General features: G+C 39.3%; 4 protein-coding genes across 14 annotated transcripts in view; all 4 read right to left on the reverse strand.

Moving 5' to 3' along the window:
- The window catches only part of LOC131195627 (copine-5), a 173,915-nt gene extending 141,495 nt beyond the window's left edge, over window positions 1-32,420 (reverse strand). The window contains exon 1 of one of the 3 annotated variants that reach the window (XR_009154499.1): window positions 31,609-32,416. Coding sequence is in view for 2 of the 3 variants with exons in the window: in XM_058177701.1 (XP_058033684.1) it covers window positions 31,609-31,718 (110 nt within the window). In the remaining variant the exon portion in view is untranslated. Of the gene's footprint in view, window positions 1-31,608 lie in introns of all 3 variants that reach the window. The other 2 variants (XM_058177701.1, XM_058177704.1) reach the window with 2 other exon arrangements.
- A 28,249-nt stretch (window positions 32,421-60,669) lies between these two features.
- Window positions 60,670-65,696, reverse strand: PPIL1 (peptidylprolyl isomerase like 1). 5 transcript variants are annotated; one of them, XM_058177513.1, is made up of 4 exons: window positions 65,568-65,696; window positions 64,506-64,660; window positions 64,211-64,279; window positions 60,670-61,553 (listed from the first exon to the last, which is right to left on the reverse strand). In XM_058177513.1, the coding sequence occupies exons 1-4, from the start codon at window positions 65,621-65,623 to the stop codon at window positions 61,333-61,335; spliced, it is 501 nt and encodes a 166-aa protein (XP_058033496.1). In that variant the 5' UTR covers window positions 65,624-65,696; the 3' UTR covers window positions 60,670-61,332. The 5 variants fall into 5 exon arrangements, with proteins under 5 accessions (XP_058033496.1, XP_058033497.1, XP_058033495.1 ...); XM_058177514.1 differs by having other exon boundaries at window positions 65,564-65,667; XM_058177512.1 differs by having other exon boundaries at window positions 64,506-64,681; window positions 65,568-65,654.
- A 3,716-nt stretch (window positions 65,697-69,412) lies between these two features.
- Window positions 69,413-205,002, reverse strand: CELSR2 (cadherin EGF LAG seven-pass G-type receptor 2). 5 transcript variants are annotated; one of them, XM_058176260.1, is made up of 35 exons: window positions 201,057-205,002; window positions 169,173-169,817; window positions 151,736-151,958; window positions 140,714-140,829; window positions 140,380-140,468; window positions 122,469-122,626; window positions 121,252-121,415; window positions 120,863-120,988; window positions 118,454-118,620; window positions 117,465-117,650; window positions 116,905-117,018; window positions 115,464-115,638; window positions 114,352-114,493; window positions 113,227-113,347; window positions 110,949-111,132; window positions 109,884-109,985; window positions 109,212-109,306; window positions 104,756-104,965; window positions 103,765-103,948; window positions 101,396-101,539; window positions 99,850-100,033; window positions 98,935-99,102; window positions 98,677-98,803; window positions 98,158-98,358; window positions 97,629-97,803; window positions 96,841-96,953; window positions 96,098-96,177; window positions 95,567-95,693; window positions 93,552-93,674; window positions 92,605-92,735; window positions 92,072-92,160; window positions 89,443-89,616; window positions 89,212-89,319; window positions 87,395-87,638; window positions 69,413-72,105 (listed from the first exon to the last, which is right to left on the reverse strand). In XM_058176260.1, exons 1-35 carry the CDS (start codon window positions 204,550-204,552, stop codon window positions 71,892-71,894), a joined length of 9,099 nt encoding a protein of 3,032 aa, XP_058032243.1. In that variant the 5' UTR covers window positions 204,553-205,002; the 3' UTR covers window positions 69,413-71,891. The 5 variants fall into 5 exon arrangements, with proteins under 5 accessions (XP_058032243.1, XP_058032241.1, XP_058032242.1 ...); XM_058176258.1 differs by having other exon boundaries at window positions 89,113-89,319; XM_058176259.1 differs by having other exon boundaries at window positions 89,212-89,322.
- Window positions 205,003-226,013: 21,011 nt separating this feature from the next.
- On the reverse strand, window positions 226,014-239,123 carry SARS1 (seryl-tRNA synthetase 1). Its single transcript, XM_058177624.1, has 11 exons — window positions 238,876-239,123; window positions 235,927-235,997; window positions 234,317-234,397; window positions 233,407-233,565; window positions 232,196-232,339; window positions 231,747-231,902; window positions 231,112-231,333; window positions 229,206-229,335; window positions 228,789-228,946; window positions 227,906-228,035; window positions 226,014-226,697 (listed from the first exon to the last, which is right to left on the reverse strand). The coding sequence occupies exons 1-11, from the start codon at window positions 239,009-239,011 to the stop codon at window positions 226,540-226,542; spliced, it is 1,545 nt and encodes a 514-aa protein (XP_058033607.1). The 5' UTR covers window positions 239,012-239,123; the 3' UTR covers window positions 226,014-226,539.
- Between the last annotated feature and the right edge of the window lie 4,309 nt (window positions 239,124-243,432).

Consider the following 243,432-nt stretch of genomic DNA (forward strand, 5'->3'; position numbering starts at 1 on the left):
GTGCAAATAGAAGATAACAGACTAGAAAGGTTAGGTCTGCATGTCTCTATGCGTGTGTGTGTCCGTGTGTGTCCGTGTGTGTGTGTGTGAGAAAAACTATGAAGTGATGTCCCAGAACTTATTGTAGAGAATAGGTCTCATCTTTGAGCTTTCCTGCTTAAGCTACATATTTGATCTCACAGAAACCTGCAAGCAAAGAACTTAGACAGTATAAAGAAGAAGCATGATTTCTAAGTAATGCCCCAGATACCCTTTTCCACATGACCCCTGGCTTTCTCTGGAGTGATTGAAGATAGGGGACTCTGTGGGTCAGATACTTAAAACAGCTCTGCTTTCACCCCCGGAGAATCCCAGGACTTTCAATTATAATTCACTTTCTTTGAACAGGATGCTCTATCCCATACTGACAAGCTGCACTCACTGCTTGGCTATTGTGTATAGAAACAGAAGAATGAATGTAGGCGGCTGCTATGTATTACTCGAATGACCCATAAATCAAGAGAAAGGCACAAATCAAGAGGAAAAAAATATATAAGCCATGCTGCTTCCCTTTTGCATTAAGAATATGACTACTTTACAAACAGATTTTTAAATACCAGAAAGTGTGGGACAAAGAAAAGCACTGGAAAAATAAATCCCAACAAATAGAAAGGATGGAAAATTAGACATATAACAATTTCAGTATTTGGGGATCCATTTGTTCTACGGTGACTAAAGTTCGCTTAATAATCTCAGCACTGCCAGCCCTACTATTGAACAGAATGACTTGTCAGACTTAATACTCGGCAGGACCCTTTCTAGACCCTTAGCTCTTAATTCAGTTCTTGGCTAGACTTGACAGAAGCCTCCAAGACACAGCACAACTAGCTTAGAATTTTTACCACAGACAAAAAAAAAAGAAGAAGAAGAAGAAGAAGAACAAGCCTTAACACAGGGCTAAACTTCCAGCCCATGTATCATGCACTGGCCATGCCCATGCTTGGTTTAGCAAATGGGGGGGAAATCCCGATACGTCACGTGATGCCACTGTGACAATGTGAGTTTGACACCCCTGCCTTAACACAAGAGTTGATTGCTTATAGTACATCAAGAATCCAGAGCCTTTATAAACTTATGCTAGCACATTTAAAATTTCTTCTTTCTTGCTTTCCAAGATAACAGACAGTTGGCAGGTCCCTGAATGGACTTTGGCACTTGATTTGAGGGTCATAAACATAATAGAAAACAGTCATGTAATGTTTTATGCTATCAAGGAAGAGATTTTCTGCTGAGCTTACGAAGTTATCTGACAGGCCTTAAGCACTCTGAGCAATCATTTTCTCCTCTGTCTCTGGCAGTAAAATATTCTAGGCTAGTGCCGCGGTCTAGAGATCTTTTTTATCCTGATGATTCTTGGAAAGTTCAGAATTCTACTATGAAGTTCCCCACCCCATTTCTCAGCAGTTTGGCGACATTATACCAAGATGTGCCTTAAACCAGGCTACCAGATCTGGGCAGTAAAATTTCAGACCACCAGATAGTAGCAAAGAGATATAGAAAGCTTTGTTGACACCTACTGGTTATCCAGACTTTGTAGCCCTGGTCTGTAACCCTATCTAAGTGTTAACCTAAATGGACAACCACTCAGCTTGGTTTTCCAATTCTACCCCCATGAATATTCATAGATTTTAAAAACATGCTACTGCTCCCTAGTCGTTTTTATTATTTAGAAGAATGTTTGGTGTATTCCTTTCAACTTTACCATTTTTTACAAAAAAGGTGACAATCTGATGAAGTTAAAATCTTGCAAAAAGTTCATTTCACCCCGATGCTATTTCATTTTCTCTTCTTTGCTTCCTCCACTCTCATCCTCCTTAAAGCATCCTGTGTTTTTTAATCCTAATGTCTGTAGTGACCCACATATCTTTGTTTACATACAACCATTGTAAGATCAGGCATATGATCTGAAGACATTATTAATAACATTACAAGCTCTGTATAATGAATCCCACTAGATGGTATTTTAAATTTAAAAACCTGGGAAGAGAAAGAGAGTGATGGGAAACGACATCAAGAAGGGCAGCATTTCAGCAATCATGTAATAAATGCAACCAAGTAACCAACCAACACAGCAAAGAAACTTTTTCTCAAAGCTGGAAAAAAATGAACACAAAATTGGGTAAGTCATTTTGGCTCAGATTTAATTATCTTTAATGTCAACTTTAAAAGCAACTTGAACGAATGTTTAATTTAAAAATGCCCTGATATGTTTATAAAACTGTCTGAGATTTTATAGCTTATGTTTTTCCAAGTAAAATTACACATATGCACCTTTGGACAGGAAGAAACTAGCTGGAAAAATCTATTTCCTATGAACCTCCAGTGCCATCCCTGGTGGAAATTGCTTGGGAATCCTGGGAGTTGTAACCTCAACACTGCAGGTAAGCATCAAGCAAGATATGTAGAAAGGAGCAGGGCTTTAGTTACAGAGTCATGGTTTCCAGTGTCACTTTTTAAAATTCTCCCCTGAAGACATACCTTTGTGGGGAAGGCCACAGCTATACAGGTTTCTTATAGCACTATAATAGGGTTGCATAAATACTCTCCTGAAAAGCAGTGAGCTCTGAATAAATTTTTTATTTATCACACTATTCAAGAACATCACAGCCTGTAATTAGCATCTTAAATTTCTCAGTCTTCTAACTCTGTTTGCAGACCATAACAGTCGGGTACTCTTTTAACCAGAAATACTTGGTTTTCCAATTCTACCCCCATGAATATTCATAGATTTTAAAAACATGCTACTGCTCCCTAGTCGTTTTTATTATTTAGAAGAATGTTTGGTGTATTCCTTTCAACTTTACCATTTTTTACAAAAAAGGTGACAATCTGATGAAGTTAAAATCTTGCAAAAAGTTCATTTCACCCCGATGCTATTTCATTTTCTCTTCCACTCTCATCCTCCTTAAAGCATCCTGTGTTTTTTAATCCTAATGTCTGTAGTGACCCACATATCTTTGTTTACATACAACCATTGTAAGATCAGGCATATGATCTGAAGACATTATTAATAACATTACAAGCTCTGTATAATGAATCCCACTAGATGGTATTTTAAATTTAAAAACCTGGGAAGAGAAAGAGAGTGATGGGAAACGACATCAAGAAGGGCAGCATTTCAGCAATCATGTAATAAATGCAACCAAGTAACCAACCAACACAGCAAAGAAACTTTTTCTCAAAGCTGGAAAAAAATGAACACAAAATTGGGTAAGTCATTTTGGCTCAGATTTAATTATCTTTAATGTCAACTTTAAAAGCAACTTGAACGAATGTTTAATTTAAAAATGCCCTGATATGTTTATAAAACTGTCTGAGATTTTATAGCTTATGTTTTTCCAAGTAAAATTACACATATGCACCTTTGGACAGGAAGAAACTAGCTGGAAAAATCTATTTCCTATGAACCTCCAGTGCCATCCCTGGTGGAAATTGCTTGGGAATCCTGGGAGTTGTAACCTCAACACTGCAGGTAAGCATCAAGCAAGATATGTAGAAAGGAGCAGGGCTTTAGTTACAGAGTCATGGTTTCCAGTGTCGCTTTTTAAAATTCTCCCCTGAAGACATACCTTTGTGGGGAAGGCCACAGCTATACAGGTTTCTTATAGCACTATAATAGGGTTGCATAAATACTCTCCTGAAAAGCAGTGAGCTCTGAATAAATTTTGTATTTATCACACTATTCAAGAACATCACAGCCTGTAATTAGCATCTTAAATTTCTCAGTCTTCTAACTCTGTTTGCAGACCATAACAGTCGGGTACTCTTTTAACCAGAAATACTTGGTTTCCAACTCAGTTTCACATCTCTTGTTTTCTGCTTAACTTTGCATTCTGAGAAAGTGGAGGCCGGTGCTCTGATAAAATCATCTTCCCAAGATAATCAGTTTTTGCTCTGCATGCAATATTGCTTAAATCTCAGTATAATTGCCTATTTCTCATTGGTTAACTCAGGGCCCTTCAACCCATCAAATACCTTCTGTTTTGTTATAAACAAAATATCTCATCCAGCTTTTCAATTTTCTGACACCAAGTGCAGGAGAAAGAGTTGTTTTATTCTCTCCCATTGCTTTGCACATTTCTAAGGGGAGTCAGTGTTGCTTTGCTAATTGCTTTATTATTCATTCTGGCTGTTTACTCCTTGTCATTTTTAAAACTCATGCTTCTATGTGCATGTTAATGAATAAGAAAAGACAGAACTGGTAGGATATGCTTCCTTCAATAGAAAGAAGGCTCTAGAATAGTTGTTTCTCAACATAACAAGACCTCCAATTGGGCAATGTGATTACGTTCCTTTTCCAACATGGTGCAAACTCAGGACTGGGTTGGGGAGGGTCGGCTTTGAGCTGACCTAGCAAGCCTTCCCTTTTGTTCTTAAATTTATTCAAATAATATTAAAAATGGCAAACAATAATCACATTGTACATGAGAAAAACAATTCAAAATCCACAAAAGCGGTACATTTATTATTTCTAAATCACGGCAGCCCTTTGACTGTCAGGAATTTTTTATCTAGTCAAATAGTTGGTGGAAGGGAGGAATGTGTCCGATCAATAAAGCACATTACATTAGTCAAGGGAGACACTGAGAAGGAGAGCTGTGTTGGATTATGGTAGCAATAAATAAATAAATCAGAAGGAGTCTGATTATTCAGTGGTATATGATGAATACTCTCCAACCATGCAACTTAATTTTATCAGTCAGAGACAAGTGCTAGGTTCCATTAGCAGTTTTCTTAAAGCTTGCTGTGAAGAAGAAGAAGAAGAAGAAGAAGAAGAAGAAGAAGAAGAAGAAGAAGAAGAAGAAGAAGAAGAAGAAGAAGAAGAAGAAGAAGAAGAAGAAGAAGAAGAAGAAGAAGAAGAAGAAGAAGAAAAAAGGAAGTGTTTGTAAGCTTTCCATTTTTGGAAATAGAAAATGTAGCTGTTAAAATCAGAATTACAGGACCATCTTCTCCCAGTATCCTAATAATAGTGGTTTGCCTCAGATAAAGGAGACTCCACCAGTAGGAAACTCAGAAATCTTCCTTTTCAAATGTGGTTCTGCTCCTCTGGAATAATTGCTTCCAGACATCAGAATAGTCCCTTCCTGGCAGGCTTTTGAAAAATCTGTAAAATTGTGACTGTTTCATCAAGCCATAGAAACTGAATGCTACTGCTCCTTACTCTGGTGAAGAGTGGGGTTTTCATTTTTTGGTCCATTCCCATTCTTTTCCTTTCTTCTTTTCCTTTTCCTATTGATGTGTTCTATCAATATTATTTATATGTTTAACTGTTTGTTTTTAATCTGAATATGGAAATTGCATGACATTCCAAGTTGGCTTTAAGTCTGTAAACAAATAAAATTGGTTCTGTTAGCTTTGAAACTTGACCCAGAAAATCTGATTCTGCCGATTTTTAAAAAAAATTACACTAGCTAACTAGTTTTGAGGCATATCATGAATACTGAGTTAGCATTGGTGTCACACAGATATTATCATTCCAAAAGTAGATTTCACAAAATGTACATATATCATAAAAATCAACACTAAAAATTCCATGCAAATTTTTGTGACATTTCTACAAGTAAAAAAAAAGAACTTAGTAAGACTGTACAGTTCTTTCCTCCTTGTCATAAATATTATTGTTTACTTCACTTATTACATGTAATTGCTATTATATGCAATTGTGGCTTCATACAATGAGTAACTATAATTACATAATAACTTTATCCCTGCACATAATTTTATCCCTGATTTGTTTCCAACCTTTTCCTATTGATGTGTTCTATCAATATTATTTATATGTTTAACTGTTTGTTTTTAATCTGAATATGGAAATTGCATGACATTCCAAGTTGGCTTTAAGTCTGTAAACAAATAAAATTGGTTCTGTTAGCTTTGAAACTTGACCCAGAAAATCTGATTCTGCCGATTTTTAAAAAAAATTACACTAGCTAACTAGTTTTGAGGCATATCATGAATACTGAGTTAGCATTGGTGTCACACAGATATTATCATTCCAAAAGTAGATTTGCCAACAAAAAAGAGAACATATGTAAAGACAAATAGAGCTGAGCGACTGAGCAGACAAGCCATTCAGGCAAGACTTAACCATTTGTCTTTTTGTTTGTAGCCAATATTAACTAAAAACATGATTATTCCCCCCCCCCACAAAATGTTCATATATCATAAAAATCAACACTAAAAATTCCATGCAAATTTTTGTGACATTTCTACAAGTAAAAAAAAAGAACTTAGTAAGACTGTACAGTTCTTTCCTCCTTGTCATAAATATTATTGTTTACTTCACTTATTACATGTAATTGCTATTATATGCAATTGTGGCTTCATACAATGAGTAACTATAATTACATAATAACTTTATCCCTGCACATAATTTTATCCCTGCACATAATTTATCCCTGCACTTTATCCCTGCACATAATTTTATCCCTGATTTGTTTCCAACCTTTTCCTATCTCTAAACCAACAGAAGATCAAAATGGGGAAATTAAAAAAGAGGAAAAACTGAAATTTGGCTAGAAAGAAAAAAAAACATGCAATTTTTTCCCTATATGATTGACTTTGGCTTAGTTTTGGCTTAGTCAACAAAACATGCTAAATTAGGTTAGGCCTATGGTGATATATGAATGAGTGCCACTTCACACATTACAAAATTCAGATATGATAGTGAATTTTATGTTGAAATGTTCAACAAATGTACATATTTTATAAATATAAAATATAAAGCTTACCTGCCCTGAAACTCTATAATCATAATCCACTCATACTTTTTTTAATACAATCATTTGTTAGTCTCTCTATATCTAATTCCTTCACATAAAACAGTTCCTGATCCTCATTCATCAATCTGCAATTGGATTTTATAATTTAATCCAATGGGAAATTTAAAAAAAACAGTTCAGCAGGTGGCCATTTTAAGCAGGAGCACTCAAGTTTTTCCTGCAATGTTGTCTCTCTTTTAAGAGGAAAATTGGAAGCTAAAAGCTTCAACAGACCCTTTCCTTGCTATATAAGATGAAGCTGCTAAAACCTCTCTCTGTAAATTGCCAAAAGTTCCACAGAAACATTACATTTAATTGCAGACAAATCACAGCGCAGAAGTCCTGATTTGCAGCTTTAGCATCCGTGTTCAGTCAATGGCATCTCCACTTAGATTTGAAAGGACTGACCACTCTGAAACCTTGAATAAGTCACTGTAAATAATACTCTAATGGAACTATTCAACTAATACCATCAAGGCAGCCGCTCTGTAATTGACTAAAGGTAAGTCAAAAACAGCCTTAGCCTGCTCAGAGAACATACTAGATTAAAATTAATTTGAATTTCATCTAACACCCAGCTAGGAAGCAGACCTAGATAATGTTAGCTAAGCAGAATTGGATCTTTTTGGTGCTTGGATGAGAGACCCCAGAAAATCCTAGCGATGTAAGCAAGACTCTTACGTGGGGAAATGGGGAAAATGTTCTAGAAGAAAGAACTGAATACTCTTTCTGTCCTACTTTCACAAAAACTGCCTTGATCGGTGTCAGGAGTTGGGCTTGACTCAAATGACACAACAATTTTATTAAAGGCTCTATCTATCCACCCATCTACCCATCCATCTTTGGAAAAGAAATGAAGAACAATATTTGATTCAGGAGGAATGATCACGAGAATAATAAAGTACAAGCTAGGGATATTCTTCAGTCACAGGATTTATTTTCACTTTGACAAACTGAGAATGATGACTGAGTCCAGGAAAGTTTCCATTTCATCTCATCCTGTAAAAGCCACAGAAGAAAAATGTAACATTAATTCACCTCCAACTTTCTATGAGAAAGAGACCACCAGCCATGAATTCTGAAGGACACACCAGAGAAACAATATTATGGGATTGTTATGGGGAATGAGGCTATTTTTAATGAAGGAAGAGAATAAATAGGAGCAGAAAAGGCCATTATGATGCAACTGTGATGTGGCTGAACATCTAAATAAAGAAAAGCATTGGTTTTGTCATGCCATATCTACCTAATTGCCCCTCTGTCCCTGAAAAATTGAGCTGTTACTTGCTGCAATCTAAATCTTGGAAAGATATGAAATAATAAAAAAATAACATTCAGTAAACAAAGGTTTAGCTCAGGCTGATAAAGCCTGTTATTAAGAACACAGAGACTGCAATTACTGCAGGTTCAAGCCCGGCCCAAGGTTGACTCAGCCTTCCACCCTTTATAAGGTAGGTAAAATGAGGACCCAGATTGTTGGGGGGGCAATAAGTTGACTTTGTAAAAATATACAAATAGAATGAGACTATTGCCTTATACACTGTAAGCCGCCCTGAGTCTTCGGAGAAGGGCGGGGTATAAATGTAAACAAAACAAAAAAAAAGATATAAAGTTGTTGTTTTCAGAACAAACAAACAAAAATGACATTTGCTCTTAGAACTGGAATCTATGGTCATCCAGAAGCTCTGGACTAGTGTTCCCAGTAGCCATAAGCAGCAGGGCCAGTAAGGAAACATGCTGGAAATTATAGTCCATCTAGAAGACCACAGATTCGTCAAGCCTATTTAATTACATCAACTTGTCCTTCCTTCAAGAAATCCATAAGGCTCTGTACATGAAGATGGCTATAGAAGCCATAATTTAATTTAATTAATTTAGGTATTGCCTAACTCCAGAATTGCCTCTGTGGCTCACAACGTAATAAAGAAAATAAAATATAATGTAATTGAATCAAATAGAATAAAGTTGAGAGAAAGCAATTGCTTTCACTGCTGTCTTCTAGACCAGTTGAAACCTCCAATTGAACTTCAAGGGTAGTCCCATATACAGCACTATGTAGTAGTTGACCCTTGAGGTGATTAGGGCATGAAACACGATCTGAAGGGCTTCCCGATCCAAGAAAGGCTGCAACTAATCCACTGATGGAGCTAGGCAAAGGCCTTCTTGGAGATAGCACAAGCAAGAGCTCAAGCTAGAACAGTGAATCGAAGAAGACCCCCAGATTGTGCACCACCCTTGAATAAAGAAGTGCAACCCCACTCAAGGTTAAATTTGGAACTTCCACAGAACTAGGTGACATTAATATCTACAGCTACCCAGTAAGACTTAGATGATTCCTCCCCATTCAGGTTTGTATGCATTGGGACAGGTCTTTGACAGCTGCAATTAGCTGGTTTGGGGTCAAAAGATATAACTGATTATCATCATCATGATACTGAACCAACAGGTAATCTCACCCAGTGTTTCATGTAGATGTTGAAGAGGAATAGACAGAACATTAAGCCCTGTGGAATACTACAAAAGAGGGACCTGGAAAGGGACCTCTCCATCCTCTACAATCACTGATTCAAACTGAACCTGAAGAAACGTTGTAAGATGTTGCCCTCAATTTCCAGCTGCCCAAAAGCCTAGAAGGTTTCTGTGGTTGACGATACTGAAAACAGCTGAAAAATCAAGAAGCACATGGATAGATACATCACCTCCATACCAGCAAAGGTCATCAACAAGCAAAACCAAGATTGTCTCTGTCCTAAATCAAGTCCTGAAATTTGACTGAAACCAGTTGAGATAATTTGCTTCCTCCAGGGTCCTAAACATGGCAATCCAACCAACTTCTCAACAAGGAGAAGGGACATTATTCAAGACCACTGGTTCTAAGGGACAATGTTAGAAACGTATTGGATATTTTGAAGTATTTAAAACAACATAATAAAAAGTAAGCAGCACAGATTTTTTCTGATGTAGAAAAGGCCTTTGACAATTTGAACTGGACTTTTTTGTTTAAAACTTTGGAAGATGCAGGCTTTGGTGAGAATTTTATCAAATGGGTAAAATGGATTTTACACTGCACAAAAGGCAGATAGTTGCGAATGGGGAATTAACAAAACCCTGGAGATACAGAAAGGAACTAGGCAAGGATGGATGCCCTTCATTACCATTTATTTTAGCTGTGGAAGTATTGACCATAGATATAAAGTAAGATGAGACTATTGCTGGAGTGAAGATTAAAAAAGAAACTTACACTTTAAAGGTTTTTGCTAACGACCTTGTGATTATTTTGGAAGATCCTCTGGAAGGAATAGAAATATTAATGGAAAAAATTATGGACATGTGGGTATTAGCTGGCTTTAATATTAATAACTAAAAGACAAAGGTATTAGTAAGGAATATGAATATCAAAAAATAAATGGAATTGATGGAAAAATGGTTTTAAGATTGAGAAAAGGTTAAATACTTCGGTATTACTATGACTAACATGAATTATATGTTATACCAGAATAATTATGTTAAAACATGGAATGAAATCAAGAAGAACGTATTAAGATAGGAGAAATTACAATTGTCATTGTTCTGTGATAAAAATGGATGTTTTGCTAAGAAAGAGTTTTTATTTCAAAATAATGACAACCTATAATGACAACTGATGTACATTTAAACAATAGCAGAAAGATATATATAATTTTTAATGTCAAGGGAAAAAAACCCCAAGAGTTAAATATAAAATACTTCAATATGCAAAAGAAAAAAGAAGACTGGAAGAGCACAATCTGAGGTTCAGAGGTTATATAGTTATATAATAAAGTTAAGGTTAATGTAGATTTTAAGATTCATAATATTAGAAGTACTACTATATTAAGACTATGGAACAGATAGAAGTCCAGACTGTGCTTGAAAATACTTTTATAGGTTTCAGTATTTTACAAGAAAGAAACAACAGGTAAAGAAAAATGTTTATCCTCTCGAGAGTTGCTAGAACAAATAAATAGAAAATAAAAGATGAAAAAAGAAAAAAATGAACTTATGATTTATGGTCTTGAATATTAGAAAAGATAACTCGTGGAAAGAAGGAAACTTTGATGTAACCTTAGAGAGAGAGATGGTAAAATTTAAATGCATTTATATCTGCGGTCAAAAAGATCAGTTGCTTCTTTATTTCTTTTCTATTTCTTTTCCTATTTTCTTTCTTATTCAAATTCTTTATTTTTTGTTTTCCAATATTTGTATTGTTTTTAACCTTGTTGAAAATTTCTTCAGTAAAAATTATATTTGAAAAAGACTACTTGGTCCAAGGTTGGCCTCTTGAGAAAGGGATGTACCATTGCCACTTTCAAGGCTAAAGGCATTACTCCTCCCTCAAAGAGGCTGACACCACCACAGCATGGACTCACCTGCAGGTCATCTTCCTGGTTCCTTTCATGATTCAGTAGAGACCTCTATCCAACAAACAGGCAGCCAAGCTTACAGCACAGAGAATTCGGTCCCATGTTCAAACTCCTCCCAGATCAGACCATAAGACTGTATCTCAGGCACCTCACCTGGATCTGCCCAGTCTGAATCTAGCTTGCAGCAGACCAGAGTGATGTTAAACCATTAAATATCCAAAATAATCTTCACAACACCCCTGCAGATGATTCTAGGCCTAGTCACTGTCTAGTAGGGATGGGATCATCCTAAATAAGGTCATTGTACTGCTATTAGTGAACCACAGTTAAGGGGAGAGAAATACTGATTTTCTAAAGATTTGTTTAAATCCCACCTTTATTACTTTTATAAATACCTAAAGGCAGTGAACATACCTAATACTCTTCCATCCTCCTATTTTTTCCAAAACAACTCTGTAAAATGGCTTGGGCTGAGAGAAAGTGTTTGATCAAAAGTTACCCATCTAGATTTCATACCTAAAGCAGGACTAGAACTGAGTTTCCTGGTTTCTAGCCTGGTGCCTTAACCACTAAATCAAACTGGTTTTGCTGCCCTTATTGCAATGAGGCAATTTCTAATATCATATATAATGATACATAACATGTTTCATGACATCTCTTGCCCTCACCACCCTTCCACAGCCATTCATGGCTACACGGTATCATCTTCCGTACTATCTTTACAAAGTCCACAAGATGGATTCAGTGGAAAGAGATTGTCTTTGACCAACCAAGATTTCATGACAAAGCAAGACTACCAAAATTGAAGTCTCCCAAATGTGACACTTACATTCTACTTGATTTCCTGTTTATTCAGAATGCTTTTCAAGAAGCTTAAGCCCAAGAAAGCCAGAATCTGTGATTAATCAGGATCACCAAATATATTCAGAAAATTAAAAATATTCTGGGATGCAATTTCTTCTACGCAGCAAGTTATTCTTATTTCTGCATTTATTAATGCTAAGCAACAAGAACCTTTCCCCTCCTCCTGGTTTTACAACTGAAATATTCTTCATGCTGGAATAGTAGCTACACTAATAAAAACCAAGAAAGCACATTTCAAGTTATATGTTTTGCCTTGACAGCACATGCAGTCCTAGGCAATGGATGGAAGGGATTGGTATCTCTTGAAGAATGCAGAGGGAAACCTGAGTATCCTTGGGGAATTCTGTTTAAAGGCTTCTAATGCCAAAAACTGACACAGAAATTAGCCCTTTCCTTCTAATATTTCTTTGTATTAGAAAAAGAATAAATCAGACTTCTGGTGTCTGCTTTTCGATTGTAAAGCAGATTGTAAATTCCAAAGGCAGAGCCCTCATAACATGCTTGGCATTCTCAATTGCCCCAGGAAAACACAATCTGTGACATCCTCATAGGATAAATCACCCTGCTTTCATCGAGATTCCCCTGTACTAAAGAGAAAGAAACTTAGGCTGGGTAATTTGTCAGGCATCCCATAGGCATGCTAGGATCTCAATCTTTTGCTTCTATTCAGAAACCAAACAACTTGAAAGAGGACCGAAGCTGTGCTTATTACTCCCTCAAGGACTTCTCATTAATGAGACTCTCCCTTTAAGCAAGCACTTTCTCCTGTAACGGTGCTTTCAGCCTATCTGCATCTGTGCCATGCAGCCCAGTATATGCTATGGCCTGCCTTAATGTATCACATGGAAATGAAGACTGGAAGTCTTGGGAACAAAGGAAAACTCAATAAAAAAAGTAAAACAGCAGCAGAAAAGCATTGCAGGGGACTTTCAGAATAGGGTAAGGTTATAGAGCCTTCCATCCTATATCAGCCTTCCATCCTTTAAAAGGTAGGTAAAATGAGGACCCAGATTGTTGGGGGCAATTAAGTTGACTTTGTATATAATATACAAATGGATGAAGACTATTGCTTAACACATTGTAAGCCGCCCTGAGTCTTCAGAGAAGGGCGGGATATAAATTCAAATTTAAAAAAATAGAAAAACTGGACACTCTTTTAACTTTCCAGGATAACCCCCATCTAGTCCTCCATCAGTCTTGTCAATGATCTGTAGAGAAGCAGGAAAACACAATAAGCTGAAGCTCAAGACATATGTTGTATGAGCGATTTATGTATCAAGTACCCCCACTACTTGTCCTTAAGCAAGATAAAGTTCAGGAGATCCTTCCTTCATTATCAATCATATTTAATCCAAGTCTGACCCATGAAGATTACAAATACAAGAAATATCAAGTTCCAAGGGAAGTATATACTTCAGTGGTTCCCAACCAGTGTGCCGCGGCACTAAGGGGTGCCGTGAGATCTTTTGAGGGTGCCGGGAACTTTTGAGCTACGGAGATTTTAAATATCTATTTCCTTATAAGGGTGCCGGGAACTTTTGAAAGGCTTTCCAAGGGTGCCTCAAACAAGAAAAGGTTGTGCCTCAAACAAGAAAAGGTTGGGAACCACTGATATACTTGCTTGTTTCACAGAAATACTACTGCACTGATTTCTATGGTTCTCTTTGAAATGTCCAAAAATGAAACTCAGGTAACTTCTCTAAATAGTGTCAGCCCTAAAGTAGACCAGGTCAGGAAACTGACTTCACAAGAAATACTGAAACTTTCTGTTATTGATATAGGTTATAATAACAGATGTAGTTTTTTTTTCTTCCTGTCTCTTATACCAAGGAAAATTAAGGTGGAGACAGCTTACAGGGTTGCTGCAAAGATTAGAACTAGACAATGCATCTGAAGTGCTTTGAAATAAATATATCAGAGGACTTATGAATGTTAAACATCAAAATACCCCGATACCTCCCTTGAGGAAAAGAAAAGGAAATCAGAAAAATTGAATCATGCAAACTTTATGGATCGTCAACAAAATGTTTTTTTTAAAGGTACTCTTCCAATTTAAAAATGTACCATAAAAGATCTATATGGCCATTAATACATCTTATTATAACAAATCTGTATGAACTGTGAAACATCTCATCTCCTTCCATAGTCTATAATATTTAATTTGTTCTTTCAAATTGTGGAATGTATTATTTTTGGAACTATGATTTGATTTTTAGAAAGGGGATTCAGAAAGATTTGATGTGCCCCATTATTTATATTTAAAAATGCAATTTTGTTTGCCCCTTTCCATACTTTTCCAATTATAACTATTTGTTTTCAGTAAAAATGATCCAAACAAAGGTACAAAACATACTAAATGTACAAAATATTCTAATAGATTCTTTCTATTTGTGCTAGAAAATGGTTCCCAAAACTGTCTGGTACTTACATTCTGACCAATGTGGAGAATCAGAGATACTAAGTACCTCCCATAGGACTAAATATATGTAAGTACATCTCATCCCTGGGATACTTTCAACTACACCCTCAGAAAATCAGTGCCCTGACCCTACGATATGGACCTCCTAAAAGGTAAAAGAGCTGGGAGACCCCATATAATCAATACAAAACTGGAAGCAGCAATATAATCGCAATATAATCAAGTTCTAAGCAGAACACAGAGGGCATGCCAAAACAACTGACTTCTGTTTTTATGTATGTTAAAAGGCCAAGCACTGAGTTTATTTGCCACTACAGGGCTCCTAGACACTCTTCTAACAAAGCTAAACCAACTGACTTGTAAGTGGATCACAAGCTTCCTAGCAAACAGGAAGCAGCAGGTGAAGCTAAGCAGGATCACATCAGATACCTGTACAATTAGCACAGGGGGCCCCCAAGGCTGCGTGCTCTCTCCACTTCTCTTCTCTCTGTATACCAGTGACTACATCTCCAATGATTCATCTGTTAAACTACTGAAGTTTGCAGATGACACAACAATGATTGGTCTCATTCGAGACAATGACGAATCCGCATATAGACGAGAGATCTAGACTAGATCTATACTAGATCTATCTACTATAGACTAGCCTTGTGGTGCGACCGAAACAATCTGGAACTGAACACACTCAAAACCGTAGAAATGGTGGTAGACTTTAGGAGAAACCCTCCCATACTTCCACCTCTCACAATACTAGACAATACAGTATCAGCAGTAGAAACCTTCAAATTTCTAGGTTCTATCAGATCTAAAATGGACAGCTAACATCAAAAACATCCTCAAAAAAGGACAACAAAGAATGTTCTTTCTGCGCCAATTCAGAAAGCTCAAACTGCCCAAGGAGCTGATGATCCAGTTCTACAGAGGAATTATTGAGTCTGCCATTTGCACCTCTATAACTGTCTGGTTTGGTTCTGCAACCCAGCAAGAAAGACACAGACTTCAGAGGATAATTAGCACTGCAGAAAAAATAATTGCTACCAACCTGCCTTCCATTGAGGACCTGTATACTGTACGAATCAAGAAGAGGGCTGTGAAAATATTTACAGATCCCTCACATCCTGGACATAAACTGTTTCAACTTCTACCCTCAACTTCGACCCTATAGAGCACTGCACACCAGAACAACTAGACACAAGAACATTTTTCCCCGAAGGCCATCACTCTGCTAAACAAATAATTCCCTCAACACTGTCAAACTATTTACTAAATCTGCACTACTATTAATCTTCTCATCATTCCCATCACCAATCTCTTTCCACTTATGACTGTATGACTGTAATTTTTGTTGCTTATCATTAAGTGTTAAATTATACCCTATGACCATCATTTGTGTTGTAAATGTTAAATGTTGTACCTTGATGAAGGTATCTTTTCTTTTATGCACACTGAGAGCATATGCACCAAGACAAATTCCTTGTGTGTCCAATCACACTTGGCCAATAAATTCTATTCTATTCTATTCTATTCTATACTAGATCTATACTAGATCTATACTAGATCTATACTAGATCTATACTAGATCTATACTAGATCTATACTAGATCTATACTAGATCTATACTAGATCTATACTAGATCTATACTAGATCTATACTAGATCTATACTAGATCTATACTAGATCTATACTAGATCTATACTAGATCTATACTAGATCTATACTAGATCTATACTAGATCTATACTAGATCTATACTAGATCTATACTAGATCTATACTAGATCTATACTAGATCTATACTAGATCTATACTAGATCTATACTAGATCTATACTAGATCTATACTAGATCTATACTAGATCTATACTAGATCTATACTAGATCTATACTAGATCTATACTAGATCTATACTAGATCTATACTAGATCTATACTAGATCTATACTAGATCTATACTAGATCTATACTAGATCTATACTAGATCTATACTAGATCTATACTAGATCTATACTAGATCTATACTAGATCTATACTAGATCTATACTAGATCTATACTAGATCTATACTAGATCTATACTAGATCTATACTAGATCTATACTAGATCTATACTAGATCTATACTAGATCTATACTAGATCTATACTAGATCTATACTAGATCTATACTAGATCTATACTAGATCTATACTAGATCTATACTAGATCTATACTAGATCTATACTAGATCTATACTAGATCTATACTAGATCTATACTAGATCTATACTAGATCTATACTAGATCTATACTAGATCTATACTAGATCTATACTAGATCTATACTAGATCTATACTAGATCTATACTAGATCTATACTAGATCTATACTAGATCTATACTAGATCTATACTAGATCTATACTAGATCTATACTAGATCTATACTAGATCTATACTAGATCTATACTAGATCTATACTAGATCTATACTAGATCTATACTAGATCTATACTAGATCTATACTAGATCTATACTAGATCTATACTAGATCTATACTAGATCTATACTAGATCTATACTAGATCTATACTAGATCTATACTAGATCTATACTAGATCTATACTAGATCTATACTAGATCTATACTAGATCTATACTAGATCTATACTAGATCTATACTAGATCTATACTAGATCTATACTAGATCTATACTAGATCTATACTAGATCTATACTAGATCTATACTAGATCTATACTAGATCTATACTAGATCTATACTAGATCTATACTAGATCTATACTAGATCTATACTAGATCTATACTAGATCTATACTAGATCTATACTAGATCTATACTAGATCTATACTAGATCTATACTAGATCTATACTAGATCTATACTAGATCTATACTAGATCTATACTAGATCTATACTAGATCTATACTAGATCTATACTAGATCTATACTAGATCTATACTAGATCTATACTAGATCTATACTAGATCTATACTAGATCTATACTAGATCTATACTAGATCTATACTAGATCTATACTAGATCTATACTAGATCTATACTAGATCTATACTAGATCTATACTAGATCTATACTAGATCTATACTAGATCTATACTAGATCTATACTAGATCTATACTAGATCTATACTAGATCTATACTAGATCTATACTAGATCTATACTAGATCTATACTAGATCTATACTAGATCTATACTAGATCTATACTAGATCTATACTAGATCTAGACTAGATCTATACTAGATCTATCTACTATAGACTAGCCTTGTGGTGCGACCGAAACAATCTGGAACTGAACACACTCAAAACCGTAGAAATGGTGGTAGACTTTAGGAGAAACCCTCCCATACTTCCACCTCTCACAATACTAGACAATACAGTATCAGCAGTAGAAACCTTCAAATTTCTAGGTTCTATCAGATCTAAAATGGACAGCTAACATCAAAAACATCCTCAAAAAAGGACAACAAAGAATGTTCTTTCTGCACCAATTCAGAAAGCTCAAACTGCCCAAGGAGCTGATGATACAGTTCTACAGAGGAATTATTGAGTCTGCCATTTGCACCTCTATAACTGTCTGGTTTGGTTCTGCAACCCAGCAAGAAAGACACAGACTTCAGAGGATAATTAGCACTGCAGAAAAAATAATTGCTACCAACCTGCCTTCCATTGAGGACCTGTATACTGTACGAATCAAGAAGAGGGCTGTGAAAATATTTACAGATCCCTCACATCCTGGACATAAACTGTTTCAACTTCTACCCTCAACTTCGACCCTATAGAGCACTGCACACCAGAACAACTAGACACAAGAACATTTTTCCCCGAAGGCCATCACTCTGCTAAACAAATAATTCCCTCAACACTGTCAAACTATTTACTAAATCTACACTACTATTAATCTTCTCATCATTCCCATCACCAATCTCTTTCCACTTATGACTGTATGACTGTAATTTTTGTTGCTTATCATTAAGTGTTAAATTATACCCTATGACCATCATTTGTGTTGTAAATGTTAAATGTTGTACCTTGATGAAGGTATCTTTTCTTTTATGCACACTGAGAGCATATGCACCAAGACAAATTCCTTGTGTGTCCAATCACACTTGGCCAATAAATTCTATTCTATTCTATTCTATTCTATTCTATTCTAAATCAAATGTAATTTATCATTGCCACCTATTATGGCTGTGGATTATACATTATAGACTGGAATTTACATTCATAGCCTCTCTGTGTTGAATTTTGCATTTTTATTATATTATGATGATCTTGAATAGATGAACTGCACATTCTCATCATGGCTCCTCCTGCTACCTGTTCTCCTCTTTTACTCTCACAGACGTAGGACCAACTACAGAATATGTGCTCATAGAATTGTTTAGGCATTTTTAGGAATTTTAGGCATCCTCAGGAATAGGAGAAAAGTCTTCTGGGCCACATAATAGCCAATCACATGCAGCTAGGTAGGACATCCATATTTAATTTCAATGGATGGTAAGCAATTACTTTATAGTAACCAAGACCATGGGTCATTCCATGTCAAGTGTGGTTTGATTTCAGAAAAGTGCACAGCTCAACCATCATAGATTTTGATGAAATTTGGTGTGAACATGCACACACATCCCCAATGAACATTGGTAAAGTGTTATGTTTGCAGATGCAATACTTGCGGAGATATAGTCATTTGTATGACTTCATACCGTAGCTTTCGACAGTATGACTCTGAGGTTTCAGCAACTTTGAGACATAATATTTTCAGCAATATTTTGTTGAGAGGAACAAAACTTGGCCATCTTGTACAACTTATTGTGCTCGATTAAACAAAATAATAAAAACATGCTCATGAGTGATCTCCATCTAGATAATTTGGAGCAAAGTTGGCCAACAATGACTGTGGTGAGAAAAAAAGAGTAAAGTTTGGCTTCTTATATCTCTGGAAGGAAAGATATGAGAAATGTGAAACTTTCTGCATAATAAGTTAGCAACACAGGATTTTTTAATATAAAATTTCATTCTCCTACTGCTTTTCAATAGTTCATAAATTGAGTGTAAAGGTGACTTTTTTGTAAAAATGCCAAAAATAGGGTATTTTCAGCTCGTTTTTACAAAAAAAGACCCTCTGGAAACTCTATTAAATAATTTTCATTAGAAAGAGCATGTTTCAACCCCCCTAAAAAAGTAGGATTGGTGTTTCATCTCTGATGTATAAAGCCCTAAAAATAGGGACAAAGTTGAGGACATTGCTATGGCAGCGTCATTATGCATTCTACTATTGTTTCCTCTTGTTTGTTTTATATAGACATCATTACTACTATTATATTGTATTGGTCCATGGTGACACTGTCACCCCCATCGCCATAGGGGGCACAACTGATAGCCATGCAAAACCAGCCACAGGTGGGTTTCTTGGTTTCACTACAAGCCTGTAGTTTGGTTTCTTCCTCAAGGTTCCAAGCTTTGTTTGGGTATCTGTCTGGTTCCCAAGCTGGCAATTGGGCAGCTTATCCTAGGATCCCAAGCCTAAAGTGGGTAACTTATATGGTTCCCAAGCCAAAGTCCGTACTGTTCGTATGAACTGCCAAATTCCAACAATCAGTTATTTATTATTGAATTTACATGCCATGCTCTTTAGTGTCGTTTCTGGGAATTGATACTGTCGACTTGACGATGTAACTGAAGGCACTGGAAGCACACAAATAAGATGTGGTTCTGGAACCCACCAAACATCTTGTCTTTCAGGCCAATAAAATGAATGAGCAGGGCCAAATTATCTAGCTGGAGATTGCTCATGAGAATGTTTTTATTATTTTGTTTAATAGAGCACAACAAGATGGCCAAGTTTTGTTTCTCTCAACAAAATATTGCCAGAGATATTATGTCTCAAATTTGCTGAAACCTCAGTCATACTGTCGAAGGCTGCGGTATAGGGTCATACAAATGACTATATCTCCGCAAGTACTGCATCGGCAAACATAACATTTTACTAATGTACATTGGGGACATGTGTGCATCTTCACATGAAATTTCATTGAAATCCATGATGGTCAAGCTGGGAGCTCCAGACCACTTGACATGGAATGACCCCCCATGCGTATACTTTTATTTTAGCTAGTAATTTAGCAGTTCATAGCAGAGCTTGGGATTTTTTGAAATATATTGCTACATTTCTTTTGAGATGAATCTCTTGGGGATTTACATGCACAGCATTTATGTCTACAATATTTCATTCTCTGAGGCAAAAAGTGTCTTCCTTTTCTTTTCTTAGAACACAAATCTATTACAGTTAAAAAAAGTAAAAATATATCAAAAGACTACCAAGTTGATTTAGCACTACTAGACAACATTCGAACAATCAAATTACTAATACATTTCTACATCAAGGCTTGTAAAACCTATCTGAACTAGATGCGAGAAAGAAGAATGTGAGTTGTTTAAAGAATGACAATAGCTTTAGCAATAGTTCTTCCTGCTCTACTATTTTCATAACTAGTTCCTGGTATCTATGAAGAGATAAACTGAAAGTTACTTTCTCACTACAACTATTATATATTCTTCTTTCAAGCATACAGTATTTACCCATTTTTATTTTCCTGATAGTTATTTACATAAAATTTTAGTCCGCAATAGCTGAAATCAGAGACTTGTTTAAGGGTATTTCTGTCATTTTGCAGACATCTTTCTTTTTAAGCATCAGACTATTCATTTTGAGGCATTTCCTGAGTTCCACTCAGAATTAAGCTAGGAAATGAAGGCGTTTCATCTTTTCTTCCCCAAAGCCTTTTGTTTCATTGGTCTGTGATCAAACGTTCTTTCTTGGAGACTTTCTAAATTTGATTCACTAATATTCTCATCCAAATCATACATATGGTTTCCTCTTGTTGTAATATTGGGGAGAGGAGGGGGAAAAAAACCACCCTCCACAGTCTCCAAACTGGGCGCCTTCCAGAAAATTTCAACTCTCAGAATGGTCAGTAATAGCCAGATTAGCTGAGGAGTTGTAAGAAATGGAGTCCATAAATCTGGGAATCCGCCCTGACTAGGGAAGAATTTTCTTCCCACGTTTAAAAAAAAAATATTATCAAGATTCTTTTTTCCTTAACTGAAAAGCTCCCAATATTGTAGCCTTCTCTCACGGGAAAACTGCCCTTGCTTCCTAATCACTTTAGTTGTCCTTGCCTGAATCTTTTACAGCTCTGCAATAAGATTGTTGACACTGTACAATGACTAGAACTAAACACAATATTCCAAGTACAACTGTATCATAGATTTATATATGGAATTGTATAACCCTCCTTGACTGTATTGGTGGAGTTGTAGATAAACTAGCGTATTTTGCCATCTTTAATTATAGGACCTAATGAGACAATCATTTTGGCTGAAAGTATTTTTAAAAATTGGAAAAATCATAGGACTGCTACAGGTTTATTGTATATGTTTCCTAAGACATATAAAGGAAATCAATGTAAATACCTGATTCAGCTATTAGCTGCCAGGAATATGGCAGCTAAATATTGAAAACTTAAAATAAATCTTGCACTGAATTGGTGATATTTAAATTATATGAAAGTGTTTTGCCTGTCTTTTCCTAGTGATTAATTTTTAATGTGTCAATAATGTCTATAGATTTATTTTCTGCCATCTCCATTTGCCTCAATTCTTCATAGTCTCCCCTTGAAAAAGGACACTTAGGTATGGATCTGTTTTAAAACAGTGAAGACAAAGAACTGAAGTACATGGAAGAGAAAATTATTTAAAAAGATACCTTTGAGCAAATGCTTTCTTGCAGAATCAGTAGGACCATGGGGGCCACAAAAGTCCATCAGCTACTCACTGATAACAGATAAATAAATGGGAGTTTTAGAATTTGCCTTTAGGACAGGGGTTACTAAGGAGATACTCACTCCAACTTGTTTTGTCTTTCAGGTAATAAAGGGGAATGGGGACAACCACAAATTGCAAAGCAATGGAAGTTTTCAGGATGAAGTGATAAGTTAAACTATAACAAGATATGAGTCTCTGATAGTATTCACCAGGGATTCTGAAACTGTTTGAATATGAAATATGTCAATTGCTCATATCTACTCTGTAATACCACACAGCTTCAATCCTCATATCAAAGAATCAACAAGAATAAAATGCCACATAAATATTTTTAGTAAGGTTCTGGTGCAAATGCTGGGGTAGGGAAGAGACAATCAAAACCAAATAGATGAATGATTAAAAAATAAAGGCATATTATTGGTGAAGCTCACAGTACTGCGTATTGGCAGAGTACATCCATCCAAAATCAGGTATCTGTCCATAATATAAACCCTTGGGGCAGATGTGGGAAAATATCTTCCTATGCCTCTGGGAGCTGTCAGAAGCTAAAGCAATCAATAACGCACTAGATCTCAGCAGTATAACTCAGCACAGAGGTTTTCCATAAGGATAATACAATATAACTGAATTATGGGAAAAGATTATCAGGCTTTCAATATCTGGCCCCTTTTAACAGGGATGAAAACCTTCGGCAGAAAGCTTCTTCATGCATTTAAATGAGCTGGGTGGGGGGGTGCGGACGAAGAATCCAAAGGGTAGTGTGGTGATGCAAAGTGAATGGCCCATGACATGCAATGGATGGAACTGAAACTACCTAAATTTGGGGCCGGAGTGGAGGTTGGAGTATACCTTTTTTTTTTAAAAAAAGAGAAAGAAATCAATGTTAGCCTAGTTTTATTTTTATAGTACTGTTTTCAAGGGCTTCCTGTCTCAAAATGATGGAAATGTTAAATTCGGCAGTGCAGTTGGGAGGATTTTAAAGAATACATAAACACAGAGAGAAAAGAGTTTGGAAATTTTGTGTGGCTGTGAGACCACAAAAGGCTTAATCCTGCTTTAACAGTTGCACAGAAGGAATGCTTATCAGTGCTTTTCCCCAATTCAGATTGAGGCAGGTTTGAATGAAACTCCTTTCCTTCATAACCATGGAAGCTGAGGGATCCTCAGTACTAAAGAATTGACCATCTTTGTACTCCAGCTTTTCATAATTATGAACCTCTGGCTGGCTTTGTGCCTTACACTGAACCACAAACTTGTTAAACCACAGATATGCTATCCAAACTCAAGTTTGTGGTGCACTGTGTCAGCAAACCAGGTGAATTAAGAAAATGTAGGGGAAATGCATGTTGTGTGAATGAGGCAACTGGGTTTCTCTGCTTTAAATGTTTAAATTCAGGGGTGGCCCATAGGCGGGATGCATCATAAGCAGGCCACGCCCACCCCAGCTCCGCGAAGTCAAAAAAACATCACAATACATCACGTGACGACAATATAATTCTGCGAGTTTGACACCTGTGATCTAGTTCATCAACTCTTTTAGGTTATTTCAGCTGGTATATCTATTGCTCCCTATAGCTTTCTAAATCAAGAGCTCTGTTTGGACCATATAAAATAAATTCTCCCAGGCTCCCTTGAAATTGCTATTTACTTTTTTTTAAAGTGCAGGTTAAATACATTCACACAATTAACTGCCACTTCTAATTTCTCTCAGAGACAAGCCCAAAAACCTCAACAGGTGTGGAAGTCCTGCTAAGTTGAAGAGTGAACTTCAAGCGTAATAGGCTTGTCTGTAGCTAACAATATCTGAGCTAGTTCTTAGTTATAGAACAGGTGAGCCATGTCTTCTTGCTTAAAGGTATCATGTTTGGGCTGCATGAATCCAGATGATCACTGTGTAGCAGCGAAGTGTAAGCAATAAAGCAAAGCTGGCTGAGGAATTCTGGGAGTTGAAGTCCACAAGCCTTAAAGTTGCCAAGTTTGGACACCCCTGCAATAAAGACTTAGACATGTTAACCTTATGTTTAGGTGAAAGCATCCTAAAAGAAGAAAAATCTTCTAGACAAAGTTTAGGAATCCTGCTTTAAAGGATATAGCTTGGATTCAGGGCAATTAAAGAATTCTTGAAAATTTGAATTACATCTCAACAGAAAACCCATCTGTTCAAGTTTACAGTGGAAAGAATGTTTCTCTATCTGGGAGTTCGGTACATGCATTTTGCACTTCCAAGGGGTATATTACTCTCCTTAAAACATCTGGGCTGAAGACAGTAACTGAAGTGATACAGTAGCAGAATACAAGACTTCTGCTCAACTTCATTGTCTATGTATGAAATCCTGGACTTAGCCAATTGTTGAAAAGACCCTGGATACTAACAAGATTCTTCACCGAATACTTCATAGCTACACATGAACTGTAGTAGAATATAAATGCCATCAGTTTACCCAAATATGGATGAATTCTCATTACTGTAACCCAGCAGCCCCCAACTTTTTGGGCACCAGGGATTGGTTCTGGGGAGACACGTTTTTCCGTGGATTGCATCCTGCGGATGGGGTTTCACTTGTTTGCATGGCCCAGTTTCTGGCATACAGCAGCCCCGTGCTGGTCCATGGACCAGGGGTGGGGGAACCCTGCTGTAACCTTAATTCAAGCTCTGAAATTGAATGCAAATTCATGAAGAAAAATGGCAGCTTGTATATTTGCAGTTCCACTGTGTGCATAAAGTTAAGTGCTGGAGGATGTTTGTAACAGAATAGCTTCACGCTATGATGCAATTCTTTAGGGAAGGCAATTTGGAAGTTGCCCAACTTGCTCTTACAATAATTTAGAATTTATGGCCGTAGGGCTACAGCTGAGGTCAACATGTAGTTAAGCAACCAAAGGGATTTTACTAGTGACATTAAAGCTACATTGCCTGAGCTGTTCTGTAATATGTGATGATAGTCCAGAGAATTTTAGCTTTAAGCAGCATAGAAAGATTCAGTTTCTGCAAATCACTGTGGGTACAGGAACATAGATGCACATTTGTATGTATCCTACTCTGAAATGTATCAGATATTGATCATTAGTCTTCTGGAGGAAAGGAGAACAATATATTCATTTAGATAGCCATATAACTTGAACAAATGGACAATTGAATATTCTTTATTATTGATACACTGCTGTTCCATTCATAGGCCATTAAATTGACGAAAGGTAAAAATAAAACATGAAAATGTTGTAACCATATTTAAAATCACAACTTAAACTGAAAAAGTTTACCTTAAGAAGAAGTTCCTTTCCTAAAGTAGGAAAAGTAGAGAATGGACCTGGTCCCATTTAAAGTTAGTGGGAAATTGTTTCAGAAATTGCCTTTTAAACCATAGCAAAAACTGTAAGGATCTACTCACGATCACTAAAGTTGCTTTATATGGCTTTTTAAAATATATATTTTGGATACTTTTGATTTGATTGTTAGCTACCCAGAATTATGTGTCAAGGTGGTGGCCATGCAAATTTAATAAATAAAATGACTGTGTTCACACAGCATACTAAATCAAAACAACCCAAACCTAACTAATATGTATGTAAATGTAACGCAAGTATTTGAAAATACGTGCTATGTTTTAAAGTGATAGATGAAGTTGGTCAACTGTGCTGATTCAACAAACTACCAGAAACTATATCTTAATTAGCCCCCAGATAGGCAGTGAAGCATGAGGCACAAACAATCAACTCATGGTTCTAATTGTGTTGAATATTCAGAAGAGTTCTCTCCATTTGAAAGCAGGGCAAGGATGGTTTTAATGAATGTTGGTGACTCAGGATGGAAAGCATTCATTCCATTTTGCTCAAATTGTTAAAAATCATGATTGCATATGATTCAATCCATTGCTTACTTCATAATGACCCTGCTAATTATACCCAATTAGCCAACACCTAGAAAAGCAATACTTCAGACTGAATGTCAGATCTAAGATGTCATACTCTTTAAAGAATTTCAATGCAAGGGGGAAAAGTGTTCTTGGCAAATTAGAACTACTCGTAATACAAGTTCCTACACTATTTGGAATGTTTTCATTAACGAACTAAGAGACCGAGGTCCTGAGTCACAAAAGCATAGCACAAACACTATGCTTGCTTGTGTCAGTGCAAATAGAGGTATTGAAATTGTCAAATGGATTAGGCAGACAATTTCTGATTGTCTAAAGAAATTATTTGGCATGCTGCTTTAAAAATACTCTGAATCCAATCTGTTTGCAGAAGTCTTCTTCCACTTCTGTCTGTGGAAAAAAGAATTATAAAAAACTGCATGTACAGAGTGTATTTGGGTCAAGATAAAAATTGTTGAATATTAGCATTGAAATTGATTTCTTTTTCCAAATTAATTAACTAGCATGGAGTGAAAAAAAGGATGTATCTTCTAAGGTATGCAGATGTAGTTTCACATGGAATATATCACATATTCAAGCTTATATTTGAATGCATGTTACAATGACTTTTCCCATGCAACATGATAGTCTGGTTGTATAAAGCATCCATTTACTCCAGTGGTGAATTCCAATTTTTTTTACTACTGGTTCTGTGTGTGTGGCTTGGTGAGCATGACAGGAGAAAGATACTGCAAAATCCCCATTCCCTCCCCAGTCCTTGGGGAAGGATATTGCAAAATCCCCATTCCCACCCCACTCTGGGGCCAGCCAGAAGTGGTATTTGCCAGTTCTCCAAACTGCTCAAAATTTCTGCTCCCAGTTCTCCAGAACCTGTCAGAACCTGCTGGATTTCACCCCTGATTTACTCCTTCACCTGAAATCCAGCCAAAATGTCATAAAAACAGTATGCAAGCTTTTAGTTTATTTAGGGCTCTTCATCAACTGAGATAACAAAGCAAGCAGGCTGAGTTTCTTCATTGTTTCGTGGCTTTTTTGGTTGTCCAACTGAACAGTGCCAGAGTGAAGACTTTGCTTATGGTTGGTGACAATTTCCTTTCCTTTGTAAATTTCATATTAAGTCAATAGATTTCTACCCATGTTTCTAGGAAGGTGTCCTGTGAAACTCAACAACAGTTAAATGTCTATGGAGATTTTCAGTCATTCAGGTCATGGTTGTTTCAAAGATGCTTTTTCAAGAGGCAACTGGACTTTCTGGTTTTTCTTTGAAGACATTTCACTTCTCATCCAAGAAGCTTCTTCAGCTTTGACTGGATGGTGGGGAATGGAAGGATTTATACTCCTTGCAAACAGCTGTCCATTTGCATTCTTTTAGCAAGTCATTAAGGTCACCTGGAGGTTTAAAATCACCTGCATTTAAAAGACACAGGCCACTCTTTTGAAGACAGCAAAGTCCACATTTTGGACAAAGAGGACCACTGGTTTGAAAGAGGGGTTAAAGAGGCCACCTACATCAAAATTGAACAGCCCTCTCTCAACAGAGGAGGAGGGATACGACATCTTCTCCAATCTACAACACAGTCCTTTCAACAAGAAGGCTCCACACCCATTTGCACCACTCAGATGACCTTGATGACACAGATAAACCTCCAGGTGACCTTAACAACACAGTAAAAGAACACAAATGACCATCTGTCTGCAAGAAGTATAAATCCTTCTATTTCCCCACCATCCAGTCAGAGCTGAAGAAGCTTCTCGGAGGCATGTAACAAACTGACCCTCGCATAACCTTATACAGCACGGCTGTCAAATTCCTGGCCCGTATGTGTTATCTGCTGGCCATGCCCACACCTGGTTTAGTGAAGGTGGGGAAAGTCCCGATATGTCACGTGATGCTACCATGACACCATGAGTTTGACTCCCTGTTCTACAGCATAGGTACTGAGAGGGATGTAAAACCCTGAAAAATTACATTAACCCAGCTCCTTCCTGCCTTAGAGCCAGCAGAAACCACTCTGCCCTAGACTTTGCTGTTTTGATAGCAAGCCCTTATTATATGCAGCCAGAAGATTCTGTGCTGTTCTACACAGCTTGAATGCACAACACTCAAAGGGAGATGCTCGTTGTTCTCTCAGCTGAAGTTCCAGCCCTGTCAAATAATGTGAAAATCCTCCTCTAACTGACATGCACAATCATTACTAACAGACATACACACGTTTTCTTTCCCATTGTAATGCCCACTGGTGTTTTTTTTTAATTTTTCAATATATGAATCAGCTGCTTGCCTATTTATCATATTGACCAATAGATGGCAGCAAGCACTTGAGATTTTATAACTCTTGGCTGCTCTCTAGTGGTTGTCTGGATTTGGACAGTCATTGGATAAGTGCCACTGAATAACTGGAGTTTCAGTGAAGGGGAGGCTCTGGGCATCCATGTAAGTGATGTAAATTACCCAAAGAATATTATGTGAAAAGAAGAAATAAGGGACTGGGGGATCCTGAGGGAACCAGTTATTGGAAAGTACATTCCCAGGCAGGCAAGGATAAGATGAGTTATTTCTGTAAGACTTCCAGTTATATGCATTAAGCCAAGGACATCCTAATCAATTTCAGGGCTTCCTAGTCCATTTCAGCTGGAAAGCTTTGTATTCTCTTGGGTAACCAGACAACCAAGTGGTTTAAAAAGTGGGGGGGGAAGAGGGCAAGTGGCTATGGTAGCCAGGGTTCTGAACTTCTTCAAAGCTGAGGGATCGAAATACAGGTCAGAAACCAGATGGAAGGGACGGTCTTACAGGAATCTAGAAGAATCAATTGCCAACACAGATCATGTCACTTCAGCACATTTTACAATGCCAGCATACAGCTTCTGAAGCGTGAGAACAGAGAGAGAGGGGGAAAAAACACTTCCCAAGAGGAGCACCCAAGACATTCCCAGGTTGCCTCAGCCATGGCTAGAAAATGCTATAGAGGTGATAGCATAAAGAAATTTTTTCTGCAAACAGATAGTAGACTTCTACACCCCAAGGTAAGGTTGCTGTGTGGATTTATCCAAAGCATGGGAATTTGTGACATGGATTCTTTTGGATTTATCACTATGAAATACAATTGTGAGAACCTGTTATCTATCCTATGATGCAATTAATAAGATGATCTTGGATCATATATGCAAAAACATCAATCCTGTTATATTGCAAGCCACATACCATATTCAGCATTTGCATATATGTAACAATCTGGGGTTCTTAATTGCTCCAAAGAGAGATATTTAGGTTGCAAAATATCTTATTGTTTGTATTTTGTTCTCAGACTCTTATCCCAACACTGATGATCTCAAAGGTGTTTTTTCAAGAGGCAACTGGTCTTTCTGGTTTTTCTTTGAAGGTGTTTCGCTTCTCATTCAAGAAGCTTCTTGGATGAGGACCAAAATGAGGACCCAGATTGTTGGGGGGGCAATAAGTTGACTTTGTAAATATACAAATAGAATGAGACTATTGCCTTACACACTGTAAGCCGCCCTGAGTCTTCGGAGAAGGGCGGGATATAAATGTAAATAAATTAAAAAAAACAAAAACCAGAAAGTCCAGCTGCCTCTTGAAAAAGCACCTTTGGGACAACCATGATCTGGATGACTGAGAATCTCCATAGACATTCAGCACTAATGATGTTACCTAATTTGGATAGTGAACTGTCTGCACAAAAACAAGCAAGCTCAGAGACCACCAAGGACCCCTCATTCCAATCCTGAAGTACAAATATTATCCTTTATTCTTATCCCATCTTTCTTATAGTCAATGTTTCTCAATAGCATAAATTTTAAACTGCCTGGACCTCAACTCCCAGAATTCACCAGTTTAGCATTCTGGCAGGAAAATTCTGGGAGTTGATTTCACACATCTTAAAGTTGCTGAGGTTGAGAGCTTCATTCAGAACATTTGAGACCCTTTCATTCATATATTCTTTTAACAGCAGCAGTCCTGTAAGGTAAGTTGAGTCAAAGGTTTAAAGTCACTTGGTGAGCTTCCGTAACTGGACGGAGGGAGGCTAAAACCCAGTTTTTTCCAGTCCTCAGCAACTTCCATCCTCCACCTCAAAGCTCTGTCAAAGAGTTTAGTATTAGCTCTCCATGCAGAAATACTCCATATGTCCTAGATACTCCATAAGCCCTAGATCCATGTCAGTTAGTGAATTTGTAATACTTACTGGAATTTTAAAGTGCTTTAAAGTGAATTTGTATAACAGTAGACTTCCGGTATTACAAAAGCCTCTTTCATTCAGCATACAGTAATAAACAGTGTTTTAGTGCAGGTTTAATAGCCCAGGAGTTTTTATTCTTCCCCAAATACATGCTTATTTCATTATTTGTGAATAGGTAGTCTCTCACAGTTCATTACACAGCACAATCTAGGTAAAATATTCCCTCGAATTAAGTTTGTTGGAGCCACACCAAGCAGGCAATCTTTGTTAACATATGAAACAGTTATAAATTCGTTCATGTAACTTAGAACTCCTTCATCCCACTGGAGGCAACTTTCCAGATCTTTCCTGGCCGAGACACAAGGATTAAAGTAGAGCCTTCTTGAGACCAGGAGAATCCATTTTTAATTGAAGATCCAGGCTTCCTCTTTTTTTCATATGCAGCTGTTCCACCAGAATACATGCAAGGCTGAAAATAATGGGGTACTCAGACAAAGCAGATCTTCAGGATCTAGCTCTTACCTAGCTCCCCCAAAGTTGATTGATAAAGTTGATCCCCCAAAAGTTGATTTGATTGTTCCCTATCCCCCCACTAATCGCATGACTAAGATATGGGAGCCTAGCTTCACTTTTATTTGGAACGGAATACCGTAGTCACTCCAGGAAATCTTTAAACCAGTCACCCCAAGTTGCACATCCGAGGGCGGCGGAGGGCTAATGAAGTCCGTTTCGCACTTCTACAGGTGAGATGTTCCCGAACCCACGGGCCCCGCCCCCTACCTGTCAGTTCCCCGAGACCACGCCCACGGGCTCGCCCTGGAACTTGCGCACGTGCGACCTCCTCGTTCTTATTTGTGAAACGTGCGGGGGGAGGGGGAAGGGAAGGAGGGTCGACCGCCACGAGCCTTCGAGCCTGACCCCTCCGCAAAACTGAGAGCGATATCCGAGCTCGCGGCTAGCTCGAGACAGGCTCCCCCAAACTCGTTTCGTTGTAGTGGTGGTGGTGTTTTTTTCCTTCCTCCCACAAGTTCCCAAGCCGCTTCCCACCCAAGCAGCCGACCGCGCGAGCCCGAGGTTTGCCAGGGCAGAAACTTCGAACCGGCGGCAAAGCAGCCGCCGCCCCCAAACTTGCCACCGTCTTACTTCCAACGGAGACCCCTTCGCCACCTCCCGCCCATCCTCCTCATCCTCGTCACCCGCAAAACCCCACCCATTCCTCGACGACCCCGCCGGCCTCCCTTTTATTTTTTTTACCTGCAGGAGACCGTGATCTCCACTTTGGTGGCCGGGATGCTGCCCGTGAGGGGGTCGAAGTCCTGCACCGACGCCATGTCCTCGAGTTTATCCAGAACGTCCTCCTCCATGGGAAGAGAGCGGGAGAGCACGGGAGAGCGGCGCCTCTCAACAAGTCGCCGAGCGCGCCGGCTAGCCGGAGAGACCAATCCGCCGCTGAACCCTAATCGTAGCCCCGGCCCGGCGGGCGGGCGGGCGTGCAGGCGCGCTCTCTCCCTGGCTCCCTTGGACTGTACGTGTTTCTTAGCTCAAGCGCCGCGGTGACCCACGCACCAGCCGGGCGTGGAGCGCTGGCCGCCGCGACGAGAAGCCGAGCTTGGAGAGCTAAGCTGAGGTGGAGCGCGCGCTCTCACTCGCTCCCTCCCTCTCTCTCTCTCTCTCTCTCTCTCTCTCGCCACGCACGCCGCGATTTGAGAAGGGGGGGAGAAAGGGGGGCTTTCTTTCCCCTTAAGTCCACGGAGGGAGATTTCAGTCAAGCTCCACCTCCTTCAGAATCCAAACGGCCCGCGGGGAGCCTCAGCCCAGCGCTGCTCCTACGGCAAACAGGGGAAACCCAACCCCCCACCTCACCGCCGGCCCGATCTCTCCCCCCCCCGCCGCCACCACCCCGGGGGAACCTGTTTCCCCGCCGCGCACCCTTTCTGCGCCGGTGCCCGCGGGAGCGTCAGCCTCGGAGGGCTAGGAAGGAGCCTTCGCAACCACAGGGCAGCCGCTGAAGCGCGCGAGGATTTGGATCCGCGCTTCTCCAGGGGGCGGAGAGCGAAAGGCTCTTTTGTCTCTGGTGCAGGTGCCTGTGGCGTGGCATCTGGTTTAGGAGTTGCAACCTTCTCCCAACCGCCCCCCCACCACCACCCGAGTCCTATGGTCCGAGGCAGCTGGAGGGCACCGGGTAGGAGGAAGCTGTTTTCCTAGCATCTGAAACTATGCGAACTGGCTAGTAAGTGCCGTAGCTTTGCGGGATGCGATTTGAAGGAAACCTGGAATCGGCCAGGGAAGAAAAGAGGAATGAGTGTGGCAATTGTGAGGAGGAATGCAATTCCATACATGTATGTTCTTGCAACAGTCACACACGCGCATGCACAAGTCACACATGAGCGGGCCTAAGCAGACCTGGGCAACGCACAAAGATTCATATATAGGGCATAATCAGTTTTCTCCTGGGTGAAGGTTTTGGGAAGAGTATGAGGGTGAAATCATAAAACAAAGCCATTGGGAGAAGCTCATGCCCTCCACATGCAGAGCAGGAGGCATTTATGCTAAACTCCACATTAGTCTAGAGTGGTTGTAGTTGATGTGCCTCCAGGGTATGTGGATGTTTTGTTTTCCTTTTTCTTGTTAAACACCTTAAAACAAGTAATTATAGTTTCCAACCGCCTGACTACACAATGCAAGAAAGGTAATAAATGGTCACAGAGCTACCCAGACTAAATGACTGTCAGAAAAGCAAGAAATAAATGGGATATGCAAGAGAAACATCAAAAAAAGTGACTCAAGACACAGACCATACATCACACATTACACATTTTATGATGAATATGCATGTAGAAAATCGTGTAGAAGCATTTGCCCATTTTGGAGATGCTGAAACACACACAGAATGATGCCCAAGGCCAGGGGGTGGAGCCCAGGATCTCAGCCATAAAACCTAGCAGCCTTCAAATCAGTATGTGAAGCTCAATCCCACTTCACTTCTACTGTAGTAGGTAAAGACCCCCTGGTCTTTATGGGACTGAGTTGGTAGATCCTAGCTGTGCCTAGCAAAAGCCACAAGGGGCAGATTTTCCTAACGGGCCAGTGATTACATGTATGCCTGGAATACAGAGGAGCATGAATTCAGGTGTATATATTTCTCCAGTGTGAGCTGGAGAAATTAGGAATGTATATTACAGAGTGACAACATCCCCCAAAGTGTCTAATGTGGGTTTTTTTTTCAATGGATTGAAAAGAGTTGTTTAAAAGTTGTTTTGCTTTCCTTGGTCAGGGGGAATGTTGGTTTTTATTATTATTTTTATGTTCTTATCACTGCTGTGAGCCACTCAGAGTTATGGCCCATAAAATAGACAGCCATATAAGTCCCATAAATAAATAATATTACTCATTTTTGTTGCCCAGGAATAAGATAATAATATAAATGGCAAGGATGCAAGCAGAATTTTACAAGATAGGAAGAGAATGGAGTTTTGTATCACTCTGATTTAGAATGTGGAGAAAAATATTCTATTATCATTCTTGCTCTGCATAAGCAAGTAGCCATATTTGAAAAAAGCAACAGGATAAAGATTTAGCATATTCCAATTCTCTAACTCCGCCTTCTATTTATTATCATAATATTAGGTCATATTTTCATGTTCTGTTCACATTAGCCTAATGTAACCAAACAGCAGCCCTGTGAAAAGAAAAAGTTTGTGAGTGATATAAGCAATATTCATCAGTCCAACCCACAATCACAAAGAAAATGCCTTGAGCATATATTTGACCTATATAGTTGAAAACAATTTCATGCAAGACAGGATTTTTTATAAAGGGCTGTTGAGTAAAGAAGAGTATTTTCAACATTTTGCAGCTAAATTGTCATTTATTATTTTCAAAAGATTATTTGAGAATTTGTTTAGTTTTCCTTCCTTTGCTTTACATACTGCTTAGATTTTAATATTGCAGAAGTCAGAAATGCAGATTTGTAACTTTTTTCTATTAGAAATGATCTACCACATGTTTATATAATTCAATCATATTTTGTTAAATTTCAGTATAAAATAAAACTAACAGTTTTAGCAGACAAACTGGCTATCAAGGATTTTTTTTATTATGCTGGCAACAAAAGTAAAACCCACCATCATGTCATCATGACTGTTATAATACATTTTCAACCTTTTGCCAAAAATTTCAAGTGAGGGGAAAAACTTGCAAGATTTCATCTGTATCAATTTTTTTCAAAAGACAACTGGACTTCCCCTCCCCCCCCAAAGAAACATGTTTCGCTTCTCATGCAAGAAGCTTCTTCAGTTTAACTGAACTGAACTGAAGAAGCTTCTTGGATGAAAAGTGAAATGTCTTCAAGGAAAAACAAAGAAAGCCCAGTTGCCTTCTGAAAAAGCACCTTTGGGATAACAATGACCTGAGTGACTGAAAATCTCCATAGACATTCTCCCATTGCATAACTTGTCCCTTGGGACCAGCTTTCTTTAGCTGAGGCAACTTGTTGTTCAAACATAATCCCAGGGCAAATGAATGAATTCACAAGTTTTGAATACAGCATTTGCTACATTCAGTAGCATATGAATCAATTAGTGTAGTGAGACATTGGGCAGTTATCTTCTGTCCATTTAAGCTATCTTAGTATATACTCATTACATGTTTATGTCTCTTCAACCATTTAACTCTAAGCAGTCTAAGCAAAGCATAATTAAAAAGTTATCAAGATTATAGAATATACAAATAATAGTACCAAACATATGTTCAATATCTTAATAAAATTGCAATAAAAATCCTCACATAATAGTAAGGAACTGGTGTCTTCCTCCAGTTTTAAAACCACACTCTTCTTCCAGTCCAGCTTCCCTCAATATATATTCTACATATAGATTAAATAAATAAGGGGAGAGTATCTTAACTCACTCCTTTGCCAACCTGAAGTCAGTCTGTTTCCTCACGTTCTATCTGTACTGTATTGCTTCTTACTTACTGTGTACAGGCTTTGCATGAGGATAATACGATGCTCCAGGATTTCCATTTTTCCAAGTGCCTTCCACAGCTAGATATGATTGACACAATCACAGACATTTCTATAATCAGTGATGCCCATACTGACTTCTTTTTGGTATTCTTTGATGCTTTCAATTATTCAGCCTCAGCAATAATACCTTGTGTTTTTCATTCTTTTCAAAAGCTACTTTGAGCATCTACAATTTCCCTCTCCATGTAGAGTTCTAATCTGCATTGGATGAATCTCAAGTATTTTGCTTGCATGTTAAATTAAAGATATTGTATAAATAGTCCTTGCTTAGCAATGGTAAGCAATTGGGATCAGAATTTCCATCACTAAATGGTCATAAAAAGTAACATCACATGACTGCATTTCTTAGCAATGGCAACCTCAGCAGTCCCTGTTGCTGTTGTTAAATGAAGATCATAGTCATTAAGCAAGAACTTCTTGGTAACTTCCTGCCAGCTTCCAACAACCAAAATCAATGGGAAGCCAGCAAGAAGTTGCAAGTCCCAGATGGCTCGCAAGCAGGCTAGCAGGCAGGTAAGTAGATGCTACCAGGTGAGGGAGAGGCATAGGTGGCTGCAGCAATATACACAAATGATTTCAGATCTAGGGATGGTTGCTGCACAGATAGCCAGCAAGGCGTGGTTCTAGGATAACAGGGCCAGGGGAGGCTTACTGGAGCAACTTGTGACCTTCCTGTCAGCTTTCCCATTGACATTGCTTGCAGAAATCCAGCAGACAAGATCCCAAATGGCAATCATCTGATTGTGGAACATTGCAATTGTCATAAGTACAAACCAGTTGACAAGTGCCCAGATCATGATCCCATGACTGTAGGGATGGTGAACAGCCAGAACTTTGAGGACTAGCTGTAAGTACTACTTGTTTAGTACTGTTGCAATTACAGTCACTGAATGAGTGGTCGCTTAATGAGGACTACCCATACAATAGTTTGTATCTTCTGTTGTAGGATGTAAACTATTTCAGTCTGTTTACCACTCATTCTCCGAATTTGCTGGCATAGCTTGGTTAGGACTTGATTTTCTTTCTCTTGCTTCTATAACTATTCCATCAATTCCTGTAGCCTTCTGACTTGTTAATGACCAGAGTGCTAATCTAGCTTCATTTTCTAGTACTAGTACTAGGGGTTCTTGTGAGATATACCTTCTTAGTTATCTTGGATTTGACATCTCTACTGTACAGAATTTCAGTATACTCCTCCCATGTTTATTTGATCTTCTTTATTTATTTATTTATTTTATTTATTTATTTAATTTGATTTTTATACCGCCCTTCTCCCAAGGGACTCAGGGCGGTTTACAGCCAGATAAAAACAGCAACAAGATAAATACAAGATAAAATACTATTTAAAAAACTTATTCAATTTGGCTCTAATTAAGATAAATTTAAAACAATAAAACCCATTAAAATTAAAACTATAAAAACTATAAAATCTAAAATCCTATGCCAGTCCTGCACGAATGAACAAATATGTTTTCAGCTCGCAGCGAAAGGTTTGAAGGTCAGGAAATTGATGAAGTCCTGTGGGAAGTTCATTCCAGAGGGTAGGAGCCCCCACAGAGAAGGCCCTTCCCCTGGGGGCCGCCAGCCGACATTGTTTGGCGGACGGCACCCTGAGGAGTCCCTCTCTGTGAGAGTGCACGGGTCGGTGCGAGGCAATCAGTAACAGTAGGCGGTCCCGCAGTTAACCCGGCCCTAAGCCTTTGAATCAGTTATAGTACTAACTGTTAATTGACATCCTTTATTATCACAATTGAAACAATTCAATGCTGAAACTTCTTTCTGAGTTCAGAGATCTTTTGAAAGACTTTCCTTTTTTTCTAAATCTATTTCTATCTTTGATGTCTTACGGATGTTATTGTAATACTGCTTCTTGTGTCTTCTAATAGTTCTCTGAAAATCTTTATTAAACTCTTTCCTGAGATCTTTGTCTTTCTTGGCTTTGGCTTCTTTTCTTGGCAATCTCCACCTTTTTTTTCCGATATCGAGTTTGCTATCTTCTGTTTCTCCATTTTTGGCAGTCTCCTTTCACATTCACAACTTCTTTAAATAAATTGCACGCTTCCTCTGCTTCTCTATCAGTGAGTTTCAGGACTTCAAACAATTTTTGATGTTCCCCTTGAGAATGGTAGGTATATGCTCAAGATCATATTGTGGAAACTGGCTGGCTTCCTTTTTTTCTTCTTTAGCTTGACTTAGAACCTGTATATGAGCATTTTGTGATCTGTTCCTATCAGCCTCCCCCCAAAAAAAGATATGTGGTGAGTCTTCCACACAACTTGCCACAAAAGTGCCAAGTTGAAGCACTCTTCTCTCTGAATCTACCATAAACTCTGATAATTAGCCTGTTATTAACAGCAACTGCTTGCAATTACTGCAGGTTCAAGTCCCACCAGGCCCAAGGTTGACTCAGCCTTCCATCCTTTATAAGGTAGGTAAAATGAGGACCCAGATTGTTGGGGGCAATTAAGTTGACTTTGTATATAATATACAAATGGATGAAGACTATTGCTTAACACATTGTAAGCCGCCCTGAGTCTTCGGAGAAGGGCGGGATATAAATGCGAATAAAAACAAACAAACCATCTTTCTCTCGCAAATATCTGGATTGAGCTGTCTCTCATTCCTCTGAAATGCACCTTTTTCCACCTGGAAATCCAGGCTACTACATTCCATCAAATTTCCACAGTCAAGACTTGGCCGTGTCTTTGATGCTCTAATTGAGCGCCTCCAACTCTTTTTTGCAATAATATAGTTAGATTTCTATTTATTGAAGATGTCTGCATATACAGGCATTATTTTGTTTGAAGACTGTTAGCCATGAAGAATCATTGGGTGGTAGGAATTGATAAATTGTTCTCTTGCTTCATTTCAGTTTCCTAAGTCATATGATAAAAATTACATTTGTCCTCTTAATATTTCCAATTTTGGCATTCTGGTTTCCAAATAATAATCAGCACACCTTCTTTCTGTGTTCTGTTAATTTAAAACTGAACTTGATCATAAAACTCATCAACCTCCTCTTCTCCTATGAATGGAGCATAAACTTGGACAATCATCCTGCTAAATAGTTGTCCACGGAAGCCAATTAATGCTACACATTTATTGACTGCATTGTAGAAGTACAGTTCTTGCTATAAATTCCCTAACTATAAGAGAAATGCCATTCCCTCTTTATTATTCATATCCCAAGTAATAATCAATGTGATCTTCTGACTGAAAGTGTCAATCCCAGTCCATCTCAATCAACTGATGCCTAAATTTCAACGTGTAATTGATTCCGTTCACCTTTCATTGTGTTGGTCTTTCCCTTGATCATGGTTGTTACATTCCCACTGCAATTCTGTCTTTATAGCTTTGAATTTTCTTTTTCTGCATGGCAAATATCAGCAAGGTATACTAAAAGGTTTAAACTAGGCATGTCATAAACACAATTAGTACCATGGAAAACCTTCAGCTCTTTCTCAGAAGCATTTTGAATGCCATCTGATCTGAGGGACCCATCATTTGGCACTATATTGTCAATCATTATATATACATGTGGTTTTCTTAGTAAACTCTAATAATGGTATAGTATACCATACCTTTTCTTGCATGATTCCTTTGGAATGATTCCTTTGGAATCATCCCCTTCCAACATCTTCCTTTATCACTGTTGCCCTGTATATGTATTTGCTTGCTTTAGCCGGGGAGTGGGGTGGCTTTCGCTTGGATTATTCTGAGAGCATGAACTCCTGGCATACACTTCTGGAGTTTTTTGTGCATAGCACTTAGCACTAGCAATAGCACTTAGACTTATATACCGCTTCATAGTGCTTTACAGCCCTCTCTAAGCAGTTTACAGAACTATCATATTTCCCCCAACAATCTGGGTCCTCATTTTACTGACCTCGGAAGGATGGAAGGCTGAGTCAACCTTGAGCCTAGTGGGATTCTGCCAAACTGCTGGCAGCTGGTGATCAGCAGAAGTAGCTTGCAGTACTTCATTCTAGCCACTGCACCACCACGGTTCATCCCTCCCATCAGGGTGAGGCAATGCAGTTTTCTTGGATAAGGGACTAAAGATAAAACTTTTATGAAATTGTCTTTGGAGCGAGCCTACATGTGTTAGAAATAAAAAATAATTTACAGGTAATCCTTGATTAATGACTGTAACTGGAAACGGATTTCCAGTGGTAAATCATTAGGGTCATAAGTTGAGGCACTCACAACCTGATATTTTTTGCTGCAGTCATTAAGTGAATCATGATGGTTAAGTGAATCCAGTTATTAAGCATTCTTCCAAATGGACAGTTTTTGTTGAAAACTGGTAAAAAATACCACATGACTGTGGGACTCTGCAACAGGCCATAAAGACAAGTTAGCAATAGCACTTAGTCTTTCTCTTAAGTGGTTTACAGAGTCAACATATGGCCCCCAACAATCTGGGCCCTCATTTTACTAACCTCGGAAGGATGGAAGGCTGAGCCAACCTTGAGCCAGTCAGGATCGAACTGCTGGCAGTGGGCAGAATTAGTCTGGCTGCCAAGTGCCTCAAATGCAGCCATGTGACCATGTGGGTGGGTGGGTGCATGACATTTTACAAAGGCCAAAAGTGCTTTACTTCTGGCCTTCGTAAAACAAAAGGCTTGTCCTGTGCCGTTTGTAATTTCACTAAGCAGCTGGTTGTAAGTTGAGGACTACTATATAAAAATTATACTTGCAAAGCATTTATAAACTTACTATTAAGGTAACACAAATGCTTCATTTAAAGCTGAGTAATGACATTGTTACTGATTAATTAATTGTAATTGGTAATCTATCTAAAAATGTGGCTGTCCTCCCATGCATTACAGAAATTAGTAAAATAATTAATTAGACATTGGCACTCTACTGAGAATTTTGGAGGATGGATGATATATTTAAAAACTGTATAAAATCTCCCATTACACTCTATAATCATTCCTCTAAGATTATAGTACTGAAAACATCAAGAAAAACATAAGAAAAAGAATACTTTTCCTTTAGTTCTGGCATAAGTCTCCCCTTTTTATTTTACAATAAACATTCAGTATGTTGGTTATGAGTTACATTAGAGAAATAAGTACTCTCAAAGCATAGTTTGTGATCTTCAGGATGCTATTTTAAAAAAGAGAGATTGTCTTCTGAATAGGCTGTCTCCTATCCCTCTTTTCCAAAAATGCTCTATATGGGTTCAGCCTGGTTAGAAATGTTTCACTGCCATATATGCTTAGAATATAGTTAAGGGTTTTGCTTACTTTTCTAATGTATTCCTTCCATGTGGCAAATAGAAAACACTGTTGCAATTCCAATATACATAGCAGCAAACAAAAGTTAATTCATATGCCTCCTATATCCAGACTGATCTCCCATAATCCAGGAAGTAAAAAAAAGAGTACATATTGTATAGTTTTTGCATTATGGTAAAATGGATAAATGATTCTTTTATGTGGGATTTACTCTCATGTTTGTTGCATTATTCCAACATGAAATGAGGATAATGATGACAGCAGTGACACTATGCATAATAAAATGATAAGACTTCTAACCAACCAGTGTTATCTTTTGTTAACATGAATAATTTTCTTATTCACATTACAAACAGCAAATATCAGTAAAATGTAAGCAAGACAACAAAAAGTTCTTTGCTGATTTAAGAACAGGTCTTGACTGAACCTGAAAAGCTTTATCTTGGAAGATTCCAGTAAGTGAAATAAAAAGTTCCTCTTGCAAGCATTTAAGCAGACACAAAACCATACAATGCATGAATTCTGAGGTCATATCAGCATGATTAAGACAGCATTTGTCCACCATACTTAGATTATTCTTTTTGATTAAGTATTTTTGAAGATCAGGTCAAGGGAACTGGGACTGACTAATCATCCTTTATGCATAGAGCAAGATTATGGTTTCTCAAAAGGAAAGGCCACAAACTGTACATTGCAAACAGGATCCTGTTGGCTTGACCAAGAAGAGTGAAGAGTAAATTCAGGATGGGTCCTGAAAGTTTAAATACACCAAGCTGGATCACTGGCAGGACACATGTTTATTCTGTCTAGGCCAGGGGTGTCAAACTCGGGCTGCATCCGGCCCATGGGGCCATCCTGGAAACAGCAAAGTACCAGCCCGTGGTGCCTCTGTCAGCAAAAATTGAGCTTTGAAGGACTGCGCGCAGCCCTCCTGAGCTCCATTTTCACTGGCAGAGGGTTGCAGGAGGCCGACCCAGCTGAAAACAGAGCTCATGAGCCTGTTTTTGCTGGCAGAGCTCTCAGGCACCACAGGCGCCCCCAAAACGAATGATATCAAGCTGGCCACGCCTACCCTGGCCACAGCCACCCCAGCTCCCCCACCCCCGAGGTCAAACACAACCCTGATGAGGCCCTCAACGAAATCAAGTTTGACACCTCTGGTCTAGGCCAACTGGCAGCCAATTTATCCAAGCGAAGTAGATTCTAATGGGTTCCAACTTTGTCTCCTCAAGAGTTAGAGCATGTGAATCTGGCACGGCTGTCAGAACTGCTTCCATTTCTATTAGTGAAACCAACATTGGAGCAAGGCTTGAAAACCTATACACATAAAACTGGATCATAGTCAGAACTTCTGCCTGGATAAGCTGGCAGCAAAGTCAAGATTGTCCTCAGCTCTATTACAAAGACCAAACGTTGATCCCCAAACAAACCACAGAACTAGAAATGAGAGTTATCTCAACAATAAAGTCCAGTTGTTGTTATAGAAATGGCTAGTTTATACTATTATGTAAAAGTAAAAAGTTGAGGTTTGATGTTATTATCTTATTCTGCACCAAAGGGAGTCGGAAGTCAATGCATTTTGTTTCTTTCCCCCCTTTTTCCTATACTTTTCCCTTTGCTATTTTTCCTAAGATTTTCTTTTGTACTTTTGTATGTTATATTATAAAGTAATAAAGAAAATAAATCCCAATTTTCTAGAACTATGGAAAAGTAAGGAACCTCACTTTTAAATGTGTTTTATTGTTCACTTTCAATGAAAAGGCTTTATTTATATAGTTGCAATCTTGTTTATTTGTTGTATAAATAAAAAATTATTACAATAATTATTCTCAGCCAATCATAACTGCAATGAAACCATTAGTTTTATTAGCTACCACACAAATCAATTTATCATTTTAGCACAGCACAATATCACAAAGAATTAGAAGCCCTATTTTAGGGGTATAATATGATGATTTATTTGTAATCCACATCATGTCAACATTTTTAAAATTAATTACGTCAAGTTTTCTAATAAAAGCTATTCTTTTCTATTATAAATTCATCAGTGTATTACTTTCTCTTGGATCTTCATTAAATATGTATACTGATGAATATTTCTTGTTCGTATTTCATAAAAAAGTTTAATTTTGATAAACAAAAAAAGTATCATGCATTATTTATGGGTGTATGTCAGCTTGATTTAGAATTGGTCAGCAGGAAATTCTTTGTTAAATTGACAACTTCAATGTAAGATTAATTCTGGATAATTTGGTTAACCAATATTTTGTAAAGTGCTGAACCATTCAATACAAATTGATAAATTATAGTAACTTTTTGGATTGTTTATGGAGATTCTCAAAAGGGACGTGGTGGCTCAGGGGCTGAGCTTGTCAATCGAACGGTTGGCAATTCAGTGGTTCGAATCCCTAGTGCTGCCATGTAACAGGGTGAGCTCCCGTTACTTGTCCCAGCTTCTGCCAACCTAGCAGTTCAAAAGCACATAAAAAATGCAAGTAGAAAAAATAGGGACCACCTTTGGTGGGAAGATAACAGTGTTCCGTGTGCCTTTGTCGTTGAATCATGCCGGCCACATGACCACCAAGACGTCTTCAGACAGTGCTGGCTCTTTGGCTTTGAAACGGAAATGAACACCACCCCCTAGAGTCAGGAACGACTAGCTCATATGTGCAAGAGGAACCTTTACCTTTACCTATGGAGATTTTCAGTCATCCAGGTCATAGTTGTCCCAAAGGTGCTTTTTCAAAAGGCAACTGAACTTTTCTTTTTTTGTCCATGAAGACGTTTTGCTTCTTACCAAAGAAGCTTCTTCAGTTCAGTTCAGTTAAACTGAAAACGCTTCATGGATGAGAAGCAAAATGTCTTCAAGGAAAAAACCTTTGGGACATTTTTTTGAATTATATTTGATATAGATGAAGATTGTATTGTAGAAAACCTTGTTATTTTCCCCCTATTTACAGCCTGTTTGCTTAGGGATGGTCTTTCCTGAGCCTCTTGCTTTTCCCATTATGCAGCTGTGGGTTATATTCCCTCATATCTGACTGTTCCTTAGGCAGCATCTCTTCACCTGGTCTCCTTAGGCTATTACAGGGTTCCAAGAATCTGGGACAAGTAGACCTTCAGCTTTCATCCAAGCAGTGTGTGATAACATAAAACGACGGGTCATATTTCAACACGAGAAGCCGCTTTTGAACAGACAGCATATATATGCTGATATGAATCTCCTTGAAATACACTGATGCCTTGAGAATGGATGCTGTATCTTATTTCCTATTATTACTGTATCTTGACTTCAAGATTTTACGGTTTGTAAAAACCCATTTTTTAACATCTAACTAAGAAACTGTGATGGAACTGTAGGAATTTAGCACCCACCCCCCTCCTAGAAGAATGAAATATTTTAGAAAATATTTAAAAAGGCAGAATATATTTCCCCGGATGAGAAATGGAGAAACATGTTTTAAAGACAAAGCTGCTTCCTGACTCTCCCCCCCCCACCTTTGTCAATGGGCCATTAAGGCTTGAGCCAGTCCATTGTCTACATGACAAAGATAGGATTAGCCCCTACCCATCTAGCAACAGAATCTTACCACATGGCAAGGCTCAAGCAAGCTTGAGAGACAACCTACAAGGCTAGCTAAGACTCCCACCCCCTGGGAGTCTGACAGCCAATCAGGATACTCTTCCTGTGCCCCAGAAAGTTCAAAGCTTAGAAAAAGCATAAAACCAGGGAGCACACAGGATCTCAGCCCTTTTCTGTTCAGGAACTCAAGCCATGTGATCCTGACCACCATTAAACCATCTTTCCAAGCAGCCTCCATGTTTCCAGTGTCTTTGTCCCCACTTGGAACTGAACCCAGATGGATATTTCTTCCAACAGAACATTGCTTGCAAAGAGAATTACAGATGTTTATCTGTCTAAATTCCTCTTGGATTGCAGGTAGGCCTTCCTTATAATCATTCATTTAGTGACTGAAGTGACTTATGATGGGTTTTCATATTTAACAACAATTGCAGGATCCCCATGGCTGCATGATCAAAATTTGAGCGCTTGGCAACTGGCATGTATTTATGACAGTTTTTGTATTGTATTCTCCCGGGCCATATGACCACTATTTGTAACCTTCCAACAAGCAAAGTCAATGAGAAAAGTCAGACTGGCTTAAAAACCACAGTGATTCACTTAACAATGGGACACAACTCCCTTAACAACTGCCTTGCTTAGCAATGGAAATTTTGGGCTCCATTTTGGGCTCCATTTTAACTTGAGGATTATTTGTATTGCTGCTTTACCCCTGCCGATATAAACAGGAGGCTAATGAAAATGGTAAATCCTGTGTAAAAGATATTTAGGAAATCAGCAGACAAATGGGATTTTGAAATAATCACTTTTTTAAAAAATTGCAAAATACATTTGCATGCTAAGTTTTAAAATGGAAAATATAAAATACAAAATTCTACTGATTAAAAACATTTAAAGAATCAATTTAGTACATATAGACACTTCTCAAAGAAGTGTTTCTTTCAATTTTTTTAACCAACTTTTCTATATTGTGAGGACATGCATTGCATTTCCATTTCACATCACCAGTTCTGGAAACAAATGTATTCACTTTTGTGATTAGGTGTTTTTCCACAAAACCTGTTTAACAAAAGAACAGTAATTAAAATTCTCAGTTCAAATACAGATTATAAAGGTTGTTTTTTTTAAAAAATATCACTTCCTAAAATAGTCTACTGAGTCACATTCAGATGAACTACTCTTTTTTTTCCTTTTCATATTCAGTCAGAATAGATAACTACATGCTCGATGACATTGATGCTTTGGGATTATTACCTCGGAGAGAGTTTTATTATCATATCAAGTACTATGCTAACAAGTCAGGAGGTCCTGCAATAATTTAATATTCATGCCTTCATGGCATGGGAGCAGGCTATTTGAGGGAATTGCCTCTTCCCCATCACATTAGATTAGATCTAATGATTAGCTCTGGCAGAAAAGGCAGACTGTGTATACCATCAGCTGGGATCGATATTTGGTGATTCCCAGAAGAAGTTCTTTCTCTGCTGTGGTGTCCACCTTATGGCATATGCTCCACCCTGAAATTAGATTTTCTCCATCCCTTTTGACATTCCAGAAGTCCCTCCAGACCAGAGGTGGATTTCAGCAGGTTCTGACCAGTTCTGGAGAACCGGTAGCAGAAATTTTGAGTAGGAAGGAAAACCGATAAATACCACCTCTGACTGGCCCCACCCCCATCTATTCTCTGCCTCCCAAGTCCCAGCTAATTGGGAGGAATCGGGGATTTTGCGATAACCTTCCCTGGGAGTGGGGAGGGAATGGGATTTTACAGTATCTTTCCCCTGCCACACCCACCAAGCCATGCCCATCAAGCCATACCATGCCCACCAAGCCATGCCCATAGAATCGGTAGTAAAAAAATTTGAAACCCACCACTGCTCCAGATCATTTAATCAGGCCTGGAGCTCCCAGGGAATCAAAGATGTACTCAGATGGTTCCATCACTGTGGTACACCACAGGTACCAATTTTTTGCCAAGGGTTTGTGTATTTTAAAAAATATTTTAGGTATGTTTTTATAATATTTATTTTTAATCAGAATTTTATATCTTTGTAATATATATATTTATACTTCTGGTTTTCATACAGGTAGTCCTCAACTTACATCAGTTCATTTAGTGCTCATTCAAAGCTACAACGGCACTGAAAAAAATAACTTATGACGTTTTTCACACTTACTTCCATTGTAGCATCACCATGGCCATGTGATCAAAAGTTGGATGCTTGGCAACAGATTCAAATTTGTGATGGTTGCAGTGTCCCGGGGACATGTGAGCTTCTTACAAGCAAAGTCAATGGGGAAGCTGGATTCACTTAACAACCATGTGATTCACTTAACAACTGTGGCAAGAAAGGTTGTGAAAATGGAGCGAAATTCACGTAACAAAGGTTTCACTTAGCAACAGAAATGTTGGGCTCAATTGTGGTTGTAAGTCACAGACTACCTATACTTGTTTTATTGTTGCATGCCATCCAGAATTGCATTCTGTAAGATGAGTAGCTGTAACAATTTGACTAAATGAACAAATAAATAAATAAGCATTTATGTAGTTATTGTGCTACATGTCTTACATGTTATTCTTCCTGTTTGTTCTAACCAGTCACGCTTGTTCCATCACAAAAGAGTCACTGCTCATGGCTCTCTCTGCAGAATAGCATATTGTACTTTTAGTTCAGGAAAAGGTAGGTTGCTAGGACCCTGTTTTAGATGCTAGAATGTATAATTGTCAGAGAATTGCAGTTAAACCAGTCTGGTTAATCTAGGCTACCTACATTGAGTGGAATGTGGGAAGAAGCATCATATTCACATTCTCTGCTGAATGTTAAATATATATGTTGGCCTGCTTATGTACAGTATTGTTAAGCCTAGATTATTAATCAGAATCTGCTAAAGAAGTCATAGGTTGCCTGGTCACAAATAATATTAAAACGTGTACGTTGCATTAAGTAAAAGATGAGAAACCATTATATGGTATATTGATATACCAACCTCGGTATATCCATACCTGGAAGATCTCTGTGGCTGACCTCAAAAAGAATGAATGGCTTTTCAAATGGAAGAAGCCCAGACCAAATCATATATTATGGTGCACATTCTCCTATTCGAGCAAAACCAGTAAGGAAGACCTGTGTGAAATGGATTGGTTCAATAGCACAGCTCTAAGCAATTATAGGTCTCATCCCTTACGGAAGAAACAAATAAGTCCATCTTGGTTGGATCACAAAGGTAAAATTGCACTGGATGTTTCGAGAAAAGAACTGGGAGAAAAAGTTGCCCTGAGCTATTTTGATGGCTTTTGAAAGAGAACAAAAAGAATACAAAGATCTTAGGAATAAAATTGTTGGGGTGGGGAAATCCTTAGAAACCTTTTGAAAACAAAAGATTTAATAACAGGAGCATAATCACCCAGGCCAGGAGTAAACAAGAAAGCAACAACAGTGGAATCATAGCAGCTTTTCATCCTATTTGTTCCTTTACTCAACTGCCTATACAATCTTTCTAGCTGTAGAAACTATAGAAACTGACATGCCTGCACAAGGTTAAGGATTCTGAAAACAATGCAGTTTCAATGAATTGCCTGGAATATCTGGTACACATAAGCTTCTTATACTTCATTAGTTAGAGTGAGGATCCTTTGCACCTATTTTTACTGCAGAGAAATATGAGATTATTATAGAAAACACAGAGTCCATAAGAAGAGTACCATAACATCGGGGCTGCAGCAATCCCAACAACCACAAAATGACATCAAAGGTCTTCTAGTACAACCCCCCAGTTTAAGACAGAAGAACCTATACTACCCTGGACCAGTGGTGGGTTTCAAATTTTTTTACTACCGGTTCTGTAGGTTGGCTCGGTGGGTGTGGCATGGCTCAGTGGGTGTGGCTTGGTGGGCGTGGCAGGGGAAGGATACTGTAAAATCTCCATTCCCACCCTACTCCAGGGGAAGGTTACTGCAAAAATCCCCATTGCCTCCCGATCAGCTGGGACTTGGGAGGCAGAGAATAGATGGGTCGGGGAGTCAGAATTTTTACTACTGGTTCTCCAAACTACTCAAAATTTCCACTACCGGTTCTCCAGAACTGGTCAGAACCTGCTGAAATCCACCTCTGCCCTGGACAAATAGTTGTCCAGTCTATTCTTGAAAATCTCCAGCAATAACAGTACTCAGAAGTCCGGGAAGCAAGATGTTCCCTTGATTGTTCTCACTGTCGGGCAATTTATCCTAAGTTCGAGTTGGATCTTTCTTTGACAAGTTTCTTGTTCCACCCTGAGGTCCTTTGGAGAATAAGTCAATCCCCTCTTCTCTGTGAAAGCCCTTCAAAGACTGGAAAACAGCAATCATATCATCTCTAGTCCTTCTCTTCATTAGGCTTGACATACCTAGCTCCCTCAACTGTTTTGTTTTTGTGCCAAAGAGATGTTTAGTTTTTTTTGGTCTGAAGCTTCCTTATTGTTATGGGTAATTTATTTTTCCTGGTTCTGGGGGTTATAGTGGTACGTGTATTTTGATGATTCTTTTGACTTCTTGCAAAAAAATATTATAATGGTCTTTGGCAGTAAGGCAGCCAGTGAATAGAGTTTGCCAATCAAGAGATGAAAGGTCATCAGTTATGAGATCATAGTTGGCTTTTCTAAAGTTATACTTTGGGATTCAGTCATTATGATTGTCTATGTGAGGATGTAAGTTGAGATAAAAGTCTATCATGCTATAATCACTGCTGGAAAAGGGTTCTTTTATTTGTAGTCCATAAGTTGAATTTAAACTGTTGTAGAAGATGAGATCAAGGCAGTTATTGAGTCTAGTGTTACTAGTTGATCTAGTCCCAGATTAGTTACAGCATTGTACAGGATTGCATGTATGGGTTCAATTGTACATTCGTTTAGGGTCCAATTAATAAGAGGTAGATTTAGGTCACCAAGAACGATAAGAGGGTGTGGGCAGGAGGCTGCCCATGTTAGCAGTGATGTTAGTTTGTTCGCATGTACAAGGTCGTAATCAGGGGCTCTGTAACAGAGTATGAAGCAAATTGTGGTGTTTAGGGAAAGGTCGCATACGATGGTCTAAGTTCTGTGTAACTTGAATATTTTTTAGATTTAGGGATTTTTTATAGAAGATAAAAAACTGTTCATCATATAATCTATATCCCAGGCACCTTATCATCTTTGTTGCTCTTTGCACAACTTCTAGGAATCTCAGCATCTTTGTTGTATTGTGGTGATCAAAACTGGATGTAGTATTTCAAGGGTGACCACACTAGTGCAGTATAAAGTGGTACTAATTTCTGCCATACAGACTTTTCTCTCTGCTGCCACCTAAGCATCAGGGGCATCTCATTCAAACCAGCTAAAGTAATTGGTGCCATTCTTTGCCTTCCCAATAAAAGCATTTTCACAAGTGTCTTATTCTTTTCCTCCTTGAACACTTATTGGCTCATGTTCATGGTGAAGATAATTGAACAGTGGCTTAAATAGCAATAGACTTTTACATTCATTTTAAAATATTGATAAATATTATTTTAGTATAAAAAATTTAATACATTATATAAGGTAGTGATGTATAGCATGATTATTAATTATTATCTCCCAGGACAAAGATACTAAAAAGAGGGTATCTAATTCTGTAGTACCTCTGCACTTTCAAAACTATTTAGTTAGAGGTTTCAGTGGAAAGCTCAAAAAAATCAAGGTCAGAGCAGAAAAATTTCTTCCTGATAATTTCTGTCAAGAATTCAAGAGCAAGTAAAAAGTTTGAAACTCAGATGAATTATTCTAACATAAAACTAAGAATTTCAATGGCTTCTACTTCAAATCTGTCAACACGTCAAGCAATTTCCAATATTTGTAAAGAATCATTGAGGACATTACTCATCATATTTTATTTAGCGAGATGGAGATTCTTTCTACTATAACAAACCGTCTGCTTCTAAACACTTGGCCCAGTGCTCCTATTTTGTGAATGCATATTAATTCATGACTGTCTTTGGCAATGGAGAAATAGGTACCTATTGTGTGCCAGCTGCTGAATGAGAATCATTTGTAATAGAAGGATGACATCCATGTGTCCAAAAATCCTGGCAATTTTCAGCTGGATAAATATTACTAGTGGGTTTACAGCCAGCATTTCTTGTGGGATATGAGATTAACATGCTGCTGCAACAAAGCTCACAAAGCCTGAGCAACATGCAAGGATTGTATCTCAAAGAGTGTGATGCAGAGGGATCAGTGTGTTTGCAAAGCCAGGAAAAGCAAAGGTCAGGTGGTGGTGATGATGATGATGATGATTTCTTGTTTTCCACTGACCTGTGCTGAATTTCAAGCAACTTGAAAATGATTGATGGACATCCAATGCATCTGCAGCTTTTCAAGCCAAAAGACGGGCATTTCCAGCATCTGGAAGGAGACATGGTGGGAATTTTTAAATAATTTCTTTTGTTTTATTGCAAACGATTCTAAGCACTAAACTATATGCCACATTAACTGCACAGATGCAATTAGTGGGCTTTATTTTCACAGTGTAGAAAGTGAGAGCTTGCTTAGCATTCGGAAAGCTAAGAGCTTTTTCTCCTCTCAGGAGACCTGGCATAAATCGCTTTTCCCTCAATTCTGCTCACAGGTTTCCAAGCCAGACCCTTCCATTAACACCAGGGGTCCCCAAAATTGGCAGCTTTAAGACTCGTGGACTTCAGTTCCCAGAATTCTCCAGCCAGCTATGTTGAAGTCCACAAGTCTTGAAGCTGCTAAGTTTGAAGACCTCTGATTAACACCATAAATCCTTGCAAATAGCTTACAAGAGTTATCCTTTGATTAAGGGTTTTTTTTCCTGTCCCTTTCTTTTAGAAGACATTTCCTCTAATCCCACAGCAGTATTCGTCAGTGGTGCATTGCTTTCTTATGGCCATTTCAAAGCTTTCCATGTTCCCTTCATGCAGATGGACCCTTTTTTTCACTTTTTTCTCCCCTGCATCTCTTTTTATCTTCAGTCCACCCGTCTCTGTCTAACCCTTGACTCCTCGCTGTCTTTTAATTGGCTTCATAGTGAGGGTAGGAATGTGTTCCGAGCAAGCCACAGAGGGCTGCTGAGTAACTAAATTTGATTCATTTCTATGCAAGGTGTATCTCCTTGTCACTCTCTCTGCCAATTGTGGTTGACATTTTCTGCCAGAGAAAGAAAATTAAATGCAGAGGAGGCAGGAACCAGCTTTTTCTGCAGTTGCCCCTGTATTTTTGCATGATTGCCAATGCTGGGGCAACAATATTTTAAAATAGAGGGCTAACATTTCAAGATGTTTCTCGTTTATTATATTCCTCCTGCCATCCAGGCCTGTTCACGGCATATACTTTGTAGTAATTCCCTTATCATAGCCAAGCCAAAATACAGACACTCGTTGATAATTCTGGTGATATATTAGTCTTAGTCAAGCCTTGGGCAATTGCAGATTAACTGAGTGACAATTTGACAGGCTTGCCAAATACACACAACATTCTCAAAGAGCCAGAATGCCCTGTGCAGCAGATGGAAAATTGAATAATTCTAGCCTTCTGAAACAGCAAAACCTACAAATTAGGGCATTTCATGTATATTACAGTTGCATTACTTGTCCTACTGACTTGGGTAAAGATAAGAATTAGCTTTTCCTGCTTGAAAGATTGCAGGGTCGAACATCTGTAACCCAAGGTTCAGGGTTCATAAGGAAGCTGTACCTAATCCCAGAGCTCCAATTAGCATAGCAGAACTGAACTGATTTTATTTCTAATTTAACATAATTGCATTTGTATAGGAGCATTTAGGCACAGGGAAATTATAGGGCACATCTGTGTCAGCTGTTTACCTGTGGTGTTGATTTGAAGCACCTGTAAGATGCACCTGTCTTGAAAAAAATCTGTGCCAGCCTTCCAGACTTGCCTGGCCGTGTTATTGTAACACCATACTAAACTAAAGAAAAGGATTTTTTTCTCAATAACTACCTGCCAAGGTGCAATATTTCTGTAAAAATTAACCAATCTGATTATTCTTTTTATTTTCATCCTGTTTGCAACAGGTGATTTTGCCACTCTTTGCTTGTCATGCTGCCATTCTGAGTGGAACTTTGGCAGCATTGACTGTTGTGGTGTACAGAGGGGGGTGAAATCTGTTTTTTAGCTCTTAGATTCATTTTCATTTCAGAATACCGGAGATACCGGAGATTTGCCAAGTTTTAGAAATCCACATCTGAAGCGTCTATATCCGTGTCGCTCTTGATTTTTAAAACTAAATTTACTACCAAATAACATGTGGAAAATTTGGAGGGACACGGAACGCTGCAGATGGGGTTTGTCTCCGACCATAATCATGGCTAACAAGGTAATTGTTCTGTCTCCTTCCTCACTTCGGATCAACGAGCTGGCCTTCAGCCAGTGGATTCACGGCTCTTATCAGTCCTGGCAGAGAAATTGCAGCTGCCTGCCAAAGTTCAAACAAATGATTCACGGAGCAAGACTTTCAGCTCTCTTTGAAATGGTTCAGCTAATTTTTGCTTCCCATGGAATGAGAGCAGTCCCAAAGCTCCTTATATATCCTGTGGGGTGGGGCTCCTGCCCCACCCTTCCCTTTGATGACGCTGCCTCTCTAATCTTCTGAAGTACGGGTCGATCCAAGCTTGATTATTATTATTATCAGCTGGGTCTGAAGGCGTAGCCTGGGGAAGGGAGGAATCAGGGGATGACAGCCTCATTACGTCCTCTGACTGGTCTGGTTCTGGCTCCTGGAGCCGGGCCAAAGGAATCGGTGCTCCTGAGGTAAGCCTTACCGGCCCTTCCCCCTCACTCTCGGAGTCACTTTCGGGCATGGGGCCAGGTTCGGGGGCTGGAGTCACAACAGTAATATCCGCAATATGAGTAAGATCATGTACAAGTTCTTATCCCAGCATTTGACTCTTTGCAATTCTTCAGGGCACAGCTGTAAAAGGCAGGATGCCTGCATTGATTTTAAGACCATTAGCTCTTCTTCATTTCTGTCAGGATCCACTAGCTAAACCAGAGCAAGAAATACACAGGAAGGCTAAAAGTGATATTGGCTGTAAAAACAGAATCTCACAAAACTGGTTATGCTCTGCCTCCTTCTGCTGTTTACAGTTCATTGAATTAGGCAGTTTCTGTCTAAGCCTCTTTCAAATCTTATCCTGCTACTGTATCTTGAAATATGTTTTATCCCCCTCATTGCTCTGAGAAGGGGGCCTATGTGTCTCCATCAAGGTCATCTTCTTAACTCTGTACAATCTCCATCTATAGCAATTTAGGCATGGTGATGTTCTGTTCCCTAATTTGGAAAATCATCTTCTTTTATGCCCTAATTTGTTCAGTTGAACCTTTGGAAAGATTTTTAGATAGGAGGCTGAAAGAAAAAGGAGAAAACGTTCTGCAAAAATGGGACTCCCCCCACCTCCCCGTAGTGCTGGATCCCACTCTTTGCTTCTTGCTGTATGTATCAATTTCCTTCAGTTTTTGATTTTCAATAATAAACAGTCCTAAATTTTATTCCTAATGTGGTTTGCTAATGCATTCCTTTTTCCTTCTTGTCAAAAAAGTCAGCACAGATACATCATTTCCTTTAATTTCATACTCTTTTCTCACTTTTTTTTTATAATCCTCCTTTCAGACTATCTAAACAGCAGCTTAATTTGTTGTCACCATGCATGCTACTTCATTTGCTTTCTCTGGACAAGCTGATACCTGTCAGGAAATATCTTCCAAATGGTGGCACACCTCTTCCTGTTGATGTCGTTCAGTGACAAATCTGGCCATACTTGCTCAACAGCAGAACTCTATTTTTTGTTGTGTGCACCAACTAGCCAGAAATATTTCGGCAAACTGCTGTAAGATAGATAAACTGCACAGTATGATCTATTAACAATCTTGAAAAAAGAATATAAGTACTGCAGTTATTCATTCCCATCAAAAAGTCCCTGTTCTAGATGTGAAAATGCCTTGAAAAACTGGACTAATGATGTTTGCTGGGCTGAAAACTCTGCTTTTCTGTGTGAATTGGCAATTAAGTATTGGCAATGAAACAACTGCATTTCCTGTAAAACATTGTCACTATGAAGCTAACAAGAGGCAATTATAATTATAGGGTAATTTGCACTCAGTTAAAAACCTAGTGGTAAGCCACAGGGCTCTATTATAAAGAAATTGATTATATAATATCAGTGCACAAATAAAATAGATTTCTAAACAGTATAAGTAATCTTTAACTGGGCTTATTCTCAGGTGCATTTAAAATGCATTTTTTAATTTTTTTCAGAAATAAAATACAAATACAAAACTTGTAAGTTTGTAAATTAAAAAAAAGAACAAAACAAAAATTATAGGCAAAACACAAAAAAAGAAAGAAAAAGCAAATATAAAACTAACAATAAACATATTGTTTATTGCCTCCATCCTAGTTGGATGCTGTGTCTCGCACAATCTAATAGGTTTGCTCCTTTGCATCGTGGGTCTACAAATAGTTATACATTTTTCATCTATGCTTACTAAATTACTATTTTACATCACATTTTTTTGACAAATATCTCAAACACACAAATCTATTGTCTACCAATCAAATCGACTCAATATCTGTTCACTGAAAAAAAAAAGGTGTAAATTTTTATTCCCAAAAACATATATTAAAGGTAAATGGATTTTTGATTGCAACTTACCAATGTGATATAGAGCAGGGGTCTCCAACCTTGGTCCCTTTAAGACTTATGGACTTCAACTCCCAGAGTCCCTCAGCCAGCAAAGCTGGCTGAGGAACCTTGGGAGTTGAAGTCCACAAGTCTTAAAGGGACCAAGGTTGGAGACCCCTGATATAGAGTCCACATATCCTGAGATTTCAGCTCATGGATATATTGCATCTCAGCAGGGTTACCTTATATTTGGTATCTGAAGAAACCATGATTGGCTGGATTCTCAAAACAAACCTGCTTTGCAACCTGCAATGACTGGGTTCACATAACATTTAAACTAAGGGGCAGATAAGTCATTTCTGTTCTGAGGGCTGCAATTGACTTTGAAATGGGTGAGGGAACTGCCCTTCAAAAATTTGGCAGGGAGGGAGTAAATATAACATCATTTATATGGAATTAAAAATAAATATACTTACTATGATTGCTTTCCAATCTAATATGTATCTAATACTTGGTAATCATTTGCTCCCTTTAAGCCATAACCATGTACGTGATATCTTTGTGCACTAAGGGAACCAATGACTAAGTTAAAGAAACTTATACTACAGCCCATTACATTGCACCTTAAGCACAGAATCTGAGATGCAAAAACAGTATTTCTTAAAGACGGATTTGAAAGGTGGAACATTAGAATTGGAAAAACAGTACTGGTTGGGGATTTTTAAAAAACACCACCACATTCTTCCAATATCATTATTTGATCCATATTCCTTCCTAGAAATACCTCTTGCTTTGGGAAACAGACTGTACATCAGGAATAAGAAACCTGTGACTATTCAGAGGCCATTGAACTACAGCTCCTTGGTTGGAGATATTGGAAGCTGTACCTTATCAATATATGGAGGATGTAGCTTTCCATTCCTGCTGTAACCATTATACAAATGCTACGTTTGGGAGGAAGGAGCACATTCAAGGATAGAAAATGGTTTTCAGTACAAAAAAATCTGCCATCTCTCAGGTGGCCATTTTTGTAAAAAGTGCCTTGTGAACTGCATGAGTCTAAAGGAGAAAGACAGAAATTGTTGGCCAAAACAGGCAGTTTCAGATGATGCTTTTGCAGGCTTGGGAAAGTTGCTAAGGGATCACTAATCCCAGAAAACAGTTCATTACAGATTTTCCAGTTTCCCTGCCTTAGGGAGGGCTCCTGTGCCTGAATATTTCATATGTCTTAAATATTACAGCCTTTGCTATAATATTTGTATTACAGCAAAGGCTGTAAATTATTACTACCTCTGCACTAATAATTAAAGAAGAAAAACAGACAAATCACTCCCTAAAAAGCCCTTCGGTTTCCCAAATCTCATTTTTTCTGGCTCAGTCCAGTTGAATTCGGCTATTTTCTAAACACTGAATTGTGCCTCTAATCTGGCTATTGTTTTGTTACATATTGTACCATTCTTCGTCTTCCTGATCTCTCTAAATCAAATCAACAGATTAAAGTTCAGGCTGAACTTACTTTCTTAACAGTCCTTAGCTTTGAATTAGTATGATAACCCATTGAATCAAGATTGCCTATTTGGCAGATGGTTTTTTTAATTGTGCATTTTCTTGGTTCATCAGGGATTTCCCAATCCACTTTAAGTGTCAGTTTATGCAAGGATGTACAACATAATTGTAGAACTAAAGTAAGATGAGAATGAAGAAAAATGCAAAGGTGCAATCAAAATAGAAGCGACAGGCAAGGAATGAAAGCAATCTTGAAAATAGTGCAGATGCAGGAATATCAATCTGGAACAATTGACAGAATGTAATAGGACAGGATGATCTGGCTTGCAATAATAGACTCATGTCCTTTTCCAGTAAGTATTGATCTTTCTTCGTTAATGAGAGTTTTCTGTCTGTTGAAGGGCAGCAGGTGGAAAGCTTAAGACAATTCTCCCAGTAGTTTGTTTACAAAAGATCTCCTCAGAATGAATAGCGTCAAATCTGGGTTCCAAGGTAGAGGAATCCTATCTCAGAATTAGATCAGTTACTAGAGGCTCTTCAGTAGTTACTTGAGGTTTCATTTTCCCAATGGATCAGACCCTAGGTGAAGATATAGATGTGTGTTGACAGAAACATCTTTTCATCCTCTTCATATTCCTTACTAGATGCTTTGTGGCAATGATTCTCAACCTTCTCAACAAATGTATAATGTGTGAACCTCAACTCCCAGAATTCCCCAACTAGTATGCCAGAATTCTTGGAGTTGAAATCCACACATCTTAAAGTGCCCTGTGAACTGCATGAGTTCACTCATGCCAAGATTGACAAACTCTACTCTGAACTAAGGACATACCGTATCTACATTTTTTATTCGGTGTGGAAACTTAGTATTTCTCATTGATTAGTTTTGCCTACCTAGGTGGCTTTTTTACTTTTTCTTATTTCTTACTCAGTATTGATTAATACTGTTCCATGGATCTTAACCTGGTACTAATTAAGCTAATCTGGTGGATCACCACCTAAGTCTGAGCCATCAATGTGCTGCAGCTGCCAAAAAAGTCAATGCAGTCCAAGGCTGCATCAACAGTGGAACAGCATGAAGAACATGAAAAGTGATACCTCTTTATACTGCACCAGTGAGGCCACACTTGGAATACTGCATACAGTGCTAGTCACCACGATGCAAAAAAAAAAGCTGAGACCCCACAAAGTGCAAGAGCAACAAAGATGATAAAGTGTCTGGAGGCTAAACCATATCATGAATGGTTGAGAGAACTAGGCACCAGGCTGGAGAGGGAAACTGTTAAGCCTCCTGCTCATAGAGCAATAGTGGGGCTGGCTGAGGAATTCTGGGAGTCGGAAATCCTCAAGTCTTAAAGTTGCCAAGTTTGGAAACCACTTCTCTAGACCATGTTTATTCTGTTTTGGATGTAGACTCCTAAGAGGTGTTTCACAGATGACAGAAGGACAACATCTCAGAATATGGTAGGGAGTATTTTTATTGTTTAAATTGGATTCTGCTCTAAAAAGCTGCTTTTTTTGTGAGGAATACATTGTGGAATGTAATATGTATGAGATACACACATATACAATAACAGTTTCTCTATTAAGAACCATATTTGAATGCATTAATTATATAAGTAAGCAGTAGAAATGAATAACAGCATCAGTGCAGATGTTGGGAGGAGCCAGAGTTTCGAATTTCTTTCTTCTATTAATTGCAGTCTGTGTGATAAAACCAGGACATGGCGATTTTAGGACTAAGATTTATTCATGAAAATAAATACATAATTGCTTCTGAAACATGTTTTCTTCCCCAGGGCAAAGGATGACATCAAACATTTAAGAGCTCACAGATTTAGAAAACAAGGGAGGCATAATTTTAGGGATAATTATTTACAAGCATGTTCCATGCCAATGCAATGGTAAAAAAATAAGTTTTATTTGCAAGAAATGCAATGCAATAATATTTTGTGAAAATATGATTTAGAGTTTAAAACAGAAAAAAAAAACACCCCAGTCCAACAATGTAATGGGCTTGCTCAGCTTCCCAGATTTTCCATTATGCAGTTTGACTCTTTGTTTACATCTCCTGCTTTGCTCTGTTTATAATCTCAACCCTGTAACAATTCGGAAGATTGCAGATCTTGATTGCAGTATATATACATGGTTTCATGTACTTTTCCTTAATCTAAAGCAGGGTCCCTTCTCATCTCTTGCAGGCCGAGATGAGAAATGCATTCTGTCCAGGAGAAACCGGACAGAATGCATTCTCCTGCCAGTTGTATAGCAATGGATTTTAAAAGGGAGTCTCTCTTGTTGTGCTCGAAAACTGTTGGACAAATGATAGCTGACATTGTGGAGAAGCGCTTGTCTAAATGAACTAAAAGTCTGATGCAGTATAAATAGAGGTTCTCTAAGCATTCTTAAATCACATCGCATATTTTATATTAAAAATCGGAGACCAATGCCCTCTCGGTTACTAGGCAGCAGCTTTTTCCATAATCAACCCAAGATGTTTTCAGGTATGCTTGTCTTCCTTTTCACAAACCACTACAGATAAATCATTAGAAGATATTAATGCAGCCGCCTGGAACTTTGTTCTTATTGAAGTTAATGGCTCTCCTGTCTTGCCAATTAATCATAATAAAAAAATGTAACCACCAGAAGAATGCAAGGCTAAGAGAAAAATAAAACACAGATTTTCAAATAAAATAATTCCCAAATTATGCATGTACAAAGCTCATTATGAAAGCCAAGAGTTTTTCCAATTAGATTGCGATGGTGGCAAAATTAGGGCATTATGTTTAATCTAAATATATGTACTATACACCTAAGCCTTTTACATGATTGCTTAAATTGAATGAGAACTGTATTTACTCAGATGCATTTTTGCTAAATCCTACCGGCATTTTATTTTTCATCTTTCAAAAACTGGTTGAAAAACTACTGAATATTATAGAATATTCATTCATAGAAATATTATATGTTTACACAAGTAAGTAATCCAAACAAATACAGAAAACAGCCAGCCAACATTAGGTAAAATCTGTATACTATGAATATATTTGAAAGGCATTTCATTATTTGACACTTTACTTAGCAGGTTTTTTTTTTAAAAAAAGTAGAGTATAATGTAGAAATCTTGCATATGCTTTTAAAAATACCAAGTCTCATTTCACCATTTAACTGTTTCAATCTTGAATAATTCAAGAATGATTCCATTACTTGCAATTTTTTCTTTCAGTGCCATATCTCTGTTAAGGTGGCTCTATCTCCACCTTATGGCCATTAGTAACCTCTTCAATCATTTCACTAGTCATTTTAGAATATTTGTGGAATAGGATTGCCCCCTTTAGTCTAACTAAGATGGTGCAGTATCAAAATCTGTACAATAGAAAGCAGGAAAAGAGCAAAGGGTTTGTTTCCCAGATATGTGTTTACCAGAGGTGGGTTTCAAATTTTTTTACTACCGGTTCTGTGGACGTGGCTTGGTGGGCATAGCTTGGTGGGCATGGCAGGGGAAGGATACTGTAAAATCTCCATTCTCACCCCACTCCAGGGGAAGGTTACTGCAAAATCCCCATTTCCTTCTGATCAGCCAGAACTTGGGAGGCAGAAAATAGATGGGGCCAGTCAGAATTTTTACTACTGGTTCTCCAAACTACTCAAAATTTTTGCTACCCGTTCTTCAGAACTGGTCAGAACCTGCTGAAACCCACGTCTGGTGTTTACCAATCCAAAAATGTTCATTTCATGCAAAAACATCTACTTTTTGAACAATCATCATCAAGGTACATCCTGCATTTTATTTTCCCCTAACTTTACTTACATTTTTTTTAATTCTTCATGACCATTCAATTTAGAATTGAATTTGTATGTGTGTGTCTGCCATTAGCATATTCCATCTATCCAATGAATTCTATGGAGACCACAAAAGTCTTTGCTGTCGTAAATTTAAGTCTATATAAAGATCAAATATTAATGCAAACTGATGCATTATAGGTGACTTGTTAACTTCTGACATCAAAAAGTGCCATTAGAGATTCACTGAATAAACTATACTTAGCTGGACTTTTAAAAAGTAACAACCAAATGTGTGATTTGTTAAGTCAAATAATAAACTGAGTTTTAGGCTGTGTTAAATCAATCTGTCAAAAATATGCACTGTTTTCTCAGCAGTTTTCAGATTCCTACTATTATTTGTTTGTACTGAAGTACAAATCTGTACTGAAATACTATTACATATTTTTTTTAGGTGTTAAAACTATGGAAATCTGAAAGAAATAGAGCTGAATGATATTATGAAGATAAACACAGAATGGATATGTACCAATATGTATTTTATTTGCAGCACTCAGGGCAAAAACAAGAAGGAAATGTATTTGGTAAAACACATTTTATTCAAACAATGTATCATTAGTTTTCATGTCCTTGACTTTGAGGGATATAAAATGAGACCAAGAGTTAAATTACCATCAGTATAAATGATTTGGTCCTAAATTTTATGTTTTATAAATGATATTTTATATCATTACATAATAAACAAATGGTAACAAATCAACTCCCTATTTCTACTTGGAACATTCTAATCTTACTTCTAGAGGCATGTGGACCCTGCACCAGGTTAACAGGTATTTATGTTGACTTGTAAAATACTACATATTTTCTGATTACTTTTGGGCATTTAAAATGTTATGTTTATTTATGCATGTGATTTGCTACATTCCAAATGAAGCATAAATGGAAGACAAAATTATGCTATCAACAACACTTATCACACCTTGATGGCATTTACCCATTACAAATAGCTCAGGAACCTCTTGATTATTTAGCTTTAATAAAAAGGTTAAAGGTGAATCCTGAAGGTAATTTTAGTAGAGATTACTTTGCAAGTAGCTGGCAGGTATGTCTTGGCACACAACAGTTTTGGTGGTGTTTTTTTTGGGGGGGGGAAGAGTCTACATGTAACAATTTTGTGATTTCAGTCTAGCCAGATGGAAAAACTTTCAAAAGCTTTACATCATCCACTGGACGATCTTGCGCATTCGTTTCCACCATACCCACTCTGTTGACTATCCCAATTCCCTGGCAAACGCGACCAAAGATAGTGTGCTTGCCATCAAGCCACTGGGTTGGTGCTAGTGTAATAAAGAACTGGCTTCCGTTTGTATCTGGACCTGCGTTTGCCATAGCAAGGATTCCTGCACCTTAAGGAGGAAAAAATATTACTAGTTTATAATTTATAAGTTACCTATATCGAACATGCAAACAAAACAAATGGAAGCACCCTGCTGGATCTTTATAGCACATCACTCCTTCACTGGTATCAAAATTCATATTCAAATCAATAGAATTTTTGTAATGAGATTATAGGACTGCTCATGCATTCCAGATGGCCTTTACACTTATACCAACCATTAAAATACAGATTTAAGCTCAGGAGATGTTAAGGAGACATTAGTACCTAAATGGATATCTTTCTGTGAGCTACTGTGACCAAGAAAAGGCATAATTTTATTAAGATGCCACTGAAAGGTACAACACATACGTCTATCCTGGATCTGAAGTACATTTCCCACTTCTTACTTAGATACCTGCGCATCTTTATTGACTAATAACTGACATCCAAAAGCTTTTGTAATACTAGATGTCTTTCGCAGAACTTTCTGGAATGTGCTATATGTCATTCTCACCACTTTTAGGGTATCTCTGTAACTAAAAATTTTCTGGCCTCATCCCCTAAACCTAGACTTAAAAGAAGAAAAGATTTTTATCAGTCATCTGATCCATGAAACATTGAGATTAAGTTTTTCACAATACTGAATGATGCTTAAAGGGATGCAATTTCTTCCCTTGCTTGCAATGATGAAGAGGTAGGAGGAGGGCACTGCATATCTACAATGGCAGGGAAAGGCTGAGCTGGTCATTACCCACAGCAAATGACAACTGTTCAACCTTGGTCAGACTTAACAGGACCAAATTAGTATTTAGATGAGTTGGACCTGATTACATTAGCACTTTAATGAAAACTCTTGGCTGTGATCTAGACTGGGAAATTGGGGGGGGGGGACCACCAGAAGACATTCATAAACCATTTTTGTAATTTACAAAAAATATGTCCATACAGTCACTAGTGGTTGAATGCACGTCAAAACAGTTTTTACCTTTTCATCCCTTCCAGGCAGATAATTATTTTGGAGCACTGCATTCCCCTCCCTAGATCAGGCAGCCTTCCAGTTATTCATGCCTTTGTCACTTCATGGCTCAATTACTGCAATGAAGTCTACACGGGATTGTCCTTGAAGACCATTTAGGAACTTCCACTGGTACAGAATGTAGAGGTGCAAATAATGATGGACTGTCTTGACATGCCCATACGACCTCCATCCTATACACACTGAACTAGTGGCCAGGTTGATTCAAAGTGTAGTAAAGCAACATGGCATATGGCTGGGTTATCTGAAGGACCACTTAGCTACAAAAGTTTCTTCCCAGCCTGCATAATCCAACAGATTAAACAGTATCAATGTTCCAGGAAATGTAAGTTCTCATAGTGGTGCCTATCCTTTGGAGTGAGATTTTATCCAGAAAGACATTCTGAAAGGCTTTGAAAACCTGACTATTTTACCAGGCCTTGAGGTAGATTGACTGGATTTGTGCATTATCTGGATTGCCATCTGTAACTATTTTGTAATATTTTAACATTTATTCTTTACTGTATTATTATTTTTTTATTTTGTGAGCTACCCAGAGTTAGTTCAAGTCAAGCAAAATAAAAACATCTTTAAAAAAATAAACAAATAATTTTAAGAGAAATTATAATAAAAATCTATTAATTCGATCTGAGCACAATCACTATAAATTTGGCCACCAGTAACTAATTGGGGGGGATAATAATGTCAGATGTGCCTTTAAAGTACAATCTTACCAAACTGATTTGACTTCAGATACGAAGCATTTATCTAGAGCAGGGGTGTCAAATTGGTGTCACATGACATATCGGGACTTTCTCCCCCTTTGTTAAACTGGGCAGGACGTGGCCAGCACGTGATGCATCTGGCCTGCGGGCCGGGATTTTGACAGCCCTGATCTAGATCATATAAATCAGTGGTGAAAGTAAAAATTTTCCCTACCGGTTTTGTGGGCATGGCTTGGTGGGGGGATATCCTGTGACTGAGTGGGTATGGCCAATGCAACGTCACTCACAGCCACGCTCATTCAGTCACATTGACCCCCCACCACCAAACCATGGCCATAGAACCCAGTAGGTTTTTTTATATATTTCTATTCTGCTTTTTCCCTTGTTGTGAGATGCCTGCAGCTACAGCCTATTTTTTCGGTGCGCCTGCAGGCGCTTCTTGTGTCAAAAGATGCAGTGGCTGCAGGCTTCTTGCAAGCGAAAGTTACCGCAGAGCCGTTCCCCTTCTTTTCCCGACCCGGTCGAGGCGGGAGGCAAGGGGACAGCGAGGGGGCAGCAGCTCCGGGGCCTTGAGGAATGGTGCATCCCTAGGCCCTGGCCCCCGACCCAAGGCAAAAGGCAAGCGGGCAGCATGCATTGCTTATCTTTAGTGAGCTGAGTGGGCGAGGCGACTGGTGAGGCAAATAGCTGGGCATTGTGGCAAAGGGAACTTATATAGGGCGGAGGTGGGTGGGTGAGCCTAGCAGCCAGAAACCCTGAGCAGCCGAAGCCCTGAGCGAGCCGGAAGAGGTGAGCAGCAACTGGGTGACCGGGCGTGCATGGGCAACTAGGGGTGATTGCTGCTGGTTTGGTGAACCGATGCCAATCATCCCTAGCGGTTCACCCGATCCAGTCCAAACCGGTCGGATTTCACCCCGATATAAATCCTTTAAATCAATTATCTACCTGTAAACTTCAGTTCTGGGTGGAGTTCATCTTCAAACTGCTTGCCATAGATAGATGCTCCTCCTCTTCCTATCACAATAATAAGATGAAATTAATTTGGAAAGTCAACATAGAAAATTCTTCCTGAAAATTTGTGTTTCTAGGATACCTAGATTTAATGAGACTGGAGGAATTTAGAGAAAAGTTGAAATGGAAAAACTGTGGCCATCATAATATCACATTTATCTTATACATTAGATTTTATCAGCATTTATGAACACCACATCTAATAATTGTATTTGGAATGTGTTCTTACCAGTTCCTGTTGGATCACCTCCCTGGATCATGAAATCTTTGATTATCCTATGAAACTTGGTGCCATTGTAATAGCCTCGTCTGGAGAGCTCAGCAAAATTTTTGCAAGTTTTGGGTGCATGCTTCCAGTATAGCTCCAAAACCATGAGCCCCATGCTGCGAAATAGAATTCTCATGCTATTTAATAAAATATTAAGATGAAAAAGCACAACATGATGTAATGTGGCACCTTCATATTTCACATTTGAAACAGCAGAATAGAAAAGCTTCTGATGCTTTTGAACTTTGGTATTGGAGAAGAGTCCCGAGAATCCCATGGATAGCCAAGAAAACAAATAAATGCATGACCCAGAGTTCTTACTTAGGCCACTCGTTATCTTATTCAGATATATTATGCAAAGACTTAACTCACTGGTTGTAATAATAGGAAAGAGAGCAAGTAAACAGTAGGATAACCAGCAGTAAGGAGGGTGGACTCAATTACAGTGGTGATGAGTGCACCAGAGGTGGATTTCAGCAGGTTCTGACCAGTTCTGGAGAACCGGTAGCGGAAATTTTGAGTAGTTCAGAGAACCAGTAGTAAAAATTCTGAAAGGCCCCACCCCCATCTAGTCTGCCTCCCAAGTCCCAGCTGATTGGGAGGAAATGGGGATTTTGCAGTAACCTTCCCCTGGAGTGGGGAGGGAATGGGGATTTTATAGTATCCTTTCCCTGCCACGCCCACCAAGCCACACCACGCCCACAGAACCAGTAGTAAAAAAAAATTGAAACCCACCACGAGTGCACCTCTGGAAGCCCATTGGGGACAGATCATCGTGGGCAAAATTTATCTTTTAAGATATGTGGACCTCAATTCCCAGAATTCCTCAGTCAGAAATTCTGAGATATCAGCACCTCTCACCTCTTCCCAAAAACAGCTTTTAGGAAACTTAGACCGGAATCGGTCTATCAGACTGCAATGGTTCCCCGCGGAACTTTTCCACGAGTTTTTCTTTTAGTTCCTGCTAAGACCATACCTGGGGCCTTCCCTCTATCGTGCTACCCAACCCTTTCTCACACCTACGTGGTTTCCATTGAAACGGTCGGCGGCTGCCAAGTGTCCGGAGGCACCGCCGCCATGCTTCCTTCGTCTGCCGCTGGGGGAATCGAATTCCCGCGCCACACTTCCGGTGTCACAGACTAAGTCGTCCCCTCGCAAGAGAAAGCCGAAAAGGGGGCGTTGCGGGCGGGAGTCCCGGGTGCCTCGGGCCAATCGCTATAAAGGAAGGCCGAGCTCTATTGTGACGGAGTCAAAAGGGGGAAATTCGAATTTGCTTTAACCTCTCTCTCTCTCTCTCTCTTTTTTTTTTTTTGGCTGTTTGTAGCAGCGGAGCAGCTTTGCGGTGAGAGCGCGGGGGAGATGGTAACGCCGGAGGCGGGGATGGATTGCATGTTGCATGGAGGGATGGGTAGATTTTTCGCACGAAGGGGGCAAAACGAAGCCGCACTTCGTAGGATTTAGGTGAGGTTAAGAACGAAACGAGAGCGTGCAAAACATTGAATAGAGACTCGATTTGCTTCTGTTTGCAAATTAAACACCCGTCTTCAGCTCCTTTACTCGGGAGCTAAAACTTGCAATACTGAACATATCGGAGAATCGAACCCCCCGCCTTCCCTGAGCAGAGGGAGATTTTTTTCCAAGCAAAGTAAAACTGCGTCCTTCCTGCCTGCCTGCTTTCCTCTCTCCCCGTTAGGGTTGCCCTTGATTTTTGTAAGCTGTTTTGCTTTCTTTTTAACGGGTAAGGCGAAGTATCATTAAGTGTTAAATTTGTACCCTATGACTATCATTAAGTGTTGTACCTTAGAATTCTTAATGAACGTATCTTTTCTTTTTATGTACACTGAGAGCATATGCACCAAGACAAATTCCTTGTGTGCAATCACACTTGGCCAATAAAAAATGCTATTCTATTCTAAAGGAGGTCTTCGTTTCTTCTAAGCAGCATATGCGTATTGTTCAGAATGACGGCAATTTAGTTACTATAGTCAGAGGACGGTCAGACTCAAAGGACTTCACTCCCAATCTTGGGATACACGAAAAAGGGTAAAAAGTCAAGCGGACATGGGTATAGATGGCTTCATTCTTGCCTGAAATAAACTGTGGCCAGGGCTATGCTGTTTGGAAGCTCACTGGTTCTACTGAGTTCAATCTTGATGATACAAAAGCTGCTCCGAGGTGGCATTGTGCTCAACATCATTATTTCAGTGTCCTTATCTGAGTAAAGAACAGATTCTTATCCCTAAATTGAGGAGGAAAAGCGGCATAGTTTTCATTTGGATTGCCTGAGAAGTTGCAACACTGTAAGCAGGGAATTCCAAAGTCTTTTGATTCAAGTTTTTGGGTCCCACTTTCCGCCTGCATTTGTTAGATATTGTTTTAATAATGTAATGAAACTACTTTGCAATTTGTAACAATTTTAAGAGCAGGAAGTTTCTGACAGATTTAATGTAACCACATCCTTCCATAAATACCCATTCAAAACACAGAATAAGAACTAGTAAGCCAAAAAAAAAGGCAAGAGAGAAAGTAAAAGATACTGTTTATATTACTATGAAATTAGTTTATATCAATACCATTTTATTCTCCACACTTTTCTATCCCTGCAAAGTGTTCTTGCCTATGCAGTGCTTTTTGTTCTTAAATTTCTCCCCTCTCTTTTTGAGGATTTCACCTATTCCATCCAACCTCTTGGTCTTCTCTTCCATTTAACCCACTTGCTTTCCCCTTATTGCATATATTTTCTCCGTAGTTCAGTCTTCAGTATATCACAAAATCACTCCAGTATATTTCGTACAATTTATTTAATATTTGCTGAAAATCATTGGCGTTTTCAGTCAATAACACACAGGAGCTACATACAAAAATACACAGCCATTTCTATTCATAATCAATCTGCCTCTAATATTGCCACAAGTATTATTTATACATATATTCAAGTACATTAAATAACCAAAAGGAACATATTCCCTGCTCATTAGGGAACAGTTTGCTAAGCATTCTGTTCATTCTCATGCACATTTTATTTCTACATGTCACTCTTAACATTCAGCAACCATCTTTCAATTCCATTTCCACAAAAAACGATCCACTGTGTCAGGCAATTTGCTTCATTGTGTACTTACACATATTTACAATTCTACAATAAATCTTTCTCACATTCATACATTTCTCTGTGAATTGCTGAAAAGTAAGATCTAATCTGTGCAACCCCTGCAGTGTATAAAGCTGCCCTGCACTTCTCAGATTCTGCATCCTGACATCGTAATTCTATCCTTTCAAGGATAATTCTGGGAATTCCCCAGAATTCTTAAGTATGCCTGGGAAAAAACTTTCCCAGGCATACTTAATAAACTAAACTCCCTGTAGTTATGCATTCACTCTTACTACCTTTCACTTTCATTCTTTCAATGGTAGACACAGATGCAGGTCTTTTGCATACAAATGAACAAATAGCAGTCACTTCATAAGCAAACCACACCCATAGTTTTAACTTTTATATTTTTCCAATGTTCTCATAGTATTTATTTTTGTCTATTTTTTCTGGACTACTAACATTTACAGCATTTATTTTATGTGTCTCTGTCATGCCCATACAGATCTCTAAAATATACCTTTCAGTATTCCTTCAGTTCAGTTTCATCCCAGAGCATATTATACCCAATTCTTTCATTCAAATATTTCTGCATTTGCTAATGTGAACTGGTTCTTGCTCTCTCCGATTACTTTCCTAGTCATTGTGTTTTTTATATACAAATTATTGAATATTTTAATTTTAATTTCTTGAAGCACACTCGTATTTTTTCTCATTCACAGTTTTTTTCATTGTATTTCACTAAACAGCCTTTTTCAATCTGCCATTAGTGAGATTTCTGTAACTTCTGTAGCATTTGTTGAGTAGGCTTTTTCCAAATCCCAACTTTGCAGAATGCAGAATATAATGTTATCAATAACAACTATTGTATAATTAACACACATACATTATTTTATAGATTTCAAATTTTTTAAATAAAAATAATAGATGTCAGGTTTAAAGTTGCTGTTAAATTAGTAAACAAGATGGTTTTGTATGATCAAACCAGGATTAAACTTTCAGATAAAAATTGTTTGCCTGAAAATCTGGAACATCAATGTCAGTAATCTGAAGATAACAGCTTTCTATGTTCCAATCGAGTTGTTATTTTTCTAATATGTAAAATAGCAGAACACATCTCCCTTAACATTCAAGATGTTATCTTGTATTTAACTGTTATCTTCCCACTTCAGTTGTTTAGTAGTATCCTGAAATGATTGCTAGAAAGCATGGAATCATCAAAGGGTAAGTACAGAAAGTCAGTGTCTATGCATTTAAATATATGCATGAAATTGTTCCACACCATATCCAAAGTCATTTGGACTAGAAACATTACAACTTGTTGCAAAAATTTTATAACATCAGTCTTCTTTATAAAAGTCCCCTTTCAGGATGGCATAGAAACTTTTTAACACTGTGTAATACTTGGTGTGAAGCTTTCTGTACGATATTATGAAGAATTATAAGTTTATTCAGGTAGATTTCATTTGGTATAAATATGCCTAACTATTCATAATCACCTAGGTCAGTTTCCCCCATGACATATATAATTTTCAGAACATATTAAAGTTTTTAGTAACAGAATAATGACAGATGACTTTAATTCTCTGTTTTGCCACAAATTTTCCGTGTGATTCGGGGCACAAGAATTAACATCTTTTGTTTCCATGGAGTTTATAAGGGCTTTAAGTAGCTTTTTCTTTTGAATATTCTTCACTACAAAGTGTTCTCTCTCTCTCTCTCCCTCTGTCCCTCCCTCCCTCCCTCTCTTCTTGCTTAGAACTGTTAAGATGCCTAGGTAATATTTGTGGTGATGGTAAAGGTTAAATATCTAGGTTAATACTTCTAATGATTATAATTTATTTTTCAGATATAAAATTTATTACTGATGAGACACTGGATTTTGAACTATTTTCTCCATTGGATAGGTAAGACTGATAAATAATTACTGACAATTCATAGAAGCTATCACATGAGTAAACAGCAAATGTGTGAAGTTGGTAAGCAAATACCTTCACAACCACTAACAGTGGGTTTTGTTTTTTAATTAAATGTGGAATTAGTTACTTTCGGGGTCATGAACTCAGGTCCAGTCCCTCCCTGCTATCTTAACCAGGATCAACTGATAGTCCTTCTAAGGATATTCCAATAATTTTCTTGATCCTGCTCATTCAATTTTTCCATTACCTTTCCATTCTTCTATTTCCATCAATCATGCTACGCACAATAATTTTTTCTAGTTCATCATCCATTTGGATTACATATTCAAAGTTTATCTATGTAATGTATGAGTTTCTACTTGGTGATCAGAATTTTAAAGGAATCTTTACTTTGTCCAGGGCCAACTGACCCTGGACAGTTGTTTTCTTTACAGTAGGTGGCACTGCTCTATCAAATCCTTTCTCTTGATCTATTACAATATCTAACTTCCATATCTGTATGTTATCACTTGGGGAGGGGATTGTCTTAACTCTTTTGTCATAGAAAATATCCTTAATCTTCACATCTTGTCTAAATTTGTCATTGTTTTCATTGCTAGGATTACTGTACTTTCTTTAACTCATGTAAAACACCCTCCATGCCTGTTAGTTCGAGTCCAAGAAGGCAAAATTATCAATCTCTTTCATTTCTTTGATTCTACCCGTGAATTCAGTAATTGTGGCTGATGTTTGACATCTTAATATTTTTCACTTTTTATTTTTTTCATGAGATCTTTTTTTCACTAAATTAAATATACTAAATTTGGTCCTCAATTGTCTTATATTCTTACTGTATACTCTCTAGGTCAAATCAGTGGGTTCTACAAACTGTACCTGAAAATGTGCTGGTGAATTAGAGTATATACATCTCCATTTTCTGTATTTTATTATGAAAGATTTGATTCGATGTTGTCCATTCAGTGATGTCCAGATGTTATCTGCCTTTACATTGCTTGATGCAAATGTTGGCAGTGAAGACAGATGTTTCTTCATAAAACTCTCAACATCTCCTGCATTGTTGCATTTACTTAGTCCAAATCTTCCTGTAATTCAAGTTTTCTCCATTTTTCCAAATCTTGCACTTCAACTATCCTTTTGCAATTTGCCATTGAAATTGTCAATGGCTTCCATCAATGTGTCTATAATTGGTGCCTACCTTTCTTGACATTGATGTTCACTATATGGCCTCCTAATTCTGAAATATATTAGCTTGTCATTTATCATGTTATAGGTAAGCACACTCTTATCTTTTCTAAGTATCAGTGATGCTTCATTCCTTTGTATGGCCTCATGTCCTTCATTTATAATATATTGTAATTAAAGTGACCAATTCTGATTCACTTAGTGTATCTACTAAGTTGAGTTATTCCTAAAACATGCAGTATAGTAAATTTCATTCCTATTTTGAAAATGTCAGATTTCCTTTGGATCATCATGCTTTACATTCCATGTTCCAGCTTAGTCTGTCCTTATAAAATGAGGGTACCACTGTCAGTGATCAGGCTTACTTGTAGCATTGATAAAGCCACGTTATCTACTCCAGACCTATTAATGAAAATTTAGGGTTTTTTTCTCAATTATGAGAGAAATATCTTCTAATCTGATGAGTCTTGTAATCTAGAATCAATTCTAGCTAAATGTTACAGCCATGTCTATGAAGCTTCCGTGGCAACAATGAAGAAGTGGCTTGCCATCTTCTGGCATTCATTTTGGAGTTCCTTCCCTGGATAACAAGCCCCACTTGCCTTCATTCCTACTGAATCATTCTTACTTTATTTCTCATCCTTCTGATCTTATCAGCAAGGAAATCCTCCTGAAGTTCATGATCATGCTGTCAGGATCACTGAAGCTACTCAATTCCCCTGGAGAATAAAAATGAAAAGTCCAGTGCACAAATGAAGATCTTAGCGGATCAAACAAATTACTTGGGAGAAAAGTGACAATATACACAAATGATTCTAATTTGTTCTCCATTCCTTAAGTTAAAAGATTAGTTATCTAATCCCTAATATATTTCCAATGTATTTTTAAATAAAAACAGTTGAAAATGCTAATACTGAGAAGCTTTATTCTGGTTTTGTACAAAAGCCAAATACTTTGAAATCCGGCCAAGTGGGAGCAGTTTTTTTAAGTGACCTTCTTATATTCTTTTTTTTATATACAATATTTACATGGCTCTGATAACAAGTCTACAATAATAAAAATATGAAACTTTATTTTGAGTTACATGGCTGTTTCCTTGAATGTGTAAATGTGTTTCATTTTCTCTCTCTCTCTCTCTCTCAGCACTTATTGCTGCTATAGACAAGGAGAGGGAGAGTCTATAACTTGTCCCCTTGAACTCAGTGACAAGAGTGTGGCACAAGCAGTTGATCTGAACATCTTGTTGGAGGAGAATGATGGACGGGCCAAAGAGCCAATTCCCCAGTGGAGTCCCCTGACTCCAATGAGGCTGGAGGAGGTCATGAAAGAAGCTAACCTGCTGGCTAGGCAGCTTGAGAAATGTCGGCTTCTGGAAAAGAAGAATATCAGTTCTGAAACAAAGCTTGAGACAGTTCTAGAACATCAGCTTTTACCCCCAATCAGGTTCTTGTGTGCAGAGACTGAGAGTCCCCAGAACACCCGGAGAAAGACTTTCAATGTGAAGGACAGTCCTCTGAAAGCTCTGCTCCCAACAGTGGAACCAGTTACCTGCTTGGCTCAAGGTTCCCCCAAAGCTCTGTCTTCCGAAGGTAGAAGTCCTTCTTCCCGCCTTGTAAACTTGCCTAGTCCCAGAAGACTCCAAAATACGCCTTATGTGCGCAGCACTGATGTTCCCCAAGCTAAGCTCTCTGAACCTAAGGCCTTGATGACAATGACATCCGGCAATAAAAAGGTATGGTGGCAGGACAGCAGCTCATCAATAAGGCATGTAGATTGCGAAGATTGTGCTTAGGTTGTGCCATTGGTTTTGATTCTGATTTCTTCTTAAGCTTGTGCTTATTATACTTAGTCAGCCTTTCCCAATAGCCTTTCAACTTTGTTAAGAGTTACAGCTCGCAAAACCTCAGCAATTGACCTCCTAGACTTTTCAGAATTGTAAAGATTGCAGTGTCAGGTTTGCTGAAACTGAAAATGTTTGTAGACATTTCATCCACACATATTGCACACATAACAGCTTCCTTTTTAATCTAATTGCTGGGTAAACCCTCCATCCCCAAATCTCTGGACTGCTAGACCTAAAGAATTTGTTTCTTTTTAATATTTTAAATTGAGATAGTACGGTTGCAGAATTTTTCCATATTGCAGTAGTTACACAAAGATCTTTTAAGTAGCTCTGCATGGTGCTTATTAGCATTATCTTCCTATTACCATATCAAGATGATGCAATAGTTCATTACATGGATTGTGACAATACGTAGCATTTCTTTACCAATTTTTCCAAGTATTTTTTCTGGTAATCTATTCACTAGCCCTGTAAAAGATAATTTAGCTTTAATCATTTTGTGAAATTGAATCTGCAAATTCAGTATTATGAAAGAAAATTCCCATCCTAATACCGTGTTTCCCCAAAAATAAGACCCTGTCTTATATTTTTTTGAGCCCTGAAATAAGTGCTTGGCCTTATTGCCATGCACTCAAAAGCCCAATTGGACCTATTATCAGGGGATGTCTCATTTTGAGGAAAACAGGGTATCTTCTTTCTCTATCCAGCACCCTCTTATTTGAATAACAGAATAACAGAGTTGGAATGGACCTGGGAGGTCTTCTAGTCCACCTGCCTGCTCAAGCAGGACACTCTATACCATTTCAGACAAATGATTGTCCAACTCTTTAAAACCTCAGGTGAGAGAGCATCCACAATTTCTAAAGGCAAGACATTCCACTGATTAATTGTTCTGTCAGGAAATTTCTCCTTATTTTTAAGATACTTCTCTCCTTGACCAGTTTCCGTCCAAGAACATGGATGGAACATCCAGAACAAGCTTCTTGTTTTGCCTTTAGGTGCGTCAGAGAATAGGTTGACCCCTCTTTGAGGCAGCCCCTCACATTTTGAAACACTGCTATCATCTCACCCCTAGTGCTTCTTTTCATTAAACTGGACATACCCAATTCCTATAACCATTCTTCATATGTTTTGCGTCCAGTCCCCTAATCATCTTTGTTGCTCTTCTCTGCACTCTTTCCAAAGTCTCTACGTATTTTAATATTGTGGTGACCAAGTGCAATATTCCAAGTGTGGCCTTACCAAATTATACATTATATTATCTGCTTTGACATTCCCATAGTTGCCTTATGCTTCAGAAATCAAAAGGAAGCCCTACTATTTTAGAAGCATCTTCTGGAGCAGATCAAAATGTATAGAGAGTAGTAGTTAATACTCTTAAGCGAAGAATGTATCTCTGTGTGTAAAATCCAGTATAGTATATACCAGGGGTCTCCAACCGTGTCAACTTTAAGACTTGTGGACTTCAACTCCCAGAATCCCTCAGCCAGCAAAGCTGGCTGAGGAATTCTGGAAGTTGAAGTCCACAAGTCTTAAAGTTGACAAGGTTGGAGACCCCTGATATATACAGTCATGATCATGGATTCTGGAAATGCAGAAGTTTATATTACAGTCAAAGTCCTTTGATTTTTGAGAGAGAATTATATACATTTAAGAAAGATACTTGTTTCACTTTGCACTAAATGTATAGTAAAAGGAGAGAGGGACAGAAATGCCTACTCTACTCTTTCAAAGCCTTAGGCTTTTGCCCAGAATCTATGCCAGTTAACTCTAGATTTGTATGAAAGTTGTTAGGAATTGAAGACTGCTAATGGCAGGAGTAGCTAAATTGCATTCCCCAAGGAGTACATCTTGTGGCTCTTGTAGTCCCTTTTATTTTATCAAACAGCTTGCTAAGATTTTCACCATCTCAAGGCAGAATAAAAACAGAAAGTTCAATGTCCTAAAATAGGTGTACTATGTTAAACAAACAAAGAAAAAAACCAATCTGCCTGCCACCTTGGGACTGGATAGGAATACAAAACCTGGCTCTACTAGTATATGGCCTTGCCTACAGCTTATCATTGCTTCACCCATGTACATCCCATCTTCCATCTTCTAAATGAAAAATACAGCTCTTAGCCATCAAATGTTTCTCAGTCTTTTTATATCCCCTTGTACATTACAACACAGCCGTGGAAGAAAGTTCTGTGTGTAGTCCATTTGGAAAAAAATATGTTCTGATAAACATGTTTAGACAACCACTTAAAACTTTGTTCACCTAAGTTTATGTACTTTACTGTTCTGTAGAATCTACCTATTTGTTTTTAACTTAGTCACGTTTACTGATTTTTTGCCTTTTAAAAACTGCTACTCTGCTTTGAGGACCATACTTCTGCAAATGGGATATATATGTTTTGGATTTTTTTTCCCGTAGAAAATCTGTGTAAAAGGTTTTAGCTAATTTTCTACAGAATAGCAGTTCTGTTCAAAAGCTGCAGCTGTTTTATTTCTGCCTTAAGCTTCAGGCAACCATCAGGAACAAAAGGACAGATAAACTACTTGTCCTTCCAACTACCACAAAAGGCCAGCAGCCATTGCTGCATTTGAAACCTCTCCCTCAAACCAGCATAAGGAAAATGCAGAGGAAGACAGAAGCTTCTGCTAAAAACAGTCCTGATCAAGGCCCACAGGTATTTCCAACAGAAATGCTGCTGGAGGGGTGGGGGAGGAAGGAGGAGAGAAAAATGGGCAGATAGTTAAGAATGTACACCATTGCATAAAAGCTGTAGGCAGGGGTGAAATGCTCCCGGTTCAGACCAGATTGCCCAATCCGGTAGTGATGGCGGCGGGTGGTTTGGAGAACCGGTAGCAAAAAACCCTGCCCCCAACCCCCCTCTCCATGCCCAGCTGAGCCATGTGATCATCAGAGGTTTGTTTTTTTTTACTTTTAAAAGCATTTTTTCTTCGGCCAAAAAAATGCTTTTAAAAGTTAAAAAAAAGCCTCTGATGATTCCACAGCTCATCAGAGGCTTTTAAAAGCATTTGGCCAAAGAGGTTGTAGAAAAAATGCTTTTAAAAGTTAAAAAAAAAAAAAGTTGGCCATGCCCACCCAGTCACATTACCCCCACCACCACCAAGCCACGCCCACAGAACCGGTAGTAACAAATTTTACATTTCACCACTGGCTGTATGTATAGTGACTAACTTTTGCATGTTTCTCCAGGCTGAAAGGGTGCTTAGCCTATCTTTGTTTGTATCAATGCAAGCAAAGGCTATAAACACCTCAAAAAGCATGTGTGTAAGTTGTACAATTAGCCTTCATATATATTCATCCATGGAAGGGTGTGTATGCATGTAGGACTGTATGTTTGTTTTTCATGGACCACAGAGAAGCTTCTGAATCTTATGGAACACCAGCCATCTTTGTGATAGTGTAACACAATCCTATAAAATGTAATTTCCTCTGGAATCTTGCTGTGGATACATTTGCAGGTTTCCTCTATCCAAAGGACAGTGCTTGCTGCACAAGAGAAAGGAAAGCCAAGTTCTCAGATGCGTCTCTGGCGGACCAGCCCTGTGAAAAAAATTCCAGCTGCTCCAGAAAAGATGGCACCTTTTCTGAAGACAAATGCAAGTAAGTTAAAATAAATTACCGGTACTTGTATTTTGCCTTATCCCTTGATCAGGTTTCACAAAAATCTTGGCAAGATATCACAAGTGATTTGCCATTGTCTGCTTCCTAGCATTGAGTGACTGGCCCAAGGACACTCAGCTGGCTTTATGCCTAAAGTGGACTAGAATCCACAATCTGCTATGTGGCAACAAGAGATAAACTAGTTTATAAACAGGTTTTTTTAGCTGTTCGGTCTGAGCCTTCACTAGATTGAAAACTTAAGTGTTATCTACATACCACATATTATTGACCCATCATTAATGCCTGATTCTCTAGCTGCTAAGTGAACTGGTATCAGAGTTAATTCAAATCTTTAGAGCTCACACACTTTCCCCTTTCACTATGAGTTGCCTTTGTTTCTTGCTCCATTTCTTGCTGAATGTATCTTGGCCCCTATAATCCTTTTACATTTAAAGATTTGGGTAGGATCCAGTCACTATCTCTAGAAACATTTTGCTGATTTGCCATTAAATCTTTTTTTTTTCTTTCATCCCAGGTCAGGTGAAAACTATGGGAGGCAATGGCCCCAAAAGACAAACCACCTCCAAGCCTTGTGGTGGTTTTGGTCAAACAAGACATACTGCCACATCTCCACTGGCAAGCCAACTCCCAATGCCAAAACCAACCAATCATACTGCTGCTGTTTCAGGCAGATACACAGTTCCTGGGAAATCCAGCCAGTTTAAACCAGTGAGTTCAGAAACATCTGGTGGGCAGAGAACCATTAAACCAACTGCTGGGGTTGGAAAGAAAGGTGAGTGAATACACAGGGACATTGCTAAAGAGTTTTGAATTCTGTTGAAATGTATTGTTAGAAAAACTATACACAGGGATAGGATTGTCCTCAGTGCCATTTCATCTATTAAAATGGTAGGCATGTATGGCCTCAGATTGCCTTCTTAGGTGAGAAACAAGTTCTTAATCTATACATAATATGAAATAAGCCCACCTGGGTCTTGTTTAGATAGTACAGGTAGTCCTCAATTTAAACCAGGGGTGTCCAAACTTGGTCCCTTTAAGACTTGTGGACTTCAACTCCCAGAGTTCCTCAGCCAGCAAAGCTGGCTGAGGAACTCTGGGAGTGGAAGTCCACAAGTCTTAAAGGGACCAAGTTTGGACACCCCTGATTTAAACCATTCACTTAATGACAGAAGTTACAACGGCACTGAAAACAATGACTTGCGCTTGGTTTTCACACTTACGATCATTACAGCATTCTCATGGTCATGTGATCAAAATTTGGATACTTGACAAACTGGCATGTATTTATTGTAATTACAGTGTCCTGGGATTATGTGATCACCAATCGTAAACCTTCCCAGACAGCTTCCGACAAGCAAAGTCATTGGGGTTCAGTTAGGGTCATCAATTGAGGACTACCTGTAAAACCAAAATACTGCAATAGGAGCAATGAGGTGTAATCATTACATCATTCTTCATTGCCACAATTCTTTATCATCTTGAAATGCCATGAAGTACAATTGTAACCATGCTGTATAATGGACTACATAACCTAGTTTATAGGTTATTCACTTTGTGTTTCCTTTAGCAGCACATACACTAAAATAGGAACAATAGAGAGAAAATTAGCATGATCAATACAAGGAAGATATAGAATTTCTATACTCTGGATGCCGGGAGAGTAGTGTGTTAGACAGATACACCCCAAAAAAGCGTTTGCAATTTCAACCTAGAAGGTCCTTGAATTTGGGAGAAGATAATTCACAGCATGCCGCATACCTGCCCTTGTGGATGAACTGGATTTGATCATAAATCTTGAATGTAACCTGTTCATAAGTAGAGCACTGTCTGTATAAGAGAGGTCCTCTGGTGAAACAGGATGACCCGTTTCTTGCACGCTTTTACAATTACATTTTTGTACTGTATACTGTTTTCTTTCCCTAATCAGCTCCCAGAATTCTCAGCAATGGACACAACTGGTAGCACTCAGGTTGCCCTACTGAATCTAAGTGGGCTGCCAGATGTTTGTTTGTTTTGCTCAATATGTAGAGAGGGGGGTTAAAAGCCTATTTCGAACAATGGATTTCCCATATAAGAATAACACAGGATTAGAGTTCTGGTTGATTTGGTTTTCTCTGCTCAGTTTCCAGTCAAGTATTGTCTGACCTTTTGGGGAAGTTTCCTCTGTGATAGAATTATGACATAAATAATAAATTAAACACATTTACTTCTCTTTTCTCTCTCTCCACCTCCCTTCTACAGCTGCATATCAGAAGCCAATCCCACCGGGCACTTTTCAGAACAGCAGGCTGAGACTGCCAAAGACTTCTAGCAATTCAAAATGAGGGGATGGATCCTGGGTTTTGAAGCCATGTAAGTGTCCTACTTCCATGTAAGAGTCAATGGAAAAACATTGGGTCTCTAAGACAGTCCGTGGGAAGAAAGTGTTGTGGCCCGCCAGTGGACAGTGAGGAGGTTGGGGAGGAACATAGGCCAATCCTGGAGTCTGGGGAAGGCTCTGACAAGGGCTCTGTATCAGAGGCAGAGAGGGGGCCAGGGCCATCTGACAGTTGTCAGCTGCTTTCGGAATCAGACATCAGTCAGGCAGAAGAACAGCTGGATCCTGTTCCCAGTGTACGCATGCACAGAGCTGCCAGGAGAAGGGAACAGCTAAGGAACAAGGGTCGACTCAGGAGTAAAGCACAGGTGGATGGTGAATGGCCCCTCCCATAGGGAATAAAGAGGAACAAAGGGGAGAGAGGAGTTTGCAGGAGACAATTAGTTCATTTGGGTGAAGATCTGTTCCTGCAATCTTGCCTAGTATTGTTGGTTACAGTGTGGTGTCTAAACGATAATCGGCCTGGCTTTGTTGGTAATTGTGAACTATCTTAAAAGATGATGGAAGAGGAAAGACTGCTGGAGAGGAATTCAGTGTAAATTAAATAAAAGGGGTTTATCAGGACAAGGATTTGGCTTCGTGCTGCTGGGGAAGCCTAGGTCAGAACAGGAAGTCAATCCACGTATTAGTGGGAGATTATCTGAAGTGCTCATCTACTGAATGATCTGGATACTGAACACGTATGGATCCGATGATTAGCAGCTGAAAATCTATTCACATTTTTTACAAAAACAAAATCCCAATACTGAGATTTTAAAAAGTGCATTACTGATTGGTCTAAATAATGGAATAGATTTAAGGTGTATGTAAAAAGTACAACACAGATAGTCCTCGACTTACAATTGTTCCTTTAGTGACCATTCAAAGTTACAACAGCACTGAAAAAAGTGAATGATGACCATTTTTCACACTTATGACTGTTGCTGCAGGCCCCCCCACCCCCCTGTGGTCACACGATCAAAATTTAGATGCTTGGCAACTGGCTCATATTTATGATGGTTGCAGTGTCCTTGGGATCATGTGATCCCCTCTTGCGATCTTCTGACAAGCAAACTCAATGGGGAAGCCAGATTCACTTAACAACCATGTCACTAACTTAACAACTTCAGTGATTCACTTAACAACTGTGGCAAGAAAGGTCATAAAATGGGGCAAAATTCACTTAAGAAATGTCTCAGCAAGAGAAATGTTGGACTCAATTGTGATCACAAGTCGAGGATTACCTGTACAAATTAATATTAAGTGCATACTGATTTCAAGCATTTGTAAACCTGTCCTAACTACCTACTCCATCTGACCTTTAAGATAATGTTACCAGCCATTACTATAATCTTGGGAACAAGCCAGAAAAAACTGATAATCTCGGATGGTGCCTTCCTTTTGAAGATAAAGCTGCTTTGGTCTCATAGAAACTCCTGGAATCACTTCTTTCAAGAGAACTTTCAAAGCTTGAACTGTGCATCTCCTCTAATGTTATCACACTCTGGGTTTGTGGTTTGAGGATCCTGGAGTAAGGAAGCAAGGACTACCAGTCCTTGTCCTATCATTACATTCCTTAGATTTACAAATGAAACTTGTGTGGGCTAGAAGTCTGAGTTGCGGCCTATGAAGTTTTGCTGAGCCACTGCTGAAAGGGATGGCTCTGCTCAGCAGCAGAGATGCCCCTGACTTTTTGACGGTTGGTTTAGTTTAAAACTTTACTAGATTAAAAACAGCCTTACTGGAGCCCAGTGTAATATTTAGTCTTTTATAAGATACGTTGACCACTATACAGCATTGAGCTGTAAAGAACCATTATGTAATACTGAATAATGTATGCACCGTTAATCATTTTGATAATACTTTAAAAGTAAACACTAACGTACACTTTCAGTTGTTATATGGGAAGGACTTGTTTCTTTCGGTTAAACTATTCAAAAGTAAAAAAGCTTTTAATTATGTGAAAGACTACACAACTCTCGTGTCAAACCCTTTTATCTTTTCATTCTTATTCCATACCTCCTCTTTATATTAAACTGAGAATGGTCAGCGGTAATGTTGTTAATCCACAGATTTCCTGTGCTATTAATAGTTGCATAAGAAAGAGAAACCTAAACAGAGGTTTAAAAAAATTAACTTACTCTGTTATGGAGTCGATAAAGATTTACCCCGAAACACAAATCACACTCATAAAATAGCATTTTTATACTATTCTTGATAATTCTTAGGGCATTTGTGGCTTAAGATGATGGAAAAGCAGTACACAGTGTTGAAAATACTTGTGCTTATCAGCCAGTTTCATACTGTTTAGATCTATATAAAGACGAAATAATACTTCTAAGCTGGTGCAGTGGAATTCTTAGAATCTCAGTTTTGAACAGATCTACCTGCCTGCCTTCATCATCCATCTACTTAAGCAAATTTGCAGCAATCTAACCCAGAGAAAAATGCCTTGATCAAAAAAATCTCCAGCTCCTTCTTATTCTAAATTAAAAGGTACTTCCCTGTTGTACAATAAAGCTTTAAGTGAAAGGAGTTGAGACTATTTAAACAATCTCTGCAGAAGGGGTGTAATAATGTGTTAAGCACCGCGATACTAATGATTTCAAGACAATATAGCGACAGGACACTATTCAAAGACTGTGGAGTGATTCCTGGATATATATGGAAATTCTTCCTCCAGCAGGTCCTAAGGGATGGAAGATGAATTCTTTGCAGCTTAAGGCGTTGCAACAGTGAAGTTAATCCTTATGTCTTGCACAAGATTGAAGGAACAAATGCTGTGACAAAATGCAGTATTAATTCTGCCATTATATTCATGTATGTTGTTTTGATCGTTTCTAATGTCTGAAAAAATATATGCCTTTCTAATAAAAACACACATCTGTATAATGACTTGTAGCAAAACCAATTCCTCGAGTAATTCTATTATTACCTCTTGGTGATCAGTGCTCATTCAGGGATAAGAGAACCAGTACTGCAATTCCTTTTCAGTAACAGAAGCTTGTCTTTTGTCCCATTTTGATGCTGTTAATGCAATGTATCCAGATAGATAGATAATGCATGTACATTTGTTCAGCACAAGCAGACAAAAACTGAATGAATTACAAAACCTGCAATGAACCATCATGTTTCTGCAAAGACTAAGGGTTTCTCATAATCGATAAATCATTGTCAGAAGAACTGGGGGTCATTTCTCTATATATTTGGAAGAGAAGAAATCTAGATTCTCCTTCACAATGCCTCTGCCCAGTAGCAAGGAAACTTAATAGCTTCAACTCTTTCTATTGAATTCAGGTTCTTGGTCTTCCCTTTCCCTACTCCATTTTCTAGTAAAGATAGACAAAGCACTGAAATGGAGCCACCCACACGGAACTATGGTTTTATTATTTAGGAAAAGGGGTGAACTCTGTTATATTTACATAAAGAACCCTTCCTATACACTTGAGATATCTAAACCAAAGGAAAAGCCTGTAACCCACCAAGTTTTAAGAAAACAGTTTGTTCCTCCCAAAAAATTAAATCATCAGAACTTTTCCCTGTGCTTTCCTCTCTGACCAAACTGGGCTTTTTAAGGAAAAGTAAGGTTTGTTTCCTTGGCACCATTCCACCAACTTCAACAGCTGCTTGTCAAGCAGAAATTCAAAGACTACCATTTCCAATTCAGTAGATGAGGCTGTGACATAAAAGCATTTATTTCTTGAATTTCTGCATGCATCACAGCTACTCAAGACTATGGAAACAACTGTACATGGCTGTAGCTGAGTTCTGCTGGAAATGACTTTACTAGCTAGTTAAGAGAAAAAGAATGGATTGGATCAATGGGAATTCGTACTAGAAGACAAGAACCTTGAACCTACAATGGCATATGTTTAGATCTGGACAATGGCGGTGGCGATTTATTGCCTAGGAAATGAAAGGTGTGCTCAGTTGTAAATATATGCATATACATCTTTAAAAAATAATAAATTAAAAAGCAGACATGTCAAATACATCCTTTCCACAGTTAAAACAGCTAATTAGCTCTTTATAGACAGCAGAGGGACACTAAAAAATTAATTGGCTGCAGTGATGAAGCAGAAGCTGAACTCTTCACATCAAGCTCTCCATACAAGACAGTTTCTCAGTCTTTAATACAGTTAAGGTTTAACACTTCCTTGGTCATGAATGGAGTGGCACACCTTTCCCCTCCAATTCCGTCCAACCTGGCACAGGAACAGGTGGATCAACTCTTTTCCCTGGAAGTCACTGCTGCTGTAGAGAGCTTAGTTTGAATCCTTTACTACCACTGCTTTCAAGTTTGTTTCAATTAATGGATTTGCCATATAAGAAAGATTTTGCATAGGAAGTTATTGTAGGCTAGTTTGTGCATTTGACGTACAGTCTAAAAACTCAGCATTTAGAGGTACTTGGGACTGGGGTGATGGAGCAGGTAACCAGTGCTTTTGTCTGGTAGAAATCTAATACTTTGAATGGTTTCAGAGAAGCCAAAATGTAGGTAAGTGAAGATGTTTCCAATAAGGAAAAATTCCCAAGGCTTCATTTGTTTGATAGCTGCCTTAATGGAGCCCTGACATAAAATATAATGCAACGTTGCTTGGAGAAGAATATAATTGTCATGTTTTTATGAAGGAATGGGGCTTTATGGAAGACACCGTAGAGTAGCCATTGATCTTTCCTTCCAACCTTTGTTCAGCATACCAAAACAAAATAAAGACATTCAGGAATAAACTAGCCTCTACCTTAATAGGTGGCAATTTGAAAGGGAGCCTATTTGGTTTGCCTCTCCTTGTCTAGGAGTAAGACATGTGTAGTCCTCCAAATACAGCTAATAATTCCCAGCTTTTATCATCTGGGTCGGGGATACCTAGAAAGGCCTTCTGTCCTAGTGACTTTTTTGTCTGATCTGCTTACTCTAGTATCTTTGCATTTCAAGTTAGCCTTCCCCAGTCAATGCCTTTCAGATACATTGCGACTACATTCAACAACCCTAATTTGCATGACTAATAGATCATACTGGTTCTGGATAATGGGACTTGTACCGCAGACACATTTGAACAGGAGAGGGCTGAGGAAAGCCATTATAGATACAGGATAGCCAAAAGTGTGTCCCATTGCCTGCATTTGGAAGCATCACTTACCATTTTGCCTTCACCTATGAGTCAAGTCATGAGGGAAAACGCTTCCAGGGCAACATGGGAAGTCCTCTGGGTTTAAATATTCCTTCTTGCTGCAATAACTGCAACAAGCCATATATTAGGAAGCCAAAGTGGTTCCTGCCTAGCTGAATTTTATTTCCATAGGTATCTCCAGTTTGCTTCAGGATGAGCAGCAGGAATTGACCAAAATTGTGTTGAAGGCAACAGCAATACAGGCTCCAGGTGGAGCTTGGGCAAATGGCTCTTCTTTTGTACAGACTTTTTTGGGATTGGGGTGGGGTGGCAGTTGTGTCTCCTTTCACTTAACTATCTAAAGTCAAATGGTTCAGAAGGAACACTCAATGGAAATAACACAGTAGTAGATCATACACTGAAGAGGCTGGTCTTCATCCCCTGTGACCTATTGGAATGGACAACTCACCACAGCCAACTTGCCATGGCCAACTTGCCATGGTCAACTCGTCATGGCCAACTCACTGCAGGACCATTCAACAGTTCAATTTAATTATTTAAAATAATAAAAAAAAATATTTTAAGTTTCGTCATTCACATTTCATTTTGTCCCTCCTTGGGCATCCTTTCTTTAATGATTCTATTCCACCATTTCTTCGATATTAGTGTAACTCTTGTCCCGCAGCGAATTGTCCCTTGGTGAGTTGGCCATGGCAAATTATCCCGTGGCGATTTGGTCATGTCGTAGATCTACTTAGCTCTGTAGATGCCACTGCCATGCCAAGTTGACCTTAAACAGATTTCAGAGAATCACATTCTATGTGTCAAAACATTCCAAGAAAGGTTTTGGAATTGGCAAGCACAGAGGCCACAAAAAGCTAAACAGTAATGGACAATATTACTGGAGGTGTTGAAAAGAAAAGCCTCATTTTCAGAACTCCTTTCTTTGACAAGCCAGGCCATGACAACAGTCAAGTCCCAATTAACCTCATATTGTGCAAACCTTGGCTTGGTCAATAAAGGGCATCAGATTCTGCACCCAGCTAACAAGATATAACATTGCTATAAAGCATGACCCCCAAGGGCTTTTCAATTATTTAAATTAGAACATCCTTCAGCAATGGTCAAATGAAAAACAAAAATCAAAACACGTCAAACTAACAGTGCCTTCACCCTCCCCAAGCTGTCCCCCTCTTCCCGCTCTCCCTTAGCAGAAAAGTCTCTTTCCCGGTGAACGTCGTTATAAAAAAAGTACTTTCCAAAAGGACCAACATGAAAATCCCCATTATGAGCAGGCATCAGGACTTGGCAGAGTGTAGAAAAAAATGAAGGCTTCTGAGGCAGAAAGGCAGCAACCTGTTGGCATGAGAGCCAGGCGCTTTTGGGAGACATCAAGGCAGCATTCCTGCTCCAGCCACAGTAGCAACAGGGAGACACGTGCTGACTGGCTGGGAGGAGCGGGAGGTGGGACTTTTTTCTTTTTGTCATTTTCTACGAAAATAATTGCAGCATGGACTGATGGCTCAGCAGGCCACACCCGTGGTGCTCAACACCTTACGGGCTGCCTCTTGGAGCATTCTGATGGGGCCAAGTTACTGGAATGGTGAGCTGAGCTTGGAGAAGTGGCTGTCAAACAAAGCCGTTTGAAAGTAACTGTGATCCAAGGAGGAACGTTTCCATTGATGCCAGTGGATATGCCGGTCCTGTGTCCCTGATCCCACTGCAATCTGAAGCACCAAGGCTGGAGTAAGCAACTTGCCAGAGAAGAACAAGATCCACAGCTGACGCTAATCTGTACAGTCCATGAATGGAGGCAGCGTGATGGCGATGAACATCCTGGGGAAATGGCTAGTAGGTCTGGAACAAACCTACTATTTTCAACATTTTTTAAAAAAACGTTCTTTAGGCCAGAAAATGCAGGTGGAACTAGTGCTGCCCTGCAGAACAGCAATGTACTTATACAGCATTCTGGAAAAGCTATTTGGATGACGAATTTCTTTCCTATTCTATAATTGCTTAGTATGGCAAAACCAAGATGTCAGATTCCCATTTTCTGTGCGTGCCAGAGAGCCCAGGTTTGAAGTGCACCCTGGATTAAATATGCACCTTGGAAGGTGTGTTTAGATGCACGCTGCTGGATCAGAAGAAAAGCAAGACCATGGCTGGTGGACACACATATATTGCAGAGGGAGGCTCTGGGTTGTGCCCTTCAGATTCAATGCAAAGCCAGCTGTGGTTCTTAAGGAATGTCGAGCACACGTGTCCTCTGCACAGCCAGGTCTACTACACCTCCAGCTTCCATTTAAAAGGTGCTATTTCCCTCCCTCCTAGGAGAAGCCCAGGATGGTGTCCTCCAAAACTGGGCTGATCCTGGTTTGTTACTCAAGTCAAAACGAACAGTTCTTGGTGGCTCCTAGTTGCAGCCATCTTCAAGCACACTGGCCCCTAGCTCCACCCCATCGTCAAATATTCAATGAAAACATCTGCACAGTAATACATGTCCACATGGTGGCTGCTGAGGCTCCCCCAGACCAATTTTGATAAAGAAAAAAATATATATATTCCAGACACGCAGCACTTCCAGACTGGGCAACAAAGCATGAAAATCCCTGAAGACGTGGAGGTGGTTAAGTTTATGTTCTTTCAGTCCATTTTAGAATGATCCAAAGTGCATCTGTTCGACAAGGTCCGCCTCCTGGAACCTGCTGTTCCCCCCGGGGGGTGGGGGGGGGCAGGTCACTTTTCATTTGGCACTACATACAAGTGGGTCCAGCTCCCTGGGCCAGGCCGGGTTGACGGAGACAACATTCCTCGCTGTGGTTTGAGAGCAATCCTGGCTCCCAGACTGGCCAAACGTGTGTGAGAGATAGAGAGAGTCTGGTGCATGCGACATCAGATTGAGGTTTCATCGCTCCTGCTCAGTGATCAAACACAAAGCGAGACAGGACAGGGGGAACACAAACACATGAGTGTGGTCATGAGCAGGTTTGAGCAAAGCACCCCCCCTGGGGCTCGTGTGTTAATGGAGGAAATTAAAAAACAGAAATCTGGGCGATTGAAGCGAGAGGTGAGAGAACAAGAAACAGAGAAGGGAGGAGAGGAGGAGGAGAAGGGGGTTAGTGCAAGAGAGCTCAGGAAGAAGTTAGAACAGGAGAGCATCCCCCAATTCCCCCATCACATTCCTGAAGATGGTAGGTGGGCTGAGTCCCACAGCATCTCACAGGAGCAGCTCAGTATTTCTCAGGGACTTTAATCCTGACATGCTCCTCTGCCCCTTGGGCAAGCTACAGGGTAACCCTGGGCTTAAAAAAAAACCCTTTCCCACCTAAGAAGGAGATGGCTGCATCCTGCCTTTCAAATTCTGAGCTGCATCCAGATGGAGCTAAGGGGTTATAGTCTGGGCCCAAAGTCAGAGGAATATATTCTCCAAGAATGGGAACCGTCCCCCTCAAAGTCAGTGAAATCTTAAAAGGATTTTTATAACACAAACATCAGGAAGAATCTAGGGAATTGTAAGTAGATAGACATTGTTCTTAAAGGCACAGCCTGGGAATAAAGGTGGGGGCAACTATGAAATATAACAAAATATCAGCCCGAAAGATCGGAAGCACCAGATCTGGCGTGTGGACAAGAGGCTTCACAGAGGCAGCAGGTTGTCACACGCAAACCACCAAGGACAGGCGAGCAAGAAGAAGGCTCAGCCATACTCACTCGGAGCCTGAAGAGTCCTCATCCACTGTGCCAGTCTTTATGCTCATGGTGATAGGTGTAAGGCCATTGAGCTGCTCCTGTAGGGTCTGTCGGGGTCGTGGTACCCCACCCCCACGGCTGCCATCGCTCCCCGAAGAACCATGCAATGATACCATCCCTGAGCGGCAGCTGGACAGCTTGTTATGGATGCGCTGGATGCTGCTCTTCTCACTGATGGGTGGCAGGTATTTTTTCTTTAAAATGCCTGAGGGCAGAAGATTCAGAGTCAAAGAAAAAACACACCATTCTTGCTACAGTCAGGAAACCAAGGCTAAAGGATATGACTACTTGTCTTTATGGATAGAGGTGTGGGCTCCATGATTCAGGGGTGTCAAACTCAACTCCATTGAGGGGGTCAGTATGGGTGTGACAGAGTGGGCGTGGCCTACTCAATGTCACTCGTCGGGGGCGCTTGTGGCAACCCAAGTGCTCTGCCAGCGAAAACAGGCTCCCAAGCTCCGATTCCGGCTGTGATTTCCTCCTGAAACCCTCTGCCAGGGAAAACGGAGCTTGGGAGGGCCACACACGGTCCTCCCGAGCTCCATTTTCACTGGCAGAGGGTTGCAGGAGGCCATCGCAGCTGGAAACACAGCTTGGGAGCCTGTTTCTCTGGCAGAGGCATCGTGAGCCAGTCCCCCACTGTTTCCAGGATGGCCCTGCTGGCCAGATCTAAGCACCCCTGTTCTACTTGTAAAAAAACAAAAAGCAGAGCTGTTTCCCATTTTCATCTCCAAACCTTAAAGGCACCAGAATCCAATCCTCTCGGTAAATTAAAATGGTCTTGAAATTAATGACTAAAGGCTATCTGGTTTTATGTATTTTCTTCATCATATTATCGCATACCATGGTTTTATCTGGTAGCAAGATCTTAAAAGAAATCAGATATTTCTTTTTGTCTCATTTCTAAGCTGGTAATTTGGAGAATGTTCATTCCAGTTCAGTCTTTAACTTTACAAGAATTGCCATTGCCAGCTTATCTATATAATGTATATAAACTCTTATAAATTAGTATTGTGGAGCTTTCTCACCAAAGGCTGCAATGACACATTATTTCTGCCTAAAGAGAGCTAGTTTTATTAACAGAAAAAGTTAATCATAACTAATATTGTATCCCTTAATATGTATCAATAGGCACTGCAGTTTACATTCTATGAATGAATTACTGTGATGCTTAAATTTAATATACTGTATTTATTGGTAATTGAGCTCTTTTCTTTCATTATTAACTGCTTATGCTGTCTGTAAAGGATTCCAAAAGGCATTTAAATGATGGAGGAACAATGCTTTCTATAGGCCCAATCTTATTTCTAGTTCATCCAGGATGAATATCAAAGAATGACACACAATTAGATTCGTTGATTAAAAGATTATTAAAAGGCCATGCCCTATAAAGCTACATTCTGCACTCCAGAGAAAATACTTATTTGCAAAACATTTTTACATTTTTTTGGTTTGCTTCCAGTCATACAGAGTGGCAAGAAATTATTTCTATTAATTCCCACAATTCACATACAACTAATCCATATTTATCTGGTCTGAGAGACTTAAGATGCTGAATTCACTCCTGAATAATAAGAGCAATTGCATAATGCAACTTGGTATTTAGTGCAATTCAAGAGGAAATTGCTAGGGTAAAACAGACCAGTCGGTGTTACAGTTCCCAGAATCTAATTTTTTACCTTTCTGGGGCTGAGCAGTGGGATGAGGCAGTGAGCCCAAGATGCCCTCTCCATTCTCTCTGGCCAACTCCTCTGTCAGTCCCAGCCGGTCATTCTTACCCATTGGTTCTACCCGCAGCGACTCTGAGCCAGGGTGGCCATCGCTCTCACTGGCAGTGGTTACAAAGTCACCCGGCCAATAAGGTTTTCCAGGTCCAGAGATGTTATCTACTGAGAAAGGAGAAGATGGTTGTAGATTTCAATGTTTGATAAAGTCTGATCTAGTGTTGGCTCCATCCCTTCCTCCAGTTTTAGTGACATATTCCTGGAGTTGCCCATGTCTAGCATTACCCTTCGGAGTGCTGAGTGCTGGCAGCTTCTCATTGTTAGGACACAGTAAGTTCTCCCAGCAGGGTTCCTTGGGAAATTCTTCGTCCTCTTCACTGTCAGAGGAATGGGTGGAAGCAAAGGAACCACTCTGGTCATCTTCCATGGAAAGGTCACTGTCTGAATCAGTATCACGTTCTGTGCCCAAAAAGTGCAGGGAGAGAGGCAAATAATAATCAGACTGCATTAATAGTGCATCCATTCTTCACTCACCTGTTTTCCGGTCTCAGCTCATACCAGATTCTCATGCCAGGTACTTAATGGTCCAAATCGGTTATTTAAGAACCATCTACACAAATCAGGGGATTATAGCATGCAATTAAATTGTTCTCATCTACATGCATTTTTGTGCAAGCTCAGTCTATAATGTTCCATCTGTGTAGCGGCTACAGTGTCCAATTAGGACTGGGAAAAACCAGGTTCAAATCTAAACCCAGAAAGTCATCAGAATGTGTCAGTTTGGAGTAAACCAGAGTGAAGATAACAAAATGTTCAAGCAGCATCAAATCTAACAATGCTGAGTTTTCTTCTTAGAGTTTTTGTTTCTTTTTCAACTCTTGCAAAACACATTTTAAGATACGAGGTCTGTAGCATTATCATCCAATCTGAGATGGTTTCAAGATGGGACAAAAATGTCTCTTGGCTCACAGTGATGAAATGTATGTTTGAATATAAATGCTACCTAAAGCTTATTCCCATGTTTACTATTAGAACTTCTTCAATTCAATTAAGAATACAATACACACAATCACCATTAAAAACAACAACTGGGTTCTAACTTTTGAGTTGTGGTGGCACAGTGATTAGAATGCAACATTGCAGACTGACTGTGCTCACTGCCAGCAGTTTGATCCTGACCAGCTCAAGTTTAACTCAGACTTCCATCCTTCTGAAATCAATAAAACGAGGACCCAGATTGTTGGGGGCAATATGCTGACTCTGTAAACTGCTTAGTGTGCTGTAAAGCACTATGAAGAATAAAGATTGTATAGTACTGTAAGTCTAAGTGTATTGCTATTGCTACTGCTTTCCCCACTTGTACCTAATAGAATAGAATAGAATAGAATTTTATTACCCAAGTGTGATTGGACACACAAGGAATTTGTCTTGGTGCATATGCTCTCAGAGTACATAAAAGAAAAGATACGTTCATCAAGGTACAACATTTACAACACAATTGATGGTCAATATATCAATATAAATCATAAGGATTGCTTATGTTATTAATCATAACAAATGTATGCCTGGGGAGGAAAAGGTGAAGATTGTCATGTCTACATGATGCTATCCAAATCATGACTGAAACAGACTTAGTTGTACCAGTATAAATGCAGCATTTCAGCAATTCAATTCTGCAGTAGGGAAAATCCCACAGCACATTATCTCTTTCAATTTCCTGTGTTCATGTATCTGCTACAAGAAGATGTTCCTGTATCCCAGCAGTTCACCAGGAATCAAGCTGACTGAAGGTCATTTATTTGTACCCTGCCTTTATTATTTTTTTTACAAATAACTCAAGGTGGCTAGCATATACCTTTCTCTTCTTATTTTCCCCTCAACAGTAACTCTGTGAGGTCAGCTGGGCTAAGAGAGAGTGACTATCCCAAAGTCACCAGCTGGCTTTCATGCATAAGGCAGGTCTAGAACTCACGATCTCTTGCTTTCTAGCCTGGTGCCTTAACCACTAGACCAAACTGGTTATACAAGAGTGATCTTATTGGCTGTGGCAGCTTTTTGTCCTATCAGTTTCTAAAGCCCAGGCTAATTTTTTTAGTCTCTCAACAATTTAACAAATAAATCAGAATTATAGGTATTTGGAATACATCTTCCCACACAATGAATTTGCCTCCTTTCTAACCTGTAGTATCCACCCCAAACCCCTCTTTATATTGTAACTGACTAAGTTCACTGAATGGCAACGGGCCAGCTGCCTGCCTTATCTATTACACAAGATGGCTCTGTAGATAAAATACAGATTCTTTAACTATGAAGGGCTAAAATAGCAATTTCACAAGGAATGGGATAGTGTCTATGAAAAAGGCAAGTATCCGTCTCTAAAAAGTCCCACAGACACATATCATAATGGCCTAGCTTGTCATTTCTGCATGCAAACAAAGACAATGCTCATTTTAATCTGCCTTTCTCTTTTAGAATAAAACAGTTTTAGCACAACAAAGCAAATAAAAAAATTGTTCTGCAATTCCATGAAGATATCATTGAGTTTTATGGGATTTACAAATATAATACATATATAACATGAAATGTACTAAGCTGCAGCTTTATGGATCAACTACATCCTCAGTCCTAGCACATATTTAACTTTGACTGGACTTTGAGAAACATGAGGAGGAAGAATTGTGAATTTGTTTGTTCCCATGTAATCACCATAGGTGTCCAAAATCATAGCGCATTTAAAGAAGGTGATTAGCAAGTAGAGGGGGAAAAAACAAGAAAAGGACTACATGGAAATGAGAAACACTATACTGTAGCTTTAGGAAGCAAATTATAAGGCATACTATCAATTGAAGGCAATTCATAAGCCCAGAGAGGTAGACAATTCTATCCAGAACTTGTCCAATTCTCTTCCTCTCACCATTGTTCTGATCCTTATCTTCCAAGAACAAAGAACTGGGATCTGCAGGCCCAATGTGTACCTGGCTATTGTTCAAGCCAGACTCCTCCCTGTGAACAGAAAATAGAGAATATGGTAGCTGCCAAGGTTCCACTTTAATCGAAAGGTCGGGAGTTCAGAGGTTCGAATCCCTAGTGTCGTGTAACGAGATGAGCTCCCGTTAACTTGTCCCAGCTTCTTCCAACCTAGCAGTTTGAAAGCACGTAAAAAATGCAAGTAGAAAAATAGGGACCACCTTTGGTGGGAAGGTAACAGCATTCTGAGTGCCTTTGGTGTTTACTCATGCCGGCCACATTACCACAGAGACGTCTTTGGACAGTGCTGGCTCTTCGGCTTGGAAACGGCTTGGAGATGAGCACCGCCCCCTAGAGTTGGGAACGACTAGCACATATGTGTGAGGGGAATCTTTACATTTACCTTAAGGTTCCACAACACAGACAAGATCTGTACCATGGGGTAAGGAAAGAGTTATACATTCTTTACATTAGCATTACCTGAGCACAAAAGGGATGTAGCTGTGCTGACTCTTGCCTGAGCGGACAGTGCTATGCAAGGAACCAGTGGAGTCCCCAAATGGCGTATGGTACAATTGCCCATCCACGTAGGTATTGTTGCAAATATAAGCCTGTTGAGATCAGAATAATATGGGAGAGAGAGAATTAATAGCAGCAGAGAGGCAAGGGGTAACTTGATGAGTCCCTTCAATATATATATTTTTTTGGGTGTTCACCAATTAGACTAAAGATCTAAGTGTTTTTTGTTAGCACAGTTCTCCGTTCTGGACTTCATATCTTTCACTGTGCCAACATTGCTCATCTACTTGACCATTCCTCTCTTTTATATTAGGTCTCTTTTCTCAATGCTCAGTGTGTTTCTTTTCATTCGAGGCATTCATTCACTAGTTGTTCCTTGGACTCTGTTGCCAAAACTCATCTTTGCTACAAGAAACCAGACCATCTTTTTTTCCTGTTATAACCTGGATATAAAAGTTCAAAAGATGACCTGGAAGCAGGATGCACGCCATCTGATCTAAGAAACACAACATTCAGAGATGAAGCTCAGTTTTCATGAAATGACTCTGCTTTAAGTGAGACAGTTGATTGTGAAAAGATGTGAGTGCTCAGGCGGTCAAACCTGGAGATTGTATATAATTTGGCTTCAGTGTGCCTTCCATAATACTATTGGAAAGAGAATCAGGCAGGGAATAACGAAAATATATGCACATCTGCTTCATTGCCAGTGGCTTCACTGTCATCTCTTGAGACAGAATATGACTTAAAATTCTGAACTGGAGCAAAATGCCACTTCCAGGTCAAAGTTTTGTTTATTTTGCCTTTTAAGATCAGTGTCAAATCCTACAACAAAATACCCATAGTTTTATACTCAAAGGTATTATTGGCCCTCAGTGAGCCCAGGAAAGAAAGTGCCTTGAAATACTCACTGCTGTCAAGGTAGATTTGGTAGTGAGTGTAGGATCAGTGCTGTGCTTCTTTCCACAAATAGATCTGAGAGCCTTCCTCACTTCTTTAGATAAGATGACACAGAGGAGAAAGATTAAGGGTCCCTATGGAACAATGAGAGAATTTATTTATTTATTTATTTATTTATTTATTTATTTATTTATTTATTTATTTATCACATTTGTATACCGCCCTATCTCCCTAGGGACTCAGGGCGGTTCACAGGCAAGTAAAAAAGTACATATAAATACAGAATAAAATAACAGTTAAAAACTTATTCTACATGGCCGAATTTTTAAAAAACAATATAAATAATAAAACCCATTAAAACCAATATAAATTTAAAATCTAATCCAGTCCTGCGCAGATGAATAGATATGTTTTAAGCTCGCGACGGAAGGTTCGGAGGTCCGGAAGTTGACGAAGTCCTGGGGGGAGTTCGTTCCAGAGGGTGGGAGCCCCCACAGAGAAGGCCCTTCCCCTGGGTGTCGCCAGACGGCACTGCCTAGCTGACGGCACCCTGAGGAGTCCCTCTCTGTGACAGCGCACGGGTCGGTGAGAGGTATTCGGTAGCAGCAGGCGGTCCCGTAAATAGCCCGGCCCTATGCCATGGAGCGCTTTAAAGATCGTTACCAAGACCTTGAAGTGCACCCGGAAGGCCACAGGTAGCCAGTACAGTCTGCGCAGGAGAGGTGTCACATGGGAACCACGAGGGCAATAAGCAATGAATGACAACCTCATGGCTCCCAAGCTTCATAATGCTTATTTGTTTCTTAGACTTATATCTTGCTCTTCCTTCAAGAGCTCAAAGCAGCCAAGATCTCTATGGAGATCTCTTCACTGTATCTTCACAATAGCAATGCTGTGAGACAGGTTGTGCTGAGAGAGAGAATGACTAGTCCAAAGTCATTTCCATGCTAAAGGGGTTCTTAGACCCCCCTAGTACTGGTCCAGCAATTTAATCATTGTATCATGCTGGGTTTCCAAAGTATTATAGTAAGGGAAAGCCAGTAGCCTAATCTGCAGGTTTGTTTTCTATTTTCAAACCTACACAGTCTTTACTATTTTTGTTTCATATATTTCTTCCCACTCATAAGCTGTAATTTTTTTCTTCTTAGAAATTGCAAAAGGTTGTATTAAATTCTTTAAGATTTGACTGGGGTTTACCTATTCCTACACCAAGAATAATTGCTGCTTTTATTAATAAGACTTTCTCTAGTAGATGTTACCTTGGGAAAATAACAGTAGTTGTAAAAAAGAAAAATGTTCTTTTTGCATGTTTTTATTATGACTTAGAGAGCAATAGTTTTGGTCAAAATCCTATTTTAAATCATCATTTCCTAATTATTTAGTGAATCAGATCTCTAACCCAGCAGTAAAGTATGAACCTATTTGAAATCTATACACAGCCAAGTATTTGGAGCAACAAAGGGAAGTTTAAAAAAAACCACCCCTATTTCTATATATATTAAGGGAAATTGAAATCCTGCTTTTCCATAGGACTCAATCATTTTGAGAGCCAAAGAGCTCAAGAATATAAGGACTGATTTATTTCAAAGGTCTAAAACATGTGGTCCAAATATTTGATAAATTGTTTATGTTTCTCATTACAGTTATGTTTCCAGAACTCTTTCATCTTTTAAAAGATCCCAACCCACTGAAAAAACTAGCTCTTCTTCCCTTCCTAATTGGAAAGCGCTTGATGTGCCTCATGATCAATAAAATCTGCATGCCCCCTGCTACAATTGCCAAACAGAGGTCAATCATACTCAAAAAGCCACATGAAATTCTAAAAAAATCAATTTTGGCCTGATTCTTCAATTTCTATTGTATGAAATTGAGATAAATGAGTTCTTGGAAAAAAGGGAAAATAGTGAAAACAAAATTGAATTGGGGGACTTGATAACAGCTCAATATTATTGAACAAATGTTGACTGACCTGGGGAGATTCCCTACCAATGTGTGCTATTGTGCTATGTCCTGATACCAAAATTACCTGGAAGCAATTGAAGCCCACAAAGAGATAGTGGAAGAGGATGGCATCACTGTTGATGGATAGCAGAGCCAGCAGCCAGGTGACACTCATGATCAGCAGAGAGCTGAAGCCCGACCGTAGACCAGAGCTATAGTAGAGAAAGAGCGCAGTCAGTGGGGGCTCTCCCACACAACAACCCCCAAGTCTCATGGGTAGAATATGAATAAGCTCTTGATTCTCTTGGCTGACTCTGGGGCATGGCCTCCATTGACTTTGCCATACAACCTAGTTTTGCACCTATATAGGACTGATCCCACAATTCCAACAAAAGTATTGGAAGTTTTGACTATTTGGACACATCAATGCTAAGTCAGAAAATGGAAATCAAGAGACAACACAACTTACTAGGGAGATAAGATGGAGACAATAACAAGGGTGATAACTCAGAGGACAGGCAAAAAAGTAGAAATCACAATGCAGGGACATGGAAGAATAGTTAAATGCTCATAATCATTGAAAAGAGTAGTTGTACATGAACAATGCCAGACTCACACTGTCCCCTTCTTCTCAAAACCTTGCTGTTGAGCCGCACAAGTGGCCTTGGTGGCCAGGACATAGAGGAAGACACTCATCTATAGAATGAAAGAGGGAAAAGTTTAATACTAATTTCTCTCTGGCTAATAGTGCCTCCTTCCAAACCTGAAATATTTTAAATACTGTATCAGTCCCTCTTCCTTGGCAATCCCCTTTCCTGGTTCTTGCAAAGGTCAGTTCTTTTTTTATAAGAGTCTTATAACTAGCAGTAGCACTGATGATGTTACCTAGTTAGGGTAATGAAACGTGTGCAAGAAAGTAAGAAAGCTCAGAGAGCACCAAGGACCCTTCAGTTTTATAACTATTGTATGACTGATTGGGAAATTCATGTAACCCATCATCTGAGGTTCCTGCTGGAGCAAGGGAAGATCTACAATTCTGGGCAATGCTTTTCAGCCTTCCATCTTCAGTCAGTTGACCAAGAAGATTGTTTTCCAAGTTATTCAGAGTGTTTCAGATGGATAAATAAAATGGCAGAACTAGGCAGTCCTTGACATGCTGGATAAATAAAACTAAACCCTTATGTGAAAATAATAGTTGCCATGTCCATCCTAAAAAAACCCTTTCTTTTTTATCATGCTTGTATAAATTATACTTCAGGTAAACCAGGAGTAGTCATATGGAACCAGAGAGCTCTCCTGATAATGTGAAATGTGGGTCTTTTGCCTTTCCTCCCCATATTCCTTTGCTTCTCTACTCACTGCAACAGCAAAAGCAATGGGACCAGCAAAGCTCCAAATCAGGGTATCATAGATGGAGAGCCAACAAAAGTCTGGGTTCCCATATCCTTCAGGATCCAGGCCCACAGCAAGTCCTAAGGAGAATACCAAACAAAACAATCAATAAAGAGGAAACATAACTCCTTAATTGTTTCATCTATTCTATAGCTAGAAGATTGTCACTTAGACAGCAAGTTGGAATTGAACAAACTATGACAGAACAAATTAAGGTTTTGGTTGTCATCTTTAAAGCCCTGCATGGCATGGGTCCAGACTACTTGAGGAACAGTCTCACCCAGATGGGGCTGGCCCAGCCCACCCACGCCAACAGAGGGCGCATACTCCAGATCCCCTCAGCCAAAGAATTTCGACTGGTGGGATCCAGAAGAGCCTTCCTGCCCTCTGGGACATCCTCCTCCCTGAGGTGAGATTGTCTCCCACCCTCCTGACTTTTTGTAAGAGCCTTAAGACCTGGTCCTGCCAGATGGCTCTCCCAAAGGGAGACCTTCACATTGGAGGTGGTGGACCAATTAAAACCTAATTCTAAACCTCCCCCTCCCCAATGCATCCAGTTCCCTCCTTTGCCATCTTGTGTTCATGGTTTTATCTGCTTTGTTTTTTGCTTTGTTATAATTGATTATTTTAATGTTTTTATGTTGTAAGCCGCCCAGAGTCATTGGGCATGAGAGGGCCAGCAAAGAAATGAATGAATGAATGAATGGCCATGTAATCTGTATGCCAGATTATATGAAGTTTAGCGCAGGCCTCACCTGTGATGAATGCTGGCACACCCCATCCGACCATATAATAGAAGCGCATCGGGCCATAGTTGATGTCTCGCACTTCACTCAACATGCGGTAAATATGCAATGCTTCTAACAATGCCCAGGCAAAGGCACACATGTACAGAAAGTGCAACAGGATGGCAATGACGGTACAGGCAAACTATCATGGAAAGAGACAAAAGAGCAGGATTAGAAACCTGTTCCAAATGTACACAAAACCTGAAATGTAATGAACTATTTCCCTGTATATTCGGAATTCAGATAGGATATTTTCCAGGACCTCCTGCTATTAATTTAAGGAAGTTTTCTTGGCTCTCAAATGCACCCAAACAAAGAAGGATAGATAATAGATAACCCTGTGTGGTTTGTTGAGAAGAAGTGGGGTGTCTGTCTGACTGTACATTAGCAATAGATAGTAATTATTATATTGATACTTAGTAGATGTGACTCATGACTATGAGCTTAATCTTTTTAGCAGAGTTTTTTTTTCTTTCCCACCCATACAGATACTTACTGGCAGATCAGCCTGGTTGATGCCCAGTAGGAAGACGAGTTCAGAAAAAAATAGCGCAATCACTAGGTTCTTGCGGATGCTTTGTTGATTGGATCGCAGAGTTCGCAATCCAGCCAGGAAGAGGAAAGTAAGCAGGAGGCTGCCCAGTGTCACAGCAATGGAGATATATGTGATCGTCTTCAGGGGTAGAATCTCACCATTCTGGGAGGAACAGAGAATTTATTAATGGATACCCATGCATCTTATTGTTTGGTCTGCCTAAAAGCAAGAGCAATTTGACAGTGGAATCAATTATTACCCTTTATTAAATGTGTTCAAACAGAGGCTAGATAACTATTTGTTTTGAGATCCAACAGTGAGTAGGAGGCGTACTTGATCGCCCAAAGAGTGTTCTCAGCCCTATGAGTCTATCATCCCTAAGGAGACAAAACCTAACTTCTGCTACTATGTTATGCTCCCTTCAGAATTCTCCCTTGCCCTGTTCTCCTATCCTCAAAGTAGTGTCCTTATTTTTCTCACCTCTCTGCGGGAAATGTCCATCAGCACAGCAAAACTTGTCATATGATTACACTGGCAGCTGACATGAGTTTCATTCCTGAAGACAACTTCACAGCCTTTAGCTGACCAGCCACCAGTCCCACTGACCCTGAAAAACAGCAAAGTCAAGATTGCACTGTCAGCCTGAGGACTCCTGCCCCACTTCTCCCAATATCTATTGTTCCCTCCCTGTTCGTTATATGGCAGTCCCAGCCATTTTGTATGGGAAATAGATCTCACAGGATGGAGTGGTTCCAGAAGACACAAATAGGCTTGGTCCGCTCCTCAGTTTCCAACATCCGAAATTGCACAGTGATGGGTTTCTCAAGGGCGCGTTGCATCAATGCGTCATTGTCATGGATGCTGATGCTCACCACTGGGGTGTTGATGATAGGACGCTTGGGGACTCTGTGGTGACATCAGTGCATTTATTTAGTCATACATTCATCAATTCAATCATTCAATTTTTATAGCTGCTCAACTTAGCCAAGTGGCTTACAATTCTAAAATTATAAAACAATTAAAAAGCATTAAAACAATAAAAACATCCACAAAGTAAGTACAAACAGCAGCCGTGATGATTAATCAACTTATAGTATAGCCAAATGGCAGGACCCTAAACCTGTAAATCAATAAAATGTATTTACTTAAATCACTATTTCCCCTCTGTAAAGTTGAATTCTGCTTACCATCATATACACCCCTCCCCATTTACTGCTTTTAGACATTTGCTAGGTCTTAAAAAATAAAATAAAATCTCTTTCAAATCAAGCTTGGCTCTTGGACATTTAATGATTACATTGATATCCTTCTTTTTTAAGCAACAGTACAGATGGAGCTTTGCAATTGCTTCAGGGGATATTTTTTCAACTTCCCAGTCTGGGGATTCTCTAGTGGTCCCTCATCCAAGTAAATACTAGCCAGAATATGCCCTGCTTAGCTTCTTAATCGAGACAAAATCAGCCAGGTAAATAAAAACAACCATTTTGTGGATCAGACAGTCATGAAGCTGTTGGGAGTTTCAACAACCCTTTCAATAAACAACATGGAGAACCCCAAAGAAGAATTGGAATAAAAGACAAACATTGAGTATCTTAAAAATTTCTATCCCTCCTACTAATACTTCTGTGCATTGAGGTTCAATGCAGATGTTACCTTAGACTCCTTTTATCTGTGTCATACTGCTCTGGAAGCAGACTTGCCAGGTTGCGGTAGATGATCACACTGGCAATGGCCTGGCCTTCACTTAGATCTGGATGTCTCTTCTGTCTTGTCATAAGGGCATGTTCTTCTTCCTCACTGGTGCCTGGCAAATGCTTGGCACTGGCCACCGAAGATTCTGAAAAGTGAACATGAAACATGGAGCCACATTTTATTTTGCTAGAGCAACAGGATAAACAAGGTTTTCATTAATATTTATTTATTTCCAATATTTGTAGTCTGCTTGTTTGTAGAAACAAAAAAGAAGCTAACGTTTTTCAGGAGATGTGGAGATTTTTCATGAAAAGATTGGACAACAATTTATTCAAGATGGTATAAGGTCTCCTGCCCTGGGGTTGGACTGGAAGATCTCCAAGGTCCCTTCCAGCCCTATGACTCTATGTCTATGTTTATGCCTATGTTTTATGAACTTATTTCAGTAAATAATTAGATCACCATTAAGCCATCATGACATGTTCCCTATTTCTATAAGACCACCATTTTCCCTAACAAGTGATTAGGAGCTTTCTGCATACTAGAGCCATCTCAATTCTCCTGGCTTGCCTGTTACTTGAAACTTCAACTTAATTGTTTTTGTCTTGCCCCTTTCTTGCCTGGCCCAACAAAGACACTATTAAATTACTTCTTACATCATTCTGATCTACAGGGCTAGTCCTACTATTTTTCTTTTTAGACTGATTATTTTGATAACATCCATATTCCTATTTGTCAGGGCCCGAAGTTGTCCTTCATGGCAAAGATATCCTCTTCCCATTCCCTCACACATAGAAAATAAAATTCTTTGGAACTGACATGCTGTATAAGAGGAAATGAAATATTAAAAAGACTTCTTTATTTTGATCTCTGTTTTCCATTTCAGTTGGAAAAAGCTACCGATAGCTTTTTATGAAGATAATAGATAATAGGAATTCCTCTTCATGTGCATTTTACTCTTGATCATGGCATTCAGTACTGATTTGCAGTGATCATCCAATGCATTCCAGAAAACCACAAAGCCTCAAAATAAATCTATGTCTGTTACATAACACAAACAGCTAATTCATCAGAAAACAAGGTGGTAAGGATAGAATGGATGGGTTTCCACGTTGCACTAAGCCATAATGTAATTTATTTTAGTGTATTGCCAGGTCTGCTGTATTCAGTGACATTTGGTAAGTACTCTACAGCTTAGCTTACTGAATAAAACCCAGTCATTTAAGAGTTTAGGAAGTGTCATATAATAAGACTTCAGGAAAAGGCTAATTGGTTAAAGAAAAGATCTAATCAGCTCAACCTTGTGCATTCTGACATAGTCAGGATATTATAAATGATATGTATACGTGATAATGCTTCTTCTACTGCTCATGCCCCAGATGAAAGAGCCTGGACAGTAAAAAAAAAAAAATTGGTTGTATTGCCAAAGAGGGATTGTATCAATCGATTGCTCTTCTTTGTCTCTTTTACAATACCAGGAATTTTCACCCCCATGCCCAAAACTCACGTTTGCCTTCTGGAGCCTTGAATACACTTTCAGGCAGGATGACAGTAGTTTCTATGTCAGCTGGTTTCTCACCACGGAGTGTCTCATAGTGGGGCAGTTTGGCACCAGCAAAGTTCATTTTCTCTAACCTCACCACTGAAATAACTGCCAATGTAAGACACAGATAGATAGAGACCCACATATACACACACAAGCATGAAGCATCAAGCCAACTGAATAGTAGTGTCCAGTGGGATTTTTTACTTATAACTCTTTCATTCAGACTTGGATGTTCTTGAGTGGGCATTTATGTCCCTTTCATTTATCTCCACATACTGTCATAAATCCTAACTATATGTCCAGACCAAAGCAACAGACAAACACATTAACTTTCAAATCATCTCGTAATGGCAAAAAATAAAACATTATTTCCAGAATATGCCCACTTATCATCAATTGGTATAATGAAATATTTTTGCACAAAGCAGGGAAGGACACTCGCAATAACTAATAATTTTGTTGTTGCTGCTGCTGCTTAATTACTATGTTAAATAAATTTGTGGAGGAATCACAAAGTTACTTTATACAATGCCACCACACCAGTATACCCAGTGATATCCCTGGAGGTGCTGTGTTTGACAGTAAGGCTAACATGGACTTACAACCCACTTGTGTTCATTTAGCCATGCTAATATCACTCTGAATGAGGGGAATGAGGGGAATCACTGCCCCATATTCTAGACCAGGGCTGTCAAATGTGGCCCTTGGGCCCAGATCTAAGCACCCAAGGACCAGATGTGGCCCTTGGGTGCTTAGATCTGGCCCACAAGGCCACCCTGGAAACAGCAAAGGACCGGCCCGCAGTGCCTCTGCCAGTGAAAATGGAGCTTGAGAGCCCCTTTTTGCTGGCAGAGTGCTTGGGCCTCCACAGGTGCCCCCGATATGAGTGACACTGAGCTGGCCACGCCCACCCTGGCCACACGCACCCCAGTCCCTCAAGGTCAAACACAACCCTTATGTGGCCCTCAATGAAATCGAGTTTGACACCCCTGTTCTAGACAGTAATTAAACTAAATAAAATTAAGAAACCTCATTTCAGCTCCCTATCGTTAATTTGCAGGTAACATTCTAAGCATGTCTTGGATTTATTGGACATTTATGGGGATATTATAAGAAAAGAGCTATAATGCCTGTTTTAAAATATCATGTTCGATATTTAGCTAAATAATTGATTTAAATCCTTTTGATAAATAAATTTTTATTTCTACCACAATTTCTTAATCAAGGTAACATTTAGAGCAAATTATTGTTGATTATTCAAATATAAGGACTTATAGAAACTGGTAGCAAGCATCATTTTAAGAGAAATAGCCTCTTACTCCCAAATTTGCAAGAGAATATCTTTTCCAAGATGGAGCCTGCCACAAAACACACATAGGTGCTTCAGCTGTATATAACCACAAATACCTCTTTCATTGAATTGATTGAAATCCCATTGCTCAGCTTGGAAAACAGCTGCTCACTTAACATCTTTCCAGTTTAACCCCGAGACTTCCTGGGAGGAATGGTCCAAGGTACCTACCGGTACTTGTGGCTTGACCATTAATGATCCCTCTACCAAAGCACCTGGTTGTGATTCTGAAAGAAATGCCTCTGCCCTGTATTAATGGGAATGGAAAGATTCCCCTTCTTGGGATTGAGGTGCTGATATGCAAAGTGATATGCATATTGTGCAAGATTGTTCACGACATGCATTATTTGGTTTCTTGAAGCAACACCAGGGGAGATTGCCTGGATAGCTAAATTGGACATCCAGTTTTGAGGTCACTGCCATACCCCCAGAGAAGTGTTACTATAATTATGGGACTGTGTATATATGCTTACTTCTCTTCTGTCATGTTTTCATCATACACTAAATAATAATAATCAAGTCTTTCATTTATCATTATGGTTATTCACATGCAGATTAATCTACTGTAAGTACAGTGGTACCTTGATATTCATCCTTAATTGGTCCTTGGAGGAGAGATGAGTACCAAAAACGATGAGTACCAAACAATTTTTTCCATAAGAAATAATGTAATGAGTCACAAGGCAGCCGAGACCAACAAGTTCTAGCTTGTGCATTGAGTACCAAACAAATAATGAGTACTAGAGGAAAAAATTCATGTCAAAATGCATTGAGTATCAAATTTGATGAGTTTCAAAGCAGTTGAGTACCAAGTACCAAGGTACTCAAGTGCTTTGAAACTCATCAAATTTGGTACTCAACACATTTTGACATGAATTTTGCGAACCAATGTACTCAACTGTATAATTATCTAAAATGCATAGAATTGAGCAACTGCTATTTTGCTAATTAGTAGACCTTATTATTATTATTCTCTCACCAATGTTGGGTGTGATGATGGTAAACGGGTTCAAGTATGTCTTGCGCATGTTCTGGGCCAGAATGCTTGCATAGTCCTCAAAATGTCTGAGCAGCTGTGCTGTGCCACCTTCTGTCTGTTGGATCAGTTCCCAATGATGCTTGTTGCTGTTGTCCAGTAAAGCACTGCCTACCTTAAGCAAATTCTGTAGGACACAAAAAAGAATATGAGACAGCTAGGAGTAGCTTCTGATAACAAATCTAAAGTAACAGCTTGCTTCAAGAGGAAAGACTGGTATCCAGGAAGACCAAAAAAGTTACAGGAATCAATGGCAAAAGAATATTCATTGCTGGTATTTCTCGCAGGAAACATTTGTTTACAATACGTGTGTGCCTTTTAACAAACCACATTTATTAAGAAAATAATCTTCGCTGGAGAACTAACTTGGCCTTTGGATTTATATAGATTATGCTGTAGCATTTATTTTTATTGATTTTATTTCTATTTAAAATACCTGTAGATAAAATTTTAATCATTTAGGATGAAGCCTAATTTGCCAGTTGTCATTCCTTCCACAATGCTCAGCTGAGCTAAACAGATCTATTCTTCCCATAAGCTATGAGTGAAACCACCAAATAATTTGTTTCTCTTAAAACGGGTGTCAAACTCATGGCCTGCAGGCCAGATTTCACACGCACTGGCCACGTCCACCCCCAGTTTAGCAAAGAGGAAAAAAGTCATGATACATCCCATGACGATGATGTGACGACACGAGTTTCACACCCCTTTCTTAAGAGATGCAACAGAATATCTGCCACTTCTCTTCCACTAAGCCATGTAGTGCTCTACATATTCCCATGCTGTTAAGAGTGACCAACCTAGTATCATCAGATCAAATCAACGTCTGGTATCATCAAAGAAACTCTGGTTCTCAAACTTGCTTGCCTGCTTAAAAAGGTGTGTGCTGCTCACAAGATTTTTATTTCATATAAACCTAAGCCGATGGGCTTACCTCAGTGAAGTGAACATCCTGGGTAGCAGCCAAGCCAAAGCCTTCTTGGCTGCTTTCATGCTTCAGAAGTTGAGCTAAAAGCTGAAAAGCCACTTTGACATCACTGCCAAAGAAATTCTCAGTGTTTTGTGTAGCGTTGCGAAGCTGGAGAGCGACCCGCTGAGACTGCTCTGTATCCAAAAATGATTCATTCCGCAGCAATTTTTCTGCCTGTTCCACAGGAAAAATTAAGATATTTTGCAAAGGTGCTTCAACAAAACAAGGTAAATTAACCAAACATAGATTCTACTGGACAATTTTTTTCAGAAGTTTTCCTTTCTGAAATTTTTTTGGTGATAATGATAGACCCCTTCAAACGGAACACAAATATAATTTCAGAATGACTGTATCACGTAGGAATCTTGAGAAATATTTTTATGTTCTCTTTTAATTATTATGTCTTTAATTGCATAATGTTTCCAATATGCTGCATGAGTTCAACAGGGCTAAAAAAATTGCTGCTGATTTTCATTAGTAGTCAGTGTCTGATGCAACTTGTGGCAATGTCCAACAGTTGTCAGTCAGCATTGATGGATTCCAGTTGTCCTGATACCATTTTTCCATTGTAGCAATGGCTTGTGAAACCTTTTGCTACATTCATCATTGATAGATTTTCAGGATAGAAGCCTAAGTGTGAAAGCAGAAAATGAATCTTCAGTGACATGTTGCACTTATTTATTTATTTATTTATTTATTTAATCATATTTATATACCGCCCTATCTCCCGAAGGACTCAGGGCGGTTCACAGGCTTCATAATCTTATATGTTGTAAGAAATCTGTCAACCAGCTGAATGTAGTTTGATGCTCTATAGTTGCTAAGAAAATTCTCAACTACATCCTTGAATGCTTTCCAGGTGATTTTCTCTGGCTCTATTAACGGATCCCTGAACTGCTTGTCATTGGTGATGTGTCTGATCTGTAGACCAACAAAAATGCCTTCCTTAAAAGATATTTGAATGAATTTATACATTCGGATCAAAATGGATTTCTGCCTAAAAGACAAATTAGGAATAATATGAGAGTAGTCTTGGATACTTTAGAATATTATGAGGCTCATCCCGAAAACAGATGGCGTTGATCTTTTTAGACGCACAAAAAGCATTTGACAACATTAATTGGCATTTTATCTTCCTACAATTGAAGCAAATGGGCTTTGGTGAAAGATTTATTAAAGCAATAGAAACTATATACTATAAACAATCAGCTAAGATAATGATAAACAGTGAATTGATGGATGCGATTCAAATTGGAAAAGGTTCAAGACAAGGCTGTCCACTGTCACCGCTGCTGTTTGTGTTGACCTTGGAAGTATTGAATAAAAATATTAGAGAGGAAAGGGGAATAAAAGGCGTGAAAATCCAGAAGGAAGAATACAAACTTCAAGCTTTTGCTGATGATTCGGTTTTTATTATTGAGGATCCTTTGGAATCTATAATTTGTTTGCTAGAAAGAATTGATGAATGTGGGAAAGTGGCAGGCTTGAAAATTAATAGAGACAAAATGAAAATTTTGATCAAAATATGTTGATGAAGCAAAAAAAAGAGTTGGTAGAATATTCTGGGATGCAGATTGCAAATAAAGTTAAATATTTGAGGATATATCTTACTCCAAGGTGTAGCACTTTAAAAGAAAATAACTATGGTAAACTCAAACAGCAGATTGTGGCGGATTTGACTAAGTGGGAACATCTACAATTGTCTTTGTTGGGAAGAATATCAACAATTAAGATGAATATATTACCTAGAATTCTGTATTTGTTCCAGACTATACCTATTAAATTGACCAGAGGGTACTTTGAGGAGCTGAATAAAGCAATGCTGTAAGTATATTTGGCAAGGGAAAAAAGCAAGGATAAAAATAAAATTATTACAAGATAAGAGAGTTAGAGGCGGTTTTGGGCTACCCAATTGGGAACTATTATCAAGCAGCGAATATGATGTGGATTAAAGAATGGATAACCCTAAAAATAATAGACTATTAACTCTGGAAGGACATGATTTGTTGTTGGGATGGCACACCTTTTTATGGTATGGACAAGCTAAATCAAAGGGCTATTTTAGAAGACATATAGTCAGAGAAACGTTGTTATTAAATTGGGAAAAGATTAAGAAAAGTCACTTCTTTAAAATTCCAATGCAGATTTCACCCATTGAGGCATTCTCTTACTCAATAACATTTAAAAAGGAACATATTGTTAGATATAATGAATTGTTGAATGAAAAGGGTGAGTTAAAATCCAAATTAGAATTAGAGGCAGAGGGTATAACAATGAATTGGTTTGCATACTTGTAAATACAATCCAGATATGATAATGATGTTAAAACAGAAGGCTTTCATAATAACCTAATGAGTTTTGATGAGATTTAACGGGTCCAGATGACAACCTGATAAAGAAACTGTATGGATACTTACTAGAGGTGAAGTTAGAGGAAGAACAGGTTAAAGAGACAATGATTGCTTGGGGGAGGAATTTTGGTCATAGGATAGATCTAGATGACTGGCAGAAATTGTGGATGTATAATTATAAAATGACGATGTCGACAGCATTTAAAGATAACTTGTATAAGATGTTTTACAGGTGGCATCTACCCCCGACAAGAATTGTTAGAATGTCTAAGAACAAATCTGAAAAATGTTTGAAATGTCATCAGATACCTGGATCGTATTACCACATGTGGTGGACATGCATTGGAGCTAAAAGATATTGGACTAAAATACACACGTGGTTGGAAAAAAAGCATATTGACTTTAAGCCAGAAATCTTTCTGTTGGGAATTATACTGGAGATATATACTAGAGATATAAAATATTTGATTGTGAATATTACTACAGCAGCTAGGATTGTATTTGCAAAAAATTGGAAAAATGGAAAGTTACCCTTGCAAGATGAAATAATTAGAAAAATGTTGGAATGTGCAGAGATGAGTAAATTAACATTTGAAATTAGAGAACAAGAAGATAAACAATATTATAAAATATGGGATTTATTCTATAATTGGTTAAATGGAAAGATATGTTAGGAAAAATGAGTATAAGATAAATGTATGGAAGAGATGATTATTTTGTGAATGCACAGGAAGATTTAGCTAGCAGTGTGCAGCTGCTGCTAAAAAAGCCAACACAGTTCTGGGCTGCATAAACAGAGGGATAGAATCAAGATCACGTGAAGTGTTAGTGCCATTTTATAATGCCTTGGTAAGGCCACACTTGGAATACTGCATTCAGTTTTGGTCGCCACAATGTAAAAAAGATGCTGAGACTCTAGAAAGAATGCAGAGAAGAGCAACAAAGATGATTAGGGGACTGGAGGCTAAAACATATGAAGAATGATTGCAGGAACTGGGTATGTCTAGTTTAATGAAAAGAAGGACTAGGGGAGACATGATAGCAGTGTTCCAATATCTCAGGGGCTGCCACAGAGAAGTGGGAGTTGGGCTGTTCTCCAAAGCACCTGAGGGTAGAACAAGAAGCAATGGGTGGAAACTGATCAAGGAAAGAAGCAACTTAGAACTAAGGAAAAATTTCCTGACAGAACAATTAATAAGTGGAACGACTTGCCTGCAGAAGTTGTGAATGCTCCAACACTGGAAATTTTTAAGAAAATGTTGGATAACCATCTGTCTGAGATGATGTAGGGTTTCCTGCCTGGGCAGGGGGTTGGACTAGAGACCTCCAAGGTCCCTTCCAACTCTGTTGTTATTATTATTATATGTTAACACCCTTATAGCACATTGTAATGGAATTGATTTGATGAGGGTTTTTTTATTTTATGTTTAAAAATAAATAATTTTTTTCCAAAAAAAATGCCTTCCTTAATCTTGGCGTCAGTTATTCTTGAAAACATCTTTTGAAATCATGAAAACTTTCATGCTTATGCTTTGCTGGCTGAGGGACTCTGGGAGTTGAAGTCCACAAGTCTTAAAGGGACCAAGGTTGGAGACCCCTGTTCTTGGTAGAGAGATGAGTGGCATACAAATTCATGAATAAAAAATGGTTAATGCATGAGGCAGTTGATAAACTATGTCTCCTTTTACTTCTTTGTTAAAAGACAATTCATATTGCCATCCCACTTATCAATCCAGACAATAAGAGGAAGTCCTGAGAAAGCTGCTGTCCTTCTATTTTTACAATAATACAGGCCTAGTCTCTACAAGTTCGTTGTGAAATATCTTACAAAGAGAGTCAACATCTCCTCCCTGGCTTATAGTCAAGAGATGGTAATCGGCAGGACTGGGGATTCTATGAATGAAACCAACTTGAGTGAGGACCAGAGCTGTATCGAACAGCCATTGCTTTTGAGAATGTTGGTGAAATAAAAATAAACTATTTGCATTCATTCATACATATAGAAAAGAGTAAATCCATAGATTCCTGACTTTGCTCTGAACCAGGAAAAATGAAAGAAAAATACTTACAAAATCCTTGAGAACAGCAAAAGTCAGTGAGGTACAGTTGAAAAGATTGGGTGCCAGCCAGCCCTTGTGTTCATCACAGTGCCGTACAGCAGTCCCTGTGGAGTAAAAAGAGAAAAGAGGGGATCATTTCTTCTTCTTTCTTTCTTTCTTTCTTTCTTTCTTTCTTTCTTTCTTTCTTTCTTTCTTTCTTTCTTTCTTTCTTTCTTTCCTTCCTTCCTTCCTTCCTTCCTTCCTTCCTTCCTTCCTTCCTTGCTTCCTGATTGAAACATTTGTCTTTTAAACACATCTCACAGAGAGAAGAATGGGATTGTGCTTTTATTTTCCTTTTTATAATGTGGAATATTCTTTTCCAGACACAAATCAGATTGCCATGATGCTAAGAGGAGAGTATGGCTGACACAAAATGTGGTCCAAGCAGAGAGAAAAAAATCTGCAACATACATTATAAAGTTTCTCCATATCAGAGTTTTGTTTTGTTTTTCTTAAATGATGAAGGTTAGAAAACCATGGGATGCCTATTTGAGGAAGACTACTTTCTTTGGCCACCTATAACAAGTCATAAACAAAGTAGGATAACTAAAGAAACCTTTATCTGGAAGCATTCAAAAACTATTTAATAATTCAATTGAGTACTATATGTACATGACTGCATTCTTAAAGATATTTCATTACCTACAGATCCCCGAGGACAAGGTGCAGCTGCAGGTAAACCAAAGCGGGTGCGTGGCCACCAAATATCAGCTTCAATGGCACGTGGGCAACTATCGTAATTCACTGCAAGAAAAAACGTTAAAGAGTCTGTGTGTAGTAATTTGCTCTATGCAAACTCAGTGTGCTCTTTTCAGTAAGCATGTTTAAAAGGGAAGATAATCAAAATTTAATATTTTTACAAATACTTGCTTTGGAAATAAACTGCATACAGAAAACAAAGGGCAAGAATGCACTCTGGACATATAGAAAACAACACTCCACCCCCAAGTAATCCAATGTGTATGAATCACATGAATCAATGCGATAGTTGCATTGTATTATCCCCTTTAACTGCAGGGAGCTGTTTAATTCAAAAAATTGGTGAGCAAAAGTAAAAGGGCACTTTCCTTCTAATCAAGCTTGACTTTGTTTTCTGTTGACTTCATAGACATGTCCATGTAGATCAGAGGTGTGAAACTCGATTTCATTAAGGGCTGCATCAGGGTTGTGTTTGACCTCAGGGGGTCGGGGTGGGTGTGGCCAGAGTGGGTGTGGCCTGCTCGATGTCACTCATGTCGGGGGTGCGTGTGGCAATCCGAGCACTTTGCCAGCAAAAATGGGCTCCTGAGCAGACTCCGCATGCAGCTCTCCCAAGCTCCATTTTCACTGGCAGAGGATTGCAGGACGCCGTCGCAGCCAGAAATGGAGTTTGGGAGCCCATTTTCAGTGGCAGAGGCACCACATGCCAGTTCCTCACTGTTTCCAGGGTAGACCCGCAGACCAGATCTAAGCACACCACGGACCGGATGCAGCCCGCAGGCCTTGTGTTTGACACCCTTGGTGTAGACTTTTTCCAAGATTTCTTTACAACCCCCCCCCCCAATCTTGCCTATTGCTAGGGTTTCCTGGTGGCCTGCCATTCAAATCCCAGTCAACTTTAACCTTACTCCATTCTTTGGGATCAGCTAAGGTTGCAGTCGCAGTAGACAAACTGGACTCAATCCAAAGTGATTCGGCTGGGTTTCCTGCCCATGGAGTATTTCTAACCTTCACAGCCGCTGATGGTAACTTCTGCAAAAGGATTGTCACAGCGGTCACAGCGGCGTCCAATGACACCTGGCTTGCAGGAGCACTGCCCAGTCTCAGCTTCACAGGTGCGAGATAATGAGCCGGTATGGTAGCAATCACAGAGGAAACATGTGGCACTATCTGCTGGACGGTAGTGATTGTCCTGTAGAATAGCAAAGAAACTTCTGTCCATTTTATTTGTCATAAGAATCACACACACACACACACACACACACGTATATGTATGTATATATATTGAGATGTAGGTCTTTGGTTATTTGGGTTTTCTCCCGCGTAAAATTGGAAGTGTCTTGGCGACGTTTCGACGAAGTCTCATTTGTCATCTTCAGGCTTCAGCTTCATGCTTCTGGGAGCAATGATAACAAATATATTGAGATATATATATATGTGCTAGTCGTTCCCGACTCTAGGGGGCGGTGCTCATCTCCGTTTCAAAGCCGAACAGCCAGTGCTGTCCAAAGATGTCTCCATGGTCATGTGGCTGGCATGACTCAATGCCAAAGGCACATGGAACGCTGTTATCTTCCCACCAAAAGTGGTCCCTATTTTTTCTACTTGCATTTTTTACGTGCTTTTGAACTGCTAGGTTGGCAGAAGCTGGGACAAGTAACGGGAGCTCACCCCATTATACGGCAGCACTAGGGATTTGAACCGCTGAACTGCCGACCTTTCGATCGACAAGCTCAGCGACCTAGCCCCTGAACCACCGCGTCCCATTATATATACATACATACATACATACATACATACATACATACAACTCTTGACCAATTTATTTATTTATTGTTCAAATTTTTATACCGCCCTTCTCCGAAGACTCAGGGCGGTGTACAGCATAGATAAAACATATATACAAAAAATCTAAAATACAATATATAACTAAAAATCTAATTCCATGAGCTGAATATTTAAAATACGTAGATAAAATTATAGAATAGAATAACCCCACTAAAAACCCCACTAAAAACCCTCAATTAAAATTTATCATTAGGCCAGCCCTGCTTGATGAAAGAAGAAAGTCTTAAGCTCGCGCTTAAAGGTCCGAAGATCAGGGAATAGGCGTAGCCCCACGGGTAGTTCATTCCACAGGGCAGAGGCTCCCACAGAGAATGCTCTTCCCCTGGGGGCCGCCAGCCGACATTGTTTCGCCGACGGCACCCTAAGGAGGCCCTCCCTGTGAGAGCACACAGGTCGATGGGAGGCTACTGGTGGCAGCAGGTGGTCCCATAAATATCCCGGTCCCATGCCATGGAGTGCTTTAAAGGTGATAACCAAAACCTTGAATCGCACCCAGAAGACCACCGGCAACCAATGCAGCCTGCGCAAGAGAGGTGTTACATGGGAGCTATGAGGTGCTCCCTCTATCCCCCGCGCGGCCGCATTTTGCACCAGTTGGAGCCTCCTGGTGCTCTTCAAGGGGAGCCCCATGTAGAGAGCATTGCATCCAAGACCTTTACCAGATACGTTGCTTCTTATTAAATTTTCAGCAGTTCACTGTTGCACACTCAAAAAAGACAGGACTTCCCAAGATACTATCATGACTTCTATCAAATATGTCAAATCCAATTCCGTATTACTTTGAGTGATCATATGCACATGTCAAAGCAAGTAATGGTTAAGCATGATGCTTATGAGAAGCAACAAGCACCAGCACACTCTCTGCCTTTACCCCCCTCTGCATTACTGGAAGCGAGTCTGAAGTTTTTGATTTCCACTAACAGCATCATCTGGAGGGAAAAATATTATGGTTAATATTATGGCTAGATTCAAATAATATTCAGACTTTTTTTTTAAATATTGTTAAAACAAATTTTAATTAAGGCTGTTGAACCATTATTTATTTAATTTTTACCTCATCAAACTCCTTAATCTGAAGATGATTCACATAAAATCACAAAATGCATAAAAGCAAACAAATAAACTAACCGGCATAATAAAAACCATAATTATTGGTCTGGGAAACAGCAAATTAATAGTTGGAAAAATGCAAAATACTTTGTATACACAAAGATACCCAAATTTTTGTCTGGTGTATCATAACTTTCCTTAGTAGGCAAATTCATTTGTTAAAACCCAGGCAAAATGTTTAATAGCCAAGGTATTTAAACAATGAGTAGCAATAAAATATCAATACAAAAACAGAAACAGTTTGATCAATCATTCAGCATCCATTTCGATGATTCAACTCCAGATTGTAAATTTCTACCTTTAACTAGATAAATAATCCAGAGCTCACCTTGCAGTGGCATTCTCCATTAGTTTTGTTGCAGTCGGGGTCAAATCCTTTATCAACATCACAGTTGCAGGGGCCGCATATAGGATGCCCCCACCATCCCCGCGGACAGGGCTGGGCTAACCTAACAATGAAAACATGAGGCCTGTTGTAAGCATCTTTCAAATACAGTAGAAGAGTATAGTAACTTCTTCATTACAAATTATGGTTTTGCCTTTTCTAAGATCTTCTATTCCTTTCCACATGAAGACTGTCGTAATTTACAAGCTTTCAGTAAAGAAACAATATCTAAAGAGATGTTGGGATGTTTTATTTCGGATTTCCACAAGTTTGCTATATTGATGTGTATGGTAAATCACATTATTTGAAGTAATCTCCTTGGTTGGCATGCACATATGCATCTATCACTGGTGAAATCTGGTGAAATCTGAACTGGTTTACTACTGGTTTGCTGGCTAAATGCAAGGTACGCACCAAATGGAAGGTGCGCGCATGCAGTGCACTTCAAAAGGAGGCATGGGGTAAGGCGAACAGCACGTGCGGGTGGGGGTGTTATCAGCTGTGGCGTGCAATCTTTATTTTTACTTTAAAAAGCATTTTTTTTACAACCTATTCAGCCGTTTGTAAAAAAAAATGCTTTTAAAAGTTAAAAAAAAAGGCTCTGACAAATGCGCGGCTCAGCTGTGATCATCAGAGCCTTTTTTTTAACCTTTTAAAAGCATTTTTTAAAAGAAGGGGCAAGTGGGGAAGCGGGCGACCGGGCATTGGGTGGGCATGGGCGGGGGGGGGGGAGCAGAGATTTTTGCTACCAGTTCTCCAAACCACCCGCCACCATCACTACCGGATCAGTATTTCATCCCTGATGTTAATTATGTACAGCATGCACACTGTATATGCAAGCCAATGTCACTGCATTCATGCCTCTCCCATACATGAACAAATGTTACACATTTTTAGGATGACTTTTTATTTGCACATATATACCCAGATGCAAATGCCTAAGATCGCCATTAATATCTGCAATATGCATCCAGCACTTCCACATTTCAGTTCTACAAATACTGAAAAGTACCAACACACACTTACAGGCACATTACAAGAAATGTAAGTGAACTTTCTCAGACTCACTTGTTCTCGCAGTATGGCCCGAAGTAGCTGTCAGGACACTCACAGGTGTAGCCATGGGATGAGCTGGGTTTGCGGACGCAAATGGCTTGATGCTCACAGGGGTTAAAGGAACAGACATTGGCACAGCTGTCTCCATAGTAACCTGGGCATCACAGGAAGAATTCTGGGTGTAACTCTGGCAATAACCTCCAACCTGAGACTAAATGATAGCCCGACCAAGGCGCCTATCCTGTCTGGTGCAAACGAAGTCCTGCTCTGATATAGAGAACTTTGTGCTTACTCAACCACCTACTTGTATCTTAACTTTTTAATAAAACAATGCAAACCTGAAACAGGCTAATATTAGATATATGTATGTATATGTACATATATGTATGTACATATACGTATACATATATGTATATCTACACAATTCCTAGCAAGAATATTGGCTTCTGGCCCAACCTCAGTCTTAAGTATTAAATAATGAAATAAAAATTGTTTATTTCTTGTAGTTGTTACGTTTTGTATAGTATCCTAATCAGGTGTAATGTCTAAGTATTACTACTGTGAATTACGTAAATATGGTTCATGTTATTTCCATAATTATTCTGTATGTTAGTTATTTAATTAAGGAAACTATCAAAAACAAACTACATAGGATTAAAGCAAACAGCACAGAAAGTCCATATATATTGTACAAATGAAACTACCGTAAGAAAGAACAGTCAAAACACAGTAAATTTATAATGTATATTTCCATCAAATCATGATGAATCAGAATGAATCAGAATAAATTATTGAAGCTTTGTATCAGAGTTTTAATAGTACTATTTCAATAGTATTCTGACTCAGCTATTACACAACTAAAAATAATGCTGAGTACAATGCAAATATTATTTACAACAGCTAAGCCCATTACATATCATACATGGCAAATACTTGGTGCCCTCCAGATACGTTGGACTATTGCCACCTAAACCTTAGACAACTTTAAAACTGTTTTAGAGGATTTTTAAAAATATATGTATACATTGAATTTATATGGCAGCCCATCTTGTGGTATGCAATTCTAGGCCGCCTAAGAACCATAATATGGAGTCTTCTTCATCATTATAATCCCTTCCACTGACCTGGATCACAACTGCATGAATAACTATCCCAATCATCATTGCAGTAGCTATTGAGAGGACAAGGATTGGAGTCACAAGGGTCTGGGATACTGCAGCCATGCTCCACATTCACTTTCTCAGCCTGGTTTACATTCAAGGTGACAGCATTGCCCGATGTCTCTCCCATCCTTACACCCTGGAGGATCCAAGCCCCCAAAAAATATACACAAAAAAACAAGGAAGGAGAAGATCAACTCTTAGATACATGGATTATTCTTCTGCACATTCAATTCTTGCTTCTGGTTCTCAGTGAACCTATGAACTCAGTGAACTATGAACTGAGAACCTTAGTGAACACAATTTACAGCCTATTTATACCAACCGCCTTTTAGGAGTCCAAAAAGCAAAATATAAATATCTTTAAATAAATAAGCCAACTGTGAGATCTGCAGCCCCTAGATGGCGCTGTATTGCTTAAAATAAACACAGTTGATAACTTGACAGAGCTGCACAAATACAGTTTGTTCCAGTATTCATTGAATTTAAGATGCTATATATACTCCGTCGCCATTCATAAAAAGGGAAATACGGAGCCAGCATGACTATTAAGTGAAAAAAAAAATGCTGTTATAGACTTGTGAATTGTATGCTACTGGTAGTCCTTGATTTACAACAGTTCATTTAGTGATCATTCAAAACTGGAGAAGGTGAGTTTTGACCTTCGCATTTACAACCATTGCAGCATCCCTGTGTCGCGAGATCAAAATTCAGACACTTGACAACTGACTCATTTTTATGACAGTTGGGGGTCATGTGATAACCTTTTGTGACCTTCTGACAAGCAATGTCAATGGGAAAACCATATTCACTTACCACCACGTTACTAACTTAACATTTGCAATGATTCACTTAACAACTGTGGCAAGAAAGATCATAAAATGGGGCAAAACTCATTTAACAAATCTCTTTCTCAGCAACAGAAATATTGGGCTCAACTGTGGTCGTAAGTTGAGGACTGCCTGCATGTGTTGTTGCTCCTGTTTAAGATCTGCATAATGTAGACATGACTCAGGACCTAGAAGCATGCCTGCTTCATTCAATTTTCAGCAAAATCAGGCTGGAGGATGAGACTCATCAGTACACAGCTCTGGTTCCTGAAGATTTCCAGACATAGCAGCTTCTAATTTATTTATATGTATAGTTATAGTGACACAGACACATACTCTACAACAGTCTCTCCCAGTTACATAATTTCTTAAGGATGTCAGTTACGTTATTTGCTTAAGAGTGATGTGGTCTAATCAATTGGGCCTACCTTTCCCAAAACAGATGTCTCTATAAAAAGCACTGAAGAAAGAACGGTTGAAAGAATTGGTGGAGGCTGCACCTGATATGGGTCAATCATTGTATGGCCCAATAACATCCAGAAAAGGCCATCAAGGCTTGTTCTTCACCCACTCACCTGCATGCAACCACGGAATCCATACTGCAGGTTTCCCTTCTCCCCCAGTATAGCACCGATACTCAAATTCCGCATTTTTAGTCCACGAAGTTCACTACTAATATTGGCCATCACCTGGAGGATAGACAGGCAAAGCGAACATAATTTTTCCTTAATTTCTTGATGAGACCACAGTACTTATTTCTATAATACAGATCAGGTGTTACAAACCATCAGGAGAATGGTGAAAGCCAAGAAGAGGTGGGCTGGAATAAATTATTAAGATAGCTGTAGGTTGACACTGAAGAATTATATAGAATTAACTAACTATAAATCAACATCTATAGAAAAAGAGCCTAAGCGTAAAGATAGTCAAAGAGATTAGTGATGAACTGTATTAGACTACTAGGAATCAATTTAGATCCATCCCATTTAGATCCATCCCATAGATAGCTTTAGTTCCCCTGGACTAAATTATGCTACAAGTGTTACATTCAAGCTTTAAGAAATATCCATAAATGCCAAATGATTCAGCCATTAGTTGACCATCAATATTAATTGAGTTCTAGTGCTCACTGTACCTGGTGCAAACCATAATCAAAAGCCATTATGGCTAACCACTGGGCTTCTGGATTGTCCCAGCTGCTATGCAGTTCCAATTGTAGGTGATGCCAGTCACCGTCATTCACTTTCACCTGATGTAGCCTCAATGCTGAAATTTGGCTGTTGGCTCGGTACACGGTCATCAGCACTGTACCTTCATTTAACTGAGCAAAGGGATAAGAATACAATGAGTTTAGTTTTGAGCCATGTTTTCACTGCAGAAGGCACTACCCATCTCTGTCCATCAAATCCCCCCACCAGAAAATACACAGTTGCATTCCTGTCCTTAAGAGGTACATGGAGACGATAACTCCCTTTGTGGTTCGCTGCCACCGCTACTGGAATGGGAGGCCTCTGGGACAAAACTAGACCCTTCTCCACATTTTAAAATCCCCCCCAATCCTCTGAAATGGTGCTCCAGAACAGGGGTCTCCAACCTTGGCAACTTTAAGACTTGTGGACTACAACTCCCAGGAACTCTGGAAGTTGAAGTCCACAAGTCTTAAAGTTGCCAAGGTTGAAGACCCCTGCTCCAGAATATACATATTTTACCAAAAAATGTTGGTGGGATATCTTTCAGAATGCTAGGAGGCTGCACCTAGCCCATGGGCTGCAAGGTGCCCTATTGTGGTTTTTTTTGTTGTTGTTTACATTTATACCCCGCCCTTCTCCGAAGACTCAGGGCGGCTTATAGTGTATAAGGCAATAGTCTCATTCTATTTGTATATTTTTTTACAAAGTCAACTTATTGCCCCCCCAACAATCTGGGTCCTCATTTTACCTACCTTATAAAGGATGGAAGGCTGAGTCAACCTTGGGCCGGGCTTGAACCTGCAGTAATTGCAGGCTCGGTGTTCTTAATAACAGGCTTTACCAGCCTGAGCTAAACCGGCTCAGTGTTGCAACCCAAAGTGGTTTTCTCTAGGCCACTAATCTGCGAGAGAATAGTAAAGTGTTGCCCACTCACCCAAAGTGTTATGGTAGAATGCTGCCCCGCTGCAGCACGGAGGAGGACGCCGTTGCTCTGCCTGGTACGAAACATAAGTCCAATGTGCCATGGAAGCGTGATGATCAATGCCAAATTACTCCAAATCACCATACTATTGCCCAGGAAACGCTGTGGACTTGCCATTTCTTCAGAGAGAGAAAAAATGAGTTCAACAAGTGTATAAAATATTCCGTGTGTGTGTGTATGTGTGTGTTGGGTTTTATTTATTTATTTATTTATTTATTCATTCATCATTCATTCATTCTTATATACTTGTAATATTTTTTAAAAAATAGTGTTCCTTCAACATTTTAGGCTTAAAGTGTTCAGCAATTCCACCCAAGTTCTAATCAATGATCTGATGATTTTTTAAAAAATTCCTTAAAAAGTAAGTAGCATATGGAGAAGCAGGAAAAAATTCTGTATTGTAGTCCTGCATTAGATAGGGGAATTTGTGTGGGTCCATTCTTTCTCTCCCTTATCTTGCTGTACAAATGGATATAGGAGGGACGATACCCACCTTTGCATAGGCTGGAGATACAAAATCAGTGTGTTTGAAGTGAACCCATTCCAATAGAAGGGTCTTCTGGTAACTACAAGTTCATGTTGGTATTATAATTTCTGGCAGCTATATAGAATTGGCTTGCCATTGCCTTCTACAATGTTACATATTTATACACATGTCACAAAAGAGAAGGAAAACATTTTTTATATCCTTTTTGTAGTTTTGTTATATAAGATTCCAGAAGAGGTAAGATGGTTTACTCCATTTCTGCTGGATTGCTAGAGTCTACTATATTGGTTTCTTGATTGCTGAAAATGTGAGGACCAATAAACCCACTTTATAATTATCAAAATTTCTAGTCATTAACATGTGGAAGGATGTTGACAAGGAGGTAAGGACCCAATTATCAAAAAATTCCTAGGGGAAATGGATTATACATATCCCTTCTAGTCAGGATTCAGGCTCAGGCATGGAAAGAAATGACACTTCTTCCTTAAAAGATGAGCTATTTTGGAAATCTGGATGGGTGGAGTAAACTCTTCTTGGCTCTATTAAATCCTTCAGGGGCATTCAACAATATAAAACATAGCACTCTTTTGGAAAAGAAGAAGGGGATGATAGAGAACAAGGTGGCTGGATGGAGCCACTGAAGCAGTCGGCGTGAGCTTAAATGGACTCCGGGGGATGGTAGCACTCTTTTGGATTGCTTGCAAGGCCTATAGTTTCACTCCTATCTAAGCAAATGGTTTTAGTGGACTATTATAAAGGCATAGTATTCAAACCTTTGGTTGCTCTAATGTGTGGTACACCTGAGTTTTGTGCTCTCCCTGTATTATTTAACATTTATATGAAAACTTGGCAGAGATCATCCATTGGCTTTGGTGGCGTATCACCCACATGTGTTCAACAATCAGTTATAGGTCACCCTATGTATTCCATGGAAGTCTTGAATCTGGGCTACTAAGCCTTGGATGGAGCAAGACACACTCAGATTAAGCATTAGCTAATCGAGTTGTTTTAACTTAATAACTACCTAGACAGCATAGAAACATTGATTCCAAGGTTTACTTTTAATGGGGTTTTGCTCCCTCCCAAAGAGATGATTTATGATTAGGGAGCATATGGTTAGGGATTATGATTAGTGGTTCCTGTTCAAATAAGAGGCAGAAGCCATGGTCAAAGATTTGAGCTTTGCCTAGCTCTGCCTACTATCCTAGTTATGATCCTACCTGGATCAAGATATCCTTACAATGGAACCACGGCCCCTGAAGTTGCAGAAGATACAGAATGAGGTGGCCAGATTGGTGTCAAGACAACCCCATGCTGCAGAATAATACTGCATTGGCTGTTATTAAGCTTACAGGTCCAATTTACAGGTGTTAATTATCCCCTGTAAATCTCTACATGGTGTAGCATCAAGACACATTAGGCACGGTTCTGCCCATCCGGTTCTGAATCTGGGCAAACATGTTTTTTTCTTTTCTTTTTTTTTCACTCCTTGTTATAATCAACCAGACATATGGGAGCTACCATCCTAAATAAGGGCTTGAACCACTGCTTCTCTACCCCTGCCATTTTTGCTAATTTATATTGGATGATATAACCACTTCAGAAGAAAGAATATTTAAGAGAATCATATTCTGAAACTAAGTAAATAACAGCTGTTTTGTTAACTTAGATCCCCAGGCATTTGCAAGAATGGATCAGCACATCCAGAGAGAGATCCAAGAATTTCTAGCACATTAGCATCCCCACCTTTTCTTCTAATAATTAAAATAGTATATTTTCTGTTTCCTTGGAGCTAGGAAAGGTGTGACTTCCTGATACAGTTCCTGGCAATTAGCACATATGTCATTCCTTCTTTAACAGCTTCCATCTTTTACCTTGTTTGCAGTCCTTGCCTCCAAAACCCAGGGGGCATTCACAGGTGAAAGTATTCCACTGGTTGACACAAGTTCCACCATTATGGCATGTGTTGGTATCACAAAAATTCTTCTTGGCAGAGCAGCCTGTAAGGAGAATGTAACAATGCACTGGGAAGGATAGTAATAGAAGGTTCTCCAGGGATAAGGAAAGCGTTTGCTGAATTTGCTACAGAGTAATGAGGAGCTAAGTCATGAATGAAAGTCATTCCTATGGATGTGTTACACTGCAGACAATGGCTAGGGCCTGTTGAGGAATTCTCAATAAGTGGTTGCCTGTTTGCCAATTTCCACCCACAGAAACCCCACCATTTGCGTAAACTTTCAATTTCCCCCTGAATGCATCATACCAGGCAAAGTTCCATTATTTGCAATGAAGTCAGCCAGGTCTACATCTTGATTATCAATGAGGAAGTCTCTCATGCAACCTATAAAATGCCGGTTCCGTACTGGGAAACTCTCAGGAAGGTCAGGAATGCCACCCAGTAACAAGGGACCTGTCAAATCCAAGGATCTGTAAAGTCAAATTAGAGTTACTCAAGACAAAAACATGATCAAGGAAAAAAAAATCTGCTTGAGAAAGTTGTTCTGACCTAAACAGATATTAAGCTGTCATCAATCACACATTATATTAAAAGAGTAGACATGTGACCTCAAAGTCACTATGAATCAAGATGAAATCCAGCAGCTTCTGACAGGTTCTGGAGAACCGGTAGCGGAAATTTTGAGCTGGCCGCAGAGTGGGGTGGGAATGGAGATTTTGCAATATCCTTCCCCCAGGAGTGGGGAGGGAATAGGGATTTTGCAGTATCATTCCCCTGGAGTGGGGTGGGAATGTAGATTTTGCAGTTTCCTTCCCCTGGCATGCCCACCATGCCACGCCCATCAAGCCACACCCACAGAACCAGTATAAAAAAAATTGGATTTCACCACTGCTATGAATCCAATTTATAGTTAGAAGTTTATAGTAGAAGTTTGAGATTTTAGCAAATCACTATGTATGTAAAAGTGCAGCAGCAGAAGATAGCAGGGAAGACTAAGGAATATATCATCACCATCTCAAACGTCCTGCCCTGAATGTAGTCTTCACTTCTCAGAATTTTCAGCAATAGCCAAATTAACTGGGGTATTTGGGAGCTGAGGTCTGTTCATTCATCCAGAAGGCACTTGGATTAAGGAAGACTAACGTAACAGCCGAATAGTATTTATAAAATAGAAATAATGTATTTTGGAACATACAGTAGTATTAGTTCTCATGATGGTTACAGGCTTATGTACTGTATAGGCATCCATGCAACATGTCAAATTACTAGCTTCCTATCACCATGAATACCAGCACATTAAAGCAGATGACCAATAAAATCTATAGTACTTCACATCCTCATATAGGGTGAAGTTGAGCCAGGGAAATTAATAAAGTTAATTATAGCCCTACGGCTTATCTTTCTTACAGCCATTTCCCCACTGAATAACTCCTGTAAAGTCAATCTGCTTTCACCCATCTCTATTCCATACTTGTGATTACAAGCTCATCAGGTGAACTTAATAGTGCTTGTAAAATTCTCACTTCTTTGTGCCTGATTGTGTCCCTTGAGCTGAACAGGAATAGTTTCCTAGAATAGAGCCAAATTTCAAGGCCACTGAAGTGTCACAGTCATCTACTGTCACCACAGCTACTTTCTCATCTGAAGGCCCCTGTGGAATTCCAGACGTCCCCATGACAGGCTGCGAAAAAAAAAAGCAGAATTCTGTTATAAAACTTCAGGGCAGCCAATTAATGGTTACGACAGAAAATATTGATAGGGAAGCGCAGAATACTGACCATAACCTACTGAACAATGCAAATGCTCTCATACAGCGGCTCCCAAATTAGGAGGAATCTAGTAAAAAGGCCCATTTCTAATTTGCACTTTGCATACTCTCTTTGCACCCCCCCTACAGTTGACTCCAGATGCACCATACCCATGATAAATCGGCTTCTTTCAAGGTTTTTTTTTTTATTCCACACTTGTTTGCCTGAACCTGGAGCAAAGTTAGCCTTTTTCCTGTGAAATGATAGGACCTGTAAACAATTTGGTTTTCTACTGACTTTGCTCTTCTTTAATAACTCCTGTCAGCTCCTGGCCATAATTAAGTATTTCTCAGCATCCATTTCCTTAACTATTCTAAGAAAGGAATTTAAACAACCCTATCAGGCAACTCAATCTTAATCCTTCTGCTCATTTCCTAGTCAATGTCACAATATGGGAAAAAGAAAGCAGCTTTCCTCTGCTTGTATAATTTCTAAAGGAGTTCTTAACACTTGTCGTCAGTTTCACAACCACTGCAAAAAATTTTCTGGCTAGATTTTCTATTTAAATAAACAACATGAATGGAACTGAAGTGAGCCTTTAGTCTCTCTCCCACCAAACACATGAAAACCCACAAACATACCTGTAGAAGTGTAAACCACAAATCACAACTAGGGTTGGCTCTATTATGACAAAATATCAAGTTGCAAAGATGCCACCATGCCACCAGTAGCTATGTGTATAATGAAGAGTCTATTTCCCCAAAATAGCTGGAAGATACTCTCCCACAAAATGCAATTACAGAAATAGGCAAAGCACCACTGAGTGGATTGCACAGATCCATTCAAGAGAGAGAAGAGGGAGAAATGGAAAAATGAAGGAAAAAACACAATGTACTATAACAGACCACTCTGTTTTGTATATAACAACTTTTAGCAGCACATCTAGAAGGAACAGTGTCCTGACAGGAGTCTAATTTCATTCTCTCCAAAGCAGTTAAGTTTATTGCAAATGGTCAAATGAACTTAAAAATGTACCCGGAAAAAGAAAAGTTGGGTGCGAGCACTTTCTTTCCATTTTCTTTTGTGCTGCACAAGGATGAGATTTTTATTCTGCCAAGGGACAAGGTGCTATTTAATCCCAGTTTTCATACTGGAGGCAGAACTGAATGCCTCATGGCGTTCCCTGGCTGTTTTCTGCATTTCAAGGCCAACGGAAGTGCACATGGTTGTGGTTAGCTTCACACTGGATTATCAGAGATTTGGGAGTGGAAACAGATTGAAATTTATACCATGTGAAAGAGTCCTTCGTATACCTCAGAAATACTTGCAGGTTCAGTTAGATGGCACAATTGTGCTTCTCAGGGAAAAAAATATGCAGCATGCCTCTGCTAGGTGTGATGCTAGAAATCATGGGAAAACAGCTATGTTGGCAGCTTAATGTCAATGACCAGACACTTTCAGAACACTTGCCAGAGTTTTGATACTTAAAACTAAACAAAGTGGTAATTGGGTGGATTTTTTCCCCTGTTGCTCCACCACAGGTATTTATTTATGAAGCAGTGAGTGATTCTAATATGCAGTAGCAATGATAAAGGCAGGACCAGGACTAGGAGCTGAAACTTGTTCTGATAAATGAGTTTATAACCCAGGATGAATTTGCATTCTATACGTTTGCCTGGAGAGAATTTAATGATCTAATCTTTAGAAATAGATCCGACTGACTAATATGATGTCTTATCCTTGGCTATTAGCAGGTACTGTTGCACCGAGTTCCATCTATCTATCAGAATCGGTAAGACCCAAGTCTTTACTCTCTCTCTCTCTTCTCTCAAAAATGAAAACAGCCATTTTCATGATGACAAATACTGCCCAACCATCTGGAGATGCAAGGAACTCAAACTTATGACTTATGTAAGTAAAACATCAAGCAGGCATCACAAAAAAGGTGGTTTTTTATTTATAGGGCTATGATGGATTTTTTAAAAACAATATATTTATTTTATTTTATTTATTCGATTTTTATACCGCCCTTCTCCCGAAGGACTCAGGGCGGTGTACAGGCAAGATAAAACAATACAATATACAGATTAAAATACCATTTAAAAAACTTATTTAAATTAGCCTAAAATTAAAAATTTCCATACTAAAAACCCCGTTTAAAAATTGATAAAAGATAAAATTCAATTTAAGACAGCCCCGCGCAAATAAAAAGATGCGTCTTCAGTTCGCGACGGAATGTCCGAAGGTCAGGTATTTGGCGTAAACCCGGGGGAAGTTCGTTCCAGAGTGTGGGATAGCAAGGGACAATATATGTTGGGACAAAACTACCGGTAATTTAGAAAAATACCAAGTTTATTACTAATTATAGTATTAATAATAATCTTTGTATTTTTCTAGATCAGTTTTATTCCAACATATATTGTCCCTTGCTATTCACAAACAGTTTATGACTAATACATGTGTTGTTGTTTTTTTTGTTTACATTTATACCCCGCCCTTCTCCGAAGACTCAGGGCGGCTTACAGTGTATAAGGCAATAGTCTCATTCTATTTGTATATTTTTACAAAGTCAACTTATTGCCCCCCCAACAATCTGGGTCCTCATTTTACCTACCTTATAAAGGATGGAAGGCTGAGTCAACCTTGGGCCGGGCTCGAACCTGCAGTAATTGCAGGCTTTGTGTTCTTAATAACAGGCTTTACCAGCCTGCGCTATTCACCGGCCCTTAATTATGAAATTATGTTGGATAATTGAGAAAGCCAAATACCAAAAATGAAGTTATGCAGGTGGTCCTCACTTAATGACCACTCCATTCAGCAACTATTTAAACTTATGATGATGATGAATTAGAGGTAGCTATACCCAATCCTCAAAGTTCCAGCCATCCAGACATCTCCCTGAGAAACCATGAATGTAATCTAGGCATTCCATGACTACCTTATAGTTATGACATTTCAGTATCCCAGAGTTCATGTGCCACCTTGACTGTCACCATTTGTGACCGCTGAATTGTTGAATTCTGAAAGGAAAGCCAATGGGGATGCTGGCAGGAGGTTGCAAATGGCAACACATCACATCCTGTCTAGCAATAAGTCAGGATTCACTGAACAACATCAACCAAAAGTACCAGAACTGCTGTCGCTAAGCAATTATTTGACATTGTGTTTTATGACTGTATCACTTAATAATGGAAATTCCAGTCCCAACTGTTGTCGTTAACTGAGGACTACCTATATGTGCTCTATTGACTATAGGCCTTTCATTGTGTTAATCACATCAAGCTGTAAAACACGCTTACAAAAATGGGAATTCCAGAATATCTCATTATTTCTTCATGAGAAACCTCTATATAGGCCAGGAAATCACAGTATGGACAGAACAGGGCAGAACACACTGGGTCCAGGTTGTTAAATGAGTATGACAAAACTGTAGACTCTCCTCTATTAATTTAATGTAAGTGTTGAATATATATTAAGGAACGCTGGATTGGAAGAAGATGAGTTTGGTTCTAAAATTGGAGAGAGAAACATCAAAAACCTGCATTGTGCTAATTACTCTACTCTAATGTAGCTACAGTAAAGGAACAAGTCAAGAAATATGCCACAGACTAGCATTTGGTAGAACAGCAGTGGCAATCTTAGAAAACATATTTAGATGCTGCGAGAACTTAATCCAAATGGCTACACTCAGACACATGATGTGAAGATATACGGTAGCTCTCTGAAGTAGGGGTCTCCAACTTTGGTCCCTTTAAGACTTGTGGACTTCAACTCTTTGCTGACTTTGCTGGCTGAGGGACTCTGGGAGTTGAAGTCCACAAGTCTTAAAGGGACCAAGGTTGGAGACCCCTGCTCTGAAGGAAGAATCTAATGCTGGGAAAGTAAAAGGGAAGAGAAGAGGATGTCCAGGAACAAGGTGGTTGGTCTCAGTTACAGCAGCAATGGCTGCATCATTGGACCTGAAAGACCAAGTTAGGGACAGATCATCTTGGAGACAATCTATCTATGTGATCACTAAGAAACAACACCAACTTGATGGCACATAATCAATTCACAAGCAGCATCCTTTGTGAAATTAGATTTTGGTTTTTAGCAGCAGTGGGCAGATGTTGATTTTGTAAAATCGATCCTGTTTGCCGGTAATCAGTAATCAAAGCCATGGATGATAAACGTCTAGGTGCAATGAAATATATTGCTAATGAAGGCCATAGCAGCATGTTATTTACAAATGCAAACCAAATTTCAAAAACTCTCAAAATGGCACAAATACCTGCTTAAAGTCACACTTTTAATAATTACATGTTCCAGAATGAGAAGAATCAGAGTTGAGATGAGTGATTAGCAGCTACTAGCCACAGCAGAATTTATTTATACCTTTCAATTTCATATGCTCTTGTGAAATTATTCTTTATTTCTATTTTTAATTTATTTTAGGTTCTTGTTATGCAATTGTCTTTTTTGTTCATGAAAATTGCAGAAAAGAGAAGAGGGGAATCAGGTAATAACTTCCTTTAAGTAACCTTATCGCCATAGTTTGCATTATTTTTTCCATTTTTTTCTTTACCAAAACCAAAATCAGAAACAAGGAACATATCCAACTGCTGTCTAATGTTAAGGTAGGTTGTGCTAGATTTCACCTTAGAAACATCTCCGGTTACATTAAGAGCCCTCAAAGCAATTCGCGCCATTGTTTTGCAAAATGCCTATTGAACTGTCAGACTATGTAGAACAACTTAAAGGTGTGCATTTTGCCTTATTAAATAAAAATAAAATCTTGTTATCTAGCATTCTCCCCACTTATACTTTTCATTTTATACACTGCTGGAGGGACAGAATATCTCACAAAGAGACTCTTGACAAGGTGCCTGTTTAGGAAAATATGAAAAGATAAGCATCTACAAAATCAGGAAAAGAGTAATCATGACTTAACCAGAGGTATCTGTTTTGGAAAACCAGTGAACAAAATGAACGTGTCAGTTTAAAAATTTATTTGTATTTTTTTTCTTTTTCCTTTCTGGAGAGTTACTAAAGCATATAGAAAAATTCAAATTAACTCCATTTGTGGCCGTCATTTCAAGGGTTGGAGGTCACTCTTTGTTCTTGCTGTGGATTTTTTTTTCTGCTGCTTTTGATTTTTTTTTTCCTTCAGGTATAAAATGTTGATCCTGCTTATGAGGATACCATCTACGTTGCAGATGGTAATTTAATTATATATCTCTTTAAAATATGGTATAAATTCTCAGGTTTCTTTTCAGAAATGCATTAAAAAAAACCAACCCTCCACGAGGCATCCCCGTTTGCCATTTAACTGACACAGTGTGAGCTTTTCTTCTGGACTCTGTCTCTCCCCTTTTGTGTTCATCCATCATGGGGCTGGCCTATCCCCCACATTCCTTGTCCCTTGCAGGGGAAACCCATGGGTCACCAGTGGCAGTGTTGTTGTGTGAAGGCCTTGACTACAGTAGCTGAAGAACGATTCAAAGGCCTGGCTCAGGAAACAGGCCAGTTCCAGACAAAGGGAGTGAAGACAGCTAGGGTGGGGGGGGGGTTATGTGTGCCCATAGCAGCAGGTCACAGCACAGCACCAAGGGACTGGCAGGCAGCCCAAATCTTCTCTCTGCCTTTGAGTCACTCCTTCTCTCCAAACATGCAAAGCAAAATGGGAGAGCGGAGAGGGAGGAACTGAGCTTAAGCTTCAGAGCACAGCCCCCACACTTCAGCCCCAGGCAGATCCAAGCAAACTCCTCAGAGTTGGAGCGAAGTCTAAATTTGCCTCAGTTCAAGTACAATCTATGCATTGGCTTTTGCAAATGGCAGGCACATGCAAAACAGAGACTTCGGTCGGAAAAATCTACAGGAGCAGGATTAGAAGAAGACTGCAGCTGCCTGAACTCCCTTTCGTGCAAGCAATGGAAGCAACAGACGCCCGTGGTTTCAAACTCCAAGTACACATACCTACTTTTGGATACTGACACTCAGAGATAAGTTCCACAATTCAAAAGGCAGCATATGTTTTCCCCCTCTGTTTTGCCCAGAGGCAGTTCTTGTTTGCCACAGGTTATTAAACATGAGGCTTTTGCTTCTCTGGGATAAGATTACAGTATTTTGGAATTACTGTAGCCTGAAAGATTTGTGAGTCTGGTAAACCGAACTTCTCCATCCTGTCATTCAAACATTTTAATTGTATAGTGAGGGGTCTTCAGCTAACCCACTGTGACAAGTGACAAAGGAGCTCTCTCTTTTTTCTACAAGTCATTATTCCCAACCTCCTCTACATCTGGAGGACATCAGACTGGTGAAAGTGCTTGATATCTAACCACAGAGAAAAAGAACTCATGGAAAGTAAAAGCAATCAGAGGATTGCTTTGATTACAGAGGACTCCAGGAAACCCAATTAAAAAAAACCCAAAAAACCAGGAGGTATAAGTATGAATTTCAGTTGCGTACAAACTTTTATTGGGTTGTAGAAATACCTGGTAAACCATGAAAACAAGCAATGGCTGCACCATGGCCTTTTAGAGGGGAGAAACCCCTTATTTGCTCCTATTGTTGAGGAACTAAGAATGCAGTTTAACAAATGATAAATGCAAATGTGGGCATTTTAAAAACATAGTTATTGCCACAAATGACTATCTAAACCAGGGATGGACAACTATAGCATGTTTATGATCTGTGGACTTCCTGATCCAGGAATTCTGGGAGTTGAAGTCTATAGGTTGTAAAGGTGCCATACTGTAGTAGCCTGTAGGTAAAGGAGGAAAAATTTCTCAATATAGGATTCCTGATGGCTCTAGAGGAAGAAAGCTCCCATTATCATCAAAATAAACTTTCCTGTTCATACATATAGCAGCACCAAGACCACACACGCATGAGAGTAATCATCATTAGAATTGTAAGGGGAAATGGCGCATTGGGAGGTTTGTTTTTTGGGGTTTTTTTTATTTTATTTGAATTTATATCCCGCCCTTCTCCAAAGACTCAGGGAGGCTATTGTTAAGCAATAGTCTTCATCCATTTTATATTATATACAAAGTCAACTTTTATTGCCCCCAACAATCTGGGTCCTCATTTTACCTACCTTATAAAGGATGGAAGGCTGAGTCAACCTTGGGCCTGGTGGGACTTGAACTTGCAGTAATTGCAAGCAGCTCTGTTAATAACATACAGACTTAGTCTGCTGAGCCACCAGAGGCCCTTTTTAACCTGCCAAAAAAACAGCCAACTGAAAGAGATGTTTCTTTTTCAGGAGATCTCCAGTCTCTATGAAGCCAAAGTCTTCACATAATATGTCCAAAGTATGATTATTTGAGCCTGGTCATCTGTGCCTTGAGTTAGAATTCTAGGATTTGTTTAATTATTTTGTTTAATCATTATTGTTCATTTCATTATTGTTCATTATTGTATACGTAATTCTACTATTTATACGTATACAAACATCATGGCATTTGAAAATATTTTTTCAAGGCCTTCATGGCTACCCTGTCAAGTGTTAGTCTGCAGCGTATTTCTTGAGTATTGGTTCCTTTACTGTTGATAGCTGAACTCCAAAGGCAGAAACTAACCAATATCTTCATTGTCAGGTTGATTACATAAACCTGCTGTCATGAGTTTGGCCTTCTTTATTTTTAATCTTAGTTCCATTTTTGTCCACCACGCACCTTCACTTCGATTATGAGAGCTTGCTGATTCTTTGCCACTTCACTTAACCAGAGTAGCATCATCAGCAGAACATAGGTCATTAATGTTTCTTCCTCTAATTTTAAAACCCTGCTCATCTTCATCCAATCCACCTACCCACAATATATATTCTTCACATAAACTGAATAAGGGGAGAGGATACAGCCTTGTCTCAGTCCTTTGCTAACTAGAGCCAGTGTGTTTTGCCATTTTCTGTCCATACTGTGGTTTTCTGACTTGTGTATAGATTTAACATGAATGCAACAATGTATTCAAGATTCCAATTTTTCTAAACTTATTCTAGAGATAACTAAAACCAAAACCAAAACCAATACTTGGATAAAGTGTATCTTTCAGTTACAAGCCACAACAAAAACAACAGGGACTGGCATATGGACAGCAATATGTTTTCTGCAGATTTGCAAACGGGAGGGGAGCACTTTAACCAAGCTATAGGGAAGACCCCTTAATCTCCTTTAATTTGTATCCTAGTAGGATCATACTTTACTGTTTTTTATCCTTCCATAATGTAGTCTTAGTATGTCTTATCTATCTGTCAGTTCATGGATATTCTGCATTTTAGGTTTAGAAGGGGGTGATTTTGTTTTCTAGCAAAAGTCCCCGAATCCTTCAGTATTGGCTATAGGAAAACAGGAGTGAATTTTTCTACAGCTCTACTATTTTTTGTTCCCATAAGTGCGTATATATGCACAGAAATACACACAATCTGTCATTAAACTAAGTTAGATGTACAATAAGCCTCAAGGCAATGCCTAGGAGGACAAGTGAGCAAATGTACTGAGAGCTGTTCTTTGGATCCACCTACTGAAGTCAAGGTTAGCCACAGGTACGCAATGAGCTATCACACTCTTTCGTTATAGGAATAGTTGGTGGAAATAGCACATTTTGCCCTAATTTAATTTGATATTTTAGTTTAACTTAGTTTTAATTGAATTTTAAATTGTATTAATTTATTTATAATTTTATAGTTTAGGGTTTTATATCGGTCGTTTGACCGGTTTAGTTTTAAATTGGCCGGTTAAATATTTCATTTTAAATGTATTTTAAATTTATTGTGTTCCTATGTGTTTTAATAAGGCTGTACACGCCCTGAGTCCTTCGGGAGAAGGGCGGTCTAGAAATCAAATAAATAAATAAATAAATAAATAAATAAATAAATAAATAAATAAATAAATAAATAAATAAATAAATAAATAAATAAATAAATAAATAAATTGGAAAGCCTTCTGCTCATTACAAAGAAAGGGGAAAAAGAGCCTCACTTCCTGTGTGTCCTAGCTTCCAAAGCTAGGATAAAGAGACAAGGCACCTTCAACAATTAAGCAAGCTCTCACATGTTTGGACAGAGAATCACAGTGGTTTTTAATAAGCTGTATTTATTGCTCTGAAAGAAACAGCAGGGCTACCTTATTACCACTTGACAGGCATAGCACTGAAACCCAGAGCTTGCTCACTTTATCAAGCACTCCAAATACTGGAAGCTTAGCCACTCTTACAGACACTTAAAAGAGCACTTTTGTCAAACCTCTTCCCAGCTTCACCTCTGCCTGCCACAGTGTGCAGGGAAAAAACCCAAAACAGTAACTATCCAAAGAACCCACAGTAAAAGCTAACACATCTTGGTTTCCAGCCAGGATAAGCTAAGGATAACGTATTTTTAGTTTGTGGGAAGGAGGCCAGTAGAGTATCCTTCTATCTCCCATATTATTTGCATGATTTTTTAAAAAATAAAGTAATATTCTGACAATCCTTAGAGCAGGGGTCTCCAACCTTGGCAACTTTAAGACTTGTGAACTTCAACTCCCAGAATTCCTCAGCCAGCTTTGCTGAGGAATTCTATGAGTTACCTATGAAAGCACCTTTGATTCCAGTTTGATTTTTACATTGTAACTTGTCAGGCACCTATCCTTTTAAAACAAAGGTGAAAATTTGGGATGGTGAGGGGAGAAAGAAACTGCTCTATGGCACTAGCTGGAGGCTCTGGTAACAAGTACCCTCCCACATTGGTTAGCAAGAGCTGTCTGCTGGCGCACAAGCACTGTGCTTGGGTGAAGTACCCACAGGCAATCCAGCTCATTGGTGCTGACACCTGTACAATATTCAGAAATATTCCCAGGAATGGGAGGAACAACACCCATCCCAAATAAAGTGTTCTCAAATTAGAACATGGAGCCAAGCCAGACTCCTCTAAAACTCTAATTCGTCAAAAAATGTACTTCTGTTTTACTGCCACCTTTGACTTCTGCATTTGATGGGGGAATGAAATAAGCTCTGGTCAAACAAGAACAAATGCAGCTCACAACATCAGATGGCTAATTATGCTGTCTAACATGGCATTTATCTAACACGATGTCAATGCTAAATACCGTATATACTCGAGTATAAGCCGACCCGAATATAAGCCGAGGTACCTAATTTTACCACAAAAACTGGGAAAAACTATTGACTCGAGTATAAGCCGAGGGTGGGAAATGAGGCAGCTACTGGTCAATGTAAAAAATAAAGATAGAGCCAAGTAAAATAACATGAATATTTATTTGAACGAAAAACAATAAAAGTGCAAAAGGGGGAAGGAGGATTCCCAGCTTTAGAAAATTTAGAACTACGCCGCCTTTGGTATGACCTGAGCATAGCTCATAAAATTATCTGCTACAATGTACTTCCTATCAATGACTACTTCAGCTTCAACCACAACAATACACGAGAACACAATAGATTCAAACTTAAAAGTGAACCTCTCCAATCTAGATTGCAGAAAATGTGACTTCAGTAACAGAGTTGTTAATGCCTGGAATGTGCTACCTGACTCTGTGGTCTCTTCCCAAAATCCCCAAAGCCTTAACCAAAGACTATCTAGTATTGACCTCACCCCATTCCTAAGAGGTCTGTAAGGGGCGTGCATAAGAGCACCAGCGTGCCTACCGTCCCTGTCCTAATGTTCCCTTTAGTTGTATTCCTTTTATGTATTCAATTCATGCTTATATTTATATAATTATTTAATATGTATTTGACAAAATAAAATGAATAGAATAGAATAGAATAGAATAGAATAGAATAGAATAGAATAGAATAGAATAGAATTTTTATTGGCTAAGTGTGATTGGACACACAAGGATCTACCACTTCTTTGGATGCCCTTCCCAAATTGAACACTGCAAGCATGAAAATGAGTCCTCCTTTAGCTTCCAAGGGACCAGGGTGCCTCTGAAGGTCAGTGCTCTAAGTACTAAGAACCCAGCACAAATCTAAGCCTGTATGCACACCAACAGTGAAAATACCCTGCACAGTGTCTCTTGGAAGAGAAGGTTAATTTTCATAGACGTTGGGGTGGCTCTTTTTTTTTTTTTTTGGCAGGGCAATAAGGGTCTCTAATATCATTAAACCCACTTTAGAAGTCTCTCTGTGTGTGTGTGTGTGTGTGTGAGAGAGAGAGAGAGAGAGAGAGAGGGAGGCTCCGGCTGAGCAAAGCGGCGGCGGGGAGGCCGCGGGGGAAACGCGGGAAGTAGTCGGAGATCTGCTTGATGGGGCGGATGGGACCTGGGCAGACGTCGATGGCCATGTGCTCCTGGATGCTGATGGGCGGCTTGTCGCCTTTGCGGTGGCTCATGCAGGTGGCGCCCGGGGAAGGAGGCGGCTGCGGGGGCTGCTGCGGGAGCCGCTGGTGCTGCTGGTGCTGTTGATGCTGCTGCCGCCGCCGTTGCTGCCGCCAGGAGAGGCCGTCGCCAGCCCGGCCCTGCGCGCCGAGCGCCCGCCACGCTGCTGGCTGCTGGAGGAGGCGGAGGGAGGGACGGAGGCGAGCAGCGGCGGCGGCGGCGGCGGGCGGCGGACGGCGGACGGCAATGGGTGGGCGGTGGAGGTGATGTCACGGCTCTGCCCAGCCCTGCCCAGGCGAGGCCAGCAAAAGGGCCGGGCGAAGGCGACCGAGGCGGGCTCGCAGCCCAGCTGAGCCGCTACGGAGGGAGGAGAGCGGGGCCGGCTAGGCTCCGGGAAGGCAAAACGGGAGGCGTTCGTCCACCGGGATAGACTGCTGGGATCCACCGGGATAGACTGCTGCTGGAGCTGGAGGCTCGAAGGAAGGGGAAGGGGAGGGGTGGCTGAGGACGGGCTCGTTTAAGGCTCTTCCAAAGCAGCCCTGCTGAACCGCTACGGAGGGGAGGGAGAGCGGGGCCGGCTAGGCTCCAGGAAGGCAAAACGGGAGGCGTTCGTCCACCGGGATAGACTGCTGCTGGAGCTGGAGGCTCAAGGAAGGGAAGGAGGGGTGGCTGAGGACGGCTCGTTTAAGGCTCTTCCAGCAGCCCTGCTGAACCGCTACGGAGGGAGGAGGCGGAGGGAGGAGAGCGGGCCGGCTAGGCTCCGGGAAGGCAAAACGGAGGCGTTCGTCCACCGGGATAGACTGCTGCTGGAGCTGGAGGCTCAAGGAAGGGAAGGGAGGGGCGGCTGAGAACGGGCTCGTTAAGGCTCTTCCAAAGCAGCCCTGCTGAACCGCCACGGAGGGAGGAGGCGGAGGGAGGGAGGCGGGGCGGCTAGGCTCCAGGAAGGCAAAACGGGAGGCGTTCGTCACCGGGATAGACTGCTGCTGGAGCTGGAGGCTCAAGGAAGGGAAGGGAGGGGCGGCTGAGGACGGGCTCGCTTAAGGCTCTTCCAAAGCAGCCCTGCTGAACCGCCACGGAGGGAGGGAGAGCGGGCCGGCTAGGCTCCAGGAAGGCAAAACGGGAGGCGTCGTCCACCGGGATAGACTGCTGCTGGAGCTGGAGGCTCAAGGAAGGGAAGGGAGGGTGGCTGAGGACGGGCTCGTTAAGGCTCTTCCAAAGCAGCCCTGCTGAACCGCCACGGAGGGAGGGAGAGCGGGCCGGCTAGGCTCCGGAAGGCAAAACGGGAGGCGTCGTCCACCGGGATAGACTGCTGCTGGAGCTGGAGGCTCAAGGAAGGGAAGGGAGGGCGGCTGAGGACGGGCTCGTTTAAGGCTCTTCCAAAGCAGCCCTGCTGAACCGCCACGGAGGGAGGAGAGCGGGCCGGCTAGGCTCCAGGAAGGCAAAACGGGAGGCGTTCGTCCACCGGGATAGACTGCTGGGATCCACCGGGATAGACTGCTGCTGGGGCTGGAGGCTCGAAGGAAGGGAAGGGAGGTGGCTGAGGACGGGCTCGTTAAGGCTCTTCCAGCAGCCCTGCTGAACCGCTACGGAGGGGAGGGAGAGCGGGGCCGGCTAGGCTCCAGGAAGGCAAAACGGGAGGCGTTCGTCCACCGGGATAGACTGCTGCTGGAGCTGGAGGCTCGAAGGAAGGGGAAGGGGAGGGGTGGCTGAGGACGGGCTCGTTTAAGGCTCTTCCAAAGCAGCCCTGCTGAACCGCTACGGAGGGGAGGGAGAGCGGGGCCGGCTAGGCTCCGGGAAGGCAAAACGGGAGGCGTTCGTCCACCGGGATAGACTGCTGCTGGAGCTGGAGGCTCGAAGGAAGGGGAAGGGGAGGGGCGGCTGAGAACGGGCTCGTTTAAGGCTCTTCCAAAGCAGCCCTGCTGAACCGCTACGGAGGGGAGGGAGAGCGGGGCCGGCTAGGCTCCAGGAAGGCAAAACGGGAGGCGTTCGTCCACCGGGATAGACTGCTGCTGGAGCTGGAGGCTCGAAGGAAGGGGAAGGGGAGGGGCGGCTGAGAACGGGCTCGTTTAAGGCTCTTCCAAAGCAGCCCTGCTGAACCGCTACGGAGGGGAGGGAGAGCGGGGCCGGCTAGGCTCCAGGAAGGCAAAACGGGAGGCGTTCGTCCACGGGATAGACTGCTGCTGGAGCTGGAGGCTCAAGGAAGGGAAGGGAGGGTGGCTGAGGACGGGCTCGTTAAGGCTCTTCCAAAGCAGCCCTGCTGAACCGCCACGGAGGGAGGGAGAGCGGGCCGGCTAGGCTCCGGAAGGCAAAACGGGAGGCGTTCGTCACCGGGATAGACTGCTGCTGGAGCTGGAGGCTCAAGGAAGGGAAGGGTCGGCTGAGAACGGGCTCGTTTAAGGCTCTTCCAAAGCAGCCCTGCTGAACCGCTACGGAGGGGAGGGAGAGCGGGGCCGGCTAGGCTCCAGGAAGGCAAAACGGGAGGCGTTCGTCCACCGGGATAGACTGCTGCTGGAGCTGGAGGCTCGAAGGAAGGGGAAGGGGAGGGGTGGCTGAGGACGGGCTCGTTTAAGGCTCTTCCAAAGCAGCCCTGCTAAACCGCTACGGAAGGGAGGGAGAGCGGGGCCGCAGTAACTGAGAAAAGCCTGACGAGGCGGCTGGGCTACCTTCTGGCCTCATGAGTCGTCCGTCCGTCCGTCCGTCACTTCTCGGCTCGGCAGCCGGTTTTGAAAAAGGTTCCGTCGCTGGGTTTGGGACTTTTGTTTTTTAAAAACACCACCTTCCCTTTTCTCCCTAGTTGGGGCGTTTCCCAGTTCCCTGTTTTTTCCGCCTTGCCTGTTGAGTTTTACCTGACAAGTTTCTTGCGCCTCGACCTCCCTCCTCCCTCCGTCCTTTCCCTTCCCCTCCCTCCCTCCCTGTCTTGTTTGTAGCCCCAGCGTCCCCTTTCGGTTGTATTTAAATCCAGAGCTTGAAACCTCCTCAGTGGGAGGAGAGGAAGCGTCGATTTGGCAGCTGACCGCACTTGCACGGGCTGGGTAAGGAGAGCCCTAGGCGGCCTGCGCGCTGGGAGGGAGAAAAGAAGAAGCAGCCAAGAAAAAGGGGTGGGGTGGGGTGGGGAAATGAATTTAGGAGGCGGCGTGTGTGTGTGTGTGTGTGTGTGTGTGTGTGTGTGTGTGTGTCTGCGCCCGTCCGCCCCGCGAGGAATGCCAGCTATTTCTTTGAAGGGGCGGGTGTGTAGCCAGGCGCCTCCTTCCTTCGCTTGAAACCCGGGAGGGTTTTCACTCTTCGCTCCCTGCGTGTGTATTTGTCAACAATTATAACTCTTCGGTCGGGGTCCCTTGCCTTGCCTCGCCTCTCCCTCGTGCCCTCTCTGTCAACGCTGTCAACAATTATAACTAACGCGCGGGTAATTGTGCGTGAGGGGGTGTGCGCGTGTGTCCACATAGGAATAAGTACGCATGCGCGCGCACTAACGAGAGCTAGCTGCCTGCGGTAGAAAGGACTCGCTGCAAGAGGAAGGGCTGAACGGCTTGGCTCGAGTATAAGCCGAGGGGGCGCTTTTCAGCACAAAAAACGTGCTGAAAAACTCGGCTTATACTCGAGTATATACGGTAAGTGTCAAACAGTTGTAGGGATTGTCTGATCCCTTTTGTGTGTGTGTAGCAGAAGTCCTTGCCTAACAGGTACTGTATTGATGCAATAGCATAACATTAAGCAAGTGAGAGGAAAGCCTGTTAACTAGACTGGATTTTGGCATCAGAATTTTCATTCAAGCTCTGAAAGACTAGAGTCCTGTTATAGCATCATTGTGAAACCATTTAGGAGTCTCAGTTCAACGTAACATGTATAGCTGAATTAGTTTCTCTGTCCAAACACCACAGAAGCATAACTATTAAAGCTGAATGTTTATGAAGTAAGTCAGTGTCATGAAAATCATTCAATAGGATGCTCCGGATCTCTTTTTTCAAGATGCAACTGCTTAACATTATCTTCTCTAAATGGATTTTGCCTGTCTGATGTGATCATCTAGGGCCTCTGGTGGCTCAACAGACTAATGCAGTCTCTGACACAGCTGCTTGCAATTACTGCAAGTTCAAGTCCCACCAGGCCCAAGGTTGACTCAGCCTTCCATCCTTTATAAGGTAGGTAAAATGAGGACCCAGATTGTTGGGGGCAATAAAAGTTGACTTTGTATATAATGTACAAATGGATGAAGACTATTGCTTAACACAATGTAAGCCGCCCTGAGTCTTCAGAGAAGGGCGGGATATAAATTAAAAAAAAAAAAGTGGATGTTTAAAATCCGAATTTCTCAAGAGGGTGCAAGAGATATGGACCTGGAGAACAACCTTCTCTGTTTTTCTCCCAAAGACAATGGAACAACTTTCCCTTAGAGGTATCCCTGACCCCTATCTCAGCTTAGACAAATGAAAGAAAATGAAGACCATTCTTTTAAGGGACTTTTCATTCTGAATTTTAATGATGATATGGGCTGCCAGGTTTAGTACAATCTTATTTTGATTTGGTTTTATTGTGAAAGGTTTGTGGATTTTATGATATTTTATGGAATTGGATACTGCTCAGAATTTTGGGATGTGGGAGTATATAAATAATTGCAACAAGCAAATACACAAGGCTGCTTCAAAGCTTTTCCTGAGGTTCTTTCGGCAGTTGCCAGGATAACCGGTGAGGTGAAATGCCTGCTGCTTCCCTCCACTAGTGAACTCAGGAGAAATGTCTTCTGGACATGTAAATGCATATTTATAATGCTTTGGGAGAGCCTTGAAGCAACCATGCTGAGCCTTTGGGTATCCATGGCTCTTTTGTGGCTTCAATATGTAGTTCTACTTCAAATAATTTGCTCAGGGCTTCTCTAAACTGATCTTTCTGGATGCTTTCTCACATCAAGTGGGCTAGTGTGTGATCAAGGTTTTTGTATCCTTCAACTAATCTTTAGATTCAGCTCATCACATTCAAGCAGAGGATGAAACTGGATCAGCAAGATGACTTTCGGGCAAGTGAATGAAAAATGCACAGAAACAATGGTAATTCCCTAGGTCAACAAGAAGACAGCACACAGGAATCTGGCTCAAAAACAGTAACTGTGAGAGGGACCTTGGAGTCCTAGTGGACGATGACTTAAACATGAGCCAGCAGTGTGTGGCAGCAGCCCAAAAAGCTAATACAATCCTTGGATGTATAAACAGAGGCACAGACTCAAAATCACGTGAAGTATTAGTACCGCTTTATAAATCCTTAATAAGATCACACCTGGAATACTGCATCCAGTTTTGGATACCAGATTAGAAAAAAGGTGCTGAGACTTTTTTGAAAAATGCAAAGAGGAGCAACTAAGATGTTGAAAAGCCTGGAGACAAAAACATATGAAGACCGGTTACAGGATTTGGGTATGGCTAATCTAGAGAAAAGAAAGACAAAGGGTGACATGATAGCAGTATTCCAGTATTTGAGGGGCTGCCACAAAGAAGAGAGGGTCAATTTATTTTCCAAAGCACCAGAAGGCAAGGCAAGAAACAATGGATGGAAACTAATCAAGAAGAGAAGCAACCTGGAATTAAGGAGACAATGAGGACAATTAACTACTGGAACAGCTTGCCTCCAGACGTTGTGGGTGCTTCATCACTGGAGGTTTTAAAGAAAAGCTTGTACAGCCACCTATCTGAAATGGTATAGGGTCTCCTGCATGAGAAGGCGGTTGGACTAGAAGGCCTCCAAGATCCCTTCCAGCTTTATTCTGATTGATTCTGATTGAACTGTAGAGCACAGGAGGACTTCCCTATTGCTGCTTTCCCTCCCCCAGATTAGTATCATTCCCTCCATTCCGCTCCCACCCACCAGCCATCAATGCCATTCCATTCCCCTGGGCAGCCTTTTCAGGCCCGTGCTTATTAACTGAAGCAGGCTGTGACAATTGCACCAGCTGTTCACCTCTTCTTGCCCCCTGTCAGCATCCTCCTATTTAGCGATTGGCTTCTTGGACTCAATCATGCTGGGACCACCACAGTTTTCTCTCCACTCCCCCCTCCCCACCATGCTTCTGTGTTTAGAGCACTATGAATACTAATAGCTGGGGATATCCGGCAGTTTATAGGAGATGAACATTTCAAGGTACAGCCATCCTGACAATGACAAAAGCTTCTTTTAGTTCTTGCATGTATCATGGCCATGGAAAATATCCTCCTCTTCCCCTATAAGCAACATCTCCAACTACAGATAATGACATGGTACTGGGGGTGGGGTGGGGTGGGGAGGTGGGGAGGGATACCAGTGGGAAAACTGGCATAAAATGAGCAGAATACTTCAGAGATCCCAAGACAATTGCTATGCTGCGTACTTCAACACTAGGCCTGTTGCAGTCCAGCACAAAATAATCTTACCTTGTTATAATAGTGCAGGTGGACGGTGTGCCACTGTCCATCACTCACACCTCCTGGGATGAATGGGGCAACCGTGCTTGTGGTTTCTCCTGAAGGAAAGATGAAACACCACTCAGGTTTTAAAAATAAAGTCTGAGGAGAAAAAGAATAATTTCTCCATTGTTTTACAAAGATTCTGAGAAGCGGTGAGGTTCACCAGAGTTATAACATGCTGAGTGAAGGAGTTAAAGAATATTGCTAAAGATTTAGAAAAATAAGGAATAGAAAGTAAAACCTAAGGTGGAAGGTTTGTAAGCTAAAACAAATTGACAGATATACTGGAGAACAATCATACCTGCTGAGAAAGTAAGTTGAACTTGCTCTTGAACAATTTCCAATGCAACAAAATCATGCCGTTCATTGAAACGCCCATTGTAGAGGAGAAGGCCATCCCGTTCCTTAGTGGCAAACCTGCTCCAAAAGAAGAGAAAGTCGAGCCTCATTCCAAGCATCCCAGTGCCCATTGCAAGATGCTCATCAGAACTAAAGTGATTTGTAGGATGTGAATTATTAGAATGTTTGTCTGGTCAGAAATCTTGTAATACCTTCTAATGCCTTATGAAATGAAAAGGTGAAGAAAAGAGTTTAGAAAACCCCCAGAATGGATTCCCACACAAAGCAACATAAATTGTATCCCGAACTGTTATCACTGGAGCCCATATGCTTAAACACAATTTTCCTCTGAAAACATTCGCACAAAGAGAGGGATCATATATACAACATTCACAAACACAGACCGATCGCATGTGGAATTCACAAAAATTATTACGTAGAAATTTTGGAGATATCCTGCCTCAGAGGAACTGTTGGTTGCTAAGTGCCATGGTTTACCTAAGGAAGCATGCTAGATCTAACAAAGGCATTCTTTTGTGATTAGGCATGTAGTTCTTTCATACAAAGGAGTGCCCAAAAGGCTGGCTCAGCTGTGACTCATCCTGGAACTCCCCCCCCCCATTCCTCCCCTCAACCTTCCATTCATTCATATTGGTTGCATTGTAACTGTATATAAATGAGTAAGAGTAAGGAAAAGGACGATAAGCATGAAATAATAATTTCTCCAATGTCATTGGGAAGGTCTTCAAGTTCTGGAAGTGATCAGCAAGAAGCCAAAGTGATCATTTCAAATGGTTAATGATGCGCTAGAATATTTTAAGAACTTGGTTACTACTCCCAAAATCAAGACTGTGGAGTCACATGTTGTTATGTGACATAACATAATGACAAGAAGTATCAAGTCTCAGTCATAGTCCTTAAACGAAATTTTGAGATAGCCCAAGATATATTTATTGTCTTGAAGAAGAGGGAAGAAAGCACAGCATTCAGGTTAAGTTCACAAAATGGGACAAGAAGAGTTAGATTTCTCTTTTTGTGGGGGGGGTGGTATATTTTTTATTTTATTTTTAAATATTCATAAACATCAATACATGAACAGTGTGGCATCTGGGTATCGTTCATTTTGATACAAATAACAATAACATTAATATTTATTACATTAGTCAAACTTTTGTAATCTTAGTGTTAATACACATTTGTATTAAAATATAATCCTTCATTATTCAGTTGTTCAGAGTTTCAATGTGCCATTCTAATGCCAATATTATTTGAGCATACATAGTAGTAATACCATCTTTCAGCCTCTAGTCTTTCCATCTGGTTATTGCTTTTATTCTATTATATAAAAATGTGCATACTAATATTCCCCCTATTTCTTATTTCTACCTCTATTCAAGCTTCTAGTCAGGCCACCATTACTAGTCCTAGTGTTGATACACATTTGTATTGAAATATAGTCCTTCATTGTTTAGTTATTCAATGTTTCAATACGCCATTCTAAGGCCAGTCTCCATATTATTTAAACATACATAATAATAGAATATTTCAATTTCTAATCTTTCCATCTAGCTATTCCTTTTATTCTATTATATAAAAATGTGTATTATTATTTTTACCTCTATTCTAGATTTTAATCATTATATTAAAAGACATTTCCTTTCTATCCATCATCTCTTTCCCGTTTTAATATTTCAATTCTTATTTGTTTTTTGGCTTGCCTCCCATATTCCTCTCTTGGATCTTTGTCTCTATCTACATCTACCTCTTTATGGTTTAGCCTGAATATTTCTCCTGTCTCTATCATCTTATGGTGCCAGGCCTCCATAGTTGCTGCCCAAGCCCCTATCTGCCTTTCGAAAATATCTTCCTGCTTTTCCAATTCCATTTTAAAATCTCCTAAAATACTTTTTCCTTGATTTGTTTCATCAGTCATTATTGTCTTTATTGTCGTCTTCTTCTTCTTGTCTTCTTGCTTTATTTGCTGATTTGTCTGTTCTATCTTTTCCTCCATTTTTTTCTGTTGTCTCCTCCCTCCCTTTCCTTTATTTATTGTCCCTTGTAGAATATTTTCCATTTCTCTATGAATTAGATTCTTTATCTCCCTATAGTTTTTTTGTCACAGTGTCATTGATACTTTGGAACATCAACACCATTTCTTTTAAAATTCCACTCATTTCCCCCTGGTGGAGTATCTCATCTTATTTTAGTAAGTCTCACTCTTATTCAATAGTCCAAAAACCTCGTGTTCAGGTCTAATGTTGCTCCTCAGAGAGTACAATAATCATAGTTCTTTATATCCCCGGATTATTCAATCAGTTCCATTTAGATAGTCCAGGAAACTTTCCAAATACCTCCTTACATCCACTCTATAGGTTTAGTTATATATCTTAACATTCAAAAGTCACTTTACTTAGATATCTTCCTTGTTCTCACAGTTGAACTTCCAATAGTCATAAAGTAGATAAATATAGAACAGTAGATATCACCTCCAGATAATTGTTGTTTATTTCCCTTATCAAAAATTTTCCCAGACTTGTAGGGGTAAGGTAGATTTTCCATTCATCAGTAGGCAGCACCCTCAGCTTATGTTTCAGTGTTGTCTCAGATCTCACAAGTATTTAATCCAATTTCAATTTGATTTATGGAAGTAAAGTCAGTTATTAAGTAAATAGTTCCAGCACTTTAAAATGCCTTTCCCAAAAACAACGCCTATCCAGTCCAATTTTCTGTTTTAAAAGTTTTTTTATTTTTCTCCTCTTAATTCCTTTCTTTTGGGTCTGTTTCTCTCAGTAGTCATTTTCCGCTTTAACAGATAGTTCTGAGAGTCTCTTTTCCTGATTTTTTTTCCTTTTAGGGTTAAGTTCTAGGTAAAAAAGGAAGCATCTCACCCAATTCCAATGACTGTTCATTTACACTGCTCCTGCACTTTCTTTGTTGCCTTGGCTGTCCCAGCTGCACCGCAGCCATGATGGCTGCCTCTTCTCCTTGTCATGGATGAGAGGGAAAAAGAGCCCTGGGTCAAGCGGGAGAGATGCGACTCTCCGCAACCTACAAGATGTCCCTCTTTTCTTTATCATCCTTCCAGGGAGGCTTTAGCTCCTTTTGGAGCTCTCCAACAGGAAGAACCTGGCACAGGAGCACGGAGACCCACTTTTCCCGTCCGATCTCACCACAACATCAGCCAGAAGTCCCAGAAGAGTAAGATTTCAAGCTAGAAACTAGGACAACAGGAATAGGGATTGGTGGGAAAATTGATCCAAACATATCCAGAAAATGATATAGTTGTTTTGAAAGAAAATCACACTTTCACAACTTGGGGGAAAGTGCCAAGTATAAATTAAAAGGTTTTGCTAGCTACTTATTAAAGCTGTGGCCAAACAATCTAGAAACTGGATTCTGCTTCATACATCACAGCTTAACTTGTAGCCTCACATATGGCTAGGAAGAGAAAATGCGCTGATGGGTTACTTTGGGAAATACAGTGGGATGTTCAATTGATTTACAGTACACTACTGCTTCTAGGTGATTTATAGTGAAACTTCCACTTTTTTAATGTAACGGTCAGTTTTTCTGACATCAGCAAACACAAAATTCCAAAATGTACATTTAGATGAAAGATTCAGATACTCATTAACTTCCATGTAATTATGAAATCAACCCCCACGAATCTATTTCAACTTTAAGATTGCTGGCATGCCATTTTTAGGCGCCTTCTTTACTGCGTTACTGGTGTGGAAGATTTTAATTTAAAAAAATTTGCAAAAGATTCTTCCTTCCATATTCATGGTCATGTCCGCTTTAACATAACTGCTGGGTCTCCAGAGCAAATTCAGTTGATCATCAGGCACTCAAAGGTTGCTTACTATGATTTAATCTAAAAAGAAATGGAAATAAATCATCCGAAAACCACTATAATTAGGATGATGTTTTCTTTAATTAACTGTGCACACTGACATATTAATTGTCTATATAGTCAGAGCACTGGGTGTCTTTTTTCTTTGCTTTCTACAATCTTCTGGTAGAACAGAGAATATCCATTTACTAGTTTCAATCCTTATAGTTTCCTGGCACCAGATCAAAAATGAAATCCGGTACAAAAAGGAATTCAAAGATCCCAACAAATAAGCTTAGAGGTGTCAAATTATTCCATCTTTTCTCTTCTGATAAATATAACAAGAATTATGTCACCTTCTTATTTTCTCTTACATTTCAGGGACATCAATATGCCCACCTATCAACTGTAGTTTAACTGAACGAAATCCACAAAAAATGGATAATTTATAAATTTAGTTGATTATTTCAGATAGGCTTTTATCATTTATAACATTATAATATAACAGTAACATTTATTACTGTTACTCATTCCTAAAATGTACCATTTCTAATTGCAAATGGGAAAATAAGACATGAATGCTTCTCGATATAACAACCAGAATTACCTATGTATAAGGTGGGCAGCAATATAAATATGTTTAATAAAAAAAATAAGTAGAAAACTTCTAAAAACAAAAAGTTAACCTGTTATGATGGAAGCTAGTCTTTTCCTGATGTGCTACTATTCTCATCTTCTGTATTTATTGGCAACTGTATGTAGACTGATTTATATATCTATCTATAAAAGACTAAAAGAGCATTCATAGAGGTCAGTTAATATGTTTTGCATTTTAGCTGTCAATGATACAGTTTCACACTGTAGTGTAGAAGTGTAGAAATACATACTATTTCTGAGCATGGAAGCCTTTAAAGTCTCCCAATGATTTTAAAAACATGCTTATTAAGTAATAATGAATGTTTAAAATAAGCACCAGCTCAGAAAAGTCAGAAAGTAGAAACTATACAAATTATATAACTTCATTAATTTCTGCCACCTTTGAATTCTACTGTACCTATTTTATACATTTCATGATGTATAATGTACACTCATACATTGAAAAAAATACACCATGTTCTCTGTATAAAACTACTCATCACAAATTCATTTAAGATATGAGCTCTTTACTACTGGTTCTGAATTTTTCATTTGCCTGCACCAATCAACCTTGTGAAGTAGGAAAAGTGTACCTACTAATGAAATTTAGAACCCCACTCCTAAATTGCCATTCAGAAAGTTGAAGGGAGTCAGTTAATATTTGGACTGGCATAGGGAATCTAGAGCTGCTGCCGGTTACCAAAAGCAACTTTTCATAGTATTTAAAAAAAACATTATAATTTGACGCAGCCAACTGCCAACTACCAAATTCTGCATGGCTGTAAGTTTTTCTTTTATTGTTGCTATTTCAAATACACACTTGTCTATTCTTTAAAAACAACATGCTTCTTTCCCAACATACATGCTTAGAATCAAACGAGTAGAAGCCCATTCTGTTCTTATACCTGCAGATATACTTGGGCTCCTAAGTACCTCAGTGGAATATGTGAAATTAAACCTGTTCAGCACCAGCATTACACCAGCATATTCTATTTTATTAAGGTTGCTAAAAGGTATTTTGTTCTGATCTAACATGTTTTTTTTAATATATATATATATATATATATATTTGTTTTCTGAGGCTTTCGCGGGTGTTTGTATGTAGGTCTTTGGTTATTCGGGTTTTCTCCCACGTAAAATTGGAAGTGTCTTGGCGACGTTTCGACGAAGTCTCATTTGTCATGTTCAGGCTTCAGCTTCGTGCTTCTGGGAGCAATGTGTGATTGCAGCTGTTTCTTCCTTTTTAACTGCTAGTGGGGGTTTGAACTGATTGGGTGGGAGCTTGGCTGTGATCTGATTGGATGGGGGTTTTTTTGTGCTCTGATTGGCTGGGGGTGTGTCCTGTTTGGGTGGGGGCTTGGTTGTGCTCAGATTAGTCTGCGTTGCAGGGGGATTTCAGCTGGTGAGCTGCATTGCTGTTGTTTGGCTTCGTGTTCGTGGTCATGCTACATCTTCATAGTGGGTGTCAGTCTGCTGCATGTATGGATTGGAGGGGTTTGAAATGGCTAATGTTGCAGCTGCAGTCTGGCTTCTGGTCCTTGGTCGTGCTTCATGATCAGTGTGGGTTTGGGTCTGCTTTCTGGGTGGATGTGTGGTGGTGACATATATATATATATATGTTTTCTGAGGTTTTCGCGGGTGTTTGTATGTAGGTCTTTGGTTATTCGGGTTTTCTCCCGCGTAAAATTGGAAGTGTCTTGGCGATGTTTCGACAAAGTCTCATTCGTCATCTTCAGGCTTCAGCTTTGTGCTTCTGGGAGCAATGTACATTGCTCCCAGAAGCACGAAGGTGAAGCCTGAAGATGACGAATGAGACTTTGTCAAACATCGCCAAGACACTTCCAATTCTGTGAGAAAACCCGAATAACTAAAGACCTATATATATATATATATATATATATATATATATTTATATATATATATATATATATATATATATATATATATATATATATATATATATATATATATATGTTTTCTGAGGTTTTCACGGGTGTTTGTATATAGGTCTTTGGTTGTTCGGGTTTTCTCCCGTGTAAAATTGGAAGTGTCTTGGCGACGTTATATTTTCTATACCGCCCTTCTCCCGAAGGACTCAGGGCAGTTTACAGCCATTAAAACAATTTTTACAAACACTAAAATAATTTAAAATAAAATATTTAAATTTAGGCTGACTCCTTAAAACCCATTTAAAATTCCCAATTAAAACTATCAGGCCAGTCCTGCACGATGAAACAGCCATGTTTTCAGCTTGCGTCGGAAAGTCCGGAGATCAGTGAGTTGGCGAATACCTGGTGGTAATTCGTTCCAGAGGATTGGGGCCCCCACAGAGAAGGCCCTCCCCCTGGGGGTCGCCAGCCGACATTGTCTAGCCGACGGCACCCCGAGGAGGCCCACTCTGTGGGAGCGTACTGGTCGCTGGGAGGCCGTCGGTCGCAGTAGGCGGTCCCGTAAATAGCCGGGTCCCATGCCATTAAGCGCTTTAAAGGTGGTAACCAGTTCCTTGAATTGCACCCGGAAGATCACCGGAAGCCAGTGCAGCCTACCAGGAGTGGTGTTATATGGGAGCCTCAATTTGCTACCTCTATCACCCGCGCGGCTGCATTCTGGACCAGCTGAAGCCTCCGGGTGCTCTTTAAGGGGAGCCCCATGTAGAGAGCGTTACAGTAGTCCAGACGGGAGGTGACAAGCGCATGGGTGACCGTGCATAGGGCATCCCGGTCTAAGAAGGGACGCAACTGGCGAATCAGGCAGACCTGATAGAAAGCTCCTCTGGCGACGGCCGTCGTTTGTTCTTCCAACGACAGCCGTTCATCCAGAAGAATTCCCAGATTGCGGACCTTCGCCGTGGGAGCCAATGACTCGCCTCCCACAGTCAGCAATGGAGTCAGCTGATTATACCGGGATGCCGGCATCCACAGCCACTCGGTCTTGGAAGGGTTGAGCCAGAGCCTGTTTCTCCCCATCCAGACCCGCACGGCCTCCAGACACCGGGACATCACTTCGACGGCTTCGTTGGGGTGGTTTGGGATGGAAATGTACAGCTGTGTATCATCAGCATACAGATGACACTACACCCCAAAACCACGGATGATCTCGCCCAGCGGCTTCATATAGATATTGAACAAGAGGGGCGAGAGGACCGACCCCTGTGGCACCCCACATAGGAGGTGCCTAGCAGTCAACCTCTGCCCCCCCGCCAACATTGTCTGCGATCGGCCCGAGAGAAAAGAGGAGAACCACCGAAAAACGGTGCCTCCCACCCCTAACCCCTCTAGCCGCTGCAGCAGGATACCATGGTCGATGGTGTCAAAAGCCGCTGAAAGATCCAATAGGACCAGGGCAGAGGAACAACCCCTGTCCCGGCCCTCCAGAGATCATCCACCAACACGACCAAAGCCATCTCTGTGCTGTACCCAGGTTGGAAACCGGACTGGAACGGGTCCAGATAGACGGTTTCATCCAGGTACAGAGGAAGCTGGTATGTAACCACACTCTCAACAACCTTCACCACAAAGCGAAGGTTGGAGACTGGACGGTAGTTCGCTAAAACAGCCAGGTCCAGGGAAGGCTTCTTGAGGAGGGGTCTCACCACCGCCTCTTTCAAGGCAGTCGGAAAGACACCCTCTCTCAAAGAAGCGTTAATAATTCCCTGAAGCCAGCCTCGTGTAACCCCGTGTGGCCAGTACCAGCCAGGAAGGACACGGGTCCAGTAAACATGTGGTTGCTCTCAACCTCCTCAGTATCCTGTCCATGTCCTCGGGAGCCACAGGATCAAACTCCTCCCAGCTGACAACCTCAAGACCTGCCCCTGTCCACCTGTCTGAATCTACCCAGTCTGTGTCCAGCCCCTCCCAAATCTGAGTGATTTTATCGTGCAGATACTGTCCACAATCCTCAGCACAACCTTGCAAAGGGTCCTCTCTAGCCCCTGAGAGAGAAGGGAACGGGTCATCCTAAACAAGGCGGCTGAGTGATTATCTGCCGATGCGATAAGAGCGGCGAAATATTCCCGTGTCGCCGCCCTTATCGCCACTAGATAGGTCTGAATATGAGACCTTACTACTGTTCAATCCGAGTCGGAACGGCTGGCTCTTCAGTCCCTCTCCAGGCGTCTTTTCCGGCGCTTCATCTCTCTCAGCTCCTCGGAAAACCAAGGAGCCGGTCAAGAACAGCACCGGGTCAGAGGCCGCAAAGGCACGACACGGTCCAAGGCCCCCGCCGCCGCCCTTTCATATGTGAAGAATAGAGAGACATTTGTAACACATATAAGGTTGGTTAAAAAAAGAGAGAGAAAATATGTGCTTCATAACTGATTATCCAATATTAAAACCGTATATGTATATTTATATTTCAGGGGTGGGTTTCAAAACCCATTGCTACCGGTTTGATTGTGGGTGTGGGTGCGCTTGGGTGCATGCGTAAAAGCTTCTGCGCATGCACAGAAGCATCTGGCGGGGTGGGCGGAGCCTCCCACCACTGCCACTACCGGTTTGCCTGATCCAGGGCAGACCGGTAGCAACCCACCACTGGTATATGTATATGTATATGTATATGTATATGTATATGTATATGTATATGTATATGTATATGTATATGTATATGTATATGTATATGTATATGTATATATGTATATGTATATGTATATGTATATCCCTAGATGAATTACTATACAGGTAGTCCTCGACTTATGACCACAATTAATCCCCAACTTTATGTTATTAAGTGAGACATTTGTTAAGCAAGATTTGCCCTATTTATGAATTTTCCTGCCGCAGTTATTCAGTGAATCACTGCAGTTGTTAAGTTAGCAACACGGTTGTTAAGTGAATCTGGCTTCCCCATTGACTTTGCTTGTCAGAATGTCACAAAAGACAGAGCACATGACTCCGGGACCCTGCAACCATCATAAATATGAGTCAGTTGCCAAGCATCTGGATTTTGATCACCTGATCATGGGAATGCTTCAACAGTTGCAAGTGTGCTAAATTGCCATAAATCGCTTTTTTCAGTCAAATAAATGAACTGTTGAAAGTTGAGGATTACCTGTATTCAAGAATAGAATGTTTCTCAAATCAGCCATTTTTGTTTTTGTCTCTTCCCCAAACCAAAGCATGCTCCCAGATTACCAAGGGGCTGAATTATTGGAGCAACCCCTTCTGCAGCCGGTGGGAAATGATAACACCCCACACCCCCATAGAAAGAGTTGAATGGTAAGCCTGTCAGGGCTGAAAAATATGATTCCCATTTGAGCAAAGCAGGTCTTCCTTTCCCTTGTGACACCACACAGAATTGCTCTCCTGGGTAGATTCGTTTTAGACTGTCAGCACTTGGCAGTTTCCTCCCATCCCTCCCCCCCCCACCACCCACACACACATACACAGTCCCAGAGGAAAAAGTGTGTGACAAGTATACAGAGCAGAACTGGAGATCACTGACCCTTCCGTCAGGGACAAAAAGGCTTTGGCTGGCTGGCTTCTTTGTGTTAGGCTAACAAAAAGGATGGAATTGGAATAATTATGGATAGTAAGGCCAGGAAATGGGGAAGGCTCCATAATCTCATCAGAGGAGCTCAAGCAAATAACATCCTTATGACAAATACAGTACTTATACGCCCATTTACACTGAAAGGACAGAATGAGAAGTAAGATACACAAATCCCAAAAATTTTGCTACGCTTGCTTCTAGTAAAAGTTCCTTTCTCGCTTAACAGTATCGCTAAAATAGAAAAAGGAAGACACTTGATTATTCAACAGGTAGCACAATGGGTCTGAAAATTGAAGAAAACAGATCCAAGAAATTAAGCAGTCTATATGGTCCAGATGCCTGTGGTAGCTGTCTGCCTCCATATACATAAACACACACAAATCTAATACAGACAGCAATTGTTGGGAGTGGGGAGATATACAAACACCATCAGTGTTTACCTATACAACTTCCTGCTGTGGGTAAGAGTCTGGATCAAGGTGATTCCCCTGACACATAATGTCCATATTCAAGTCTTTTTAAATTGTCCAAAATAACAGCATGAAAAAAAACACGCTGAAGATCAAGCAGAATTTTGTATTAAAACTTTTTAAGACTACAATTTTAAACACATTTTAAACACAATGCAGCATTTTTTAAACTTATAGAACTTATTTTCAATGAAAGTGAATATATTATCCAAGGAGTTATAGTCTATCTAGTTTGGCTTCAAAAAAAGGGGGGAATTTCCCTCCCAAAACTTTACTATTTGCAAAATTTAATTCTGTAACATTATATTTGGAAAACTGATTAAACGTTCATACTCTTCTAATTATATTTTATATTTAAAATATTTTTTCTCAGGATTTCATATTCTAGCTATTTGCTAAAATATTTGAAAATGAAATAGATTTTTTTAAAACAGGGATAGTTACGAGGGTTACCCTATTAGTACAGAATGTCAGGAAAATTTAAGGAAGGACAAAATAATGTACATATAGGTGCAAAACTATATTGGACTTCTTTTTTCTTCCTAAGCCGAGTACTTACGTGAGAACAATGGTGAAATGGAAGCGTTGGCGCAGCCCCTTAAAAGTAAGGAAGGAGTGGCCTGGGAAACTACGGGTATTCATCTGACAGTACGGCTTCTCATAGTCTCCAGAAAGGCAGTCACACTTGAAACCACCCACCAGCAGGTTGACACAGGTGCCACCATTCTTGCAGATACCAGGGGTACAGCGGCCCAACCGGGAATTCACGTCACAGTTCTCTCCTGTAGCAAAAGCAAAGAGTATCTATCAACAAACATATATATTCTCCATCTACCTTCTCCATAATTTTCAAAATTAGTTAACACTCAAAGCTACTCCAAACCCAATTGAATTTCTTCCCACAAATGCATCTGAAGCAAAGCACTTGGATTCGGTGGTCTAACTATATATACTACTAGTAATACTTATTCCATTTATAGGCTATATAACGCCTGACTATGAATGGATTACAAATTAAAAGTAAAAAAATGAAAAGCACAAAAGGAAATCACAAGAGGCTCTCAAAACAACATACAGTATAACTACACACATATCATCCAGTAGGGGCTCAACCTTCACTCTATCCACATCCTGGAAGAATAGCCCATCTTCCTGACCGTCATCAAAGTGGGAGCCATCTGGATGTCTGAATGAGTATCATTCCAAAAGCCACCCACACTTTCTGATTCCCACATGATGATATTGCTTAATCAGTAGGACATGGAGCAGACCCACTCTCCCTGATCACACTGAGTAGGCAAAAACAACCAAAGATAAGTGGTCCCTCAAAGAAGAAGAAAAGGCTATATGCCATGAATAATTTTATAGATGCTAACCAGTACCTTGAGTTGCTCCTAGAAGCCAACTGGTAACCAGTGCAGCTCAAAGAACAGTGTGATCACGCAAAAATAATAAAGCATGCCCCACACTGTCCAGATTGTTGCATTCTGGACCTCCAAGTGCTCTTCAAGGACAGTCCCAAGTACAGCACATTACAGTAATCTATTTATGAGGCAAGTCGTGTGTGAGTGGCTGCCTGAAAGCCTTCAGGTTCAGGAAAAGTTGTCAGTGGCACCTTGGGTGCAAAGATCCACTTGGCCACAGCTACCACCTGCTCTTTGAACAGAACCTGTCAGTTGCAGTATAACCAAGTTACACACCAGTCTTGAGTGGTGAAATGCAATCCCACCCAAGATCAATAATGGAATAGCCTCAGACCTAGATGATCCAAATATTTGCAGTTACTCAGTCTTGTCAAGATTGAGTTCCTCCTCATCTAGACATGCAGAGGTTCTAGACACCAGTAAGTGACTTCAACAGCATAATTTAGTCAATCTTGGACTGAGATGTATTATTGGATGTTGTCATTGTAATGATAATACGTGACCCAAAGGTCATCCATGCACATGTTAAACAGAAAGGGTAAGAATTTTGATCCTTGTGGTACTACATAAGTAGAAGGCTGTAGGCTTCATCTCTCCTCCATGTTAACATCTGAAACCAGCCACAAAGAAAGAAGAAACACTGCAAAATGGTGCCCCCTCCAAAAAAACAACAACTTGCAGCCAGTGCAAAAGGATATGATGATTTAAATTATTAAAGACATCAAGGAGCACAAAGAAAAATGCAGTATCCTCATCCTGGCTCCACCATAGGTCATCAAAAAGAACATCCAATGTGATCCAGCCTGAAAACCAATTGAAATGGGTTCAGATAATCCATCTTCTAAAGATTATTGCTAAAGCCCAATTGCCTTCTCAACAACCTTTCCTTAAAAGGGATGGTTGGAGGCTGGATGAAATTTTTCTAGAATCTTTGGAATCATAAGTAGCATATTGAGGACACCCCACAGTCTCCTTTAAGGCTGAGGGCACAACTTTCTTCCTCAAAGAGGCAGATGTCACCATATGGACTCAATAACTACCATCTCCCCACTTTTCAAAGCCAAGACTCTTAAAACCTAGTTTTATGCTAGTTCAGCTGTTCTTTTCTATTTCCTGTTTTGATACTGTTACAGGACTGATCTTTCTTATTTGTGAGAAATTAATTTAATACAGAAATTAATTTAAGGTGCCTGATATATGAAATATATGAATATTCAAACACTCCTATGATATTAAGCAATGGCCCTTTTTAAAACGATGTCCAAGTTTATTTATTTATTTATTTATTTATTTATTTAGTCACACAGTATATATAAGCATAAGCATGTAATAACTATACAATATATAAGCATATATATAAGTGTATATATGAGTATGTAATAACTATATTAACTGGATATAACGAAAGGAAACAATAGGACAGGAATGGTAGGCACTCTTGTGCTCTTATGCACACCCCTTACAGACCTCTTAGGAATTTTTTAAAAAGTTCTTAAGATCTATAACATAACCCTGAAAATTAGCAGTGCAGTATCAGTTTCCAATTTGATACCAGTTGTAGGTAAGTAGTGGTTGGGATTTCCCACCAATTAAAGCAGAAAATAAATCAAGATAAATAGTCAAATAATCCAAGTTATTATTTTAGCACTAAAACACAAGAGCAATCTCAGAAAGTCTCTGGTCGCATCGTATAAAGTATTTGCATGTTTGGGCAAGCCGAATTAAAACCTGATTAGAAAACCTAGCCCTAACAAGTCTGATTCTCCAGAGTTTACTCTTCAATTTGCTTTAGTGAAAAATTTGACTAATCAAAAGGTTTAATGTGGCAAATGTCTTTGATATATTCTATCAATATGCATGCAGCTGCTTTTGTTAATAATGGAAACTGCTTAACAATGGGGTGTCTTCAACAAAACGATGTTCACTTGCAAAGCATGTGTTATAAACAAGCAAATCTGTTCCCTGTATTATTAGCAATCTGAAGGAGTGATTTCAGGCAGATTTGTGTGAATATTTTTATTACTTTAACTCTATCCATTGTTCATTTCTCAATTTGCAGAGCAAATGGGTAGCTTTTAAAGTTGAAAAAGCAGAATCTGATAATGTAGAAAAGCTGCCAGGAATAGCCTTTGGTGGATACAAATAAACTAAGCTAATAATTTGATACCACTTTTTCTCAAAAGTTTGTATACTGAATGCTCTTGTATTGGAAACAAAGAAGACCCAAGTTCTGATTTAAAAACTTTTGTATTCATTTGTTGCAAATTTCAAGTAACCACAACCGAGATTCGCCTAAATAGTTGAAACCCAAACATGTTTTTCTCCCCACCAGCTTTTTCTTTTACACCCTTACTTTCAGCCTTGTTTTCAAATTTCCTTGTTTATTTTTCATTACTTTCAAAGACTTCTTCTGAATCCTAAACCAGATTGCCAACATTAGCTTCCCTCTTCTCTCATTTTTGTTTTAATTACTGGGTTCAGACAACAGTTTCATTAAGATAGATTGGAAGCTAACTAGCTTAGCCACATGACCTATTTTACACAAACATCCCTCTATTTGAATGCTCCAGAATCCAGAATTTTAACTATCATTATTCCAAACCAAGGGAGCCTGGCATGTTATGGTCCCTGGAGTTGCAAAGAGTTGGACACAACTTAGCGACTGAACAACAACAACAAGTAATTCCCAACCACTACAGTCAATAGCTGGAGCTATCTCCTGATACATCTTGAACATGTCAAGATCTGTCCCTAGTCTGTTCTTTCATATTTTTTAAATGTAAATAGGTCTATCTATCTTGCAACTGGTCATCTTTTTCTTCTCTTTCCTTTTATCTTCTACCTCGGAGCCTTTTCCTGCAATCTAGATTTTCACATAACATGTCTCAATTTTAGCCTAATCATTTGTGCTTCAGTGCTTCTCTTCAGCAATATAAAATTGGCTATATTTTGATCTCAGGGACATATTTGCATAGAATCCTGCAGAGTTATATACTTTAGATCAGGGGTCTCCAACCTTGGCAACTTTAAGACTTGTGGACTGCAAATCCCCGCAAAGCTGGCTGAGGAACTCTGGGAGTTGAAGTCCACAAGTCTTAAAGTTGCCAAGGTTGGAGACCCCTGCTTTAGATCAGTGTTGGCAAACCTTTTAGACACTGAGTGCTCAGACTGCGTGCGCGTGCATGCCCAAACTGAAAGGTGCACGCGCGCATGTGTGGACATGAGTGCATGAGCAGCAGAGCCTTGAAGACCAGCTGGCCAGTGGGAGGCAGGGCATCCCAACACCGGCAGCGTGACAAGAGGTTAGATCTTTTTCTTTCGTGAGCTTCTGTTTCATCGTTTGCAGGGAAAGAGAAGCTCACAAGAAAAATGCCATGGACAACTGAGCTGGAGCAACGGTGCATGTGCCAGCAGAGGGGGCTCTGGGTGCCCCCTCTGGCACATGTGCCATAGGTTCACCATCATAGCTTTAGATTGAACCTACACATTTATACTTGGCAGTAGTTGTGAGTGCTCTAAATTTGAGACTTTTAAGAAGAGATTGGAAAACCATGTGTTTGAAATGGTATAGAATTCCCTGCTTGAACAGGGTTTGGACTAAAAGACCTTCAAAGTCCCTTGCAACTCTGTTATTCTGTATTTGCATGCAAATATGCAAAGGTTTGAAGTCTTAGTGCTGTTTCAAGAGGGGTTCCCAAAAGAATTGTGTTAATTTGTGATCCAAGAAAGCCTCATAAAGATTTTCAAGATGCTTTGTCCTAAGTAACTGCAAGGCAAACTAAATGCATGTATCCAATTCTTTGCCAATACCTCAAAAACTAAGATTGTAAGTTTTCAACAGTTCAGATTTCAAGAGGAAAAGCAAGTCAATCCAGCCGGAATAATGTATTAGGGGAGACTTGGCCCTAATCATCTGAGCAACATTATGGGTCCCCCCCCTCCCCTCCCTTCACAACCCCCCCCCCCGACTTCCCAGAACGAGCACAAGGTATAGTTAAAAATAAAACAAACATATGCTAAAAAATTTTCATCCCAACTTAATTATACCCCTACAATCATCAATTCCTAACTTCCCCCAAAAACAATCAAAAATAATATATCAAAATCATTCAAAAACAGTCTGATAACTCTTAGTCTGATATCTACTTTGAATATAGTCAATCCATTTTTTCCATTCCTTTAAGTATCTTTCTTGTGTATTGTCTTTCAAAAAGGCTGATATCTTCGCCATCTCAGCCAAATTGGCAACTTTCAATATCCATTCTTCTATTGTAGGTACTTCTTTTTTCTTCCAGTATTGTCCTATTAGTAATCTTGCTGCTGTTATTAGATTTAAAATCAATTTAGTCTCAATTACTGTACAGTCCGTAATAATTCCCAACAAAAAAAATTGTGGCAGGAACTTTATCTTCTTTTTCAAAACGTTTTGTAAAATCCACCAAATTTTTATCCAAAAGGCCTTTATATCCTTACAAGTCCACCTAATATGAAAATATGTAGCGTCATCACAATTACATCTCCAACATTTTGCTTGCATATCTGGATACATACACGATAATTTCTTAGGATCTAAATGCCATCTATAAAACATTTTATAAAAATTTTCCCTCAGATTCTGTGCCTGCGTGAATTTAACATTTCTAACCCAAATTTTTTCCCAAGTTTCCAATAATATTGGCTTCTGAAAATTTTGTGCCCACTTTATCATACAGTCCTTTACCAAGTCCCTTTCAGAATCTATTTCAAGTAACACATTATACAATCTCTTTATATGCTCCTGAGACTGATTTCTAATTTGCTTTACCAAATTTCCCTCGTTCTGCTTTATACCAATTTTCTGATCTTCCTTCCATCTAGCACGTAGTCGCTCATATTGAAACCAAGTATAATTTTTCCCTTCTTCTTTTACTAATGCAGAGATTTTAATTGTAAATTACCTCTTTCAGTATACAAAAGATCTTTATATGTAATCATTTCCTGATTCTGTTCTATATTTATATTCTCTATTGTATGTCTAGGACTTGCCCATATAGGAACCTTATAATTTAGTTTATAAGAGTATTTTTTCCAAACACGCAGAAGAGCAGTTCTTAACACATGATTTTTAAAGGCCTTATCCACTTTTTTGTCATAAATTAAATATGCATGCCATCCATATAGCAAGTCATAACCTTCTATATTCAAAATTCTTTCCTCTGTTAAATTAAACCAATCACTTATTGCAGAGAGAGCAGCTGCTTCATAGTATAATTTAAAATTGGGCATTTTTAAACCTCCCCTTTCCCGAGAATCTTGAATTATTTTCATTTTAACCCTAGCTTTTTTACCTTCCCATATAAATTTGTTAATTCCCTTCTGCCATTCCTCAAGATTCTTATCTTTCTTAATTATTGGTATCATCTGAAAGAGGAATAAGAATCTAGGTAAAACATTCATTTTAATAGCAGCTATTCTCCCCAGCAAAGAAATTGCAATTTTTTCCAAACAATCAACTCCTTCTGAACTTTTTGCCATAAAACCTCATAGTTATTCTTATACAATTTCACATTTGACGATGTAATATAGACCCCTAAGTATTTAACCTTCAAAAAATTTCAAATCCTGTTATTTCCTCTAGTTTTTCTTTCTGTTGTCTGGCCATATTTTTATTATCACTTTTGTCTTTTTCTGATTTACCTTAAACCCTGAAACATTCCCATATTGATCAATTATTTCCAACAAAGATTTACTAGAATTTATAGGGTTTGTTAAAGTAATCACCAAATCATCTGCAAAAGCTCTTAATTTATATTCATATTGTCTAACTCTAATTCCCTCTATCTCCTTTACTTCTCGTATTTTATCCAATAATGGTTCTAGAGTTAAAATAAACAATAATGATGATAAAGGGCATCCCTGTCTTGTTCCTTTCGCAATCTTAAAAGGTTCTGTTAAGCTACCATTGATTATAATCTGTGCTGTTTGCTCTCCATAAATTGCCCTAATTATTCTTAAAAAACCATCTCCAAATTGCATCTTTTCTATTAATTTAAATAAAAAATCCCAATGCAATCGATCAAAAGCTTTCTCTGCATCAAGAAAAATAAATGCTGATGGAATAAAAATTTTCTTTTCTAAATACTCCAGTAAATTAACAATCTGCCTAACATTATTCCTCATATGTCTCCCTTTTATAAATCCAGATTGATCATTATGAATTCTTCGTTGCAAAATCAACATTAATCTATTAGCTATTATTTTAACAAAAATCTTATAATCATTATTTAAAAGTGAAATTGGCCTATAGTTCCCAGGTTTAGAACAATCCTGTTCCTCTTTTGGTATCAATGAAATAAAAGAGGTTCTCCATGAGGGGAATTCTCCTAATTGTATCTGATTAAATAATTCCTTAAGTGGACCTAACATCTCATCCTGTAAATTCCTATAATAACTAACTGTAAGCCCATCCGTACCAGGAGTTTTTCCCATTTTTAATTGTTTAATTACCAAAATAATTTCTTCAGAGTTTATAGGCCGATTCAGTTCATCCGTTTGTTCTAAAGTTAAATTTTTAACCTTATATTCCTTCAAATAATTATCAATATCCCTGTTCAATATATTATCTTTAAGATATAAATTTGTATAATATTCTAAAAAAGCTTTTTTAATTTTATCCTGTTGATATCTCTCTTTACCTTTATATTCTATTTTTTCTATAGTACGTTGTTTTTGTCTTTTCCTTAAGGTGTATGCTAACCACCTACCAGGTCTATTTGCATTACAAAAAGTATTAGCAATTTTTTTTTCATTAGAACAAATTGTAAGTACCGTATATACTCGAATATAAGCCGATCCGAGTATAAGCCGAGGTCCCCAATTTTACCCCAAAAACTGGGGTAAACTGGGGACTCGAGTATAAGCCGAGGGTGGGAAATGAGGCACCTACCGGTTGGGGAAACCCCCCCTCCCTCAGCTGAGAAGGCTGGCGGCCCCCCCGCCCCGCCCTCTCACTGCACCGGCAGGGCTTCCCCGCGCCGTCCGGTAAAATGTGAAAAAAAGAAAAAAAAAAAAACTCGAGTATAAGCCGTATATACTCGAGTATAAGCCGAGGGGCTTAAAAAAAAACAAAAACTCGAGTATAAGCCGTATAGACCCGAGTATAAGCCGAGGGGACGTTTTTCAGCACAAAAAACGTGCTGAAAAACTCGGCTTATACTCGAGTATATACGGTAAATGAGTTTCCTCTTTTGTGACTGATCTTTTTTCTTCTTTCTCTTATTAGAATACAGTTCCATGGTTGTGGCAAAACATGTTAAAAATCTTACAGCAGATACACATGGATTTCCAACTAAGGTTACTTTTTAAAAAATCAACCCGGACAACTAAAATGGTGCGAATGCAGCTAATGATTATGAATAGCACGATTTGGTAGCAGACAGAAAAGGGCCCACCTTTATTACATATCGAAGCTCTGAAAGTTAAGAGACAAAGTCTACTTTTTGAAGAAGCTCTACACTTCAAAGTGGATGAAACAAAAACCAAATGTTTTACTGCATCTGAATGTATAAAAAGATACGTTACGCTTTTAAAAAGTGACTAGTTAGCTCTCATAACATGACTATGGGTGTAGTAAGACCACTAGGGCTATGTAATGCTTCAGATGTGATCTGGAAAAAGTGCTTTGGGGTGTATGAAAGTACTAATGTAGAATAACTGCCGATTTATTAGAGCCATTGGAGGGAGTCTTCTGTAGCAGCCATTTGACCTTAGAGACAGTTGTGGGTGCTTTAATCATTCACAGACAGCTTGTTTACACTCCTGTACATTCTGAAAGGGCTTTCCTGAATCATTTTCAAATAACCGCATACCACTAATAATCAGAGACCCGAAATTTGAATATCTTTTGTTATTGAATTGAATTAAATACTTCATTTGGCCAAGTATCATTAGATACACAAGAAATTTGTCTGTGGTACAGAAGCACTCAGTGTACTTGCAAGGCAACAGAGAAAATAATAATAATAATAATAATAATAATAATAATAATAATAATAATAATAATAATAATAATAATAATAATAATAATAATAAAAAAAAACAAACCATTTGCCTGCAAGCAAGAATTGGTGGGACCATAAAATAGAGAAAGTAATAGAAAATGAAGAATCTAAAATGGTCTGGGACTTTAGAATTCAAACAGAAAGGCATCTGCTACCTAACACACCAGATTTAACAACTTCCAATAAGAAAGACAAACAAAATTCTGGATAATGGATGTGGCAGTACCTGGAGACAGCATAATAGAAGAGAAGGAACTCAAGAAGAAAACAAAATACAAATAGAGGTAGCACAACTTTGGCAAAACAAAGCAAAGGTAGTCCCAATAGTTACAGATCCCTTGGGAGCAATCCCAAAACAACTGGAGCACCACTTGAACACCATCGGCATTGTCAAATTCGCATCAGTCAATTGCAAAAGGCAGCTTTAGTCAGAATAATTTACATCCTGCAACAATACTTCTAACACCATAAAACATCAGCATCTGCCTATCCCAGGTCTCTGGGAAGGACTTGATAGGTGGATAAAAACGCCTAATCCAGACTGAATATCTGGCTGACTAACACGTGCAATGGACCATAATAATAATACCAATAAAAGGAGGAAGTAAAGACGATAATAAAATAAATAAATAAATAATACTAAGACACATTTTATAGATTGATGTACATGCACATTTGGCAGAACTGCAAGAATTGGGTGTTTAGCAGGGTGATGTTATGATATTTACCACCACTTGGCCTGTGAAAATTAGTAGATTCTGATCATATAGAAACATCCTTGGGCCTCCAGACAAAATTATGAAACTTCCTTGAAGTATAATTTGAACTGGAAAGAAGTCTTAAAGGGAGTTTCAAGAAGCTGTTCTAAAGATTTTTGGATATGGGAAGAAATAATTTGATATAATTATAATAATTTGAAATAATTTGACCATTTTGCTGCTGGACTATACACATCCCCATCTGGCTTGTGAGGTAATTTAATAGAAACTTATTTCTATGTTATCCTGAAGTCACTTAGGAAACAGCAGGACAGGTTCAAATTTCTCCCTAGGGAAAACTGGGGCTGCTATAAATATACATAATAACAGGAATTTATGCTGAGGCCATATTACAAAGTGCAATGATTCCTCTGGCCATATTCTGTCTCTGACATATGCAGAAATAGGACAGGAAAGGGAGGAATTGGATAGCTGTTATAAAATGAATTTGTAGCTAAACCTGGCCTACTTTCTTGGCCTTTCTCCTCAATTTAATCTTCACATAAGTCTCTTGACCATAATAAATATGAAAAGTACTTTATCAAAAAATATATAGAATTTTTCCTGCAATGTTGATCCCATTTTACACACCCAGGCTAGAAATGTTAGTAATGCATGGTGAAATGCATCACAAATTAATATTGAAAAGTTCACCTTCAGATATGGCCCAACTTTGATTTAGGATTAGTTTCTGAAGCACAAACTAAAATAAATTGTAAATAAATGTATTACATTTAATAAATGTAATTTACCTATCTCTAAGAAATTTCTGAGCTATTTTCTTAAGTTGCATTCAGCAAACCAAAGCATTTATGAGGCCTTGGACATAGGGTTAAATGATACCTCATTATCCGTACACATGCCATAATTATGCTCTTAAGTGATAAGCAGGTGTTTGCTTTAATAACATAATGTTAGCTAGCAGGCTTATGCCAAAAGCATGCTTGTTACTATGTAATAAGAGCTAAAGTAGATGAGACACATAAAATGCATTTTTACATGTCTCGTATATAATAATGCAAATAATTTGATATATGTGAAAACTGTGTTACAAAACAGAAGATAGAGAAGAAGAAGAAGAAGAAGAAGAAGAAGAAGAAGAAGAAGAAGAAGAAGAAGAAGAAGAAGAAGAAGAAGAAGAAGAAGAAGAAGAAGAAGAAGAAGACAGAGACAAAAGAGGGATCCAGTCTGGAGCAAAATTCCAGTAAGTAATATACAGTAAATATTATAGTAATATAAAGTAAATAAAATAAATAATAAATAAATAAAATAGTAATAAAAAGTAATATATAGTAAAACTACTGTACTAGACTACCGTAAAATCCAGAGAGCCAAATTCAGACACAGCTATGGAAGCTCACTGACTTTGATTATTTGTAAACCCAAATTATATCACAGGATAGTTGTGAAAGGAGAAATGGAGAAGGATTATGTATGCTTCCTCCAGCTCTTGAAGGAAAGGCAAGATCAAAATCTGTCCACTTAAAAAAAAATCCTGCTCCAAGTCAAAGTTGGAACTTTGGTCTAATCCACGTGGAATTCCAAGTTATTACAGAACATACATTCCTAATTTCCTATCCCCTCTTCTCTTTCAGAGTAAGCAACATTATGCAAAACAGAATATAGCAAAGGAGTAAGGAGAGAACTAGTGTGGCACGGGAATTTCAGAGGTTGGGCCATTTTGGTCCACCCTTTATTTATTTATTTATTTATTTATTTATTTATTAAATTTCTATACCGCCCTTCTCCCGAAGGACTCAGGGCGGTGTACAGCCAGAATAAAAACACAGAATATATACAATTAAAAGAATTTAAAATGAACTATTACTATATGGCCGATAATTAAAACAATTAAAAATTTAAAATATTATTAAAACCCCAATTTAAAATCAACTATTTATGCCAGTCCTGCTTGAATGAATAAATATGTTTTAAGCTCACGACGGAAGGTCCGAAGATCAGGCAGTTGACGTAAGCCAGGGGGGAGTTCGTTCCAGAGTGTTGGTGCTCCCACAGAGAAGGCCCTACTCCTGGGGGCCGCCAGCCGACATTGTTTGGCGGACGGCACCCTGAGAAGGCCCTCTCTGTGAGAGCGTACGGGTCGATGGGAGGCATAAGGTAACCCTTAGCCATGGAAACTGAGTGTATGACTTTAGGCCAGTCAGGCCCTCAGCAGAAACTACCTCACAGAGTTGTTATGGTAAAGAGATGATATAAACTCATACCATATTAAAAAAAAGTCCTATACTGAGAAATATAAAGGCATACAAAAAAATTAAATGCATGTTGAGAAAAGGAAATTTTGCTAAAAAAACAAGTTTATACCAACATTACTCACTATTCTTCTTCATGCTTTTCTGCAAACTATTCCTCTTCCCATCATGTTCATTTTCCACATCATATATCACCTTTTATTCTTTAAACCTTTAAACTACTCACCTCTCAAATTTTCAGGATTTCACCTATCTAACTTCATTCTCAGTCATCCCCTTCTTTTCAATCCATTCACTGTGCATTCCTATATTTGTTTTCATATTCAGTTTTCTTTCATTCACTATATACAAGCAAAATACCCCAACGTACTGTTCCTGGCCAGTCATTCTTTTTATATTTGGTCCACAAATCTTGACTCTATCACTTTTTGTTTACCATACACACTTAAGTTCCCCTTCCCTTCAGTTCTAATATAAAAGCACTCTTTCCTGTTTTCCCTGACATACCCAAAACTCATTTACATGTAACAAATTGGGCAAAAGGACCCATTTACAGCCCTTTTCACCCCTTTGACAAACATTCCTTACTCACAAGAAACTACACATGACCTCCGTACTGTTGCAACAGCATTTACCTATATTGAATTTTTTTCCATCCATTTCTTCCATCTTTAGTAAACATAAAACCAAGATTCAATTTGTCTACTTGCTCTAATTTTTATCATTTATGTTTAACACGTACAGTAATTGTTCACTCCTTTTCCTTGCCAAACACAACTGCACTGTTCTTTGATACATTAATTTTCAGTTCTAATATTCACCACAAATCATTCTGGTTCTCAGTCAACAGAAAAGCATTATTTTGATTTAAAAAATACATATGCAGTTCCCAACCAATAATTCACTAATGTAACTATAAACATACATTGAACTTTGCATTTAGATGTATATTAATTCCTTTGCCACATGCATGGATTAAATATATGAATACTTAACAATTATAAATAATTCATTATATTAATGAGTTCCCAACTAAAGAAGGACTCAAGATGGCATACAAAATTAAAAATATTATAAGAACATAAAAGCAAACAGAGTTTTTTTTGGGGGGGGATAAACAAAAAACTTCAACCACCCATCATTAATTATTATCAAAATAGATTTCATTGTACATTTGTTGTGACAAAAATAAATAAATAAAAATAAAATAAATAAATTTCATTCATAATCAAAACTTCACTATCATTAATATTTTCTACAGGTATTAACCAACTCCATTCCATTAAATCAGACAATCTTCATTCGAATCTGTTCTGCTCTTCCTGTTTCCCCGCATTTTAGATACATTTGGACACATATCTATTTTTCTTTCATTTCATTTATAAACATATGCTTTTTATCATTTATGCCCTTTATAATCCAAATCTCAATATTCTACACACTGTAATCACTTCCAGATGGGCCCACAGATGTTGACCTGTGCCACTGATCATCGCTCTGGTCAAGCAACTTTCACATAATGTTTTAGTAAGGTAGAGAAAGGGCAGACTAAGTTATTAGCCCTAACTATACCTACCATATAACACATGCAACATTTCCTGTTAATAGTATGAACAGTCCAGGTCAGGTTTTTTACCTTCTGGCCAATATGCCACATGCAGTTTTACTCCAAATATATTCATGCAATCTAGAGTCTCTAACCTAAATAGTATTTTATAAGCCAACATACTGTTGCCCAAATACAAACCAACTTAGAAGTATATTCAATATATTAACAGACTCAGATGATATGGAAACATCTAAGATGATGAATCACCTAAAAGATGTTTCTTCACACTATGTTTCATGGGAGCCTAGCGTGTTTCATCAAACACAGTTCTATGTCTAAGAGGGTGGGGGGTGGGAATATCATTTGAAGACAGCCAATTTTCCATCATTAGAGTTTGCGTCTTGATCAGGGGCTCCAGGATTTATTTATTTATTTATTTATTTACTCATTGGTTTTACTCTAGATTTTTGTAACCTAGAAATGTTTGACAGCCTCTGATCTAAGGAATACTCCCAAGAAGTTTGTAAGATGGTGCATGGCAGTCATGGCAACGTGACACAATTTTGATTGCTGTACATTCTGGAGACAAATTCTGCAGAACGTGGAGCAAGAAATAAGGCTACAGAAAGGGTGAAGATTTGTAAAGAGTCAATTCCCCATGGCATTTTAATAGCTATATGTCCACTAAACACATGATTAAAAATATGTCTGTGTCTTCTCATTCTTTCTGCTCTTTCCCCTTACTTAATCAAAGGGTTTTCCTTCTCCATCCTCTTCCTCTCTATTACTCCAGTTTATTCCTCATTCCTTTATATGTATCACATACCCCTGCTGTGCATACACATCCATGTGTGTGCGCACACACACATTTTCATCAAGATTTTTTTTTAATAGAAGATTTATTCCCAGCCTCTTTTTGATTCTTTACCCTAGTGACCAGCTTTGGTTGCCAAGGAAACAAATATTCTCCCAGAGTGCCCCTCCCCAATCTTGAGCAGACAAAGCCCCTATTCCACCTCCCCACCATGCTGTCTGCCTCCCCCTTTCTCCTCTACCTGCACAGGGAGAGCCAATATTGCAGTCAAAAAAAGAAAAGAGCAGTAATAGATTTACACAGGGCAACCAACTCTCATTGCTCCTCTTCCCCAGACTCTATCCTCAGCATTCACCATAAGCACTAAACACAGAAATAGCTTTCCTCCTAGGCATTTGGCTACAGCGACCTGCATTTCCTGGAACATACCTCAGCAAGAGTTTCTTTTTCTAGGTAGGGAGTCTGTCTATGAAAAACACACAACCTTCAGGGGATGCTCCTGCTGACACAAGGCTGTGTCACCTATACAGACCGCTACAAAACCAATTCCTCTAAAAAAGAGGAAGATAAAATGTGAACTACAGAAGGTATGGATTGTTTCACCAATGGTCACTCTAAGCAACGTGAATTATCAATCGATCTGCTGTTAACATTAACATTCTTGTAATATAATTTTCAGTATTAAGTATAGTGATGATACCTGAATAGGATTAAAAATTTTGAAGCCCTGTGTGAATTTCGATTAACATTAGCTGTAGTGATATGGATGCAATGGTATCCATTGTAATGGCATTTAGGAAATTGCATTAGTGAAATGAATATTACCTAAAACTCACTAATATCCACTCTGATATCATATATAGTTTCTAGTAGTTCTGGATTTTAGTTCGCTATTATTTAACAAATAGCTATTCATGCTTTCCATAGAAAAAATAATACAATAAAGAAGCATGTTTTATTACTAGTAAAATAATTAAGGGACAGGGAGGAAGGGTTTGAGTAGGAAAATGACCATAGATAAATGAATTAACTAATCCATCAAAATATCTTTGCTGCTGAATTCTGCAATGTCCACAATCTAATTTTAGTTTAGTTTAGTTTTGTTTTTTTTTAACCCAGGGTAAAGCTATACATTACAATTTACAATATCCTAGTTCATGTTTCCAGAGAAACTAACAAAAATTGTGTCAAAGCCATAGTAGTTGATTAAAGGAACAATTGGAAAATTGGCAGCGAAAAACAAAGAATAAAAAGATGTCTTGGGACAGGAGATGCCAGGCATTATCTTTTCCCTAAAAAGAAGAGACCATTACTCTATAACCAGGATTGAAACTGTGAAACATCAGAAGTGATGTTTTTCTTGTAATTCTCCCTGATTCAACTAGAGTCTAGACTAGGGGTCTCCAACCTTGGTCCCTTTAAGACTTGTGGACTTCAACTCCCAGAGTTCCTCAGCCAGCTTTGAGCTTTGCTGGCTGAGAGGCTCTGGGAGTTGAAGTCCACAAGTCTTAAGGGAACCAAGATTGGAGACCCCTGGTCTAGACTGAGCATCTTCTTGGTCTTCCTTTGCCTCACTCATTCAACAATCAATCAAAACAATCAAATGGATTATACACAGAACCTGCTATACTTATCTAATTTGCATTTCTACATTGCCATATATTCTTCAATAAGAATGAACTTATGGAAAGTTTAAAAAGAAATGAAATATCTTGAGGCTGTTAAATAGAAATCAGAATCCAACCTAACTCAGGAAAAACTGCCTGGTGTCCTGCAGTTATCAGAGCAAACAATCCTAGGAAAATTCCACTGGTCATCAGATGGTTTGATGGAGCTTTGGTTAAGAGACCTGAAAAGCACTTGGGGAAGGTCATTACTGAATGAGTGAATCCATGAGGGTGGTGAAGATTGCAATCCAGATGATTAGCATGGAAGAGGGGATTTTTAAAAAACATTCTTGATGGAGGGAATTAACACCAGGGTGAGAAACTGCTATATGTACATGCTGGGGGATGGGTGAGTTAACTCAACAACAGATGCCCTTATATTCCTTCTGGAAAAGATACTTCTGCAATTTTTAAATTACAGACAGTTCTCAACTTACGACTGTAATTGAACCCAAAATGTATGCTGCTAAGTGTATACTTTCTTGTTAAATGAGTTTCATAACTTTTCTTGCCATAGTGGTTAAGTGAATTATTGCAGTTGTTACGTTAGTAACCTGGTTGTTAAGTGAATCTGGCTTCCCCATTGACTTTGCTTGTCAGAAGGTTATAAAAGGGAATCACGTGACACCAGGACACAACAATTGTCATAAATATGGACCAGTTGCCAGTTTCATCACGTGACCATGCAACAGTTGTAAGTGTGAAAAATGGTTATAAGTAATTTTTTTCAGTGCTGTATTTGAATGGTTACTAAATGAAATGTTTGCAAGTCAAGGACTACCTGTATATATTTCCCACTAGACTTGTAAAAAAAGTACTACACATGGAACCTATACCCAAAAAATGCCCTGCAAGAACATTTTTTCATATTTCTCAGATTCTAATATATATTGAATCCTAAAACAAACTTGATTAGCAGCATAGGATAAAAGTCCAAACAAGGCCATCTTTCAGGCTTTTATGGACTACAGCTGACTTCCTATCACAAGATGATTTACTCTTAGCCCCTCAAACCTTCTGCTGTAAGAAATCATGTATAGCAATAACAGCTGATTTTGTGCCTTCTAGAAGTTTTAGGTGACAACTTCTACAAGTCTTTGGCACTAGTCATCCTGCATAAAACTTATGACAGTTAGTCTTACATCTAAACAGCACCCAGCTGCCTTTTCTTAGTGTTGGATACTCTCTAAAGATGAAGGGAATTGTGGTTACCTAGGCCGTGTTGCTGAGAAAGGCTGAGATAGGTTGTTGGGTCAATAGAAATAACTCTTCTATTTTCTCTTTCCAAGTTTGAAACCTCTATCTTTCAGCATTCTAATCCCTTTTATTTAACAAGCATAAATTAATTACAGAAGTCATTTTGAGCAATAGAAACATCCTTGGAGAAAATGATTGCAATGATTCCAGGTAGAATGTTGGAACTGGGATTTATCAAAGAACAAAGATAACATACTTCCAATGATTACTATGCAACTCCCTTTTGAGGTATCCTGCCTTGGCTGATTTCCCCACCCCCCCAAATCAATACTTACCAGTGTAGCCCTCTTGGCACTCACAAGTATATCCTCCTTCCCGGCTTTGGCAATGACCATTATTTCCACATGGATTGGAGTAGCAAAGATCAATCTCAGTTTCACAATAATCACCAGTAAAACCCAGCGGGCAACGGCAACGCAGACCGTTGACAGGGTGGATAGGACGGAAAAGTATAGTGTCGGAGGAAATGAAGGGTGCTGAGCTGTCAAACTTCAACACTGAGACACAGCGCATATAATTCTCACAAGGTTCCCGCAAACAAATGTTATCATCAAAAGGCAAGACCCTCTGCTCCGTAATAGCAGCCAAGAGTGTCCGGTTGAGGTACAATCGTTCCTGGAGGTCTTCTGAAGGAATGTAATGGCTGCCATGGACTCGATCAGGCAATTGTACTGACAGACTAACATTCAGGATTTGGGCAGCCTGAACATCCGTGTCATTCTGGATGTTGAAAAGGACAACATGATCACGGGGAGCGGATAGCACAGTTGCTACTCCTTCAAGAAAGACAGCCAGCAGTGGTGAAAGGAAGCGTTCTTGGGACATGTTCTCCAACCGCAAAGTGATACTGTTGGTCAGCATCTCATCTGTGATAATGGTCACCTGAAGCATGCATTGGGCAGCAACACTGTGGATCCCATCTATAGAAAACAGGAGAGAATAATTAGTTTCAATGTGCACTGAAGGGTAAAGAAGAGAATGTAGAGATCACCTTGTAATATTCATAATATTTTGGGGGGCAACAATGTTTCTCTTTTATACAACAAGCACATGGGTGAATGGGACTGACATCTACTTTAGTTTTAAAAAGGCAGGCTACACAACTGTACAGTATTGTTCAATACAATGAGGCACAATGGAATGGGCACAGTGGAAAGTATTTCACTATTCTGTTTAATGTACAGTATAGCGTTTAAACCAGAGGTAGTCAACTTGGTCCCTACCACCCACTAGTGGGCGTTCTGGCTTTCATGGTGGGCGGTAGGGGTTTTGTCCGATACTGAAGCACTTTCCTTTTTTTTAATTTAATTGACTTTTTAAAAAAATTTCATAGCATTATTAAAAACATTTCCATTGAGTTTTCATAAAATTCCCCATGACAATTTAAATTTCTGAAAATATACTATTTTATCACCCACACATAAGTTTAGTTCACATTACATAAGTGAAACTAAATGGCGCTATAGTGCGACCACAAACAAAAGAGCCTCGTCCCAGAATAGCTCGCACATCTCCCCTCACACCACTCAGCTGTAACAAACAAGCAGAGCTGGTAGCCGGCGCCCCCCCCAACCCAATCCATGATGTGCGAGAGGCATGCGCAGGTGACGATACACGGCACATTACTGTGGAACTGGTGAGCAGTTAGAAAATTTTACTACTAACAGAGATACAAAAGTGAGCGGTAGGTATAAAAAGGTTGACTACCCCTGTTCTAAACTAAGACAGTATAGTTAATATGACACAGGGCAATCTGCATGAAGTCTATCCTCATTGTGGAACTCTGAGCTACTCACACTCTCCCAGTCCAACTCACTTCACAGGGTTGTTGTTGGGATAAGGGAATGCTACCTCTTTGAGCACCAGGATAAAAGGTGGGATATAAATCTAATTAATAAATAATCTGTATTATCTGTATTATAGATATGGTACTATGATATAGATTAAGCTCTCTGAGTTCATCAAATATTTTATTCTACTTCTAATTACATGGATCACAGATTAACAACGTGTCACCCTTTATCACTGACCAGAGTGATTGGCACAGATGGGAGTTCAACAACTTCTGCAAACCCATATGTTGTACATGCTTGATTTAGGTGATCATTTGAAACTAAAACCAACCCAAAGCAATCTTCATCTTTCCCACTATAGATGGGGCATGCCTGACCTCTAGATGATCTATTAATCATTGACTTGGACTGTATCATTCCCATCCTTATCCCCAAGTATTATTGTCTAGCTGTAATGGTACTGATTGCCACTTTCATCCATTTTGGTGAAAGTAGATGAGGTACTATCAAATAGGCTTTGTCACATCCAGTTTGGATTAGTGTAATATACTCTGTGTCAAGCTCTCACACAGCTTAGTAGGCAGAGTCTTCATAATTCCTCCTGTGCTATTTCTTTGTTATGCAGAGATTCAAGGCACGTAGAAACAAATACTAATAAAAAGTTTTATTATTCTCTTTGTGAATGAAAAACTTTAGTTCATTCATATCAGTGTGGGCATACACACTTATGCATACATACCTACCCAACTCAAACTCTAGCTAGTTTAGAGTTCCAGTAGAATCAAGATGGGATACTTATCATGGCAATATTCTATTTATGTGAATGGTCTAATGTTCTACATTTCCCACTTTCTTTTATAATTTTTACAAGGTTTGGCCTGTCTGAGCTTGGAACGCTTACCATGCCTCCTTATCTATGCGGCATTGCCTCATCCAGTTCACTACATGTGGGGAACCATCTTTTATTTCAAAACAATTCCTTCTTAAGTCTTCTTAAACATCTGAACCCTGGCATTTGTCCAATGCAGTAGTTGTTTTTTTTCCAGAACAAATGCTTCGATTCTGCCTCTAAGGCTTGCACTGAGTGGTTCTCTTATACATTCCATCTTTCATATATAAACATTCATAAAGGTAAAGGTAAAGGTTCCCCTCACACAAACATGCTAGTCGTTGCCGACTCTAGGGGGCGGTGCTCATCTCCGTTTCAAAGCTGAAGAGCCAGCGCTGTCCAAAGACGTCTCTGTGGTCATGTGGCCGGCATGACTCAACGCTAAAGGCGCACGGAATGCTGTTACCTTCCCACCAAAGGTGGTCCCTATTTTTTCTACTTGCGTTTTTACGTGCTTTCGAAACTGCTAGGTTGGCAGAAGCTGGGACAAGTAACGGGAGCTCACCCCGTTACACGGCAGCACTAGGGATTCGAACCCCTGAACCTTTCAATCGACAAGCTCAAAGTCCTAGCCCCTGAGTATAAACATTCATACCTTCACATAAATACATGGCATGAAAGATACATCTTTGTGTTGCTGCATATCAATACATGCAGTCACAACACAGTAACATTGGAAAAACTTTTAATTTACAGGATTCTTGTCCTCTACTTGTTATTCAGATCATCATTTTATTGAATTTTAACTATTCAATTTTCAAATTAAACTACTGATTCAGAAACACAAACAAGTTAAACATTTTAAAAATTTTATTAGGTAGGTAATTCATTTTATCAAGTAATGACCAAGTAGCTTTCAATCTTAACACTTAAAGCTGGAGTAGTTGCAAATGAGGATGTCTACTTAGAAATTACAATGGTGAAAATCCATAGTTTCGTGAAAGCAAGAGACAGAAGACAAGCTTATTGATCAAATTGAAATTCCTTCACATTAAAGAAGATTTGAGGCATAATCATTTTTCATTCTTATGGCAGAAGCAGATTTTCTACAAAATATGGAGCTAACACAATTGATATCTCCTCCTGCTGTCTTTCTTGTAACACGTTTAAAACTTGTAATACATTTAAAACAAGAACAAAATCAAGATGGCAGATTCTTAAAGCAAAAAGAACCAATTACATCACTTCACTCTGAGGTGTGGGTTTCTATCTGTACTGTTTCCTTATTTGCATTTGCAAGTTATTGCATTTTTTTAAAAAAAAATCAAGACACCTGCTCCATCCTAACCTGGTCCCTGTCAGGTGTTTATATGACTGCTACAGCCCCAGCTAACGAAGCTGAAAGGATACAGTCCTTTCAAGGACTGTAATTCAATTATTTCCAGTTCAATTATCACCTCATTCTACTGCCTGTATACAGACAAGGCATGGGCATGATGTGCAATGAGATAGCAACACTCTTCATGTTTCTTGATTAGCTGCTAGAAATGAAAGATAAGAAAACAGAGAAAGCAATGGCAGGATGTCACACGTTTTGTTGATTTGATATCAAGATAGAGACTTATATTCCTTGCAGTGTCACTTTATAGGATACAACCTTTGTTTTGTAACTTTTGACTGAACATCTAAAAATCTTTTTTAAAAAGTTCCAAGAAATATTGGCCACTAATGCATCCGAGGACTAAGTTCACCTCATATTTTCATATATTATGTACAAATGATTTCCCCTATACCACAATGAAGAATGGTGGTTAGAATGCAGTACTGCAGGTTACTTCTGCTGATTGCTGGCTGCCAGCAGTTTGACAGTTCGATCCTCACTGGTTCAAGGTTGACTCAGCCTTCCATCCTTCCGAGGTTAGTAAAATAAGGGCCCAGATTGTTGGGGGCAATATGCTGACTCTGTAAACCGCTTAGAGCTGTAAAGTGCTGTGAAGTGGTGTATAAGTCTAATGCTATTGCTATACCCCAAATATCTCAAATTGAAGGTCTGCATAAAGTTCCAAAACCCACCATGTATGTTTGTGCCTTTGAGACATTGTTGACTCCTGGCAATTGCCTAGACAAATCCCTGAAATTTTCTTGGCAAGGTTTCAGAAGTAGCTTGCCACTCTTTCTTTGTAGGACTTAAAGAGAGTGTAATAGTATTATGAGAGTGTACTGTTGCAGTATGTGGAAATAATCTTGGGAGACAGGGAAAAGACTGACAGCCAGGGAAATGGTTGGACAACAGGCAGCTTAGATGCAGAAGGAATGTGGACATAGCAAATGTCACAGGAGGGACCCTCCCTAGTTTCTTGGGCTATAAAGATAATGGAACAGAAAATGATTTCCAGACTTGCAAGATTAAAGTAAACTTACAATAAAATACAGCTAACGCTTCTGGGTATACTTCTTATTTGGACTACTTTATAAGGCTGACCAAGAATGACAGGCCCAAAGTCACCCAGCTGGTTTCAAGTTGGAGGCAGGATTAATAGACTAGATTAATAGGACTAGAATTAATGGTCTCACAGTTACTATTCTGGTACCTTAGCCACTACACAAAACTGGCTCTCAAGACCACTGTATCCATTTCTTTCTTTCTTTTTCTTCTTTTTTTTAAAGAATACTTTGGGCCAGTTTTCACCATCTGCTATCACAATGAAATAGAAGTGACATCTAATGTGCTTTGCTACCGTTTTAGTGTCTTCTAAAGAGATGTTGTTAGGCTGATGTCCCAGTCTCACACCTTTGCATAGTACTACTTGCTATACAGTAAATACTCCCTCTCCTGTTACTTTGGGCTTTAGCGATCCATTCCTATTATTATCCTAGTGCCTTGTCATTAATGGGGCTCCTTTTGCTGAAGGAACTAAAAGAGCCCAATGATCGTGATCAGAATTATTAACATAATACCAGAGAATACACCTTTCTGAGGTTTCAAGATCTAGTTTCCACCTTCATAGCCAAACTTCTCCTAACCTGTTCTGATATTTTAATTTTTACACCAGTCTTGCACTTTGGTTTGAGTGGCTGAGGAATTCTGGGAGTTGAAGTCCACAAGTCTTAAAGTTGTCAAGGTTGGAGACCCCTGCTATACTACAACCTTCTTCAGATTGTTCGTTAGTCCTTATGGTGTCATTTGATAACACTAATTACTCCTCTGAGCGATGGACACTGTTTGAAAATGGTTTCAGTCCTGCCAATGGATGATCTGCCACCAGATAGATAAAAGTCTATTAGAAGTTTTAATTTCATGACTTCTTAATTTATACCTTCTATTTGTTTTAAGATTTTAGGATTAAGCTAATCCAGCAGGATATGAACAAAATACATACATACAAAGGAATGCACTAAGAGCTAAAGAGATAATAAAGGATAATACTACAACCTCTCCCTCCAAAGGATTTTTTTTTTAAATGGTAAAAATTCTCTTATTTTTGCCTATTTTGGACATGATGATATAATACTTTCCGACTATCATTTTGTCCCTCCCTGTTTCAACTGCTGTTAATAATTTACTTATTCTGAATGATATTCAGATTCATCTAGTATGTCCAAACAGAAGTGCAAAAATAAAAAGCGCCAGGGAGGGGGGAGCTTATATGCTTACAAAAGTATCCAGAAATTATAACCGAATCAAATGAAAAGAGAAGCACTGAAAATGATGCTATAGTAAAAATTACAACAGGTTGTTCAGAGCAAACAAAAGCAGGAAGGAAGCTGACCCTGGTTTCTGCCAGTAGTTTGGCTCAAGCAAGGGGAAAGAGGAGAAAGGAAACAAATGAGCTGCATGATCAGGAAGCAGCAGTAGAAACTTATATCATCCTGTTGTTAGTCACAAGGGCAGTTGGGCACCTAGGGAAGATAGACAGGACATCAACAAACATGCGGGAATAATAGTTCCATTGGCACATACACACAGACACACAAGTGTGGAGGGAGAGAGGGAGAGAAAGAGGCCAGGTCCAAAATGCTTCTGCGATATATGTGTGCAGTGCAATTTACACATGATTTATGGCATTCACTTTTAAAATAATAAACATCTACAATTTACAATGTCTACGAAATGTCACCACAATATAAAAAAAATATGTTGAGACTCTAGAAAGAGTGCAGAGAAGAGCAACAAAGATGCTTAGGGGACTGAAGGCCAAAACATATGAAGAACGGGTGCAGGAATTGGGTATGTCTAGTTTAATGAAAAGAAGGACTAGGGGAGACTTGATAGCAGCGTTCCAATATCTCAGGAGCTGCCACAAAGAAGATGGAGTCAACCTTTTCTCCAAAGCACCTGAAGGCAGGATAAGAAGCAATGAACAGAAACTAATCAAGGAGAGAAGCAACCTAGAACTAAGGAGAAATTAATGAGTGGAACAACTTGCCTCCAGAAGTTGTAGGTGCTTCAACAGAAGAGATTGGACTATCATTCCTCTGAAATGGTTTTCTGCTTGAGCAGGGGTTGGACTAGAAGACCTCCAACTTGCAACTCTGTTATTCTGTTATTCCGTCATGCTCTTCCCCACAAATACAGCCTATATAATTTGTAAAGAAAAATAGACTGTGTTCCTGGCAGCCACACGTTATTTTTTTTACTCCCAATTCACATAATCTGTGTCTTTCTCCTTCTTCAGCATCTAGCTTTTTCATGGTTGGGTCTTTTCTATTTGCTTCCATGATCATACTATACCCCACATAATAAAGTCAGTGCAATATAATTAGAATAAGAATAGGTACAAAAATTGAGTCAAAGGTCTGATGGAATCATGTTAATTCGGTCTTCAAGCAAACAACCAAGCTTAGAGAGCACAAGGATTCCACATTTCTAAACCATTCACTACCTGCATTTCTGAGAAATTATTCCCATACCCTATTAAACCATAATGAATGCAATGCAAAGTCATTTGCTTTCCCCTCTCACATGCACAGGCTCTTTCAACTCCAATTCACTGCTGGGTGGGGGATGTTTCCAGTCTGGTTTTGTTTGATTCCTTTTGTTTTCTAGTATATGGAGCCACAAGAACAAAGAGCTGAACCAAGTGCCATCTTCGTACTTACACAAAACAAGGAGAGGAGGCTATCCAAAATAGCTATTGCCTTGTCTTCCCTATGGCTGATTTTAAAAAATTGACATAGTGCCCTAAACCTTACATTTCTTCCACCCACCCCCAGTCATGAAAGAGGCTACAGCTGGTCTGTTCAGTCTTCCAGTTCAGACAAATGCTATCAATAATTAACTTTCTTAATCTGAGCAATGGTAGGAATCTACCGGTTGAGTAGCTCCCAAGAGTCAGGAGTGGTAACACACTCTGGCACCTGCACTTGGAAATTCCCTTAGGAAAGTGACTTAGCCCCTCCTTCGCTTTCAGTCAGAGATACTTAAGGCATATTTCAGATCTAGTGCTTATGTCCTAAGCCCAGCATACAAAGTAGAAGCCCTCAGTGCTGAAATTAGAAGCAGTATGGCACAGGTGGATTGTAATCACAATGCATGAAATGGAAGTTCCTTACATAGACTCCCCAAGTTATCTTTTTATGGGTTTTCAGACCTATATGCAAAATACCCCATAAAATATTTACTGAAGTACCCTTGCATTATAATTCTATACATGTCTAAAGGTAAAGCTTCCCCTCACACATATGTGCTAGTCGTTCCCAGCTCTATGGGGTGGTGCTCATCTCTGTTTCAAAGCCAAAGAGCCAGCGCTGTCCAAAGATGTCTCCGTGGTCATGTGGCTGGCATGACTAAATGCCAAAGGCGCATGGAACGCTGTTTACTTGCTTTCAAATTGCTCAGTTGGCAGAAGCTGGGACAAGTAACGGGAGCTTACCCCGTTACACAGCACTGGGGATTCGAACCGCTGAACTGCCGACCTTTCAATCGGCAAGCTCAGCATCTTAGCCACTGAGCCACTGCATCTACTCAGAAGTAAATGCTGTTAAATTTATAAAAGCCAAGTGAAAGGTATACATGTCTATTTAAAAAACAATCCAAAATCTACACCTCCTAGTGAGTGAATTAACTGTGTTTTCTATTAAATAGAACACAGTCCTTTAATTCAACAACAGGACCTATATGCCAAAGGCTGTCCACTTGCCCAGCCCAATAAGTATCTGAAGAGCAAACAGCCCACTAACTGCAATCTTCCCATTCATGTTAAGATTAATAATATTTATATTTAAATTATAGCTTACTTATAAATCTGTTTACCTCTTTATCATTTTATCTGCACAGCAAATAGACATAGAATTGCAATTGCAGTTCAGGATTAAACAATGATTTAGATTAGCATTTACTAAACATTTCATCCGAACATGAAAGATCACGCTGTATTCATTTCAGTGAGAATAGGAATCCAGAGGCCTTGTAGAACTTCAGGAAAAAAATGGCTACAGCCTCAATTCTACAATTAGGAGTGTGAGAATCCAAAAAAATTAAAGAATCCCACTATACAGTCAAAGAAAGGAATACAAAGGTTTATCTAGGCTCCCACCTGATAATTACATGATGCTGTCCGTGAAATCAATGTTTGGGTTCTGACAAGGAGGTCAAAGCACAGTCCACTACCATGGGAGAAACACCCCAAGCAGAATATGAATGCAGGTAGCTAAAAGCTTACTTAGCTAAAAGCTACTAGCAAAAATTCAAGAAGTAATGAAATACATGACAAAGGCAGATTATTTTGTACAGTACAAACCTGAATTTGCTACAATCATATAGAAAAAATTATATGGAATTATTTTTTATGTTTATTTAAACAATATGGAATGCTGCAAAGCAAAATAATAGCCCCCAGAATTGTCTTCATTTCATAGAATACTTCTGAAATTTACTTGGGCCCTTAGAAAATAAAAATACAATGTAACTGGCAACTCAGTACTTTCTTTGGAATTGTTCCCATCTATATAGAAAGAAGGCAAATAAATGGAATGTGGTAGGAGGTATCCTGAGGCTAAAAGATATGGCAGGGAACATCCTCATTGAGCTGTCTTCTAATAAAACAGAAATTTAAATTTAGCTACATCAACCACCATGCTCAAAAACTGTAAGAATGCCATCCTGACTAAAAAGTTGAGGCACATCCAAATTAAGCAGTCCACCTTAATGTGTTTGTTCATTTTGAAGGTGGCACCATACTTCACATAGTATTTTTAACTTTAATAACAGTATTTTTATTTCTGGATAGTTCAAATCTGATTCAGTTTCCACTTTAATAATTACATTCCAGATGGTTGCTGTATAGATGTTTGTTCCTAACCACTGTTTCCTTTTGTGACATAGATGACTGGAGGTTAAACGGCTCAACTGTAGAACAAATGCAGAAACCTCACAACTTTACTGTACTATATTGCTGCCTTCTCACAATGATCCCAAATGGACATAATATACGCAATAATACATGAGCACATAATAGATACAAACTTAAGGTAAACTGCTCCAAACTCGATTGCAGAAAATACGACTTCAGCAACAGAGTGGTCAATGCCTGGAATGTTCTATCCGACTCTATGGTTACATCCCCAAACCCCCATAACTTTAACCTTAGACTGTCTAGTGTTGACCTCACCCAGGTGTGAAATCCAGCAGGTTCTGGAGAACTGGTAGCGGAAATTTTGAGTAGTTCGGAGAACCAGTAGCGGAAATTTTGACTAGTTCGGAGAACTGGCAAATACCACCGCTGGCTGGCCCAGAGTGGGGTGGGAATGGAGATTTTGCAATATCCTTCCCCCAGGAGTGGGGAGGAACTGGGGATTTTGCACTATCCTACCCCTGCCATGCCCACCAAGCCACACCACCAAGCCACGCCCACAGAACCGGTAATAAAAAAAAGATTTCACCACTAACGTCACCCCATTTCTTAGAGGTCTATAAGGGGCGTGCATAAGCATACCAATGTGCCTACCATCCCTGTCCTACTGTCTCCATTTATTTGTCTCCATTTCCTGTATTCATAAGCATGTTTATACTTATATCTGTTATCTTACACATGTTTGACAAATAAAAAATAAATAAATAAAATAAAAAAATGTCATAAGTTGAAGAACCCTAACACGGGCATTCCTTCGAAACATAGGATAAAGTCTCTAGACCTATGTTTCTCAGCAACTGCAAGATGTTGCGACTTCAACTTTCAGAATTCTAGGATTTGAAGTCCACACAAATTCTCAGATTTGAAATTCATTCATTCATTCATTCATTCATTCATTCATTCATTCATTCATTCACGTGTTAAATTTATTCTTCCACCAATCTTGCCATGGGGCTACTCTGGACAATCTACAACAATAAAATGGGGAAAAATGATTTAAAAATGTAAAAATAACTATAGTAAAGGACTGAAACAATAAAAATAAACAGTGGAAGTGCAATAATACGAAATTAAAAATATGAGCAGAGGGAAAGCAGGAAATGGAGGGGGTTCCCAGCAAGTTAAACTTTCATTTTAATTTTTGAATTTGCTAAGTGTCAGTGTTGATATACAGAACGTAGAAGGTTAAGGCACGGAAAGGAAATACTGGGATTTTGGAAGACTGGGATTAAGCAGCCAAAGAATAAGCAGTGCCTGGAATATAAGAATCTGGTTTAGATTCAGCTGTGTGCTAAAATATACCTGAGAAATGCCTGAGGCTATGCTTTTTAACTTGCAGGGGTGTCAAACTGATGGCCCGTGGGCCGGATGTGTCACACACAGGCCACATCCACCCCAGCTCAGCGAATGGGAAAAACATCATGAAACATCACGTGACAGCAATGTGACACCGCGAGTTTGACACCCGTGCTTTATAGGAACAGCATTCAACTAGTGCTGTTGACTGCTGTCACTCAATTACTAAAAAAATTATTTGGACCACAAAAGTCTGCTTGAAGGTCAGTGAGATATTCCAAGTTAGGGAGCAAAGTCCTTTCATCAGAAAACTACAAACTGGAAGCAGAGAAAATGACAGAAATACAATATGGGACCTTCAACACTCAATAAATGATGAAAGGATGAATTAAATATTTTACCAGGGTACCTCTTTGTAAAGATCACTCTGCGAAAAATCAGAGGAAGTAGTACATGCAGTGGGCAAAAAATGGCATCATTCTTCCAATATATGAATATACTTTACCTCACCAATTTTGGCATATTTTATGGCATATTATAAACACCGTAAGAGAAACAGAATCTACTAGAGACAACTTGTCTTAAACAAAGGGGTTTTTTTTCCCTTTAGCTTTTAATACAGGTAGTCCTTGACTTACAACAGTTCATTTAGTGACCATTCAAAGTTACAAGGGAACTGAAAAAAGTGACTTAAGACTGTTTTTCATACTTACAGGATCCCCATGGTCATGTTATCAAATTTCAGATTCTTGGCAACTGATTCATATTTATGACCGTTGCAATGTCCCAGGGTTATGTGGTCCCCTTTTGCGATCTTCTGACAAGCAAAGTCAATGGGGAAGCCAGATTCACTTAACAACCGTGTTACTAGCTTAACAACTGCAGTGATTCGCTTTACAATTGTGGCAAGGAAGGTCATAAAATGGGGCAAAATTCACTTAGCAAATGTTTCACTTAGCATCAGAAATTTTAGGCTCAATTATGGTCGTAAGTTGAGGACCACCTGTAACTACAGTATTGTAAAAGTCATTTCAAAGATCCATGGTTTCATAAGACACCAAGTGTCTTTGGCCTTCAGGATTCATATTGAAAATTACTGAAACTGAAATCCATCATATTTGGAATAGAAAATCAAACAACACAAGTCTTCGCTATTCCATATGCCAATTCCACTTGCTCTGTATCTAAAGGACTCCTTTGTTTGTGGAAGCACACACCTTGTTTTACAATTGTATACACACATGACCAACACTGCCTTTTAATAAGCAAATGCCACCAGTGAATTCTGTGGTGTGTAAACACTTCAACAATGTAATAACTATTCTGAGCAAAGGAGAATTAATTATAATGATCACACCTCCAACAATTGTAATTAAGCTCTGTTGCTGCCTAAAATTAGTTTTCCTGGATTATTTGATAAATATTTCTGAATAGTTTAATGAACTTTTGTTTTACGAGGTAGAAGAAATTGAAACATCTTTCCCAAGAACCTGGCTTGCTGTTTGCTTTAAAGTTTTCTAGTCTGTCCCGGAAAGTGAACTAACATCCTTTCTTGGCCACACGGGCCACACAAGAGGGGGATGGTCACATGGGAAAAGGAATAATTAATGTTATCGCTGGTGACTGCTAGCTATACACAGAGGTATTACTGCCTAAAGCCTTTGAATAAGGCAATTGTTTTTCACCTTCCTGGCTGACTGTGTGTGTGGGACATCACAGACAGATCCATGATCAGAGTTTTGTAATACGTTTTATAGTAATAACCATTGCCAAATATCAATTTGTGTTTCATATGCATCGGACTTTAAAAGTTGTTGAGAGAAAAAAAAAACCCAACCAGCTAATATAACCCTACCTGATTCTTTGGGTCTGCGTGCTCATTCGGCAGAGACTCCATTCATTGCACTCAAATAACTTCCTCACAGACGCTTTGTCCTATTATGCTCATTCCCGAGACTATAATATCTGGTCTGATACTCAATCCCTGAAATATGTGAACATGGGCTTCTTATCCTGCAACACACCCTAAGCATTTATCTCATCAAAGACCCTCATGGTGCTACAGTTAGTTTGTCTGCAAAAGTTACTCGGTCACCGGCCTATAGGTCCGGTATTCTGCTTAAAAAACCCCCCACAAGATTGCTCTCTGCTGAACTCTCTGCAGATGGAGACCCCGCTGCTGGGGAACAAAGGTGAATTTGAATTCTTCCCCACTACTATGTTACTCCTTCTTTCAGGGAAAGATTGCTGCTTCACTATCGCCTCAGCATCTCCATGGCAACAACTACTAACAAAGCATCTAGCAGAGCTGCACTTTTTCTCAGAGCCACAGAAAGCAAAAAAAAAAAAAAAAAAAGACATCATGGCAATGTTGTATTCCAACACATCCCATGTCCCTGACAAAGAGAAGGCGCTCAGCTCAGAAACAGCAGGAGAACGGGAGGTCATTTGTCAACTGACACGGGAGCTCCATATGGGCCTGCGTGTTTAAGAAAAACATAGCCCTCTCAGAGCTCTCTCGTTCTCAAATTGGAAATCTTTGGAGAACCATGGGGAGACTGGTCAATCACACACTTCATCCCTAGATAGAATAGTGAAGGATTTAGCAGCTATGTCTCATCTGCGCTCTTTGCCCCATAAAAGAAATAATATGAGGATCGCTGAGAGATCCATGGCATATGAAACAGCTCAGGAGATCCATGACCGTGCTTGCTGGAATTAGCAACAGCAATAGCATTTAGACTTATATACTGCTTTGTAGTGCTTTACAGCCCTCTCTAGGCGGTTTACAGAGTCAGCATATGGCCCCCAACAATCTGGGTCCTCATTTACCAACCCTCAGAAGGATGGAAGGTTGAGTCAACCTTGAACCAGTAAGAATCGAACTGTGGCAGTCAGCAGAAGTAGCCTGCAGTACTGCATTCTAACCACTGCGCCACCATGGCTCTTATTAGCCCAACATGCCCCGTCCAAGATTGCGGGAACTTGGTCTGATACAATTTGCCTGAACAAATCCCTCTGCAGATAACAAGCCAGCCTGTCTAGATGAGAAAATGGTGGGATTGCTAGTGCTACCTAGACTGCCAGATCTATTAACAAGGGGTGAAGAGAAGGAAAAAGGGCATAATCTCCTATTTGCTCAGGCCCTCCTGTTGCATAATGGCCATGAATTGCTACACCTCTGCATGAACTATATTGCCTTTGGAAGAACAAGGAAGGAACAAACAAAAAGAAACAACTTTGTGTAGCTAAACCAACTTCTCTTTGTACTGAAAAAAATACAGGTTAATGCAGTTGAATTTTGCTGTCAAGCAGGTTAGATAAACTGCAGGTCCTTAGCTACCTGAAGAATCCAGTACCGTATCTATCTTAAGTAGAAAAATCCCACTCAGAATAAATTCAGAATACAAACATGATGTACTTCAATGCTTTTCCTGATAATATGATTGTCTTTGAGCGCAAAACAAAACCGGTGTGGGTGTAGTGATTAAGGCATCAACCCAGAAACTTCCAGTCCTATCTTGGGCACAAAACCAACTAGGTTTTCTTTCTTTCAGGCTTAGAAAGAGGCAATGGCAAACAGATGAGAAGCAAAATGTCTTCAAGGGAAAAACAGAAAGTTCAGGTGCCTCTTTAAAAAGCACCTTTAGGCTGACATAAATGACATAAAAGTTTGGATTCTCTTTTACTTTGTAGGAAAGACAATGTTGATAGGTGTACTTTCTCCCAATTACCAAATTTTATGTAGTCTAGGATGTTTTGGCAATGGCAAACCAAGCTGCAGAGATTTATCCAGGAAGTCTCCAAGAATCAGACATGATTTAATGGAAGGGGAAAACCCTCAAAATGGGATATCATGGAGATGATCCACACAACTAGTTTGCTCCGCACAAGTATGAGCCATTGAAAAAATTTTCAGGAGTAAGAATGCACAATGCCATCTCTACTTATCTCCTGCCCTCTGTGAAGGCAACTCATCATTTTCCTGCTATGCCTCAAATATAGTTCTTGGCAAGCAGCACTGGTTCAAATGATGCTGTCCAGTTTGTCTCCTGCACCTCAATTCATTGTAGACAGAGAGAACATCAAGCCATCGCTGTGGCTAATGTGAAGGAAGGGGATGAAATCCAGGAACATTTATTTAAGCCACTTTTGTATCTCGACAGTTTTCACACAGGAGCTAGTGGCTACCATGTTGAAGAGCCATTCAAAAGTTAAATGGCTTTCCTGAGTTAAAATGAGTTTGTTTTTTAAAAAAAGCCCAGATGGGATAATTACCAACCAAGGATGCTGCAGAACCAGATTTCCCACATGGATAGATGAATCATCCTTCTGTCTTTTAGACTCTCTTAGCATTAAGACTCAAACGGTAACTATGCACATTTACTTAGATCCCTCCATCTTCACCGGGATTGTTCAAATGATTTCAATCTTATCAGGTCACTGATGTTTCTTACTTCAACTGCACCTATAGAAATGTCACAGAAACTTCCTTATGGCATCCTCTAATTTTATCAGTTGACTGCAAGATTCCCTGACAGCAAGACATCTGCTAATTTTATTCTTTACTGTCTTCTGTTTTTTGCCTTTTGTGATTTGGGCTCAGCACTCAAGTTGCAATGGTTGTGCTCCTTTCTCTATGACAAGCAGCAAAAAGGAAGTGTGAAGGTCACTTATCAAATGTTACTTCTCAGGTACATGTGGGTCAAAGCAACCTAGCCAAATTCTATTCTACATAAGAATGGAAAATGAATGAGAATTATTTTCCATGTCTAAGTATTTCATTTCAAATTACAGGTAGTCCTCAAGTTGTTAAGGGAATCACTACAGTCACTTAATGACTGCAGTCATTAAGTTAGTAGCATGGTTGTTAAGTCAATCTGGCTTCCCCATTGACTTTGCTTGTCAGAAGGTCGCAAAAGGAGATCACGTGATCACCTTAAGGACACTGTGTCCATCATAAATATGAATCAATTGCCAAGTGTCTGAATTTTGATTCTATGACCATGGGGATACTGCAATGGTCATAGGTGTGTGAAAAACGGTCATAAGTCACTATTTTCAGTACCATTTTAACTTTGAACAGTTATTAAATGAACTGTTGTAAGTCAAGGTCTACCTGTACTTTAAAAGCATTGAAGCATGGGCACTGAAACTCTTCAGATAAATATGATACTTTTGAAATGTTTTCCATACTTCCAGACCAGGGGTGTCAAACTGGATTTCTTCAAGGACCAGATCAGCATTGTAGTTCTTCTCCACGGGCCAGCGGGGGAGGTGGGGAGATGGGATAGACGCCTCCAGCAGCACTCTGCCGGCCAAAAACGGGTTGTGCAAGGGCCTTGTTTTTGGCCGGCAGAGTGCTGCTGGAGGCTGAAAAGGCCGAATACGGGTCCCCTGTGGCCCGTTTTGGCCGGCAGAGGCACCACAGGCTGGTCCTTTGATATTTCTAGGCTGGGTCTCTCAGATTTAAGCACCCCACGGACTGGAAACAGCCCACGGGCCTTGAGTTTACACCCCTGTTCTAGACTAACCATTATTTTCAGAGGTGGGTTTCAGCAGGTTCTGACTAGTTCTGGAGAACCGGTGGCAGAAATTTTGAGTAGTTCGGAGAACTGGTAGTAAAAATTCTGACTGGCCCCGCCCTCAAGTATTCTCTGCCTCCCAAGTCCCAGCTGATCAGGAGAAAATGGGGATTTTGCAGTAACTTTCCCCTGGATTGGGGAGGGAATGGAGATTTTACAGTATGTTTCCCCTAGAATGAGGTGGGAATGGAGATTTTACAGTATCAATCCCCTGCCACGCCCACCGAGCCATGCCATGCCACACCCACCAAGCCACACCAGTAGTAAAAAAGAACCAGTAGTAAAAAAAATTGAAACCCACCACTGATTATTTTTCTCTAGCCGTGTACATCAGGAGAATTTGCAGATGTCAGTCAAACTTTTGCACGCGGTAGTTAAATATGCATCTAGAACTGATAACTCCCTTCCTTTAATTAAACCAGGGGCATTAGGTTCTTTTTGTATAGAAAAGCGAACGGAAGTGACACCGGAGACCTCTCTTTAGGCAGTGAAGTATTCTCAGACTCTAGACAAGCTGGTGACTGGTACCTTTTGAACAGAAAGGGCTATGAAAAGCTTTTTATTTGGACTGGGATCCATCCCAAGCGCAAATTTCTTCCGGGCTGCATAGTATTTCTGAGCAACCACACAGCAAACCAACCCGCTCACAGAAACACTCCCCACCTCCCCATAGAGAGACGGCAGCTCCGACCACGCTTTGCTAGCACAAGCACGAAGCCGAAAGCACCAGCCTGAAGATGATGAGTGAGACCTTGTCGAAATGTCACCAAGATACTCTCAACCTTACATGGGAAAAGACCCGAGTATGCCAAGACCTACATACCTATACCCGTGAAAACCTACGAAAACATATATATAAAGAGAGAGAGTGGGGGGGGGAGAGACTCTTTAGGCTTTATGAATCCTTTCCTTGTTCTCCATTAAGATCAGCAAACACTGTCCTCAGGAGTGCTATTGAAACAGCTAAAGGGCTCTCCAATCTGAAGATTTCATGCCTCAAATATTCCAGGTAGGAGGGGCTGATAATCTCTTCTCTCCAGGTGGGCACTTTTATGCACAGTATACTCTTGGCTTATTTGTTTGTGCCAGGTGAATAAATTACTGGAAAAAAATAAGGATTTTGAGTGGCAGGTGATAGATGATTTAACATATGAGACATCTTGCAGAGGTGAGGATACGTGGGAAATTCAAGGCTGAGGAACGGAACAGCTGCAATGTAAATTTGAGTGGCATCAGCACAGAATTATAAACGGACACAATCCTCTCCATGCCTGAAGCCAAACCTCCAACAGAAAAATCTGCATGTGGTTTTCTAACCGTTATTCATTGTTTGGTGAAGGGCAATAGCTGCTATGGCAACGGCTAGAGCCCAGATTCCCTTATCAGGCAGTGAAGGAAAAACGACGTTTTTAGACTGAGATCCAGATTAAAGCTTTGATCTGGAGGGAGATCCAGCTCCCAGTACAACCTATAAATCATCTCACACCTCAAAAAGAACCAAGTTCCTCTTGGTTGCCTCTTTGGGCTTCCAATACTTCTTTTTGCCAGTTGAATTTCCACTGACAACCTACAGAAAACTTTATCTCCTTCAAATTTATGGACAGAGGGATCCTGCAAAATGATCACAATGGGGGACCTGAATAGTGAGTTACCAGCAAAATTAAGACATCCTAACATTTATAAATACCTATTCTCTATTTTCTTCCTAGCATTTTTCCTGCAAGTGCAGTGTTCACTTTTACTTTTTTTTTTATCAACCAAATTTTGATCCATTTGGTTGTGACAAAAATTGACCGGCTAACCTGTCACCCAAGCCTGAATTCATGGCTGAGAGAAAATAACTGGCCCAAAGTCACCCCACTAGCTTTATCAGGACTAGAGTTCACAGTCTGCTGGTGCCTTGACCACTAGAACAAACTGGCTCTCTGCCTGTACTCTACCACTTTGTATGAATATGCTGCCGGCAGTATACATCATCTTTAATCCCAGAGTTTTAGTAACTTCATGGTAAACTTAGATCTTTCAATCAAATTCTGTTTTGCAGTTAGGATCTAATTTCCTAAATTGTAATTGACTTTACTGATGAAATGCATTATATCACCTAAATAATCCCTTTTCCTCCTTAAATTATGAAGGTTGATGTTATTCAGAAATAATAGGTCCATGTAAAGAGTTTGGCAGATTTACTCTACAACTGAGAGTACTAGAAGAGTACTCAAATCTTCTGCTCAAAATAAAATTCCCTATACCACCAGGATTGAAATTTTAGGTCTGGATAGTCTCGAACTACTATCTACATACCGTCTATGTTCCAATCTATGCTTAGTTCAAATGATTATTTACCAAAACGTCCTACCTGTAAATGAGTACTTTAATTTCAACCATAATAACACAAGGGCTATCAATAGACTCAAACTCAATGTAATTTGCTCTAATCTTGATTGTAGGAAACATGACTTCTGCAATAGAGTAGTAAATATCTGGAACACTCTACCTGATCCTGTTGTTAGTCTCGCTAATCTCCATATCTTTTACCTTAAACTGTCTATTGTGGACCTTTCATGTTTCTTAAGAGGTCCCTAAGGGGGCGTGCATAAGCGCACCAGCGTATGCCTACTGTCTCTGTCCTACTGTCCCCATTTATATGTAATCATTCTATGTGTTTATGGCTATGTTTTGCCTATTTATATCCTTTTATTTGTGCAAATTTTTTTCATGTGTCCATGTCCATGTCTATACTGTTACTTGTTTCCTTGTACTTGTTGACAAATAAACAAATTAACTAACTAACTGGGGGATAACTGAATTTTGAAGTCTTCATTTTTTTCCCCATTGTGCACCTTTAGAGTGCTGGTCTTTTACAGTACTAATACTACTAAGAAAATTATATATTATTAACATTGTGCTGATAAATCAAATTGCAGGTACTGTCTTGTAACTGTGTAAAGAAACTACAGTATGGGAAAAGGGGTGACAACCAGTGGTGGGATTCAGCCAGTTCGCACCACTTCGGGAGAACCAGTTGTTAACTTTCTGAGCAGTTTGGCAAACTGGTTGTTGGAAGAAATCATTAGGGCAGAGAACCGGTTGTTAAATTACTTGAATCCCACCACTGGTGACAACCATTTGATAAAAAAACACTAAAAAAGTAAAACATGATATTCAGCAAGAGAGAAGGTTGCAGAATTTTGCCCAGACAAACAGGAATTAGAAATCCAAGTTTAAAAGGAGTCAGCAGAATCAATTAAGGTTGGTCCATAAATGTTTGATTTGGGACTGTGCAAGCGTGAATGGGGACAGCAGCATTCATATGCAAGAAAACAAATTCTCTAAGTTGTCATTCTGAGTACCCTGTTTCCCCCAAATAAGACATTCCCTGATAATAAGCCCAATTGGGCTTTTGAATGCATGGCAATAAGGCCAAATGTTTATTTCAGGGTTCAAAAAATATAAAACAGGATTTTATTTTTGGGGAAACACAGTAAAATAATAGTTATGATACTAAGTCCAGTCAGGTAGGACTGTAAGCCAAACAGGGTAAGTTAAATATTAAATATTGTTGGTTAAATATTGTTGACATAAATCTCTCTGGAGATTCTCAGTCATCCAGGTCATGATTGTCCCAAAGGTGCTTTTTCAAGAGGCAACTGAACTGGTTTCTGGTTTGTCTTTGAAGACATTTTGTTTCTCTCATCCAAACGTCTTCAAAGCAAAACCAGAAAGTTCAGCTGCCTCTTGAAAAAGCACCTTTGGGTTGACATAAATGGCATATAAGAATTTGGATTCTCTTTTATTTTGTAGGAAAGACAATAGAAGACAATAGAAGTGGCAGAAACAGACTGACAAGTGGAATAGGAAGGAATGCTGATAGGTGTACTTTCTCCCAATTACCAAATTTTATGAAGTCTAGGATGTTTTATTTTCTCAACTATACATTTCCAACAGAAGAAACCAAGCCTCAAGTTCTGTTCGGTGGCAATGACCCCCCCAACCAAAACGAGACAGAGGGAAGCCTATTTTTCTGAACTCCATGAAACTTCAGCTGGGATAACCTGTCTGCACATCAGCTATCCCTGTCTCAGACTAAAGCACACTAATTCACTCTGATGCAAAAAGCATAAAGTTGCAGAGTAAAGGAAAAGCAGTTCCTATCTGAAGGACTGAACCTGTGAGGCTACAGACCAATGGAACAGACATCTCCAACTCTCAAGGCAAGGAAAAGAATGGGCAAAATTCTATTTATTCCAAAGGAAGCATAAAATGGGATTGAGTGTAAGAAGACACTTGATCTGAAGCAGGGTCTTTAATCTTTTTTCTTGTGTCATGACATGGGCATAAAATTTAGAAACAAATAAAAACAAATACTTGCTTCTGAGTTTTTACTTGGGATTCGAGTTAATTTCAGCGTTCCAGAAAAACCCCCAACTCCAAGTTAAAACTCTAAAGCAAGCATTTTTCAAAGTTCTATTTACTAGGATAAGTAAACTGGCACATCTGGGAAAACCCAAATCTGAGAGGTCTGGGTTTTCCCTTAGTAAATCAAAACCCCCAAAACCATCCCCTCACTCCTTAGTCGATCACATGCTCCAATCACCATCCGTACCATCTTGAGATAGTACTCCGACCACTCCTTCTTCAGATGCAGGATTGGGCTGACCTTGACCGACAGGAAGAATGCTGTTATGTCTAAAGACAACCCCTCTACTAAATCCCCCCTCCTACTTTGCTACACATGAGAAAGTAGCAGCACGGAAGCTTATTCCGGCTTATTCCAGCCTAATATGGCTTCCAAAGCTGACAATAGCATTAACACATCACAACCATCCCTCAAAGCCCAGCAACAAAAGGTTTTAAGGGAAAAAATGTAATTTGGAGACTGAGGAAATAAAGGGAGCAAGTTGGGAATACTGCTTAACAAAGCCCTTCCAAATATATGCTCTACACATGCTCAAGATAGAGCAAAAGCCATTATATATATATCCTTATTATAATGGAGGCCAATGCCAAAGAAGTAAAGCCAGACCATCTGGGTTAACATAACACTATCCAAAGTCAGAACTGCTTTGCTAAAAATGGAAGTGCTGTTGACATGGTACCAAATCAGCATACCGATTCACAATCTTACCACAATGATCCTGCCACTGTAGAAGTGGCAGAAACAGATTGACAAGTGGAATAGGAAGGAGAGAACTTAATGCAAAAGAACTGCAGGAATGTTCAAACAGATGCTGAACTCAGAATATATGTAATTGATATAACCCCTTCTAAAGATTCAATATTGTTTGTTTGATAAATTGGCCCAAAGCAACGGATTAAATACGTATCTCCATGGGATGAAGGGGACCACTACGCGTATGCTGAAATTATTAGTGCTGTGTTATGTCTATTCCTAAAAAGATCAGAATCATGCAAGCATATCCTGTAACATTCTTTAGAAGCAAAAGTTGGACTTTAAAGAAGAAGGACAGGAAAAGTATTGAAGCCTTTGAATTTTAGTGTTGGAGAAAACGGCCAAGATTATTGTGGGTTACAAACCAATGGGTCATCAAATAGATCAACTCAGAATTCTTACTAAAGGCAAAAATGACCAGGTTCAAATTATTCTACTTTGGATACATTAGGTGAACACCCAGCTCTCTGGAAAAGGCTCTAATGCTGGGAAAGGTAAAAGGAAAGAGAAAAAGAAAATAGTCAGCAGTGAGGTGGAATGGATTCAGTTGCAATGGCAATAGCAGCACCATTGGGAGACCTGAAATAACAGGTTAGGGGTAGAGTCAGTGTGGGATTCAAATAATTTAAGAACCGGTTCTCTGCCCTAATGATTTCTTCCAACAACCAGTTCACCAAACTGCTCAGAAAGTTAACAACTGGTTCTCTCGAAGTGGTGCAAACTGGCTGAATCCCACCACTGGATAGATGTTATGGAGGGGGGGGGGGCAAATCTGTCTTTGTAGTCACTAGGAGTCAAAAACAACCTGACGATACATAATCAAGCAATCACCCAATCAGATCTTACTCTCATTCAGAGGAAAAGGGAGACATTTGCTATGGGACCCAGTTTTCAATGGGAACAAGACTGTTGAAAAAAGCTCCTTTATGTTCCTCATTTAACATCAGTCAAGTAAACTGCTCCACAGTAAGTGATAACTGAAATGTTCTTCTGCATGTGAATTATGTTGGAATGAGATCCATGAGAATGTCAACCTGGTAAGCGCAATGCAAAAACACTATACTATACCACCAGGGGTGGGCTTCAAAAATTTTAGCAAGGGGTTCTCTGCCCGGTTGCTGGGTGGGCATGGCCAAGTTGGCCTCCTGCACCATGGTGGGGGGAAGGGGTTGCCCTGCCTGGGCACCAGAGGCTTTCCTCAAGCCTCCAGGAGCGCGAAAACGGCCTCCCCAAGCTCCGGAGGCCCTCTGGAGGCCAGAAACAACCCTGTTTTCAGCCTTCCCAAACTTCTGGTAGGCCTGTTTTTCGCTGTCCCTGAGCCTCTGTGCATGCCCTGCACTTACCTGCATCCAAAATGGGCCGTGTGGAGACTCCTGGGAAGGACGGGGTGGGCGAAGCCAGCCAGAAGTGGGATTTGGGGGTTCTCTGAACGGCATAGAATCTTAGCTAGAGGTTCTCCCAAACCCCTGCGAACCCCCAGCAGCCCACCCTTGTACCACCTCTTGAGCATATTCCTGAACTTTGATTCAAAACTCTCCACTTCAGAGACGCAAACTATTGCTCAGATATTGACTAATGGTCATTTCTTTTCATTACAGTGCCATACTCATATTCAACGAAATTACAGATTGGTTTAGGGCACAATCTTATTTACAACCAGTGCAACTTAGAAATATTTTGAACACTGCTGTCGGAATGTATGGATTAAAAAAAATACACGTAGTCCTCGATTTACGATCACAATTGACCCCAAAATTTCTGTTGCTAAATGAGACAGTTGTTCAGTGAGTTTTGGCTCATTTTATGACTTTTTTTTCCACAGTTGTTAAGTGAACCAAGGCAGTTGTTAAACTAGTAACTGGTTGTTAAGTGAATCTGACTTCCCCATTGACTTTGCTTGTCAGAAGGTCACAAAAGCATGGCTTTGGGACACAGCAACAGTCGTAAGTATGAACCAGTTGCCAAGCAGTCAAATTTTGATCACATGACCATAGGGATGCTGCAACAGTCGTAAGTGTGAAAAACGGTCATAAGTAACTTTTTTCAGTGCCATTGTAACTTCAAATGGTCACTAAAGGAATCGTTGTAATTCAAGGATTACCTGTAATGAAGTTATTTTCACAAGACATTCCAATGCACTTACATAGAAAATAATGTTCAGTTATAAAAGGAACTCCATTTTCCATACTCCAATTTTTGATGGTTTATATTTCTTCAGTAGATATTGCTGGCAGAGATCTGTTCCTTTTAATTTTTCTTCTCTGCTATCTCACTACTAGAAACTATGAAATAGGAACTGGGTAATTCCTTTGCTTTGCATCCTACAATCTTCCACATCATAAATCAGTTCATTCCCAATACTACAGTTACATCATAGCCAGAAGATCCTTGAAAGGATAACTGATTAGCCATTCCTCCATAGACATTCCTCCAATTTAAAGGTGGTATTATAGTTATAAAGGTGGAACAGATGGTTTAAGTAAATTATCTAGGCCAACTCCCAACCACTATAGTAAGTTGCCTTGGATGGGAAGATTCTAGTAGTTGCCAAGCCTGCTCTAATATTTTCACATACTAATTTCAATCCTGACACCCTTTAATTTATAGAAAAAATCCTATTAATGTCACCCAAAAGAAACCTCTACTGAATGGTCTATATCAGACCTATATTAATCCTAACTCTGGCCCATGGGGCAGGCCTGGAAATATCAAAGAACAGCCCGCGGTGCCTCTGCTAGCCAAAACAGGCCACATGTGGCCCCCACGCAGCCCATTTTTGGCCTCCCTGACCTCCTGCAGCATGTTTATTCCTAACACACATATATACTTATCATTCTTTTTAACCTACAGTATTTTGTAAAAGTGAGTTCTATATCTCATTTACTTATTCAGTATCGACATCTATAGGCAATCTGCTCATAGGTTTTCCATAAAAATTGTCTATAGGCAATCCACTTATACATTTTAGAACAGGGGTGTCAAACTCAAGGCACCTGCGGGTGCTTAGATCTGGCTCGCCGGACTGCTGTGGAAACAGCAAAGGAGGGGCAAGCTCCATTTTTGCTGGCAAAGCACTCTGGCCACCACAGGCGCCCCCACACTAGTGATGTCACGATGGCCACGCCCACCCTGGCCACGCTCCTCATCCCCCCAAGGTCAAACACAACCCTGATGTGGCTCTCAATGAAATCGAGTTTGACACCCCTGTTTTAGAATCTTTGAAATGAGTTTGGCAAACTTGATTACAGTGAGCAGTGGTGAACTCCTCTGCGGGTTGCCACCAGTTCGCTGCCCACGCATGCGTGGTGTGCGCCAAATGCTTGCTGTGCACACATGCGTGGCAAACGCACACTGCGCACATGCGCATGCACAGTGCACACCACTTTGCACGGAAAAAGGAGTCTTTTGAAGGTAAGTAGAACAGAGAAGGGGGGAACACCTGTGCCATGCAATTTAGATTCACTAGAAAGCAGGATTTCCTGCTTTCTAGCAAATATAAATCATGCAGCACAGCTGATTGTCAGAAATACCAGTTTGTCTGAACTGGTAGCTTTTTTTTACTACCAGTTTGCCTGAACCGGTGCAAACCAGTAGCATTTCACCCCTGACAGTGAGTGAATCTATGGGTAAGAAGGTTTTTTACAAAGAAAAAAAATGTTTTTCAGAGAAAATCCACTTCAGCTGCTCAAAATGCAACACCTATCATCACTGAACACCTAGAAAAGTAACTTTGTTAAAAGAAACAGCTAGATAGAATGTAATCATAATCTATTTATTTATTTATTTCCATTGACTTGTAAAAGCATTCTTTTTCAGCAGGTTTTTACCATACCAAGGCTATAATCAATCTCTATCCCTATACATTTTAATCTGACATGCCTTACTTGTGTCTTTCTCTAGCCAGCCCATCTCATAGACTGGCTAGTATGTATTGTCTGATCCTACAAGAATTTTTGGAAATAGTTCCTCTGCACTTGAACAAGTGGCCTATTTCCTTTTTACAACCAGAATTGCACCTACTACAACTAGAAATAGGTGCATCTAATGAATTACAGCCTGTGGTTTATTTTGCTTGTTACCAAACCTAGTTAGTTTCTAGAAACTACCTAGTTTCTTCCTCTCAAAACAAGCCAATGGAAGTAAGTAAAAATAAAACACGATAGAATTGTCCAGAATTCATTATTTACATCAACTTGCAGGAACAACTAAACAAGCACCTTTAAGATAAGCTAGGAGTGTAACACATTCAGCTTGCTGGCTAAGAGATTCAAGGAGCAGGCAGCAATCCTAATAATGTAGAGAGTGCTAAAATGAAGAAACCTGACATAGCAGAATGGTAAAACCAGCTACTGACTGTATTGTGATATAACAAATAAACCTTAGGTTAATACAGGAAGTCAAAACTGCAACAAACCTCTAATACACATGCTGCCTTCATTCTCTTTTATACTAACTGAAGTCTCTACACACACAAAACGTAACTGATTTTATCCATAATATGCTGAAATATGGCAATTTCAGAATACAGTTTATGAGTCTAGCTGATACTTTGTCACTATCAAAATTCAGATTGACCATAAAATTTGTTTCCGATCACATGCTATACTGGAGCTGATTTATACTGTAAAATTCTGATTTTTCAAGTACAGAGTGAATGGTGACTGTGTGAATCCATGGTTCACTGCAGCAAACTAAATTATGGTCCGAACAGACACAACAATTGTAATCTATGTGATAAAACTGTTCTAATAGAGAAATGATCCTCTTGTATTCTCAGTATTACCTTAATAACAGCAGTAAGATTTTAAAAGAATTATTTTGTTATACAGGTGAGTCATTTTGCACTATAGTATCCAATTTAGTGCGTTATACTAACTTGCCCATCATTTTCTGAGCAAAAATCATTAATATTGGCTCCATGCTCCTTTTGAGGGGAAAAAATAGGATTGTTCATGCTGGTTTTACAAAAGCTAACTTTTATGTCATAATGTTCAGTTAAAATACTATTTTAAAAATACTTTTATGTAATTTGAACATTCTGGATCTGTTATGCTTACTTAGATCTTAAAAATTAGAACTCTGATCTTATTGCAACGTATTTTCAAATGGTCTCCAATTTAATACTATACAGGTATACTCAAACATTTTCAAATAATTAATTTCATTTCATTCTGAATTATGGTTATGGCCTTGATATATTTTCTCCCTACAGATTATTCTTCCATTAGATGCCTTCCTATCAGCCACTCTGTGGAAACCACTGAGATGCCAACATCCCTCTATTGCAACAAGATGCAAGAACATGAGGCTACCATTCACCAAATTTACATCTGCTTCTATTTCTTCTTCTCCTTCCTCAGTTATCTCCTTTGTATTTTCTAGCATCTTTTTTATCTGCTATATGTAGATACTGCAGTTGGACTCAACATCATCATCTAATCATTGGTACAACAAACCATGTCAGCTTTGGAAGCCATATTAGGCTGGAAGCTTCCGTGCTGCCACTTTCTCATGTGTGGGAAAATGTTTGCTTCAGAGTTTTTACTTGGAGTTGGTTTTTTTTCTGGAATGCTGATACCATAATTAGAATATGGTACAATAGAAAACTTACTACAGCTAATCCTCATCTTACGACCTCAATTGAGCCCCAAATTTCTGTTGCTAAGCGAGACCTTTGTTAAGTGAATTTTGCCCCATTTTATGACCTTTCTTGCCACAGTTGTTAAGTGAATCACTGCACTTGTTAAGTTCAGTCACATGGTTGTTAAGTGAATCTGGCTTCCCCATTGGCTTTGTCGGTCAGAAAGTTGCAGAAGGGAACCACGGGACCCCCGGGACACTGCAACCGTCATAAATATGAATCAGTTGCCAAGCATCCGAATATAAATCACATGACCATTGGGATGCTGCCACAGGTGTGTCATGAGTCACTTGTTTCAGTGGCATTGTGACTTCAAACGGTCACTAAATGAACTGTTATAAGTAGAGCTGGGGTCTCTAACTCTGGGAGTTGAAGTCCACAAGTCTTAAAGTTGCCAAGGTTGGAGACCTCTGAATTAGAGGACTATCTGTATTTGGAGGCTTCTTTAGGAATTACCAATCTATTATCTGACAATATAGCTGAGTATTCTTGATTTATTGCTATGGCAGAAGAGTCAAAGGAAATCCATTCTTTGCTGCAAGTGACCAGCCTCAGAGTGCCAGCTGCATTAATTTCTAATAATGCCAGGGGCTTCCATCGGTAGCAGCAATATCATTCAGCAAGGCTCCAAAGGCAGCCAGGAGCCATGGATATTATCAGTCCTCTAATCTAGCCACTGTGCAGTATTCCCCAGTCCCTGTTCGCCTATCCCCACCAAGCAGGTGTGATCTTTAGCTACCATGCTGAGAGTTTAATTGCTGAAACCCAGGGACAGCTGCTCTTACGCATCTCCAAATTTGTTTCCAGCAAGCAGGCCTATCATCATCTATGCTATGGACGGTGATATTAATGAGGGTTGAGGGGTGGATATGCAATGATACCCCTGGGACAAAGAATTTCACTCCCCCCAACATATATTTGAATCTCTCTCCTTTGTTCTTCTGCAACATTTGGGATAATCTAGAAAGCCTGACTGTTGTTATTACAATCAGGCAGGAAGAAAAAATATACCTTTCCTTTTAGGAAGGTATAGGCTGAAATCACTGTATCCTGCATATTCTAGCCTTGGTTGTACTTATTTGCTGTGAACACTCTTTAAGAGCCATAGATAACATTTCAATCTCAATAGCTTCACAACAATTATATATCAACAGCAATGTTCCTGAAAAGAGGTTGATAATCCAGCAGATCTCAAGGATATCAGGTTGACGAATTTTGGTCTATATCTGGAGATGTAGTACTTCAAGTACACTTGAAATAGGATTTTTTTTTTTAAAAAAAAGAATCAATACTGTTTGGGATTTTATATAGAAAAATATGCTGTATGTTGGAGCTAAAAAAGGAGATACATACTGCAAAATATATTATAAACTAGGAGCAAGAAAATAAAATGCAAGATTAATAATCTAATTATGGAGCTTGCAGAAAAATTAGTTATGTAAGAAAAATTTGGTAGACACAAATTAAATTGAAAGCATGTAATTTCTTTTATCAAACAAAAGCAGAGCAAATGTCGATATATAGAACCTGCAGGAAAACATATTCTCCAATGTAGGACAATGTTGGTGTTAATAATAATTAAGCAGTAAAGTTTTTTTTTCCATTAAAAAAAGTATACAATAGCTCAATAATAGCCTTCAGATGGTAAGGTAAAACAGGTCAATTGAAACTACAATTTTTGACACATCTGCAATCAATCCACATACATGAACATATACTTCGGTGGCAAAGCCTGTCAAATTTGCCATTGGCATTTGGTTCACTTCAAACTGAGTTTGCTCCAATTATCCATCATTATTGCTCCCTGAAGATAGATACCAGCAGCATTACATGCAAAATTTGGACCATAAATGTGGCTCCATAATTCCTACCAGAAACCTGGTAGAACAGGTGTAACTACAACGACCCAAGAAAGAAATAAACAAGTAATGACTAGTAAAAATTATTGCTGAAGGAAAATAATTTTGAGTGCTGGTCTGGGTAGACAGTCTCTAAGACCATAGGGAAAATAAACATTGCCAAATTCACAGTCCTAACCAGAACTAACTCAGCATGGATCACATACAGTTAAAACATCATAAAATAACTCATCTGACTTTGCACAGAGGAAATTGCCACCTGGAGATACTATAGAAGTAGAGACTTAAATGTTTTGTAGTTGTAACCGAAGAACCTGGGGCTGAGCCTTTTCCTCCAAATAAGTCTAATAATGTAGGCCACCAAGCATGCTTCTATGTCTTGCACCAAATGGAAGATGCTACATAAGTGAGTTGTAAGATTTGAGGATAATTGTTTCAGCAGTAGAGATGGAATGAGCAACAGACACCACTGTAGGCTTTATCCAGTCTAACAAAATGCGCTGTCTCCTTGCACTTGCACCATCAATACTAGTGCTTCACTCATATTTCAGTAATTTGGAATGGGCAGAATTGGTACCATCTTAGCCAAGGGCTATTCTAGTATAAACTCTGCCTACTTCCAGATCTGATTTTACAGTTCAAGGACTTGCAAGAAACTAGCTATTTCCTGCACATCCCGAGCAGAATACTAAGAGAGGGACAATGTAGAAAATTAAATGGGAAGAAGACCCAATTGCCAGAGCCACCTGAAGCACATATGGTGCTGCCGGAAAGTGCTTGCCAATGATGATGGTTGTAGGGAGGTTTTTGAGCAAAAAGCCTTAGCAAAATAAAGTCTTAGCAAACTGTAGCACACAGAAACTAATCAGAAGGCCTGAAATGTCATATCTCTAATCATCTAAGTCCTGGCCAAAACTGTTTTTAAAGAATTAATCCAGCCATATTTACTCCCATTAGATCCAACTATACAGAGAGGACATAACATCAGGAAAGCCTATTTTAGCTAAACTATTTTATAGACCACGTTACATTTAATAGGAATAGAAACTCCAAGTCTTTGGCAGCAAAGACATCTAGAAAGCTCTAAAACTTTCCCGACCTCTAATGGTTATCTGGATTTTCATAGACCAGATCTGGTAGTCCTCAATAAGGTGACTTGGTTAGCCAAATTGACTCTGAACATGACCTTTCTCTTTTTGACAAGCTAGGTGGAGTTACATTTTTGTCGTGGATAATCAAACATACAAATATTCCTGTCATTGAAGAACTTTGTCATTTAAACATTTACAATCTTAAGATTTAATCACTGGCCCTTTTTGCACGCTCTCGACACCATCAGCAGCTTTCTTTACTTTTAGCTATATGTTACTTATAAGTATCTATCTGTTGATGCTTGCAGCCCTGCAGCCCTTGGAAAGCTCTGAATTGGGATAGTGACATTTAATTTAAGTTAATTGCTAGGCATTAGGCACCCTAATAAAGAGGCAATGTAAGAAAAGAAGAGCATGTGGCTAATTAAGGGGGTTGTATCTTCAGCTCCCCTGACACATTTCTTCCACAGTATGCCAACCTGTGGCACAAATTTAGCAGAAGAGCAGCTTATTTGTCTGCTCAAGTAAAAATAGTCTCGAGGCAGCGTAAAGACTAACAAACTTTCAATGGCATAAATTTACATCGTCAAGTTTTTTATGAGTACCCAAGCAGTAAATACAGACCAACTATCCTAACTGCTTTATATGATAACCAAGTCACTTTGTGACAACTGCATCAAATTCTTTTCTTCCCCTGCTTTCTAGCACTGGCAGAAGAATATCAATTCTTACTTAGAAATCTTCACAAAATTCATTTTCCTGGCATCTCATTTAATCTGTCCTGGCCACTAAAAAGCCATTTTGATGCCTTCGCATCATCATTCAGTCTAGTCATATATGAGACAAGTCAATCTTATTCGGGATTAATTTTGAGTGATTGACTGATTTCAACAGAAAAGAGAGGAGGGGAAGGTATTTTTCTGGAAAATTGGCAACATAGAGAGAAGGAACTATTTTAGAATGAAGACTATGACAGTCAACTGGGGTAATGCAACAAGATTAATTGTTTGCATATTCTTCCATCTCCACCAATTCTACAATGTCTCTATCAAAAGAACCAAAAATGAATGACTGGCAGCTGCATTTCTAAAAAGTGTCATCCATCTATTTGCACAACACCTACAAACTTAATCAAATATTAGGGGTCAGCCTCAGTGATATGTTTTTCATATGTGATTTTGTTTCCTTTCTTAATTGCTATAATAATTTTAGCTATAGCTTCTCAATTGGGTAATGAGGAAAACTTGAAATAGAAATTGGATAAAATAGCTTCATTACTTCCTTCTGGTCTCTACAATTATATTCACATTGCTAAACCACAATGTTTAAATAATCTATATTTTGTTACCCAAGCCACAATTAGCTGGATTCACACATCATATAAGCTATAAACTGTAAATACAGCTGATATACCAGAATGGATATAATCATGACTTATAGTGATATAAACCAAATTTTATTATAGTCTAGTAGTATATGTGATCCTAGTCCATAAGATGATACAAATTCAGACTAATATCTCCCACACCAAAATACACCTTACCTGTTACAGAAATTCTCATGGTTGCCTCCAAAGGTCTATTGTTATCCAGGGCCCTGCTCAAACGTAGTTCTCCAGTACTGTGGTTCAAGAGAACAAGTTTCAATTCATTGCCTTGCTCAAAACTGTATGTAAGACTATCAGAAACATCAGGATCATAGGCTGGGATCTTGCCAATCACTCCAGTGGGGAAACTACTGGACTTGTTGGTGATGTAGTTATTGAATATGATCTCAAAGTTCTTCAAGACTGGAACATTGTCATTCCTATCCAGTAAACGAACATGCACAGTAGCCCGGCTTACCAGTGGAGCTGAAGTAGCTTGGACTACTATGACATACTCAGACTTGGTCTCATAATCCAAATCCATCAATGCTGTCAACTCTCCTGAGAAGATATCAAGTTGGAAGACCTCCGGAATATTACCTTCCACTATCTGATACATAATTTGAGCATTGGTACCCTCATCTGGATCACTGGCAGTGATTCGGGACACCACTAAGCCTATTGGACTATTTTCTTCCACAAAGATGTCAAACTCATCATGCTCAAAGACAGGGGGGTTGTCATTGACATCAAGAATAGTGATATGGACATCAATTGGAGTCCTCATGGCTGGTACTCCTTTATCAACTGCATATGCTCTAAGCTCATAGAGCGGAACATTTTCCCTGTCCAGTCTACGCAACGTTCTAACAATACCAGAGGTGGTTTCAATTATGAAGTCCCCATCACCATCATCTCCACCCTGAAAGGTATAGAACACTCTCCCATTCATCCCAGAGTCTCTATCTGTAGCAGAAACCTGTAGGACACTTGTGAAACCAGGTACATCCTCATAGACAGATCCTTGGTAATTATCCCTTAAAAACTGAGGTGCATTGTCATTTACATCATTGACTAGTATTTCTAGATAGGTAGTATCTGATTTCTGGGGGATGCCATTGTCACGAGCTGTAATTGCCAAAGTATAGGAAACTTGGTCTTCATAATCCAATTCCATCTGAGTTGTCACAGCACCAGTATCTATATCAATTTTGAACTGAGGAATACTGTCTTCCATGAAGTAAGTGATGCGAGCATTCTCTCCTGTATCTTCATCCGTAGCACTGATAATAACTACGGTGGTACCCACTGGACTGTCCTCATTGATGTTAACAGTGTAATGGGAGCTCTGGAACACTGGCCGATGTGTATTAGCATCAGTTACATTAACAAAGACCTGCGCTGTGTCAAACCGAGTGCCATCAGAAGCTGTGATTGTAAGAAGGTACTGTCGCTCTAATTTATAATCCAAGGGTAGGGCCAGAGTGATGAGACCACCACCACTCTGGCTAGTGATGGAAAAGCGATTGCGAGTATTCCCATTTGTGATCTGGTAGGTGATGACGCTGTTGACATCCCGATCAATGGCTGAGACAATAAGAACACTGGTGCCCACTGCTGCATCTTCATTGAGACGCATGGTATATTCCCTTTGCGTGAATTCAGGATTGTTATCGTTGACATCCAGAACAGTAATACTAACACTTGCTGAAGAAGTCATGGAAGGGTTACCATGATCTCTGGCTTCAACCCCAAATTTATAGAAGTCCACAGCTTCACGATCCAAACCAGAAGCCACTACAATCCAGCCTGTGTTGTTATTGATATTAAAAGGGAAATCGGGACTCATATCAACCAGAGCATATTCAAGTCGGGCATTTTCCCCAGAATCTGCATCAATGGCTTGGATGTGAATAACAGAATAGCCCACAGGTACATTTTCCAACACTGTGGACTGGAAAGGGGTGCTAACAAAGATAGGGGCATTGTCATTCACATCCAGTACCTGGATGGTCACCAGCCCACTGATGTTGGAAAGGGGAGGCCTTCCTCCATCTTGGGCCCTAATGCGAAGAGTGTATTCCTTATTCATCTCATAATCAAGCTGGCTGACTACATCAATATTACCTATTTGGGCATCTATGTAAAATTGTCCCCGAGTGTTGCCACTCATTATGCTATAATGCACCATAGCATTGCTGCCTTTGTCCCTGTCTGTGGCATTTACCTGCAGGATGTGGGTGTTTGAAGCAACATTCTCGGGTACCTGTACAACGTAACGTTTCTCACTGAACTGTGGTGAGTTGTCATTGTCATCCTCCACTGTAATATGAATTGTGGCTGTGCTGCTGCGCGGTCCTGGGTCTCGGCCCTGGTCATTGGCCTCCACTTTCAGCTGATAGGATTCCACAGCTTCTCTGTCCACAAGGCCATTGGTGCGGATGACTCCAGACTTGGGGTCAATCTCAAAGATCCTGTTGACCCCATTCCCATTCAAGATGCGGTATAGGATGTTGGCATTGGGGCTTGCATCACCATCGGTTGCTCTTACTGTCAACACTTCGTAGCCGACCTCAAGGTTCTCCCGCATGCTCTCCTTATACTCCTGCTGCTCAAACACAGGATCGTGATCATTGGTGTCACTGACAGTGATTGTGAGTGTGGCCAGAGCTGTGCGCCGTGGTATGCCGTGGTCTGTCGCTGTTACCCTGAACACATGGGTGCTTTTGGTTTCTCGATCCAGCTCTTCAGCTGTGGTCACGGCTCCTGTCTGGGGATCAATGGCAAAGAAGCTGTTGGAGCGGCTGTCGAAGAGGGCATCCATGGAGTAGTCCAATCGGCCTGCGTCCCCCTCATCAGGGTCCATAGCCCTCAGCAAGATCACAGGTGTGCCTGCTGGTCTGTTCTCCGGCACTGATACTTGGTAGGTGGGCATCTGGAACTGGGGGCCGGTGTTCACATCCCGCTTCCTTCTGCTGCCCCCCTCACCTTGGCAGCCGCACCCCTCCGAGGGCCACAGCTTCTCCACCTCCTGCTGCGAAGAGCCCACAGCCAGGAGCCAGTGGACCAAGATCTCCGTCTTCTCATCGCAGGGTTGGCACGACAGCCCCAACCGTAATGGGCGTCCCGGCCGGAGACACAGGGCTCGTGGGGGCAGTATCAGTTCTCCCTGGGGATGCAACGGCCCACGCTTGTCTCTAACGTCGCCTTCGCCGCCGCCTTGCACCGTGCACCTTAGCTGGCAGCCGCCCCACGAGCTAGCGGGCGGCAAAGGAATATGGGTGCCCGGTTTCAAGCACAGAGTCCGGCTTCGCCCTCTGCGGAATCGGCCGCCTGGAACCGGGGCCAAGAGAAGGTGGCTTAACAGCAACAGCTCTCCATCCTCGCCCGCCGCCGCCGCCGCCGCCGAAGCACCATCGCACCGCGGCCCCAGCAGGTGCGCCCAGAGGCCGCGGGCCGGACGCGAAACCCGGCAAAGCCACAGCGGTGGCGGCTCGGCGCAAGCAGCCGGTTCGCTCGGTGGTGACAGCGGCCGCTCAGGCAGCCGAGGGTCCCTGAAGGGGGCGCAGAGAGGGGGCGGTTCGGGGCCGTCGGCGCGGGAACGGGGGATCCCCAGCGCCAGCAGTAGCAGCACAGCCCGGCCGGGGGCGCCGCCGCCGCCGCCGCCGCCCATCTCCCACCGCCCGCAGTCCGGTTTTCGTTTTGTCCGTCCAGGGATCAGCAATTGCGCTTCATGCCAAATGGGAGATCCGGGCCGACGGGTTCCCCCCGCCGGGTTCTCCCGATGAGCCCGAGCAGGTCCGCCGCCGCCGCCGCCTGCTCTCTCCCGCCGCAGCCAGCTAAGGTCTAGCCGCCTGCCAAGCAAGCCCGGCTCGCCTCCGCTGCGGCAGCAGCTCTGCGAGGCTCATTTCCATAGACCTGCGGCTCTTAAAGGAGCCGCGTCAGCCTCGCTGCTGAAAAAGCTGGCGCGCGGTGGGGCCTCCCTTCTGCACGGCCAGGTTCTCCTCTTGTGGGCAGCAGCAGCAGCAACCTCAGGGCAAGAGAGCTTCTCGGCCGCCCCGCACCTCTGCTCGAACGGCTATGATCCACCGCAAAAAACGCAGAGCGTGCACAGAGAGGAATCCGGCGCTTCCCTCAGTACCTTCGACCAATCAAATACCGTAGAATCGCGGCGGGGAGGCCTCCCCACGCGGCGCGTTTCCAAGTTCCTCACTTGAGACCAAGGTTGGAAGGCAGCCTGGAGTGCTCAGCCCCGAGTCGAATCCCAAAGCCGTCAGAAACAGTCTGCCCGTGAATGGGCTTTTCCTTCACCTGTTGGAGGATGAAACACGAGCACTTCCAGGTGGGCAGCTCTTGAGTCCTGTAAATCCAAAGAGGTTGCCCAAAAATGACCTCTGAAAGGATGTGAGGGGGACAAAAAAAAAACCAACATGGTGGGGGTGAGAAATGGAAGACAACTGGCTCTCCCCAATCTTCGACCTTGTGAAAGTGGAGTAATTTCACCAAGAAAAGCCATCTTAAAAAAAAAAAACACCAAGGGGAGAGGACTCCATTCCAGAAGATGGTGTTTATGATGACTATTTCTAAAACCTATAATATTGGATTGTTTTGTTTATTGTCATAATTAATCATTGTTGTTGTTAGTTGCGAAGTCGTGTCCGACCCATCACGGCCCCATGGACAACGTTCCTCCAGGCCTTCCTGTCCTCTACCATCCTCTGGAGTCCATTTAAACTCATGCCTACTGCTTCAGTGAATTAGTCATTAGTTATCAGTTATTATTAGCAAATATAGTCTTCACAGATGGGCTCATTTTGGTCAACAAGGTTTGTAGAAGGAGAAGGAAAGGAAAAGGAAGAGAAGGAGAAGATGGCAAGACCACTCCAAATCAACAATTGTTCTTTATCTGTACAAGGTATGTACAGATATGCATAAAGATCAGCAGATTAAAAAAAAAACGGTTCATGTTTGGATCAGCAGGAAACATCCCCCTAGTCCTGCTGAGATCGGATGCTCCTGGCTGTCCACAAAGAACTTCTTCACAAAAGGATCCCCTGTTGTGGGTCTCACAGCAAGAAAGGCTGTGTCTGTCCTATGGTAATGGGGAGAACTTGGCAGGAGGCCCCAGAAAAAAAATGGCTCAGGTAGGTTGACACAGGACAAGGCAGGAAGGATTCAGTGGGATCCACACCAAAGATCCTACTTGAACGGTCCTTCAAGTACCCATGGAAGGATCACCAACATGACATGAGAATTCATGTATCTTTTTATTTTTGAGAAAAGGCAGATGGAGTTAACGTGGAATTTTCATATTCCATCAAGCCACAGATTCTTAGAACCATGAAGAAGCCATAATGAACAGATCCATAGACAATGCAAAAGTATAAATAACTTTTACAAACATGCAATTAAGCCATAACTTGTTCAATGAGTCCCCGCTGATTTTTAATTCTTGAATTAAGAGTATCAGAAGAATTCAAACATTTGAAAATACAGAATGAAAGTGCTGTTTTTTTAAAAAATGATAGGCTGATTCTCCATTATGTTTTGTTAAAACTTCTGAGCTCACAGCATCTTTCATTAGCAAATCCAATAGTTTACATTATACTTTGTTTTGTCTTTCTTCTCCTATTGTCAGCTTACTTGGATGGTTTACTATTCTGAAAAGGAGAAAAAAATCTGCATTCACATCACGATATAATGTCCCCATTCACCTTTTCCCCTTAAGCTAGACTCCCCAAACTTAATACAATGAAAGTCCCTTAATCATTCTGCTGTTTTCTACGTTTTTCCCATCCCAAAACAACATTTTTGGGAGTACAGTAATAAAACTGTGCACATTATAGGAGGAGAGACATTGGTTGGTTGCAGAAATCAGGAAGAACTTGATAGCATCTCATGAAAACTTACATTTAATACAATTTGCTGGTTGGAAAAGGTGCTATCAGACTTCTGGAAACTCTACACAGTATCTCAAGGCTACAACATCGTAATTGTCTATATGGGAACCACAATATTGGCATTTTTTTTTATTCTTTTCATGTGCATCCTTGTGTAAATTTGTAAGGATTTCATTGTAGCCTATTGATTATTGTATACATTAAAGATTATACTAAAGGGAGGTGTAATGGCAAAAAAAAATAGGAACCCCTAATCTAATATAACACAAGCATGAACAGTCTGTTCTGCAGACAAGCAGAATTAATTTCCACTGAAGACATAAAAATAAAGCAAATAGATTATGTGTGAGATTTCAGCCATTAAGGTTCATAGAAAACTGCCCTTCCGGTCCATATATCTGAGTTTGATTTTTACAGATGTTGTGATGATTTACAAACATAACTCTTCCCCAGCAGTCTTGGAGAGGCAGATGCACAGCTAGTCTATATTGTAAAGCATAAAGCCTTTCTTCATCTGCTGCCCTACAGATGTATTGGATTTGAATTTCTATAATTCACAGCAGTATGAATTGATTGCTAGGATTTCCAGAGTGGAGGTAGCTGGTAGAAGTCTGCAGACCACCAACAGCTACAAGCAGAACACTTTGGCATCTGAAGGAGGGCCCAGGAACCCACCTTGTAATAATATTCCTTATACTTGTCAAAACAATTTTGTCAGCTGTTCCTTTGAAATTTTCTACCTGCATTCAGCACACAATTTATATTTAGCAAATGTAGGATGCTGTATGTGGGAAATTTACCTCAAGCCATTCAAGATGTGGCAGGGAATCGACATGCCACAAAGTTTCTTGCATGTCATCGAAATTGGTTAATACATAGCTACCTTTGTATGCCTGTTTAGGCAAACTGAGTTGCTTGGCATAGTCATGAATGTAGGGCCAGTCCTTCATGTTTTATATCAGACTGAAGGCATTAGGCTTGATCCTGGGACTATGGATCACTGGGGAGGCCTTGGGAAAAGAGATGACTCCTGGGTGGGGGGAAAACAGGAGAAAAGATGTGTGATGAAGCACTGGAACATGTTCAGAAGGAGCCAAAGAATATGCAGCAAATAACACTGGACTAATGCACAGATTTGGAGGCATGGAGGTGAAAAGAAAATCTGGACAAAAAAGTGAATGGAGCCTGAAAAAACATTTTTGTTAAATTAATATTACATTAAATTAATTACATATAATTAGTTGGTGATTTTGTTTTTCTATCGTATTAAAAAGTAAAACATGACATCTTTCGGAAGGGGTCTGAGGACCATATCTGAGGCTTTCTGGGGACGTTCATGGCCTTGGGTGTCAAATTGTATACCTCTGCATTTGATGTGCCTAGGCTATTCCAAATCAGCATCTGATCATCCTAAAATCTAAAGTTCCTCTCTCCAAGAGGACAAAATTGGCTATTGATTAGGTTAACTCTGAATCTGTTCTTGGAATCAAGGCAATTTTTCCGAAGAAGGTCTCATTCGACCCACTGTTGTGTTACAGAGCTGGCCTCAACTAAAGAAGTCTGAGCTCAAGTATCTATCTTGAGTGATAAATACAGATAAGCAGAAATAGTAAAACTATGCTGGACAGAGCCTTAACTAGTACCCACATGGTCCCTTATTTCTCCAGTCTCCAACAGATGATCCAGCCCCAGTGGTTGACTGTCTGGATCCAAAGTCAGAGCTATGGGCTGGATTCTGTATTTTCCTTCTATCTCATTCATCTTTTTTCCTTTTCACACCAACTTTTGCAGCACATCTTGCTTGTGTACATTTTTGTATCCATAAGAAACCACAAGGGCTGCTCTTAGAATAGTCTTTCTTAAAAGGGCAATGCCTCTAGCTTTCCCACAGCAAAACTCATTGCAGGTGCATGTATCTATGAAAAGTTTCAACTAGTGAGCTGGACAAATGCCATAATACCAGCACTATGTTTGTCATATACATAATGGCAGTATGTAATTGCCTATTACTCACAGTTGTTGAACGTTTTTAAATCTACATTCCAATAAGATAGATAGATAGATAGATAGATAGATAGATAGATAGATAGATAGATAGACAGACAGACAGACAGACAGACAGACAGACAGACAGACAGACAGGTGATGGATAGTTTAGAGAGAGAGAAAAATGATAGAATTTTTAGAAAATGAATGCTGAAAGCCAATTATTTCTACAGCATAATATGAAGACATACAGTAGTTAAATCCTCCATAGGTCAGACACTGTAGCTTTAAAATTTGCAGCAAAATGTTTTCTCTTCTCTAGCTTTTAAACATTTTCATTTATATATTTGTGCAATGGGTATTTGCTACACTAATTATCTTCTATTTTTTATACAATTGTACTGTGTTTTCCCGAAAATAAGACTTTGTCTTACATTTTTTTGAACCCTGAAATAAGCGCTTGGCCTTATTGCCATGTGCTCAAAAGCCCAATTGGGCTTATTATCAGGGGATGTCTTATTTTGGGGTAAACAGGGTATAAAACAAGTAACTATCAAAATCACCCGGGGAGATTCCTCCATATATGAAGCTGGACCTGAAGCTGGATTTCCTGGGTTCTAAGCCAAGGCTTTAACTATTACATGCCATTGGCTTATGATTAATGCAATGCATTATGATGATGGAGGAGGAGTGGGAGGGGGAGGAGGAGGAGGAGGAGGAGGAGGAGGAGGAGGAGGAGGAGGAGGAGGAATTTGAAACACCCAACTATTCATATGGTACTTGAGAAAAGCATTAAAAACAGAATGTATCAGGTAGTATATAAGAGTTTAGCGTTCTCCAATTTGATGTCTTCCAGTTGTTGACATAAAGTCTCCCCAAATAGAGCTTGGTTCCATAGATATGCCTGTGCAGTCATTTTCACAATGGTATGTAAGTAGTTTACCACTGTCTTCTTATGGGATTACTCTTTTTACTTCTCAGTCTACTAGTCTATAGTCGTGGAGTTCCCATCCAATTGCTAACCAAGCTACGCCCTACTTAGTTTTTCCAAAGCTTGGCAGTTTAGCCATATGGTACCGCATTCTGTGATTGCACCTCAACTCTGATAAATTCCATCCAGCACTGTCAAAGACCATATTAAGAAAACAAACAGAAACATTTCATCAGGTATTGCAGCCATATGCTCTGTTCCCGTGAAACCTGAGTGGAAATGTCAATTGATTTTCTTTATCAGCAGAGAAAACTTTTAAAATTGCCTTTTTGAACGATATATTGGTAAGATGGTAATGTTCAGGGTTTTTTTTTTTGGTTTTTTAAAAATTATTTTATTGTGATACACAATCTGACAAACACACAACATATAACATATAAATATCTCCTATTTTTAAACAACATTTTTAGCAGTCTTCTTTCGCTTTTATATCTTTCCCCCCATTTCTCATTTATTATTTTATTTTCTTTCTTATCCCATGTTCTTTATTTACATTAAATTATCTAATACTAATAATAGCTTTATTTTTCTACATTCTTATATATCTATTATTTACATATTGTACAATTCTAATTTCTCCCCTTTATTTTGTTCCTTTATTTTTAATCTTAAACCATTCATACCATTTGTTCCAGATTATATAATAATCAGTTTTGATCTTATACTATATGCCAATAAAAACACAGAGATCACTTAGGAGTCAGTCCTAATACATTTTAGAGACAAGGAATAAAATGCATTATTTAGGTTTAAATATTTTAAAGAAATAAACAATAATAATGAAGTGACAGTAGCAATGCACACACCATTTGCCACTTGTTTAGGCATTGTACAAGCATACTCCACAGGTGTTTCTTCACAACAGCAACAATATGTTGAGAATGTGAATTCCTTGGCATTTTTCCATGATAGCAAGAGAGAGAGAGTATACTGTACCTCCCTCTACTCCTTTTATCCTCAGAGCAGAGCAAACATTTAAAAATATTTTGTTGGGTACATGATGGATCTAGGCATGCTGGCGAGCTTGCAATGTAACAGATTGTCTTTTCATCTGTGTTATTTATGGTGCAACCCCTTTAGATGTAGGTTGCTAAAATTGTAGATCTGTGGCTTGTTTTGCTTCTGTACATGTTTATGTATCTATATGGAGGCTTTTAAAATGTGTGAACCTATGCCTGCCCACCCTTTGTTACGTGTCACTTCAACAGGGCTTACTTTCAGATAACCTCATTGTATTCAATTTCCACTATGCTTCGAGAGCAACGATTATTGGACCAGAACCTAGCAAACGAAAACAAAACGAAGGAGTCCGGTGAGGTAGCTGTGTTAGTCCTTTGCAACAAAACCAAACAATTTAAAGTGAACCAGTTTCACAATAGGGGGGGAGGGAATGGAGTTCTGCCAAGTTCTATATGCTGGCTGAGGAATTTTGGGAGTTGAAGTCGACACATCTTAAAATTGCCAAGTATGAAAACATTGTGCTAAGGAGAACTGCCTTGCTATAAATACCTTAGTTTGCAATGGAACATTGACATCCAACTATTATAGAACAAAACAACCGCAAAAACAAAACAAAACAAAATCCTGGCACTGATTTGGGTGTCTTCGCCGCATGGCTCTCGGCACTTTCACAGAGCAAAGCTGCAGGCAAATTATGGAAAGTCTCCCTTAAATACTTTTAAACTCCTGTCTCAACCATTAATGGCCAAAAGTCATTTTCTTGCCAAACCCCAATGAAACAGGCAGGCAAGCCAGCCAGCAAGCAGGAACTATCAATGGATCCCAAGGATACAGTGAGGAATTTACCCGCTCCTCCTAGTCTAAGGAGTGAAAACAAACAAGTTAGACAACGCCATTCAGAAGAAGAATGGGCATCAATTAATTATACCCTGGATTTAGGACCCATCCTAGAAGGGTGTTGAAAAAAATCTAGTGCCATCAGGAGACCAAGAAAGGGGGAATTGCCCTCAGACAACTTTGTTAACTTTCTAAAGGCATCTTGGGATCTGAGCTAAGGATGTGAAGGGGTTAAGATTAGACAAAGAATACAGGAAAATGGAAGTATAAGGGAGAGATATCAGCAGCTCCTGCCATCAGGTTGCATCACAAGTGGAGAAAAAATTCCAAAGCAATATTTCTAGGTAGAAATAAATAAATCCACTTTCTCTAAGCAGGCTCTGGGCCAGGAGGCCAAAGGCCTCACACAGATTTTGAATGGCATGTCAGGGACTGCATCCCCCAAAGTAGAGAGATGTAGCCAGGGGAAAAACAACAACAACAATGTGATTTCATTTAATTTAGTTTTAATGAAACTGCCTAGATTTGGCCTAGGGGCTACTTGTGATTTCAGATTGTTCACTACTTCAGATAACTCCTTCCATCCTTTATAATATAATTATAACTCCTTCCATCCTTTACAACCTTCCATCTTTTATAAGGTAGGTAAAATGAGGACCCAGATTGTTGGGGGCAATAAATTGACTTTGTATATAAATATACAAATAGAATGAAGACTATTGCTAACATAGTGTAAGCCGCCCTGAGTCTTCGGAGAAGGGTGGGATATAAATGCAAATTAAAAAAACAACAACCTCGTTATGGGATATTCTGGAAGTCTTCAGTCTCCAACTACATCTGGCAATAATGTCAGATGTATTGGAAAATCCTGATTGTAGCTAAAATGTATATGCTCCCTCCCACATGCTACTTCCTTCTTTCTCTTTCTTTCTTTCTTTCTTTCTTTCTTTCTTTCTTTCTTTCTTTCTTTCTTTCTTTCTTTCCTTTTTATTTACCTTTTTTCTTTCTTTCTTTTTCAAATACTTTTTATTTTTTTAAAAAAAACAAGACATAACAAACACTAATAAAACATATACTCCTTCTTTACATCAGCTTCGTATCCGTATTCCTCTATTATTTACATTTTCCCCCTCTCATTTTCTTTACTTATACTTATCTTTTTGTCCCATTATCCCTTATTTTCTATATATATTCCATCATACCTATCATTATAACAATACATTTTCTTTCGTGCACTACCCTTTTTTTTTTTTGCTTTTTGTTCACCCTTCTTCTTTCATGTGGAACTCTACAACATAGAAACACACTTATTTGTGTGTGTTACTTCTTCCTTTAAACAAGTATGTGATCTAATTTCTCTAAATCCTGTTTAAAGTAGAATTTGGAAGAGATTGCCATCAGGACAGGACCGTGGGACAAAACCCTACAGCTTCACAGGTTAGGATGATTCCCCCACCCCAAACCCCTGCAAACGCAGAAGGACTGTTCTACCACATATTAATGTCCTACTCATTACCTTATAGAATTAGATTGGGGTAAGCTATAAATCTATTACACTTGGAATCAAAATTTGGTGATAGTTCTCACAGTAAGTAACAAAACCAAATGGGTTATAGAACTCCACAAAAAAAGGAGCAAGAATTGGGAGATTTAATCTGTTCAAAATGTACTTTAAACCATTTGCATTCCAGATGAGAACCTCCTTAGTGTACTCTCACTATTGTCAAACAGCTTTCCTGTAAACCCACTCTAAAACATTTAGACACAATTCATTTTAAACCATTAAAAAGTTATTTAAGCTTTTTGTACTACTCCAAGAATATTCATAAAGGAAAGGCAAATTTTGCTGCTATTCAAAAAACTGTTTCATGGTATTAATTCTAATACTTAATCTACAGATTACATGAGCCAGTAAAATTATTAGTCAGGAAAATATCCAAGCTCTAGCATCTGTTAGACGATATAAGGGGGATTTTCTCCTTGAAATTATCAAAGACAATATTTTAATGTTACAATAAATACGTCAATTTTTCATGAATCCCAAAGAATTGTGTGATAATCTTTTTCAACTTTGTCTCTAAATCAAACCTGGACTTTTAAAAATGGAAACTAGAAATCCACCCAATGGAGTCTGGTATGAAACACAAATTAGAATAAATAAATGTTGCACTCAGACAGTTGTCTTCAGCATCAAAATTAAATGGCGCTTGCAACCCTTCCCCCAAAAAACCCATTCTGTTAATTCCACTTGTAAAAAGGCAGGGGGGATTTTTCTCTCTATTTGCTGCTGTTATTAAACAATTGGAGTCTTTGTCAATCTGTTACAAATCACCCAGAATCTATGGAACTTACCTCCTCCTTACCACTGATTCCAAAGGCTTATGTCAATAGATTGGTAAATCAGAAACTAGTTTTTTCTCAAAAAGTTTTGCATTTAGCATTCTGATATTTTAAAAGTTGGCATTTCTGGTCCTGGAGCATGATAATGACACTGGATCAGCCAGCATTAGGGAGAGGAAACTGTTCCATTACTGCTATTAGTAGTGGGGCAGGTCATACTGTTGTGCTCAGAACATATATCCAGTGGGAAAGCTAAATTCTCTCCTGGCAGCATCAAATAACTGCTAATGCAATCACATAGCATTGGCAATCAGATGGTGCTGATGGCATTGGGGTGGATGATGGGGACAGTGCAGGGGAGGATTCCAGACTTTCAAATCACTTGCCTGCTTTGGAAACGTAAGGGAAGAAGCGACCAACAGAGTTTTAATAAACAGGCAAAAGAATAGCTTCAAAGCAAAAGTGCTCAGTTAAGCCAAGTCCTTTTTCTGCTTTAAAGAAGATGTCTCTGTAACAGACCCCATCTCTGGAGGGAAGGTTTCTTGGCAGGAAGGCTTGCAGGTTTCTACACCAAGGCCAAGGCTGGAATGATTGGTACAAATAAACCAAGAGCAAGACAGACAAATTGTGGAGATGAGGCAATCTCAAGGTGACTGAGCTGCTAAATCATCACACGGTCAGTTCTGGTCCCCCTTATGTGCTGTTGGCCCTGCAGTGAAAACAAAGAACAGGAAACGTCACCCCTAGTGAGAGGACCAGCCAAAAGAGCATTACTGTAGCATCTTTTGTGATGGAAGGACAGGAAGGATGCTTTCAAACTTATTTCTTTCGGAGAGGCCAACTGGCATGATTTTCTCCTCCCCAATCTTATTTCTATGCTGGATTGGCAATGGGAGGAAGGTTGCAGAGGACAGAGCAACTCTTAAGGCACCAGGGGTAGCAGCCCTTGTAGCAGCAAAAGCTTCCCACGAATTATAGGCAGTTTCTGTGGGGCTCTTGCATCGTGTAAGCCATCATGCAAGCGATCCTCCTTTAGTGGCTGTTCACAGTTTCGATGGTAATGAAAAAAGTAACTTTACAAGTAGTCCTAACATTCAGAAACTTTTCAGGCCTGTAAATTAATTAATGTAAATTAATACTTAGAATACACTACCTGACTCTGTGGTCTCTTCCCAAAATCCCCAAAACTTTAATCAAAAACTATCTACTACTGACCTCACCCCATTCCTGAGAGGTCTGTAAGGCGCGTGCATAAGAGCACCAACATGCCTACCGTTCCTGTCCCAATGTCCCCTTTGATTGTATCCAATTCGTATAGGTTTTTTTTATCCTTATGCTTATATATATGCTTATATATCGTATAGTTATTTCATGCTTATGCTTACATATACTGTTATGACAAATAAATAAAAGAAATAAAAATAAAAATAAATAAATAAAGGAAAGGAAAGGAAAGGAAAACTGAGGTAAGATGCAATTTTACTGCACAGTTGCAGTTTCACTTTGCAAGCACTTTACTTAATGACCCAGTTGCCAGTCCCAATTGTGGTTGCTTAACAAGGACTACCTGTATTTATTTTGACCATACTTTGCTAATACAACAACAACACAGCAGCTTTGTTCATATGCCACACTACACCCTAATCCATGATTTATAAACCTTGCGGGTTAGGCTGAGATTTATTAGTAAACAAACTTATATAGTTGCTCATCTACCAGAAGCAACTCTGAATAGCAAACAAGAATCAAAATCACAAAATAGTTAAATCAACTGAGCAAAGAAGAAAAAAAGCCTGTTAAAAACAATATTGAAATTGCAATAAAACTTCCATTCATTACCATACCATGCTGACTCAATCAGCATCCTGGGCCCAACTTTGCTGATTTCATGAAGGCCAACAAAGTCAAGTCTAGCTATATCTGTTCCATAAGGCAGGTGCTACAACAGAGAAGGCACATTTCTGAGGCCCCATCAGACAAGACTATTTCACTGAGGGGATTCAGAGTGTATGCTCCCAGATCTAGTGTGGTAGGCAGAAATCATTAGAGAGAGATATTTCCACAAATAACCTGGCCCCATGCTATGAAGGGCTTAAATGTGATGACAAGCACCCTGAATTGCACCTGAAATCCCACTGGGAGCCTATGCAGCTCATGTAGCAGTAGTATTACATAAGTGTACTGTAATACACTTGCTACTGCCCGTGCCACTGCATTGTGGACCAGCTTCAGCCTCCAAAGGATCTTCAAGGGCAGCTCCATGTACACCAGGTTGCAATAGTTCAGTTGGGAGGTGACTGAGGCATGAAGAAATGGGAGCCATGTCTGTCAATCTAAAAAAAAGGTACAACTAAAAAATGCATTTGCAAAGCCATGGCTGCCACTTGCTCTTTAGACAGGAGCCCAGATGCCAGGAAAACATCCAGATTGTGCACCAACTCTGATTGCAGGGGTGTAATGTCAGACAGAGTTAAATATGGCAAACCATGAGATACAAGTGGCCCAAAACCTCACACCTACTTGGTCTTGTCGGGATTGAGTTGAAGCTGGTTCTTCCTATCCAGACCTGTATCACTTCCAGGCACTGGGAAAGTACCTCCACAGCATCCCTTGGATGGCCCAGGGCAGACATGTAGAACTGAGTATCATCAGCATACTGATTCTTGACCCCGTGCCAACATATCACCTCATCCAGTGGTTTCATGTAGATGTCAAATAGGAGTGGAGAGAGAAAGGAACGCTGTGGCTCCTCATAAAGCAGAGCCTAGAGCTAAACATTATCTGCCGCACCCAAAGCCCCCTGCCAACACAAACTTGAACTGGTCTTGGAGGAAGGAGAATCACTTCCTATCAGGGCCAGAAGGATGCCATGAACAATGGTATAGAAAGTCCAAGATCAATTAGGGCCAAAAAGGAAAGTTGCAGACTGGACGAAAAATGTTCAGTATTTCCATGTTGAGGAATGATCTCTTGAGGAAGGAAGAGACTACCACCTCCATCAGAGCACATATAACTGCTCCCTGCTGCAAAGAAGCATTTACTACTACGTGGACCCAGCTACATGTTACCTCCTAGGAGGTTTTGACTAACCAGGAAGGAAATAGATTGGCCACTGAGAGCAGAACTCAACCACCCAAGGATCCTGCCCACTTCATTAGGAGTAGCCAAGTCAAACTCAGCCCAGATAACTGGACAAGACTCAGTTCCAGTCATTTGCACAAGACCAGCACCGACAATCTAAATGGATCCAAGTGACTTTAATCAACAGGTGTGTTTCACTATCCTCACAGTGGCCCCACAAGGACTCTCTCAATCCCTCCTTCCCAAGGAAGGACCAAATCACCTAGAAAGTAAGATGTTGATCAGCAAAGGAACCACAGCCAATTTGTACCCACACAGGTTTGTTCTAGTTATTCCTAGGTGCCTAAACAAAACCTGTAACATGGATTGAGCAATTACAGTCATGGCCAAGCAATGATTCTAGTGATTGCAGTAATTTGGAAAGAAAATATTTGCATGAATTTGGCAAAGTGCCTACCAGGGAAGGATTGGATCTGCTAGTATGGGAGTAGAAGCAATTAGCTGAGTCGACCCCTAGGTCTATAGGATTAAGGTGGCCGCCTCCTTAGCTAGAAGCCAACAGAGATATTAAGGCAGTACTTTGTTCTTTGAACCTAATGAATAGTTTTATATTACTGATGAATGAAGCTGAACAGGTAATGTTGGAACTGAGCACATTGTGCGGGGAGAGAAATCCAAAATGAATGCAGGGTAATGTATGAATGGACTGAATGTAGTCAGTTAATGTTCTAAGTTTCCATGGCAAGTAAACAAAAATTGACACCTAAAAATGATTCTTAAATTCTAATATTGCTGTTAGAAGAGCTCATTTATAAATCTTAATAGAGTTAGTGCCACAGTGAGCTTTAAGCAAGAGCAACTTATCCATGTGGGATCTTACACATACAATGATACATTGTTAAACCTACATATGAAAAGTCATCCAAATGTGTGTGTGTGGCTGGGTGTGCTAAAATAATAAAATAAAATAAAATATAAAATAAAATAAAATAAAATAAATATGCTGCCTTGTTTAGGAAAGGTGTAGCAGTGAGGTGGAAGAATGGATTCTGAGACACTATGAGACCAAAATTTACTGTTTCAAAATCCGTCCCAATATTATGCCAATCCAGGGGAAATAAAGCCATCATGGATTTTTCACACTTCAAGACAGCTTTTAGACCCATAGGAATAAGTTTAGCAGAAACCAGTCCCCCTGCTAAAAGCTCTCAACATAAAAACACTGTTATGTCATGGCTTGGACAACTTTGTCCATCCAAACCTTCCACGGACAAAAATCAAGCCACCATGTGGCAAGTACAATATAAACACACTCCCCCCCCCCCTGTGTGTGTGTGTGAGAGAGAGAGAGAGAGAGATTTTGTATGCTTTTAGAGCATGGATCAGTTTTCATTCCCTTTGCAAGTCCTAGCTTAGGCTGGTGCTTTACAAGCAGGTTCATGTCACTGGGATAAGAACGATGAAATTGCCTTCAGGGTTGTTCTTTTAAAATTGGCAGAAAAGCAGCTCGGTTGGGGGCAAGAGGACTGCCTCTGTCTATGCCTTGTAAGTCACCTACCACTGAACAGACTCAGTGCGAGTCTATGATTCTTCTTTCTTTTTGGAAGCAAGATGATTGCCCAACTTGGGAATCGGTGGGACCCCACACTGGAGGATAGATTAACCTACTTCCTACTTCCACTAACTACCATGCATTAGTTCTGTTCATTTAGACAGTTTCAAAAATCAGCTCCCACTTTCCGATTTAGTATTTGAGGAGTGAGGAGTGAATGTGTGCAGTCATTTTTTGCTAGCCAGTCTCCTTATGTTTGTGGATTCAGCCACCATTAGAGATGGTGAAATCCTGTTTTCTGACCCCCTTCCCTCCCGCCCCCCACAACAGGGTTGGAAGAACCAGGAATGCGAATTTCCAAGCCCGCTTTTTGAATTACAAATGGGAGCCTCTCCAAGCTGCTCCTTTTGTTCTCCTTTCTATTTAGCATTATTCCTCAGCGTAGCTGATCAAAGAAAGCCAGGGACAAGTGCTCTCAGTCAGAGGGATGGAAAGCCAGTGGCCAATGAATGGCTACCCCTAGCTCTCTGGGTACCAGCTGCTCTTTCATGTGCAAAATAACTGGGCAAAACTTTAAAAAAAAACAAAAAAACCCCAGCTACACAATTAATAAGATCAATCCCTCAAAGTACGCAAGCATTTAATGGGCCTTACAATGTAGTCTGAAAGAAACCCTCTCTCTCAAGCCAGCCTGCATATTCTCCTTCTCCACGAAATGTATCACAGCCTGCCTACTTTCCCAGCTAGATACCGTTTAGGAAGACAAGCCAGAAATATTTTCATCAAAAGGAAAACGAGAAGCAATTGATACTGATTACCATTTTCTCCTACTTTTTAGCTTGTGGCACAAGGGCAAAAGCAGGACTGTAAATCACTCATAGGCTGGAAGCTGTGGCAAAACTTGTAATTGTGGAAAAGCGAGATCCAGATTACCATAATAACTGGCGTTAAAGAAAAACTCTGTTCATCTCACCACAGGATGAATCACACGAGGCAACCTGCTCGAAAATATCTGCCTGTGATGAAAAAATTCTCTTGAAGTGTGAAAGGGACTCTCCGTGTGACCAGTTGTTGCTTGTGCAAAGATTGTCTATCCAAGTGTGGGAGGCCTCAACACTGAGAAAGCTGGTTTTGTTGCTGTTTTTCTTGTTTCACATTTCCAGTTAGTCACCACATAATTGAAAAATAGGTTGGCATCAGAAATCCTGTGTTGGTTATCATTCAGGAAACCATCCCCAAGGTCTGATTCTGAAGAACAGAATTCTGTGCCCCAAAAGGACCTCTCTAAGAAAATGGTCAGTGGATTTCACTGAGAAAAAGATCAAGGAGGCTTATGATCACAATAATCAAGTTGTCTCTAGAAGGTGAAGCTCTCCACACGGGCTCAGCACAAGGTCCTGACTGACAAGCAAACTTAATACTGTAGCTTAATGTTTCTCAACCTCGGCAACTTTAAGATGTGTGGACTTCAACTCCCACAAGTTCCCCAGCCAGCACAATGGAGATGAGATCAGTGCTAGGCTTTTTTCAAAAAATATCTAAGATATTTAAGATATCCAAGACCTGTCTTTTCTTCTGTGAGCGGGGGGAATGCTTGTATGGAAGTAGATATTAATGCACCTGGGATGTTCTGATTCATGCATCTTTTACATCCATTGTATGTATCTGTATTATATTCATATCTGTATCGGGTACATACAAAGCTTATTACTGTGATTGGAGTTGCATGTGTCTTCAATTCCTCACATTGCAGTTTTCAGAGAATGCTACTATTATGTTTTTGCTTTATACCTACAGCTTGTCCCAGACAGAATGTATAGTTCAAGCGCCCCGTAATTTAGGCTGATATCCCATTGGAAATAGAACAGGGCAAAAAACAGACCTTCTACTCCCCTTAGTCTTTTTCAATAGGCTTCTATGTTTTTTTAGACATTGTAGGAGAATCATGTTAAGCTATAGCAATGTTTCTCAACACTGGCAACTTTAACATGTATGGACCAGCTCCCAGATGTGTGGATTTCAACTTCCCACAGCATACTGGCTAGAAACTGAAGTATACACTTCTTAAAAGTTGCTAAGGTTGACAAACGCAGTACTAGCCAAAACTACCATGCATATAATAAAGCGCTCTAGCTCACAAATGCTTAGGCCATTAATAAAATTGGTTAGTGCAAACAGGTGCAACGAAAATCCTTCTAGCGTTTTTAGTGGCATGTGTGGGTGTGGGTGTGTGTGCACTTGTGTGGAGTGTGGATTTTGTTACATGCTTCCTTTCCAGACAGAAGCTAAAGTTGATTTTAAATAGTAAAAAACATATGCATAGACTGAAGTGTTCAGAAGTGACCAGCAACATCAAACATAATCCTTGAAACAGTTTAAAAGCAACTTGCTATAGTTTATTAAAAGCCAGGAAGGAAAATTGTAAGGAATTATTATAACGATGGCCATCAATTTACTCAAAGGCATTACTGCATCTCTTTAGCTTGTGTGGCACAGTCATTATGTTCGTAAACTTAAGTTAAATTAAACGAGGCTGTACTTTACCACTATCCCCATTCTTTCTGTCATGTACTATTTTATTTCCCTTTTTAGGCAACCGTCTCCTCCTTACAAACTCAGCTTTGCACGATGTTCAAATAAAGCTGCTCTGTAGCTAATGAAGTACCTATGCATGAAGCTCTCATCCATTCTTTTTAATAATAAAAAGCATGAGACAAAGCACGTTTCCCTAAAGCAGGCATTGAAAAATAATAGCAAAATATTGGTATTTTTCCTAATATTTAGAACTCACATACTATATAGATCCTAAATAGTTTCTCAGAGTAGGAAAAAACAACCACCCAGTTTTTTTTGCTATATTGCACCCTTATCCCATGCAACTTTTCTCTCTCCGCTAAGCAGCTAAAAAGAGAGAGAGAGAGAGAGACAAATCAGCAAACTGAAGAAAAATTTCCTCCCATTTAAAAAAAATAGAGGAGATGTTGTGATGGAAAGAACAATTCTTGGCCATCATCATAAATGACAAAAGAGGGAGCTTTTTATGATTAGCAATAAGAGTGAGGCATTAGCAGATACAAGTTAGCAGCTGCTAACTGGGCAGGTGCAATTTACAAACCAATTATTTGTAAATTGTGTTGATGCTACTCATCAATCCATCACAACTGCCAGAAAGAATAATTGTTGACAATACAAGTTTTTTTTCCTTTTTCTCTCAATATTCAGAACCTACTGTAGCACTGCCGCTAACTATTGGGCACAAAAGACAATTAAATGACTAAAAGGTGCTGCTAGTTACTGATCTACTTATTGTCCCTCTAGATCAGGGGTGTCAAACTCTTGTCATTGCATCATTGTCATGTGACGTATTGGGACTTTCCCCCCCTTCGCTAAATCAGGCATGGCCAACGTGTGACGCATATGGCCCTTGGGCCGCAAGTTTGACAGTCCTGCTCTAGATAATAAAAATGTATTGCTTAAAGAACATTCTAATGGCTTGACTGTGTTTATCAGCCATTGGGACCATCAAGGACATTTGCCAGTAATATAATTCTATTGCTTGAATAACTCAACTCCTGATGACTAGATGGAGATGTCTAAGTAATTTTGAAGTTTGGTATTGCCTTCCTCCAATAAAGAGAGAGAATCACACAGCCTTATTTACTTGCTAGTCCAGCTCACAGTCCTGGGATTTCCAAACTGTTGCTCATCAGAATCACTCTGAGATTTTCAATGTCCAAATTTGATATATAAATAAAATGTAACTTTGATCTGATGCTGCTTAACTTTTCTGAGATCAGGCAAGATTGGTCAGATGCTGCCACCTGCTGAGAATCCTGCATGAGATAATGTCACAAATAATTTATTTTTTTTGATTCCCAAGTGAGGTTCTATGGTAGACTACATGTTCCTGAAGGTGCAGCGACAGCATTGCGGTAGAGATTATGGTGAATCTAACTGGTCTACTCTCTCCAGACAAGTAGAGAATATGAGATCATCCATTTGCACTCTGAATAGCTTCTCCCTGAGAGGAATCTGCAGGAACTGAAGTTTTGCAGTCAACTCATAAATTGAGTGGCCGGAGGGATTTCAATCAAACTCACAGCCAAAATGCAGCCTATAAGTACACAAGATTGGCAAAACTATCACTTTCTTAATCACTATTGGATATAATCAATTTACAACTAAAGAGGGATTTTCTGAGCAGGAGGATAAAAGAAATATACTTGGTGAATCAACTGTCTTCCTGGATTAAAGAAGAGGAAAAAGGCTTTAAGATAGGGGTCGCCAACCTTGGTCCCTTTAAGACTTTGGACTTCAACTCCCATAGTCCCTCAGCCAGCAAAGCTGGCTGAGGAACTCTGGGAGTTGAAGTCCACAAGTCTTAAAGGGATCAAGGTCGGAGACCCCTGCTTTAAGAGGTTTAAATGTTCAACAAACAGCTTAATAAGAATTAGTTATAAGGAAGTTTAAGAGACAGTAATAATAAAAGAAGTTTAAAGAGGACAGTAATTTTGAAAGGTTAAATTTTTGTGATGGTGCTTTGAAAAATATTGGAATAGAATTAAACAAAAGGTCTGACAATTACCAGAAAAGTGGCTAAAACAGGACAAGGGAGGAGGGGATCATTAGAACAACCTGCAGAAAGAATTACACCAGATTTTTTTCCAGAAAATATTTAGGGAATTAGACGAATAGTTGTAAGAAGGTACAGATGTAAGAATGGTTTGGGATGCAAGGAGAGTTTTCAAGTATTATTTTATACAACATAATAGTGAACTCAAAAGGACAAGCTTCAAAAAAATCTATTTACAACCGGATCTTGAAGTTACAATTGCCACACAGAAACGCACAGTGTTACACGACTGCATTTGGCAACCAGCCTTCATTTATGATTGGTTGGAGTGTCACGATTGTAATTTGTAGGATTTTGCTCTTTTCTGCCAAAAAATATCTATAGGATATGCTGGACTTGCTTAACAACCCTGCAATGCTTAACCACTGCAGTGATTCACCTTATGACCATTGTAAAAATGTAGTAAAATCGAGACCAGTCACATGGTGCCTCAACTTATGACCACAACCTATGATCATAATTCAGGCTCTATTGTAGTTTTAAGTCAAAGACTACCTATATGAATTTTGGAGATAATTTATTTATACTCCATATTTCTTAACTGCCCCTGATTTACACTTCATAAAAAGCACAAATTGTCAATAAAGATCTAACTAACAAAAACCTGTGAGATACAAAAATGGACAACATAGGGATGTATCTTATCCTGTTTATCTTAATTCTTGAAATATTGACTAGACATATAAGATGGAAGAACTGTGGAAATAAAGATTAAGAAACATAAATTAAAGGCATTTGCTGATGACTTGATGATGCTTTTTTAAAAAAGAGAAATGATAGTTAAAACAAAAATGGTTAACTTATGCTAGTGTAGTTTTTCTCTCAAGGATATCTTAGATTAAAAACAAGAGATTTGGGATTAAGTTTTATAGTATATATCATTGATTTTCTTATGCTCAGATAATGAAAAGATTTAAATTTGACAATTATAATTTTGAAAACGATAGAACTGAATCTGATGTGGAAATGGGTACAAATAATCATATTATTGCAAAGACGTCCTCATTTACTGGAGATGAAAATTGAAGATGAACATGTCAGACTATGGCAGAGAAGGTGAAATTGACACTCTGATTAAAGAAAAACTTTTGACTACCATAATTTTATCTCTGTTTGGAGATCAATTCTGGAACTGAGAAATGAATTCTGACTTTGGGATTTTATGACTAAAGTTATATGGAATTATAAAAATAAGGTAGGCTATAAACTTTAGAATTTGATGTATTTTTTATCTATATCTAAAGAAAGTCGGAAGTCGTTTTCTTTTTATTTTGCTTTCAATTTTTTTTCTTTTTGACTTATTTCTTATCTATAGGGGTTTTCCCCCAAAAATTCAATAAACATTTTTTAAAAGTTAGAAAGATTATGATTTCACTTGTTGAGAATCTCACCTGTTATTCCATTTACAAAAATGATGAAACTCTGAGAATTCTGTACGTCAGTAAGTTTCTAGAATGCTGTGCAATGTTGTCATATGGACTTGAATTCATTTAAAGTGATTAGTGTTTTTGATACTGAATTGTTTTATATATTTACGAATTTCCCCTTTCAGGAGAAATTAATGGCAAATTCTGCATTTAGTCACCGATTAAACTTACAATATCAGGGCCACGGTGTGGCTCAGGCTGTAAGAAGCCTGTTATTAAAACACAGCTGCCTGCAATTACTGCAGGTTCTAGTCCCACCAGGTCCAAGGTTGACTCAGCCTTCCATCCTTTATAAGGTAGGTAAAATGAGGACCCAGATTGTTGGGGGGGGGCAATAAGTTGACTTTGTAAATATACAAATAGAATGAGACTATTGCCTTACACACTGTAAGCCGCCCTGAGTCTTCGGAGAAGGGCGGGATATAAATGTAAATTAAAAAAATAAAAAATTTGTACCATTACCGTCCTCCAAATTGCAAAGTTTATTGAAAGTTTATTGAAAAATAAACTTTCTCGAAAGCCTAAGTATAGTTAAATAAATCAGAACTTTATAGAAAACTCATTGTTTATAAAATTACACGTCCATTTCTTTTTACCCTGTGATGTGATTTTAGGAACAATGAGTTTTTTATAAAGTTCCCATTCCTTTAATTTCATAGATTAAAAAATTAAGATTAAGTGCTGGACATTGTACCTCTGTTAAAATTTCAAGAGTAAGCGCTCCCTCAGACCATCAATTATAAGTCAACCTCAGTAATAGCATGAACGAAGCCACAAATTGGGATTTAAAAAAAGAAGGCTGTCGAAGGGTTTTGTAAATAATAATAATAATAATAAAAAATCAGGTCAGACTTTCTGTCTGAAGTAAATTTACTGTATTGCAATATAATCCATTTAGTAGTTAATTTGTTCTATACACAGCATAATTGAACTAATAAAATCTACTGTTGTGCGTAATTCTTTTTTATGAAGTATAAATATAAATAATGACAGGAAGGAGGAGAACAAACTTTCTATCAAATCACGCTATATAACTATGGACTCCTGAAGCTTGGCAATTTGCACCAATTAGGTAGTTGATTTGAATATTAGATTACCTTAATGTTTATGAAAAATTATAATCAATTAAAGATGCTTGTTAAGATACATCAAACACCCGAGAGATGTTATAGCTACTATTTTTGCTGTTTTAATTCTGGCTTTTTTTTTATTCTGTTTTGCTAGCCACCAACAGCTAGGTATATAAGATGGGTAGCCTATAAATTTATTTACAGAAATATAATGCATGATATAAGAAAGAAGGAAAATATTAAAAATTCTAAATCTTGTAAGCTGCTGTAAAGGCCACGTACATTTCTGCAACTGCGAGAATTAAAAAGGGCTCCAAGAAATATGGAACAATAATTAACTAAAAAAAAAAAAGGCAATTTCTTAAATCTTTGCTTTATTGACCAAGTCCCTCTAAGTCAGGGAAAATTCTATGACATTTCAAAAATCATGATGATAAAATTACATGTGAGTGCCTATATTTATTTCCCCTTTTGATATTTGCCTTTACCTCTTATTTCAATATGCAGATTTTTTTTTTTTAAGCAAATGAACATTATACAGCGTTTTGTTTCCTCCGCTTGAATTTGCAATTCTGGGCTTGGACAGATTTTTTTTCTCACATATAATTAACATAATTTAAAATGGGTTGGGGGCTGGGAAACCAACAGCTTTTGTACTGCTTTTCACTTTCACAATGTAAGGAAATGCACATATAATCGCTATGAGAACTTCATCTTCCTCTACTGGAGGCTGGAAACTGAGACAGTAAAAGTAACATGTTCCTGACATAGGAAAGAGGAGACAAAAAGCAGCAACTAATCCCAGGGACCCCCACACCCACACTTGCCCCCCTCAGCTTTAAGAACTCCACAGTGCCCCTCAGTGAGACTAGCTGAGTTTTTGTCAGGGGCTGTTCACATCCATGCTTTGCATCTTCCCTTCTAGAGCACAGTCTCCAGCAGCTGATTTCTTTTTGCCTCCTTCATGCTGTTTCTTTTGCTTCTTAGAAAGTTCTTGATCTATAGGTGCAGGTTTCACAAATTTTATCATTTCCTTTAGACCTAGAGAGAATGAAGAGTACGTTAAATACAGATGGATGCCAAAATGGGTATCACCAAGCATCTTTCTTTCAGATTAGTATTTTCCCTTTCACACAACCCAAACCACTATATATAAAACTATTTCAAGTAGTTACTTTACTACATAACACTAACTGCTGAATATTATAAGGTCAGGGGCAGCATCCAAGCTCACCCTTCTCTCTCCAAGCAATGTCACAAGTAGCTGAAAGGGAGAAAACCCTTAAGTGAAGCCTTCCTTCTCAGGTTTTCTTGGGCACCTTCTATTTTGTCACTGATTTCCTTGACTGCAAAATTAATACTACCTAACAACTACAGTAGAACTTCTAAAATATTCTGGTTCAGGAAAACCAGGCTAAAAAGGAATCTTCTTAGTTTAATATAATAAAGAAACATCGTTCAAATCAGCCTCCCATAATTTACTGGCATCAGACATATTTGGATTATTACTCTCAAGGATCACTCTTAAACAGGTAACGACTTATGACCACCACTGAGCTCAAAATTTCTGTTGCTAAGTCAGACATTTGTTAAGTGACTTTTGCCCTATTTTATGACCTTTCTTGCCACAGCTGTTAAGTGAATCGCTGCAGTTGATCAGTTATTAACCTAGTTGCTATGTGAATGTGGCTTCCCCATTGACTTTGCTTGTCAGAAAGTTCACAAAAGGTGATCACATTTTAGGATACTGCAACCCTCATAAATTTGAATCAGTTGCCAAGCATCTGGATCTTGATCATATGATTATGGGGATGCCGCCACAGTCATAAATGTGGAAAACAGTCACAAATCACTTTTTCAGTGCTATTGTAAGTTTGAACGGTTATTAAACGAACTGTTGTAGGTCGAGGACTACCTGTAGTACCAATATAGCATCTGATCAGCACACAGGTTTCATGGAATATAATTCAGGTCAGAATTATGAGTTTTCAAAGGGGGACTCTAATCTTCAAGGACATTAGGCATTCAGACACCAACAGCAAAATTACAGAGCTAAAGGAGGTAGGAAGGGGAAATAATAGAATAGAATAGAATAGAATAGAATAGAATAGAATAGAATAGAATAGAATAGAATAGAATAGAATAGAATAGAATAGGAATTCTTTATTCGCCAAGTGTGATTGGACACACAAGGAATTTGTCTTGGTGCATACGCTCTCTGTGTACATAAAAGAAATGAGCATTATTACCTGGTGGCATGAAATCCTTTAATTTATCTGGTATAATGATTCCTTCCTCTGTCTGATAATTCTCCAGAATAGCACATATAGTCCGTGTTGTAGCACACATGGTGGCATTAAGCATATGTACAAATTCCACCTATGAAAATAAAGCATGCTATGTTTCATACATTTCCCAAAAAGCAAGCATATTTTTCCAGAGACTTTACTAAATCCCCAGGATTTAGCTTAAAAGTAGTTGCTGTGATTTATGTAACTGTCCACTGTTTTTAAAATAAATGTAAAACTTATTTTTACACATTAAATCCACATTTAAAATATAAAAGATAATAGTACTTTAAAATACAAAATATATTAGTACAGAGAAAACATTGCTACTAAGTATATCTGGCTAGCAGACCATTCTGGAAATAATTTTATTTACAAATGCCAAAGCTCTGTGTACACATGTATGTGCTCATTCATTCATTCTAAACTTTATAAAGACCAATGATAATCCAATGGTTTTTTTTTAATCTACAAATCTCAGTTTCTATAATCTTTAGAATATTGAATATTTTTATTTTTCCACGGTTTATATATAGCTTGACATTATTTTAGTAAGCTAAATGACATAACTGGCAAGCAATCAATATTCAAACTGAATATGCATCTATAAATTTATTTCAGCCTTTCTATATCATTTCTACTACAACAATTCCAAATTATTATATTTGGAGCAGCTGCCCTCAAATGCTGAATGAAAAAAACATCATGCGATAGCAAAATGCAGATTTTCTATAAAGAATAAAATATGTAAGCTGCTCCAAGAGAACTTTATTGGTACAAGACTAAAAAAGTTATTGACAACTGTTTAATGCTTCCAGAGTGCTTGAATGATAACACAACATACTTTATCCATCATCTTTTTGGTTTGGCCATAGCGTATCCGTAACCGACGTGCTTGGTAATCAGTACAGTTTGAACAAGAAACAAGCTCACGAAAAGCACCAGAACCTGGGAACCATGCTTCCAGATCCAGTTTCTTACTGGCAGCATGATTTAAGGAACCTGTAATGGCAGGAGGCAGCATTTAGTGTAGTATTAGGAGAAGTAATATTAGGAAACAATCTCTTGATCCTCTAAAAACGAAAACGTTAGGACAGCCTAGGATTTTCTTAATCACTTTGAGAAATGAATACTTGTACACAACTACATATTTGAGAAGTCATAAAGCTTCTACTTTTATTAGAAGTTAATGGTGAAATACTGTACATATATACTAGGGAATCATCCCCCACAACTAGAAATTATTCTGAGAGAGAAGTACCTGAGACAATATTCACAATGTGATAAGGGATGCCCAGTGACTGGTAGAACTCTTCAGCAATGGAAATCATCTCATCAAACATTTCCCAAGATTTATTATCATGCGGTGATGCATAGACAAACTGCTCGATCTAAAAAATAAGAGGGGGGGGGGAATTAGAAATCAAACTATAAAATATAAAAAAGAGACTCAAGAGTTTGAGAGAACAGCTGTTAAACTAGTGTCGTATTAAGAATATGACAATTTAAGAAAGTAAATTCATTTCAATGTTATGAAATCTGAAACTGCTCTTATTGTTAATGAACTGAGATTTAATGACATTATATATAAGCAAATCTAAATCGCAATTTCTGTAACAAGAAATATGCTGCCCAATATTGAAAATATACCTTAATAAACCACTCTAAATCTGTTACCATTAAACACGCTATTTAACTGAAATAAACTACCTTGCAAATATTACATTTAACAAACTCATACACAGAATCTGAAACACAAAATACATTGTCTTATCCTTATTAAAATTGTTTTATTCTATTAAAAAGCTTTGGGTTACATGTTCATCCCTCATACATTTTCCAAAGACAGGCTCCTTACCTGCCACTGATTTAAAGAAACATTTTCATTTCTTATTATGACATTGAATCCTGTGCAGACTGAATAAGGAAGTTGTACAAAGACAGAAATCTCTGAGCATAGCTACAATTAAGAGGAACTGGTGGAATTTTTAAATTATACTTCTGCTCCACTCCATAAGTGTAGGTCTCTAGGCAAGATTGTCAAGTTAACTATGAAGCATTCTAACAATACGGAAAATAAAATCCAAAAATGTTTGTCATAAAAACAGAATGCAATAGGTGGTAGCTATTGTTCTGGGGAATTAGCAGCCAGTGCAGCTTGGGAAGCAGAGGTGTTACATAGGCATACTGAGGCATATCCATTACTGCCCATTCCGCTGCATTCTAGACCATTTGAAAATTCTGATTGGTCTTTAAGGGTAGCTCTGTGTAGACCGCATTGCAGTAGTCAAACTGTGAGATGACCAAACCATGACTGACAGTCTGAAGGTATCCCAATCTAGGAAAGAGTGCAACTGGAGCACCAGAGTTAAGTTGGCCAAAAGGCTTCTTGGCCAGTTGCCACCTGCCTATTGAGCAAGTGTGAGTCCAGGAAAATTGTGCACCATCCTTGAATGGGGAAGAGTAATCCCATCCAAGGTCAAATCCCCAGGTCTGGGTGGTCCAAACAACCACATGAACATATAGAAAATAATTTGCAAATAGATTAAGAAATATAATTGAACCAAGATCTTTATTGTAAGCACATGATATACTTGTATGACAACAGGATGGCATAATAGGGAACTAAGTATTCCGAGCTGAGGAAATAGGACATCTTGTTAAGTAAACATATAAAAGTCAAAGGAAATATGCACGGCTACCTGTTAAGTGGTCCCTCAGAACTCAACATGCAATCATTTTCCACTATTAATCTTAAATAAAGGAGAAATTCCATAAAGTCCAAGCTCTGATGATAATGAGCACAGCTTAGAAAAGCACAGAACTGGGGTGGTGGTTAAATAACTGTTTTTAGGTTGGGTGAAGATTAATAGCATAATCCATCTTGACATTTAAGGCTGGCTGAATTCCATATGTACAGAAATATTCAGCTGTGTTACTTGTATCCGATGATTAGGAATGACTCTTTTACCAAACCTTTCTTTTCAAAATAAAATACAATTGTGACTTTGCCTTGTTGGAGTTGGAAACAGTATTGAACGCATAAAGAGCAATCTGTGCATTCTGCGCTTTTAAAGTTTACTATCTTTTATATAGTGAAGGTAGGTGCAAGGAAAAACTGCATAATTTTCTTCAACACACTTCCCCAAAAAACTAGATAGCATTACCTTTTCAAACTGATGTACTCGGAAAATGCCTCTGGTATCACGACCATGAGAGCCTACTTCCTGGCGGAAGCAAGTAGACAACCCAGCATATTTGATGGGTAAATCTTCCGGCTTCAGCCATTCATCCCTGTGTAATGCTGCAATTGGCTGCTCAGATGTAGCAATTAGATATTTTTCATCAATGGTATTATCATCACTCTTCTCACTGCCTTTTCCCAGGACCTGGAAAGAAGTTTGGCAATCAGACAACTGCAATAGCTCACTGTTTTATATCCACAAACTTTCTACTTCAGATGAATGCTAACTGTTAAATTAACTCAAGTATATGCATTACAAATATATTTACACATTTAAAATATTATTATAAGACTACTAGTATTTAGACATGGGCCACCTCTTTTTTGTTACCTTTGAACATACTTCTATTTATAGTAGGAGTATTTATTTTCTAACAGAAAGGTAAACATTTGAAATAAAATACACAGGTAATTACCCTATTGAAATTTTTACCAGAATATGTGAAAAATTCCCATGACTCCATGGATAGTCTAATTACCCACGGAGATAGCAACAAAAACAGTCTAGAAGCTCACAGCCAGTGCTATTGAAATAGTACCATTCTTCTCACATCTTACCTTGTAGAGCTCTTCATCAAATTGACTTAGCTGGGCCACTTCCTGCATCACTTCTTTTCTCATGAAGAAGGGTGTATAAACCGGGGTGTATCCCTGGCTAAGCAGTGTCTGCAGGGCATACTGAATGAGGGCTTGTTCTAGAAAAACCAACGGTCCCTACAATCAAATGGAAACAGATTAACACCATGTTTTAAAAAGGGCTCAGGACCCTATATTCAGATTGTCTTCTACAATTAAGTAAAAGACCTATTTACAGAAGCTTCCTTCATCCAAGTTTACTTTAAATGCATGTGGGGATCATATTCACACACACCCCCTTCCCCCTAGATATTATAGCTGAAGTATAACTCCTCAAAGTCACGGCCATGTGAGAGCTTCTGAGAGTTATATTTAGCAAAAGCTGGAAGAAATTAGGTCTCCCACCTTTTCATGAAGATGATAATCATTACCTTAAGGAAGTATCCTCTGCTTCCAGCTACAACAGCTCCTTTTTCTCCCTCATAGCCATCCACCATGACAACCAGATCCACGTGAGAATACTTCTTCCTCTCAGTGCAGTCTCCCCAAACTCTCTCTTCTTTATTATCTACATCCTACCAATTTCAAAAAAAGAGGATACTTTGCATGTCTGAACTAACCAAGGAAACAACAACCTATTGGACATTTTGTTTAGTCATAACACAACTTTGACTTCCATTTAATTACACACTAGCATTTAATAAACTGGCCAGAACAGTGTAACGCAGAAGCTTTTCTGCGTTACACTGTTCTCTGCCTATGTGCATTGTGGTAAATGCTTCAAAGACTTTCAAGAGATGACAGAAATTGGTCTAATATGAAAAGATGATAGGTGCTCTGGGTAGTAAAAATTACATTCAGTGATTTCCCTATACTGGAGAATTCCTTAAAAAGGAATTCCTTATTGCAAATTTTGCCTCGCAAAAAGTACTGTTTTGCAATCCAAGTGATTACTTACCATCTGACAATAACAACTAAAAATTGTAATGATGACTGATCCAACAGTATTATTATATTAAAACTGCTCTTGCTAGACACTGGTTCTGCTGGCCATTCAATTATCTTCTGCTCATCCTTAAATATACTTATCAGCTGTTATTGGGCTACAGAGCACAGGAAGACAAAGAGGGACCAGTCTATCAGCTCTTTCGGCTGCTAATAAGAACTCTATCACTTTCAACAACAGATGCCAGCATGAACTTCATTCCACCTTTCTTATTCTTTCTGGATCACAAGTTTTAGATTGTGAGGTCAACGGACAGCACTGCCTTACCTTTACTTGACCTGTAAATTACCCTGGGTGCTTATTTTTGCCTGAAGACCAGAGTAAAATGTTCTAAATAAACAAAATGGAGTTGATCTTAGCCAGTCACACAGTTTCCCATTTATATTTCAAATAAGAATGCGATTTAGGACATAGTTAGTTCTTTTATATTTGTGGCTTCTTTCTTTGAAGGATAATTGCATTATAATGCAAACCATATTAAATTCTCCTTGTTCTCACCAGGGATTTATCATGCCCACACTACAGCTGTGCAAAAGAACACCTGAAATTAGATTCTCAAGATTGTTTCAAACTGACCATAATCAATGTACATTTCACATTGTACATTTATATGCAGGGCATGCAAATTGCTCCTACCTCATCATTGCTGATTGGCACAGAGGGATGAAGAAGATTTCCAATTTCTCGGAGATTTTCAAAGCGCTCTGCTTCCAGTTTCAAACGTTCTTCATCACATTTCAGGATTGCTTCATCAATCAGGAGACGGACTTTCTTGATTTGGCTAACTTGAAGACTCTGAAGCACAAGTGAATAGCTGGGTGTGTCAGCATGTCATAACGAGAGAAGGTTTAAAAAGAGTTCTTGTAAAAAGAGGATTTTATGGGGGCAGGACTGTAACTGTATGCTCATCATATTTTATCTGAAAGTTTATCATAACAAACACGAGGTCAAGAAAGGTGTTTGACTTACATGAGTAATGTCACTAAAGGCTAACTTTGACATACTTTGACTGAATAGTAATAATAACATGACCATACAAGGGCTAATTAGTAATTGTAAAATTACTAATCCAAGAATGAAAAAGATCAGTAGTAAGATGCAGTAGCATGGATGTGTTCAGGATTATAAGCTTTGTCCAGAAGTTCCTCATTTTATTTTTCACCTTCCCTGACTTAATATGTCTTATGAATAGAACCATTTTGGTGTATAAACCATGACAGATGGCTTAGCATAACATTCAAACACAGTAAATTATTTATTTACTATCAAAAGTAAGCCGAAGGTTAGCATAATATGTGAACTAGAATAAAAGTTCAGCTCACAGTGCAAGAGAATTGGAAGAATATACTTAAAAGAACCACTGAGCTGTACCTTAAAGATAATCAAATAGCACAATAATGTAAATAAATTCAAGAACACATGAAGAAAAGAAATCTATCAAGTACAAGCATCCCTCTTCCAAATCTAAATCATATAATATATCACTTTCTCAAATAAAACGGATGCATTGAAAGTCAGGGAATAACAAAGTAAGAAATGAACTTACTGTTAAGATGTCTACTGTGAGTTCATCAAGATTTTGTGCATGATCTGGTATATCATCATTGTTACCCACAGGTTCTTTCTTCTGTAAATAGAAATGTTAATAAAAAGGAAAACAGGTCAGCAAAGAAAAAAATAACAGAAAATATTAAACAGCTTTCAGGACACTCTGAATTCCATTTCTAGACTTCCAGAAAAAATTAGTTATAAAGTATTAGTAAGCTGAACAATTATAAACTAGGCATTATATTTGATGAGGAAAAAGCAGCATGTCTTTTGTCTAAATATATAAAACCCCAAGGAGAGAAAAATCCAAAGACTTTAAAAGAAAATCTATCCCTCTCCCCATTTTTCCACATGGTTTTCATATTTCTCAGGAAAATATAGTTGGATTAATTTCAAAGTTTTCAGATCACTGTATCTCCATTCTTACTAAATTATTTTACTTTTGCAAATTCAGCAGATTTGAAAACTCTAAATACTGTAATGAAAGCATTATTACTGCGTTATTTGTTGTAAGCACAATGGCTCTCATCTCTGTATTTATCAATGAAGGAAGAAGAGAAGATTACTAATTCTTTTTAAAAAGGCATTTCCAAGAATTTAAGAATTTGTCAGTGCTAAGCATTGTTCCCACTCATCTTTCTTTGTAAAACTGACTTCAAATGGTACTCAAATCGTTTATATAAGACAAAATGAAGCAGCTCATCCAGTGGCTTCTTTTTAGTTTGGGGAGAGGGGGAATCACTGTCTTTACTATTCTGAAAATCACACTGAATTCCACTCAGATGCTTTGGGAGGTTTATGTTCAAATATTTAGTGCATGCCATAATCACAATTCAAGTGTGCCACTTTCCTCCGCTGTTAGTTCATATACCACCTGCTAAGCTTAAATGTTTCTGATGTTGTTTCTAACACTGCTAATCAAATAGTAGGGAATCTTTATTGGATTACCTAAGATTCTACCCTGAGGGCATATTATTTCACTGCAAAGAATCAGAGTTTTCTCACCACACAAACACTGTTCTTATCAGGGCCCTGTCCCTATGTACCAAGAGAGAAGGAACAACTGTTCCAGATAACTCCTTCCTCCTAGGACATGGGGAAAGGGATCCAGTCAGGAGAAGACCTCTAGTCACCAGCAGGTAAAATGGAAAATTTTACAGACTGCATTCATCTGATGGGGATTTCCAATCCATCCTTTACAACTGCTTAGCAACTTAATCACATAATAATGTATAAAAGATAAACAAAACCAGAGCATGTACTGTACTTTCCAGACTATAAGAGGCACCAACATTTCGAACATTTCGAACAGTTAAGGGAAAAAAAAGGTTTTTGCCCTCCCAGGAGCACTCTGCAGGCCTCCCAAACTCTCTAAGCACCCTGTTTTTGCAAAAAACGGGTCCATTTTTCACAAAAATGGGATAAGCAGGACAGGGCTTCGGAAGGCCAAAAATGGCTGTATTTAGTGTATAAGGCGCACCAACATTTCCATCCTCTTAGGAGGGAAAAAAGTATGTCTTATACTCTGAAAAGTATGGTAACTTCAATTTATTATCATTCTGTTCAATGAAGTAATAACATTTTTGCTTTTAATACAATGTACTGTACCTTCATTTTTTCTCCTATGGTTTTGCTGCACAAGTTCTTCAGTTTGTTCAGGTTGTCTGCCCGGAATCTGCCTAGAAGAAATGCACCAAAAAATTTATAAAATCTGATGTTTAAAGGAAAAACTTTCCAATACAATGTTAAGTCTACTTTTCGTATTACTATTACTGGCAATTGAGTACATTAATCAAATAGATGGAAAAAAGTACTGCAGAAGTATTAGGAAATTATATTTTTGATAGAAGTGAAAAGCTTCTTCTGCACATAAAAATAAATAATACAGATAGTCCATAGTTACAACAGTTCATTTATTCCATAAAAAAGTTTTATTTTTACAATCATGTCAAACAACTCATTCAATGTAGTTTTATACAATTAGTCGGGCCTGCCCAGTCACCACCCCCCTTTTTAACACTCTTCCCTCTTCTACCTTCTTTTACTTTCCAGACCTTCCTCTCCTTCTCTTATTTACATCCTCTCCTCCCTCCACCCTACACCTTCCTTCTCCCTCTTCTACCCTCTTCCTTCCTCTTCTCCTCTTTCCTACCTCACCACCGTTCTAAAATGGTGACTGGGCAGACCCGACCCTACATTAATTATATTTATACATCTTCAATAATCCCTGTACATTAACCATCACTCCATCTCTAGACTCAACCCCCCAATTCCCCTCCCCCTTACCCCCCACCCCGACTTCCCAGAACAAAATGCAGGGTATCAAAACTAACAATCATAATCTAAAATAATTCCTAAATTATAATCTCTAGTCTCTCCACACTTAATCACACTCTCAATTCCCCTCTCCTTCAGAAATATATCTAATACAAAATATTTCCTAAATTTACTCATATGCTATTCGATATTTTTTTATCTGATACTTATTTTGAATATAATCAATCCACATTTTCCATTCTAAAATATATTTTTCTTGTGTATAGTCTTTCAAGTAAGCAGAGATTTTTGCCATTTCTGCCAGATTTGATACTTTAAGTGTCCATTCTTCAATTGTAGGTAATTCTTCTTTCTTCCAATATTGAGCAATCAAAAGTCTTGCGGCTGTTACAACAGTTCATTTAATGACCATTCAACATTACAACGGCACTGAAAAAACAGATGTGACCATTTTTCAAACTTATGACGGTTGCAGCATCCCATAGCCACATGATTTACATTTAGATGTTTGACAATTGTCTCATATTTATGATGGTTGCAGTGTCCCAGATTCACTTAACAACTGTTACTAATTTCACAACTGCAGTGATTCACTTAACAAATGTGGCGAGAAAAGTTGTGAAATGGAGCAAAACTCACTTAACAAATTTCTCACTCAGCAACATAAATTCTGGGCTCGACTGTAGTCATAAGTCGAGGACTACCTGTACTAATAACTGAAAAAACTGACAAGTATATAAATGCATTGTTGTTTTGCTGCCTAATAAAGTCTATCTACCACCAAAAGCAGCAGTTTCCTTATGCCAAAAAGTAGGACCAACCTACAAATACAGAAGACTACTTTTACTGAAAGAAATGACTTCCATTTTTGAATGAAGTTCATTTTCAATTGAATGGTATTTTGCCTGGCTTGGAAAAACGAACAAAATAACCTAAAGATCTCATTCTACTACTGCATAATGGAATTTTAATTGATTTGAAGTGACAGGCCTTCTATCTCCTTCAAAGCCTAGTAGCTCATGCTGTTAAAGGCAAGAAAAAGATGGAGTTGCTTTTCCTGATTCAATAGATCCAAACGTAATTTTTGTTCTACTCCTTAGAATATCTTACATTAGAGCCTTTTACTTATCTTTAAAAAATATTTATTAAAACATTTCTACATTATGCATTCATAGAATCCTGAAATAGCTTAGAAATGGATATAAAATGATAAATTTTCAAAGGACATCACACCCCAAAATACAGGTCTTTTCCTTCTCTCTAAAAAATAAAGCAGCATTGCCAAAAAGAAAATGAAACTTTAACATGTGTATTTGCAGCATCCAGAAATTATTTTCCAGGGTGATGACAAACACAGCAGGATTGCATCAGACTCAGATGCACCAGTGCTTGAACTGTGTACACTACTGACAAATAGAGTAAATTTGCCAATTTAAAGAGCACCGCAATGCTGAAAAATAAGGCAAAGATCTACCCTGCAGAGGAGGGGGATCTCTGCACTATTCATTTCTCATGACAACGCGAAAAAAAATGTCTACAACTGTATTTGTGGGATGTTTTTCTTTAGGATGGCATAGAAAATAGGGAATTCCAAAGAGAGTCTGAACTCCCCTTCCCAAACTTTCTGGATTACTGTACTCTTTTGTTCACAAAGTTTCACTTTAAATCCATTTTCCCGATTAGACCTTCGACGTTTACAACAATATGGGGACACGCTCTACTGCAGGATCCCAGCTAAGCCAGGGACGCCCCTGCCCCAATATAAGGCTAGGGAAGGAAGGAGGTCCTCTCTTATTGGGGCGCGTCCGCATGCAAGCAAAGAAAGGGTTAAGCGCATCCACCCCACGTGGATAAGATCAAAGGCTCCTAACCAGATGTCGGGGAGGGGAGAAAAAATCACAAGCAGGACAGGAACATCGTGAGAGCTTCCACTTCCACGCGATCCTGTCACTGACATGAGCATTAGACAAATAATACGCGGGGCCACCCCGTCCTCCGGAAAGTCGGCGTCCCTGATTTTGCTAACAGATTCCGCCTTTCCACCCCGAGCACAAGCCAGATGGGTGTCAAGGCGCTAAAGGCGGAAGAGGGGAGCCGGACACGCGTATGAATGGGAGGCTCAAGCGGACCGGCCAGCGCGCTGGAAGAAAGGCACGCAAAGACCCAAAACAAAGCTGGTCGGACAGGGGCTCTTTTCCTCGCTTTCCCTCCGCAGAAATGGGTCGACTCACTCACACGCACCCAACACACACAGACACACACCCGCAACTGCTCACTCACATCTCCTCCAGGCCCCGTCGGCGGCCACCAGCGCGTCCACGAGAGCCGGGTCCTTGAAGCGCTTCAGCTGCATCTCTCGCACCAGCTCCGGGTCACCGCCTTTGTCGGCGCGGAAGAGGTCCAAGTCGAGCACCATGGCGGCGCGGGAGGAGAGGAACCCGACGCGCGTTTCTCGCCTCGGCGGCGAAAGGCGAAGGAGGCGAGGACGGAGAGGCGAAGAGCGCCTGCGCAGTAGAGACGCAGAGGAAGGGAACTGCGCGCGCGCCTGAAAGAATGGCCCTGCCTGGGCGTGGAGGGAGGGAGCTGAGCCGCTCCTTTGCATCTGCCTGCATAAAGGCGACGAGTGCCGCTTTTACAGGCGGTTTCATGCCTTCCGCAGCGAAGGTTTAGGTGAAGTTTGGGGACGGACAAACTTAGGGATGGTTACTTGAAAGCTTATGAAGTCTCCCCGACTTCAAAGCTCACACCATCCGGGTTAATTGCCTCTGGTGGCGATTACGGCCGGGCAAGCTGAATGGGGTGGCGCGCTGGTCAAACCCTTCGCATTTTAAAGCAGGGGTCTCCAACCTTGGCAACTTTAAGCCTGGCGGACTTCAACTTCCAGAATTCCCCAGCCAGCAAAGCTGCCAAGGTTGGAGATTCCTGCTTTAAAGCACATCTTTTTCTTAGGAGGATGTTTTACTGACTATAAAAGAATATAATTAAGAAACCTTGGACTTTTATGCTTTTAAGACTTAACTGTAAAGATCTTATAAAGTCTCTTGTCGCTATACAAGAAATGTGTAAGCTGTACAATATAACGCTATGCGATAAATGTGTAAACTGAATCTGGGTTACCGGTCGTTTTAATCATGCATCATCTGAAAGCCACAGAAAGGACTAGGAAGGGCAATCTTACTGAGCTGTAACTCCCAGCTCTTCTCTGTCTGCTGACCCGGACTGCAGCAAGGAGCTCTGGGTTTGGGCAGCTGCAGGAAGACTACCCCTGCCAGCCACTGTTTCATCCCAGGTACTACCACCATGAAAATTAATAATGGTGTACCCATTCCAGTATCATTTATCATGCAATTGATTCAAAAATGTATTAGAAAATAGGTTTCTAGCATATGTATAATGTTTAATATACAGAATTATTTCTGATGTATTCCATAGAATGGAGATTCAGTGGCTATTTCGCAGCTTTCTGTAGGGTCTCAGTCTCCCTGCCAGATAGAGATGACAGTGCAACACATTGGAGAAATGTCTATGGAGATTCTCAATTATCCTGATCATGTTTCTTTCTATCTAAGAAAGTCCAGTTGGCTTTTTTTTTTCTTCAAAAAGCACCTTTGGGCTAACAAAGTGAAGAATGGTGGAGTCTTCTGTTTTGGGTTTGTCTTTTTGCTCCTAGTTGTTCTCAAGTTATCTTCAAGTTGGGTTGATCAGAGCTGTGTAATAACAGATGCACTTTGCAAATTAAAGGCCCTAGCCATGGCATCTTCATTACATAGACCCAGAGAAACCTGAGATCCTACAGCATTGTTTGGTAAGGTATTAGGTGCAGGGCAGCTCCTGTTTTATTTTCTTTAGCTTGAATATTAAACAACATTATTATAAAGGTTGATTAAATAGAGATCAGAAGCTTTTCTTGGTCTCTCTTTTTTCATAATAGTACATTAGTCCTTAATCAAAAATCCACATGCAATGTTGTCTCCATTAATTATAAAATTGTATTGACCTTATAAATAGAACCCAGCCCATTATGCACATAGAATAAAATAAGCTGCAGTTTATCATCACAAGGTGGAAAAGCTCCCGCACAGGTTTATAAGTATAATTAAATCAATTTTATACAGCATTGCAAAAATTCATTGTCATATTTTTAGAAATGTATTATATTGTAGTCCCTGAATAGCATTTTTATGATTCATCCATGCTCTGAAAAGTCCTTAAAGATTACTACTGGAATAATAAAATATCTGACATATTAATCATATATTAAAAAGATTACACTTTCTTTCAAAACCCCCAAAACATGTACAAAAATGTTGTGGAAGCAAAAATCCCTCAGCATAATAAATCACAACAATACAAAACAGTAATGCTATTATACTATTAAATAGACAAAAGTATTTTTCCTGTCTTACATGAATGAGATTTACAAACATGAATTACATTTGGGCAACATTCTCATAGATGACATCAGAAAATCTAGATGCTATACAGTAGTGTGTTCCCCAGCCTCTACGTTAGGTAACATTAAGTAAGAATAAATATACTTAACCAGTGGACAGCATTAATAATAGTATCTTTTGAGAAAATATTAGAAAAATCTAAGAAAAGGGCATTTCTGAATCTTAAGAAGTATGGCTGCTGGTCGAGGTCCATTTCCATACTTCTGAAAAAGAATATTCCTATTGCTCACTGCTCTACTATGGAATAATTCAATGGCTTGTTTTACACATAGTAGAAAAGCCATAATGTGATTTGTTTTTTTGCTTATATGATGTGTGGTTGCATCCAGTATGGCTTAGCATTTAATAAACACCAGACAATTATGGCTTGTTCAACAAACCACAATGTTTACAAATTCTGATTTGGTATTGTATTTATTATATATGAGCCATTCATATATTTAATGGCTACTGATACCATTAAATGGACCAAGTCTTTTTTCCCTCCTTGTGTTAAAACATATATTAAGCAACATACTGTCACTGAATGTGATCAATTATGTTAAGTTGCATACACAAACCCAAAGGAAAGCTTCAAGTATGCTATTTTGTTTGGACTGCTGCTATCACTAAGCTTCCTACAAAGTTAGTATTTGGTTTAGACAAAAAGATTACTTTCACAACACATCTAATTTTCCGAACTGAGAAAAAAATTGCACATAATTTAGAAATGCAATAAATACATAATTTTTGAGAATAGCTTTGCAGCCCTGTCCCCATTATTAGCGGTGCAGCTGCAACCTCTTTCCCCTCTTGATCCTTTACAGTTAAGTTACTGAAACATCATGTTTTGATGTTGATAATATGAATGTTAAATTTAAGATCCTGAAATTATTTAGAAGTGATGCTTTGAAATGTGTAGGTATACAGATCTATTACCTCTCTGATTCATTAAAGCAGTTACCCAAAAGCTGCTCCCACAGCCACACAATGTAAGAAATCCTGCTGTAAGGAGTCCTACACTAGTGCTGTGTCTATGTTCCCTTATGCTCCAGAGCCTTTCTTTTGAATTGATTAGGGACACTGCACAATTCTGTTACTGTATGTTTTAATACAAATGATGGTTTTGCTGTTTTGAATTTAAGTGATCTTCTTTTTTAGAAAAAGAAACAGAGGTTGAAACCATAGGCCATTTCAAGTTGGATAGGAGAAGCTTCATTGGGGCATATAGGCCCACTTAGAAATCTTTATTTCTATCTAGCCTAATCTAGCCTAAAGGCTATCTAGCCTTTATTCTATCTAGCCTAATACCATCCCTGCCTGCCTTTATGCCTGTGAGCTTCATTTGAAACTAAAAAAGAAATCTTCCTGCCCTGAGCAATAAGAAACTCTAAGTTACCCACATGACAACTGATAAATTTGTCTCATAATACCTTATTGTATTACATGAGTGTAACCTTCATATATATATATATATATATATATATATATATATATATATATATATAAACTATCTTCTCCGTTCTAGAATACCTTGATGTTATACAGTGCTAGAATAGCAGTTTAATTTCTGCCAATGGCAATACCAAAGGGTAATTTAATTTAATTTAATTTAATTTAATTTAATTTAATTTAATTTAATCCCTTAAAGTCCCAATTTCTCATCCTTCCAATATTAGGTTACCCCAGTCTCCTTCCTATGTACATTTTTCAGCAAAATAAATAAGTTGGAACATCCTCTGACATAGACAGTTAGAAAAGAATCAGGAACTTGATGCCAAATTGATTTGGTAATCCTAGACAAGACATGCTTTTATCTATGGTTTAAATAACTAAAGTCCAGTTGGGGAAAACGAGTCCAGGTACTGTGGCAACCTTCCATTACAAGACATGTTCTAGTCCAAGGGTGTCAAACTCACGGCCCGCAGCCCAGATGTGTCACATGCTGGCCCCGCCCCCATCTGGTTTAGTGAAGGGGCGGGAAGTCCCGATACATCACGTGACTGCCGTGATGACACCAGTTTGACACCCCTGTTCTAGTCAATGTTGTTATGCCGACAATCACTCTGGTTTGCAACTACTCCATAAAATGAATCTGCCCTACCATGTGTGTCCCTTGGGTGTTCCAAAATATGGCTGTTACTATAGTCATTGTCAAATAGCTGGCAAGCCATAATAGAAGCTACATTTAACTTTACATATTGTGAACTGTATAGAATGTCTCAAATTATTGCAACTAGCAACAACTAATTCATTCAGATCTGGTTCTACAGTTTCCTACTGGGTAAGAAAGCACAACTGATAACTATACTCTCACAGCCATTTCTGCCTTCTCATCTCTGTATCCTTTTTAAGAGGCTGTCACAATCTCATTTTTTTTTAATTACTGTCACAGCAACAGCTA

Source organism: Ahaetulla prasina, chromosome 3 (assembly GCF_028640845.1).
Source record: "Ahaetulla prasina isolate Xishuangbanna chromosome 3, ASM2864084v1, whole genome shotgun sequence".
Classification (NCBI taxonomy): Eukaryota; Metazoa; Chordata; class Lepidosauria; order Squamata; family Colubridae; genus Ahaetulla; species Ahaetulla prasina.

Excerpts from the sequence above, each read along its gene's own strand:
- PPIL1 (XM_058177512.1), bottom strand. The coding sequence starts at position 65,623 with ATGGCGGCGGTGCCTCCGGACACTTGGCAGCCGCCGACCGTTTCAATG. Across the intron at positions 64,280-64,505 it reads AGGTGATCCAACAGGAACTG|GAAGAGGAGGAGCATCTATC; the intron begins GTAAGAACACAT and ends TTATTGTGATAG. Across the intron at positions 61,554-64,210 it reads CCCAGAACTGAAGTTTACAG|GTGCAGGAATCCTTGCTATG; the intron begins GTAGATAATTGA and ends TTCCTCCTTAAG.
- CELSR2 (XM_058176257.1), bottom strand. The coding sequence starts at position 204,552 with ATGGGCGGCGGCGGCGGCGGCGGCGCCCCCGGCCGGGCTGTGCTGCTA. Across the intron at positions 140,830-151,735 it reads CATTTCACCATTGTTCTCAC|GTTTGCCACTAAGGAACGGG; the intron begins GTAAGTACTCGG and ends CTTTTGGAGCAG. Across the intron at positions 104,966-109,211 it reads TTGCTGTTCTCAAGGATTTT|GCAGAAAAATTGCTGCGGAA; the intron begins GTAAGTATTTTT and ends CCTGTGGAACAG.
- SARS1 (XM_058177624.1), bottom strand. The coding sequence starts at position 239,011 with ATGGTGCTCGACTTGGACCTCTTCCGCGCCGACAAAGGCGGTGACCCG. Across the intron at positions 233,566-234,316 it reads TCACAGTAGACATCTTAACA|AGTCTTCAAGTTAGCCAAAT; the intron begins GTAAGTTCATTT and ends CTTGTGCTTCAG. Across the intron at positions 232,340-233,406 it reads TGCCAATCAGCAATGATGAG|GATGTAGATAATAAAGAAGA; the intron begins GTAGGAGCAATT and ends TGAAATTGGTAG.